Below are 206,626 nucleotides of genomic sequence, written 5' to 3'. Positions count from 1 at the left end.
CACACTAGTTTGCTCTCTTTTTACACCATTCATTTATTTTTTATATATATATATATATATATATATATATATTTATATAATTACTCTTCACTGCACATGTTTAGATATTTATATATATAATGTACATATATATTTCTTATTGCAACTTAGTTTTTTATGTTTTGCACTGTACTGCTGCCACAAAACAAGTTCCACAACGTGTGCCTATGATAATAAACCTGATTGTTACTTAAATTTTCAACCATAGCCCATTCAGACCTCTTTTTACATGGCTTCTAAACTAAAGGCAGTATTTTACTTTTCTATTATGCATTTTATAAATTCTAGCAGCAATATTTTAGATTCTCACAAATGCCTCTATCTTATTAGACAAATAATGGTCGTACAAATTCTAGTTATTCCACTTAAACTTCCTTCAGATCAACTGTTCGTCCTTTTATCATAACTGCATTACTCCTTTTGTAATCTTATTTCCTTCCCTTAGACATAACAGCTCAAGAACAGACACTGGCCCAGAATGTCAGTGCCAACCCAGCGCTAAATGAACGCTATCTAGCCGCACATAACCCAAATCCCTCCATCCCACTGAATGTTCATGGTCTGTCTAGATGCCACTATTGTATTAACTTCCACTTCCACCCTCCACCACCTCTCACTCCTTTCGCCTACCTCACAGGGCATTCCAGACACTTACTGCATGCTGTATAAAAAAAAACTTACGCATCTCTTTAAACTTTCCCTCTCTCATCTTAAAGCTATGCCCTCTAGTGCTTGACCTGCCCACTCCTCACTTAATTTCCTCATGATTTCCTTTTATTATTTTACACAATTCTATCAGCTGGACCTTCAGACTCTGACACTCCAGAAGAAACAAGTTCCTTATTTCCTCTTCTCCATTGTCATTGTCTCTATTCATACTCAGCTCTTGTTTAACTTTTTAAACTTCCTTTTAACTTTTAAGGTTTTTAAAATTTTTTCACGTTTCCACGGCACACTGAAAACTACTCATCTTCGCGTACGGAGTATACGTTCCACCCACCACCTGCAACGGCGTCCACGTTATTGGCTGGCAAAGTTTGAGCGACGCTAGTAATAGGCGGGTCGTCATTACGATCTCTAACTCTATTGGGTTTTACTCACGTCATTCACACGTTAGGCTTCCCTCTCATCGCTTCGGATTGGTTCTGGCTGACCATTCACTGATCTTTGTTGGCAGCAGCGGTTTTTCAGTGTGTGTTCGGCTCTGGCTCTCTGTCCCCCGGTGTGTGATCAGTGTCCGCGGCATTTTCTGGAATCAGAGTTTCTGCGGGAGCAGCAGTGATGAGCGGCGGCGTGTATGGCGGAGGTGAGGAGCGGCAGTTATTGCACCAGTCGACTTGGGATGTGTACATGGGTGTAGGCCCGGCCCAACTTTGCGTGGTTTGCCCTGTGCTTGGAGGAAGCCTGACGGGTGTAGGCCTGACCCGGCTCAGCTCAACCCACCCTGGCCGGCTGGCAGAATGGGAGATAACAGGCTTGGCGCGGCATAGCCCGGCGATATATGTGGGCGCCCATCTCGGCAACAGGTTGTAGCGGGATCGATTCAAGGGCCGAATTAATCTCGCTCTCCCCTGGAACCGGCTCCTTTGAAGCCACTTGATTTGCCCATCCACCTTGGTGAAAGAAAGGAACCGATGTGTTGAACTGTAGTGCAGGAAGCCAACTCAAAGCTTCTGAGGGCTGGGGTCTTTTCACGTGAGCAAAGTTTACACTTAAATTATTTAGCCATAATTTAAGACTAAGAGTAAATTAATTGTATTGAATTTGAAAAATTCAGCTGGAGCCCTTGTGATTCTGAATATCCAAGTAATCGCAGCAGGCTGTTTACACTGGGATACGTTGTACGTCTATCCAACTGGAGTCAGAATCAGGATTTATTCTCACTGACTTGTTGTGGTTTGTTGTTTTGCGGCAGTAATACAGTACAAGACAAATGCTGTAAGTTACAAAATAAATAGTACAAAAGACAAACAACGAGGTAGTTTTCTTGCACCGTTCAGAATCTTACGGCGGAAGGGAAAAAGCTGTTCTTAAAACACTTGAGTGTGCGTTTCTGTGGTGGTAATGTCCCTGATTGGAAGGGTCTTTAGTGATGGAGGCTACCTTCTTGAGGTGCCTCAATGGCAGGGAGAGTTGTGGACTGCTACTATTTCAGTTCTTTAACTTGTAGGATATTGAGATTGTTGTAGTACTTCTCCTGCCGCACGGGCAAAGATTGAGAGCCGCAGCACCACTGGTGAGGACCACAAAGGTGTGATCAAGGGAGACAGGAGCATCTACAGGACTGTTTTGATTAGGTGGATTGGACAATATTCAAGGATTCATCTTCAAATCTAAATGAATATGCCACAGTTATCACTGACTTCAAGACCAATGTGGATAAGTGTGTGCCATAGAGAATATACTGGATATACCAAACCAAAAGCCAAGGAGACTTACACAGTCTGCTGAGGTCTAGATTTGTGGCATTCAAAGCCAGTGATTCAGAACTGTTCAAGAAGTCCAAGTATGACCTTCAGATGGCTATTTTAAGAGTGAACAAACAATTCTTACTGAATTTAGAGATGGAATTGGATGCACATCAGCTCTGGTGGGATGTGCAGGCCATTACTTCCTACAAGGTGAAACTGAACATCATAATAGGGTGTGATGCTTCACTCTCAGATGAGCTCGATGCATTTTATGCATGATTTGAAAGGGAGAATAAACTACTCCTGCGCGAATCCCTGTGATCTCTCTCTCAAAGGCCACAGTTAGAATATCCTTCAAGAGGGTGAACCCCCGCAAGGCATCAGGCCCCGATGGTGTACCTGGTACCTGTACACTGAAAGCATGTACCAACCAACTGGCAGGAGTGTTCAAGGATATCTTCAATTTCTCACTGCTGCAGCTGGAGGTTCCCACCCACTACAAAGGGTGCCCAAGAAGAGCAGGGTGAGTTGCCTTAATGACTATCATTCAATTGCACACACCTCCTGTGGCGGAGAGCTTTGAGAGGTTGGTCATGGCCATAATCAACTGCTGCTTAAGCAAGGATCTGGACCCACTGCAATTTGCCTAATGTCACAATAGGTCTGTAGCAGCTGCAATCTCACTGGTTCTCCACATGCTTATGACCACCTGGACAGCAGCAATATCTACATCTGGCTGCTCAGTACTAATCATCAAGTTTCAAAACCTGTGCTTCTGTATCTCTCTTTGCAGCTGGATCATTGATTTCATCATCAACAGACCACATTCAGTGTGGGTCGGAAATAACATCTCGCTGACAATCAACATCCTCAAGGATGCATGCTTAGCCCACTCTGTTATGCTTTCTCTGCACCCATGACTGTGTGTCTAGACACAGATCCAACGCCATCTATAAACTTGCCAATGATATAACTGTTGGCAAAATCTCAAATGGTGACAAGAAGGTGTACTGGAGTGAAAGAGATCAGCTGGTTGAGTAACGTTACAACAGCAACCTTGCACTTAGCATTAGTACGACTGAGGAATTGGTTATGGACTTCAGGAAGGGAAATGAGAAAAGGGAACACACATCAGTCCTCATTGAGGGATCAGCAGTGGAAAGGTTGAGCAGTTTCAAGTTCCTGGGTGTCATCTTCTCTGAAGATCTATCCTGGGCCCAACGTTGATGCAGTTACAAAGAAGGCATGTCAGCGGCTATATTTCATTTGGAGTTTGAACAGTTTTGGTATGTGACCAAAGACTAGCAAATTTCTACAGATGTACCATGGAGAGCAATCTAATTGGTTGCATCATAGTCTGGTAAAGAGGGGCCTCTGTGCAGTATCAGAAAAAGCTGCAGAGGGTTGTAAACTCAGCCAGCTCCATTAAGGGCACTGGTCTCCCCAGCAATGACAACATCTTCAATAATTTCAAAAAGGCGGTATCCATCATTAAAGACCGCATCACCCTGGTCATGTCCTCTTCTCATTGCTACTATCAGGGAAAAGGCACTGGAGCTTGTAGAGACACACTCAGTCTTTTAGGAACTGCTTCTCTGAGATGATAACCTGCATTGCACTGAGGCTATGAAGACTGCCCCAGCTGCTGTGCTCCGTGCTTGCTAATACGATGAACTGATAAGCGAAGCTTTGCGCCTACTCTGGGCTGCTCCAGGGTTCAGAGCTGAGGACTCATTTTTTTGTTTGGGATGCTATTGTTTGCTTCAATTGTTTGCATGATTTGTGGTTTTTTTTGTAATTTTACTTTCTCTTACTGGTCTTTTATTTTTATTTTTTTTCTTTAAATTGGGTTCTTTCAGGTCTCTTGCTTTGTGACTACCTGTGAGCAAGCAAATCTCCAGGTTGTATAATTTATACATTCTTTGATAATGAATGTACTTAGACCATGAATGTTACCTCACTATTATGCTCTTTTTGCACTAATTTATTTTTTATATATATTTCTTATGGTAACTTAGTTTTTATGTATTGCACTGTCGTGCCATGGTAAGACAACAGATCTCACAACATATGCCAGTGATACTAATCTGATTCTGATTATTATTGTCTGGCAATCCTTTGGAATCTGGAGAATTGGAAAAGCTTATCCATGTCCTTTAAGACAGTATAAAGTATACTACAAAATGCAGAATGATGGAGATTGCTTGCAGATAGAAGCAAAATATTTTTTAAAAATTGCCAGCATATTATGCTTGTGACTGCAGATTTTGTTGATGGTACTGTCAAGTGGCCTTGCATGCTATACAAGCTTATTTGTTCAGAGGAGGAATAGACCAATCAAATTCTCAAGTCTGCACTGCCATTTAAAATCATGGTTGTTCAGACTATAATGATGCTATTAACCCTACCTCTGTCCAACCTTTGGTAAAGTTTGGTGCTTTGCTTTTCAAGTACCTACCTTCCACTACTTAAAAATATTCATAGATGCTGTTGACGAAGAGAGTACTTAAGATTCACAATCCTATAAGAGAAAAATGTTCACCTCATCTGTCTTAAATGAAAATCCCATGCTCTAAAGCAATGGCCTATAGTTTTAGATTCCGTTACCAGAAGCATTCTCTCCACACCATGTGATGGTTAGTGGGGGTCCAGCATTTACTAAACAAATACCCTCTCCTTATTTTTCTAAATTTGAGAGGATGCAAGTTCCACCTGTCTGATCTTTCCTTGTAAGGCAAGCCATACTTCCTGGTATTAGCTTTCTGGTTGGATCACTGCAACAGATCTCTTCACAGACTTGTCCAAGTATGAATCAAAGAGCTCACTTCATAAGGTGAGAGTGACTGCCTTTGACATGAAAGCAAGTATTAACTAGCATAAAGGAACTTCAATAAAACTGGCATCCAGGGGAAGACATCCAATGGTTAGACTCGTACTTGGCTCAATTATGGTTGGGTTGGTTATTGGGGGTCCCTCACTGCAGCTCCAAGACATCACAGGAATAATTTTTTAGTGTTTTCTTGACCCATTCATCTTTAGCTGATTCATCAATGACTGCTCATCGTAAGCACAGAATTAGACATATTCAGATGTGCCCAATTTCACTTCTAACTCCATAAACCATTAAAGCATCCATGCTTGGATTTGCTCTTTCTGACCATGTCTAATCACAAGCCCCGAACTTCCACCTCCCCATCCTAACCCCACATCTGTTATTCAGGTGAAGAACTAACCAGCTTCAGAGGTGGAGTTTCATTTTTTTGTAGCATTGGGCATCATGCTAAACACTGAGCTTTGGTATTTAGCATGTTACAGCAACTGTTTATATAAATTTAATAAAATTGCACCTTCTTTTTCGTTACTTAGACTGAGGAATAAAAGCTATTTAGTGTATGTAGGTGAAGCCGCCTGATTTCTATAGAATTTGAATACACTGTAATAATAGAATTTTGCTTCATTACTATGCATCTTCATAGTACATCTTTATGCATTATTAGTTATCTCTGTAATGTTATTTAATTTTGTTTTGCAGATGAGGTTGGTGCCCTTGTGTTTGACATTGGATCATACACTGTTAGAGCAGGCTATGCTGGTGAAGATTGTCCAAAGGTAAGTTGTTACTATCTTTGATCAAATCCACACAAACATTTGCGATTCCACAGAGTAAACAGTAAGGGAAGAGGGAATTAGCCAATGTGTATTTTATCTTGGAAATGTATTGTGAGCTAACTTTTCTTTTAAAGGCAGACTTTCCAACAGCTATTGGGATGCTGTTGGAGAGAGATGATGGGAGCACTCCAATGGAAATCGAAGGAGACAAAGGAAAGCCAAGTGGCACAACTTATTTTATTGACACAAACTCTCTGCGAGTTCCCAGACAAAATATGGAAGTTATCTCTCCTTTGAAAAATGGAATGAGTAAGTCAACAACTTAAATAGATAATTTATCTTCTATCGCAAAGGTCTCTTTTGAAAATTACTTTTTCTTATTCTGTTTTCTCTTGAACACTTTCCATTACACTATTCATGCAGGTTTTGGTGAGTGTTAATCTTATGTGGACCAGGTTTGGGAGAGACTGGATTTGTACCAAAGCCCTATTCTCTTCTCACCAGATCAGCTTAAGTGCCTCTTTTTCCTCATTTGTAACACAAGTTCTCATGACCCAATTATGAAAACCTTGTCACCATTGTAGTGAAGTTCATCTAACTCAACATAGCCTAAACTTGAAATATTTCGTCATACTTTTATAAGGATATCAAAAGGGCATTTTATTCCCTCGTAATATGTTTATCCTTTCCTCAAGGATAAGTTTAGTATGATTGATATATGTTGGCTGTATCATCCTCATTATGCTGGTATTTACAACTACTAGGTTAATGACACATTCTCAGGATGGGGATTTGAACATATTGCTTAATTAATTTTTCAAATTGTGCATTTCATAGTCACAAATCTAACAATTCTAAAAATAAAATTCTCATTTTGTTCTAGATTATTTAAAAGGTAGATCTAGGCTGGCTGACCTTTCAAAATCGGATTTATTTTCACTAGCATATGATGTAAAATTTGTTGTTTTGAGGCAGCAGTACTTTGTAAAGATGAAAATCTAAATTACTGTACATGCAAATGAAAAAATAAGTGAAATAATGAGGTGGTGTTCTTTGGTTATGGATCAACCAAAAATCTGATGGAGGGGGAAAAAGCTGTTCCTAAATCGTATAGTGTGTCTTCAGGCTCCTATAACTCCTTCATGATCATAACAAGAAGAGGGTATATTCCACATGGTGAGGGTCCTTAATGATGGATGCAGCCTTCTTGAGACACCACATCTGAAGTTGTCCTCAGTTGTGGGGAGAATTGTGCCCATGATGGATCTGGCTGGGTTTACAATCCTCTCTAAGGCTCTTGTGATGTTTTTCCATTGGAACCTCCATATCAGACTATGATGCAGCCAGTTAGAATGCTCTCCACTGCACACCTGTAGGAGTCTTTGGTGACATACCAAATCTCCTCAAACTCCTAATGAAGTAGAGTCGCTGGTGTCCCACCTTCATAATTGCATCAATGTATTGGGCTCAGGACAGATCCTCCAAGACCTACCTCTCCCTGCATCACTCATTAACTTCCTTGTCCGGATCTTTTTGTTCCTTTCTTTCTTTGTCCACTGCTTTTTCCCTTCAGTTGTCATTTTCATAGAGATTCATAAATTGAAACAGGCCCTTTTTGAGCACTTGGTCCACTGCTTTATATTATGTTCACCAGGATACTTCTGCCTCCACTACCCACCTAGGCATTGTGTTTAGGAGCTTCTGTTCATTTTCTATCCATTAAAACAAACTGTTGCTATATTTATATTTCACAGCAGCTGATGTTTGTTTTCCATATGTACACTTGCAAGTTAATTTTTCTTTACCTGACATCTACGTTAAAATCCTTGTCCTCCTAATTATAAAATGAAAAGCACTACATGGTCATAGTCATACTTTATTGATCCTGGGGGAAATTGGTTTTCGTTACAGTTGCACCATAAATAATTAAATAGTAATATGTAAATTATGCCAGGAAATAAGTCCAGGATCAGTCTATTGGCTCAGGGTGTCTGACCCTCCAAGGGAGGGAGGAATTGTAAAGTTTGATGGCCACAGGCAGGAATGACTTCCTATGACATTCTGTGCTGCATCTCGGTGGAATGAGTCTCTGGCTGAATGTACTCCTGTGCCCAACCAGTATATTATGTAGTGGATGGGAGACATTGTCCAAGATTGTCAACATCACTGGCCTTACGAGTGAGTTTGTTGATTCTGTTGGTGTCTGCTACCCTCAGCCTGCTGCCCCAGCACACAACAGCAAACATGATCGCACTGGCCACCACAGACTCGCAGAACATCCTCAGCATCGTCTGGCAGATGTTAAAGGACCTCAGTCTCCTCAGGAAATAGAGACGGCTCTGACCCTTCTTGACCCTCAAAAACACAATAAGATAAAGAACACAATAATAAAAAAGCACAATAAATATAAATATATAAGATGGCTTGTACATTGAATGTATGGCCATAAGGTGATGCTAGGCACAGGAGTGTCTATACATAAGGCGCCTGACAGGAAATGATAAAGTATTGGGGTTGTGGAGGGGTGGGTTGATCAGCCTTGTTTATTAGGAATGCTACTTTATAGAAATGTTATTGCTGGATACATAATCAGTGAAATTGTGGTACACACGAGATTTCATGGTATTGGACTTGACCAGCTTCAAATCATGATCTTTTTGTGGTTGTGTGGCATTGTAAATGTAACAACCCATGATAATCAAATGCCTGAAATGGATTGTCATGCTATATGTTTATTTCTAAATAATGGTTTAATTTAGTTGCATCTATAACCAAGATTGAGTTAAGATAAATTGTTAAAGTATTTCAATTGAAATTGATCTGATGTAAAGGCTTTAAATCTTGTACTTGTAGTTGAAGACTGGGATAGTTTTCAGGCGATTCTGGACCACACATATAAGAATCATATAAAATCTGAAGCTGGTCTCCATCCTGTTTTGATGTCTGAGGCACCAGTAAGTAATATTGGATTTCTATGTTTTGTATCCAAGTATAACAAACAGTTGAACAGAATATAAAAAGCACTAGATAAAAATAGCACATTACCATCTCAACATATCACATTACTTTCAAAGTGGAGTGGTGGGGTGGCAGTTCATTTGTTCATGGAACATTTCCAGAGTCCGCTATGTTACCATAGAAAAGTAAGACAGTTCCTACATTTGGGGATTCGAAAAGATATGTATAATATTGATGTGTTACTTGTCTCTTGGCCTTAAGCACATCTTGACATTTAGCTTATGCAGCTTTGACTAAGGTTGAACACCTGTTTGTGTGCATGCCGTGTTGTGAAGGGAGACCTCATGAATGAATCAGGAAGAAGTACCGTCGAGGCAGGTGGAAATGTTAGGTATTACAGTTAAGCAAAATGGTTGCATGAGATAAACTGTTTAGTTTATATATAAAAGATCTTTTGTGGATTGAGAGGCCGGTGAGGGAAGACACTTAAAGCTTTATCATGTCACTAATTTCCCCCTGTCTAACTTAATTAATTTACTTAATAGGTGTGATAACTCAATTTCACATATTAAGCTTGTACACTCGGTTCTGTGTTGATGATGCACGTTATTTTCATTATGGAAATCTATAAACAATATAATTTGGGAACAAAATATAATCATTTTGTAAAATTGCTTTAATTCTTCAGTTATGTAATTGTTGTGTCTTAATGAATTGTTTATATTTTTCTGTTTTTTTTTATATAGTGGAATACACGGGCAAAGAGGGAACGACTTACTGAGCTGATGTTTGAACATTATAATATCCCAGCATTTTTCTTGTGTAAAACAGCAGTGCTCACAGCGTATCCTTCACTGAACTATTTTTTTTCAATTATGAATGAAACTGGCAATTTTAAAAATCAGTTGCACATTCCCACTTGGAAGGAAAACATGTTGGGACATAAACAGGAAGTTAATTACCATTATATAGATATGTTTAGTAGCTTTTCAATAACTAAACATAAAAGTTAATTAACTTAAAGGCCACAGGCTCAGTTTTATACTGTATTTCCTCTGATTCATCAACTGTCTTTTCATCAAAAATTGTGAAGCAGTTTAAGCATTAAATGTCTCTGAAACACAATTTGTAGAGCGCACCAGTTTCAGAAAATAGATATGCAAATTTAAAATAAATAGACCCATATCGACCATGTAGAATTTTAAGTATGAGTGTCATAGTCATGCCGTAGGATAATGTTGCTAAGCAGCATCAGAACGCAGAATTAGTACTCTTCAGAAATATGACAGATTAGAATGAAAATGCTGTTTTAAAATTTCAGTGGCTTCACTTCACAATTTAGTTTCATGTTTGTCTTTATTTTCCTTTACTCACTGAATTAGATTTGCAAATGGCCGTTCTACGGGTTTAGTTTTAGACAGTGGAGCCACACATACCACAGCTATTCCTGTACACGATGGATATGTTCTGCAGCAAAGTAAGTATCGAGGAAAATTTTGATGCTGAAGTATGTAATATAATCATTGTTAATTCTTTTTAAGAAATCTTTCAAGGGATACAGATGTTAATGTAAAAAAAAAATTAGATCCCGTGAATGCTTGCTTCTGACCCCACCCACTCTTTAACAACACCACTTAGTGCTCCCTATCTTGATGTTACCTGACCTCCTTGTTCCTGTCTGTCTCTGTCTACCTCATTTTGGCTTTTTAAAAAAAACCTGAAGTATTAGGATTTTTTTTTCTCAAATCTCTGTGTATGACTTCAAATGGCAACCTTTAAATGTCATTGAAACAATGCTGACTTCCATGTGAATGCTGGAAACTTTTTTTTGTCCCTCAATAATTTTAGGCATTGTTAAGTCACCACTCGCAGGAGACTTCATTTCCATGCAGTGCAGAGAACTGTTTCAGGAACTGAATGTGGAAATAATCCCACCATATATGATTGCTTCAAAGGTGAGGTGAAAGCTAAAGTATATGTACATGTGTTTGTAAAAACAGTCCTCCACATTGTTAATATTATAGCTTGACGTTGGAACATAAATATTTGTAAACTCAGTCTAAAATATAAGTAAGTAACAAATAAATACTTTGTGGATATATGGTATACCCTTTGGTGGTATTTCTGAAAATCTTGTGCTAAATGTGCTTTTAAATAAATATTCAAGCTGGACACTGTAACTGTATAAGTAAAGCAGTTCCTGGTCTTGAATGTGTGTTCCAGTGAGTAACACCATAACAATCACTAATTATTGAGAATCCTGGCTGATTGTCTCAATTCATGTCCAAGTTAAATAAGTCAACTACAGGTATTAAATTGTTCTCTCAAGTGAAATTTTTTAACTCTTTACAATAGCAAACTATGTGCTGCTGTCCTGGTTAATTTTCCAGTTATGCACAGATCCTATCAAACCTTCTGAAGCGCTATTCTGCATATCTAGTTCAGCAAAATCTGATGCATTATTATTGGTGCAATGGATACAGAGGTGTTGTAATAACTTCTAAGATTTTCTTTATATGCTACTTCTAGAGTTAAAGTAGAGCTGAAAAGCAAAAATGTGTAACAATTTACTCCCATTGCTGTTCTCATAGGAGTCAGTGCGTGAAGGAGCTCCTCCTAATTGGAAGAAGAAAGAGAAGCTACCTCAGGTTACACGGTCATGGCACAACTACATGTGTAATGTAAGAAATGTTAAACCAGCTCAGTGAGTTATATGAAACTAACAACAAGTTTACTAGTTAGTTTATGTATATTTAGAGGAAGTAAACAATTTCTGAAATCTGAGTTCAGAAATTACATTTCTAGTCATAGTGATTTGCCAGGGGTCCCTGACCTTTTTTGCACCGCGGACTGGTTTAATATTGACAATATTCTTGCGGACCGGCTGACAGGGGTGGGGTGGGGGCATTGAAGTTCAACAGTGTGTGACAGGGAATGAGGAAAGGTGCAGCTGACTCATATCATTTCCTCGTGGCCCGGTAGCACATGCTTTGCGGCCCAGTGGTTGGTGACCACTGATTTTAGACTATATGGCATTTAGAACCAGGTTGAATATCACTGGAACATATGTGAAATTTGTTGTTTTATGGCAGCGGTACATTGCAATACATAAAAAAACTAAATTACAATAAGTACAGATAAAAAAATGCATTAGGTGGTTCAAACTGAGAATGGAAAAAGAAAATGAGGTAGTGTTCATGGATTCATTGTCCGTACACAAATCTGGCAGAGCAGAAGAAGCTGTTCCTGAAACATTGAGTTTGTGTCTTCAGGCTCTTGTACCTCCTTGATGATAGCACCTCCAAACCAGGTAGTGATACAACCAGTTAGAATACTCTCCGCATCTGTAGAAATTTACAAATGTCTTTGGTGACGTACCAAATCTCCTGAAACTCCTAATAAAATATAGCTGCTGCTGTGCCTTCTTTGTAATTTAATCAATATGTTGGGCCCAAGACAGATCTTCAGAGATATTGACACCCAGGAACTTGAAACTGCTCACTCTTTCCACTGCTGATCCCTCAATGAGGACTGGTGTGTGTTCCCTTAACTTCCCCTTCTTGTAGTCCACTCTCAATTCCTTGGTCTTACAGCCGTGGAGTGCAAGGTTGTTGTTGTGACACCACTTAACCAGCAGACTGATCGCATTCCTGTCCGCCTTCTCATCACCATCTGAGATTCTGCCAGCGACAGTTGTGTTGTTGGCAAATTTATAGATGGTGTTTGACCTGTGCCTAGCCACAGAATCCTGGGTGTAGGGAGAGTAGAGGAGTAGGTTAAGCACACAATCTTGAAGTGTGCTTTTGTGGATTGCCATCGAGGAGATATTTATTCTGACCTGCACAGACTGTGGTCTCCCAATGAGGAAGTCAAGGATCCACTTGCAGAGGGAGCACAAAGGCTCAAAGATTTTGGAGCTATTGGAGCAGTATTTAAAAGTACTGTAAGTTGCATAAATTTATATTGACTTTGCAATATTAGTTTATTGTTATTTCAAAATTTCTATAAATTTCAAGTGTACAGGTCAGTGTGAAAACTGAATCTGTAGCTTAGTTTTTGTGCGGATTTGAGAGTTAAATATAGCTCTGGCCTTAAGAACAATTAAAAATGTGCTTGTTGTATAAGCACTTCCCATTTGTTAGAAAGCCTGGTCTCTAGGGAGGAGGTTGGTATCTCAAATGTTTTCTTTTTACAGTAATTTATTGTAAATTTGTATCCATCTTCACTGTTCTTGGGTTTGATATGATGGGTCATTTGAGTAAATGTTCTAAGCAGAAACAGAAAATATTCATCAAGTCTATTCTGCTGATTATTTACAGGATTTAATTACCAGCATTTACAGTTTGATGTTTTTTCCCCATTGCTTTGAGCTTAAAAGTCTGACTTCCAATGTCTGCTAAGTTCTTACTGCAATATTAATGGATAAATACTTCCAAGCTGATATTGATGTCTAAGATTATTGATTTTGAGAATTAAGTCAGGATAGCTTTGGTTTTCCAGCTGGGGAAATAAATTGAAAGGACAAATATATCCATGATGAATGGCAGGTGTGAAAGAGGGAGTTGTCCAAATCAGGCTATTATCTCAATTTTAGCTGCTGGTGCTATGAATTACAAAGGATTTACATCATAGATTACTCAGTTCAGAGAGATTAGTAAAGCAATTGTATTTATCTACTTTTGAAACTAAGTTATGTAGAAATAAGTTAATTGTAAATTTCATGATGCTGGTAATGGATGATAGGGGTTTTTTATGAAGTTGTTAGCGCATTACTGATAATATAAATTTTCAGGAAGTGATTCAGGATTTCCAAGCTTCGGTGCTACAGGTGTCTGATTCATCGTACGATGAACAGTAAGTAGCAGATATTCATGTTAATTTTTGACTGGCATCATTGTTATTCCTTAGATTTTAAAAATTGAACTTTTTCCTTTTTTCTCCACAGAGTGGCTGCACAAATGCCCAGTGTTCATTATGAATTTCCAAATGGTTATAACTGTGATTTTGGAGCTGAGAGACTGAGAATTCCAGAAGGCTTGTTTGATCCTTCCAACGTCAAGGTATTAAATTGATAAGTGAAGTTCAAAGCAAATTTATTATCAAAGTACATGCATGTCACCATATACAACCCTGAGATTCATTTTCTTGTGGGCATACTCAATAAATCTATAAGACCACAGGATACAGGAGCAAAATTAGGCCATTCGGCCCATTGAGTCTGCTCCGCCATTCAATCATGGCTGATCCTTTTTTCTTCTTCTTCTCCTCAACCCCAATTCCCAGCCTTCTCCCCGTAGTCATTGATGCCATCTCCAATCAAGAACTGATCAATCTCTGCCTTAAATACACCCAGCGACCTGGCCTCCACAGCTACACTTGGCAACAAATTCCACAAATTCACCACCCTCTGGTTAGAGAAATTTCTCCACATCTTTGTTTTGACAGGGTGCCCCTCTATCCTGAGGCTGTGCCCTCTTGTCCTAGACTCTACCACCATAGGAAACATCCTTTCCACATCTACTCTGTCTAGGCCTTTCAACATTCGAAAGGTTTCAGTGAGATCCCCCCCCCCATCCTAAATTCCAGCAAGTACAGACCCAGCGTCATCAAACGTTCCTATATGATAACCTTTTCATTCCTGGAATCAGCCTTGTGAAGCTCCTCTGGACCCTCTCCAATGCCAGCACAATTCTTCCAAAACTACACAATATCAAGGTGAGGCCTCAGCAGTGCTTTTATCCTGCTCTTGTATTCTAGACCTCTTGAAATGAATGCTAACATTGCATTTGCCTTCCTCACCACCAACTAAACCTGCCAGTTAACCTTTATGGTGTTCTGTACAAGGACTCCCAAGTCCCTTTGCATCTCAGATTTTTGGATTTTCTCCCTGTTCAGAAAATGGTCTGTACATTTATTTTTACTACCAAAGTGCATGACTGTGCATTTTCCAACACTATATTTCATTTGCCACTTTCTTGCCCATTCTCCTAATCTGTCTAAGTCCTTCTGCATCCTACCCATTTCCTCAACACTACCTGCCCCTCCACCAATCTTCATATCATCTGCAAACTTGGCAACAAAGCCTTCCATTTCATCATCTAAATCATTTATATACAGCACAAAAAGAAGTGGTCCCAAAACAGACCCCTGTGGAGCACCACTAGTCACTGGCAGCCAACCAGACAAGGATCCTTGTAATACCATAGGCTCTTAACTTGATAAGGAGTCTCAAGTGTGGCACCTTGTCAAAGGCCTTCTGAAAGTCCAAATATACAAAATCCACTGCATCCCCTTTATCTATCCTACTTGTAATCTCCTCAAAGAATTCCAACAGGTTCTTCAGGCAGGATTTTCTCTTGAGGAAACCATGCTGACTTTGTCCTATCTTGACTTGTGTTACCAAGTACTTCATCACCTCGTCCTTAACAATTGACTCTTAACATCTTTCCAACCATGGAGGTCAGGTTAACTGGTCTATAATTTCCTTTCTGCTGCTATCCTCCTTTCTGAAAGAGCGGAGTGACATTTGCAATTTTCCAGTCCTCTGGCACCATGCAAGAGTCCAATGATTTTTGAAAGATCATTTCTAATGCCGCCACAATCTCTAATGCTACGTCTTTCAGAACCCTAGGGTGCAGTTCAGTTTTGAGCAGCTTCTCCCTTGTAATGGTAACTGCAGCCACCTCTCTTCCTTCACACACAACATCTGGAACACTGCTAGTGTCTTCCACAGTGAAGATTGATCCAAAATACTCATGTAGTTCATCAGAAATCTCCTTGTTCCCTGTTATTATTTCTCCTGCCTCATTTTCTAGTGGTCCTATATCCACTCACATCGCTTCTATTTTTTTTACATACTTGAAAAAGCTTTTACTATCCACTTTGATATTATTTGCTAGCTTGCTTTCATATTTCATTTAAAAATTTCCCAGTCCTCCATCTTCCCACTAATTTTTGCTTTTTTGTATGCCCTCTCTTTTGTTTTCACATTAGCTTTGACTTCTCTTGTCAACCACTTGAGTATTTCTTCATTTTTGGAATACACATGTCCTGCACCTTCCTCATTTTTCCCAGAAATGCACACCATTGCTGCTCTGCTCACATCCCTTCCAGCAGCTTCTTCCAATTTACTTTGGCCAATTCCTCTCTCAAACCACTGTAATTTCCCTTACTCCACTGAAATACCGCTACGTCAGACTTTACTTTCTTCCTATCAAATTTCAAGTTGAACTCGGTCATATTGTGATCACTGGTTCCTAAGGGTTACCTTACCTTAAGCTCCATAATCGCCTCCAGTCTATTACATACACCCAATTCAGTATAGCTGATCCCCTAGTAGGCTCAAAGGCAAAATGCTGTAAACAGCCATCTCTCAGGCATTCATCAAACTCACTCTCTTGCGATCTATTTGCAACCTATAGAATAATAACCGTAACAGAATCAATGAAAAGACTGCACCATATTAAACATTCAATCAATGTGCAGAAGACTACAAACTGCAAATACAAAAAGAAAGAAATAATAAGTAATAAATATCGAGAACATGAAATGAAGAGCCCTTGAAAGTGAGTCTTTTGGTTGTGGGAACATTTCAGTGATGGGGCAAATGAAGTTTAGTGAAGTTATCTCATTTTGTTTCAGTGCCTGATGGCTGAGGGGTAGTAACTGTCCCTGAACCTAGTGGTGTGTGTCCTGAGGCTCCTGAACCACCACCATCATGGCAACCGCGTGAGGAGAGGTGGTGGGGTCCTTGATGATGGATGCTGCTTTCCTGCGACAGTGTTTCATGTAGATGTGGTCAGTGCTGGGAGGGCTTTACCCGTGATCGACTAGGCTGTATCACTACTTTTTGTATGATTTTCCATCCAAGAGCATTGGTGTTTCCATACCAGGCAGTGATGCAGCCCATCAGTATACTCTTCACAACACATCTGTAGAAGCTTGTCAAAGTTCTAGATGTCATGCCAAATATCCGTAAACTCCTAAGGAAACAGAGGTACTGCTGTGCTTTCGTCGTAATTGCACTTGTGTGCTGGACCCAGGACAGGCCCTCCAAAATAATAGCAGCGAAAAATTTAAAGTTGCTGACCCTCTCCACCTCTGATCTTCTGATGAGGACTGGCTCATGGACCTCTGGTTTCCTTCTCCTGAAGTCAATAATTAGCTCCTTGGTCTTGCTGACATTGAGTAAGATCTCCCTCCTATATGCTGATTCATTATGTTTGATTTGACCAATGACAGTGGTGTCGTCAGCAAACTTGAAAATGGCATTGGAGCTGTGCTTAGCCACACAGTAAAGCAAGTAGTGTAGGGGGCTATGCACACATCCTTTTGTTGCACCTGTGCTGATGGAGATCATGGAAGAGATGTTGTTACCAATCTGAACTGGGGTCTGCAAGTGAGGAAATCAAGGATCCAATTGCACAAGGAGGTATTGAGGGCCAAGGTTTAGGAGCTTATTGATTAGTTTTGAGGGGATGATGGTATTGAATGCTGAGCTGCAGTCGATAAAGATCATCCTGATGTATGCACCTTTGCTGTCCAGATGTTCCAGTCGAAGTAAATTTAATATTTTGAACCAACAGAACAAAAAAACTGTGAAGGTTACCATGTAACTTGCTTATAACCTTGTAGGTGATGCTTAGGAAAATACATGTACTGGTGAATTTCCATTACTTTTCTCAGCATGGGGTCACTGTAACAGATGTGTATACACACAGCTCATTTACTAATACCTGAAGAGACCAAGCAGTATTTAACATAGCAAAACACATATAATGCTGGAGAAACTCAGCAGGTCAGTCAACATCTATGGAAATGAATATAGCGAAATGGTCAGTGTTTCAGGCCAAGACCCTGGAATGGAAGAGGGAAGAAACCAGAATAAGAAGGTGGGAGAGGGTGAGGAGGACCAGCTAGAAGGTGATGGGTGAAGCCAGGTTGGTGAGGGAGGTAGGGATGAAGTAAGAAGCTGGGATGTTCTATTTCCCTTTGTAGAAGGCCTTGAAGCTGTCTGGTTCTTTCTCGACAACAGTCCCGACCAGTTACCCTCCACCACCACGCTGCTTCTCCAAAGGGCCGGAGAAGAATAAATCTGAAAAGGAAGTAGAGTGGATCATGGAGAAAGGGAAGGAGGAGCGACAGCAGGGAGGTGATTGGCAAACTGACCTCTAACCTGCTGAGGCTAGGAGGCAACTCTCAGACACCTCTTCTTACTTACTCCTTGAAAAAGGACCCCACTCAGAACCATCAGAAAATTGTCTCCAGCACCACCCACCTCATTAATCTCATCAACTCTGGAGATCTCCTATCCACAGCCACGAGCCACAGAATCCTTACTATGCACTGTCCTACGCACCTTCTACCCAGGATCCACAAACTTAACTGTCTGGGTAGGCCCATTGTTTCTGCCTGCTCTTGTCCCACTGAGCTCTGTCTGCATACCTTGACGCTGTTTTATCCCCTTTGATTCAATTCCTTCCCATCTGCTTATGTGACACTTCACATCTTTTTGATCTCTTCAACAACTTTCAATTCCATGGCCCTGATCACTTCATTTTGACCATGGATGTCCAGTCCATAAACACTTTCAAGAAGACTTTAAAGCTCTCCGCTTCTTTTCTGATAACAGGTCCGATCAGTTTCCTTCCACCACCACCACCCTCCTCCTCCTGGTGGAATTGTTGAGTACTCGCCCTCAGCAATTTCTCTTCCAGCTTCTTTCATTTTCTGCAAGCTCAAGGCTGTAGCAATGGGCACTCACATAGGCCCCAGCAATGCCTGCACTGTCATTGGCAATGTGGTAATGCTGCCCAACTCTTTTTGTGCTACACTGATGACTGCATTGGTGCAGTTTCATGCACCCATGCTGAGCTTGTCAATCTCACTAGTTTTGCCTACAGCTTCCACCTTGCCCTTAGATTCACTTCATCCATTTCTGACACTTCTCTTTCTTGATCTCTCTTTCTCCATCCTGGAGACAAACTTTATCTTTTATAAATCCATTGATTCCAGTGGCTATCGTGACTATACCTCTTCCCGTCCTGTCTCCCGTGATAATGCCATTCCTTTTTGTCAGTTCCTTTGTCTGCACCACATCTGTTCCCAGGATGAGGTTTTCCATTTCCCCGACATCTGCCCTTGCCCCATCTTCCCGCTGCCTTAACAGGAATCAAGTTCCTCTTGTCCTCAGCCTACCACTCCATGAGCCTGCACATCCAATACATTATTCTGCACAACTTCCACCTTCTCCAAAGGGATCCTACCACCAAACACAGCTTTATCTCCCCATCCACCTTGTGTAGGGATTGCTCCCTGTTCCTTTTATCCCTCCCCACTAATCTTCCTATTGGCACTTATCCCTGTAAGTGGTAGACGTGCTACACCTGCCCATTCACCTCGTTCTTCACCTCTATTCAGGGCCTCTAACAGTCCTCCAAGTAGACAACACCAACAGATGTGAACACTTCGTAGGCGAATCTGTTGGGGTCATTTATTTACTGTATTTGGTGCTCCTGGTGAGACCTGATGTAGATTGAGGGACCATCTTGTCGAGCACCTTAGCTCCATCCATAGAGAGTGGAATTTCCTGGTGGCCAATCATTTCAATTTCTATCCGATTCCAACATGTTGGTCCATGGCCTCTTCTTCTGTCACAATGAGGCAACTCTCAGGAGAAACAAAACTGCATACAGTATTTTGTCTTGGTAGCCCTCCAACCTGATGGCGTGAACATCAATTTCTCCAACTTCCCATATTTTTTTTTTACTTCCTCCTCCCCTCTTTATTTCTCCAGTCTGGCCTCTTACCTGTTCTCTTCATCTGCCTATCTCCTTCCCTTTCTCTTATGATCCAGTCTCCTCTCCTATTAGATTCCTTTTTCTCCAGCGCTTTGCATTTTCCAACTTCTTACTTCATCCCCTTCCCCCACCCACTTGGCTTTACCTTATAGCTTGTTACCCTCCTCCACCTTTTTACTCTGACATCTTCCCTCTTTCTTTCCAGTCCTGATGAAAAGTCTCGGTCCAAAACATCGACTGTTTCATTATTTCCGTAGATGTTCCCTGACCCGCTGAGTTCCTCCAGCAGTTTGTATGTGTTGCTCTGGATTTTCAGTATCTACAGGATCTCTTGTGTTTAGTATTTTACATAGATGAGTAGTATATTACTTGGATTTGCTTTTATTTAAATATTCCAGTGGCTAGTCATTAGTTTTGCACTCTGCTCCTTAATATCATGAAGAGGTTAGGTAAATGTCATCTTCTGGTTATATATGTCAGTTTATTGTACACAATCATTTGGCTTTATTTCATGTTTAGACTCTCAATATTCAGCAGTTCCCTCACTAGGGGCAACCAATAAGCACTTTACTTTCCCTAACACCTAAATATTTAGCATTGCTTAAAAGATTTTTGTATCATGTTAAAAGCAGCAATATTTTTAAATGATATTGTATAATGGCTTGTTATTTTCTGCTTTTTAACACCCAGAATTATTTCTGTACTTTCAGGGTTTATCTGGAAACACAATGCTGGGTGTCAGCCATGTGGTGACAACAAGTGTGGGAATGTGTGACATTGATATTAGACCAGTAAGTACTTTACCCACTGTAACAAGAATATTACGATATGCTGTTCTGCTGCATTTCATCACTGAGGATTATTTCTGAAATTTCAGGGTTCATCTGGAAACATAATGCTGGGTGTCATTATCTACTCTATCTATGCATCTCCATAATTTTACAAACTTCTAGATCTCTCCTTTGTCTTTGACACAATGCTGTCATTAAAATATTATAACTTGTGGATCAATTCAAGTACACTTTGATATTTCCAGCACAACATCTTTAAACTTTCCCCTTTACAGATTTGTTTTCTAGTATATGACATTACTATTATGTACCGTTTCTATAATTTTATAAACTTCTGGATCTCCCCTTTGACTTTGACACTCCAGAGAAAGCAATCAAGTTTAATTTAATATGTTAAATATTTGAATACCGGAAAGCTGAAAATAACGAGATTCTGGGAACAAGGTCCTCTCAAAACAGAAAAGTGAAAATACAAGTATTTACAGTTTGTTGATGAAACATTTGTGTTTTTGGTATGCTTGACATTGATGCTAATTATTAAACTATTGTGGATCAATTCAAGTACACTTTGGTATACCACCAACACATCATCTTTAAACTTCCCCCATCTCACTTTATAGATTTGTCTTACAGAAAATGGCATTTCTACTATGTACCCTACCTTTGCTACTCAATATTTTTATAAACCTCTGAATCTGCCCTCTGACTTGGACACTCCAGAGAAAACGATCTAAATGGACATTCAACCCATGAACACTCCCTCATTACGTTTTTTGCACTGCTTATGTTGTCAAAACAGCTGACATGGACCACCAACACCTCGCTGCTTGTAAAAAAGGCACAACAAAGATTCTAGCAACACACATCAAAGTTGCTGGTGAACGCAGCAGGCCAGGCAGCATCTCTAGGAAGCGATACAGTCGATGTTTCAGGCCGGGACCCTTCATCAGGACTAACTGAAAGAAGAGCTAGTAAGAGATTTGAAAGTGGGAGGGGGAAGGGGAGGGGGAGATCCAAAATGATAGGAGAAGACAGGAGGGAGAGGGATGGAGCCAAGAGCTGGACAGTTGATTGGCAAAAGGGATATGAGGGGATCATGGGACAGGAGGCCCAGGGAGAAGGAAAAAGGGGGAGGGGGGGGAAATCCCAGAGGATGGGCAAGGGGTACAGTCAGAGGGTCAGAGGGAGAAAAAGGAGAGTGAGAGAAAGAATGTGTGTATATAAATAACGGATGGGATACTTGGGGGAAGTGGGGCATTATTGGCGAGACCCGACGCAGACTGGGAGATTGTTTTGCTGAACACCTATGCTCTGTCCGCCAGAGAAAGCAGGGTCTCCCAGTGGCCACACGTTTTAAATTCCACATCCCATTCCCATTCTGATATGTCTCTCCACTGCCTCCTCTACTGTAAAGACGAAGCCACACTCAGGTTGGAGGAACAACACCTTATATTCCGTCTGGGTAGCCTCCAACCTGAAGGCATGAACATTGACTTCTCTAACTTCCGCTAATGCCCCACTTCCCCCTCGTACCCCATCCGTTATTTATCTATATACAAACATTCCTTTTCTCTCTCTCCTTTTTCTCCCTCTGTCCCTCTCACTATACCACTTGCCCATCCTCTGGGTTTTTTCTCCCCCGCCCCCTTTTCCTTCTCCCTGGGCCTCCTGTCCCATGATCCTCTCATATCCCTTTTGCCAATAAACTGTCCAGCTCTTGGCTCCATCTCTCCCCCTCCTGTCTTCTCCTATCATTTTGGATCTCCCCCTCCCCCTCTCAAATCTCTTACTAGCTCTTCCTTCAGTTAGTCCTGACGAAGGGTCCCAGCCTGAAACATAGTCATAGTCATATTTCATTGATCCCGGGGGAAATTGCTTTTCGTTACAGTTGCACCATAAATAATAAATAGTAATAGAACCATAAATAGTGAAATAGTAATATGTAAATTATGCCAGTAAATTATGAAATAAGTCCAGGACCAGCCTATCGGCTCAGGGTGTCTGACCCTCAAAGGGAGGAGTTGTAAAGTTTGATGGCCACAAGCAGGAATGACTTCCTATGACGCTCTGTGCTGCTTCTCGGAGGAATGAGTCTCTGGCTGAATGTACTCCTGTGCCCACCCAGTACATTATGTAGTGGATGGGAGACATTGACCAAGATGGCATGCAACTTCGACAGCATCCTCTTTTCAGACACCACCGTGAGAGAGTCCAATTCCATCCCCACAACATCCCTGGCCTTACGAATAAGTTTGTTGATTCTGTTGGTGTCTGCTACCCTCAGCCTGCTGCCCCAGCACACAACAGCAAACATGATAGCACTGGCCACCACAGACTCGTAGAACATCCTCAGCATCGTCCGGCTGATGTTAAAGGACCTCAGTCTCCTCAGGAAGTAGAGACGGCTCTGACCCTTCTTGTAGACAGCCTCCGTGTTCTTAGACCAGTCCAGTTTATTGGCAATTTGTATCCCCAGGTATTTGTAATCCTCCACCATGTCCACACTGACCCCCTGGATGGAAACAGTGGTCACTGGTACCTTAGCTCTCCTCAGGTCTACCACCAGCTCCTTAGTCTTTTCCACATTAAGCTGCAGATAATTCTGTTCGCACCATGTGACAAAGTTTCCTACAGTATCCCTGTACTCAACCTCATCTCCCTTGTTGATGCATCCAACTATGGCAGAGTCATCCGAAAACTTCTGAAGATGACAAGACTCTGTGCAGTAGTTGAAGTTCGAGGTGTAAATGGTGAAGAGAAAGGGAGACAAGACAGTCCCCTGTGGAGCCCCAGGGCTGCTGATCACTCTGTCGGACACACAGTGTTGCAAGCACACATACTGTGGTCTGCCAGTCAGGTAATCAAGAATCCATGATACTGGGAAGCATCCACCTGTATCGCTGTTAGCTTCTCCCCCAGCAGAGCAGGGTGGATGGTGTTGAACGCACTGGAGAAGTCAAAAACATGACCCTCACAGTGCTCGCTGGCTTGTCCAGGTGGGCGTAGACATGGTTCAGCAGGTAGACGATGGCATTCTCAACTCCTAGTCGGGGCTGGTAGGCAAACTGGAGGGGATCTAAGTGTGGCTTGACGTTGACTGTACCTCTTCCTAGAGATGCTGCCTGGCCTGCTGCGTTCACCAGCAACTTTGATGTGTGTTGCTTGAATTTCCAGCATCTACAGAATTCCTCGTGTTCGCGTTTTTAAATGCACAACAAAGATTCTTCTTCCTCAGAAAGCTGAAACAGGCCAAACTCCCACAAAAGCTGTTGCTTAACTTCTACAGAAGCACAATTGAAACCATCATGACCAACAACACCACAGTGTGGTATGCCAGCTGCACAGCCGCTGCGCGACAAGACCTGCATCGCGTGGTGAAGGCGGCCCAGCGAATTGTCAGGATGGAGCTCCCAGGACTGGACACCATCTATTCCAGCAGACTCAGGAGGAAAGTAATCAGCATAACCAGAGACACCACACACCCCGGCCACTCCCTGTTTGATCCACTGCCGTCCAGCAAAAGGTTCAGGACACTAAAAGCCAGAACAAATAGACTGAGGAACAGCTTCTATCCCAGAGCTGTGGCCTCCATCACACCACTCCCACAGAACAATGACTGAAACTGTGAGCACATATATGCCCACACAAGGACTCTAATACTTGCACTAACGGCACTTTGTGCATTACTGTGATATTCTGGTGCTGCTGCTACTTATTTTCTGCTACTTATCTATTTAATACTGCTTTACTATTACTGTCTTGTTTTTATCTACCATTTTATTTAATTGCCTGAGAGGAAGCCAAACAGAGTTTCATTGTACCTATGTATAATAACAATAAAGATCATTCAATTCAATTTTATGTATAGCATGACCTCTCCACCGTACTTTACAGTAGGGATGGTGTTACCTAGCTGATCCACTGTATTAGATTTACGCCCCACAAACCGCTTGGTGTTGAGGCCAAAAAGTTCCACTTTAATCTCATCCAACCACAAGACCAACTTCCACATATTTACAGTATCTTGTAAGTGATGCTTTAAGTTTTTACAGACAAGGATATGCTTTTTCTTTAGCCAGTGCTTCTTTCCTACTACTGCCATAAATGCTCTTTTTGTGCAAGGCCGTAGAGATTATGGAGCCATGAACTTCATGTCCAATTGCAGCCACTGACTTCTGCAGCTGACCCAGAATGACTGTTGGTGTCACAGTAGCTTCTCTTACAAGTGCCTTTCTTCTCCTGTGACTAAGTTTAGAGGGGCAGCCTTAAGTGTGGCTGTGGTTTCACAATGAACTGTACTGAGCACCGAAGTGATGGTCTTGTACCTTTCTGTAGATTTCTGCTTCTCTATTATAATTTCCCTGACTTGTCTTCTATGGTCTTCTGTCTTCATTTTGGTTTGGTCTATTGAAATTTACCATACCATTGGAACTTAAAGGTGGGGTGGTATTTATTGTTATGAATTCATTAAAATTGTGATCCTCCAATTTTCTACATCAACAAATTGGCTGTCTTAGTAATGTAATACTGTATATTACACCTGAGGAAAATAGTCATAGTAGTTAGAGAGGATGAAAACTTTTTCATCCTCAATGTTGGTTTTTAATGTTCAGTAAATTATTGACAGGATTTGTAATTTTTCTTTTGATTTGATGTGAAACACAATGTTTTGTAGACTTGCTCAGAAAATCTTACTTCAATAGATTTTTAAATTTAGGAAATGACTGTAAAATGTGAAGGTAGTTGTGATTTAATAATTTTTCAAGGCAGGGTATATGAAGAGTTGTGTGGATTTCCAGTCAAAAACTGAGGCTTATGAAGGATAATCATTACATTTACAGTATATTTGGATTTTAGCCTGTTTATATACAATGAGGAACCTGTATTGTTCATATAGTGGAAAATGACTGCAATAAATATCTTAATGTCTAACTGCTGTTTTGGGCATTTTGTTTTAAAGGGGTTGTATGGGAGTGTGATTGCAGCAGGTGGAAATACATTGATACAAAGTTTTACTGACCGGTTGAATAGAGAGCTTTCCCAGAAAACTCCACCTGTGAGTATCAGTTGCATACATTTTCTGTACATTTTCCCTTTTTTATGTTGCATGTTTGGCATTATTTCAATTTGTAGAAAATGACCTGGATTTTGGATCAGCGAAGACTAATATGACAGCTCATGGACTTGGTTTGGTCTTCATACTAGAATTTACTGTGATTAGAAAGATATTTCAGTACAGCGCCCTCTGAAGGATCGCTGGAACCAGAGTTTCCACAACTGATCAAAGAATCCTTCCTGGTTTGTATCAAAGGTTGTTTAAAAACTTCAATTGCAAATTACCACCACATCAAGTTTGGGCACATCCCTACTGATCCTGACTCTGTAGTCAGGGAATCAATTATTTTGCTTTATTTTAGGTACAATCATAAACTTTTTACATTAAACATTGCAGAAAGACTCACTTAAGCATTAGGTACTCTAATAATTGTTTAAAAATTTTATGTACAACACTATTTACAAACAATAAGATAAAGTTGGAAAATTATTATTTACAATTTGATAATTTGTGATGTTTCTGCAGGTTGATTTAAATTTACAAATAAAAATGCAGATAATTTAAATACAAATTGACTAAAAATGCAATCAATTATATGTTGAAGCTTATGTGGAGAGATTGGTGTAATTGGGAAGGACAGCCACCTTCTTGCAGATGGAATGGAACTATTTACAGTGCCTATAAAAAGTATTCACCCACCTTTTAAGTTTTAATGTTTTATTGTTTTACAACATGGAATCAGTGGATTTGAATTGGTTTTTCTGATCAACAGCAATGACTCTTGTGACAGTGAAAACAAATTTGTACAAATTGGTCTAAATTTATTACAGTCATTAAACAAAATATTTGATTGCATAATTACTCACCCATTCAAGTCACCATTTAGTAGATGCACCTTTGGTAGTAATTCCAGCCCTGAATCTGTGTGGATAGGTTTCGACCAGCTTTGAACATTTGGACACTGATATTCCCCCCCCCCCACCCCCATTTTTCTTTACAAAACTGCTCAAGTTCTGTCAGATTGCATGGGATTTGAGTGAACAGCCTTTTTCAAGTCCAGCCACAAATTCTCAATTGGATTTTTGAGGTCCGGACGCTGACCTGGCCATTCCAGGACATTAACTTTGTCATTTTTAAGCCACCCCTGTGTAGCTTTGGATTTATGCTTGGGGTCATTATCTTGCTGCAAATCAAATCTTCTCCCAAGTTGCAGTTCTCTTGCAGACTGCATCAGGATTTCCTTGTATTTTGCTGCATTCATTTTACTCTTTACCTTCACAAGCCTTCCAGGGCCTGCTACAGTGAAGCACCCCCACAGCATGATGCATCACCACACTTCACAGTAGGGATGGTATGTTTTTGATGCTTATGCCAAACATAGCATTTGGTGTGATGGCCAAAAAGCTCCATTTTGGTTTCATCAGACCATAAACCTTTTTCCGGCTGACTTCAGTCTCCCATATGCCTTCTGGCAAACTCTAGCCAAGATTTAATATGCGTGTTTTTTTTTCAACAGTAGCTTTCTCTTTGCCATTCTCCCATAAAGCTGTGACTGGTGAAGCACCTGGGCCAACTGTTGTATACAGTCTCTCCCATCTCAGCCACTGAAGCTTGTAATTCCTCCAGTGTTGTCATACATCTCTTGGTAGCCTCCCTCGCTAGTCCCTTTCTTGTACGGTCACTCAGTTTTTGAAGATGGCCTGCGCTACCAGATTTTCTTTCCATTTCTTGATGATTGACTTACCTGTTGTCCAAGGAATATTCAGTGACTTGGAAATGTCCTTATGTCCATCTCCTGACTTGTGCTTTTCAATAACCTTTTAGGGGAAGTGCTTTTGTGTCTTCCTGGTGTAGTTTTTGTCAGGATACTGATTCATCAGTAGTTGGACCTTCCAGATACAGGTGTATTTTTACTACAATCAATTGAAACACCTTGATGGCACACAGGTGATCTCGATTTAACTAATTATGTGACTTCTAAAACCAATTGGCTGCAACAGTGATGATTTGGTGTGTTATATCAGAGGGGGTGAATACTTGTGCAATCAATTTTTTTTAATATTTGTAATTAATTTAGATCACTTTGTAGAGATCTATTTTCACTGACACAAGTCTTTTTCTATTGATGATTGTCAAAAAAAGCCAAATTAAATCCACTCTGATTAAATATTGCAAAACAATAAAACATGAAACCTTCCGAGGGCAGTGAATACTTTTTATACGTGCTGTGCATGAAGGGAAAAAACAGCAAAGTTCATGCCAATAACTTAAATCTTATTAAGCCTTGGACAACACCATTACCCTACAAAGTTGGACAGAGAACATGGCTTGGTCCCTGTTCTTACTTTCTGCTATTTACATCCACAATATTTACAAAATATACCACAGTTTATTATTTTCATAATTTAAGTTTCCTCTAAATTAAGCTAATTGTTGTTTTCAGAGCATGCGATTGAAGTTAATGGCCAATAACACCACAGTGGAACGCAGGTTTAGCTCATGGATCGGTGGCTCAATTCTAGCTTCTTTGGTGAGTCTTGATTAGTTCATTTCAACATGATTATATTAAACTTGTTTCTTTAATTGTATATACAGTTGTAAGAAAACATTTGTGAATCCTTTGCAATGTGGTCTGATCTTCGTTTAAATCACAATAATAGACAAACACAATCTGTCTAAACTAATAACACACAAACAATTGTACTTTTCACGTCTTCATTGAACTTTGCTGAATCACTCACAGTCCAGACTGGAAAAAGTATGTGAACCCTTCTATTTAATAACTGGTAGAACCTCCTTTAGCAGCAACCACCACCACCAAACGTTTCATACAGCTACTGATCAGACTTACACAAAGGCAAGGAGAAATTTTAATCCATTCCTCCATACAAAACTGTTTGTTTATCAATATTTCTAGGATACCTTGCATGAACAGCCCTCCTCAGGTCATGCCACAGCATCTCAATTAGGTTAAGGTCTAGACTCAGACTTGGCCATTCCAAAACACAAATGTTCCTTTTTAAACCATTCTCTTGTTGGTTTACTCTTGCGTTTTTGGACCATTGTCTTGTTGCATCATCAACCTGAAGGTTAAGACTGCTACCCTGACATTCTCCTGTTAGATGTCTTTGAATTCATTGTTCCCTCAAAGATTGCAGGCTGTTCAGGTCCTGAGGCAGCAAAGCAGCCTAAAATCATGATGCTCCTTCCACCATTTTTCACAGTTGGGATGAAGTTTTGATGTTGGTGTGCAGTGCCCTTTTTCCTCCAAACATAGCAGTTTGCATTTCTGCCAAAAAGTTCAACTTTTGTCTCATCTGTGCACAGAACATTGTCCCAAATGCGTTGTAGAACATCCAGGTGGTCTTTTGCAACTTGAGGTGTGCAGCAATGTTATTTTGGAGAGCAGTGGTTTCCTCTGTGGTGTCCTTCCATGAACACCATTATTATTGTTCTTGTAGTGAACACATGAACTGAGACTTCAGCTGGCTCTACAGATTTTTGCGGGTCCTTTGCTGTTGCTGTTGGGTTCTTTTTCACCTCTTTCAACATTGCACATTGTGCTCTTAATGTGATCTTTGCAGGTGCAGCGTGCCCACTCCTAGGGAGAGTAGCAACAGTACTGAGTTTCCTCCATTTGCAGATAATTTCTCTTACTGTGGACTGATGAACACTCAGGTCTTTAGAAATGTTTTTGTAGCCTTTAACAGCTTCATGCATCTCTACAGTTCTAAGGTCCTCAAAGTTGTTTTGATCAAGGCATGGAGCACATAAACAGATCTTTCTTGAGAAGACCAGGCTCTGTCAGTAACCTGACTTTGTGTGTATTTATTTTTAATAGGATAGGGCACCTTTACAACCCACACTTCCAATCTCATCTCATTGATTGGAATACCTGACTCGAAATAGCTTCTGGAGAAGGCAGTACCCCAGAGGTTCACTTTTTTTTGAACCTAGACTGACTGTTTAAATGGTGTACTCAGTATTGATTAGTACAATTGTTTGTGTGCTATAGTTTAACCAGATTGTGTTTGTCTATAATTGCAACTTAGATGAAGATCAAATCACATTGAAAACAGTTAATTACAAAGGGTTTCAAACTTTTACAACTATATGTTTGTTCCTATAAATTTTACAGCTCTTGTTTCTCCTTCCCTCTCCTTCTCAATGTGGTGTATACTTCTTGTTATCTTATAGCGTGCTTATAAAACTGACCTTCTGTTACTAAAGGCCATCAGTTCAGAGTTTCATTTTTCTCCAGGCTTTTTAGTTAGTTTAGTATGCAAAATAATTGCGTATAGATGCTACAATCCATTAGTTTCATTTTATGTTTAGTTTGGATTTTTGTTTTAAAGGGTACTTTCCAGCAGATGTGGATCTCTAAGCAAGAATATGAAGAAGGAGGGAAGCAATGTGTTGAAAGAAAGTGTCCTTAAATATTTTTTTAGCAATTAAGTTCATACATTACCTATGCCTTGTTTGTTCTCTCAAGTAGGATTCTCAGGAACCTCCTGTATATTTTTTTCATGATCATTGTATAGTGGCTAGATATTAGTGTATATTTTAAGAATTTTTTTAAACTGTTGAAATAATAGGTCAACCAAGTTCCCAAAACAAAAATGCAAAATTTTAAACTTTAAATTTAGTACTGTTTTTGATACAAATCATGCTTTCTTCAAGTAATAACAATATTTCAATATTTTTGTAATCCAATTAGATCTTGTGCCTTTTATCGAATCTGTTGTTTACATTATCACCTGCAGGCTAAACCAGCAAGAAGTGGAATGAACTAACCATAGTCTTTATCTGTTTTATGAACAAACTTTAATGTATAATTTATATGCAATATTAGAACAGGTAATAAACTGTCCTTACACTTATTTTCATATTTACATTGTAAACTTAATTATGTTGCAGAAGCTTGAGAGATTTTCTCCTGTAGTACTGGTTGTTTCTTCTTTACACGGTTCTTTTTCCGTAGGTACTTCTCAATCTGACGCCTAGCACAAATAAAACAAGATTAGTTTGTGATTTTCCTCAGTTTTTCTTTTGTTGGAGTATGGTGTACTAGTTATTGGCCACGTAGAAACATTAGTGAATTACTTAAGCATAGGCCATCATCTCCTGACTTTGAGCAATTTGCTGCCAATATCACTAGATGCTACACAAGCAAATATATATATATGTGTGTGTGTGTTTTAAAAATCACAGCAAGTATCAGTTACTGTTGAGAGGATTAAGATTTTGAAGAGTTCAATTTTTACCAATCCAGGGCAAGTGCAGGGAAGACTAGTAGAATTTTACTTGCAGAAAACTAACACTTTGTCTCCAACTTTTCACTTGAATTTTACTCAACTTACACTTGAGAGCTTTACTCATTTTACTATGAGGATTATTTTCTAACCAAGTTTAGAGAAAAATCAATTTATAGCTACAGCAGGAGTAAAATCTACAACCAAATTTGCTCTAGTTTCCACACATTAGCATCCATTTAGTGTACAGAATTCTTAAATTTACAACGTGAAAGCCCAGTGTCTATGCTAGTCTTAAAAAAGCTGAACAGAAAATAATGATCAAAAATACAAAAACTTTTTTCAACGAAAAGCTAATGGTAGTCAAATTGATTTACCTAACAAAAATGTCCACATATGCTGGAGTGTAGAATCGTTTCCTTCTGTATATTTTGTTTAGGTACCAAGGAATAGGCCATTCCTTAAATTTATACCTAGAATAAAATATAAAATTAGTAAAAAGTTACAGCAATGGAAAATCATTACAATACCATGTTTTTTTATACTTACATACTAATGCACTTGTACCAGGATTTGAAAGATTTTATGTGTAAAGCACTTGGAAATAAATATTACTTTAGCTTTTACTGAACACTAATGATTTTCCTGTTGTGGCAGTATTTCATTAATCTTGGGTAATAGACTATTGAGACAAGAGAAACAAAATGTGAAATTCAAATTGGGGCCAAATAATGCAGAATTGTTAACATATCTGACCAATAGGTTTGTCCAAAGATGGTTTTTCTCCAAGCACCAGGATAGCTCCTCTGTTGCCCAGTCTGCAACAACCTCAGTGCCTTTTCACGTTCGTGAACAATGGTGTCAATTCTAGTCATAGATCTTTCTACCTAAAATATTAAAAGATATTGCATGGAAATCAGAAAATACCTCCAATGCAAACTATGGTTAAAACATTAATAGTAGCTCATCTTGAGAAATCATGATAAATAAAAATAGAACTAAAGTAAATTCCATTACATCGTTAAAGAAAACTACATCAAGAATTGGAATTCTTGCCTTACTTTTTTTAAGCGCTCTGGACTTGGCATTTGTAATCTTTGTCGTTTTGCTTCTTGTTCTATTGTCAAAAGCATGTTCTTTTCTTTGAGAAGGACATACCTGTATCAAGAATATAATTAGTTAGTGTTAGTCTGACCTACAAAAAAGTGAAAGCTCAAATTCAAGGAAATTGAAATCTATTCATTTCAGCACAGCGCAATATAATGAAAATTACAGAATGAGATTTTTCAAAAAGAAATAACCATAAAAAATGTACCAGAGCTTATGTAAATCCTCATTGCTTTTTAATCTTAGCTGTTTTGCTGTCCAGGGTGCACCTACAAAGCAATTTTTAAAACATTCAAATATTACAGTTCCGAAAACTATTTAGAAACAAGACCAGGCCTATAGCCCAGATAATTGGTTTCGAAAATAATTAAATACACTTAATAGTAATTGAGCTTCCCTATCTTGCATTGCAAATCCTGGCTATTATGGGTGATGGGGTTGGCAGTGGTTTACTGTTAGAGCACACTAGTGTTCAGTTCAACACTCACAACATGCTGGAGGAACTCAGCAGGTCGGGCAGCATCTGTGGAAAAGATCGGTCAACGCTTCGGGCCGGAACCCTTCGTCAGGACTGTAGGGGGAAGGGGCAGAGGCCCTATAAAGAAGGTGGGGGGAGGGTGGGAAGGAGAAGGCTGGTAGGTTCCAGGTGAAAAACCAGTAAGGGGAAAGATAAAGGGGTGGGGGACAGGAAGCAGGGAGGTGATAGACAGGAAAGGGGAAACGAAGAGGGAGGTGGTAGGCAGCTGGGGGTGGGGGCAGAGTGACATAGGGATGGAGGAAGGGAGGGGGAGGGAATTACCAGAAGTTGGAGAATTCTATGTTCATACCAAGGGGCTGGAGACTACCTAGATGGTATATGAGGTGTTGCTCCTCCAACCTGAGTTTAGTCTTATCGTGGCAGCAGAGGAGGCCATGTATGGACATATCTGAATGGGAGTGGGAAACAGAGTTGAAGTGGGTGGCTACTGCGAGATCCTGTCTGTTTTGGCGGACGGAGCAGAAGTGCTCGATGAAGCGGTCCCCCAGTCTGCGTCGGGTTTCACCGATGTAGAGGAGGCCGCACCGGGAGCACCAGATGCAATAGATGACCCCAACAGACTCACAAGTGAAGTGTTGCCTCACTTGGAAGTGCTGTTTGGGGCCCTGAACGGTGGCAAGAGAGGAGGTGTAGGGACAGGTGTAGCACTTGCGCTTACAGGGATAAGTGCCAGGTGGGAGATCCGTGGGGAGGGACGTGTGGACCAGGCAGTTGTGGAGGGATGGATCCCTGCAGAAGGTGGAGAGGGAAAGATGTGCTTAGTGGTGGGGTCATGTTGAAGGTGGCAGAAGTTGCGGAGGATAATGTGTTGGATCCGGAGGCTAGTGGGGTGGTAGGTGAGGACAAGGGGAACTCTGTCCCTGTTGTGGTGGCGGGAGGATGGGGTGAGAGCCGAAGTGCGAGAAATGGAGGAGATGCGGGTGAGGGCATCATTGATGGCAGCAGAAGGGAAACCACGATCCTTGAAGAAAGAGGACATTTGAGATGTCCTGGAACGGAAAACCTCATCCTCGGAGCAGATGTGGCAGAGACGGAGGAACTGGGAATAGGGAATGGCATTTTTGCATGTGGCGGGGTGGGAAGAGGTATAGTTGAGGTAGTTATGAGAGTCAGTGGGCTTGTAGAAGATGTCAGTGGACAGTCTATCTTCAGAGATGGAGACCGAGAGATCGAGAAAGGGGAGAGAAGTGTCCGAGATAGACCAAGTGAATTTGAGGGTTGGGTGGAAGTTAGAAGTAAAGTCGAAGAAATTGACAAGCTCAGCATGGGTGCAGGAAGCAACACCAATGTAGTCGTCAATGCACTGAAGGAAAAGTTGGGGAGCAGTACCAGAATAGGTTTGGAGCACAGACTGTTCCACATAACCAACGAAGAGGTAGGCATAGCTAGGGCCCATGCGAGTTCCCATAGCTACACCCTTGGTCTGAAGAAAGTGGGAAGAGCCAAAAGAGAAGTTATTGAGTGTGAGAACCAGTTCCGCCACCCGGAGGAGGGTAGTGGTGGTGGGGAACTGGTGAGGTCTATTATCCAGAAAGTAGCGGAGGGCTTTGAGGCCTTCTTCATGGGGAATGGAGGTGTATAGGGATTGGACATCCATAGTGAAAATGAAGCGGTTGGGACCGGGGAACTGGAAGTTATTGAAGAGGTGGAGGGCATGGGATGTATCCCGGATGTAGGTGGGGAGAGACTGGGTGACAAAATGAGTCCAGGTAGGCAGATACAAGTTCAGTGGGACAGGAGCAGGCAGAAACTATGGGTCTGCCGGGACAGTCAGGCTTGTGGATCTTGGGGAGGAGGTAAAACCGAGCAGTACAGGGTGTGGGAATTATGAGTTAGAGCCTATTGGAAAAGTAGGCCATAAACTTTCCAATACACCTTGAAACTCCTGTGATTGATCGTATCAATTAAGTAGATACTATTAGACTGTACACGAGTTTTTCACTCCTGACAAATTGCAGCGATTGTAGGAAAACCTACAATTTCCACAATCCATCAACACAACTAGAAGCATACAGTATTACACAGCTTTAGGAAAAGGTAAACTGCACTGCATCCTCAATGTCTTGCAGCATTTTCTTTTACATTATGATTACTAGCCTCTTCAGCCAAGACAATGCACAAGTTGTTCAGCCTTATATGAAAGGAGTGGAAGGGGAAGGTGTGGATAGAGTGGGTCAAACAAAATTGAAATCACTGCATCCCTCACCTCCATGCTCCTTTTTCTACTACTGTAAAGTGCCTACCGTGGAAACAAAATCTTTAAACAGTGACTCATTTCCAAGTTATCAGCATGGAAAAGACATTGCATTTGAGCTCTGTCGGCATAGTGCTACTTCCAGCATATTTTTGCCTAATTTCACAATATTTTTGAGTACAACTCAATGGACATTGGTGCTAAACACAGTACACTTAGAGGAGCAGGAATTGAGTTCTAATTTCTACACAACTGTACATTCTTTCAAACAAATTTCACGTCACACGCCGGTGATGATAAACCTGATTCTGAAGTGCACTGTGCTGTTATTTTCAAATTAAAAATTTACAAGAAAACTACACACTTGAATTAAACATCACACCTCTGCAGGTGTGTTCAAATGCATGACTTTAGTATTTTATAAGACACTCACCGGACTTTACAGTTGGTTCTCCCCAGTTGCCCGGATCATCAAAGAATTCTTCTAGTCCTTTACAGGAATTAGTAGTATGCAAAACTCTACTCTGTTGAGTCAACCTAGTCTGATTTTCTGAACCCAGCCCAATTTTCTGAAGCTCTGTTAAGTTTGACCTTTAATAATAGAAAACATTTAAATAAGTTAAAGTGACTTACATTTTGCAAAAAAAGTTTAATACTATAGTAGTATTGCTAGTGTTCTCATTTGTTCTTTCATTTAAATACATAATTTAAATTACTCAATTAAACAGTAGTTTGTCTTTTTTTCATACCTCTTTAACTATTTCCATGAAACTCTGTTAGGCTAATTGGGGCAGCCTCTTAATTGGGCCAAAATGTCCTGTCCTGATGTGTCCCAATTAACTGGAATCCACTGTATTTTAATTTGAACAATGCCTTGAATGACATCTTCATTTTCCCTTTTGTTCTGCAAGTCAGCAGTGGTAACCCTAACTGAGTATTTGCATTTTCCCAACTCTTTTGCCCAGTAATCACAACTGTAGTCCTTGTGGCATCTGTTAGGTCAGTGACGACATGTCATGCATGATGATCTGAATATACTTTAACAAAAAGGAATTTATTCTCTTACAATTTGGAATAGAATGAAGCTAATCCACCAACCATAAGGAACTGGCTAATTATTACTAAGAATCAGTTAGAAATTATAAGTGGATTCTGGTTAATTGAGACACATCGCGACCAGTGCATTTTGGCACAAGTAGCTGCCCAACTAGCTGAAGTTTCATGGAAATAAAAAAAAACAAACTACCATTTAACTGAGTAACATTATGTATTTAAATGAAATACAGAACAAATTAGAACACTACTAATGCCACTGCAGGCTTTCCATCACATCCAAAGGTGACAGGAAACCTGAGCAGGAGCTTTTAAAGTGGAAAAGCCATTGCACTGGAGAAGTTCCACTCTCTTGATTTTGGAAGTCCAGGTCAAGTGGTATGAGTAAACGTTACATCTGGGGTCTTCTTCCCCAGTTGCAGTAGATGACCATAAGTTCTTTGGTGCCTCATTACTTCGCTTTCCACATAGCTTGGCAGAACTACCTTCCTAGCTGTTGGATCTAACTGTAAACCTTATCTGTCCATACCACCAGAGCTGACTTAGTATGCTAAAACATGCATGCCCCTCTCTTGCCAGCTATGGTATGAGATCCACTGGCTACCCTCACCGGGTTTAGCCCGCCTTCTGAAGCAGCGTACCGGGGTGTAGCTGCTGTCACATGCAAACAGCTACTTGAAACCACAGGTGAGAGCTGAGTATCCAGTGGGGAACAAAGGTGACATTAATATGAATGCCGATATCTTAAAATTCTTCATTATTGAAGTAGTGAAATCATGTCATTTTCACTCCCAGCCGTTTCTGGCACTTTCAAGTCTGAACACTTGAAATTGCAGAGAGCAAAACAGTTCTAAATTGTCGTACTGCTTATCTCTCAGTAATGAACAGTGACAAAAATCACTACTGCTTTATGAACACAAACACCTACAACTGAAGCTATTTAAAAACAGTTCACTCTAAGCACAGTGTAGTATTTAATGTCCACACAAGTGCAAGCAACTGATATCAATTGGAAACTGTTCGGCAACAGTCTCCTGTCCCAATTAAGCGGCATAGTGTCCCAAATAAATGAAGGGAATGCTGGCTATTTCCTCAGTTAGTTTTTGTTCTTTAAAAGTTGTCCTAAATAAGCGGCTGCCCCAAATAACTGAAGGTCCAATTAACCAGAATCCACTGTATATCTTAATTAAATATTTGGAATTACCAATTAACCATTTCTTTTCAATACAATTCTCCTGAAATTGGTGCTAATGAATTTTAAGTACAGATTAAGTACAGCACAACTCATGTTCATACCTTTTGCACTAATTTCTTGGATATATTTATGATCTCCCTGTAAAATTGGCCACACACTCAGTGACTTTTATCTCCTGTGAAAGTTTCCACTATGTACACTTATTTTGAGGTTTTTAAGAGGCTTTAACCAAAAAAAAGGTTCTTCGGGGCACAAGGTCACAAGACAGATTTTAAAATCATAAATTACGTATTTTCGTTAACTGAGGAAATAGTTGTACCTAACTGAAATTCATTTGAAAAATTACTTAGAATAGTTACATAGTGGTGGACTGAACATCACTAATAATCCCTATGTTTTGCTTCAATCAAACTCCACCGGGTCATCACTTTTAAATATGTAAAGGAAGTATTTTTAAAATAATTAAAAGTACAATAGAAAAAGCTGTATGGGTGCATGAGCTTAATATAGATTGTGTCTGATGAACTCATTGTGTAACTTTTGGGGTTGCACGGAGTGTAGGGAAGGACAGGCAAAAGGAAGAACTCTTCAAAATGGGTGCAGTTTGGGCCAAAACAGCAAAACAAGTTAAATACATAAAACTGATATATACAGGAGGCAGCAGTTTAGAAGTCAATCACCCCAGCCTCTGGATACGACCGCAGGTGTTTCACAAGACCCAAGTCTAATTGTCTTCAGTTACTTAAATGCCCTTCCTTCTATAAGATTAGAAATCAGAATAGAGACAAAAGTTTCCACTTGCTGGAATCTAGAGCACAAACAAGATGCTGGAGGAACTCAGCAGGCTGTGTGGGTGGAAGTGAGAATGCTTGCTGATGATTACATAATGTTCTGCAGCATTTTCAACATCATACCAAATGAACCAGCCCATGGAACCTACTCCCACTGACATGTAGCCTCCTCCCTGTTAATACATGGCCTTATGTAAGCTTGCAGAACAGCGCCTCATCCTGTCTGAGCACATTGCAGTTATCTGAACTCATTATTCTTGTAAATCTCTGGACCCTCTCCGATGTCAGCATATACTTTCTGAAATAAGGGACCTAGAGCTGCTCACAATACTCCAAATGTGGTCTAATTCCTTATAAAGTATCAGCATTACATCATTGCTTTTATACTCTAGTCCTCTTGAAATGAATACTAGCATTGCAATTGCTTTCCTTACTGCTGACTCAACCTGCAAGTTAACCTTTAGGGAGTCCTGCACTGGGATTCCCAAATCTATTCCCTGTTTAGAAAACAGTCTACACCTTTATTCCTAATTTCAAAGTGCTTGACCATATAATTCCCCGCTCTGTATTCCACCTGCTAGTTCTTTGTTATCAATTGCATCATCCAGTTCATTAACAAAGTAACAGACCCAACACTGACCCCATGGAACACCACTAGTCACTACCAGCAATGAAAAGGCCCCACTTATTCCCAATCTTTGCCTCTGCCGATTTTCTGGTCACTTCAGTACCTTTACTGCAATACCATGGGTTCTTATCTTGTTTAGCAGCCTCACGTGTGGCATCTTGTCAAATCCAGATAAACAGCATCAACTGACTCGCTTTTATCTATCCTATCTGTTATTTCCTCAAATAATTCTAACAGATTTGTCAGGCAAGATTTCCCTTTTAGAAAACCATGATGACTTGACCTATTTTATCATGTCCCTCTAAGCATCCCAAAACCTTGTCCTTAATAATAGACTCCAACATCTTTCCAACCACTGAAGTCAGGCAAACTGGCCTATAATTTCTTTTCTTTGGCCTCCTTCCCTTCTTAAAAAGTGGAGTGACATTTGCGATTTTCCAGTCCTCAGAAATAATTTCAGGATGTATTATTTCTTGAAAGATCATTACTAATGCCTCCACAAATTCTTCAGCTACATCTTTCAGAACCCTGGGGTGTAGTTTACCTGGTCCAGGTAACTTATCTACCTTCAGATTTTTTAGCTTCCCAAGCACCTTCTCTTTAATAATAGCAACAACACTCACTTCTACCCCCTCACACTCCTGCATTTCTGATATTCAGCCAGTGTCTTCTATCTGGTCCAATGATTCTTGAATTATACATTATGATAGATCACTGCCTCCTAAGGGTTCTTTTACCTTGAGTTCCCTAATCAAGTCTAGTTCATTACACAACAACGAAAGCAGAATTGCCTTTTCCCTAGTGGGCTTGACCACAAGCTGCTATATAAAGCATTCTTGTAGGCATTCTGCAAATTCCTTCTCTTTGGATCCAGCACCAACCTGATTTTCCTAATCTACCTGTATATTGAAACCCCCCATGACCATCGTACACCCTTTTTACATGCCCTTTCTATCTCCCATTGTAATTTGTATCCCACATCCTAGCTTCTGTTCAGAGGCAGTATATAACTCCCATAAGTCTTTTTACCCTTGCATTTTCTTAATTCTACCCATAAAAATCTACATCTGCTAATCCTATGTCACTTCTAAGTATTTGATTTTATTTTTTTTTACCAAAGCAACTCCACTCCCTCTGCCCACCTGCCTGTCCTCTTGATACTATGTATATCCTTGGATGCTAAGCTCCCAGCTGTGATCTTCTCTCAATTCAGTAATGCCTATAATGTCAAACCTGCCAATATCTAATTGTAAACAACAGGAATTCTGCAGATGCTGGAAATTCAAGCAACATACATCAAAGTTGCTGGTGAACGCAGCAGGCCAAGCAGCATCTGTAGGAAGAGGTGCAGTCGACGTTTCAGGCCGAGACCCTTCGTCTGGACTAACTGAAGGAAGAGTGAGTAAGGGATTTGAAAGTTGGAGGGGGAGGGGGAGATCCAAAATGATAGGAGAAGACAGGAGGGGGAGGGATAGAGCCGAGAGCTGGACAGGTGATAGGCAAAAGGGGATACGAGAGGATCATGGGACAGGAGGTCCGGGAAGAAAGAGGGGGGGGGGGGAGGTGACCCACAGGATGGGCAAGAGGTATATTCAGAGGGACAGAGGGAGAAAAAGGAGAGTGAGAGAAAGAATGTGTGCATAAAAATGAGTAACAGATGGGGTACGAGGGGGAGGTGGGGCCTTAGCGGAAGTTAGAGAAGTCGATGTTCATGCCATCAGGTTGGAGGCTACCCAGATGGAATATAAGGTGTTGTTCCTCCAACCTGAGTGTGGCTTCATCCTTACAGTAGAGAGGCCGTGGATAGACATATCAGAATGGGAATGGGATGTGGAATTAAAATGTGTGGCCACTGGGAGATCCTGCTTTCTCTGGCGGACAGAGCATAGATGTTCAGCAAAACGGTCTCCCAGTCTGCGTCGGGTCTCGTCAATATATAAAAGGCCACATCGGAAGCACCGGACGTAGTATATCACCCCAGTCGACTCACAGGTGAAGTGATGCCTCACCTGGAAGGACTGTTTGGGGCCCTGAATGGTGGTAGGGGAGGAAGTGTAAGGGCATGTGTAGCACTTGTTCCGCTTACACAGATAAGTGCCAGGAGGGAGATCAGTGGGGAGGGATGGGGGGGACGAATGGACAAGGGAGTTGTGTAGGGAGCGATCCCTGCGGAATGCAGAGAGAGGGGGGGAGGGAAAGATGTGCTTAGTGGTGGGATCCCGTTGGAGGTGGCGGAAGTTACGGAGAATAATAATATGTTGGACCCGGAGGCTGGTGGGGTGGTAGGTGAGGACCAGGGGAACCCTATTCCTAGTGGGGTGGTGGGAGGATGGAGTGAGAGCAGATGTACGTGAAATGGGGGAGATGCGTTTAAGAGCAGAGTTGATAGTGGAGGAAGGGAAGCCCCTTTCTTTAAAAAAGGAAGACATCTCCCTCGTCCTAGAATGAAAAGCCTCATCCTGAGAGCAGATGCGGCGGAGACGGAGGAATTGCGAGAAGGGGGTGGCGTTTTTGCAAGAGACAGGGTGAGAAGAGGAATAGTCCAGATAGCTGTGAGAGTCAGTAGGCTTATAGTAGACATCAGTGGATAAGCTGTCTCCAGAGACAGAGACAGAAAGATCTAGAAAGGGGAGGGAGGTGTCGGAAATGGACCAGGTAAACTTGAGGGCAGGGTGAAAGTTGGAGGCAAAGTTAATAAAGTCAACGAGTTCTGCATGCGTGCAGGAAGCAGCGCCAATGCAGTCGTCGATGTAGCGAAGGAAAAGTGGGGGACAGATACCAGAATAGGTTGCTGCTTCCTGCACGCATGCAGAACTCGTTGACTTTATTAACATTTGCCTCCAACTTTCACCCTGCCCTCAAGTTTACCTGGTCCATTTCCGACACCTCCCTCCCCTTTCTAGATCTTTCTGTCTCTGTCTCTGGAGACAGCTTATCCACTGATGTCTACTATAAGCCTACTGACTCTCACAGCTATCTGGACTACTCCTCTTCTCACCCTGTCTCTTGCAAAAATGCCATCCCCTTCTCGCAATTCCTCCGTCTCCGCCGCATCTGCTCTCAGGATGAGGCTTTTCATTCTAGGACGAGGGAGATGTCTTCCTTTTTTAAAGAAAGGGGCTTCCCTTCCTCCACTATCAACTCTGCTCTTAAACGCATCTCCCCTATTTCACGTACATCTGCTCTCACTCCATCCTCCCACCACCCCACTAGGAATAGGGTTCCCCTGGTCCTCACCTACCACCCCACCAGCCTCCGGGTCCAACATATTATTATTCTCCGTAACTTCCGCCACCTCCAACGGGATCCCACCACTAAGCACATCTTTCCCTCCCCCACTCTCTCTGCAGTCCGCAGGGATCGCTCCCTACACAACTCCCTTGTCCATTCGTCCCCCCCATCCCTCCCCACTGATCTCCCTCCTGGCACTTATCCGTGTAAGCGGAACAAGTGCTACACATGCCCTTACACTTCCTCCCTTACCACCATTCAGGGCCCCAAACAGTCCTTCCAGGTGAGGCATCACTTCACCTGTGAGTCGACTGGGATGATATACTGCGTCCGGTGCTCCCGATGTGGCCTTTTATATATTGGTGAGACCCGACGCAGACGGGGAGACCGCTTTGCTGAACATCTATGCTCTGTCCGCCAGAGAAAGCAGGATCTCCCAGTGGCCACACATTTTAATTCCACATCCCATTCCCATTCTGACATGTCTATCCACGGCCTCCTCTACTGTAAAGATGAAGCCACACTCAGGTTGGTGGAACAACACCTTATATTCCGTCTGGGTAGCCTCCAACCTGATGGCATGAACATCGACTTCTCTAACTTCCGCTAAGGCCCCACCTCCCCCTCGTACCCCATCTGTTACTCATTTTTATGCACACATTCTTTCTCTCACTCTCCTTTTTCTCCCTCTGTCCCTCTGAATATACCTCTTGCCCAACCTGTGGGTCACCTCCCCCCCCTTGTCTTTCTTCCCGGACCTCCTGTCCCATGATCCTCTCGTATCCCCTTTTGCCTATCACCTGTCCAGCTCTCGGCTCTATCCCTCCCCCTCCTGTCTTCTCCTATCATTTTGGATCTCCCCCTCCCCCTCCAACTTTCAAATCCCTTACTCACTCTTCCTTCAGTTAGTCCTGACGAAGGGTCTCGGCCTGAAACGTCGACTGCGCCTCTTCCTACAGATGCTGCTTGGCCTGCTGCGTTCACCAGCAACTTTGATGTATGTTGCAATATCTAATTGTACTACAAGATCATCTACCTTACCACATATACTCTACAAATTCAAATATAACCCCTTCACCAGCCTTTTCAATTTGTCGCCAGATTGCCTTAAATTAAACTCTAATCCTTTTCTAAACTTTTAGTCTTATTCCTAATCTGGAGGCAAACAGTTTGTTTTGTCTGTTGTTTGTGTTGCAGATCATCAGTTTGTGATATTTTACCTCTCCATTAGCATATCTTGTGTTGCTAATTGTAACACATTACATTTTGTCACCAATTTCCCTTCAATAAATCAACCTCAGAGTCTCCCTGGCTCCCAACCTATCATATCTGTCCAGGGATTGAAAAGCGAAAAAACTGCAGTGTTGGAAATCTGAAGCAAAAAGACAACGCACAAAGCAGCAGGCAACGTCCTCCAACAGAAACAGAGCTAACAACTCACATTTTTGACTTAAAACCTGCAAGACATGCCAGGCAATCTCAAGATGCCCTGAAGCCTCTGAAATCACCTATCTGGCTTACCCCATTGAGCCTTATCAATTTTTAATCAATACACCTTAGGAAGCATAACGGCAACTGCTCTGCATGTGACCACAAAAAAAAACTGCAAAATTGTGGACACAGTGCAACACATCAAGGACATCTAGAGTTCCCTTTATGGACTCTGACTATACTTCACACTGCCTCAGTAAAGCACCCAGCATAATTAAAAACATTCCCATTCTCCCCTCTCCCATCAGACAGAATTTACAAAACCCTGAATGCATATACCAGCAGGCTCAAGAACAGCTTCTACCGTGCTGTAATAAAACTATTGGATGGTTCCCTTGTAGCATAAGATGGACTTTTGACCCCACAATCTACCTCGTTATGATCTTGTACTTTATTGTTTACCTGCACTGCATTTTCTCGTAGCTGTTACATTTTACATGATTTGTTACTGTTTTATCTTGTTCTACCTCAATGCACCGTGTAACGTTTTTGATCTGTACGAACAGAATGCAAGACAAGCTACTCACGACATCTGGCTACATATGACAATAATAAAGCAATACCCTACACCCCTTTCCCTTTCTTTCTTTCCGTCTCTCTCTCTCTCACACACACACTCACTCACTCACTCAACTTTCAAGCAGACAAACTTGAAGAGTACACTTAATTCCCCAAACGCGTCACGGAGTGGCTGGAATCTCGCTCTAATCCCTGCAACGTCCCACTGGTCAAATCTCCCAGCCAAAATATAACAATGTTATTCCCATTCTCTTCTTTCTAGCCCATTATGCAAGCAAATATCGTTCAGCACTATGATATCCAATCGTTACTTCATTCAGCCGAACTAAAACAGCCATTGCTGTCAACCTGTGAAAAGTTTGTGTATAGCCTACACCTCTCCAGTTACTTCACTATAGGACTTGGGAGATGTTCCTCTACAACAGAATTTGTGTTGACCTCAAGCCCTGCCGCGGCGGGAAGCCGAGTTACTCACGGTGTGGAGCGGGCGACCACCGCCATGCGGTTACCGAAGCTCAACCTGACCATCCCCACCATCCGGTTACACCAGTTCGCCACACGCGCCGCCATGTTGCATCATCCCACAAGGCACCGCGACGCCGCTACCCGGGCAACCAGCCGCTGATTGGCTCTCCTTAACCCCGGTCTGTTTTGAGGATCGCAAATGCAGATATGTATCAAACTGATCTCACATTGACATGCATTTTATATATAATACAGTATCTGAAACCACCACAGCGTTGGATCTTTCATGGAGTAGCTTGCCGTTCTCCTCGGCCCAGATTTGACCTTGCCCGGTTAATGACATCACAAAGTCGCGCACTGTTCCAGCACTCATGGCCTTAACTAAAGATGGCGATTGGTAGCTTCACTCTTACTTCCGGCAACGTCGGTAGGGAATAACAAACATGGCCGTGCTGAGTGTGTTGCGGACGGCGACTGCTCTTTTGGCACGACGACTTCCCATTAAACCGAAGTATGTGACTGAGAAAACCCTGCTTCGGCCCTTAGCCAGGCCCGACGGTATGGTTGACATTATTCATCAGTTAATTGTGGGTGTCTTTGCTGGGGAAGTGGTTGACCTTGCATGGTGCAGTTCGGGTCGAATGAGGCCCGAAGGAGAGCGGCCATCGACCGTCAATGTTGAACTGCTGTAGATTGGGTGTCTGCAAAAGTAGTGTCAAGGATAATAATTATAGGAAGTCTATAGAGAGCCAGCGTTTCAGATGTGCGACCTTTCTTAAAGAGCCACGGATAAAATGTCATGAACAACAGGAATTCTGCAGATGCTGGAAATTCAAGCAACACACATCAAAGTTGCTGGTGAACTCAGCAGGCCAGGCAGCATCTGTAGGAAGAGGTGCAGTCGACGTTTCAGGCCGAGATCCTTTGTCAGGTTAGTCCTGACGAAGGGTCTCGGCCTGAAACGTCGACTGCACCTCTTCCTACAGATGCTGCCTGGCCTGCTGTGTTCACCAGCAACTTTGATGTGTGTTGATAAAATGTCATGCATCAGTTTAACCATGAGCTCTTGTTTCTTTCTTCACCGTTGTTGCCTGACCTCCTAACTGTTTCGAACATTTTTAAAGTTCAAAGGTCAAAGTAAATTTATTATCAAACTGTATCTGTGTCACCATATACAACCTTGCAATTCATTTCCTTGCAGGCATACTCAATAAATCCATGGTAGAATAATAACCATGAAAGACCAGTTCCGCCAGTGTGCAAAAGAACAAAATATGAAAAGAAAGAAATAATAATAAGAAAGAAATAAGCAATAAATATGGAGAACATGAGATGAAGAGTCCCTGAAAGTGAGTCTATAGGTTGTGGGAACAGTTCAATGATGGGCAAGTGAAGTTATCCTCTCTGGTTCAAGAGCCTGATGTTTGGGAGGTAATGACTATTTCTGAACTTGGTGGTGTGGGTGCTAAAGCTCCTGTACCACCTTCCTGATGGCAGCAGTGAGAAGAAGGTGTGACCTACGTAGTGGGGGTCCTTGATGATGGATGCAGCTTTCCTGTGACAGCGCTCCATGAACATGTGCTCAATGGTGATGGAGGGGAGCTGTATCATCTACTTTCGTAGGATTTTCTGTTTAAGGGCATTGGTGTTTCCATACCAGGCTGTGATGCAGCCGGTCAATAGACTCTCTGCTACACATCTATAAAACTTGGTGGAAATTTTAGATGCCATGCCAAATCTTCACAAGCTCCTAAGGAAGTAGAGGTGCTGCCACGCTTCTTCGTAAGTGCACTTACATTCTGGGTTCAGGACAGGTCCTCCAAAATAATAACATCGAAGAATTTAAAGTTGCTGACCCTCTCCACCTCTGATCCTTCAATGAGGACTAGTTCATGGACCTCTGGTTTCCTCCTCCTGAAATCAATAATCAGCTCCTTGGTCTTGCTGACATTGTGTAAGAGGTTGTTGTTATGGCACCACTCAGACAGATTTTCACCTTCTCTCCTATGTGCTGATTTGTCACCACCTTTGATTAAAGCTATGACAATGATGTTGTCAGTTATATTGAATATGGCATTGGAGCTGTGCTTAGCCCCATAGTCATAAGTGTAAAGCAAGTAGAGCCTTAAGGTGCACCCATGCTGATGGAGACCGTGGAGGAGATGTTGTTGCCAAGCCAATCTGACTGGGGTCTGCAAGTGAGGAAATCAAGGATCCAATTGCACAAGAAGGTAATGAGGCCAAGGTCTTGAAGCTTATTGATTATTTTTGTGGGGATGATGATATTGAGTGCTGGCCTGTAGTTGATAAAGAGCATCCTGCATCTTTGCTGTCCAGCTGTTCCAGGGTTGAGTGAAGAGTCAGAGAGGTGGCATCTGCTGTGGACCTGTTGCTCCAGTAGGCATATTGGAGCAGACCCAAGTTGCTTCTTGGGCAGGAGTTGATATATCCATCACTAGCCTCTCAAAACACTTATCACTGTGGATGGAAGTGCTGCTGGATGATCACCATCGAGGCAGGTTACCACATTTATCTTAGGCACTTGTATGATTGAAGCCTGCTTGAGGCCGGTGGGTATCTCAGACTGCTGAAGTGAGAGGTTAAAGATCTCAGTGAACACTCCAGTCATTTGATCGGTACAGGTTTTTAATACTTGGCCAGGTACCCCGTCTGGTCTGCATAGTTTTCACCCTTCTGAAGGCTCAGAGATCGGCCTCAGAGACTGAAATCTTAGGATCATCGAAGGAAGTTCGTGATAGTTCCTCCATTATTAGATGGTCAAAACAAGCATAGAGAGCATTGATTTCACTTGGAAACAAAGCCCTGTTGTTGCCTATGTTCCTTGATTTAACTTTATAAGAGGTGATAGTAATCGAGCCCTGCCACAACTGTCAAGCGTCCTTCGTGGACTTAAGTTTAGTCCACAGTTGCCACTTTGCCTGTGAAATGGCTTTCTGAGGGTCTTACCTGGACTTTGTGTAACTTCCTTTCGCACCAGACTTGAATGCCTCTGATCTGGCCCTCAGCAGATTGCAGATCTCATGGTTCATTCAGGGCTTCTGGTTGGGGAAGACTCTGACTTTGTGTGGACACACTTGCTTACAACTGTCTTAATAAAGTTGTGACAGCCATGGTGTTTTCATTCAGATCCACAGATGAGTCCTTGAACATAGCCGAGTCCACTGACTCGTAGCTGGTCTTGAGCTTCCCGCAACCACCTCTTTGTTGTCCTAATCTCTGGAACTTTGTTCTTCAGTTTCTGCCTGTATGCAGGTAGAAGGAGGAGAGCCGAGTGATCAGACTTCCCAAAATGTGGTCTGGGCATGGAACGGTAGGCATTCCCTATCTTATTATAACAGTGGTCCAGTGTGTTGGATCCTCTGGTGCTACAGGTTATATGCTGATGGTAACTGGGCAGGGATTGCTTCGAACAAGCCTGGTTGCAATCCCCAACTATGATTTGAAATTCATCAGGATGAACTGCTTCTTGTTTGGAGATGGCATCATGCACTATCTCAAGCGCTTGATTATAGTCGGCTGCTAATTCTACGTTAACTGTGGTCAGGATTACAGAGGAGAACTTCTCAGGTAAATAGAACATAGAATAGTACAGCACAGTACAGGCCCTTCGGCCCACAATGTTGTGCTGACCCTCAAACCCTGCCTCCCATATAAGCCCCCACCTTAAATTCCTCCATATACCTGTCTAGTAGTCTCTTAAACTTCACTAGTGTATCTGCCTCCACCACTGACTCAGGCAGTGCATTCCACACACCAACCACTCTCTGAGTAAAAAACCTTCCTCTAATATCCCCCTTGAACTTCCCACCCCTTACCTTAAAGCCATGTCCTCTTGTATCGAGCAGTGGTGCCTTGGGGAAGAGGTGCTGGCTATCCACTCTATCTATTCCTCTTATTATCTTGTACACCTCTATCATGTCTCCTCTCATCCTCCTTCTCTCCAAAGAGTAAAGCCCTAGCTCCCTTAATCTCTGATCATAATGCATACTTTCTAAACCAGGCAGCATCCTGGTAAATCTCCTCTGTACCCTTTCCAATGCTTCCACATCCTTCTTATAGTGAGGTGACCAGAACTGGACACATTACTCCAAGTGTAGCCTAACCAGAGTTTTATAGAGCTGCATCATTACATCGCAACTCTTAAACTCTATCCCTCGACTTATGAAAGCTAACACCCCATAAGCTTTCTTAACTACCCTATCCACCTGTGAGGCAACTTTCAGGGATCTGTGGACATGTACCCCCAGATCCCTCTGCTCCTCCACACTACCAAGTATCCTGCCATTTACTTTGTACTCTGCCTTGGAGTTTGTCCTTCCAAAGTGTACCACCTCACACTTCTCCGGGTTGAACTCCCTCTGCCACTTCTCAGCCCACTCCTGCATCCTATCAATGTCTCTCTGCAATCTTTGACAATCCTCTATGCTATCTACAACACCACAAACCTTTGTGTCATCGGCAAACTTGCCAACCCACCCTTCTACCCCCACATCCAGGTTGTTAATAAAAATCACGAAAAGTAGAGGTCCCAGAACAGATCCTTGTGGGTCACCACTAGTCACAATCCTCCAATCTGAATGTACTCCCTCCACGACTACCCTCTGCCTCCTGCAGGCAAGCCAATTCTGAATCCACCTGGCCAAACGTCCCTGGATCCCATGCCTTCTAACTTTCTGAATAAACCTACCATGTGGAACCTTGTCAAATGCCTTACTAAAATCCATATAGATCACATCCACCGCACTACCCTCATCTATATTCCTGGTCACCTCCTCAAAGAGCTCTATCAGGCTTGTTAGACACGATCTGCCCTTCACAAAGCCATGCTGACTGTCCCTGATCAGACCATGATTCTCTAAATGCCCATAGATCCTATCTCTAACAATCTTTTCCAACAGCTTTCCCATCACAGACGTAAGGCTCACTGGTCTATAATTACCCGGACTATCCCTACTACCTTTTTTGAACAAGGAGACAACATTCGCCTCCCTCCAATCCTCCAGTACCATTCCCGTGGACAACGAGGACATAAAGATCCCAGCCAGAGGCTCAGCAATCTCTTCTGTCGCCTTGTGGAGCAGCCTGGGGAATATTCCATCAAGCCCCGGGAACTTATCTGTCCTAATGTATTTTAACAACTCCAACACCTCCTCTCCCTTAATATCAACATGCTCCAGAACATCAACCTCACTCATATTGTCCTCACCATCATCAAGTTCCCTCTCATTGGTGAATACCGAAGAGAAGTATTTATTGAGGACCTCACTCACTTCGACAGCCTCCAGGCACATCTTTCCACCTTTATCTCTAATCGGTCCTACCTTTACTCCTGTCATCCTTTTTTTCTTCACATAATTGAAGAATGCCTTGGGGTTTTCCTTTACCCTACTCGCCAAGGCCTTCTCATGCCCCCTTCTTGCTCTTCTCACTTGCTTCCCTGTATTCCTCAATAGACCCATCTGATCCTTGCTTCCTAAACCTCATGTATGCTGCCTTCTTCCACCTGACTAGATTTTCCACCTCACTTGTCACCCATGGTTCCTTCACCCTACCATTCTTTATCTTCCTCACCGGGACAAATTTATCCCTAACATCCCGCAAGCGATCTCTAAACATCGACCACATGTCCGTAGTACATTTCCCTGCAAAAACATCATCCCAGTTCACACCCGCAAGTTCTAGCCTTATAGCCTCATAATTTGCCTTTCCCCAATTAAAAATTTTCCTGTCCTCTCTGATTCTCTCCTTTTCCATGATAATTATAAAGGCCAGGGAGTGGTGGTCACTGTCCCCCAGATACGCACCCACTGAGAGATCTGTGACCTGACCCGGTTCATTACCTAGTACTAGATCGAGTATGGCATTCCCCCTGCTCGGCCTGTCCACATACTGTGACAGGAATCCGTCCTGGACACACTTAACAAACTCTGCCCCATCTAAACCCTTGGAACTAATCAGGTGCCAATCAATATTAGGGAAGTTAAAGTCACCCATGATAACAACCCTGTTATTTTTGCACCTTTCCAAAATCTGCCTCTCAATCTGCTCCTCTGTATCTCTGCTGCTACCAGGGGGCCTATAGAATACCCCCAATAGAGTAACTGCTCCCTTCCTGTTCCTGACTTCCACCCATATTGACTCAAAAGAGTCCCACCCTTTCTGTAGCTGTAGTAGTATCCCTGACCAGTAATGCCACCCCTCCTCCCCTTTTTCCGCCCTCTCTATCCCTTTGAAAGCACTAAAATCCAGGAATATTGAGAATCCATTCCTGCCCTGGTGCCAGCCAAGTCTCTATAATGGCCACTACATCGTAATTCCATGTATGTATCCAAGCTCTCAGTTCATCACCTTTGTGCCTGATGCTTCTTGCATTGAGGTACACACATTTCAGCCCTTCTACCTTACTGTCTTTACACCGTTAATTCTGCTTCTCTTTCCTCAAAGCCTCTCTGTATGTTAGATCTACCTTTACTCCATGCACTTCTTTCACTGCTCTATCGCTCTGGGTCCCATTCCCCTCGCAAATTAGTTTAAACCTTCCTGAACCATGCTAGCAAACCTACCTGCAAGGATATTGTTCCCCCTCGAGTTCAGGTGCAACCCATCCAATCTGTACAGGTCCCACCTTCCCCAGAAGAGATCCCCTTGATCTAAAAATCTAAAACCCTGTTCCCTGCACTAACTCCTCAGCCACGCATTCAACTGCCATCTCCTCCAATTCTTACCATCTCTGTCACGTAGCACTGGCAGCAATCCTGAGAACGCCACCCTTGAGGTCCTGTTCTTCACCCTTCTGCCTAGTTCCCGAAACTCTCACTTCAGGACCTCATCCCTCTTCCTGCCTATGTCGTTGGTCCCAACATGTATCACGACTTCTGGTTGCTTTCCCTCTCGTACCAGGATGTCGTGCACCCGGTCAGAGACATCCCGGACCCTGGCACCCGGGAGGCAACAAACCATGCGGGTGTCCTTCTCACGTCCACAAAATCTCCTGTCTGCTCCCCTGACTATAGAGTCTCCAATGACAACAGCTCTCCTCTTCTCCGTCCCACCCTTCTTCACCACAGGGTCAGACTCAGTGCCGGAGGCCCTGCCACCATGGGTCACACCTGGTCGGTCGTCCCCGCCAACAGTATCCAGGACAGTAAACTTATTACTCAGGGGAATGGCTACAGGGGTGCTCTGCACTACCTGTCTGCTCACCTTCACCTTCCCCCCTCTGACTGTCACCCAATGACCTGCTTCTGACAGCCTAGGTGTGACTACCTCCCTGTAGCTCTCATCTATGCCTCATTCTCCCTTATGAGTCGAAGGTCATCCAGCTGCTGCTCCAGATTCCTTACACGGTCTTCCAGATCGCCCAGCCGTATGCACTTCTGGCAGATGTGACTCTGCAGGAGAGGGGAGTTCCCCCAAGACTGCCACATCTCACATGAGAGGCACATCATCGTCTCAGGAGACATTGTAAAAACTAACTGCGAGCAAGCTTGTCCTCCGCCTCTTCTCGTCGAAGCCTCTCAAGTGAAAGTCTCAAAGCTCCACTCCTTCACTGGCCCACTCATGCAGTAAAAATAGAATGGGCGGTATTTGACCGTTGGTGTATAAAGTCGGAGGAACAGGAGTTCGACAAAACTGATACATCAGAGCACCGAGATTTTATCATGAAGCACACACCTCCACCCTTTGCCTTTTTCAAATCAGCAATTCAATCCATTCTGTAAACTGACAACCTTCCAGTCTGATCGCTGTTGGGAGAAAGCAGTGTCTCGCTCAGACATAGAAAGCAATAATCCCTCACTGCCCTCCGATACAGCACTCTTGCCCTCAGGCCCTCAATCTTGTTCTCCAATGATGCACATTTGCTAATGATGCTGGATGAGGTGGCAGGCGGGGGTGGGGGGGCCCCTCTGTGTTTCATCCTGGCCTGGAGATTTTCTCCCCCTCCCCCTCCACGTCACTGCCAGCCATGGCAATGAACTTTCATCTCCTTAAAGGTGCCATACCTGCTTAGTTCGCTGTCCTTCAGACGATTGTGAAATCTGTAGATCATAAATTGATTTAAAGGTGCATTAAAGTACATTGCTTAGAGCAGGGGTTCTCAACTTTTTTTATGCTATGAACTCCAACCATTAACTGAGGGGTTTGTGGCCTCCAGAATGGGAACCCCCGGCTTAAAGGGAAATTACATGTTCAGATTGCAGTGAGAGTAATTCAAAATGGGTATATTTAATAGTACCATATGGATTGTTCAGATTTCAAGTACACGCAGAAGTTTGTTGTGGTGATAGTCATGAGAAGCTATTCTGTGGATCTATTTAAGAGCTGATGGTTTATGAGAACAAAAAGAGAGCTAAAGTCCTAGACAACACAAATATTGAAGGACGGGGAAATGCTACTAACTGTTTCAGTTCTGACGTGTGTGTATATAGTGGATTCTGGTTAATTGCAACATATCAGGACCAGGGCATTTTGGCCCAATTAAGCAGCCACCCCAGTTAGTTTCATGAAAATAGTTTAAAAAGTGTAGAAAAAGACAAATTACTGTTTAATTGAGTAACCAAATAGCTATCAATGGAGAAATTCACCTAGTGTACGTAGTGAAAAAAATCAGCGCAGACACCTAGTGCAGATATTGGACAGCCTTCCTACAGTGCTATTGACGATTGCATCCTCCAAATCTTCATTTTCAATGCAACGTTCAAATTCTTCGTAGTGCCTGACTTGTTGAAGTAGTGAAATTGTTTCATTTTCACTCCTGGCTGTTTCTGGCATCTCCAAACCTGAATGTTTGAAACTGCAATGAGAAAAGCAGTTTGGAACCGTCTTACTGCCTATTTCTCACCAACTATCAGTGACGATAATCACTGCATTTCGAACACAAACGTACGCAATTGATGCTATTTAAAAACTGTTCTCATTAAGCATGGTGTAGCATCTAAAACGGCCATTTAGTGTGCGAGACTGACACTATATAGCACTTGTTTGGCATCAGTTTTCTGCCCCAATTAAGGAGCATATTGCCCCAAATAAATGAAGGGAATCCTGACAATGTTCTCAATTAGTTTTTGTTCTTTAAGAGCTGTTCCAAATAAGTGGCTGCCCCAATTAACCGATGGTCCACTTAACTGGAATCCACTGTATAAGCATGCCCCAACAAGTTCCTTGAAAACAGAAACTGTTAGCGTGAATAATGACCCTGTCATTACCTAATGTATGGTGCATAGGAATTGTATTAAAAATTGTATTTCTAAATTGTTACTCTATTCGTATAGCAAGACAATTAAGCTGGGATTGCATTTAAAACAAAAGAAAACGTAACAATTAAAATACAAAGGGAAGTTTGTGACTCAGCCTGGGTTTCCGTACCCCCTCTCTGCAATTGAATCCCATAACTTCCACAGACCAGTCAGTGTGGATTGGTAAATACATCTCCTCCTTGCTGACAATCAATGAAGGTGCAACTGTCGATAACCCACTGCACTACCCTCTCTACACTCATGACTGTGTAGCTAGGCACATTTTAATTGGCATGTATAAATTTTCTGATGGCAAAACCTGAGGTGGTACCGAGGAGGTGTACAGGAATGAGATGGATCAGCTGGTTGAGTGATGTCACAACAAACTTTCAGTCATCATTAGCAAGGCCAAAACTTACTGTTGACTACAAGAAGGAGAAGTCAGGATACACACACCAATCCACATTGAGAGATCAGCAGTGGAAGGAGTGAGCAGTTTCAAGTTCTGGGCATCAACATCTCAAAGGATTCTTCTTAGGCTCCGTACATTGATTCATTCACAAAGAAGGCTAATCAGTAGTCTTACTTCATTTGGAGTTTGAGGAGGTTTGGTCTGTCACCAAAGATTCTTGCAAATTTCTACAGATATGTTGTGACAAGCATTCTGACAGGTTGCATCGCAGTTGGGTATGGAGACCCAATGCACGGGACAGCAGAGGGATCCATCATGGGGACAGCTCTCCCCACCGTTGAGGACAGTGCCTCAAGAAGGTGGCACCCTTACCATCAGGTCATGCCTTTTCGCATAATTACCAGTGGGGAGGAGGTACAGGAGCCTGAAGGTCCATACTCGTATCTTAAGAATAGTTTCTTCCCCTCGGCCTTCAGATTCCTAAAGATCCTTGTTATTCATTTTTTGCGCTATTAATTAGTAATTTTTATGTCTTGCATTGTACTTTCAGTGCAAAACAACACAGTTCATGAAATGTTAGCGGTAATAAATAATCCATTTTCATATTCTGACACTTTCATCAGTGTAATTTGCATAGATTTAGCCAAACTAGTGCATAAGGTTTAGAGATTTTAACTGGAAGTTATATCCAAAATAAGTTGAATCTGTCATTTTTGTAAGCTTTTATCTGACACGTAACAACATTGCACTCAACATCAGTAAGACCTAGGAACTGATTGTGGACTTCAGGAAGGGGAATTTGAGGGAGCATACACCAGTCCTCATCAAGGCATCAGAAGAAAAAGGTGAGCAGGTTCAAGTTCCTGGGTGTCAGCATTTCTGAGGATCTGTCTTGGGCCCAACATAATGATGCAGTTACAAAAAAGGCATGACAGAAGCTACACTGCATTACTTTGAAGAGAATTGGTATGTCAGCAAAGACATTCTCAAATTTTGACAGATGCACTGTGGAGAGCATTTTAACTAGTTGCATCGCTGTCTATGTGGAGATGATGTAACTAGCACAGGATCAGAAAAAGATGTAGGAAGTTGTAAACTGTCAGCTCCATCACGGGCACTAACATCCAGGGCACCTTCAAAAGGTGATGCCTTACTAAGGATCCCCATCGTCCAGGACATGCCCTCTTCTCATTGCTACTATCAAGGAGGAGGTATGGGAGCTTGAAGACACACTCAATATTTCAGGACAGCTTCTTCCCCTCTGCCATCAGATTTCTAAATGGACAATGAACCCATGAACACTACCTCACTATTTTTCCCCTCTTTTTACACTGCTTACATAATTTAATTTTCTTGTTTTATTTATATAAATTGCACAATATATGCCTGTGAAATGTCTGAGTGGACACAGTCAGAGTGGTGTTCTTCAGGCTTTAGCTTTTCGAGGCTTCAGTCAGAGAAAGCAAAGAAAAGCTCGAGGTTAAGTTTTATTCCCCCCCTCCCTTCCCTTCTTTATATCTGCTCAGCTTGGACAGTAGAGACATCAAGCAAGAGAGCTGAATGTGCGAAGGCGAGGAGACCTCCAGTATCCCTGACGACTACAACTGCGAGGTGTGCATCCAGCTGCAGCTTGTAACTATCCGCATTAAGGAGTTGGAGCTGGAACTGGATGAACTCCGGATCATTCGGGAGGCTGAGGGTGTGAGAGGTGGGACATATAGAGAGGTAGTTACGACCTCAGTGCAGGACACAGGAGACTGGGTGACAGTCAGGAAGAGGAAAGGGGTTATGGAGCCAGTGCAGAGTAGCCCTGTGGCCATCCCCCTCAACAGCAGGTATTTTATTTTGGGGGGGTGGAGTGTATGGGATAACCTAACAGAGTCACAGTGGTCAGGTCTCTGGCACTGAGTCTGCCTCTGTGACTCAGAAGTGAAGTGGGGAGAAGAGGTCAACTGTGGTGATAGGGGATTTGTTAGTTAGGGTAACGGACAGGAGGTTCTGTGGGTGATAACAAGATTCCCCCAGTGGCATGTTGCCTCCAGGTGTCAGGGTCCGGGACATCTCAGATGGAGTCCTCCGCATTCTTAAATAGGAGGATAAACAGCCAGAGATCGTGGTGCATGTACATGGGTAGGACAAGTGACGAGGTTCTGCATAGAGAGTTAGGTGCTAAGTTAAAGGGCAGGACCTCCATGGTTGTGATCTCAGGATTGGTATACCTGACATGTGCAAGTGAGGCCAGAAATAGGAAGATTATAGTTTAATACGTGACTAAGGAATTGGTGGTGTGGGAGTGAGAGCATAATCTATTTGGATCATTGAGCTCTCTTCCAGGGAAGGTGGGACCTGTACAGAAGGGAAATTTGCACCTGAACTGGAGGGAAACTAATATCCTAGTGGGAAGGTTTGTTAATGCTGTACAGTAAGGTTTAAACTAGACTTGTAGGGGAATGGGAACCAGACTGCCAGAATAGTCAGTGGAGAGGTTGTGGGAGGCAGATGTTGGTAAGACCTCAGACAAAGTTAGGAATCAAAAGGTTGAGCATGATGTGACTAGTGTCCCAAGCTGCGTATATTTCATTGCAAGAAGTATCATAGGAAAGGCAGAACTGAATAAGTATTTTGCATTGGGTCTTCACTGTGAAAGACACAAGCAGTATGTTGGAAGTTTCAGGTGTGAAGTGTGTGAAGGATCATGAAGTGTGTGAAGTTACCATTACTAGAGAGAAGATTCTTTCAGAGAAAGATCTGAAAGTAGATAAGTCACCTGGACCAGATGGTGTACACCCCAGAGTTCTGAAAGAGGTAGCTGAAGAGATCGTGGAAGCATTAGTGATAATCTTTCAAGAATCACTAGATTCCAGAAGGTTGGAAAATTACAAATGTTATTCCATGCTTCAAGGAGGGAGAGAGGCAGAAGAAGGGAAACTATAGGCCAGTTAGTCTGACCTCAGTGGTTGGGAAGGTGTTGGAGTCGATTATGAAGGACGAGGTCTTGGGGTACTTGCAGGCACATGATAAAATAGGCCGTAGTCAGCTTGGTTTCCTCAAGGGAAAATCTTGCCTGACTCACCGGTTGGAATTCTTTGAAGAAATAACAAGTCCTTGTGCAGGGTTCCCTAAAGGTTCATTTTGCAGGTTAAGTCTGTGGTAGGGAAGGCAAATGCGATGTTAGGATTCATTTTAAGTGGACTAGAATTTAACAGCCAGGATATAATGTTGAGACTTTAAAAAAGCACTCTTGAGGCCGTGCTTGGAGTATTGTGAGTAGTTTTGGGCCCTTATCTAAAAAAGGATGTGCTGAAACTGGAGAGGGTTCAAAGGAGGTTCACAAAAATGATTCCATGATTCCAGAATTGAATGGCTTGTCATATGAAGAGCTTTTCATGGCTCTGGACCTGTATTCACTGGAATTCAGAATAATGAGGGGTGGTGACCTCATTGAAACCTATCGAATGGTGAAGGGTCTTGATAGAATGGATGTGAATAGGATGTGTCCTTTGGGAGAGTGTAAGACCTGAGAATGCAGCCTCAGTAGAGAGATGTCCTTTTAGAACCGAGATGTAGAAGAATTTCTTTACCAGAGAGTGGTGAATCTGTGGAATTCTTTGCCACAGGCAGCTGTAGATATCATCTTTATGTATATTTAAGGCAGAGATTGATGGATTCTTGATTGGTCAGGACATGAAGAGATACAGGGAGAAGGCGGAAGATTGAGGCTGTGAGAAAAATTGGATCAGCCGTGATGAAATGATGGAGCAGACTCAATGGGCCAAATGGCTTCATTTTCTCCTATATCTTACAGTCTTGTATCAAAACTGATTTTGATATCAAATAGGATCCCATGTGTAAAAGCTTGGTTGTAATCACAAGCTCTCCCCACACCTGAAATAAGGTTGCTTTTGCAAGATATAGTCTGTAATGCTGTTTTGTGAATATCCTCAAATCGCACATTTTCCTTTGATAGTTATTACCAGGTGGCACATTTTTAATTTCAAAATATTGGCTATCAAGAAGTGAAATATACTATAAAAAGTTGTTGTTTACCCTTTTTAAATTCCTTTATGATATTGATTGTGCTTTTAAATATTTTGTACATTCTGCAGCCACCGGAACATTTTGTGGACATTTTCAACTGTTATTGATCAGTTTCCAAATTGGTTAAAAGGATTTTTAATTGGAGGAGAAATAAAAGAAACATTTCATTATGCTGCCTGATCTTGTACATGGAAGATTCTGCATATGTAACTTTATTATTGTGCTCAAAACTAAAGTTTTACTACAGAGTATTTAGAATTTCAAAGTAAATTTGTTATTAGAGTGCTTGAATTGTATGTCACCATATACTACCCCAAGATTCTTTTTTTGCAGGCATTCACAATAGAACAAAAAAACCAGCAAAATCAATGAAAAAATCTACACTTAAATGAAAATTGAAAATGTATTACGTTCTTAACAAATTGACCTTTCGTAATCAAATGAAAGCTCATTGACTTATTATTTTGCTTAAGATTTCTTGCACCTTCAGTTTTTTACCAAATATCTTGTCTTGTTTTTAACTTTGTACTGTGAATGACAAGGCCGAACAGTGACAAATCTTTAACAGACAGTCTAAGTGTGAACTGCACTGATCACCAGAATGATCGAACAGTAATTTTACTCCACAGCCTTCAAAATGTGGGGAAGGTTTAAAAGCAAAATTAAACTACTGAAAGGACTCAATGGACCCAGCAACATTCATGGAGGCAAAAGGATATTTGATGTACTCTTCATTAGGACTGAGAGGATGTAGGGAAGATAGCTGGTATAAAACTGTGAGAGGAAGGGTTAGGACAGGCTGGTAGCTGGTAGGTAGAAATTATAAATTTTGCAGGTACACAAAATGTTCTCTTCTAGCATTGCCCAGTGATTGTATTAATCTCAAGTATTTTTGGCCGATTGCAAAATGTAGAATGTTTTCAATACATTCTAGTACTGTGCAAAGCAAGTAAATCACATTCAACAGCTTGACTTTCTGAAACATTCCATATTTACAGGAAGACACCTTGAAGCAGCATTTAATTTTGGCAAAACACTTGTAATTTTTATCTTTGGCTACTTCCTATATCACTTAGTTTTACAGGTAGCCAACTTTGTGACCCTTCATTAAGACCAGAAAAAGCTGGTCATCTCCCTTGATCATTTGAGTCCTGGGCACTAGTATCTTTATTTCAGATTGCATGTCAAACTCTCTTAAACTGCCTAACACTTAACAATGCTGGAGGAAGTCATCAACTCAGGTAACATCTATGGAGAGGAGTAAACAGTCCATAATTTGTTCTGAGAAGGGTCTCTTTTGTGTGTTTTGCTTGATTTCCAGCATCTGCAGAATTTCTTGTGTTCTCTTGTAATCTGCCTAGTAGCCATAGGAATTCAAGTACAGGTCGACCTTCATTAATCCGACTACCTGTAATCCGGTTCCTTCAATAATCCGGCACTGATTATGCTTAATGTGATCCTTCTGTAATTTGGCATTTTCACCAATCCAGCACTCCTCAGGTCCCAATGGTGCCGGATTAGTGAAGGCTGACCTGTACATCTTTATTATTGACTACTGATGTACAAGTTAGTTACTTTGAAGTACAGATATCCCCTGCTTTACGAAAGTTCGCTTTATGCCATTTCACTTTTATGAAGGACCTACGTTAATACCTGTTTTTGCTAACTGAAAGAAATCTGAAGAGGATTTTTGCTTTTATGAAAAAAGGCGAAAAGCGAAAATAGCATTCAGCATTTGTTTTGAATCGAGCTGTTACAGAGGCAACGCGCACCCCAAGCAGCAGGAATGGCGAAAAGCGAAAATAGCGTTCAGCGTTTGTTTTGCAGCGAGCCGTTATAGAGGCAGCGTGCATCCCAAGCAGCAAATGTGGCATCGCCAAGCTTCTTCCCTGGTAACTACGCTCAGCATCTCAGCATCAAGCTGCCATAGCTTTGAACTGTGTGAGATTTTCGCTACGATTGACAGTGCTGCAATGATTGCAGAAAAGTATGACCTTAATTTTGAAAGGGCACGTAGGTTTAGGGCAGGTTTTCAGGATGTTTTGAGTGCTTACAAAGAACTGTATGATAAAAAAGTGCGTGAACCTTCCAGTGTGCTCACTGTCTTCCCGATTCTGGTAAGTGAAATTACACTGTACTTACATTATTTCTACTTTATATAGGCTGTGTATTTATCATATCATCCCTGCTTTTACTATATGTTAGTGCTGTTTTAGGTTTTATGTTATTTCGTAGGTTATTTTTTTGGGTCTGGGAACGCGCAAGAATTTTTCCCATATAAGTTAATGGTAATTGCTTCTTTGCTTTACGCCATTTCGGCTTACGAAAAGTTTCATAGGAACGCTGTACTTTCGGATAGTGGGGGAAACCTGTAGTTCTGCTAGTGCTGATTCGCTGTTGGTATTTATCTTTTCTGTAACTTGCATTGTGCACACAAAACTTGTGTAAATTAATGACACAATATTTGTCTTGTGTTTTATTCTTTATATTTCCAGTCTGTATTTTTCATGCATCTCCAAATGTTGTTCAGGTGTGCTGGGTGGGGGGGCCTGAGCAAGCTCGGCATCCATTGAAAGAGCTGAGAGGATTCATTTTTGCTTCTGGACTAATATTCTTTCAGTGTTGGATCATTGTTATGGGTTGTTTCTTTCACAACGGGTCATATTAATTCATGTACTGTAAGCCTCCTTTATCAGCCGGTAAGATTCTGACTAATAAATTTGCTTCTTCTCTTGACCATCACATTCTTTGATTCCCTGAATACCCAAAACTCTCAGTTTAGTATTGTACAGTTTCAACAGCTGAGTATCCACATATGCAGTGTTAAAAGGTGCATTATACAATTTGTTTCTGTGATGTATTTTAGAGATTTAATTGCTCTAAAGTATTTGTGTTGGTTTCAGTTGTAGTTCGCCATGGTAGTCATGGGAAACAGATGTTTGTCATCAAGGCCAGTCAATATTATGATCGTCGTTTTTTGCGCCTCCTGGTATGTATTAAATCATAGCTCTAATTTAAGTAATCTATAATTTAAGGAAAATTCTTTCTGATACTGAAAAAAAATCAATTTGGGTATGTATTCATGAGTTAACAACCAAGTTGGCACTTAATAAAGAAAATCTTAATTTGTCACTTGTCTGTACAACTGTATGTCCAAAGAATGAACATAATTTATTTACTTACAGTATTTATTTAGAAATAGATTCTGGCCCTTCGAGTGTGCTGCCCAGTGATTTAACTCACCTAATCACAGGACAATTTACAATGACCAATTAACTGGTACATTTTTGGACTGTGGGAGGAAGCCCACACACATACAGGAAGGAATGTGCAGACTTTCTGCAATTGAACTCCGAACTCTGACGCCCCCAAGCTGTAATAGCATTGCGCTAACTATTATGCTACCATGGCTTTGGTATCTGCTGTAAAGCTTGTGAAACATCTTTAAAAGGCCACATTTCCATCATCAGAGTACAGATTGATTAATTAAATACATTCAATTTCTCTCAGTTCCTTGGCATAACAAATACATTTGTATTGTATGTCTTGCTTTATTGGTTAGCCTTCTAACTTGTACAAATATGGTGGGCAACCCTTTGATTTCTATGTTCCTCCAGTTCTGGCTTTACGTGTTCTTCAATTTCATTAATTTTAACTTGTATTAATGTCTTATAATGCCTTTATATCTTAATGCCAATTTTGTGTAGTGAAGCCTTGGTACCTTTACTGATAAATACACTATTTAACACTGTTTAAATTAGTAAGTTGTGTTTAAGTGCTTTCAGTTAAGGACAAGGTGGTCTTGCTAGATTTATGTTGCCTGTGTAATTTTGGGATATGCACTCCACTGCAAAAAAATATATTTGCCAGCTTATTAATAATAATACCAGTATTAATTATTTTACCCTTTTAGAGACTAAATTATTGCTTGAAAATTTTATAACTAATGAGTAAAATTGCACTTATTTTCAATCAATTCTTTTCCTGCAGAGTTTCTATATTTTATTAACTGGAATACCAGTGGCTGCGTTAATAACCTTTGTGAATATTTTTATTGGTAAGTGAAATACAATGGTAATCATAAATGGTACAAAACATTTGAAAGTAATACTAAGCATATTAAATTGATGTGTAAGAACATAAGAAATAGGAGCAGGAGTAGGCCATCCCGCCCATCAAGCCTGCCCCGCCATTCAATAAGGTCATGGCTGGTCTGTCCGTAAACTCAGCTCCATCTACCTGCCTTTTCCCCATAACCCTTATTTCCCCTACTATGTAAAAATCTGTCTAACTGTATCTTAAATATATTTAGTGAAGAAGCCTCAACTGCTTCCCTGGACAGAGAATTCCACAGATTCACCACTCTCTGGGAAAAACAGTTTCTCCTCATCTCCATCCTAAATCTACTCCCCTGAATCTTGAGGCAATGTACCCTAGTTCTAGTCTCACCTACTAATGGAGACAGCTTTCCTACTTCTATCTTATCTATCCCTTTCAACATTTTGTATGTTTCTATAAGATCCCCTCTCATTCTTCTGAACTTCAGAGAGTATAGTCCCAGGCGACTCAATCTCTCATAGGTTAACCCCTTCATCTCTGGAATCAGCCTAGTGAACCTCCTATGCACTGCCTCCAAAACCAGTACAGATGTCCCCCGCTTTTCGAACATTCGCTTTACGAAACCTCACTGTTACGAAAGACCTACATTAGTACCCTATTTTCGCTTTCAGAAGGTGTTTTCACTGTTACGAAGAAAGGCAGCGTGCAAAAAAATCCGCGCGCGATAAAAGGCAGCGCGCACCCCTAGCAGCCGCTCTCCCCCGGATTCGGAACGGCATTGCTTAAGCACGAGCCTGTGAGCAGCCGTTTGCAAGATGAGTTCTAAGGTGTTGGAAAAGCCTGAAAGAGCTCGTAAGGGTGTTACACTTAGTGTAAGACTGGACATAATTAAGCTTTTCAATCGTGGTGAATGAAGCAAGGACAAAGTGAGTTTGGCTTGTGGAAGCTGACGAAGATGATGTTGAAGAGGTTTTGGTATCCCATGACCAAGAACTGACTGATGAAGAGCTGATGCAATTGGAAGAGGAAAGGATAACAATCGAAACCGAATGCAGAAAGTGAAGCAACTGTGTGAGATTTTCGCTGCAATGATAAAGTATGACTTTAATTTTGAAAGGGTACGTAGGTTTAGGGGATGTTTTGAGTCCTTACAAAGAACTGTGTGATATAAAAATGCAGGAGGCTCAGCAGTCAAACAAGCCTTCCACATCAGACACAGCAGACGACGAACCTCGACCTTCGACATTGAGGCGGGCAGTCATAGAAGAAGATGAGCTGCCTGCCCTGATCGACGATGCGATGACACCCTCATGTCTCACCACCCCAACAGCCGGGCCCCGGACAGATACTGTACCGATTCGTGGAGAATGCAGGGGTAGCCAGGAGGCACACAGCACATCTTTAAGAAAAAAGCCAAAATAAACATGCTAATTAATTAAGTGCCGCCTAGCGTAATTGTTGGCCCAGATCAGTGCCGATGCAATCGGCACTGATCTGCACTGACATTTACATGCCGGGCAGCACCTAATTAATTTGCATGTTTATTTCGGCTTTTTTCTTAATGATGTGCTGTGTGCCTTCCGGCTACCCCTGTGTGCTTTGTGGCAATGTATCCGGTCAGGGGCCTGGAGGGTGGGGGCCACTGCATCACCCAGCCTGCGACCGCGCAGTCTAACACACCATCATCAGTGTGCTTGATGTCTTCCCAATTCCCGTAAGTGATACTACACTGTACATACATTATTCTTTTATGTAGGCTGTGTATTTTAACGTGTTATTTGGTAGATTTGGCAGCTTCATAGTTTAAAGGTTACTGGAGAGCGCGTTTACGCCAATAGCGCTTGCATGAGATTTTCTGCCGAGAGTGTTTGTGTGAGATTTTCGCTACGGAGATCTGTGCAGGCAATCGTTGTAGAGAAATATTTCTACTTTATATAGGCTGTGTATTTATCATATCATTCCTGCTTTTACTATATGTTACTGTTATTTTAGGTTTTATGTGTTATTTGGTATGATTTGGTAGGTTATTTTTGGGTCTGCGAATGCTCACAAAATTTTCCCATATAAATGAATGGTAATTGCTTCTTCGCTTTTCGACATTTTGGCTTACGAACCGTTTCATAGGAACGCTCTACCTTTGGATGGCGGGGGAAACCTGTATATCCTTCCTCAAGTATGGAGACCAGAACTGCACATGGTACTCCAGGTGCGGTCTCACCAGTACCCTGTATAGTTGCAGCATGACCTCCCTGCTCTTGAATTCAATCCCTCTAGCAATGAAGGCCAACATTCCGTTTGCCTTCTTAATAACCTGTTGCATCTGCAAGCCAACTTGCGATTCATGCACAAGCACTCCCAAGTCCCTCTGTACAACAGCATGCTGCAATCTTTCAGCATTTAAATAATAATCTGCTCTTCTATTATTTCTTCCAAAGTGGATGATCTCGCATTTACCAACATTGTATTCCATCTGCCGGATCTTGGCCCACTCGCTTAACCTATCTATATCCCTCTCTGGACTCTCCACATCCTCTGTACAATTTACTTTTCCACTCAGTTTAGTGTCATCAGCAAATTTTGTTACGCTACACTCAGTCCCATCTTCCAAATCATCACTGTAAATGGTAAACAGCTGTGAGCCCAGCACCGACCCCTGCGGCACCCCACTCACCACTGACTGCCAACTGGAGAAACACCCGTTTATACCGACTCATTGCCTTCTATTGGTTAAGCAATCCACTATCCATGCCAATATACTTCCTCCGACTCCATGCATCCGTATCTTATTTATAAGTCTCTTGTGCGGCACCTTATCGAATATCGAATACATCCAAGTATACGATATCCACCTGTTCCCTTCTATCCACTGCACTCATTATGTCCTCAAAGAACTCCAGTAAGTTTGTCAAAAATAGATTAGTTTTCACTTTAGGTCCTCCTTTCTCCTTTTCAGAAATTACCGTCAGTTAAAATATGTGGCCAAGCAAAATGATAATGTGGAACATGCAAAGTCTTATTTGTTTCAAGAAAAGCATAAATTGCATTTTTTTCTAAAAATGTATATTCTGAATGTTACATTTGTTGCTTTTTGCAGGTGAAGCTGAGCTTGCAGATATTCCTGAAGGTTATGTTCCAGAGCACTGGGAATACTACAAGGTATGGTGTACCTTCAGGATCAATGTGTGGAACCACCAGGAGATGAGCAAGATCTTAATTAAATCTTATCACAAGTGTTTGCCATGGAGAAGTCATGGAAGCTAGGGAATTCAGGGAAGAGAACAGTGGGGTTGCAGTCTCAAAGGGCACAAGGGTGAATAAATCCCTGGGGTCTGACCACGTGTGTCCTAGCAGGTTAGGAGAGAATGTATATGGCATGACTAGTAACCTTACAGGTGACAAATTCACTAATCAAGGGAAGACGTTACAGGTGCTATGGCTGGAATTATTGTATTTTCCTTAGTTAGAGGTGAGGTACCAGAACACTGGAGGATGATTAATATTGTGCCTTTATTTAAGAAGGGCTGCAACAACAAGCCAGGGAACTAAAGGCTGGTGAACCTGGCATCATACCCAAATTGTTAATATAAGCTGACAAGGAATCGGTGATCCAGTACCGATCCTTGTGGCACATCAATGTTCGCAGACCTCAAGTCTGGAAAAACTGCCCTCTGATTCCTTCAACCAAACTAATCATGTGGTTGGAAAGTTACTGGAGGGAATTTTGAAAGACAGGATCTGCCTGCATTTTGGAAAGGCTGGTTGAGTGATCTCTCAATGACTGCCCTGCACTAAATCCCATCGTGGATTTGAATGGATCTCCTAATTGGACATTATAGTGTTAAACGTGGCTTCTTCTGAACAGGAGGTTAAACTCAGTTTCCTGGGCTTAATGTTGATTGTTTCAGATTGACTATCTGAGACGAGGCGTGAATCCTAATCTGGATGTGAGAATGCCACTGTTACAATAGGGCATGGGCATATCCAAAACTTGTTTGCTGAAAGACTGACCAGTTAGATAATTGCTGTGGCGAACATTGTAAGAGTACTTGAAATCAACAAATGTTAGAGAAGGAACTGGGAGACTGTACCTAGTAAGCGATACAAGACACAGTGGGTTTACCCAGTTTCATTCCCCTCTACCATCTAGTTCCATCAGCCTGCTATGCACACAATTAACCTACTGGATTGACTTAGTGACAGAAAGCGGAGGGTGATGGTTAAAGGTCTGACCTCCAACTGGGGTCAGTGTTTTTCATTACTTAAGTAAATGATTTGGATGTGAATGTACATGGCACAATTAGCGAGTTTGATGATACTAAATTAAGGAATCTTGTTGACAGTGAAGCAAGTTACAATGAATTATAAAGAGATCTTTATCAGTTAGGGAGATAAACTGAGGAGTGGTAAATGGATTTCAATTTAGATAAGTGTGAGGTAATCACTTTTGCTTTCAAACCAGGGTAGGAACTATACAGTAAATGGCAGGGAATTGACGAATGTTGTGAAACAGAGGGGTCCAAGAATACATTAGTGGAGTTTAGAGAAAGTGACCACTCAAGTAGACAGGTTGGTGAAGAAAGCATTTAGCATGCTGGCCTTCAGTCAGGATATAGAGTTTAGGAGCAGAGGCATTATGTTGCAATTGTTAAGGAGCACACTTGGAACTCCTATTTCTCTCTCATCTGGCCCTTCACCTCTCTCTTATCTGATACCACTTATCATCTTCTTTAACAGATTCCGTCATCTGCAGCCTCTTCTGTCTGTGGACCTACACCCTCTTTCTCCCTGGCTCTGCCTGCTCCCCTGTTTTTCCTCTCCCCATCTATTTCAATCTGTCATCCAATGGTCACCATCCTCACCCTTCCACCTTCCGTACTGACTCCATCTGTCCATCTCAGCCCCCCCCCCCGATTTTCCCACTATTACATGTCAACTTCTCCTTCACCCCTCATTATCTCCCCTTTAGACCAGCCACCTTATCATTTCTGATGCAGGGTCTTAAACCAAAAAAATAATCAGCCATGTTATTCAGCAAACTTTGCAGCCATATCTTTGGACCCTTCTTTCAAGATATTTACAAAAATTGTAAAAATTGAGAACATAGGATTAATCCCAGTGACCTGCATCTTGTTATATATTATCAACCAGAAAAGAGCACATTTATGTTTGATTTTTATTTCCCTGCTAGTGAACCAATTTCCTATCAATACTATGGCAGAATGAATTACAACTTTACTCTGTGTTTATAACTTTATTTCTTAATAATGACATTTCTAGTCACACAGATTTTTTTTATTTTAGCATCCCATAACCAGGTGGATTTCAAGAAATATTTATGACCCACCTGAGAAGAGTTATGAGAAAATGATGGCCCTTATTGCAATTGAAGAAGAGAAAGCAGATCTGAGGTAAGTTGGAGGAAATTTATAATAGCATTTTTCTTATTACTTTTGAGGCTATATGTATTTCAAAATGTGTACTCAAATTCAAATCTTTGCAGTGGTAATATCAACCTGCCAGGCATCCACCTTCAAATAATTAAATATACTGTAACATTAAAGAAAATAAGCTTTTCATTGTCCCTCAGTACATGTGACAATAATAAACCAAATCCAATTACAATTTGTGAAATGCCTTCTGATCAAAATACCTTATTTAAATCTACTTTTGCGAATGCTGATTTTCTTGGTGTAGTGCATTACCTCTCAAACTGGATATTCCTTGCTAATTCTTGCGAGGAATAATTGTGTGCAAAGCAGCTCTTAATAAAATATGTAATTAAACTGTAATCAAGCACATTAAAAGAGTTGAAATGTGTGCTAATGTAAGAATGTTCCAAAACATTTTTCAGTAAACGAAGTAATTCTTGAAATGTGATGATAGATAATGACTATCTTATGCTATTGGTTTAGCAGATTAGTAAAGATACCCGGAATACTTCCCCTGCCCCTCTTTGAAGCAGAGCCATGCCCATCTAAAACAGTAGATGACACTTCAGTTATTGTCTCTTCCAAAGACGTAGCACTTCTCAAGTGTTAGTGTTAGCTTAGAGTTTTGTACTTCAGTCTTGGGAATGGGACTTCTATTTCAGAAATAAATGTATTACCAGACAAATGACAGTTCACAATTCAGAAGTGTGAAGTGTTACTGCAGAACTGTTTTTGCATATTAGCACCAGTTGATTTAAGATTTAGTGATTTTATGGGACTTGGAACAAGCTGATCACCCCTTGGCTAAATTATGATTCTGGCAGCCAGGGATCAAAAATAGTTGATAAAGCAAAAACAGCTTTCTGTAAAATGTTGTATGAAACTCTCTTTAATGCGTTTACAGTAAATTGCTAGTTTGTTTGTCTTTAATTATAGGCTTAAACAGCTTGAGGTTCGCCGGCTGATGAGAGAAAGAGGTGATGGCGCTTGGTATCAATATGAAACGCTGGATAAAAATTTAATTGATAATTCTCCAAAGTCGAGCCCAGATTACTAAATTGATTACTAAGATTGCTGAATAGAGTATTTACCAATACCAAGAATGTATGGAACTCTTGTTTAGTAAGTTATCATGTATATGTTTGCATCATTATTATCTTGACAAATAAATTGTCTTAATCCAATTGAACCATGTTTGTGCTCTTTTCATTGAATTATGTGCAGACCATTCACTTTTGCTGTACTCTCCTGATTTTTGACATTCAGGTGACATACTTATGGATGCAAAACTGTTTGCACTTAGTGAAGGGAGAAAGAATGAAATGCTTCCATATGTGGAATTATGGAATCATACAGCAGAAACTGGTGTTTCTGCCCAGGATGTCCATGCTATCAAGTACCCATTTATATTATTTCCATTTACCAGCACTTGACCTGTAGCCATCAATACCATGGCAATTTGAGTGCTTGTCCGGATACTTCTTACATTTGAAATATCTTTATTGTCATTGCATAGTACAATTTGTCATGCACCAATACAGCGAAAATGAGGTTGCAACTCTCATACTCAATGCTATAAAACAACAAATAAGATAAATAAACAATAAATAAAATCAAGTAACCAGCCAGTACAAGCAATGTCCAGCAGTACGAAAGCGCAACTCAGATGCATGACAGCCATAAAACCAGTATTAAAGTAGCAATGTAACAAATTTATGGATGATGCTTGATCAATTGGTTCAGAGCAACTATAATTCTGGGGAAGAAGCTATTTTTCAGTCTGGAAGTGCAGGCATAGAAAATCTTATAACATCTGCCAGATGGAAGAAGTTCAAACAGATGATTGCATGGGTGTGTATTGTCCTTACAGATGCTTCCAGCTTTCCTTAGGCAGCGAGAGCTGTAGGTGCCCTCCAGGGCTGGGAGCTGTGTCCTGATGATCTGTGCGCTAGAGACGACCCACTGAAGTACTTTCCTATCAGCTGCTGTACAATTGAGATACCACACAGAGATGCAGTATGTTAAGATGCTCTCTATGGTGCAGCGGTAAAAGGTCACCAGCATCTCTTCAGGTAGACCAGCTTTCTTCAGCATCCTGAGGAAAAACAAGCGTTGCTGTGCTTTCTTAACTATTGTAGTGGTGTTAGTGGACGATTTGTGACTGCACCTGCCTCCATCATCTCGGTGAAAAATTCTTTTCACAGATCACTTAACCCTCTTACCCACACCTTTAAACCTATGCCATCTGCTTTTTAGATGTCTCTAATATTCACCCTATTTATGCCTTTCATAATTTTGTATTCCTTCATTATCCCTTCTAAGCTTCCTCTGCCCCAAGGAAAACAAGCACAGCCTTCCCACTCTTTCCTCATAACTGAAACTTTACATCCCAGGGAACATCCGGGTGAATCTCCTGCACCCTCTTGAGAACTGGAAGACTTGGACTTGTATACCAAGGTCACTTGTTCCTGAATATTCCCTGGTGCCCTGTTTATGCTGTGTATTAAACCTCCCCAAAAATCACCTTTATCCTTTTATTTAGCCTATATCTTAATGGTCAGCCTAAGAGTTTCTTACCTTTTATATCTTGGAACCCGTTGGACCGCTGTTGGAATATTGTGAACAGTTCTTGTGTCCATTTTTATTGAAAAGAATGTGGAAATATTGAAGGATGTTTCTAGTGATGCCTCGTCTTTGTCAATCAATGACAGGCTTGCAACTACTGGTTGTATTTGTAAATAACAACGTTGATGGATAGAAAGATAGTTACTGAAGAAAAACAGCATTGTACGTAATGTATGTGGAAGTATTCAGTTGTAAATTCCTATTTATAGATTGAAAGAATGCCCAAATTTACAGAAATATATTTCATTGTTGGTTTAAACATTTGGATTTGAGGGACTGTACAGTTTCTGGTCACTTAGAAAGCATACCTGTAAAATTGGATCATTAAAGTCATGAATTATTTAAATTTTGGGTGCAGTAAAAGGAATATTGGCATTTATGTCTTAAACTCTCTAAAACAAGATAGGTGTTATGGTATAGTTGTACAAAGCCCCAGATGAACTACATTTGGAGCATTGTAAACAATTCTGGTTCTGACAAATGATACCTGGATATCAAGGATTCAAATGAAGGAGGAGGTTAAACACAGAATGTATTGCTGTGAATTTGGAAGGTTTAAAGGGTAATTAATTAAATTATTTGAGGGTGAACTCTGGAGAGAAGCTAATTTTGCTGTTTGGTTTCTTTGGGACCAGAGGTATCGTCAAAAACTATAGGCAGCTTTTCCAAGAGTGAAAGTTGTAAGCATTAAAATGTAAAAGTTTGACACTTCCAAAAAATAAAAATGAATGCTGTACCAATGGTTAATTTTACATCTTGGATTGATAAGTGTATAATCAAAGGTATGAAAGGCCAGTGAAAAACAGGTATAAAAATTTGGGTCACAGATAACAATGAAAAACAAGGGGCTTTACGAGTTAAATAGGCCTACATCTATCCTCGTGTTTCTTTAACTGCAAGAATGAAAATCAGCGAAGAATGCATTGAATGAGTTTGATGCTATATCAGCAAAATTTTCTTTGGACTAAGTGCTGTTGTGGAGCTTCAATGATGAATGGCTGTGAGATTATGTAAGTATCTGAAATGTAAAGCATATAAAGATGAAATAAAATTATTAGTAAAACTATATTTCAATATAGGAAAGAAAACATGCCTGTCATCTATGTGGGAATAGTGTTTCACTGGCATCTGGCAAGCCATTCAGTTGTATCAAATAGTCATTAAATGCTGGACATGATGGGGATACAACTTGTAGATGACTTATTGCAAGAGGACCTCAAGATTAGTGTTATCCTTGGTACTGGTCAATTCATTGCAAACCTGCAAATGACTTCTAATAAATTAAAGTTAATTTCATTTATGTTTAATATTCACTTCAAAGCATTAAAAATGACAAGAATAACCATCAATATTTGCTACTGAAACAATGTTATTGCTTTACTGCCCTCTACTGAAATACTCTTTACGTTGCAATTACATATACAGAATTTTACTTTTAGGTGAAAACAATGTAGCTATAGGTCATTGAGTTTAAGATGTAATTGGATTGTACCTATAAATAACATTGATGTGAATATAATTTTCTGAAACAACAGGAATTCTGCAGATGCTGGAAATTCAAGCAACATACATCAAAGTTGCTGGTGAACGCAGCAGGCCAAGCAGCATCTGTAGGAAGAGGCGCAGTCGACGTTTCAGGCCGAGACCCTTCGTCAGGACTAACTGAAGGAAGAGTGTGATCCAGCTTTGTGTCAATTTGTTTGAAATGCATTTACAATTAATGTTGACTGTTCAAACACCTTCAGAAGTGTATTGTAATTGAGTTTCAGGTCATTAATGTGCTGAGAGTTTTGAAAGTGCAAAATTTTACTGCAAATTTATTCATGTCACTTTACATTTCTGAATTTAGCACAATAGTTCATGTCAGAAATTGGAACATAATTGTTTTTGAGTCTATTTTGAGGACTATGTTCCACTCATTATCACAATGATCAACACTTGAATTCAACTTGACTATTTTTTCAGAACTAGATTTTAATGTGTTAGCCTCTGCAACTCCTTGGGAAAGAACTGCAGAGATCTTTGTATCTTTATCTTCATTGTCATTGTTGTGGAGCAATGAAACACAGTTTAGCAGCTCAACGTTTTGCAGCACAACAAAGAATATATACATAAAATAAAGTCTAAAACCTCAGGAGTGCAGTCCAAAGTTAATAATATATGGATGGGGGGTAGGACTATTGCACACCTGCCATTCCTGGAAGTGTGATGCATTTAGCTACCGCCGTCTTAGGAGGGAGGCAGGAGAAGGGAAAGGGGTGTTATACATTTCACTGCTTGTGGGTAGAAGCTGTTAAGGACTCTCTTTGTTTTTGTCCTTAATGCTCTGTATCTCTTCCCAGAAGGTAGAGGGGAAAAGAGGTGATGTCCAGGATGAGTGGGATCCTTTGAAATACAAGTAGCCTTCTTTTGAAGTCTGCCAGTATAAATGTCTCTGAGAGAGGGTGATGTTGTGCCAATAACCCGCTCTGCTACCCTCACCACCCGCTGCAAGTCCCTCCTGTTCTGTTCTGTGCAGCTGGCAAACCACACTGCACAGCAATACGTCAGGAGGCTCTCTATAGTTGTCCGATAGAAGTTGATCAGCAGGTGATGAGGGAGGAGAGCGTGCTTTAGCTTCCTTAGGAAGTAGAGCCTCTGTTGGGCCTTCCCCACCTGATAAGAGATATGGGCAGTCCGGGTGAGGTCAGCCGAGATGTGGACACCGAGGAACTTGAAACTCTCTACTCTCTCCACCTCTTTCCTGTATATGTGCAGAGCAGAGTGCTCAACACGCTTTGATTTCCTGAAGTCTACTATCAGCTCCTTGGTTTTTGTGATGTTCAAGTTCAGGTTATTATGACAACACCATTTTGTCAAATGCTGTACCTCCTCCCTATAGGGTGTCTCATCACAGTCTGATATGATACCTATTAGGGTGGTATCGTCAGCAAATTTGACAATGGTGTTGGTGGAGTGAATGGTAGAGCAGTCATAGGTGAAAAGAGAATAGAGGATGGGGCTGAGAACACACCCCTGTGGTGTACCGGTGTTCAGGATGAGAGTAGATGATGTGTGTTCTCCCATCCTGACACTTTGGGGTCTGTTACTCAGAAAATTCAGTATCCATGAGCACAGTGAACTGCCAAGGCCCAGGTTGCTCAATTTCTGCACCAGTTTGTAGAGGATGACTGTATTAAAAGCTGAGCTGTAGTCCACAAACAGCATTCTTACATAGGTGTTATCCTGATCCAGGTTTGTAAGGGCTGTGTGGAGAGCTGTGATGTACTACCCTCTGAGAAGAATGGGCACCGCAGTAGGTAGAGGTTAATGAGACGGTATTAAATCCCGGGGTGTTGGAGTTCAAAGTTCAATTCCAATCTTGTCTGTAAGGAGTTAGCACATTTGTACCTGCGAACACGTAGGTTTCTTCTAGGTGCTCCAGTTTCCTCCCACATTCCAAAGATGTATTGGTTAGTTGATTAATAGATCATTGTAAATTGTCCTGTGATTAGACTGGAGTCTAAAATAGATGGGTTACTGGGCAGTGCGGCTCGTTGAGCCAAAAGACCTGCTCTGTGCTGTGTCTCTAAAATTGTGCTATGTCTCTAAAATAACAATAATGTATCCCAGTTTTAAATAACTAGCCCTTACCTTGAAATTACATCCCCTTGTTTGAGCCTCTCCCACTAATGAAAACCTCCCGACATCTACCCTGTCATGACCCATTAGGATCTTGTATATTTCAATAAGATCACCCTTAATTTCTCTAAACTCAGTTTGGAACACGGTTTGTATTTGTTATTGTACATTACATTCAACTCTGCATCATATAAAATTCTGGGTGTATATGAAAAAAAATCCCATTTTTTAACAATCTTATGGTGTGTCAATTGTAATTTCTAAAATCTCAGTCAAAGAATATGATATTTCTAATAGCTGAACTTCTTTGTGATGTAGATCTGATTGAATTTTATCTATTAATAAGTGATGTAAATACAGTTATCTGTTCTATAAGTTTATTGTTTTAGTATATTATTTTGAGATTCAGCCTTCAATTATTCTGTTACTTTGGTTCAGCTTCATAAAGCTACACAAACAAGAATCATTCTGATTCACCACCCACGAGAACATTTGTGCCCAATTTCACCATTTCAAGTCATGGATTAATGAGAACAGTAATATTTTGGGGAAAAAAAATAAAGTTTCACTCCAGAATGCAAGCATGTAATTCATTTTAGAATAAAAGAACTACAGTTTTGTAAAGTATTCAGCCCCAACCCTATGTTCACATAAATGTGTATTACAACCAGGGATTCTCATCAATTTAACTGAGATTTTTTAAATTTGTGAATCACATGCTCCTTTTTTCACGTGAGAGGCCATAAAACAGGGAAAATCGTAAAGCATGAAAAAACTAAAAATTTAAAAACTGGAATATTAGCAGTTCATTAGTATTCATCCCCCTTTGCTCAATACCTAGTCAATACTTGAACAACTCCTCTCAGCTATTACAGCCAGTAGTCTTTTTGGCTAAGTCTCTATTAGCTTTACACATTGTGATGCAGCAAGTTTTGTTCATTCCTCCTTGCAAAATTGCTCAAGCTGTGCCAGGTTAGTTGGGGAGATAGACACTTTATTGGGCCCAAAGGAAATTACAGTGTCACAGTAGCATTACAAGTGCGCAAACATACAAATATTAGAACAGAAGTAAGAAAGAGTAAAAAAATCAGTTGCCTCACAGTCCAACAGGAGGGGGCTCATCACGTCGCCGGCTAAAGGTTGACTCATTATAGAGCCCAATGGCCGAGGGTAAGAAGGACTTCATACTGCACTCTTTGGAGCTGCGCAGTTGTCTTAGTCTTATTACCAAAAGTGCTCCTCTGTTCAGCCAAGGTGGCACACAGAGGGTGGGAAACATTGTCTAGAATTGCCAGGATTTTCTGTAGGGTCATTTGTTCTACCACAGCCTCTAGTTTGACTTCAATAACAGAGCAGCCTTTCTAATCAGTTATTGAGCCTGTGGGTGTCACCTGTGTTGATGCTTTTGCCCCAGCACACCACCACATAGAAATTGTACTGGCAACAACAGACTGGTAGAACGTGAAGGAGAGGCCTGCATATTCCAAAGAACCTCGGTCTCGTCAGGAAGTAGAGGCAACTCTGGCCCTTCTTGTACACAGCCTCTGTGTTTGTTCTCCACTCAAGTCTGTCATCCACATGCACCCCCAAGGACTTGTAGATCCTCACCATCAATAGTAACAGGGAATAGTGCAGTGTTAGTCTTCCTAAAGTCTATCATCATCTCCTTTATCCTACTGATGTTGAGCTGCAGATGATTCATCTTGCACCATTTGATGAAGTCCTCCACCAAGGCCCTGTATTCATCCTCCTGTCTTCCCTTTATACACCCAACAATTGCTGAGTCATCAGAGAATTTCTGCAGATGACATGGCTCAGTGTTGTATCTAAAGTCCAAGGTATACAGGATAAACAGGAAGGGAGCCAATACAGTCTCCAGTGCTGCTTATAGCCCTGTCTGAAACACACCTCTGAAGCTGCACAAACTTGAGGGGTGGTGAATAACAATTTTGAAGTCTTGTCTGGCTAAGGTCAGGACTGTTGGCTGGAACACTCAAGGACATCAATTTTCTTCATATGTAGCCACTCCATGGTTGCTCTAGCAGTGTGCTTTGGGTTATTGTCCTGCTGAAAGATGAATTTCTTTCCCAGTTTAAGCTTTCTGGCAGAGGCTTGCAAGTTTTTATCTAGGATCCCTCTGTATTTTGTAGTATTCACCTTCCTGTCAATCCTGACCAGATTTCCAGTCATTGCTGTTGAAAAGCATACCCACAGCATGATGCTACCTTGACCATACTCCACAGTAGCAATGGTGTTACCTGGCTATGTGCAGTATTAGATTTATGCCTCATGCATCGCCTAGTTTTGAGGCCAAAATATTCCACTTTAGTCTCATCTGATCACAAGATCTTCTTCCAAGTCTTTATCTTCTAGGTGACACTTTGCAAAGTTTATACAGGCAAGGATATGTTGTCTTCAGCCAGGGCTTCTTCCTTGCCACTTATCCATAAATGCTCTTTTTTTTTGCAAGGGCTTAGAGATTGTGAAGACATCAACTTCATATGCAGTTGCAGCCACTGACTTCCGCAGCTCACTCAGAGTGACTGTTGGCATCACAATAGCCTCTCTTACAGGTGCCATTCTCTGGCAACTAAGATTGGAGGAGTGGCCTGACCGAGGCAGTGGGGCTGTGGATTCATATTTTTTCTGCTTTTTTTATAATGAGCTCTGAGGTATATTCAGCACCTTTGAGAGGGTCATATCTCCTTCCCCAGCTCTGCGCTTCTCTATCATTTTTATGACATGCTTTGAATGCTTTTTTGTCTTCAATTTGGTTTGAGCTGTTATAAGTCTACCATACTGTTGGACCTTACAGAGAGAGGGGATGTTTATTCAGGTAATCCTCTGGTTATCTACATCAACAAATTGGGTGAGTTAGTAAGGTAATATGCAATATTGCACCTGAGGAAAGTTAATTACGAAGTGATTACAAAGGAGGTGAAAACTTTTTCAGCCTCACAATTTTGATTTTTAATTTTTAGTAAATTATCAATGGGTTCTGGAATTTTTCAGTTGATTTGACCCGATTGACACCTGGATAAAGTTTAGATCAGTTCAGTTATTTGAAGAATCATACTGGAGCCCCAGATCATATTAATCATTATCTGAATATTCTTGGGATTGGAAAATCTTTTTTAAACACACAATAACAAATTTTGTTTAAATGATCTCCCTGTTACTTTAATAAGCAGATGCCTTTGTCAAAGGGATAGAATACTATTAGAAAAAACTCAACATAGAACCATCTTCAAAGGAATAATCTGAAATAGTTCACATCTTTATTATTTAGTACCAACTTATTTTGAAAACTGATCTACCAACCAGTTTTTAAATCTGCTCTAGGTCTGTTAAGTACTGCAGGTGTTGGGAGCCTGAAATAGAAACAAAATACAGTGCATTCTGGTTAACTGGGACACATCGGGATCAATATATTTTGGCCCAATTAAGTAGACACTCCAGAAACAAAGGAGCTGATTGTGGACTACAGGAGGAATGGAGACAGGCTAACCATTATTGACATCTGGGGTTGAGGGGGTGAACAGCTTTAAATTCCTCAGCATGTACATCACTGAGGATCTCACGTGGTCTGTACATACCGGCTGTATGTACTGCTGCTGCAAAAGAAAACAATTCGTGATATTTGTCAGTGGTAACGAGCTGGGCTATGACAAATCAACAAGAGCAACTGTGTAAATGGACCACAAACGAGAGAAAATCTGCAGATGCTGGAAATCTAGGCAATGCCCACAAAATGCTGGAAGAACTCAGCAGGCTAGGCAGCACCTATGGAAAAGAGTACAGTCGACGTTTCAGGCTGAGACCCTTCAGCAGGACCTCCAGCATTTTGTGTGTAAATTGAGCTACCCTTCCAAACAGGTCTGCAATCAAGATCTAAAATGCCGAGCTTCACAGCAGTTTCTCGGAGTTGGGCTGCGACTAATCAACAGGATAGATTCTTTGAAAGGGTAACATTAGCAGGTGGGTACCCGCTGCCAGGGAATTCCAATACATTGCTTCAAGATGATCCTATGTACCGAGCAGCCATTACCCCGGACACCACCTCTGTCTCCTTCTTCACAGAGGCTGCCTGGCCATTTAAAAGTGAATATCTACTGGCGACCTCCACATTGCCAGTGTAATTTAATAACCAGCATCTGAGGACTGCTCCAATTAATGCTGTCTAGATATTTCTCCCTCTGTGTAGGGAAATGCAGCCTTTGCTCAGTATGTCTTGTGACGTTAAATACTGAGCCATGAAGAAATGTATTTATAAACCAACAAACCGTGCTTCTAGATTGTCCTAAAAGTGGAATGTTCTTATCCATTTCACATTTAGTCTTGAAGACCTTTATCTGCATTTTAGTTTGCAAGAAGTAAGGAAGTTTTTAGGATTATTCTGTTAATGCATTTATGTATAGATGAACAATATTGTCAAAATGTCAACACTTAATATTATATGTTCTTGGAGGTAATTTTGTTCATCTAAATATTCTTAATTCGCAGATATTTAAAGAGGAAACTCTTTATAGCTATTGTTTGCAAACTTACTAATAGAATTTGCCAGTTTTATTTATTCAAAATGTGTACTCTTTTTGTAGAAAATGTTTTATTGAAAATATTCAATTGTCATCAGGTTATGATTTTTTCCCCCCCATTTTGGTCTCTTTACCTTAGATTGAAGCAATAATGAAATCATTTTTTAAAACAAAACTTGATATCAGATTGCTCAGTGTTTGACTCTGTTGAGTCGCACTAGACTTCACTATAGGCTGCAGGGCAAAATAATCCTTTCAGAGCAGTGATTTACAAAAATAACAGCTGATAATGACCTCCCTATGTACTGTTCAAGATGAAGTAAACAGAATTGCTACTTTGCGATCTTAATTTTGCTTATGCATCTATTGTTCTGGAATTTTGTAATTGATACAGTTTCCAATGATTTACTGTCCACTGTTCGAAATGACAGCTGATGCTTCTTATCCTCCACTATGTCAAACAATATCAGAGTGAATGGGCACTTGTGCAAGAGAATAATTCGTAGGCATACAGGAAAATAAGATGCAGGGTTATGAAAGGAGTGGAATTGCGCCTTTAGGAGGTGTCATGGGAATCTAATGAGCTGAGTGACCTACTGAGTCATTATTGGATGAAACATACCTATAGTAACTTTGAGAATAAGATCAGCTTGCCGAACAACTAACCTGCCTTCTTAACGTCCAGAACATGTTATTAGCCAACTCTTTATGTTACATAATGGTATATGTTTCCATAGCAAAACACTGTAAATTATCAGTAAGTAGTATCTGAACCTAACTAACAACTGTATCACAGTTTTAATTGCATGCTGTGCATTGCAGGTAGGAAAATTCCAACCCATGAGGTTTCACATGCATACCAATGACACTAAGATGCTTCGCACCACTCCTCCTGTAATATTCCTTGAACAAAAACCAGTAACATAAAGACATAACATTCTTTCAGCTGAATATTGAAAGGATTGTCTCTAATGGCTTGCTAGAAACTTTATTCGCTGACTTTATTCGTTCCAGGCTTTTGCTTAAAGTTGAAGACCATCTGTAAACTTAGGTTTACATCTAATCTAAGACCAACCTAATTACTGCACATAATTTCAATGTTCTCCTTTCCATCCTCCACTTTGAGAATATTCTAATCTTTGCTGCCTGTGTTCTAATTCACATCAAGTTCTGTTTAACCGTCATCTCAGTATTCCCTAACACACATGATTGAGTAGTTCAGCACCAGAAGAACAAAAAAGCCAGAGTCCAGTGATGAACATAGAACTAAGAATCCCTTATTTTAAAATACTTTGTTTTTAATTCCCTTCAAGAATTTCAAAGTCATTTATTGCCGTATGCAAAAGTGCATTTACACACAGGCATACCTTCCTTCCTTCCTCCTTTCTCCTACCTATGCCTTTGATCCAGCTGTATTTCTCCAAGATTTCTACACTCCTTCAGTTCTGGACTTTTATGTATTCTTAACATTGATCATTCCACATCCGTGACCATGCTTTCAGCTTCTTGCAGTCAAGGCGCCGGAGTTCCTCCTTAAATATCTCTCACTTACAAAAAAAGAAAACCTACAGTACAATACAGGCCCTTCGGCCCACAAAGCTGTGCTGAACATGTGCCGAACATGTCCTTCCCTTAGAACTACCGAGGCTTACCCATAGCCCCCTATCTTTCTAAGCTCCATGTAACCATCCAGGAATCTCTTAAAAGACCTTATTGTTTCTGCCTCCACCGCTGCCACCAGCAGCCCATTCCACGCACTCACCACTCTGTGGGGAAAAGATACTTTATCCCAGACATCTCCTCTGAACCTACTTCCAAACACCTTAAAACTGTGCTCTCTTGTGCTAGCCATTTCAGCCCTGGGAAAAAGCCCCTGACTATCCACACGATCAATGACTCTCATTATCTTGTACACCTACGTCAGGTCACCTCTCATCCTCCGTCAGTCCAAAGAGAAAAGGCTGAGTTCACTCAACCTATTCTCATAAGGCATGCTTCCCAGTCCAGGCAACATCCTTGTAAATCTCCTCTGCACTCTTTCTATGGTTTCCACGTCCTTCCTGTAGTGAGGTGACCAGAATTCCAAGTGGGGTCTGACCCAGGGTCCAATAAAGCTGCAAAAGTACCTCTTGGCTCTTAAACTCAATCCCACGATTGATGAAGGCCAGTGCACCGTATGCCTTCTTAACAACAGAGTCAACCTGCGTAGCAGCCTTGAATGTCCTATGGACTTGGACCCCAAGATCCCTTTGATCCTCCACGCTGCCAAGAGCCTTACCATTAAAACTATATTCTGCCATTATATTTGACCTACCAAAATGAACCATCTCACACTTATCTGGGTTGAACTCCATCTGCCACTTCTCAGCCCAGTTTTGCATCCTATCAACGTCCCGCTGTAACCTCTGACAGCCCTCCACACTATCCACAACACCCCCAACCTTTGTGTCATCAGCAAATTTACTAACCCATCCCTCCACTTCCTCATCCAAGTCATATATAAAAGTCACAAAGAGTAGGGGTCCCAGAACAGATCCCTGAGGCACACCATTGGTCACCGACCTCCATGCAGAATACGACCTGTCTACAACCACTCTTTGCCTTCTGTGGGCAAGCCAGTTCTGGATCCGGAAGGCAATGTCCCCTTAGATCCCATGCCTCCTTACTTTCTCAATTAGCCCTGCATGGGGTAACCTTATCAAATGCCTTGCTGAAATCCATATACACTACATTTACAGCTCTACCTTCATCAATGTGTTTAGTCACATCCTCAAAAAATTCAATCAAGCTCGTAAGGCATGACCTGTCTTTGACAAAGCCATGCTGACTATTCCTAATCATATTATGCCTCTCCAAATGGTCATAAATCCTGCCTCTCAGGATCTTCTCTATCAACTTACCAACCACTGGAGTAAGACTCACTGGTCTATAATTTCCTGGGCTATCCCTACTCCCTTTCTTGAATAAGGGAACAACATCCGCAACCCTCCAATCCTCCAGAACCCCTCCCGTTCTCATTGATGATGCAAAGATCATCACCAGAGGCTCAGCAATCTCCTCCCTCACTTCCTGCAGTAGCCTGGCGTACATCCCGTCCAGTCCCGGTGACTTATCCAACTTGATGCTTTCCAAAAGCTCCAGCACATCCTCTTCCTTAATATCTACATGCTCAAGCTTAGACTAACCATAAAACTAAACACTTTGATCAGGCTTGTGGTCATCCAGGTAGCCTGAATTTTCTGATTGTAGCTGAAAGTATTAGCAGAAGATGTCATTCCACTAGGAGTCTTGCAACAACTTTCTGCATGATAATGTGGCTATCTTGTGTTGCTGTCAGTGATTAAGCACATCTTAAAGACTGCACAATTTTGTGCACTTTGCCACCATAATCAAACAAAATAAACTATAAATATACCCTGAAAATATTCTGCTTTGTTGGGTAAGGTGTAAGCGAGTTTTTAATGATGAGGTAAAGTATAATTACTGGTTAGCAAACTCTCTGCAAACTGGTTTTATGTATATATGTAGGTTGCAATCTCCTTATATAAATATTCCCCAGAATATAAATATACTTGTTTTTTTGAGAACAACTTTTGCCTCAGATTATTGTGTAAGTGCCAGTATTTGTTTCACATTCTGTAAAATGTTTAAACTATTTGCAGAAGGTTGTGATTTGCTGTTGGTGAGAATATTTGAACATGCTTTGTTGCTTAACCAGCTTGGACACCAGGGACAAAGTAGTGGCATCCAGTCTCTCCACTACTTTCCTGTCTGTGCAGAATTTCCCGGGAGACCAAGCAGGTGAAATTGTCCACCTAATTAATTAATTAATTAATTCTGTAGAATTAGACATCAGAAGGTGTCCGGGTTAACTTTCCTTTCACTTCTTCCACTATGATCATAAGGAATTGCAAAGTTGAATTTCCTTTCAGCAAAAGCATCCCAGAACATGGACCGTCTCAGCCCCGGAGAATTATTGTAGGAATTCCTTGAGGCTTAGTCAGGCTCAGGTGCTTCATCAGTAACCTTTCTTCTGTCACAAACCTAGAAGTGGGGATGAAAATCTACTTAAAGGAGGCTAGGACCTTAATTCAAGATAGGACTACTGCAATATAGGTTGAAAGCCATTTCCTTGGGTGTTCGACCTGTACCATTAAGAATCTTGAACGCCAAATTTTCCTTTGAAATTCCACCTTCATTTTAACACGTTTAACACTAGGCAAATCCTTTTTAATGACTTGTCGATTTAATTTATGATCTTAATTTGGTATTCTGTAAGCTAATAATTGAATTTTAGTTCAATATATAATGGATATTCATTCTATCTGGTAGCTTCACTTCATAGTGAATGGTATGGAATTAATGTATTAATGCAATATCTCAATTTATTGTGGACCATTCACACCTCGTCAACTACCTTAGATTGTTTATAACTCAGTGACAATATTTTTCATCTTGATTTTCACTTCCAACTTTTATCCAAGTACACTGTGAATATAAAATAATGTATTTCCTACCATTCTGATTCAATGACTATATCGATTCTTTAGATTTGGTCTGTGAACAATTCATTCCAACTGCTGACACCTGTTTCATGTTTACTTGCATTTCCATTCCCTTCAAGCTGAATAATATTTACTTATCTTTTGCATTCCGTTCAAATGTTTTCCTGCAGAATATAATTAATACTGTATTCTGTCTTTTTAGATACTGTTCTGGGTGGACCTTGATCACTCTTTTTCGTAATTGTTATGAAGTTCAATTAAATTAATTTTCATATACAGGGTATTTAGCAACTGCTTCTGTGATTACGCAATAATATTATTTAAGAATATTTCTGGTTGCCTGTTGTGTGGTCACATTTTCCCCTCTGTATTATTTGTGTTAGATTAGGGGTAAAGAAAGGGATGAGGTGAGTGAGAGGTCAGGAGCCGTAAATGCAGGGTTCAGGTTGGAACGCTCTAAGGTCAGAGGCCAGTGAACCCTGAGGATGTAGGTTCAAGGTCCAACATCTGCATGTCCCAAAAACAGGTGCTGGTGATCCCTGAGGCTGGCAAGTCCTGGGGCTGGAGACCCATGATCAGTAAGTCCCAGGCTTGCTGGTGATTCTGGCAGTCAAAGCACAGAGGTCAAAGCCTCTGGGTCAGCAAGTGCAGAGTTTGAAGAACCAATGCCTGTAATTGCAGAGCCATGGTCTGGAGCCCAGAGACTTGGAGGTGGCCTGTCCTAGGATCAGAGGTGTGTTGGGTGGGAGAGGGGTTTGTTTTGCTGTTGGTGCTTGTTGTATGTTGGTTGTGTGTTCTACTGAACATTGTGGGCATGCTCTGTTGGCATTGGAATATGTGAAGACGCTTGTGGGCTGCCCCCAGCACATCCTCCCATTGTGTTGAATGTTTCTGCAAGTGATACATTTCACTGTGTTTTGATGTACATGTGATTAATAAACTATTCTGATAAAATCACGATGTTGGGAATAATCAGCAGATGATTCAGCACCTGAGGAAACTGAAACAGAGTAAAATACTTTAGGTTGAAGTCTCTTTTACCGCCTTCAGTAATGAATGTGTGCATAGCTCAATTGTTTTTCTACTATAAACTCGTGGACACGACACAAAGAAAGTCTGTTAAAGACTTGTTATTGTTGGTACTTAGACTTGTGCAGTTTAGCCACTGTACAAAACCATAAAAATAAAACAAAGTGCTGGAAACACTCAGCAAGTCAGGCAGCATCTGTAGAAAGAGGGATAAAAAAGTGTAAGCGTTTCAGCTTCGTTACCGTAAGAATCCTCTGTTAAAGTTCACTCAATTTATTCACTGGACGTAAGACCCCGTCCCCAACCCCCACCCCACTCCGAGTACAGGAACGTCAGCAGCTCCTATAGCAGGAGGGAGGGCGGTACTAGTTTAAAAATAGTTTATCGTCCTGCTGTCTCTGCTCGTCCAGTTCTCTTCATAATCAATGTCTGCCCTGAACAGCATTCTGGGTTAGGAATGTCAACATGGCTGCAGACATCGGAGAACTGCTGGTCCCGTACATGCCAACTATCAGAGTCCCTAGATCAGGGGACAGGGTTTACAAGAACGAATGCGCCTTCTCCTTTGACTCCCCAGTAAGTAAGGCTTCCTAGACTGACGGACTGGAATGTTCTTTATTGACACGTGAATTGCAGCCCCTACTGATGTCCCTCTGTTGGCGAACTTGTTGCACCTTTGGGCGAATCCACCCTGGGAGAAGAAGAGAAGTTTAGTGAGTGAGCGGCGGGGCCAGCAGCTGGTAACGGAACTACAGAGTGATGTAGAGGGACTTGGATTTGTTTGCTCTGAATGGACGGAGAGAATTTAAACAGAAATGGGGAGGAGGGAGTTGGATAGTAAAGGGGAGGAAATTAGAGGGAAAAGCAAGTGGATGGTAACGAAATCTTTAAACGATTGCTTTAAAAAGAAAAGTTGTAGCAGAAAACAGCATCGAGCTTTTAACTCGTCGTACAAGTTCAAAAGGGAGGCATGGAAACTGTCAGTTTTTAAATTAATTTTTGTAGGATATAAATGTTAAAATGTGGTAAAAGTGATTCAGCTGTTTGGCGTTCATCAACAGTGGCCGGGACAGGTTATTTATATCCAGATAGTTAAGGCTCGGGTGTCGTTTTTTCTCGTTAGCGATGGACAGATTTGACCATAACAACCAGTTTAGGACGATAACGGAAATGAATTAATTTTATCAATTACTTGCTTCAATGTATTAGTAACGTTGAATGCGGTACTTTTGGTTGTTATCTAGTATTTTATTTGTGGTGTAATGTGATCACGATATTACCAGTGAAACTGGAACCTGTGTGCTCCATCAAGTGGCGATTAAGTATAAGAAAGATTTCGCATCCCTGTCTAAGATCCTATCCGGAACCGTTTGACTTGTAATACTAACTGAATAACTTCCTCGTTATTTCCAACAGGAAAAAGAAATATGTTTTTCAATCGACATAATTTTCTTTAATTATTTGCATACACGAAGTCAATATTTCCATTTGTGGGGAGTATAACATTGAAATAAGGAACTAGCTAACACGGGGAACAATCGATGGCTAAATTCTCCTGGTGAATGGACCTAAATTGGGAGAGGTCGATACCTCTTGTCCCTTAGCAGGAGAAATCTTTTAGAGATAGCGTGACAGTATACAATTGGGACCCAATGATCTTGACAATCTAAGCCCTTGACATCTTAAATACATCTAGACAAATGGGTTCATAAACCTTCTGCTCCTTGCAACCAGCTGACTTCCATTATCTCTTCCTTCCCTCCCCTGCCCCCAGATAATAATTCCTTGTACTACTGTGATTCTACAATGGATGCAGCCTCATTGGCTCTCCACTTGATTTTGGAGTGCCTAGATAACAGCACAACATACGTCAGGCTGTTGTTTATCAATTACAATTCAATGTTCAATACCATCATCCCCTCAGCAAACATCAAAACTTGGGCCTTTGTACTCCCCCTGTATCCTTGACTTCTTTGTCAAGAGACCACAGTGAGTGTGGAGCAGTAATAACATTCCCCATCACCGACAATCTACACAGCTGCACCTCATTGATCAGTTCTTAGCCCACTACTCTGTTCACTCTACTGTGTGGTTAGGCACAACTCAAATGTCGTATATGAATTTGCCACACTACTGTTGTTGGCAGAATCTCAAAGGGCAAGAAGGAGGCCTACAGGAGTGATTATAGATCAGCTGGTTGAGTGGTGTTGCAACAATAACTTCTCACTGAGTGTTAGGAAGACTAGGGAACTGATTGTGGACTTCAGGAATGAGAGGTCAGGAGAACACATATCGGTCCTTGTTGAGGGGTCAGCACTGGAAAGGGTGAGCAGCCTGAAGTTCCTGGGTGTCAGCATCTCTGAAGATCTGCCCTGGGCCCAACACATTGTTGCAGTTGTGAGGAAGGCATGCCAGCAGTTACAGTTCATGAGAAGTTTGAGGAGGTCTGATATGTCACCAAAGACTAGCAAATTTGTACAGATGTACAGTGAAGAGCATTCTGACTGGTTGTATCACTGCTTGGTTTGGAGGCTCCAATGTAAAGAATTGCACGTAAGTGGCTGCAGAAGATTGAAGACTCAGCCATCTCCATCACAGACGCAGCTCTGGTCTGTCACCAAGGACATCTTTAAAATAGCAATGTTCTTCATTAAGGACCCTCAACATCCAGAACATGCCCCTTATTACTATCATCAGGGAGGAGCTATAGAAGCCTAAAGACCCACACTCAATGTTTTAGGAACAACTTTTTCCCCTCTGTCATCAAATTTCTGAAACAGTCATGAACACTACCCTGTTATTTTTTTCTCAAACTATTTATTTAATTTTTGATAACTTATAGTAATTTTATGTCTTGCACTGTACTACTATCGCAAAACAAATTTCATGACATATGTCAGTGATAATAAACCTAATTCTGAGCCTGCTTGGAATAATTAGTTGGGAGAAACAAGGTCATGAATTGGACTCAATGCAGAGGACTTCAATATCCATCACTTGTATCATCAAGAGTTACTTTGAAGTATCATTGCTGACCAAGTTGGATGAATCCTAAATCAAGCATTGTCAGTAGCAGCTGGCAGGAGAGCTAACACAAATATATAATTTCTAGCAAGTTCATTGGTCTATAACAGAATTGATAGCAATCAGAATTGAATAGCTGATCTGCAGATAAAGCCCTGCCATCACATTTGGAACAACCTCCATTCTGTTATGCTGTCGTACCATCAGGGCTAAATGACATGTATTAAAGCCAGAGCTTGCAAACCAACACCGAAGATCAACGAGGAGCTGTGCACCATTGCAGTGATGAGCAAAATGATGAAAACTATTATTGACAATACCACTAAGTGGCAGTTACCAGTTAAGTGCTACTGGTGTTCCAGTTAGGTTTTGCCGGGGCTACTTGACTGGAGTGTGAATCAAGGGGCAATGTTTACCACTGACCGGAAACATATCTAGCATTAGGGAACGTGGATGTGATCGTTGGAACTCCTTCTCAGCACTGTGGTGATATTGCAGGAGTTTCTCCAGGCAGTGTTCTAAACCCACCATCTTCAGCTGCTTCTGAAATATCTGAAATGGGCAAGTGTGATCTGGCTGTACAGTGCAATATCCAGTGACATTCACAAGTACTCTTGATGGTGAAGCACTCTAAACATGATAAACAATATTTCCAAATACTTTTAATAACACTTTTTAAATTACAGATTTCCAGACTTTGTGATTGTGTTTTTTTTTAGATTACTTGCATATTGGGTCAACATTCCAGTAGAAATTTAGTAAAACAAGAATTTAGACTCAAATCTGATTCTTTCCTCTATTTTTGATCAACACATTTGGCTGAAAAGGGTAGTGTATTAGTTTTCAGTTTCTAAGTATTATAATTAGAATTTCTTGTTTTGTATTTCAAGGTAATAAGTCAGATGATCTTGTAATGCTTGAGTGGATTGCTGCTTTTCAAATGTCAAATGTGATGGAAATTGTGCTTTAAAACTGATGATTAGTAGCTGGGTGTGTACACTCAATTCTTTTCTCTTGTGCACTTTATATTGCTATTTGAGTTTATATACATCGTGTCTTTGTACAAATTTGATCATTTCTAACAGAAAATTTTACATTTTCACACTTATTATAATTGTTTTGTGGTTTTACTTTCTGTTAATTGATCTACCATTCCATTGAACATGGAAGATAAAACACTACATTCTTCAGGTTAGAGAAAAAGTGCTACTTTGACCGAGTCATACAGGTCTGGCTCTGTTCTATTTTAAAACTTTGTATTCTGTTCTTTGTAATCTAATATTCTGCCTATAGGAAAACTTAAGGCAATACCTGATATAGAGCAAGTTAGAAGTAAGATGTAAACCTGCTGAAAACACTGGGGTCCTGCAAATTAATAAACTATGGCTTCACGGTACCATCATTGGTGAGAAGGAGCCTCATACGCAAAGCTGTGTAAACATGCTATATTGTCAAAGTACACTTGGTAACTTACAACTAGAAAAGTTAATTAAATTGATACGTGAGATATAACACAGGAGTCAGTCAAATATAGTTAAGGAACTATTTTAGTAATAATGAGTTTGAGGTGAATTCTTTGTAGAAAGAACACACTGAATAGAGTTTTTAAAGAAAAACGACTTTCATATTCAAACCAAAATAGTGTTAAATGGTGTATATGTCCCAGGGTATGTACTTGTCTGTGGTGGATTTGTAAGGTAAGCATTGGTTTATGTTTGACTGAAGGGTAATTAAATGTCTGCAGGTATATTGCTTCTTATATTATTTATTATCAATTATAATTTTCCACAATGTGATTGGAGCAGCTGCCAGAGGAGATGATAGAGGTAGGTATAAATGTAAGGTTTTAAATAAACATTCAGACACATACTTTGATAGGAAGCATTTGGCTAAGCTTACATATGAATCTTGATTAGCATGGACAAATTGGTTGAAGGGCCTGTTTTTAAGCTGTATAACGTTATGAATCTGTTATGCTGGCTGAGGAAAGGTGATGAAGACTTGTTAGTGCGGGTATTTTTGTCTGGAATAGATTTAAATAAAGCGGTGAATGAAAGCAGAGGAGAGGAAAAGAAAAATCAAATGTTAAAACTGAAGGATACAACATCTTAGTTCTGTTAATATTTAATTGTACTGCCTGTTTTTATAAATAGTATGAAATATTTGTCATTTTCTTAATGGCATGCCATACCAACCTGTAGTGGCTTATTTCCAAATCTTGCGCCTGACTTATCTGAGTTTTATTTCAGATTCCCAGTATCTACAGTATTTTGATTCATGATTTGATTTTAATCATAGAAACATAGAAAACCTACAGCACAATACAGGCCCTTCGGCCCACAAATTTGTGCTGAACATGTCCCTACCTTAGAAATTACTAGGCTTAACCATAGCCCTCTATTTTTCTAAGCTCCATGTGCCTATCCAAAAGTCTCTTAAAAGACCCTATTGTACCCACCTCCACCACTGTCGCCAGCAGCCCATTCCACGTACTCACCACTCTCTGCGTAAAAAAAATTTACCCCTGACATCTCCTCTGTACCTACTCCCCAGCACCTTAAACCTGTGTCCTCTTGTGGCAACCATTTCAGCCCTGGGAAAGAGCCTCTGACTATCCACACGATTGATGCCTGTCATCATCTTGTACACCCCTATCAGGTCACCTCTCATCCTCCATGGAGGAAATCTATTTAATTTGTCTTTTATGGAAGTATATGATTATGTTAATTTACGGTTGAATTACAATTTGAAGTTAAGAACTTTTTATGATATTGCAATTATATGAAATTGTTCTTGAAATATAAACTGTCTCCTGTATTTCCCCAATTTTCTATTCTGTTTAAATTACAGGAATCTGAAGGTGGCCTTTATGTGTGCATGAGTACTTTCCTTGGGTTTGGAAGGGAACATGTGGAAAGGCATTATCGCAAAACAGGACAATGTGTCTACATGCATTTAAAGCGAACCATAAAAGAGGTAAAAATGGTACCAATGATGATGTAAGAAGCACACACACACAAAACGCTGGAGGAACTCAGCCCGTTAAGCAGCATCTATGGAAATGAATACATAGTCAACCTTTTGGGCCGCGACTTCTTCAGGACTGAGAAGGAAAGGGAAAGATGCCAAAGTAAAAAGTTGGGGGGTAGGGGAAAGAGACTAGCTGTACGTTGATAGGTGAATCCAGGTGGGTGGGAAAAGTGGAGGGCTAGAGAAGAAGGAATCTGATAGGAGAGGAGAGTAAGTCATAGAAGAATGGGAAGGAGGAGGGGACCCGGGGCAAGTAATAGGAAGGTGAAAAGCGGTAAGAGGTCAGAGTGAGGAATTGGGGGGTGGGGAGGGAAGGAGAAATCGATATTCGTGCTATCAGGTTGGAGGTTACCCAGACAGAATATGAGATGTTGTTTCTCCACCACGAGGGTGGCCTCATCTTGGGACAAGAAGAGGCCATGGACCAATATGTCAGAATCTGAATGGGAATTTAAATATTTGGCTAGCAGGAAGTCCCGCTTGTAGCAGATGCTGCGGAGTGCTCGATGAAGCAGTCCCCCAGTTTCTGATGGGTCTCACCAATGTAGAGGAGGCCGCTTTGGGAGCAGCAGACCCAATGGACAACCCAAGCAGGTTTGCAGATGAAGTGTTGCCTTACCACGAAGGACTGAACGGAGGTGAGGGTGGAGGCATAGGCAAGTGTAGCACTTAGGCCACTTGCAGGGGTAAGTGCTGGGAGGGAGGTTAGTGGGGAGGGATGAATGGACAAGGGAATCGCAGAGGGAGCAATCCCTGTGGAAAATGGAAGGGGGAAGTAAAGATATGTTTAGTGGTCAGATCTTTTTGGAGATGGTGGAAGTTGCGGATGTTAATGTGTTTGATGTGGAGGCTGATGATGTAGTGGGTAAGGACAAGGAATCCCATTACTGCGAAGGTAGCAGGAAGATGGGGTGAGTGTGGATGTCTGGGAATGGAGGAGATGCATTTGAGAGCAACATCAATAGTAGAAGGAGGGTCTCCCCAATCTTTGAAGAAGGAGGACATCTCTGAAAGCCAAGTCTGGGAACAGATGCAGTGTGGCGGAGAAACTGAGAAAAGAGAATAACATTTTTTTACAGGTATAGGGTGGGAAGAAGTATAGTTAAGATGACCACAGGAATCAGTAGATTTATAAAAGATCTCGGTTGACAGTTTGTCGCCAGAGATGGAGACAGATAGACTGAGAAAGGGGAGGGAGGTATTAGAGAAGGACCAAGTGAATTTAAGGGCCGGGTGGAAGTTAGAGGCAAAGTTGATAAAATTGAAGAGCTCAGCACTGGAGAATGAAGTTGTGCCAGTGCAGCCGTCATGTAGCGGAGTAAGAGCTGAGGAATATAACCAGGGACGGCTTTGAACATAGGCTGTTCTATGTAGCCAATGAAGAGGCAACCATTGCTGGGGCCCATGCGAGTGCCCATGGCTACCCCTCGAGTTTGAAGAAAGTAGGAGGAGCCAAAGGAAAAATTGTTCAGGGTGAGGATCAGTTCTGCCGTGCAGAGGGTGGTGGTGGTGGAGGAGGATTGGTTGGATCTTTTGTCAAGAAAGAAGCGGAGAGCTTTAATGCCTTCATGATTGGGGACAGAAGTGAATAGGGACTGACTGTCCGTGGTGAATTTCCAGAAGTATATTGTATAAATTTCTCTGACATTAAGTGTACCTATTGAACCTATTGAAGATGAGGCAGTCAGGGCTAGAAAACTGAAAGTTACTGAGGAGATCGAGGGCATATGAAATGTCGCAGCTGTAGGTGGAAAAGGACTGAACCAAGAGGAATAGAATGGACTCAAGATATGAGGACACGAGTTCAGTGGGGCAGGAGCTGGAAGAGGCAGTAGGCCTACCCAGACAGTCCGATTTGTAGATCTCGGGTAGGAGGTAGGAGTGAGCAGTAAGAGGTAAGGGAAAAGAGTTTGGTGGCAGTGGATGGGAACTCTCCGAGTGGGTAAGGTCAGTGATGGTGTCAGAGACAGTTTTCTGATGGTCTGGAGTGGGGCCCTCTGAGGGGTAGGTATGAGGAGATGTCTAGGAGTTGCTGCCTGGCCTCAGCAAGGGAGAGGTCAGTGCATCACATTCCAACAGCGCCCCCTTTGTCTGCGGGTTTGATGGTAAGGTTGAGATTGGTGCAGAGAGCGCGGAGGGCAGTGTATTTGGAAGGGGTCTGGTTGGAGGAGGAGAGAGGAGTGCTGAAGCCGAGATGGTTGATGTCTTGTCGGCAATTCAAAATATAAGAACTGCCTGCTCTGGATGGTATAAGAAGTTTAAAACCCATTACTCTTAATAGCATTTCAAAATTATATTATATTATAGATTTATAATATTATAAAATTACTATAATTCATAAATAAAAGCAATACTTATGAGAAGTTGACATTGGACAAAAACAGGAATTTAATATTTGCAAATTACTACCATGTCAGTGAGATTTGAATCTTTATTAAACTGAATTAGAAGAATGTGACTTTGTGCAGTAAGTTGTTAACTTTTCTTTAGAAATTGTTTGATTATAATATCCTGGTATTTTTTTCTTCAGATAATAGTTGGTCTCTAAGAAAGATCATTTTAATTTCCTTTAAATGCATTTTGATTCAGTTAGTGAGAAAGTCTCATTTTTCCTAAAAGTGCTTATTATAATATTTTAAAAATCAAAATAACCACTCTTCAATGGTAATGTTTTCAGTATCTGCTGATACCCGGTTGAGAGTTGCTAATTAGATCTGTGTAATGGAAACAGAAAGGTGGCAAATACTGGCTTAGTGCTTGGGAGAGGAAACTAGTCAGAAGTTGATTTGAATTCTTTTGAAGAATTTGCAATGTTTATAAGTGATGGAAATTCAGCAGATCATCAATGCATTCATTTTAAAATAGCTTTTGATACTGCAGAAAAATACTGTTAGTTGGACGTTGACTTTGGTGTTTTGTTATGTTGAAAGCTAAGTTCATTATGGTTGGAGTATGATGAGGATGGCCACCACTGGAATTCTGTATGGAGCAGGATGAAAACAACAAAGGGAACTGTTCAATATCCAGCTAACATGAATATACACTCATTGGCACTTTATTAAATATACCAGTGCAGCTGCCAATCAGCCAATATCTAATCAGCCAATCAGGTGGCAGCAACTCATTGCATAAAAGCATGCAGACATGGTCAAGAGGTTCATTTGTTGTTCAGACCAAACATCAGATTGGGAAGAAATGTGATCTAAGTGAGTTTGACCGTGGAATCATTGTTATTTCCCGGTGGGGTAGGGTGGTATGAATATCTCAGAAACTGCTGATCTTCTGGGATTTTCACAGACAACAGTTTCTAGCGTTTGCAGAGAGTGGTGCTAAAAATACAAAAAAAAACATCCAGTGAGCATCAGTTCTGTGGGTGAAAATGCCTTGTTAGTGGCAGAGGTCAGAGGAGAATGGTCAGACAGGACGGTGGCATTAATTCAAATAACAACAGTGGTGTGCAGAAGAGCATCTCTGAACACTCAACACGTTGAACCTTGAAGTGGATTGGCTACAGCAGCAGAAGAGTGCAAATGAACAAAAATACACTTACTGGTCACTTCAGCGTGCTTGGTCGCAGCATCCTGTCTGAATCCAACATATAGTGTGTGGCTTAGGTAGTTTTCTCGGACATTGGTAATACAAAATACTGCACATCCATTTCATTGGTTTACTTTGAATTTTGGTGAGACTGACGGTGAGGGAGTTGTGTGGTCTCAGTTGTTGTGTGGACTGGGGCTCTTTTGTCGTGGCACCAGTTACAGCCACCCTGGAGAGGAGGTACTCTAGGCAGCGTTGGAGAGAAGACAGGTACGGCGGGCACGCTGGAAATCCGTGCTGGGTTGGGCACTAGCCTCTGAAAGCTGCCTGTCCCATTGGTGCTGCTGTCCAGTGTTTGCTCCCTGGAAGACAAACTGGATTGTCTTCATTTGTTGCTCAACCAACACAAGATGAGAAACTGCAGAAACATGACTCCAGGATAACGTCCCATGTACCATCAATCTTCAGGACTTGCCACTGAGAGACTTGTGCAGTTAGTGACTGTGTGAGTAATCAAAAGGTTCAAAGGTTCATTTTATTATCAGGGTATGTATGCAGAATACAACTCTAAGATTTGTCTTCTCCAGATAGCCATAAATTACAGAAAACCGTAGAAGTAGGTGAAAGAAAGACCTCAATCCCACCCCTCCCCCACATGATAAGAAAAAGGAACAAAAACTAGCGACTCCTCCCTTGCACAAAGACTATCAGATCACCCAAACCCCCCAGAATGCCAATTGGCAACGAGAAAGAATGGGCAAGAACATGAAAAAACATAGAACTGAAAGAGAGTAATATGGACTTCGGTCCAAGGAATAATTCTCAGAATTTCAATTAAAAACTCAGAGAGTGCTGGGTCCCAGCGGCCCCTTGCCGAGTGCCGAGAACTAGCAGCCCCCCTGCATTTGCCTCAATGTTTCAATCTTCCTTGACAATTTAATTGGCAAAAAATGAAGTCAATCATGGTCCTTTGTCTTGTCTCTGAGCTTCTCCTTGTGGCAGCTTGTGCTCACATTTCTCTTCTGGAGTTTTCTTGGGGATAGCAGAGCGCTAGCTGTAGATAGCTACATGGACATGGAGGGATATGGACTGAGTGCAGGTCAGTGGGACTAGGTGAGAGTAAGAGTTTGGCACGAACTAGAAGGGCCGAGATGGCCTGTTTCTGTGCTGTTATTGTTATATGGTTGTTTTATTTATATATATATATATATGTGTGTGTGTATATATATATATATATATATATATATATATATATATATATATGTGTGTGTGTTTGTGTGTGTATATACATATATATCTCACTTGATCAAACTACAGATTGTGAGTCCTAGGCTCCAACGGTTTCAAAAACAAAATTAAACATAATAAGTAGAAGAGATAGAAAGACTGAAATGATTGACCATCTGGAAGATGTCGCCTGAGGAATCATTGTTGACTGGCGCCATCTTGACCGGAACTAAATCGTAGCTGCTGTGTGTGACTGTTAGTGATGTGTTTTGCAACTTGGCTCTGGAGAAACACTCTTTTGTTCAGCTGTAGCCATGTGCATGGTGAATGACACTTGAATTTTGAAAGTTTGGATCTGTAAGTTGACCGCGGACAGATAAATTTCGGAACTCATCAGAATCGGGTTTATTATTATCACTGACATGTATCGTGACATTTGTTGTTTTGTGGCAGCAGTGCAGTGCATAACTTTAATGTAAATTATAAAAAAAACAGCCCGTAAAGAGAGGAAAATAGTTGGGTTGTGTTCATGGACTGTTCAGAAATCTGATGGAGGAGGCAAAGTAGCTGTTCCTAAAATGTTGTGTCCTCGATCTCCTGTACTACCTCCCCGAAGGTAGTAATGAGGAGAGGGCTTGTACTGGATGCTGATGGAACTGGGTCTTTTCGTGGCAGATGTCATTCAGTGTGGTTAATGTAAAGCCTAACGGTGAAAGCTCCCTAGAATTGCCCCACAGGGGAAGTTGATGGTGATGGTAGGGTTAGGTGGGTGAATGGAGGGGGTTGTTGGAGTGACTGATGTGTTACTGCTAATTGCTTCATTGATCAAGTGAAAATTTTGTATCGATTAACACAAATATTTAAGAAGTCAGTTACTTTCTACATAAACATTTTCAGATAATTTGTTTGTTCCATTGGTTTATTTGATTGAAACACCTACTATTTCTAGTTATTTTTATTATCCTTAATTTCTACACCTCAATTTATGAATTTATATCCATTTTTCCTTTAACCTTTTGTCAGAGGAACGATTTAAACGATGGTGCAAATTTTGCTGCAGTATTGATGAAACAAGCAGGCTTTGACATCTTGTTAAGCTATTTCTGCCAACTTCACCATCCTTTAATTCATTCCATCCTATTATACACCTGGCCTTTTGTTCTCTTCACCCCCTCCCCTCCCCTCTTTCTCTGCAACTTGAACAAGTGTAATTTCTAACTTATCATAAAAGATTGTTGGCAGATGCTGCCTGCCCTGCTGAACATTCCCAGTATCTTTTGCTTTTAATTCAAATTTCCAACATCCACAGTATTTGAACGAAAAACAACCAAAGAAGCAACAGTTAATTCTTAATTCAGTGCTGTCATTTCACTATCAAAACCAGATGCAGAGATTTAAAAAAAACAGGCAGTGTAGTGATGTTATCATTATATTATCATGAATAGTTTGGTCACAGGTTGTCTGTTTCTATCACTGATTTACTCACCACTCAGATCTTCTGCAGGGAGGTCCAATTACTTACAAACAATATTATCAATTATTAGAAAGTTCTACTTAATTTACAACTGCTGCAAGATGCCCGCAATCGACAACCCAAAGGACATTACCAAAGCAGGAAGTCAGAGTGCACCAGCTTCTGGCCCCTGATGTTTTGAAATTTTTACAGGTACTCACATATTAATAAGCATGTTAAATAATAACACCCCTGCATTATGGAGGTGTAGCATTTCTAGAAAAACAAAAGATATTATCATTTTCCATAGTACAACCAACCCCTTGAGAAAAAAGTGCCTTTTTATCATTTCTTCACATTTTGCACTTATTTAGCCATTTCTTTTCCCTTACACAAATTTTATTATGTTATCTGTATCTCAAATTTTTGGTAGTGATTTGTGAATTCTGTGTGTGAATTTCTATTTCCATAACTGTATACTGAATGCTAAACAAACTCTGAAGCTTACACACATACATGACTGCTGTTTAATAAATTAGAAATATCATAAACCTTTAAATTTTCTTTCATTTTAAAATCCAAGAAGATATTGAAACATTGCTACATGGGAATCACGGTGCACATACTTGATGTTGGTTTCCTCTCTGGGGCGGGCGGGGAGGGTGGTGTAGACGAGTGACCAGCTTGCATTACAAGCTCACTGTCTCCCACAGATACTGTACTATGCATTTTCTCACTCTATTTCTTCCATTCTGTTCCTCTGTCTCTGGTGCACCTGTTCTGACAATGCAACCTGCCATAATCCCTCCATGATTTCCCCTTTGTTACAATTGACAGAGATCTCAAATGCGTTTGTTCCATTCCCTTTACTTTTGCTCGGAACCCTTTCCTCCTATCCAAAATGAGCGTGTGCATCTTTTTTTTTCTCATCTCCCATCAACCATCCTCCGCTTTCAACAGACCTGCAGTGCTTTTCTAAATGCTTACAACATAATGCCACTGTCAGGTGTGTTCTTTACTCGCCCCCTTCACCTTGAGCATTCTGAAGGTCACCAATGGCGGCCTTCCTTTCTGTGCAAATGTAGAGCGTAATGGTGAGAGTAGGAGCTCGGCACGGACTAGAAGGGCTGAGATGGCCTGTTTGTGTACTGTAATTGTTACATGGTTATAGATAGACAATTACTTTGCAGAACTCTTCCATTCACGTTCAAGCATGAACTGGAGCCCTTTCCACCCTGAATTCCAGTATTTCATGTCTTTTTTTCTTGCAGTGAACCATCTCGGTTTCAGACGAGGAGAGGAAATTTCAAATTATTCCTTTGTTTTCTTCAGACAACAAACCTGTCCAATCCCTCTGAATCTTGATGGTTGACACCTGTTGTTGTTTTGTCACCAGACTCGCTGCCTTATTTAAATATAACTCAATGACCCTCACAAAGTGTTTGCGTCAGGCATTCACAGGATCTGAATATTTACAAGTATTGTACGTAGTCCGCAGAACCTTGCCATGTTGACTGTTGCCATGTTGCCTGTACAATTTGAAACACCAATGCCCTTGAATGGAAAATCCTGCAAAAAGCACCGGATATGACCCAGTCTGTCATATCTCTCCGCACCATTGAGCACATCTAGTCAGAGCGTTGTCGCAGGAAAGCAGCATCCATCATCAGGGACCCCTACCCCCCAGGGCATGCTGTCTTCCCACTGCTGCCATCAGGAAGAAGGTGCAGGAGTCTCAGAACTTGCACCAACAGGTGCAGGAACTGTTGTTACCCCTCAGCCATCAGACTCTTGAACCAGAGGGGATAACTTCACTTGCCTCATCACTGAACTGTTCCCACAACCTATGGACCCATTTCCAAGGACCCTTCATCTCATATTCCTGGTACTTATTGCTTATTTATTATTTATTATTACTTTTTTTCCTTTTTTTATGTATTTGCACAGTTATCTTTTGCACACTGGTTGTCTGTCCTGTCGGTCCGGTTATGATTCTATTGTGGTTATTGGATTTATTGAGTATGCCCACAAAACAATGAATGTCAGGGTTGTAGATGTATGTACTTTGACAATAAATTTACTTTGAATGTTTAATATTTCATTTGCAGTTATAAGTTTTAGTAGACTTTTTACTCACTGAATTGAGTGATTGAGAATATATCTTTCATAGTTATTCATTGAAGCATAGAAATGCCAGAGGTGAGGCCCCTTCTGCACTAAGCTATCTTTTGTGAATTGTGAGTTATGATGAGAGCAATTCACATGTTTCTTGGAAAAGCAGATATCAATAACAAATTCAACATACCAGCATAGCCTTTGGTCGATTGAGGAAACAGGTACTTGAAGATCAGGGGCTAAGATCTGGCACACAGTTTATGGATTACCAGGCAGCAGAGGTCTTTAATCTCCCCTACATTGTTCTTTGAGACCTGGACTAGCCACTGCAGGCGCCTCACGGCACTGAAATGATGCCCTCATTGCTGTCTCTGAAAAATCGTCCTTATTTACTGGATGAGTGAGTGAACTAATGTCAGTGGCTTTTCCAAAATCAATATTCCAGTATTGATGCTGTGCTTTCACTCAGTGAGATGTGATTGGCAGGCCATATATTCACCTGCCCAACACCACGTTCCTGAGAAACTCTATTCCGGGAAGATATTACTAAGTGGGCAGAGGAAAATATTTAAGAAGATACTCAAAGCCTCCTTGAAGAAATTAATCAATTCTCCTGATTCCTGGCCCATAACTGCTTAGAAGGGAGTATTTGAAATAGTTATTGAGGACCTTTTGGACACGTGAATGAACAGCATGCTGCCTCACAATCTATCCACCTGTCCACACCTTTGGAACCTACTGGACCATCTGCAGAAGTTTTCAGTTCCCACGCTGGCCCTATTTGCCAACTCAGAGCCGATAAAACTGCAGTGGAATTAATTTATCCTTGATGCTGAGGGACTTTCTGAAGAAAAGAATTTTTCACATGACTTCTGTGCAACTCTGACTATTTGGGAGGAATGGTCTGTTCTTATGTTGTATGTTTAGTGTTAGGAAATTGTTTCTGTTGAATAGCACGTTGGTCCTGCTGATTTGTTATAATGTTAAAAGGCACCAGTGATCACCTTGGAAAATTGAAAGTTGAATCAGTGTGGGTTTTAAAATAGAAACATAGAAAATCTACAGCACTTTGCAGGCCCTTTGGATACAATGCTGTGCCGACCATGTAACCTAATTTAGAAGCTGCCTAGAATTTCCCTAATGCATAGACCTCTATTTTTCTAAGCTCCATGTACCTATCTAAGAGTCTCTTAAAAGACCCTACTGTATTCACCTCCACCACCTTTGTTGGTAGTGCATTCCATGCACCCACCACTCTGTGTGAAAAAACTCGCCTCTGATATCCTCTTTGTACCTACTTCCAAGCACCTTAAAGCTTTGCCCCCTCGTGTTAGCCATTTCAGCCCTGGGAAAAAGCCTCTGGCTATCCACAATACAGACTTCTTGAAAGTGGCGTGAATTGTTTCGGATCTTACAAGGTTTCATAGTATTCTTAATGACCATCATAAATGGTCACAAAATGCTGGAGGAACTCAACAGGCCAGGCAGCATCTATGGACCAGTCAATATTTTGTGCTGAAATACTTCATCAGGAGGTATTGAAACATGGACTGTTCATTCTTTTCCATAGATGCTGCCTGGCCTGCTGAGTTCCCCAGCATTTTGTGTGTATTTCCTTGATTTCCAGCATCTGCAGATTTTCTCTTGTTTGTGATTATGAATGGCCAGTTAGCTTGTCTCTTTTTCCCTATTTGTAATTTTAATGAGTTTGTGCTGACCTTCAGTTTTTCCACCCGGAGGATGAATTCAGATAGAGGTCAATGTAGTTATTTTGCAGCAGAGATCACTCTGATTCATGACTGATCCTTCTTTTGCCCACATACCCCCTGACCACATATTCTAGCGTTAGTTCCAATATCTATCTTCCCTTTCAGGCAAGACATCGTCACATGAGCTTCCAATGAGGGTATCTTCAGGACTATTTCAAATTACTGGTTGGTTCAATGTGAAGTGAAGTTCATTCTTTAGAAACTTAAATTCTATGTTAAGTATTTAAGTATTGGGGCTCTGATTGAGAAAGAACATTCAATGAACTCTTGTAGTGCGATATGGTAATGTCATGTTCATAGGTTATGAGTAAGGATTGTTTGGCACTGATCTGAAGGTAATGCTAATGGCATCTATAATCTAACTTAGAAGATTTCTGGTGAGGGAAGAAATAGTAAGTGATGATACTGAAAATGATACCTTTGTAAATTGAGAAACGAAGAGAGCCCATATTAGGTTCTGTTATGACAATAAATACACATATATGGAGAACTGAAGGAGGTAATATTTTCTGTTTAGATTTCTGTCAGATCAAAAAGCAAGATTCTTTTTCTTGCATGGTTATTAACTTCAGTGCCCTGAGTTAAAATGCGCAGTCCTGTTTGGCAGCTATAATTTTGGAGAGTGTAGGTTAAAGAATCACTGAGCTGGTAACTGGTTCACTTTATGGAGGTGGATTTCCAATTGGACTACAAAAGTGCTGCTGGAAACATCAGCGTGGCACCAACACAGGGATTCAGCTTTGCAAAGGAAGCTCAATTTTGTGGGTTATACCTTCCATTTAATGACCAAAGTAGTCAAGCTGTCATGCTATTCTGGATGGGAAGTTAATATCAAAGGTATTCTCAGGTGAAGGGGTGGTAATTTGCACGATAACAACATCTCACAATTTGCAACAAAATAACTGAATGAACATCTCAGATTTCTGGATACTATACATATTGGTCATTTCAAATATTTTGTGTGATGCTCTGTTCCTCAGTGAGTCCCATGTGAAAGAACAAGTCCTGGAGTTGTCGACAGTTGTTCGCAGTGGTTTTGTTGAATGTGCTCAAAGATTGTACTCCTTATGAAGTTCGGGAGGGGCCATAAAACTGACCTTCCTTAATGCAAGCATTGAGGAGTCTGCTCAAATGGCCACTGCCAAGTCAGACCTGGCAGGGGTATAACTTCTCCATTTGAGGAAAATGGCTGTAGGAAACTAAATTCAGTGTTATTTCTGAATTTTTTTGAAAGTTGTTTCAGTTTTCAAATGTTTCTGAATGTTAGAAATATACAGAAATGGTTAAAGATTATTGACAGTTTTGTTAGCTGGCCAACTTAATTGATACAGCATTTTGAAGCAAATTTTTAGGAATGCTTATGAAGTTGTCATTGGCAAATCTCATGATAAATATAAAATATAAACATGCAAAATTTATAATGGAGAGAGTTGACGGAAGGTCTGACTAAAATAAAGCAGGAGGTAGTTGAATGGATCAAATTATAAGGGTGCTCGACATGCATGTGATTATTTAAGGTAGATTGGTAAATTGGATAGATAAATATTGAGCATGAATCTGGAGGAGTAGGAGATGTATTTTAGTAGAGATGAAAGGGAGTGCAGAAAACTCAAGTTCAGGTAAAGTTTAGGGTTCAGAAATATCTTTAAAATGGCTGGCAAGTTGATTCAACTGTTTGAAAGAGAAAAAAAAATAAACCTTGGAGTTTAAAAGTAGGTACATAAGCAATGAGTATGAATTTTTAGCTGGATTGGAGTTGTGATGATAATTTGCTGGTCTTGTGCACAATGCTGGTAAGAAGAAGGTGAACAATAACTTACAACGGGGTTTGGGGATGGGATACTATAGCCAATGGTCTTCGCATGTAAAGACATAACCAGCAGTGGTGGAACAGTTGTATTTTGAGGATGGGAAACAGGTAAGATCTAAGAATGTCTGAATGTTATAGGCTGGGGGAGAATGCAGTGATAGGTAAGGATGAGGCCACTCTCTAGGCTTGTGAGAATGATCTGAAAATATGGGGGGTGAATGTTCAAATTTCAGCTTTGTTTAACTATGTGCCAGTATATGTCACATAGCACTGGGCTTTATGTCTGCTGTTAGAGCACTCAGTGTCTGTGAAAGTGGTGGAAGGAGCACACCACCTCAATTATCTGTGGAAGAATCTGCAATTCCCACATTATCTTTGTCAGCCAGTTTCAAACCCATAAAACTGCTTTAGAGAAGATAAGAATACGTATTTGTGAATGGTCTGTCTGGCTTAAGATATTTGCAACAGAGTTTAGGACGACTAAACTGATGAGAATAGGATGAGGGTCAAATCTTGAAAAACTGAAAGCACAAAGGGGTGGGCTGGGGGAGTGTGGGTTCAATAAATCAGGCTGTGTAATGGAAATTAATTAGGTGGTCTTAGTAATAATGGATTCCTATTTTAGCTGGATAGGAATTCATGTAAGGGATTAGTGAATTCTTGTAGGGGATTACTGCCTTGTCAATTAACTCCAGAACTGTATTGGACATTTGTCGACAGTATTCCTTGGAATTTTGTGTTGCTGCAATGCTGAAAAATACCTGTATTTTAAAATTTTATTGACTATTAATACTAATACCATTCAGTTTTAATTGTCAGTCTTCTGTATTATTAAGTACTGATAAAGATGAAGAATAAATTGTATTTGTGACATTGACATGCACCTAATTAGATTTTCTCGTGAATTCCAAATTACAGAAAGCCACAGGAGCTTCTGGTGGAGGGCTTCCAAAGAGATCTCCTCGGATTTTTCTTGGTAAGGTGCAAATGTTAACTCCAGTGATTGGTGCATATTTCTTGAGATCAATTTAATGCAGCAGGTTTTGCAGTGTTTAGATTTTGATTTATTATTCTATCTATGTACAACTTTCTATCTTTTAGATTCTTTCCAAGTCTATCCTTGAATCTAAATGCACATTATTTTGATTCACGACCTGTTCATTAAAAGAGTTTGGGTGATCAGCAAATGTCCTGTCAGTTCCTGATCCTCGCAGAAAGTGTTGGATTCTTATTTAGCAGATTCATAGTCCCAAGCCTGCTGGACAGTGTAAACAAGTTGAATCTTTTCAGTGCGAAGCATGTCCGTTTTGCACATATTTCAGTTATTTTTACAGAAGTTAAATGTTGGGCCATGACTTCAGGGGGAAAAGGACAGTCACTTGGTCTTGGAATCAGGTTTAGTATCACTGACATATGTGGTGAAGTTCGTTGTTTTGTGGCAGCAGTACAGTGCAAGGTATAATAGCAGTTCTGAGTTATAAAAATGCAAAAGAGCAATAGCGAATGTTCATGAACCATTCAGAAATCAAATGATGGAGGGGAAGAGGCTGTTCCTAAAAAATGAGTGTTGGTTTTCAAGTTCTAATGGCACCTCCCTGATGGTACTAATGAGAAGAGGACATGTCCCAAATGGTGACGGATACTGTTCTTAAGGCACCTCTTTAATGGTGGCGAGGGCTGTGCCTGAGATGGAGCTGTCTGTGTCCACAACCCTCTTTAGCCTCTTTTGATCCTGTACTGTGGAGGCTCCGTACCAGGCAGTGATGGAACTAGTCAGAATGCGCTCTCTGGTACATCTATGAAAATTTACTGGAGTTTTTAGTGACATATCAATTCTCCTCAAACTTGTAATGAAGTAAGGCCACTGGCATGCTTTGCTCATGACTGTATAAATGTGTTGGGCACAGTAGAGATCTTCAAGCTCCGAGTGCAGCATTGAGACATAGAAGATGTTCTTGTATGCTGTAGCACAGGTCTCAGTACCCTGCCAGGTATACCTTCAGCATCTGATGCCTTGTGAGGATTCACCCTCATGAAAGATGTTCTAATGCCGGCCTCTGAGACAGAGATCACAGGATGGGAATAAAGAACTGATTGGGTTTTATTAGAAGAAAAGGGGAAGAAGTGTTCCAACCAGACTTTTGTAATTGTGTTATGAATTAAAGCATCTGTTACTGCAAATCTTTGTCTCTTGTATAGAAAACCTGAAAACTTAGATGATTGCGTACACTTTGAGCATCTCAGTCATAAAATACAGTAGTCTTTTGTATGCTGCAAATTCACCCTGCAATTCCTGGCTTCTCAAGTTCAAGTTTAGTTGTCATTCAATCAGAAGCATGTATACGGCTAATCGAAACATCATTCTCCCAGGACCAAAGTGCAAAATACGGTCCATACAGTCGCACACAGCACATGTAGTCACGATAGCACATACAGCCACAAAATAATATCCGCACAAGTCCCAGAGTAACATGGCCTGGTGCATGGGATGTTGTCCTGGAACCATGTTTCTGGAAGAACAACCTCTCCTCTTAAACATCAAGCATCACCTTCAAAGATGTATGAGAGGAGCTGATGGACTTTTTGCCATTAAGGTAAATAGACTATGAGGGAATGCCTCATTTTCAGTTAAGATAAAGCTGGCATGGGTTTGTAAAGGGTGGACATACTTGGGAAAACCTAATTTAACATTTCAAAGAGGTGATGACATCTACTGAAGTGGGAATGACCAACCGAAAGGTTCATCGTAGGAGTCTGCTCATTGAAGTTCATGGGTTTGAAGCTAATTAACCCTGGAAGAAATTGCAAACGAGGAAATCTGTGGATGCCGGAAATCTGAGCAACACACACACAAAATGCTGGAGGAACTCAGCAGGCCAGGCAGCATCTAGGAAAAGAGTACAATCGACATTTTGGGCCAAAACCCTTCGGCAGGACAAGAGGAAAAAATGCTGAGGAGTAAATTTAAAAGGTGGGGGACGGGGAGAGAGAAACGCAAGCGGATAGGTGAAACCTGTAGGGGGGAGAGAATAAATTAAAGAGTTGGGAAGTAAGTTGGTAAAAGAGACAGAAGGCCATAGAAAAAAGAAAGGGGGGGGAGGAGCACCAGTGGGGGGGCGATGGGTGGGCAAGGAGATAAAGTGAGGGAGGGAGAAGGGCTTGGGAAATGGTGAAGGAGAGTGGGGGTGTGGGCGTTACTAGAAGTTCGAGAGATCAATGTTCATGCTATCGGGTTGGAGGTTACCCAAACGGAATATAAGGTGTTGTTCCTCCAAAACCTTACCACTCAGGGTCCTAGTCAGTCCTTCCAGGTCAGGCGACCTTCACCTGTGAATCTGTTGGGGTCTTATACTCTGTCTGGTGCTCCCGGTGTGGCCTCCTATATATCAGGGAGACCCAACATAGATTGGAAGACCGCTTCACCGAGCACCTACACTTTGTCCACCTTAAAAAGCAAGCTCTCCCAGTGGCCACCCGTTTTCATTTCCTATTCCCATTCCAATATGTCTATCCATAGTCTCCTCCACGGTTGTGATGGGGCCACACTTGGCCAACAACACCTTATATTCCGTTTGGGCAGCTTCCACCCTGATGGCATGAACATCTGGTAATGGCCCCCCACCCCTCCCTCTCTCCTTCACCATTCCCCATCCCCTTTTCCCTCTCTCACCTTATCACCTTGCCCACCCATTGTCTCCCTCTGGTGCTCCTTCCCTATTTTATTTCTTCCCTGGGCTTCTGTCTCTCTAACCAATTTACCTCACAGCTCTTTATTTCATCCTTGCCCCCTTCCCGTTTCACCTGTCAGCTGGTGTTTCCCTCTCCCCAATCCCCACCTTTTAAATCTACTCCTCAGCATTTTTTTTTCTCCAGTCCTGCCCATGGGTTTCAGCCCGAAACGTCAAATGTACTCTTTTCCTAGGTGCTGCCTGGCCTGCTGAGTTCCTCCAGTATTTTGTGTGTGTTGCCTGGAAGAAATAGTTGAGCCATGGGACAGCGGGTAGCAATAATAAATAGATAATTGAATGTGCATAATTGCATCATGCAAAGACATGTGTTGGCTTTTTAGTTTGATTTAGGTGAAGGGAGGGATAGACCAGATGGTGCCATAGCAAAATTAGCAGAGCTGTTGCCTCATGACAACAGACCTCCATCTTCATTACTTACTTCTGGCCTTGTCTGTGTGGAATTTGCGTGCTCTTCATGTGTTTCTTCGACTTTTTTCCAGATACTGCAGCTTATTCCAATCTCAAAGATGTGCTGGTTGTTTGGTAAATTACCCCTAATGTGTAGGTGATTGGTAGAATCTGGGGTAAGTTGATGAGAAAATGGGAGGGTTAATGTAGGATTAGCATAAATAGGTGGTTAATGGTTGGTGCAGACTCAATGGGCCAAAGGCCCTGTTTCTGTGCTGTATGACTGAGTCTGTGGTGACAAACATATCAAAGTTTGTTCGTGGCTCAGAGACAGCTCTTGTAAGATGTTTGGTAGAAATTCTGAAGTCGAAAAATTTTAACAGGTTGAACAAATGGGTAAAATTGTTGTTTTATAGCAGCAGTACAGTACAAGAAGGTGCTGTACTTGGAAGTGAAGCCATTCACTTTGACCTTAAAAGGATAGAGGTACTGTAGTCCTTTCTAAATAGTGAAATGTTAAAAGCAATGGAAGTCGAAGGCATTTTTGGGGTGAGGGGAATAAGAGCAGCTGGTGGTGTCCGTGAATGTAGATTATCAAAATGTCAGGGGCAAGTACAGAGTTTGTGCTTGTAATACTTTAATAATCTATAACACATGGCCTTAGAGGATGTGTGACATACTGTAGAATTGCCAGAACAATACCTGTTTTCCATGGTTTAAATTTTGTGGAGAGATTTGTCCCTTGGAGTCTATTAGGTTGAGAATAATATGATATAAAGCTTTCGAAATATTGAGGGAAAATTGTTGAGTGGACAGAGGGAAAATTATTTCTGTTGATTATAGATTTGAGGCCTGAGGGAAGTGCTTTTCAATGTGGTGGATATTAGAAATTTGAAATTGCCTTCTGCAAATGGCAATGCAGGTCAAATGTTAACTCACAAATCAGTGAATAATGGAGCAGGCTTGTCGGTCCGAACAGGTACTCCTATCGCACACGTATTTATGAGAATTTTTTTTCTTAGAAATAAGTTTTTGACGTATTTGATAATACATATTTTAAAAAATGTTGTCTCAGGCCACTGTCATCCAATGCTCTCAGAGTTTTCGCATGCTTGAACCACTAAGTCCTAATTAATAGCAGATTGCATAATGTTTCCTTTTATGGAAACATATTTTGTCTAAAGGCGGCATACAGTAACTCTGTCAGCCATTCAAACTTAGGAACTGGGAAGGAAAGGACTTCCTTCTGAAATGAGAAAGGGACAATTTATGTTTCTCATATGCAGTCAGGAGGCTAATTTAGTTTGATGACCTTCTGCTGAAACATATGTACGTCATCATATGACAGAATTAGCGTGTTATCTGGTCCTGATAAAAACCAGCAGCTGTTTAGTTGAATAAGCATTGTGCTGTAAACAAATCTGATGCTGGCACAAATAAAGGGGCCATGTCTAATATAAATTTAGATCTGTTACTAATTGACTGCAGGAATAATTATGACCAGAATAGTTAATGGCTTAAGACCAATTTCCAAACTGCTTTCTGGCATTGTTGGAACTTGTGAAATTGGAGAAACAGGAGATCTTTGAGATGACGAGAAGTTTCAGCAGCAAGTGTGGCCAAGGGTGAAGCAGTGGTAAGAGCAGGCAGAAGGTGGGTCATTGGAGTGTCTCACACGGATTGGGCATGGCACACTAAATGAAGAGGGAAACATAGATGATGAGGATGGGGTCTGCTAAATTAGCATCCTACAGGGGTTATGGAGTAAGAAAAATGAGAACAACTATTGTCCCTCATCATTGCTGATGAAATAATTTAACTAAGTTCCTGTTCCTCATCTGTGTAGAATAATAGCAATATGTTGACATGCTCTACCATTTTGTTCCATTGTTGCTAATCCCCAATGGCAGGGAGTCAAAGAGGCAGACATCAACTTTCATTTGCAGCCCCAGATCCTCTCACCCAGACGTCTCTGATCTCTGCTCCTTCAGTACATTGTTTTCCATGAGTCGCTGTTGCTACCTTTCTCACCCGATTGAGGACATGCAGGATAGCAGGCTGTGTTTGAGCAGTGTCTAACCTGCTGAATGCCCTGCATTGTGAATGAAATGCCTGATGGAGAGTATTTAACATTGGCACATGAATTGGGCTGATCATGAAAGCAGTTCAGGCGGTAGTTGATGTGGGACTCTGTACACCACATCAACTTCCCATAAATTCACCAGTGAACTGCCTCATTGAATGATCCAAAGCCAAGGAAGCAATTGCGAAGAACTACTTATTCTTAACATTTACAGTGCCTGGTGTATTTCATAGGAGTGCTGATATCAAGCCACATGAAGTGACAATGCAATAACCAAAAACTTGGTCAATGAAATAAGATTGAAGGAGAGGCACAAATAGAGAAGGGAAAAAAGATAGAGATGTACGGACACCAATTCCTGAGCTTGGAGTATAACAGTTGACAGTGTACCTGAGAAGTGGAGGGATGAGCAGAAAGTCAGAAATGCAACTCTGTTGAAGGATTGCAAGACTGCAGGTGACTACAGGTAATATGAAAACAAAGGTGAGATCTTTAAATCATAGGTTTTCATTTGAAGTTTAAAGTTCAAATTCAAAGTAAATTTGTTATCAAAGTACAGATGTCATTACATACCACCCTGAGATTCAGTTTCTTGCAGGCATACTCAGTAAATCCAATAACCATAATAGAATCAATGAAAGACTGGACCAAGGGGTGGACAATCAGTGTGCAAAAGACAAAAAACTGTGCAAATACAAAACAAAGTAATAATAATGAATATAAGTAAATAAGAAATAAATATTGAGAACATGAGATGAAGAGTCCTGAATGTGAGTCAGTAGGTTGTGGGAACTGTTCAGTGATGGGGGCGAGTGAAGTTATCCCCTTTGGATCAAGAACCTGATGGGTGTGGGGTAATAATTGTTCCTGAACGATTGTTGTCAGTGTCCTGTACTTTCTTCCTTATGGCAGAAGAGAGCATAACCTGGGTGTTGGAGGTCGTTGATGATGGCTACTGCATTCCTGTGACAATGCTCAATGTAGATGTGCTCTGTGGTGGGGAGGGCTTTACCTGTGATGAACTGGGCTGTATCCACTAATTTTTGTAGGCCTTTCCATTCAAGGGCATTGGTGTTTCCATACCAGGCTGTGATGTAGCCACTCAATATAGTTCGCACTACACATCCATAGAAGTTTGTCAAGGTTTTAGATATTATGCTGAATCTTTGCAAACTTATACGGAAATAGAGGCACTGCTGTGCTTTCGTTGTAATTGCGCTCGTGTGCTGGGCATAAGATAGGTCCTCTGAAATGATAACATTGAGGAATTTAAAGTTGCTGACCTTCTCCACCTCTGGTCCCCTCACTCATGGACCTCCACTTTCCACTTCCTGAAGTCAATAATCAGCTCCTTAGTCTTTCGAGTAAGAAGTTGTTGTTATAGCATCACTCAGCCAGATTTTCAATTTCCCTCCTTTATGCTGATTCGTCACCACCTTTGATTCAGCCTACAACAGTTGTGTTGTCAGCAAACTACAATATGGTGTTGGAGCTGTGCTTAGCCACACAGTCATAAGTGTAAAGTTAGTAGAGCAAGGGGCTAAGCACACAGCCTTGTGGTGCACCTGTGCTGATGGAGATTGTGGGGGAGATGTTGTTGCCAATCCGAATTGACTGGGGTCTGCACGTGAGGAAATCCAGGATCCAGATGCACAAGGAAGGTCTTGAAGTTTATTGATTAGTTTAGAGGGGATGATAGTATTATGTGCCAAGCTGTAGTCAATAAAAAGCACCCTGATGTATGCATCTTTGCTGTTCAGATTTGAGTGAAAAGCCAATGAACCGGATTCTGCTGTGGAACTTTATGTTGGTAGGCAAGTTGGAGTGGATCAAAGTCGCTTCTCAGGCAGAAATTGATATGTTTCATCATCACCCTCTGCACAGGTTCTCAGGATCTCCATCAGCACAGGTGCACCACAAGGCTGTCAGCTTGGCCCCCTGCTCTACTCACTTTACATTTGTGACTCCAATGCCATACTCAAGTTTGCTGATGACACCACTGTTGTAGGCTGAATCAAAAGTGGTAATGAATCAGCATTTAGGAGGGAGATTGAAAATCTGATGGAGTGGTACCATAACAACAACACTCACTCAGTGTCAACAAGACCAAGGAGCTGATCTTTGCCATCAGGAGAAGGAAATCAGAGGTTCATAAGCCAGTCCTCATCGAGGATCAAAGGAAGAGAGAGTCAGCAACTTTTAAATTCCTCAGTGTTTTTATTTTGGAGAACCTGTACTGGGCTCTGAACATATGTGCAAATACGAAGAAAGCGCAGTAGCACCTCTGCTTCCTTAGGAGTTTTTCAGAGATTCATCCTGACATCTGAAACTTTAACAAATGTCTATAGATGTGTGGTAGAGAGTATATTGACTGGCTGCATCACACCAATCCACAATTGGTGTATGGAAACACCAATCCCCTTGAACAGAAAATCCTACAAGAAGTAGTAGATATGGCACAATTCATCATGGGTAAAGCCCTCTCCGCCATTGAATACATCTACAGAAGTGTTGTGGCAGGAAAGCAGCATCCATCGTCGGGCACCCCCACCACCCAGCTGATGCTCTCTTCTCACTGCTGCCGTCAGGAAGTATGTACAGGAGCCTCAGGACCCATACCACCAGGTTCAGGACAATTACTAACCGTCAACCATCAAGCTCTTGAACCAAAGGGGATAACCACGCAACTTCACTTGCCCCATCATTGAAATGTTCCCACAGCCAACAGACTCACTTTCAAGGACTCTTCATCTTGTGTTCTGGATATTTATTGCTTATTTAATTATTATTATTATTTTTTTTCTTTTTGTATTTGCACAGTATGTTGTCTTCTGCACTCTGGTTGAAAGCCCAAGTTGGGTGGTCTTTCATTAATTCTGTTCTGGTTTTTATTCTATAGATACCCACAAGAAAATGAATCTCAGGGTTGTATATGCTGATGTATATGTACCTTGATAATAAATTTACTTTGAGGACACCACTTTTTAAAAAAGGAGGGAGAGAGAAACTGGGGAATTATAGACCGGTTAGCCTAACGTCGGTGGTGGGGAAACTGCTGGAGTCAATTATCAAGGATGTGATAACAGCACATTTGGAAAGCGGTGAAATCATCGGACAAAGTCAGCATGGATTTGTGAAAGGAAAATCATGTCTGACGAATCTCATAGAATTTTTTGAGGATGTAACTAGTAGAGTGGATAGGGGAGAACCAGTGGATGTGGTATATTTGGATTTTCAAAAGGCTTTTGACAAGGTCCCACACAGGAGATTAGTGTGCAAACTTAAAGCACACGGTATTGGGGGTAAGGTATTGGTGTGGGTGGAGAATTGGTTGGCAGACAGGAAGCAAAGAGTGGGAATAAACGGGACCTTTTCAGAATGGCAGGCGGTGACTAGTGGGGTACTGCAAGGCTCAGTGCTGGGACCCCAGTTGTTTACAATATATATTAATGACTTGGATGAGGGAATTAAATGCAGCATCTCCAAGTTTGCAGATGACACGAAGCTGGGTGGCAGTGTTAGCAGTGAGGAGGATGCTAAGAGGATGCAGGGTGACTTGGATAGGTTGGGTGAGTGGGCAAACTCATGGCAGATGCAATTTAATGTGGATAAATGTGAAGTTATCCACTTTGGTGGCAAAAATAGGAAAACAGATTATTATCTGAATGGTGGCCGATTAGGAAAAGGGGAGGTGCAACGAGACCTGGGTGTCATTATACACCAGTCATTGAAAGTGGGCATGAAGGTACAGCAGGCGGTGAAAAAGGCGAATGGTATGCTGGCATTTATAGCGAGAGGATTCGAGTACAGGAGCAGGGAGGTACTACTGCAGTTGTACAAGGCCTTGGTGAGACCACACCTGGAGTATTGTGTGCAGTTTTGGTCCCCTAATGTGAGGAAAGACATCTTTGCCATAGAGGGAGTACAAAGAAGGTTCACCAGATTGATTCCTGGGATGGCAGGACTTTCATATGAAGAAAGACTGGATGAACTGGGCTTGTACTCGTTGGAATTTAGAAGATTGAGGGGGGATCTGATTGAAACGTATAAGATCCTAAAGGGATTGGACAGGCTAGATGCAGGAAGATTGTTCCCGATGTTGGGGAAGTCCAGAACGAGGGGTCACAGTTTGAGGATAGAGGGGAAGCCTTTTAGGACTGAGATTAGGAAAAACTTCTTCACACAGAGAGTGGTGAATCTGTGGAATTCTCTGCCATAGGAAACAGTTGAGGCCAGTTCATTGGCTATGTTTAAGAGGGAGTTAGATATGGCCCTTGTGGCTACGGGGGTCAGTGGGTATGGAGGGAAGGCTGGGGCGGGGTTCTGAGTTGGATGATCAGCCATGATCATAATAAATGGCGGTGCAGGCTCGAAGGGCCGAATGGCCTACTCCTGCACCTATTTTCTATGTTTCTATGTTTCTATGACACTTCATCACTGTGGATATAGGCATGAGGCAGGTATCATACTCTTGTTAGGTACCGGTATAGATGGTCAGCTTGAAGCAGGTATGTGCTTCAGACTACCAAAGCAAGAGGTTAAAGATCTCAGTGAACACCCTAGCCAGTTGACCAGCACAGGTCATTAGTACTTGGCCAGGTACCCTATCTGGGCTAGATGCTTTCCACAGGTTCAGCCTCCTGAAGACTGCTCTCCCATCAGTCGCAGAGACTGAAATCACAGGATAATCAGGAGCTGTGGGTGTTCATGATGGTTCCTTCATATTTTGCCGGTCAAAGCGAGCACAGAAGGCACGGAGTTCATCTGCAAGCAAAGCACTGTTGTCACCTGTGTCACTTGATGTCACTTTGTAAGAGGTGATAGCATTCAAGCCGTGCCACAGCTGTTAAACATATTTCATTGATTCAGTTTTAGTCCAGACCAGCTACTTTGCCCTTGAGATGGCTTTCTGGAGATCATACCTGGCCCTCTCTTTGTCAGCCGACTTGATTGCATGTGATCTGACCCTTAGCAGATTGCAGATCTCGGGCTTCATCCAGGGCTTCTGGTTGGGGAAGACTTTGAATGATTTTCTGGGTACACACTTGTCTATGACTGTGTTTATAAAGTCTGTGACAACCATGGTGTACGCATTCAGATCCACAGATGAGTTTCTTGAACATGGCCCACTCCACTGACTCAAAACAAGCCTGTAGCTGCTCCATTGCCTCACAGAACCTCCTCTTTGTTGACCTAATCGCTGGACCATTCAGGAATTTCTGTACTCCGTAAGACAATAAGCTATAGGAGCAGAAGTAGGCCATTCGGCCCATTGAGTCTGCTCCACCATTCATTCATGGGCTGATCAATTCTCCTAGTTATCCCCACTCCCCTGCCTTCTCCCCATACCCTTTGATGCCCTGGTTAATCAGGAACCTATCTATCTCTGCCTTAAATGCCCCCAATGACTTGGCCTCCACAGCCACTCATGGCAACAAATTCCACAGATTTACAACCCTCTGACTAAAGTAATTTCTCTGCATCTCTGTTCTAAATGGACATCCTTCAATCCTGAAGTCGTGCCCTCTTGTCCTAGACTCCCCTACCATGGGAGATAACTTTGCCATACTCTCTTGAATGAAGAGGTGAATCTCTTTGAAATGTCTAAAATTCTTGCAGAGTTTAACAGGACAGTGGCAGAGTTGATGTTTCTTCTGGTTGGGTTGTCTAGAATCAAGGTTCACCATGTCAAAGTTATCCATTCAGGACAGTGACGAGAAGAAGGTAGTGAATCTTTGGAATTTATCAAACGTAACTATTAAGACACAGAAGGGAGTTATTTTGTCCATCAGGTCCATGCAGGCTCCCATTCTGTACCTACTAATTTCCCTGTAGCCATTTAAGTTATTCTCACTCACGTGTCCATCTTTTATTACTAACTTGCATTAAAGGGTTATTTATAGCAGCAAGTGTACCATATTTGTGATGCAAGGGGGAACTCGGTGGAAAGTGAATTGGGGAAGTATTGATCAGGCAAGAAAAGTTGGCATTGGGAAAGAAGCTATTGTTGGTGATTCGCTGCTTGAGACTGAATGGATCAAAACAGAACCATAAACTCCAGCCCACCTAGCTGAGGCTGAAGAATATTAAGCAATGTTCTATTCATTTCCTGATAATTCATTGGTCGAATTTGAAAATGACGTTTCTGTTAATGCTGGAAAAAACAGAAGGTTTGTCAGTTTTCATTATATCCAAAATAATTACATTTTGGAGCTCTTGTCTAGCCAGCATTAAATTGGCATGCTTTCTGCTTAAGCTATCAGATTTAATTAAAGCTCAACAAATTCAGATTATTAATGTTTTTAAGCTAGTGCAGACAGAAACCATTGGTAATGTAGTTAGCACACTGCTGTAGATTATTATTATAGTCCGGACAAGTGAGGTAACAAAGTGAGCAAATATGAAAGGATACTGATGTAAGAGATGATAAATCAGTTATTTCATAATTTTAAATTGTTTGATTTACTGTTATAATTTTTAATTTTAAAAGATAACTGTTTTTTCCATTTTTGCCATTTCTAATCGTCGCTGAGACATTTAAAAATTGTTAAAGCCACTGAGAAGCCAGCAGAGCTTCACTGCCATGTTTGCTAGTTGTCAAAGGGGAATTTACAGCTAAATTAAGCTTGCTCACCAGCCAGTGCAGGTGGTGGACCCTGGAGTACAGATGGCTAGTGAGGTGAGCCTCCTGGCTCGGACAAGGCAGGTGTGAATGCACAGCAAGTGAAGACTCTGAATGAAAGGACAAGGCCAACACGATCTGGGCTAGAATATTTTGAATTACAAAATCTGATGGAAAAGATAATGTAATATTCTAATTCTGTGATTTTTACAAATATAATAACTTTTAAAATTTTGAATTGTAATGTAAACAACTCATAATTAAATTTGATATAATTTGTTGTAAATTTCAAGTGATTTACGTTAGTGTAACATTTTATGCAAATGCTTTGCTTTAATGGTAATTTCTATAATGCCATTTGTTCATATTGGTTTTATTGAGGTATATACATATATTCAGATATTGCAAGATGTTAATTGGTTTTTATTTTTGTTTCTACTTATTCTCTCTCAGACCTGGAGCAGAACAAAGATTTCAACAATGAAGATTATGAATATGAAGATGAAGCTAAACTTGTTATATTTCCTGACCACTTTGAAATTCCTTTGCCAAACATAGAAGAGTTACCAGCACTGGTCAGTGATTGTAGTCAGGAGATGCAATAGTGTTTACCTTTTGATATGCTTTTATCTGGGCATGTGGAGTGATTACTAAACCTGAGAGAGTTGAAAATGGTTCATAAAGAAGGCACTGACCTTAGACCTCAAAGTAGCCTAAGCTCCCACTTGTTTTGAATATGAATTAATCAAGTATATGTGGAATTTTAGACTTCGAAATGGTTTCAAAGGTTTGAAATTAATGCAATGCAATGTGAGAGGTATATGAAGAAGGAAATAAGTAACCAATTCAGAGCAAAAGTTTAAGTCAGAAATTTGTGAAGCAGATAAAAGAGATCATCCATTGAAAATAAGATACATAAAACTTGACCAAATCTGATGCCTGTACGACAGGATGTTATGAAAAGACTGGGGCATCATTTAAAAAAGATAAATAACTTGGTTGAATAATTTGCTATAGGTAGAAAATTAAGTTGGAGAATATAACAAGACTGCAAAAAGTTATTGGTAGGTAATGTAAGTGGGTAAAAACCACCTTTTATCGCTTAGATTCCATGTGTCTTAACCTTCTGGACCACCCTATCATGTGGAACCTTGTCGAATATCTTACCAAATTCTTTGTGGACAAAATTTTAACCACCTTGCCTTTATTGAACTCTGGACTCCCAATGCCTGGACTTCAACCTGCAGCTCCTGTCACTGAACTTTGCTGACCTCTAGGCCCAGGACTTGCTGACCTGGTGGGGTGGGGTTTCACCAGCCCTCGTACCTCAACCCTTGTCCAAGGGACCCACTCACCTAGGTTATTGACCACAGGGATTGTTGGTCCTCGTCCTCAGTGCCTGTTGATCCAACATCGATCAGCAGGGATTGCTGGCCTTCAGCTATAGAGTGTTCCCATAATTTGGGTGTGGAGCAGGTGATAGGGATGCTGACTTGAGCCCAGATGGATCTCAGTCTCCAAGATGGAGTTTGTTTTGGTGTAAATTCTTGTAGAAACTTTGGGGTCAGGTCAAGTTGACCTGAGCAAGATCTTTGTTTGGTATTACCTCAGGTGGCCTCTGTCATTGATCGATAGCAATGTGTGTGCAATGTACTGAGTCATTTTCCACTTTTCTACGAATATCCCCAGCTGAGTCTGAAATCAAGAGAAAAGGATGTACTTTGGGCGGGTTCAGATTGGCTGTATGCCAGAACAGACTTGTTTTTTGTGTAATTGCCAACAAAAGGTACAATGGTTGCAGTGATCTGTTCTGCGCACCACTGTTGTCTACTTCAGCCTGGCAGGAACCATTGGAGATTCCTGACCTGATCATCATCTCTGGCCTTGGTTAACCAACTTCACCCACCGTGTGGAAGGTGCAGCATTAAAGGCAGGGCAGCCAGATAGTCGAAGTTGGGGATGGTAAAACCCAAAATGCTCAGTGACTTTTCCAAGCTAACATGATGTCCATAATTCTGAATGCTCAATGATCGTCTCAGCTTTTGCTGAAGGTAGTGATTTGTACTGGGACACTAAAATCGCTTTACCTAAAATTACTGTTCAGCACACATAACTCTAGGAAGAGAATGTTAAAGATAACCCAATTCAATTCACTCCATGCTCCTCCAAGAACATCTTTTCTGAATAGTGATCGAAGGTGCACGGACCATTTAGTCAAACCAACAGCAACTAATTTCAAGTACAACAGGTTGACAAGTAGTAGTTAAATAAAGTTGGACCCTTGGAGTTATGTAGGACCACCCAATTCCCAATACTTCTGCTCTTTACTTTTCTTCTCAGGGAAACTAGGTAGTTTGACCAAACAGATCTGAGACCATTTTGTAAGTGCGGTTTCACTTTAAATTTGGTGACTGTGTCATATAGAAACATAGAAAATAGGTGCAGGAGTAGGCCATTCGGCCCTTCGAGCCTGCACCGCCATTTATTATGATCATGGCTGATCATCCAACTCAGAACCCAGCCTTCCCTCCATACCCCCTGACCCCTGTAGCCACAAGGGCCATATCTAACTTCCTTTTAAACATAGCTAATGAACTGGCCTCAACAGTTTGCTGTGGCAGAGAATTCCACAGATTCACCACTCTCTGTGTGAAGAAGTTTTTCCTAACCTCGGTCCTAAAAGGCTTCCCCTCTATCCTCAAACTGTGACCCCTCGTTCTAGACCTCCCCAACATCGGGAACAATCTTCCCGCATCTAGCCTGTCCAATCCCTTTAGGATCTTATACGTTTCAATCAGATCCCCCCTCAATCTTCTAAATTCCAACAAGTACAAGCCCAGTTCATCCAGTCTTTCTTCATATGAAAGACCTGCCATCCCAGGAATCAATCTGGTGAACCTTCTTTGTACTCCCTCTATGGCAAAGATGTCTTTCCTCAGATTAGGGGACCAAAACTGCACACAATACTCCAGGTGTGGTCTCACCAAGGCCTTGTACAACTGCAGTAGTACCTCCCTGCTCCTGTACTCGAATCCTCTCGCTATAAATGCCAGCATACCATTCGCCTTTTTCACCGCCTGCTGTACCTGCATGCCCACTTTCAATGACTGGTGTATAATGACACCCAGGTCTCGTTGCACCTCCCCTTTTCCTAATCGGCCACCATTCAGATAATAATCTGTTTTCCTATTTTTGCCACCAAAGTGGATAACTTCACATTTATCCACATTAAATTGCATCTGCCATGAGTTTGCCCACTCACCCAACCTATCCAAGTCACCCTGCATCCTCTTAGCATCCTCCTCACTGCTAACACTGCCACCCAGCTTTGTGTCATCCGCAAACTTGGAGATGCTGCATTTAATTCCCTCATCCAAGTCATTAATATATATTGTAAACAACTGGGGTCCCAGCACTGAGCCTTGCGGTACCCCACTAGTCATCGTCTGCCATTCTGAAAAGGTCCCGTTTATTCCCACTCTTTGCTTCCTGTCTGCTAACCAATTCTCCACCCACACCAATACCTTACCCCCAATACCGTGTGCTTTAAGTTTGCACACTAATCTCCTATGTGGGACCTTGTCAAAAGCCTTTTGAAAATCCAAATATACCACATCCACTGGTTCTCCCCTATCCACTCTACTAGTTACATCCTCAAAAAATTCTATGAGATTCGTCAGACATGATTTTCCTTTCACAAATCCATGCTGACTTTGTCCGATCATTTCACCGCTTTCCAAATGTGCTGTTATCACATCCTTGATAACTGACTCCAGCAGTTTCCCCACCACCGACGTTAGGCTAACCGGCCTATAATTCCCCGGTTTCTCTCTCCCTCCTTTTTTAAAAAGTGGGGTTACATTAGCCACCCTCCAATCCTCAGGAACTAGTCCAGAATCTAACGAGTTTTGAAAAATTATCACTAATGCATCCACTATTTCTTGGGCCACTTCCTTAAGCACTCTGGGATGCAGACCATCTGGCCCTGGGGATTTATCTGCCTTCAATCCCTTCAATTTACCTAACACCACTTCCCTACTAACATGTATTTCGCTCAGTTCCTCCATCTCACTGGACCCTCTGTCCCTTACTATTTCTGGAAGATTATTTATGTCCTCCTTAGTGAAGACAGAACCAAAGTAATTATTCAATTGGTCTGCCATGTCCTTGCTCCCCATAATCAATTCACCTGTTTCTGTTTGCAGGGGACCTACATTTGTCTTTATCAGTCTTTTCCTTTTTACATATCTATAAAAGCTTTTACAGTCCGTTTTTATGTTCTCTGCCAGTTTTCTCTCATAATCTTTTTTCCCCTTCCTAATTAAGCCCTTTGTCCTCCTCTGCTGAACTCTGAATTTCTCCCAGTCCTCAGGTGAGCCACTTTCTCTGGCTAATTTGTATGCTACTTCTTTGGAATTGATACTATCCCTAATTTCTCTTGTCAGCCACGGGTGCACTACCTTCCTTGATTTATTCTTTTGCCAAACTGGGATGAACAATTGTTGTAGTTCATCCATGCAACCTTTAAATGCCTGCCATTGCATATCCACCGTCAATCCTTGAAGTGTCATTTGCCAGTCTATCTTAGCTAATTCATGTCTCATACCTTCAAAGTTACCCCTCTTTAAGTTCAGAACCTTTGTTTCTGAATTAACTACGTCACTCTCCATGTTAATGAAGAATTCCACCATATTATGGTCACTCTTACCCAAGGGGCCTCTCACGACAAGATCGCTAATTAACCCTTCCTCATTGCTCAAAACCCAGTCCAGAATAGCCTGCTCTCTAGTCGGTTCCTCGACATGTTGGTTCAAAAAACCATCCCGCATACATTCCAAGAAATCCTCTTCCTCAGCACCTTTACCAATTTGGTTCACCCAGTCTACATGTAGATTGAAGTCACCCATTATAACTGCTGTTCCTTTATTGCACACATTTCTAATTTCCTGTTTAATACCATCTCCGACCTCACTACTACTGTTAGGTGGCCTGTACACAACTCCCACCAGCGTCTTCTGCCCCTTAGTGTTACGCAGCTCTACCCATATCGATTCCACATCTTCCCGGCTTATGTCCTTCCTTTCTATTGCGTTAATCTCTTTTTTAACCAGCAACGCCACCCCACCTCCCCTTCCTTCGTGTCTATCCCTCCTGAATATTGAATATCCCTGAACGTTGAGCTCCCATCCCTGGTCACCCTGGAGCCATGTCTCTGTGATCCCAACTATATCATAATCATTAATAACAACCTGCACTTTCAATTCATCCACCTTATTACGAATGCTCCTTGCATTGACACATAAAGCCTTCAGGCGCTCTTTTACAACTCTCTTAGCCCTTTTTAATGCTTGCCCTGGATTTGTCGGCCTGCCACTTTTACTTTTCCCCTTTGTACTTTTTGCTTCTACGCTCACTTTACACCCCTCTGTCTCTCTGCACTGGTTCCCATCCCTCTGTTGTGAACTAACCTCCTCACACCTAGCCGCTTTAATTTGATTCCCACCCCCCAACCATTCTAGTTTAAAGTCACCTCAGTAGCCCCCGCTAATCTCCCTGCCAGGATATTGGTCCCCCTAGGATTTAAGTGTAACCCGTCCTTTTTGTACAGGTCACACCTGCGCCAAAAGAGGTCCCAATGATCCAAAAACTTGAATCCCTGCCCCCTGCTCCAATCCCTCAGCCACGCATTTATCCTCCACCTCATCGCATTCCTACTCTCACTGTCGCGTGGCACAGGCAGTAATCCCGAGATTACTACCTTTGCGGTCCTTTTTCTCAACTCCCTTCCTAGCTCCCTATATTCTTCTTTCAGGACCTCATCCCTTTTCCTACCTATGTCATTGGTACCTATATGTACCAGGACCTCTGGCTCTTCACCCTCCCACTTCAGGATATCTTGGACACGATCAGAAATATCCCGGACCCTGGCACCAGGGAGGCAAACTACCATCCGAGTCTCTGGACTGCGTCCACAGAATCGCCTATCTGACCCCCTTACTATCGAGTCCCCTATCACAACTGCCCTCCTCTTCCTTGCCCTACCCTTCTGAGCTACAGGGCCAGACTCTGTGCCGGAGGCAGGGCCACTGTCGCTTCCCCCGGGTAAGCTGTCCCCCCCAATATTTAGACATTGGCTGATTAAATATCAAATGGTCTCAAGGCTGCAGTGTAGAATGTCATAGCAGATGTGACAAGCTAGCATTGTTAAAGGTATGGTTTTGTATTGAGATGCTTTGTGAAAAGGGAATTTCCTTTTATTTAGATATTATCTTAACATGGATAGAAATCTGTGGTGTATATGTCCTAATAACTGCTGTAGTTTCTCAGGAAGGGCTGGTGATTTAACTTGGAGAAGCTTTTATGAGTGATTATTTTAACTTTGCATTCTATTTTAATGTATGATCTTCTTGTTTAACCTTCCCGATCCAGGTGACAATAGCATGTGATGCAGTGCTGACAGCAAAATCTCCATATGGTAAACAAGATTCTGAATCATGGGAAGAAGAGCTTAAGCATTCAAAGCACGAGCATACTCTCCAACAACTGGACAATGGAGTCCGAATCCCTCCCAGGTCAACGCTTTTCTCTGCACCAAAGATTTGATTCACGCAGTTTGTTCTTCCCCTCTCTGAATATTATTTGGATGTAAAACATAATATTCATGAAGTTATAGGTTAATGAGGTTTTCATTTTCTCCAGCTTTTTAATATGAGTTTACATTTATTATTAAATTCCCCCAAAAGTGCCTTCATAGCCACAAAGTATATTGCGACTCCTTTATTAATTAAATATAATAAAGTTAATGCTCTGGAATTCTATATCCAAGACTGAAAAGGCAGTTTAGTATCATCAGTACAAAAAATGGATTCAGTATATTTTAAAAAAAGAGGAAACTAAAAATGTGGTTACTTTTACAGAAAGCAAAACACTTTTGGAAATCCAAAACAAGTACAAAAATGTGCTAAAAATACTCAGCAAATTGAGCAGCATTTGTGAAGAGAAAGAAGTGACAGTGTGAACACTTTAAGTTGATCTCTCAAAAGCTTACTGTTCTTCTGATAACTATATACTGCTTTATACGACTTTAGGGTAGTGGCACTACCAGCCTCTAGATTTCTTCCTTGAAATGACAGATTTTTGCTATAAGTGGTGAATAGTGATTGAAGTAGTGATTTTCCTATTTTATAGAATTGTACAAGTATTATTTTATTACTCGTGAGGGTCATTCCCTGCAAACTAGACATCTTCAAGGTATTCGTGAATTTCTTATTTTGAAAATTGTTTTTTATTGAATGATGTTAGAACCTAATATGCCAAAATGGTTTGTTGCTCATAAGTTGCACAGCTGCACCTCTTTCAGATTGGTAAATCTATATTTTTGTCATCATTTGGTAATTTTACTAAGCTAGAAGACTGAGTGTTATTTATAGACTATATTTCATCTTCTGCTTTGTAACAGTGGCTGGAAGTGCGCCTGGTGTGACCTGAGGGAGAATCTTTGGCTCAACCTGACAGATGGTTCCATATTGTGTGGGAAGTGGTTCTTCGATGGCAGTGGCGGAAATGGACATGCTCTGGAACATTACCGAAAGACAAAATACCCTTTGGCAGTTAAATTAGGAACTATTACCCCAGATGGTGCAGGTCAGATCATTCTTTTGATTAGTAAAATATTATTTGGTGACCTAGTTGGATAAATCCACAGCTGGTGCCGATTTGAAGGTGGAGACTTTTACATTCTCTGAGTTAGAAATCGTGTTTTTCTTCATGTGATTAGTGTAAAACTCACTCTGTGCCAGCTGCTACTCTGGTAATGCAGAATAATGTGGAATATCGAAATAGTATAACTTTCTTCACAGGGAACTATATGAAAACCCCAAATAGCTATTTTGTGAACGGAAGAGATTTTGCAGATGCTGGAAATCCAGAGCAACACACAAAAGATACCGGAGTAACTCAGCAGGTCAGGTAGTATCTATGAAAATGAATAAACAGTCAATATTTCAGGCTGATATCCTTTTCAGGACTGGAAAGGAAGACCATAAGACATAGGAGTAAGATTAAGCCATTCAGCCCATCGAGCCCACTCTGTCATTTCATCGTGGCTGATCTCAGATACCATTCAGACCCATACATCTGCTCCCTCACCAGATCCCTTGATGCCCCAAACATCAGGAATCTATCAGCTTCCACTATAAGTAGACCCATGGACTTGGCCTCCACCGCAATCTGTGGAACAGCATTCCACAGATTCACCACTTTTGGGTTTAAAAAGAATTCCTTCTTACTTTCTGTCTAAAAGGTCACCCCTCAATTTCGAAGCCGTGCCCTGTAGTTCTGGGTACCCCCACCAGAGGAAACATCCTCTCCACGTCCACCTTATCTAGTCCTTCCAACATTCAGTAGTTTTCAATGAGATCCCCCACGTTCTTCTAAATTCCAGTGAGTATAGAGACCCAGAGCTGCCAAGCGCTCCTCATTTGTTAACCCCTTCAGTCCTGGAATAATCCTTGTGAACCTCCTCTGGATTCTCTGCAATGACAGCACATCCTTTCTGAGATAAGGGGCCCAAAACTATTGACAATGCTCCAAGTGCGGCCTGACTAATAAAGCCTCAGCATTATCTCCTTGATTTTATATTCTATTCCCCTTGAAATAAATGCCAACATTGCATTTGTCTTCTTTAGGGGGCAGATAACAAAATAAAAAGGTGGGGGGAGGGGATGGAGGCCCAGGACTTGTTTGAAGGTGATAGGTGAGGCCAGGTGGGTGGGAAAGGTAAAGGACTGGAGAAGGTGAAATCTGTAGGAGAGGAGAGTGGACCATGGGAGAAAGGGAAGGAGGAGGGGCACCAGGGGGAGATGATAACCAGGTGAGGAGAAGAGGTAAGAGGCCTGAATGGGGAATAGAAGAAGAGGGAAGGGGGAGGGAGATAAAATTAACTGAACCAGAAATCGATGCTTAGATTGGGGTCTGCCTAGAGAGTATATGAGATGGTACTTCTCCACCCTGAGAGTGGCCTCATCATGCCAAAAGAGGAGGCTGTGGACCAAGGTGTTGGAATGGATTTGGGAATAGGTATTAAAATGGATGGCCGCTGGGAAATTCCACTTTTGGCGGATGGAGCGGAGATGCTCAACAAAGTGGCCTCTCAATATACGACGAGTCTCACCAATGTAGAGGAGGGTGTATCGGGAGCACTGGATACAATAGATGACCCCAAAAGATTCACAGGTGAAGTGCTGCTTCACCTGGAAGGTTTGTTTGGGGCCCTGAATGGAGGTAAGGGAGGAGGTGAATGGGGAGGTGTAGCATTTCTGTCACTTGCAGGGATACATACCAGGAGGGAGATTAGTGGGGGAGTGACAGATGGACAAGGGAATCATTGGAGGGAGCGATCCCTGCGGAAAGCAGAGAGTGGGGGGAGGGGAGGCAAGGATGTATTTGGTGGTAGGATCCTGTTGATGGTGGAAGTTTCAGAGAATGATCTGTTGGATACGGAGGTTCATGGGATGGTAGGTGAGGACAAGAGGAACAGTATCCCGGTTAAGGAGGTGGGAAGATGGGGTGAGTGTGGATATCTGGGAAATGGATGAGGGCTGTATCAATGGTAGAGGAAAGGAAACCGGGTTCTTTGAAGAAGAAGGACATGTCCTGGAAAGGAAAGCCTTGTCCTGGGAACAGATGGGGTACAGATGAAGGAACTGAGAAAAGGAAATTGCATTTTTACAGGAGACAGGTGTGAAGAGGTATAGTCTTAAAAAAAAAAGGAACTAGTGCTTTCCTGGCGTATATGACAAATAAACTCTTATTGGGCTTCCAACTGGGTACAGGTATCGATTATAACCTATGTTTCAATGACGAACTCTACAATCTTCTTCAGCTGTTAGCTGTGGGAATTGGTAGATTTATAAAATATGTTGATAGACAGTTTCCAGAGATGGTGACAGAGAGATGGAAAAAGGGGAGGTAGGTGTCAGAAAGGGACCAAGTGAATTTAAGGGTAAGGTGGAAGTTGGAGGCAATGTTGATGAAATTGACAAGCTCTGAAGCAGCACCAATGCAGTGGTCAGTGTAGTGGAGGAAGAGTAGGGGAGTGTGGCATTCAAGGCTTGAAGGCAGATTGTGTGTGAGAAACATTCATTACTTTATGTTAACACAAAATAATCTGCAGATGCTGGGGTCAAAGCAACACTCACAACACGCTGGAGGAACTCAGCAGGTCGGGCAGCATCCGTGGAAAAGATCGGTCAATGTTTCGGGCCGGAACCCTTCGTCAGGACTGTAGAGGGAAGGGGTAGAGGCCCTATAAAGAAGGTGGGGGGAGGGTGGGAAGGAGAAGGCTGGTAGGTTCCAGGTGAAAAACCAGTAAGGGGAAAGATAAAGAGGTGGGGGAAGGGAGGCAGAGAGGTGATAGGCAGGAAAGGTGAAGAAAGAATAGGGGAAAACACAACGGGTAGTAGAAGGAGGCGGAACCAAGAGGGAGGTGGTAGGTAGCTGGGGGAGGGGGCAGAGTGACATAGGGATAGGGGAAGGGAGGGGGAGGGAATTACCGGAAGTTGTTCATACCAAGGGGCTGGAGACTACCTAGACGGTATATGAGGTGTTGCTCCTCCAACCTGAGTTTAGCCTCATCATGGCAGTAGAGGAGGCCATGTATGGACATATCTGAATGGGAGTGGGAAGCAGAGTTGATGTGGGTGGCTACTGGGAGATCCTGTCTGTTTTGCCGGACGGAGTGGAGGTGCTCGATGAAGCGGTCCCCCAATCTGTGATGGGTTTCACCGATGTAGAGGAGGCCGCACCGGATGCAATAGATGACTCCAACAGACTCACAAGTGAAGTGTTGCCTCATTTGGAAGTACTTTATGTTGTGGTATGTGTAATAAGAATATGCTACACTGCATATTTTCCTCATTGTGAATGCTATTAAAATGATTGGCTTAAGGATAAAGTAAATTAAAATTGTCTGTGCTTTGGCCGACATTGAAATCTACAATTAATGTTAAATGAGCTGATTAGTGTGACCCAACCTCGGCTTGAGAAAGGCAGATCATGTCTAATACAACTAATTGATTATTTTTGAGTAAGTAATTGCAGAACTGGCCAGGGAATCTCAATGGATGTAGATGTATAGAGTTTCTAAATGCATTCATTAAGGCAAAATTTGAGCTTGTTGCTAAAACTGAAGCTTGTGTACTTGAAGTTAAACTATTGGTCTGGTTGGGGAGTTGGCTAGGTGGTAGAGAGTGGAGGTAATGGATTTGAGGAAAGTTGATAATGGAATCTTACTAGAATATGAAGGGCCTCAGCTATTCACTATACACATTTATGTCTTGGGTAAAGCAGTGGCAGACTACCCAGGTATGTGAAGACACACAGAAAGACAGCAGATCAAGTGTGTGGGCATTTGCTAGTTTACTAAACTGTTAAAATGCACATTCAGGTGAATATTATAAGGGCTCTGAGTTTTATTGCATGGAGACATTAAATAGACAAGACATGTACTTCAGGGAATATAAAAATGTCTAAATCAGAGTTGAGGTAGTTTGTGAGTGTGAGACTCTTAGGAGTCAAATGCTTATAATTAGAGTAGGGTAATTCAGGGAAGAAGGTAGAAGAATGTGCAGAGTAGTAAACATGTGGAACTGCTACCTCCTTGGCCCCCCTACTCTGCCTACAGACAAAAATCTTTTGCTATCAATTGATAATTTTAACTATAAAATGGATATACAGTGGATTTTGGTTAATTGGGTCTTTGGTTAATTGGGGCACCAGTTATTTGGCACAACTCTTAAAGAACAAAAACCAATGGAGAAAATTGTCAGGATTCCATTGGTTCATTTGGGATACCATACTGCATAACTGAGGCAGGAGACTGTTGCTGGGCAGGTTCTAGCTATCGTCAGTGCGTGCATTTGTGTGGCCGTTAGATGCTACAACATGCTTAGAACAAGCAGTTTTTAAATAGGGCTATTTGTGTGTGTTTGTATTCAAAAAGCAGTGATTTTTTTTGTCATCGATTGATGGCAGGAAATAGCAGTAAGGCAATTCAGAATTGTTTTGCTCACCATGGTTTCAGGCACTCTGGCTTGGAGATTTCCAGAAATGGCTAGAGGTGTAAATAAAATGACTTCACTACTTCAATGAGTTAGAAGCTATGAAGAATTTGAAGATATCAACAATCATATTGAATGTTGCAATGAAAATGAAGATTTTGAGGATGCAATCATTGATAGCATTGCATGAAGGCATTCTATCATCTGCTGTTTTGTTAATTGCGTACTCTAGATGAATTCCTCTGTTCATAAATATTTGGAACTAATGCACAGTTTTATAGAAACATAGAAAACCTACAGCACAATTCAGGCCCTTCAGCCCACAATGCTGTGCCGAACATGTCCTTACCTTAGAAATTACCTAGGGTTACCCATAGCCCTCTATTTTTCTAAGCTCCATATACCTATCCAGGAGTCTCCTAAAAGACCCTTTCGTATCCGCCTCCACCACAATCGCCAGCAGCCCATTCCATGCACTCACCACTCTCTGCATTTTAAAAAAAACAAACTTACCCCTGACATCTCCTCTGTACTTACTTCCAAGCACCCTAAAACTGTGCCCTCTCATGCTAGCCATTCCAGCCCTGGGAAAAAGCCTCTGACTATCTACACAATCAATGCCTCTCATCATCTTGTACACCTCTATCATGTCACCTGTCATCCTCCATCACTCCAAGGAGAAAAGGCTGAGTTCACTCAACCTTTTCTCATAAGGCATGCTCCCCAATCCAGGCAACATCCTTGTAAATCTCCTCTGCACCCTTTCTATGGCTTCCACATCCTTCCTGTAGTGAGGCAACTAGAACTGAGCACAGTACTCTAAGTGGGGTCTGACCAAGGTCCGATATAGCTACAACATTACCTCTTGGCTCTTAAACTCAATCCCACGATTGATGAAGGCCAATGCACCATATGCCTTCTTAACTACACAGTCAACCTGCACAGCAGCTTGTGTGTCCTATGGACTCAGACCCCAAGCTCTCTTTGATCCTCCACACTGCCAAGAGTCTTACCATTAATACAATGTTCTACCATCATATTTGACCTTCCAAAATGAACTACCTCACACTTACCTGGGTTAAACTCCATCTGCCACTTCTCAACCCAGTTTTGCATCCTATCATTGTCCTGCTGTAACCTCTGACAGCCCTCCACATTATCCACAACACCCCCAACCTTTGTGTCATCAGCAGATTTACTAACCCATCCCTCCACTTCCTCATCCAGGTCATTTATAAAAATCACAAAGAATAGGGGTCCCAGAACAGATCCCTGAGGCACACCACTGGTCACCAGCCTCCATGCAGGATATGACCTGTCTACACCCACGCTTTGCCTTCTGTGGGCAAGCCAGTTGTGGATCCACAAAGCAATGTCCCCTTGGATCCCATGCCTCCTTACTTTCTCAATAAGCATTGCATGGGGTACCTTATCAAATGCCTTGCTGAAATCCATATCCACTACATCTACTGCTGAACCTTCATCAATGTGTTTAGTCACATCTTCAAAAAATTCAATCAGGCTCATAAGGCACAACCTGCCTTTGACAAAGCCATGTTGACGATTCCTAATCATATTATACCTCTCCAAATGTTCATAAATCCTGCCTCTCAGGATCTTCTCCATCAACTTACCAACCATAGTACTGGAGTGCCATCGGTAGCATTCCAACTTGATCTGTTTTTCATTTAAATACATAATTTACTACTCAGTTTGTCTTTCTTTATACTTTTTATAATTATTTCCGTGAAACTTTGTCCATTTGGCACAGCCACTTATTTGGGCTACGGTGTACTGGTTCCAGTATGTTCCAGTCAACCAGAATCCACTGGCAGGGCTGACAGCAGAGCAGCAATGGCTGGAATTTCTGGAAGTAATTCGAAAGGCGCAGGGTATATACATCCCAAAGGGGAAGAAGTATCCTAAAGGCCAGATGACACAATTGTGGCTAACCAGAGAAGTCAAAACCACATAAAAGCCAAAGAGAGGACATATAGTAGAGCAAAAAAATAGTGAAAAATTAGAGGATTTGGAAGTTTTTAAAAACTAACTAAAGGCAACTAAAAAAGTCATTAAGAAGGTAAAGATGTAATGTGGAAGTAAGCTAACCAATAATATTAAGGAGGATACCAAAAACTTCATCGTATGCACAACGTGTAAAAGAGAGGCCGGAGTGGACATTGGATCACTGGAAAATGATGCTGGAGAGGTAGTAATGGGGGACAAGGAAATGGCAGATGAACTGAATAAGTATTTTGCATCAGTCTTCACTGTGGAAGATATCAGCGTATGGTGGAAGTTCCGGGAATAGAGGGGCATGAAGTGTGTGAAGTTACCATAACTAGAGAGAAGAGTCTGAGGAAACTAAAAAATCTGAAGGTAGATAAGTCGCCTGGACCTGGACCAGGTCGATAAGTCACCTGTACACCCCAGGGTTCTGAAAAAGGTGGCTGAAGAGATCGTGGAGGCATTAGTAATGATCTTTCAAGAATCACTAGATTCTGGAATAGTTCCAGAAGATTGGAAATTGCAAATGTAACTCCACTCTTCAAGAAGGAAGAAAGGCAGATGAAAGGAAAGATTAAAGGTGCCAGTTACTCTGATCTCAGTGATTGGGAAGATGTTAGAGTTGCATATTAAGGATGAGGTCTCAAGGTACTTGAAGGTATGTGATAAAATAGGCCATAGTTAACATGGATTCCTCAAGGGAACATCTTGCATGACAAATCTGTTGGAATTATTTGAAGAACTAATAAGCAGGCTGGACAAAGGAGAATCGGTTGATGTGTACTTGGATTTTCAAAAGGCCTTTGACAAGGTGCTACACATGAGGCTGCTTAACAAGCTACGAGCCCATGGTATTACAGAAAAGATTCTGGCATGGATTAAGCAGTGGCTGATTAGCAGGAGGCAAAGAGTGGGAATAAAGGGAGCCTTTTCTGGTTGGCTGCCAGTGAGTAGTAGTGTTCCACAGGGGGTTTGTGTTGATATTGATTCTTTTTATGTTATATGTCAATGATTTGGATGATGGAATTGATGGCTTTGTTACAAAGTTTGCAGACGATATGAAGATAGGTGGAGGGGCAGGTAGTTTTGAGGAAGTAGAGAGGCTACAGAAGGACCTAGACAGATTAGGAGAATAGACAAAGACATGGCAGATGGAATACAGTGTCAGGAAGTGTATAGTCATGCACTTTGGTTGAAGAAATGAAAGTGTTGACTATTTTCTAAGTGGAGAGAGAGTACAAAAAACTGAGGCACAAAGGGACTTGGGAGTCCTTATATAAGATTCCATAAAGGTTGGTTTGCAGTTTGAGTCTGTGGTGAGGAAGGCAATGTGATGTTAGCATTCATTTCAAGAGGACTAGAATATAAAAACAACAATATAATGTTGAGAATTTATAAAGCACTGGTGAAGGCTCATTTGGAATATTGTAAGCAGTTTTGAGCTCCTTAGAAAGGACATTCTGAAACTGGAGAGGATTCAACAGAAGTGCACAAAAATGATTCCAGGATTGAATGGCTTGCCATATGAAGAATGTTTTTCTCTGGGCCTGAATTCACTAGAATTCGGAAGAATGAGGGGTGACTTTGTTGAAACCTATTGAATGGCGAAAGGCCCTGATAAAGTGGATGTGGAGAGGATGTTTTCTATCATGAGAGAGTTGAAGACCAGAGAACGGAGCCTCAGAGTAGAGGGCATCCTTTTATAATGGAGATGAGGAGGAATTTCTTTAGCCAGAGAGTGGTGAATCTATGGAATTTGTAGCCACAGGAGACCATGGATGGGCAAGTTTTTATGTACATTTAATGCAGAGCTTGATAGATTCTTGATTGGTCAGGGCATGAAGGAATGGGGGGGCGGGAGGCAGGAGATTGGAGCTGAGAGGAAAAATGGATCAGTTGTAATGAAATGGTGGAGCAGATTCAATGGGCCCAAATGGCTTAACTCTGCTCCTCCACCTTATGGTATATGCACAGTGAATGGTGGAGCACAGATTCAAGATTCAGTATAAAGAACAGCACAATGTACAGGTAACTGTGAGTGTGGCCATGTATACATTAGATGAGTTTATTCTAGAAACATAGACTGATTGTATAAAGAGATGCTAGTAGCAGGAGTATCTGAACATAAAGTAACTGACAGGAAATGATAAAGTGACAAAGAGACACTTGGCAGGAGGATCTATTCTGGATAGCAGCAGGACATATGAAAACACAGTAGGACAGTGACTGTCAGTGTAGTAACGAGGTGTGGAGTGTAAGCATAAAGTGGTGAATGGGGAGGGATGAAGGATGCTGAGGGGCTGTGGAGAGGAGTGGCTGATGTCTATGAGGTGCTGGTGATGGGATGTGTAAATGGGTGGAGATATTGATCAACCCGATGGCTTGGGGGGACTAACTGTTTCTAAGACTATAAGACATCAGAGTAGAATTAGGCCATTTGGCCTCTTGTGTCTGCTCCGCCAGTTCATCGTGACTGATCATTACCCTCTCAACCCCATTCTCCTGCCTTCTCCCCATAACCTTTCACACCCTGACTAATCAAGAACCTGTCAACCTCTGCCTTAAATTAACCCAGTGACCTGGCCTCCACGGTCGCTTATGGCAACAAATTCCACAGACTCACCACCCTGTAGTGAAAGAAGTTCCTTCTCATCTCTATTCTAAATGGATGTCCCTCTATTTTGAGGCTGTGCTCTCTGGTCCTAGACTCCCCAAAGGACACATCCTCCTCATATCCACTCTTTCTCGGCCTTTCAACATTCAATAGGTTTCAATGAGGTCCCCACCCCCCCACCCCCAATCTTCTAAATTGCAGCGAGTACAGGCCCAGAGCCTTCAATTGCTGCTCGTATGCTAACCCTTTCATTCCCGGAATCATTTTTGTGAACCTCCTCTGAACCCTATCGAATGTTAGCACATCCTTTTTTAAAATACAATACTCTAAGTGAGGCCTCAGCAGTGCCTTATACAGCCTCAGCATTACATCCTTGTTTTTATATTCCAGCATCGCATTTGTCTTCCTCACCACTGATTCAACTGAAAATTAACCTTTAGGGAATCTTGCACCTCGGATTTTGAACCTCGATTTCCCTTTAAACCTCGGATTTTTGATTTTTCTCCCCATTTAGAAAATAGTCTATGCTTTTATTCCTTCTACCAAGTGTGTGACCATACACTTCTTGACACTGTATTCCATCTACCACCTCTTTGCCCATTCTCCTAATCTGTCTAAGTCCTTCTGCAGCCGCTCTGCTTCTATAAGCACTATCTGCCCCTCCACCTATCTTCATATTGGCCACGAAGCCAGCAATTTCATCATCCAGATCACTGACATGCATTGTAAAAAGAAGCAGTCCCAACACAGGCCCCTGTGGAAACCAGTTATTACAGGTAGCCAATCTGAAAAGGATCACTTTATTCCCAGTCCTTGCCTCCTGCTAATCAGCCAGTGCTCTATCCATGCTAGTGTCTTTCCAGGAATACCGTGGATTCTTATTTAGCAGACTCATGTGAGGCACCTTGTCAAAGGCCTTCTGAAAATCCAAGTGCACAACATCCACCAATTCTCCTTTGATGATCCTGCTTGTTATTTCTTCAAAGAATTCCAACAGATTTGTCAGACAAGATTTCCTTAAGGACATCGTGTTGATGACTACTATTTTATCATGTACCCTGAAACCACATGCTTAATAATCAACAACGTCTTCCCAACCACTGAAGTCAGACTAACTGACCTATAATCTCCTTTCTTCTGCCTCTCCCCCTTCTTTATACTTTATTGTTGCCAAACAATTGATACTAGAACGTACAATTATCACAGCGATATTCGATTCTGCGCTTCCCGCTCCCTGGAGTACAAATCGAAAGTAAATATTAAAAATTTAAATTATAAATCATAAATAGTAAATGGAAAGTAATGTAGTGCAAAAAAAAAACCCGAGAGGCAGGTCCGGATATTTGGAGGGTACGGCCCAGATCGAGTGGGGATCCGTTCAGCAGTCTTATCACAGTTGGAAAGAAGCTGTTCCCAAATCTGGCCGTACGAGTCTTCAAGCTCCTGAGCCTTCTCCCAGAGAGAAGAGGGACGAAAAGTGTGTTGGCTGGGTGGGTCGTGTCCTTGATGATCCTGGCAGCACTGATCCGACAGCATGCGGTGTAAAGTGAGTCCAAGGACGGAAGAGTGTAGTGACATTTGTAACTTTCCAGACCTCCGGAGCCATGCCAGAACCTATTGATTTTTGAAAGTTCATTACTATTGCCTCTACAATCTCTTCTACCACCTGTTAGAACCCTGGGGTTTAGTCCATCAGGTCCAGGTGACTTATCTATCTTCAGACCTTCCCTTTTCCCAAGAACCATCTCCCTAGTAATAGCAGCTACATTCACTTCTGACCCCTGACGCTGTTGAACTTCTGGCATACTACCAGTGTCTTCCACAGTGAAGACTGATGCAAAATACTTATTCAGTTCATCCACCATTTCCTTGACCCACCTTATTATCTCTCCAGCATCATTTTCCATCAGTCCACTATCTGCCCTCATCTCTTTTACTCTCTATATATCTGAAAAAAATGTTGGTGTCATTTTTTATATTATTGGCTAGCTTAGCTTCATACTACATCTTTCCCCACCCTCCTTTATGGTTTTTGCCTTCTGTTGGTTTAAAAAAAATTCCAATCCTCTACCTTCCCTCTGATTTTTTGCAATACTGTATACTCTCTCTTTTGCTTTTATGTTGGCTTTCATTTCCCTTGTCAGCCAAGGTTGAATCATCCTGCGCCTTCTGAATTGCTCCAGAAACTCCAGCCATTGATGCTCTACCATATCCCTGCTAGTGTCCCCTTCCATTCAATTTTAGCCAGCCTCTCTCTCATGCTTCTGTAATTCTCTTTACTCCACTGTAATACCAATACATCTGACTTTAGTTTCTCCCTCTCAAATTACAGGGTGAATTTGATCATATTAAAATCACTGTCTCATAGGGATTTCTTTACCTTAAGCTCCCTAAGCATATCAACACCAAATCTAGAATTTCTGATCCCTTAGTGGGCTCAACTACAAACTGTTCCAAAAAGCTATCTTGGAGGCATTCTACAAATTCTCTCTCTTGGGATCCAGCATCAACTTGATTTTTCCAATCTACCTGCATATTGAAATCTACCGTAAATCATGTAACATTATCTTTATGTCAAGCCTTTTCTATCTCCTGCTGAAATTTGTAGCCCACATCCTGGCTACAGTTCGGAGGCCTGTAAATAACTCCTATAAGGGTCTTCTTACCTTTGCAGTCCCTTAACTATACCCACAAGGATTCAACATCTTCCAATTCTATGTCTCCTCTTTCTAAAGATTTGATTTTTTTTTACCAGCAGAGACACTCCTCCTCCTCCTCCTCCTCCTCCTCCTCCTCCTCTGCCCACCTGCCTGTCCTTTCGATAGTTTATGTATCCTTGGATATTAAGCTCCCAACTACAATCATCTCACTATAAACTACCTCTGTAAACCAACATCCCTGTCCTCAGCCCTATCACTCCAGTTCCCATCCCACTACCAAATTAGTTTAAACCCTCCCCAACAGCTCTAGCAAACCTGCCCGCAAGGATATTGGTCCCCTCGTGTCCGCGTGTAGCCCATCCCTTTTGTACAGGTCGTAGCTTCTCTAGAAGAAATCCCAATGATCCATAAATCTGAAACCCTGCCCGCTGCACCAATTCCTCAGCCACACATTCATCTGCCAAATCATCTTGTTCTTGTCCTCAGTGATGTGTGGCACAGGCAGCAATCCAGAGAATTTTACCCTGGAAGTCCTGCTTTTCAGCTCTCTACCTGGCTCTCTAAATTCTCTCTTTAGGACCTCCTCTCTTTTCCTTCAGATGTCGTTGATACCAATATGTACCAAAACTTCTGGCTGCTCACCTTCCTCCTTCGGAATATCGTGGACGTGACCCTGGCACCCGGGAGGCAACACACCATCTGGGTCTGTCTATTACATCCACAGACTCTCTTATCTACTCCTCTAACTGTGGAATCTCCTATAAACACTGCATTCCTTGTTTGCCCCCCTTCTCTTCTAAGTCCAGGACCAGACCCTGTCGCTGTAGCTCCCCTGGTAGGTTGTCTGCCCCAACAGTATACTTGTTATTGAGGATAATGAGCACAGGGGTATCCTGTACCAGCTACCCATTTCCCTTCCCTCTCCTGACAGTCACCCATTCACCTGCCTCTTGCAACCTCGGGGTGACTACCTCCCTGAAGCTCCGATCTATCATCTCACTTTCCCTTACGAGCCGAAGGTCACTGATTTGCAGCTTCAAGTCTTTAATTTGTTCTTTGAGGAGCTGCAACTTGGTGCACCTGGTGCAGTTGTGGTTACCTGGGAGGCTGAAGGCGTGGATTCACACATCCCACACACAAAACAAAACATGGTCCCTGGGGCTATTCTTAGTGCCTTAACTATATACTAAAAGATGACGAGTAAGCAAGAAAAAGCTTATCAAATATGTATTTCGCCCATGCCTGTCATCAACCAAGCCAACTGAAACAAAGCCAAAAGTCTCCCACTCTCTAACATTGATCCACCCCAACAATAGCCGCTCCACTTGCCCCTGACTTATTTTTATTTGACCTAGCTGAGGAATTCTGAAACTCCAGTTGGCTGCTGTTCAATCTGAAAAAATGGCTAAGAAGCACGGATTTTAAAGCTGTCTCCACTTGGGTGATGTCACTTTTTCTCGTTCCTGGTCTGGTTCTGCGTAGCCTCTTCTTTGTTGGGAGTGGGATGACAGTCCATGAGCAGGGTGGGTGAGATCTTTCATGATATTGCTGACCTTTATCTGAAAGCTTTCTGCATACATGTCCTTGATGCAGGTAGGTTGGTGCTGGCGAGGCGTTGGGAAATTTTAACTACCCATTATAGAGTTCTCCTGTCTGCCACAGTGCAGTTACAATACCACACAGTGATGCAGTGTATTAGGATGCTTTCAACTGGGCATCTGTAGAAGGCTGTGAGTCGCGATGTGCATAATCTAGCTCTCTTCAGCCTCTTCAGAAAGTAGAGGCATTGCTGAACATCCTTGATGGTGGAGGGTGTATTCTGGGACCATGAGTGTTTGTACGAGGAGTTTGAAGCTGCTCTCAGTTTCTACTGATGTTCTGCTGATGTGAAGAGGGATGTGTGTGGTGTGAAGTGCTGAGGAGTGAGGTAGAAGAAAAAGGGCCAAGGAATACAGATCCATAATTCCTTGAAAGTGGCATCACAGGTAGATAGGGTCATTCAGAAACCTGTGGGCACATTGGCCTCCATGTATCAGAGCACTGAGTACAGGAGTTAGGATGTTATGTTGAAGTTGTATAAGACAGCGGTCCCCAACCACTGGGCCGCAAAGCATGTGCTACCGGGCCATGAGGAAAGGATATGATTTGGCGATATGAGTCAGCTGCACCTTTCCTCATTCCCTGTCACGCCCACTGTTGAGCTTGAACGCACGCGAGGTCATTACGCACGCGTCATCGATGTCAGCACGGGAAGAAGATCAACTCCTCGAGCTTGCAAATGACAGCGGGCTGAAAAGTAAGTTTGACATAACATCTCTGCCGGCATTCTGGATCAAAGTCAAGACTAAATATCCTGAGATAGCCGCGAAAGCACTAAAAATGTTACTTCCATTTCCAACATATTTCTGCGAAGCGGAGTTTTCTGCAATGAATGCAGCGAAAACTAAATTGCGGAATAGACTGGACATAAGGAACCCCCTTCGAGTATCACTGTCTCCAATCACCCCTTGATAGCACCGTGTTGTTGCAGGGAAACAAGCCCAGGGCTCTCACTGATTCAGCGATATTGATGTGTTGCAATGATTTTATATGTTCATACGGGGAAAATATGTGCTGTGTGTTTAATATCCAAACGTTACTTAAGATGTTATGATGCTATTGACTTATAAGTGACTTATAATTGACTTATCACTATATTCATGCGAGGAAAATATGCGCTGCATGTTTAATAAACTCTAAGAATTAGATAAACTCTTTAGAAATGAAATTGAGTGTATTAGCCACTTATAACTGACATAGTTGACTTATCACCTATATTCTGGTCGTGATTAACACCCCCCCCCGAACAGAATCGCCAAAAACGATTTGTAGAAAAACATCGGCACTTACACACATGCGCACACAGGTGCCCACGCAAGGCTTCATGGTCATGGTAGTCTTTCTCAGGGTAAACACAACATATGTGACTGCTACTCTTGTCCGTTGGCAACCCTACCACCCCCCCCCCCGCCCCCGGTTGGCCAGTCTGCAAGAATATTGTCAATAATAAACCGGTCCGCGGGGCAAAAAGGTTGGGGGGCCCTGGTATAAGATGTCGATAAGGCCAAATTTGGAGCATTGTATTCAGTTCTGGACAGCTACCTCCAGGAAAAATATTAATAGGATTGAAAGAATGCGGAGAAAATTTACCGAGACATTGCCATTATCAAGGATATTGAGGACCTGAGATATAGGGGAAGGGTAAGTAGGTTAGTGCTTTATCTCCTGGAACACTGGAGCATGATGGGAGATCTCATCGAGGCCTACAAAACTATGAGGCTATAGATAAGGTGAATGTGTGCAGGCTTTTTCCCTTCAGGTTGGGTGAGACTAGAATTAGATGTCATGGATTTTGTGTGAAAAGTGAAATATTTAAGCGGGTTCAGAGAGGAGCCTCTTCACTCAGAGGCTGGTGCAAGTGTGGCAAGATGGCAGTGTGACTGGCAGCGGCTCCTACAGAGTCAACAAAAGGTGCTACAGTTCGACATAAATGTAAGTCTAGTGATCACAGGTTCCTGCTATACATTAAGAACTTAAAGTACTGCTGGTCTACACCATCAGCGAGTTACTCGCTGGCGTAGAAAATGAAGGAGCTGTGAATGTGCTGCTGCCTGAGTCGATGGAGGCTTACAGTCTTGTAGTAAGTGGCCACCATGGTCCCTTTTCTTGTGATCGCAAGACCCCTTTGGATGTTGTTAATCCGGGATGCTGCAAATTCAATTCACTGATTTATTGGATGAGGGCAGGGGCATATGGCGGGGGAACTCCCTGGCCTTGGTCATAGTGTGGACCAGGCCTGAAGCCACGGTGTTGCCAGAGTGAGGAGACGCAGCCGTTGGGCTTCACCGGGGGTGGTGTGGCCCGGCATCCAGAATGGTGGTGATGCTGCCCTCCCAGGGTTTCGTTTGGCAGGAGACAAGCTCTTTTGTGGCTGACTCCAGATATTTTTGGTGGCATTCAATGGACTTGGGCCTCAAGCCGCGGGGTCGCTTGATTTTCAACTGCTGGGGGAGAGGCATCCGAGAAGTCATGTTCTACCATAGTGGTTGCCAACCGGTCGAACTTTGAGACTTTCCCAGTAGATCCCAAGAAAAACGAAAAATAAATACACAAATACTGTTATAATGTGAGCATTATATAAATAAGTAATACTAATTAGGATAGTGGTAATGTAGCAATACTCCCGCTACTGAAAGCTGTTTGTAAAGAGAGATTGTTTCCGGGTTGCGGGGTTTTAGTTCCGTTCTTTCTGCCCAGTGCGCATGTGTGTATAGCTCCCCCGCCATGCACCGCGTTTTCAGCGTAGCTTGTGCTGCGTCAAAGTGACCAATTAGATTAGATAAAAGTACAGACTGTCGCAAACATCAATATACGGCACTCGCTCGTGATATCCTGATAGCATGGCGGAGGATCCACGAAAGAAGGTCAAAACGTACAACTTCCATCCAGAATGGGAAGAGGAATTTCTATTTACCTTGGTGAAAGACAAGTGTGTATGTATGTTGTGCCACCAAACACAAGCACTGTCTAAAAGAGGGTATCTGGAGAGGCACCACAACACCAACCACCAGAAATTTAAAGACACCTACCCCCCAAAGAGCGCAATTCATGCCAGGGAAGTTGTGGAGCTGAAATCGGGGTTGAAGGCCCAGCAATCCTTCTTCACAAAACATGCTGCTCAAAATAAGGCTGCTATTGAAGCATCATTTCATGTAAGTTACCTTTTGGCAAAACACAAGAAGCCTTTTACAGATGGTGATTTATTCAAGGAAGCAATGGCCATTACCGCAGAGACTGTTTTTAATAATTTTAAAAACAAAAATGGCATCACAACAGCAATAGATAATATACCGCTTGGCTCTGCAACAGTGACAAGGAGGGTAGAGTCATTGTCAGAGGATGTGGATCAACAAGTGTTAAAGGACTTGTCACTCTGTGAATATTTTTCACTACAGTTCGATGAATCCCTGGGTGTAATGCAAACAGCTCAGCTTGTTGTATTTGTCGGAATGGCTTTCCAGGATTTTACAACAAAGGAGGACTTCCTCACTCTTTTGCAATTAAAGGAGAGAACGAGAGGTGAGGATATTTACAATGAGTTTAAAAATATATATCCGTGAAAATGACATCCCCATTCATAAACTGGTGGCAATTACTACTGATGGGGCCCCAGCAAAGCGTGGTGTGCGCGTTGGTTTTATAGCACTGTACCGTAATGACCCTAATTTTCCCAGCTTCCTACATTATCACTGTGTGATCCATCAGCAGGCCTTGGCTGGGAAGGTCGTGGACTTCTCTCATGTAACGACACTGGTGGTCAAACTGATAAACGATTTGAGCAAAAGCACTTCAGCGCCACTTATTCAAAGCATTATTGGATGAGCTCGATGCCGCTTACGGAGACATAATTCTTCATGCTGATGTTCGGTGGTTGAGTCGCGGTAAAGTGCTGCAACGATTTCTTGACTTGCTGCCTGAGATAAAGACTTTCCTGTCAACCAGAAACGAGGAGCACGATGTCCCATGAGCTCCTTATTAGGTGCATTTATTTTAGCCGTTATGTCTGTCAGAACCCCCAGATCTTGCCTTTCACTAAGGTTGAGGTAGGGGATCTTGAACTTTAAAAAGTTGGTGACCACTACTCTACCAGGAGCAGTGCAGTTGTGGTCAATTGAAGATTTCAATTGGACTGAGGGGTCCAGACTATATAGATATCTATTTGTCTGGTTGTGCTTTTACTAATATTCTATATGTGTCTGTATATTCTAGGATTGGGCATCTAAGCCGCCGTATTGCCTAGAGGGCGTTGGGGCTAAGAGATGATCTTGATAGGCTGGGAGTTCTAGACTATATAGATGCACATTTTGTGTTGTTTTTTTTTTACTAATACTCTATGTGTGCTTGAATGTGCAAGGACTGGGCCTCAAGCAGGGGGTGGGGGCATCGACACTCTTTTATTCCGTGAATGTGTTCTTGTGTGCAACTGTTAAGGCTGATTTATACTTGTGCCTCAAATGGACGCCGTAACCTATGCAAGTGGCCTACGTGTGTTGTGAGCATTTATACTTGTGCGTTGGTGTGTCTGCATCGCTCTGCAATTCGGGCATGTTGTGCATGCGCACACACTTGCCCATGCAAAGGCTTTGTGGTCATGGTAGTCTTCCTCGGGGTAAACAAGTTTAAAGCGAGCGTCTTTTGTTGTAAAAGTGAAATGTGTCCTCTATAATTTCGGAGGTCTGTAAAGCTTTATGGAAAGCATTGCAGCCAGAGTTCCTTCCCTGCCCTGCAGTTGGCCAATGGGAAGCTATTGCAGCGTAGGAGGAAATGCGGTGATACCAAGCGGACTGATCACAGTTGTTGCGGTCTGCATTGCTGTGACGCGCAGTTACATTTTGGGAGAGGTGCGCGTCAGGCTACGGAGTAGGGATCCGAGTAGGTTCTGTGTAGGGTTTGCGGCGACGCCGTACCTACGGCATCGAGATGACGCAGAAGTATAAATCAGCCTTTAGTAATGTGTTTTTAGCACATTGACCCCGTACTAACAATGTCTCATTTGGCTGTATTCATGATTATTCAAGTATGGTTGAACGGCAATTAAACTTGAATTGAATTGAAATGTGGAACGAACTGCTTGCTGAAGTGGTAAATGCGACTTCAATTCTAACATTTAAGAGAAGTTTGGATGGGTACATGGATAAGAGAGGTATGGAGGTCTATGGTCCATGTGTTGGTATATAGGACTGGACAGAATACCAGGATGGCATGGACTAGATGGGCCAAAGGGCCTGTGTATTGTAATGCTCTGTAACTCTATTTGTAGATGAGTTATGGACCAGCTATGATTTTATTGAGGGGTGAATTGGCCTAATGTTCTTCTTTGTTTTAGCAAATGTAAGTAGTCCTTTCACACTCTCATGTTGTCAGACTTGTATATTCGTCTCTGCAGACAAGAAATGGCTTGCTTCTTTCCACCTGTAATTGCCTGTGTGTGAACGTCTAGCTCCATATACGGTATCTACACAATGGGAGCCCTTGAGCTAACATGATTCAATCTATGTGATGTGTCCATCTTGGGTGATATCAAAGCTCAATCTATCAACCTATCAATCTATCAATTGTAGTCAATCTATCAACCATACATCAGAATGGATGCAGAATTGGATGGCAGATTAATGACAAATGACAATAATCATTATATAGTCCATTTTAATTGTCTGGTTTATGTCTTTGTTAAAACCTGGTTGTTAAAATAGTTGTAATTTTGTTTACAATATAGGTGTATATTCATTTGATGAAGAGGAAGCAGTACTCGATGAAAATATTGCAGAACACTTGATGCACTTCGGTATCAACATGCTAACAATGCAAAAGGTGAGTGGAAAACAGCTATTTTCTCTTCATAAGGAAGAATACATTGTGCTGCTTACTGGGGATGCAGTAGCTGAAATGGCAGTCAATAGGCATGTACTCATTATGTGTGAGTAAGGTGGGAATGGAATTGAATAAATTGTTTATTTGTTAAGACCAGACATAATGAAACTCAGAAAATTTGCACTAAGTAAAAAGGTACCTTTTTGATGATTGGAGACCAGGAAATGGAGCAATTGCATGTTGTCACAACTCTGCAAAGAAGTTCAAGTCAAAGATGATATGACAAAACTTGATTGTCTTCAAACCAACTGTAATCCTTTGTCTTTCAATTTCCTTACAGGTAATGTGAGCCATGTGCATTAACACCCGCTTTTAGAAGGGAATATCTGGCTATATTTTCTGCACTTTGACCTTGAGTGTTAGGAAAAAAACAATGTACAAACACAAATGTATAAGTGTGGAAAATATAAATAGCTTTAATATAAACAGTTCAGATTTAATATTAGGATGAAGAATGGTGGTATTTGTTTTTGTTCTTTGCCACTGACAATATTTCTTTGGTTGGTTAGTTTCACAATATAGTTATTTCATCAATACTATAGATAATTTTGAAAAAAAATTTGAATGGAACTGTCCAACAGAGAAAAGGTATTATCAATTGTTTATCTATTGTAAAAATAAATGTAAAACATTAGTTATTAAAGTGTGAGTGGATTGGATAACATTTGAGTGTGTTTTTGCATCTGTTTAACAGTCTGAAAATGGTAATCCAGTCAATGATATAAAGCCACGAATCAGAGAGTGGGAGGTGGTCCAGGAATCTGGTACAAAGTTGAAGCCGATATATGGGTCTGGGTACACGGGCATCAAGAATCTAGGAAACAGCTGCTACCTCAGCTCCGTCATGCAGATAATCTTTAGCATCCCTGACTTTCAGAGAAGGTGAGCACCAAGTAGAAGTTTGTTTTTAAGTGTATGACAATGCTGCTCTGCGATTTACCGTTATATACTGTGGGATACTTTGTGCCTCCCAATTTTTGTGTTCCTTTTTCTCACCAATGAACTCACTTCTAAGTCCATGCCCTTCAGTCCTAACACCTCTATCAAATTTCTGCTACTGAAGCAGAACTAACACTGCCGTCATCACCACGTGCCTTTGACATCAGGACTGCTTCCTTCTTTGTCCCCCTTGACATAGCTGAGGAAAACATTGGCATGTTAAGTAACCTTCCTCTTCCAAAGCCCTTCCTTCATCTTCTTGCAGGTTGGAAGTACACTTATTGACTTCAGTTAGTGAGACAGTTGTTGCCACTTGCAGTGGCTTCTATTTCTGTGGCTGCATTGCAACTTATTCAGACTCTAGGATCTAGCATTGTAACTAATCAAATTGCAACCATACCATAGAACCATAGAACATTACAGCACAGAAACAGGCCTTTTGGCCCTTGGCTGTGCTGAACCATTTTTCTGCCTAGTCCTACTGACCTGCACCTGGACCATATCCCTCCATACGCCTCTCATCCATGTACCTGTTCAAGTTTTTCTTAAATGTTAAAAGTGAGCCCGCATTTACCACTTCATCTGGCAACTCATTCCACACTCCCACCACTCTCTGTGTGAAGAAGCCCCCCCAATGTTCCCTTTAAACTTCCCCCCTTCACGTTTAACCCATGTCCTCTGGTTTTTTTTTTCTCCCCTAGCCTCAGTGGAAATAGCTTGCTTGCATTCACTCTATACCCATCATAATTTTATATACCTCTATCAAATCTCCCCTCATTCTTCTACGCTCCAGGGAATAAAGTCCTAACCTGTTCAACCTTTCTCTGTAACTCAGTTTCTCAAATCCCGGCAAGATCCTTGTAAACCTTCTCTGCACTCTTTCAACCTTATTAATGTCCTTCCTGTAATTTGGTGACCAAAACTGCACAGAATACTCCAAATTCAGCCTCAACAATGCCTTATACAACCTCATCATAACATTCCAAGTTCTGATGCCTTCTGTTTTTTGCATACTGGTGATAGTTTCCGAGGATGTTTGCCAGGATCCACATGTAAACTATCAGCACCTGGATCTTTTTCTCTCATCACAAACTCCATGCCCAAGCTAGCAATTCCACATTCTCCTTGGCGACTGAATGATGAAAACCCAGTGTGATTTGTGCAAATATATATCCGAGATGTAACCTAAATCCTTCTCCGTCACGTCACATTGACTCCTTTGATGTCTCAGCTCCTCTAATAAAATCCTTTTCCCAGATACTGTTACCAATATCCTATCTGACATTATCCTCCTTTTTTCATTGCCCCTTTTGTTTGCTGACCTGAGCTCCTGATATGGCTAGTTTTAAAATTCCTAACCGTGTTGTCAAACCCCAGAATGGCTTTGCTATCCTGCTTCTTCTGTAACCTCCTCCTGCCCTATGACTCTCAAGGACGTCCATGCCCCTCCAATTCAAGCCCATCTTTAAAAATTCCATTTTCAACAGTACATCAGTGGGTTACTAGGAGAATGGGTTTGAGAAGGAAAATAAATCATCCATGATCAAATAGCAGAGCAAACTCTGGAACCGAATGGCCTAATTCTACTCCTATGTTTTGTGGTCTAACTCGCTGGGAATCTTGGCCTGCAAACTGGCCAGAACCTGATCGCTACCAGATGTACTTTGATTGTAACTGAGAGTACTTGCTGCCATTGCTGGCCCGAAGAAAACAATCATTTATTGCCTTCATCTTGAAGGTTGAAAAATAAAGCAAACAGAAAGTATTTGAAGATGTACAAAAGTGAAATAATGACCTGAATTTTGTAGTGAACAGCAAGGAAATGATGCTTATTGTTCACTATGCTGACAGCGATCCTTAGTGGCTCCTCAGGCCTGCACTAATGTGCTGTTGCGTACGGTACAGTCTGTGCTGTTCGGCATTGGGAATTTCTGTGATCAGCACTAAAAGGGTACTTCAACCAGCCACAAATTGCAAGTTGTACAGCAGTTGACTCTCAAATGCAATGACTTGTGTTTTAACGTAACCTCTGTGTGGAATTTGTATGTTCACAAACATGGTCACAGGCAAGCATATGGGGATAGCCGGTGTTCCTCGGCGAGATGGCAGGAGCTCAGTGGGCCAAGTAGCCTCTTTCTGTGCTGGAAGAATGAGATGGAATAAACAAACGTACTCATTAAACTGTAGGGAGGAAATGTGAATGAGGTTTAAATCGTGTACAAAAGTGAAAGAAAAATTTGCAAAAGACGAATCTTAGGAAGACTGAAAGAAAGTTTAATTCTGCTTTTTAAATATCTGCATTACTAAATATTTTGAAATCATTCTGATGGAATGAGATTCTACACATTGCAGTAGTTGTAACTTACCACTTCTTTTATTCGTGAATAGAGCAGACCTAATTTGTTCTGGTGAGGAGGAAGTGTATAAACATGTCATTGCATGTCCTTTACTGGCAAGCTTACCTACAAAGGTTATGAGAAGCTCAATATCTCCAACAGCAACTTGCAGAATTTCTACCTAGACCTAGTGCCTACAGGTCGCACTGACGAGTGATTTTCAGTTCGCTATTATCCACATGAAGCTGGGAGGTTACCCTATGACCATAAGACGGTAATACATAGGAATGAATTAGGCCTTTCAGCCCATCAAGTCTGCTCTATCATTTAATCATGGCTGATTTGTTATCCCTGTCAATAACATTCTCATAACAACACACATCAAAATTGCTAGTGAACACAGCAGGCCAGGCAGCATCTCTAGGAAGAGGTACAGTCGACATTTCGGGCCGAGACCCTTCGTCAGGACTAACTGAAGGAAGAGCTAGTAAGAGATTTGAGATGGGGAGGGGGAGATCCAAAATGATAGGAGAAGACAGGAAGGGGAGGGATGGAGCCAAGAGCTGGACAGTTGATTGGCAAAAGGGATATGAGAAGATCATGGGACAGGAGGCCCAGGGAGAAGGAAAAGGGGGAAGGGGGAAAACCCAGAGGATGGGCAAGGGGTATAGTCAGAGGGACAGAGGGAGAAAAAGGAGAGTGAGAGAAAGAATGTGTGTATAAAAATAAATAACGGATGGGGTACAAGGGGGAGGTTGGGCATTAGCGGAAGTTAGAGAAGTCAGTGTTCATGCCATCAGGTTGGAGGCTACCCAGACGGAATATAAGGTGTTGTTCCTCCAACCTGAGTGTGGCTTCATCTTTACAGTAGAGGAGGCTTTGAATAGACGTATCAGAATGGGAATGGGATGTGGAATTAAAATGTGTGGCCACTGGGAGATCCTGCTTTCTCTGGCAGACAGAGCGTAGATGTTCAGATGTTCAGTCTGCGTCGGGTCTCGCCAATATATAGAAGGCCACATCGGGAGCACCAGACGCAGTTTATCACCCCAGCCGACTCACAGGTGAAGTGTTGCCTCACCTGGAAGGACTGTCTGGGGCCCTGAATGGTGGTAAGGGAGGAAGTGTAAGGGCATGTGTAGCACTTGTTCCGCTTACAAGGATAGGTGCCCACGTGCCTCCGTCGCCAACTTACTCCAGTTGGCTTTCGGATTCGTTTTTGAACATATCCCTTTTGCCAATCACCTGTCCAGCTCTTGGCCCCATCCCTCCCCCTCCTGTCTTCTATCATTTTGGATCTCCCCCTCCCCCTCCCACTTTCAAATCTCTTACTAACTCTTCCTTCAGTTAATCCTGAAGAAGGGTCTCGGCCTGAAACGTCGACTGTACCTCTTCCTAAAGATGCTGCCTGGCCTGCTGCGTTCACCAGCAACTTTGATGTGTGTTGCTTGAATTTCCAGCATCTGCAGAGTTCCTCGTGTTTACATTTTTAAATACCATTCTCATGCCTTCTCTCTGTAACCTTTGATAACCCTTACTAGTCAAGAACCTTTCAACGTCCGCTTTAAATACACCTAATTACTTGACCACCACAGCCATCTGTGGTGATGAATTCCACAGACTAATCACCCTCTGGCTAAAGAAATTCCTCCTCAACTCTTTTTCAAAGGGACATCCTTGTATTCTGAGGTTGTGTGAAGTATGATATACAGTGTAGTGCCCTTGTTTTACAGGTACGTAGGAAACCTCCAAAGAATATTTGATTACTCTCCTCTGGATCCAACCCAGGATTTTGAAACACAGATGTAAGTACAGATTTTGGTGGGAAGTGTTACCAAATGGTTCTGTATGACTTGTATAACAGTAAACGTGCTTAAGGCAGAGTAGCAATATATTGTGTTGAAAAACAGAACGGCCTGGAGATCAGTCTGACGATCTATTAAGAGGGTTAGATTATTAGATTAGATTAGATTATGAGAACACTCAGTCCTCATTTATAAATGCATGCATTAAAAAATGATACAGTGTTCCTCCAGTATGATATCACAGAAACACAAGACAGACCAAGACTAAAACTGACAAAAACCACATAATTATAACAAATTTTGCACAACAGTGCAAAGCAGTACCGTAATTTGATAAGGGCAGACCATGGACACGGTAAAAAAAAAGTCTCAAAGTCCCGATAGCCCCAACATCTCATGCAGACGGTAGAAGGAAGAAACTCTCCCTGCCATGAGCTTCCAGCGCCGCAAACTTGCCGATGCAGCATCCTGGAAGCACCTGACCACAGTCCGACTCTTGAGTCCATGCGGAAACTTCGAGCCTCCGACTAGCCCTCTGACACCGAGCACCATCTCCACCGAGCGTTTGGACCCCGGCCCCTGCCGCCAAGCAACAGGCAAAGCCGAGGATTTGGGGCCTTCCCCTCCGGAGATTTTGGATCACACAGTAGCAGCAGAAGCGAAGCAAGCATTTCAGAAGTTTCACCAGATGTTCCTCCGTGCTCTCGTGTCTGCCTCCATCAAATCAGATTTGTGCACGGCCTTCTACTTGATAGATTACAGACATTCATCACTGGAGAGGCCACACACGCTGTGTCGTGCCGCCATATTCTTCTCCTCCCGATTAAGCTCTACTATGAGGATTGATGGGCAAGTGAATGGAAGGGGGGGGGGAAACAAAATAACAGTGCTGTAATTTGCAGGTTGAAATCTGTAACATTGAGATTGCATCTTCCACTACCAGGGTTGGTGGCATCAATAAAGTGGAGCCAGGACTCGAGAGAACACTGTTGCTGCTCTGGGAACACTGAGTGTGAGCTTGCCGAGGGACAGGGTGTGATTGATCAGGCTGCAGACCAAGATAAATCATCTTCAGGGATTCAAGCCCTTGGTGTATATCTGATCTCACTTGATATATTCAGCTTTCACTGACAAATCAGGAGCTGAGCTAGAGGACAGGAGTCTTTGGGATGGAGATCAGTTACTTTGCCTCTGCCCCCTTCTCGTCATCTGCCTTAAGAAGCAAGCAGGAAACTCTCAGTCTGCAGTTCTCTAGGTGGGCCGTGGTAAATGCAGAATGAAAGAAAGGAGAACATTTCCATCCTGACTAGATCTCATTAAAATATAGTTTTAAAAACAACAGTCACACCACTTAACCACATTAATGTTTCCAACAGCTAGGATTTATTGCTGGTATTTTTATGAAGGCGGGAGTAAGAAGTGTACAACACAAGCAAAAGCAAATTTAAAGTGCATATTTTGGCAAATATTCACTGCTCACAGCTGTCTAATGCAAGATTATCCTGACTTAGCCAGTAAAGACAAAATGATGACTTTTCCCCTAATCAAAAAATGTATCTCCATGCAAAAATATGATCAGAAATCTCTTCGACAATCACTTACTTATTCGGCTTTGCTGAATTTGAAAAGCCATTGTTTGTACAGAATATGAGCTTTTGGCATGAGGAATTAGCTTTTACTCGTCAGATTGTTCACTTTATTTGCTATTTGATACTGAGTTTCAATGAGTAAGAAACTATTTTTCAGAGTTTAAAGACAAAGGCAAGAGAATCATCATAAAGAGTGTACACTCAGTGGCTACTTTATTAGGTATACTCTACACCTGCTTGTTAATGCAAATATCTAATCAGCCAATCATGTGGCAGCAACTCAATGCATAAAAGCATGCAGACATGGTCAAGAAGTTTGGGTGATGTTGAGACCAAATATCAGAATGGGGAAGAAATATGATCTAAGTGGCTTTTTACTCTGGAATGATTGTTGGTGCCAGACTGGGAGGTTTGAGTATCTCAAACTGCTGACCTCCTCGAATTTTGACGTACAACAGTCTCTAGAATTTACAGAGAATGGTGCAAAAAAAACAAAACAAAAACATCCAGTGAGTGGCAGTTCTTTGGGGGAAAATGACTTCTTAATGAGAGAGGTCAGAGGAGAATGGCCAGACTGGTTCAAGCTGACAGGAAGGTGACAGTAACTCAAATAACCACATGTTACAACGGTAGTGTGCAGAAGAGCATCTCTGAACACACTACTTGTTGAATCTTGAAGTGCTTGGGCTACAGCAGCAGAAGACCACAAACATACACTCAGAAGGCCATTTTATTAGGTGCAAAATGTACTGAGTGTCTATTTCAGATGTGAGAAAGCTGAATGAATAGTGATTGCTGAATAAATAGATTAAACACATTGTGCATGGTACAAATTCTTTTGGTACTGATTGGGAGAAAGTAATCATTTTGTCTTCACCAGCTTACTCAAGATATAATACAGTATGTATCAGGATAATCTCTTGATTACATAGCTGTGAGCAGTTGACATTTGCCATAAAATGCTCTTAAACATTCTGCTGTGTTAAATGCCCATTTTCATTATGGCGAGAGGGAAAAAGAAACAGCCATAAATTCTACTAAGTTGTCAGAGTTGTAGGTTGGTAGTACTCAAAAGTGATGAGATTGCTTTCAAATAAGATTTTGGACCCTCATACTCGGGATTGAAATTTTCTTCTGTTTAAATTTGGTAGTTCACATTGTGACCACTGGGTGGAGCACCTCTCTGAGCTCATATAAATGAATCAGGCCACTTGATCACATCTGCTCCAGCAGATGTGTAGAATTGATCTTGTGTGTCCTACTGCACATTTTCTGTCCCTCTTCTGCCTTTAGTTTCATGTCTTATCCCACTTATTTTCTTCACGGTAGTAATGGCTTGAATCTGGGAAATAACATTACAAAATTAATTCTGCCTTTTTATCTGTTCTCACCTCTTTTTACCACTTTGTCAGAATTGGTGTGAATCTTTGGGACTCAATAATAAACTTGCTTTCTATCTGTGTACAGAACGTACTTCTCATACGTAATTGAGCTGACAGCTGTGGTATTTTTTTAAAGGGCCAAGCTGGGACATGCACTACTCTCAGGCCAGTACTCCAAACCTCCAGTGAAGTCTGAGGTTATCGAACACGTGATGAAAGAAGAAAACAAGGTAGTTGTTTCCCTGTGTGTGGCTTGAAACCTCGGTGTGACACAGTGGAGGTTCAAAGAACAGTAAACTGTTTTACACCGTGGCAGTCCCAACAGCACATTGTTATGTGGTCGTTGCATGTTTTAAATAAATGAGAAATGTTTCATGTATGCCTGAAGCAAAGTTGGGATGGCATAGCTAAGAATTGTTAAAATTTGATGGAATTGATTTTGAAGAACACTGCTACATATTCAGTTTTTTCTGCAGAAGAAGGATCCTGAAGGAAGTGCTAGAAGTTTGTTGGTCTCAGACTGAGTTTATGTATTTGATCTCCATTTTCCACCATATCACAGGCCTTTCCCTTTTTTCTTTTCTGCATCCTTTATTGGTTGAATTTAATCCTTGGCTGCTGTGCTAAATGAGAAACTGAAGTGGCTGTGTGTTGTATTCACCTTCCAAAGTTCAATTTCATTAAAGCTTTTAGTCCAAGAAAGTACTCAAAATGCTCTGTAATGAAGAAGCAGGCATCTGCCTTTAGAATACAAAATGGGGAGGCTACTCCTGATTCCCACATCCACAGGGGTTACTGGCAGAGATCCTCTGATTAGGAAACATGTACAGTAGCTGGGAACATGTGTCAGGTTTCCAATCAGAAAGAGCACTGATGGTGGAAATCTGAAATGCAAGCAGAAAATGTTGGAAGGACTCAGGTCAGACGGCATCTGTAGAGAGAGAAGCCTAGTTAACATTCTGGGTTAGAGACTCTGAGTGTTTCCAGCATCTTCTGTCTATTCACGTGTTCAGTTCTGATAGTTTTAGTCAGATGGTTTTCAAGAAATGCCAAGAAATATTGAAAGTCAGTGAGTAATAATTTGTCAAAACGAAGTTGCACAGTTCCAGGAATAATGATGAAGCAGAAAGAATTAAGAAAAAATATACAGTGGTGTTTGGTGAGTTGTGAGTGTAATTATCCTAATAGCCTAGGTGCACAATGCATAAATATTTTCTGAGGCACTGCTTTAAAAGCACTGCATTACATTTGGTTCTATACAAGTTTGCATTTTTTTAAAAAAATCCCTCGAAGTTGGTGAATATTCCCATTATCCACTGGATTGTGGTTTTTAATCATTTTGTATTGCAACCCGGAGAAGGTGATCCCATTCTGCATCACTTTGTAGTTAATTTTATTCATGTAATCTGATTTGCATTCGACATTCATTATTGGAGTAAAGTGAATTTCTGCTTCGTATCCGTACTAAGTTTATAATATGTGATTGTGCCCTGAATTTTGCTTCTCAATAGCTGTAAACTGCAGAACATTAAGTAGCCATTTAACCCATAAGGTTTACACCTCTGTAACTGGTTGGAGTTAACCTTTTAATCCTTATTTAGGTTTTCCTGTGAGTTGGACAATAGTTCTGATTAACTCAGTAACAGCTCATTATTGCGACATTCAAAGCTTCATTCAGTTTAGACTCCTGCTATGTTGGGCACCAGAAATGTACAAAAAGTGCTGAGACGGTTTTTCTGCAATTTACTCAAGGAAATGAGGTGTATAAAATATGCAAATGGTGATGACTGTCAAGTCATTTAGTTGCAGTGTGAGTGAGTTTCATTTGCAAATAATTCATAGATTTTAATCATGCCACATCTATGTCACAGTTACTTTTTAATATTCTGTGGATGTCTAACATGTATTTCTGAATTGTACATAAACTGTATTCTGTTCAGAGTTTGAAACCTGGATTTTAACTGAACGTACAGAGAACTGGTCTCTGGCTATCTTCTCTCATGTTTGAGTATCATTCCTGAAATGGGAGTTCTGGTCAGCCAGTTTAAAGCTTATGGTTCTCATTCAACACAAAGGTTTAAATTGGTCCAAATGTGATTCTGCAATATTCTTGTTGAGTCCTGCAAGCCACTTGAGTCAGAAGTTATATCCTTACTTAAGTCTGATTCTCCCAGAATCAAAGGTTTTTTTTTGCTGTTTGGTTTGATCTGAGATTTTATAAACTGCAGTTTGCCTTTTTTTCTATACAATGATTGTTGCCCTTATGACTTGGTTATAAGGTTGTCATAGCCGGGGGAGGTACTGGGGATAAGCTTCCAGTACTTATCAAATGCTCTCAACTGCGTACACCTCAAATATCCTGACAGCCGAATCCAACTCCCAGTCTTCATGTGTAGCTTAGCTACTTAGCCTGGCGGGACTATTTCTACCAACAGGGGAAGGGGCAAAGGCGGGCTACTGGTGCCTTAAAAACAGTCACTTTGGCAGATGGGGCTCTTCAGCTGTGGTTGGCAGTTCTTCTAGTAGAAGGAAAATTCTGATCTCAGACCTCCAGAGCTTTTCGTCTATACGTACCATGGGGAAGGCTTCGGGAGTAAACGCTGAGGAAAATTCCGGAACTGGACTCCCTAAGGCCGTCCTACATTGATTTCAATGCTGACCGGCAATTCCTACAATGCCACTGGTACCAAACGGTATGGGTCTCTCCCATTCCTTTGGTTCATCAGCTGCATGGAGAGGGGGAGCCTGGTGGGCAACAGCTCGCTCACCCTATTGCACTGCCCTGACTTGTTATCACCTAGATAGCTAGGACGCGATATCCATGGTCAACCCTGACTAATGGAGGGCTCAACTATGGACTTCTGGAGAATATTCATTATTCTAGCCCTTTGGCAGCTAAATCAAGCAAATTGGTAGGGGTTCATTCATAGCACATTACTCAATAGACAAGTGTAATGTGTGGGATCTATCTGTTGGATAGTACAGGTTTAGTTCAATGTTTGAACCTTCTTTGAACAATCTGTGGCCTTTAGGAATGGCCGGCTGTGAAATGTGTGGAGACCATGAGTGCTTCTGTGAGGTTTCACAGCTCTGAATATTTCTCAAGAGGATTGGATTCATCAGTCCCAAGTTCCAACCTGCAGCACTCTCCAACCATGACCCATTTATACTGGAAATGTAAAACAGAAAGTTGAAGTTGCTGTAAATTTGTAATAAACACAGATGAAAGGTTATCACTCGGAAACTTTAACACTGTGGTCTGTCCATTAATGCTACCTGGCATACTGAATATTAGCAGCATTTTCTGTTTTTATGCGCAATTGAAAAGTAAGTTCAGTACTTGTTAGCTGCCCAAGACCCTGCCTGGCTTAAATTTCAGGTTATGCTTTGTTGTGAACTCTTACTCAATTTTTCACTTTACCCCGTTATACAACTTCGGTAACAGAGCATTCAGTCCAGTCTTGAGTACACAGTCAGGCAAAAGTGTGAAATGCAGGGAAAGAGAGTCAGTTGGGAGAGAATATTTGCACAACTTGTGGCTTCTTTCTAAACCTGAATCCAAGTGGCCTGCTGGCTATCTATATGACAGTTAGGGCTGTTGGCATTGTGGATAAAAATGCAATTTTTTTTGCTTTTAACTTTATTTTTTATTTAAGGCATCCATTAGTCTTGCAAGACCATGGATTTGCGCCTGGAAAGTCTTCACTCTCCAGGGCGCAGGCCTGGGCAAGGTTGTATGGAAGACCAGCAGTTGCCTATGCTGCACAACACCAGTGTTGTCCAAGGGAAGGGCAAGGGTTGATACAGCTTGGCACCAGTGTCGTCCTAGAGCACTGTGTGGTTAAGTGCCTTGCTCAAGGACACAACACGCCACCTCGGCTGGGTCTCGAACTCATGACCTTCAGATCGCTAGTCGAATGCCTTAACCACTTGGCCACATGCCCACAGTTCTGCTTTACCTGTGTGTTAATGTCACATACTGAGCTGATGAAGTGGAAATGGTTGGGTGGTTCTCTTGTCAATCCAGCCTGCTGATTTGGTAGGGAAACCATAGTCCGTCAGCTTTTTGTGATAAAATTGGATTCTATGCATAAGAGCAATTCCTCTAGTTCTATTGTGAAGTTTCTCTAAATGTTCAGCTTTTCCTGGCTTTTGAATTAAGTTGATTTTACATTGATCCTTCCAGAACACAGAAGCTAAATGTACAGCAGTGTTGAGATCTCTATCTAAATGAAAGTGTAAGTGGGCAGATAGTAAGTTTACAAAAGGCACATAAGTTGGTGGCTTGTAGATAGTGAGGGAGTTTGTCAAAAGATTCAGTGCAATTCAGACATGAGATTCTGCAGGTGCTGAAAATAGATATAAGTGTTGGAAGTTGGGCAGGGAAATGACAGATGGAATTTAATGCAGACAAGTGTAAGGTGGTGCATTTTGGGAGCTCAAATTCAAGAGGAACATATGCAATAAGTATCAGGATCTTTAGAGGCATTGATGTACAGAGGGGTCACGTGGTGCAAGTCCATAGCTCTCTGAAAGTGCAATACAAGTACTGTAGATAGAGTATTTAGGAAAGTGTATGGCATTCTTGTCTTCATCAGTTGAGACATTTAGTTATCAAGCCCTGTCATAACTGTATAAAACTCTGGTCAGGCCACAGTTGTACAGTTCTGGCCACCTACTGTAAGAAGGAAATGAAGACTTTAGAGAGAGTGTGGAATTGGTTCACCAGGATGCTGCCTGGATTGGAATGGATTAACCATTAGGAGAGGCTAGATTCACCAGGAGGCTGCCCGGATTGGAATGGGTTATCCATGAGGAGAGGCTAGATTCACCAGGAGGCTGCCCGGATCGGAATGGGTTATCCACGAGGAGAGGTTAGATTCACCAGGAGGCTGCCCGGATTGGAATGTTTTGACCATGAGGAGAGGTTAGATTCACCAGGAGGCTGCCTGAATTGGAATGGATTAACCATTAGGAGAGGTTAGATTCACCAGGATGCTGCCTGAATTGGAATGGATTATCCATGAGGAGAGGTTAGATTCACCAGGATGCTGCCTGAATTGGAATGTTTTGACCATGAGGAGAGGTTAGATTCACCAGGAGGCTGCCCGGATTGGAATGTTTTGACCATGAGGAGAGGTTAGATTCACCAGGAGGCTGCCTGGATTGGAATGTTTTGACCATGAGGAGAAGTTAGACAAGCTTGGATTTTCTCTGTAGTATCAACCTAAGGGTGACCTATTAGAAATATGTGAAGTTATGAAAGATTGTGATAGAGTAGAAAGTCAGTGTGTTTCTCTTCAGGGGGAAAAGTTATATACAGACGTTTGTATGAGAAGGCATAGGTTTAACGTGAGAGGTGGGAAAACTTAAAGGAGATTTGCAAGGCAAGTTTTTTTTTCTGATGCAGAATGATAGATGTCTGGAACCCTCTCTGGTAGGGGAGGTGATGGAAACATTTAGGCAGACACAAACATGCATGGAATAGAGGAATACAGATTTCGTGCAGGCAGATATGGTTAGCTGGAGTAACGTCATGCTTGGTGCAGATACGGGGATGGTGGTGGGGAAATGAAGGGCCTCTTTCAGTGCTGTATTGTTCCACATTCTGTTCTAGGCCTCATGCTTGTATGTAAATTGTCTGATGCTGACCAACAGGTCGGCAAGTTGAGCCAACATCTATTGTGATTAATATTACAGAAGACCAGGATTAATCTAATCAGTTACTGGAGCCTGTTCCAGCATTTACTTTGTTTGTGGCTCTTTTATTTTTCCTTTCTTCATTCTGCTGTCGTTAACACAATAACCTGTTTAACGCCCTGTTTCAATAATTGCAGCCTCAGCAACAAGGGATGGCACCCAGAATGTTTAAAGCCTTAGTTGGAAAAGGACATCCAGAATTTTCATCAAATCGACAACAGGATGCATTAGAATTCTTTCTGCATTTAATCAACCTTGTAGATGTAAGTCTCCAAATGGCAACAAATGTCTTTACTTCAGTTTCAAATTTTGGTTTTAGTAGGTATTCTCCAAAATTTCTTATTGATGGATAGGTCCTTTTAAAAAAAAAACAGATTTGTTACTAGGAAATTGTATTGCCAAATTTATTCATGATATATTATCTCTTTTAGTTTGGTTTCAATATAGAACAATTCAATGTTGAATCGCTATGCATTTAAATTTCTGAAAGTGGGATTCGGGGTTCATTTGATTCTTAGCGGGCTACAAGTTCACTAACATTTGCAATCATTCATTGTAAAGTGTCCATAAGAAAAATATTTTGTTTTAAAATCAACCTTTAGTGCACTCCTCTTTATCCAAGCGTAATTTTCTTCGATATAAAGATAAAAGATCTTGCTAATGTCTTAAGTAGGACATAACAAAATATAATAAAAACAGATTTATTAAAACCTGGAAATCACATTTCATTTGTAACACTTGACTGCTTTAATGCCTGTGCATGATACAAGATGTCATAATAAATTCACCTGTCTTCTGGGGAAAAAACTTCATATCATAATATTGCTGATTTTCTGCTATTATAAATCCACCTTTTTCAGCAGATAGAAGAATAAGAATGTTGCACTCAAGTACTAATCAAAGCAAAGTCCTCAAAGAAGTACTTTTAAATTAGTTTACTTTGAAATGCACATGTCAATAAAGAACAGCCACACAAAATTGTTAAAGGTAATTTGTCTATGGCTAACATGATTTTAATTTGTGCAGATAATAGAGAACATTAATGACGTCTCATAAACATTCAAGGGGTACTTTCTTGCATCAAGAGATGATAGTCTTTTTCTCCCACACAAAGGGTTGTTATAGTGGAAATGGACTACTTGAAAAGGCAATAAAAATTAGATTTTGTATGAAGAGAGTCATTTGCGGAGTCATGAGCGATTTTAAATAAAGCTGCGGAGTAGGATTAAATTAGGCAACTATTTCATAATGTCAGCACAAATAATTGCTTTCTATGCTGTATGATTCTATAATTCTAAATTTTAAGAACTGTATTGCTTAGTTCTGCTGACACTTAAAAAAAATAGCTTTTTAAGATTATTTATGAACTATTATACTTTGTGTTTTAGAGAAACAATAATGGTTCAGATGATCCCAGTGAAGTCTTTCGCTTTATGGTAGAAGATCGTGTCCAGTGTTGCCAATCTGGGAAAGTCAAATACACACAGAGAGTTGACTACATCATGCAACTTCCTGCTGTGGTGGAGGCTGCTGTTAACAAAGGTGTGGATACCATGAGCTTGCTTTAGACATGGAGGAATACATAGGCAAAAGTGGAGAGACATTCATAATGATTCTGCACTTACTACAACTGGAATGGTATCAAAGTTGCTTTGGTACTGTTGAATTTTCTTCCTATGTAGATCTAGAAAAATGCTATTTTGGTTGTGATGTTATTTTTAACCTTCAAACATATAAATTAGGAGCAGGGTTAGGTTGCTCATTAACAAGGAGTTTTCACCCACGGAACTGTCACTCATTCTCTGTAAACTCTAGAGAGTGTTGTGCATGAAAATCCCAGGAGATCAGGAGTTACCAAGATATTCAAATCACCCCGTTAGGCACAACAATCATTCCATAGTCAGAGTCCCTTAGATCAAATAACTTCTCCATTCTAATGTTTGGTCTGAAAAACAACTGAACCTCTTGACCATGTCTGCATGCTTTTATCCATGGAGTTGCTCCCACATGATTGGCTGACCAGATATTTGCCTTAGCGAACAGATGTACAGGTGTACCTAATAAAATGGCCACGGAGTGTAAATTGCTAGCAATAAATGAACCCACTCCAATGCCTGTGGCAAAGTATTACATAGATTTATGCTTATTTTCTGCTTCCTGTTCGACAGCCAGTCTTTTCTCCTTTCAATATACAAGCTTCTACTTTCAGTGAGAGCCTTGGATCTGGACTGTTATCAAATAGTGTTTAATAGCTTGAGCCTAAACAATAAAATAATAGCTTTTAATTAGTTTTGCATGGAAATTTCAAAAATAAGCTATTTATTCTGTAGTTTATATTCAACGGTGTTGGCGCGAGGCCAAGTGGTTAAGGCGTTGGTCTAGTGATCTGAAGGTCGCTAGTTGGAGTCTCAGCTGAAGCAACATGTTTTGTCCTTGAGCAAAGCACTTAACCACACATCGCTCTGCGACGACACCGGTGCCAAGCTGTATCGGCCCTAGTGCCCTTCCCTTGGACAACATCGGTGGGGTGGAGAGAGGAGACTAACAGCATGGGCAACTGCCGGTCTTCCATACAACCGTGCCCAGGCCTGCGCCCTGGAAACCTTCCAAGGCGCAAATCCATGGTCTCACGAGACTAACAGATTTCTATATACTATATATTCAATAATGTAACTCAGACAAAAGAAAATCGCAGAGCCCTGGCCTGAGTTTGCTGTTTATTACCATTGTCATGTATAATGATACTAGAACATGAATAATTATAGTTAATTTATAACTTTTTATAGTCCTTTTTAATATTCATTTTTCACTATGTTTGTAATTTATAATTTTTATGGCTTTTCATACAACAAATTTCACATCATATAGGTCAGTGGTAATCTGATTCTAACCTGAATTAATTCTACTTTATGAATTTCCCCCAAGAGAAATGCAAAATGAATTCACATATATTGGTCCTTTATTTGTTCCTTGTTTCCCTTTGGGGAGTCTGAGCTCTTCCAAGGAGAACCCAGGTGACATCTGGACTTCGATGTGGAAGAACTTTCATACCTCATCATTAGAAAACCCAACTACTCCATTGAAGTACAATTTTAATGGAGAATTCGTACGATTACAGTATTTCCTCATTTTCCATGTGGAAATTAGTGCATCTAAGTATAATAAATAGGACCTTTGCAATTGAATCATGTTTGTATGATCTCAAGGTGTTCAAAAAATGAAGAGGAATGACTATAATAAACAGCTTTGTAAATATTTTTAATTTTTTAAAAACAATTTTAAATACAGCTCCTTTTGTTATTTGACAGAGGAACTTGTAGCTTATGAACTAAGGAGACGGGAAGCTGAGATAGCAAAGCGACCTTTCAGAGAGGTTGTTCGTGCCAAAATTCCATTCAGCGCTTGTCTTCAAGCATTTCAGGAGCCAGAAAATGTCAATGATTTCTGGAGCAGTGCACTTCAAGCAAAATCAGCTGCAATAAAGTAAGTGGGCTATTGCTAGATTTTTTTTTGTGTTGGTTTGTGAAGCATAAGTGAGTTAGGGGCAAGAGTGTAGACTTCCTGGCTCCCTGAACCTGCTCTGATATTTGATAAGATTTTGGCCGATCTGATTGTAACCTCAACTCCACGTTCCCTTTGAGCGACAGCTGCTATTTAACCTTCTGCTTATTATGAACCTACGTACCCTTGCCTTGGTTGATGCTCCTTAATAACCTTCCTTACTATCTTACTACAAACTTGATAATTGATTAATTTGAGTTGACATAGTCTGCCATTTATTGGACTGATGTAAAAGGCAGTAAGTAAGCATACATATTCAATTTGACCAGATTCAATACCTAAACCCACTGATATTCCTCACCTTCACAACTGGGCATTTCATTGAGTAAACGAAAGGGTTTAGAATGATTTTCTTAATCGCAGTAACATCTGGCCTTCTAAACTAATGGATATTATTGTAAACATTTATAGCGGTCTGATTTGATATATTAATAGATTGGATAGTTCCCTGCAAACTTTTCAATTTATGTAAATATACATGCTATTTTGTTTTTGGATATTAAATTATGTGCAGCCAATTTCTTGATGGTTCAACACAAACATACAGATATGCAAGGACATTGAGGAATTCAGCAGTAGTTTATGCCAATCATAAACTTGTGTGTCAAAAAATGGTCTTAATATTTGCAGGATCTTTATTAATAAAACTTATATAGGCACTAGTTTTGTAGATATTATTTGTTTTATTTTCTCTTGACTAGATACACTAAAGATAACTGAAATGCTTTTTTTTCAAATTAATAAAATTCTAAAATGAAAAAACAATTTGGGTAATCTCTTTATGCTACACTGGGCACTAAGCCATACAATTTTACTGTAATTTGAGGGTTTATTGTGTATTTTAAATACATAGAAGACAATTGAACATTTATTATTCATCTCTTTCGCTGCACACCATCATATGCAATTTCTATATTTATTTGTGGTTTTTCTCTCCTGCTTTTGCAGTGATTAAACAATGAATTTGCTACTTTCATTAGATCTCTGATCAGTTGAAAGTCTACTTACAGTGAATCATGCAGTCCTTTACTATAAAATAGATGACAGAGTATGAATTATTGTTTTTCTTTAATACATGCGCTTGAAGACTAAAGCCAAAATTGCATAATGGGGCTATTCATAATTATCTTTTATTCATGAAATACGACTTTCCGAGCAACACACGCAGAATGTTGGAGGAACTCAGCAGGCCAGGCAGCATCTATGGAAAAGAGTACAGTCGATGTTTCGGCCCAAGACCCTTTCAGCAGGACTGGCCGGAAATGTCGACTGCATTCTTTTCTATAAATGCTGAGTTCCTCCAGCAACTTGTGGGTGTTGATCAGATTTCCAGCACCTGCAGATTTTCTCGTGTTTGTGACTTTCCATCACGTTTTTTGCTTTGATTGATAAATTTTGTCTATATAGGTGAGCATTGTAAACATAGAGAAAATTAATGGCAATGGTAATATTTCTTAGCTAAAAGAATACTGGAGCCTGTCAAGCTACTTTTCATTATTCAGAAAGTGGATAACTAGAGCAGCATTTTCCATGTTGGTGTCAATTGAAACTTATTTCTCCATCATCTTTAAAAAAGGTTGAAATACCTGTCATTCTCAGTTCTTTGTGTCCTGAGTAATTTCTTCCTTGGCTTTATAATGATTTTATAAAGAGGAAATTTAAAAACATGTTTTATAGGACAATGCTGAGTAATAAGGAATTCTATTTTAGATAATCATTTCTGAAATAAATATGCATTAAGAGCCACATGATTGATTTGTTTTAACTATTTTAAAATATAATCAAATGTGTAAAATTTAATTGTGTCAGAATTAGAATCAGTTTTATTATTACCGACATATTTCATGAAATTTATTGTTTTGCGGCCGCAGTAAAGTGCAAGACATATAAATTACGATGTTACTAATAATAAATACAGTGCAATCGAGGTCAGATTGAGAAGTCTCTGACAAACTACCATCGACATGTCCCATTAACAGAATTATATTTTATTAACTATTTAGTCCTATTCTTCTGTGTTATTTCACTCACTAATTGTTTTTCTAAGTAACATAATTTATGTAAAATGGACAATATGATACCAAATTTCTGTCCAAAGTGTTGGAAAAAAATTAGTTTGATACTAAATAAATGAATGGATTAAAGAATAGAAACTGTGATTTAAAGTAGAATATTTTTATTTACAGGACAATCCACTTTGCTTCATTTCCTGAATATTTGGTGATTCAGATAAAGAAATTTACCTTTGGTATAGACTGGGTACCAAAAAAATTAGGTAAGCTCTTGGAGATCAGTCATTTTTAAAGTAGTCAGGTTCTTTAGGTATATTTTTAATGAAGGTATTCATAATGTGCAATAAATAAACAAAGAGGGGTTGCTTTGTTGAAAACATTTTGTAAATAACTATCATACTACCACTGGAACCACTCTTCTCCCCTGCCACTCAATTGGTGTTTTAGATGTTTTCAATCATGATAGGGGAAAAGACTCCCATGCTGTCTCTAAGCTTTGATGGAGGAAAATAATTCCTTTCAGGAGAGCAAGATGTTTCTGAATTGACTATTTCTCTTTAATCATGCTCTTGGGTGTTCCCAGGCGACATTTGAACATCAACATATATCAAGAACTTCTCCTCCTGCCTTAGGTTGGACGTGAGACATCCTAGTTATGCATTTGCTGGTATCCAGATGGAACTCATTTCTAATTTGTTCTGCTTCTACAAAGAGCTCAGAATTTTCTGACCCTCTGCACAAATCTCGACAGCCACCCAACCTCTACCCCTCCTCCTGTGCGCTTATGGGGATGTCTACAAACAATTACTCTGAGGTTCCTATCTACCTAACAAATCTGGACAATCTCTCCAGTGACATTAAAGATGTGCAGAAAATAGCTACTGGCCATTGCAGATCACATCTGGTATCCTTCTCTGTCACTTTCAAACTGTAATTAATCCATGGGGATCAATGAGAAATGTGGACTTGAAATCACGGAATTTGGATGTGGGATTTATAGTTTTCTTTATTTGTCCCTCCAATTATTTTTTAGCTAAGGTGTCAAATACTTAAATGATACATTTCTTGGAATTTGGTGCATGGAACTTGTCCTCTGATCGTGTTAAGTTCAATGAACACCTTTCACAGTTGATAGATTGTTGGGCTGCTTTGCTTTACATTTAACTGGAGTTTAATCGACAAATTTGAAATCTTTAACTCCATCGTTCAGAAATACAGAATCTGTTATTCTGAACCACATTCAATAAATAATACCAAATTCACATGTTATTGTTTTGACTGATGACTGCATCCCTCTCAGTGTTCTGAGTCTACTCGGGTACCAATAAGTAGGCCATGAACTAAATTATATGACTACTCAGTGAGATGTTCTGTTGATATCTGTTTTGGTTAATAAAGCTACTTGCATGTGTGCTGCTTCTTATATTACAATGAAGACTGTTGTAATCAGCCAGCGATTTCACGATCCTTTGAAGAGCTCACGGACAACTCCCAAGCACGCAAGTACGGCACCTTTAAGCAGATGAAGGTGCGTCGCCATGGGTGGAAGTGAAGAAGGAGCGGAGGATTCCAAGCCAGACTAAAATGCCGAAGAATGAAACTCCCTGTTATTAGCAAATGTACAGTTACTGGAGAACAAGATTGAGGACCTACACGCAAGATTGCTAAGTCAGCGGGAAGTGAGGAATTGCTGTGTTCTCTGTTTCCCAGAGTCAAGGGTCACTTTGGACGCGTCAGATACTTCAGTAAGACCTGATGACTTTTCGATACACCACTTGGACAGGACTGCTGATTCAGAAAAAGCAAAACGTGGGGGTCCATGTTTCATGATAAACTCTAACTCTTTGTGGTGCTTGGATGCAATGAACTTGTCGAAGTCTTGTTGCCCTGACCTGGATTAAGTGCCGACCGTTCCACTTACTGAGAGAGTTCTCCTCTGTGATCCTGGCCACAATTTACATCCTGCCAAAGTCCGACGTTAAGCAAGCACTCAATGTATTGGGTGTCGCCATCAGCAAATAAGAAACAGCCTACCCTAAAGCCTTTCAAATCATTGTTGGGGACTTCAGTCAGGTTTGTTTGAAGAAATGTCTGCCTAATTATCATAAACATACCACCTGCAGCAGCAGGGGCCCAACACACTCAGTCACATATTTACCACAATTAGGAATGCCTACAGTTCCATGCCTAGACTGGGAAATCTGATCACTTGGCTGTCCTCCTTCCTGCATACAGGCAGAGGCTAAAGAGTAAGGCTCCAGAGATGAGGACAACAAAGATGTTATTGCAGGAGGCAGAAGAGTGGCTACGCAAATTGCATTGAGTCGGTGGACTAGACTATATTCAAGGACTCCTCAGAGGATCTGAACAAATATACCACAGTTGTCATATACTTTATAAAAACAGTTGCATTTGAGTGTGTCCTACAAAATCATTCAGTCTTCTGCAAGCAGAAGCCATGGATGAACCACGAGATCAGTGGTAATCAGATCTGGCGACCAAATAAAATACAGGAGGTCCAGGTATAATGTCTAGAAAGCCATTCACGTGCTAAGTAGCAATTCTGGACCCAACTTGTATCACTGAAGGATGCTGGACAGGTGTGGCAGAGCTTGAATGCTATGATCTCCTATAAAGTGAAACCAAGCTCCAGATGAGATCAATGCCTTTTGGTGTTCACTTAGACCATCAAAAAATGGAGGAACCTTCACGAACTTCCACACTCCCCAGTGACCCTGTGGTTTCAGTCTCTGAGGCTGATATGCGAGCTGCCTTCAGGGGGATGAACCCTCGGAGAGCATCCGGCCCAGATGTGGCCAAGTTATAAAAGATGTGCTGATCAACTGGCTGGAGTGTTCACTGATATAGCTTTAACCTCTCACTTTGGCTGTCTGTTGTAGCCACCTGCTTCAATTATACTGATGCCTAAGAAGAAAATGGTAACCTGCCTCAGTGATTATTGTCCCATAGCACTTACATCCACAGAGATGAAGTGTTTTGAAGGGTTCCTGATAAAATATCAACTCCTACCTGAGAAGGAACATGGATCGGCTCCAATTTGCTGACAGGTACAACAGGTCTACAGCAGATGCCATCTCATTGGCTCTTCACTCAACCGTGGAACATCTGGACAGCAAAGATGCGTACATCAGGATGCTGTTTATCGACTACTGCTCAGCTTTCAACACTATTAGCCCCTCAAAATTAATCAGCTTCAAGACCTAGATGTCAATACCTCTTTGTGCCATTAGATCCTCGATTTCCTCACTTACAGACCCCAGTCAGTTTGGATTGGCAACAACATCTCCTCCATGATCTCCATCAGCACAGGAGCACCACACGGCTGCGTGCTTAGCCCCCTGATCTACTCTCGTTGTACTTATGACTGTGAGGCTCAGCACAGCTCCAATGCGATTTTCAAGTTTGCTGACAGCACCGCTGTCATTGGCCGAATAAAAGGTGGTGCCCAATCAGCAACTGGAGAGAGATTGAAAATCTGCCTGAGTGGTGCTGCAACAACAAACTCTCACTCAAGACTAAGGAGTTTATTATTAACTTTAGGAGCAGGAAACCTGAGGTCAATGAACCAGTCCTCACCAGGAAATCACAGATGGAGAGTTTCAGAAACTTTAAAATTTTCAGTGTTAGCATTTCAGAGGATCTGTCTTGGGTGCATCACATAACTGATTTTAGGAAGAAAACACAACAGTTCCTCTCCCTTCCCTTTCTAGGTCTTTCTGTCTCTATCTCTGGAGACAACTTATCTACTGATGTCCCCTCCCCTTTCTAGATCTTTCTGTCTCTATCTCTGGAGACAGCTTATCTACTAATGTCTACTATAAGCCTACTGACTCTCACAGCTATCTGGATATCTGGACTATTCTTCTTCTCACCCTGTCTCTTGCAAAAATGCCATCCCCTTCTTGCAATTCCTCTGTCTCCACCGCATCTGCTCTCAGGATGAGGATTTTCATTCCAGGACGAGGGAGATGTCTTCCTTTTTTAAAGAAAGGGGCTTCCCTTCCTCCACCATCAACTCTGCTGTCAAACGCATCTCCCCCATTTCACGTACATCTGCTCTCACTCCATCCTCCCGCCACCCCACTAGGAATAGGGTTCCCCTTGTCCTCACCTACCACCCTACCAGCCTCCGGGTCCAACATATTATTCTCCGTAACTTCCGCCACCTCCAATGGGATCCCACGACTAAGCACAACTTTCCCTCCCTGCCCCCCACCCCCGCTTTCTGCAGGGATCGCTCCCTACGCGACTCCCTTGTCCATTCATCCCCCCCCCATCCCTCCCCACCGATCTCCCTCCTGGCACTTATCCTTGTAAGTGGAACAAGTGCTACACATGCCCTTACACTTCCTCCCTTAATACCATTCAGGGCTCCAGACAGTCCTTCCAGGTGAGGCGACACTTCACCTGTGAGTCGGCTGTGGTGATATACTGCGTCCGGTGCTCCTGATGTGGCCTATATATTGGCGAGACACGACGCAGACTGGGAGACCGCTTTGCTGAACATCTACGCTCTGTCCGCCAGAGAAAGCAGGATTTCCCAGTGGCCACACATTTTAATTCCACATCCCATTCCCATTCTGATATGTCTATCCACGGCCTCCTCTACTGTAAAGATGAAGCCACACTCAGGTTGGAGGAACAACACCTTATATTCCGCCAGGGTAGCCTCCAACCTGATGGCACGAACATTGACTTCTCAAACTTCTGCTAATGCCCCACCTCCCCCTCGTACCCCATCCGTTATCTATTTATATACACACATTCTTTTTCTCTCTCTTCTTTTTCTCCCTCTGTCCCTCTCACGATACCCCTTGCCCATCCTCTGGGTTTTCCCCCCCTCCCCCTTTTCTCTCTCCCTGGGCCTCCTGTCCCATGATCCTCTCATATCCCTTTTGCCATTCAACTGTCCAGCTCTTGGCTCCATCCCTCCCCCTCCTGTCTTCTCCTATCATTTCGGATCTCCCCCTCCCCCTCCCACTTTCAAATCTCTTACTCACTCTTCCTTCAGTTAGTCCTGACGAAGGGTTTCGGCCCGAAACGTCGACTGTACCTCTTCCCGGAGATGCTGCCTGGCCTGCTGCGTTCGCCAGCAACTTTGATGTGTGTGGCTTGAATTTCCAGCATCTTCAGGTTTCCTCGTGTTTGAGCTCCTCTGCTTGCTTAGAAGTGGTCAAGATTCAGCGCATCATCTAAAACTTTGACGAACTTCTATTGATGTGTAGTGGAGTGTAATATATATTGACTGGGTTGCATCACAGCCTGGTATGGAAACACCAGTGCCCTTGGATGGAAGAGCCTACAAAAAGTAGTGGATACAGCCCAGTTTATCACGGGTAAAGTCCTCCCTTCCATTGAGCACATCTACATGGCACGCTGTCGCAGGAAAGTAGCATCCATCATCAAGGACCACCACCATTCAGGGCATGCTCTGCTTCTGCTGCTGCGATCAAGAAGAAGGTACAGTCACCTCAGGACCCACACCACTGGCTTCAGTTATTACCCTCAGCTATCAGGCTCTAGAACCAGAGAGGACAACTTCAGCTTCACTCACCCCGTCACTGAAATGTTCTCACAAACCATGAACTCACATTCAAGACTCTTCGTCTCATGTTCTCGATATTTATTACTTATTTATTATCATTTATATTATTTCTTTATTTCTTTCTCTTTGTATTTGCACAGTTTGTTGTCTTTTGCACTTTGGATGGGGTCAGTCATTCTTTGATTCTATTGTGCTTCTGTATTTCCTGTAAATGCCCGCAAGAAAATGAATCTCAGGGCTGTATATGTACTTTGATAAATTTTCTTTGAAATTTGAAGATTTTGGTTAAGGGGTAAAGTGTGAAATATTTTAGTTGTAATTAAAAGAATGTGCACCTGCTCATTTTTCCTGAACATAAAAGTTGTTTGGCTATTTTAAGTCCATATGTGTTGTAAGGCACATCACATGACTATAGTTCTTCTATGCACTGTGCTTTAGATGTCTCGATAGATATGCCAGATCTCCTAGATGTCTCCCACCTAAGAGCAACAGGTTTGCAACCGGGAGAGGAAGAACTGCCTGATATTTCTCCACCCATTGTCATAACCGATCAAAGTAAAGGTAACTCATTCTTACATCACAGTTTACAGCTCAATTATGATGTGTTAATCTATGACCTGTTCATCTCATTGAAGCAATGTGTATGCATTTTTGCTGCAAGGATACTAATAATTTCCAATCTAGAGCTCTGAAAGAGGTAGCTGTTAAAATAGTGAATCGTGAGTTATTTTCCAGAGCTCTGTAGAAAATGGGAGTAATTCCCACAGATTAGAGGGTGAAGAATAAGATTGGGGGAATCTGGCTATGGGATTTTCAAATGAGGAGTCACAGTCTCCGAATAAGAGCTTTAGGACTGACATGAGGAAAGACATTTCCCTCACAGGATGCTGAATCTCTGGAATTCATTACCTCATTCAGGAACTATTCTTGAGATGGAAGTTGATAAAATTCTAGGCGTAAAGCATCAAGGAATAAGTGGGAAGATATGTTATTGAGATAGGTAAATAAAACTTGATTGTATTGAATGGTGAAGTAAACCCGGAGGGCTGAATGGCCTCTCCTGTCCTATTTTCTATCAACAGGGTCTCAGCCCGAAACATCAGCTGTTGACACTTTTTTTCCATAGCTGCAGCCTGGCCTGCTGAGTTCCTCCAGCATTTTGTGTGTGTTGCTTGCATTTCCAGCAACTACATATTTTCTTGTCTTTGTCCTGTTTTTTTACGTTTATTTGTTTTCCTTTGGAGAAACACAGCACTAACACTTACAACACACATCAAAGTTGCTGGTGAACGCAGCAGGCCAGGCAGCATCTATAGGAAGAGGCGCAGTCGACGTTTCAGGCCGAGACCCTTCGTCAGGACTAACTGAAGGAAGAGTGAGTAAGGGATTTGAAAGTGGGAGGGGGAGGGGGAGATCCAAAATGATAGGAGAAGACAGGAGGGGGAGGGATGGAGCCGAGAGCTGGACAGGTGATAGGCAGAAGGGGATACGAGAGGATCATGGGACAGGAGGTCTGGGAAGAAAGACGGGGGGGGCGGGGGGTGACCCAGAGGATGGGCAAGAGGTATATTCAGAGGGACAGAGGGAGAAAAAGGAGAGTGAGAGAAAGAATGTGTGCATAAAAAAGAGTAACAGATGGGGTACGAGGGGGAGGTGGGGCCTACCGGAAGTTAGAGAAGTCAATGTTCATGCCATCAGGTTGGAGGCTACCCATACGGAATATAAGGTGTTGTTCCTCCAACCTGAGTGTGGCTTCATCTTTACAGTAGAGGAGGCCGTGGATAGACATGTCAGAATGGGAATGGGATGTGGAATTAAAATGTGTGGCCACTGGGAGATCCTGCTTTCTCTGGCGGACAGAGCGTAGATGTTCAGCGAAGCGGTCTCCCAGTCTGCGTCGGGTCTCACCAATATATAAAAGGCCACATCGGGAGCACCGGACGCAGTATATCACCCCAGTCGACTCACAGGTGAAGTGATGCCTCACCTGGAAGGACTGTTTGGGGCCCTGAATGGTGGTAAGGGAGGAAGTGTAAGGGCGTGTGTAGCACTTGTTCCGCTTACACGGATAAGTGCCAGGAGGGAGATCAGTGGGGAGGGATGGGGGGGACGAATGGACAAGGGAGTTGTGTAGGGAGCGATCCCTGCGGAATGCAGAGAGAGGGGGGGAGGGAAAGATATGCTTAGTGGTGGGATCCCGTTGGAGTGGCGTAACTTCCGCCAGGGATCGCTCCCTACACAACTCCCTTGTCCATTCGTCCCCCCCATCCCTCCCCACTGATCTCCCTCCTGGCACTTATCCGTGTAAGCGGAACAAGTGCTACACATGCCCTTACACTTCCTCCCTTACCACCATTCAGGGCCCCAAACAGTCCTTCCAGGTGAGGCATCACTTCACCTGTGAGTCGACTGGGATGATATACTGCGTCCGGTGCTCCCGATGTGGCCTTTTATATATTGGTGAGACCCGACGCAGACTGGGAGACCGCTTTGCTGAACATCTATGCTCTGTCCGCCAGAGAAAGCAGGATCTCCCAGTGGCCACACATTTTAATTCCACATCCCATTCCCATTCTGACATGTCTATCCACGGCCTCCTCTACTGTAAAGATGAAGCCACACTCAGGTTGGAGGAACAACACCTTATATTCCGTCTGGGTAGCCTCCAACCTGATGGCATGAACACCGACTTCTCTAACTTCCGCTAAGGCCCCACCTCCCCCTCGTACCCCATCTGTTACTCATTTTTATGCACACATTCTTTCTCTCACTCTCCTTTTTCTCCCTCTGTCCCTCTGAATATACCTCTTGCCCATCCTGTGGGTCACCTCCCCCCCCCTTGTCTTTCTTCCCGGACCTCCTGTCCCATGATCCTCTCGTATCCCCTTTTGCCTATCACCTGTCCAGCTCTCGGCTCTATCCCTCCCCCTCCTGTCTTCTCCTATCACTTTGGATCTCCCCCTCCCCCTCCAACTTTCAAATCCCTTACTCACTCTTCCTTCAGTTAGTCCTGACGAAGGGTCTCGGCCTGAAACGTCGACTGCGCCTCTTCCTACAGATGCTGCTTGGCCTGCTGCGTTCACCAGCAACTTTGATGTGTGTTGCTTGAATTTCCAGCATCTGCAGAATTCCTGTTGTTTGCGTTTAAACTAACACTTACAAATTGTTTTTGAGGAGACACGATGGCCTTGAACTTAATTCACTTCATTAAAAGCTGTGATGAACTGTTAATTCCAACATCAGGTTTTAGAGGCTTTGGGCTTTGTAAAGCAGATGATTTTAGGAATATTCACTGTTCTCACAGCCACTTCTTTTAATGCTCTAGAATATAAATTGTTAGTATCCTTGAAGCAAGAATGCATATACATTGCAGTAGGGTATGGCTGGGAATTGCATGCCATGGGATAATTCCCACAGGTTTCATTGTTGGACTTATGGGTGTCTTTGGGAAGGTAAAATTTTAGTGGAGGATCCAGCTGTCGAAATTAGATAGATAGATACTTTATTGATCCCAAAGGAAATTACAATGTCACAGTGGCATTACAAATATACAAATGTTAGATAAGAAGTAAGAAAGAATTTAAAAATAGGTTACCTCATCATTTCCCTGGCTATAGATTGATTCATTATAGAGCCTAATGGCAAAGGATAGGAATGACCTCACATAGTGCTCTTTCGAGCAGTGCAGTTGTCTTAATTTATTACTAAAAGTGCTCCTCTGTTCAGCCAAGGTGGCTTCAGAGGGTGAGGAACATTGTCCAGGATTGTCAGGATTTTCCATTGGGGCCTTGGTTCTACCACAGCCTCCAGTTTGACTTCTATAATAAAGTCAGCCTTTCTAATCAGTTTATTGACCCTTTTGGCATTACCCATGTTGATGCCATTGCTCCAGCAAACCACTGCATAGAAGATTGTACTGCCAACAACAGACTGGTAGAACATGTGAAGGAGAAGCCTGCATACTCCAAAGAACCTCAGGAAGTAGAGGCACTCTGACCCTTCTTGTACACAGCCTCTGTGTTGGTGCCCCACTCAAGCTTGTCATCCAGGTGCACTCCTGGATACTTGTAGGTACATTCACGTTTAAGTTAAAGATCATATTAAGCTTAAAGAAAAAGCAAGTTATTGTATGAAAATAGATGGCAGTTCAGAAGTTAGAACAGTATATATAAAAACACTAAAACTAAAGGAAATATTGAACTATGACATAAAGTGAGCTAGAGATATCAAGGCAGTAAGAGTTTCTGTCCTTACTTTGAAAAGGAAACTTGTTAATAAGGTGAGCATTGGTCCTATAGAAAGTGAGTGTGGAGAATTAGTATTGGAAAACAAGGAGCTCACAGGTAAATTAGATTGGTATTTTGTTCCACTCTTCACTATAGAGGATACAAGTAACATTCCAAAAATAGGTACAAGGAAAGCTGAAGGAATTAAGGAAGAACGAGCAAATTTGTAATCACTAGAATTGTTGGAGCCACTGACTGAAGTCCTCAGATCCTGATCAACTTCATCTAGGGTCTTTAAAAAAAGTGGTTTGTGGAAGAACTGATGAGTTACTTTTGATTTTCAAAAATTTCCTGGATTTGGGCAAAGTTTCATTAAACAGAAAAATAGTAAAGGAAATATTTTTATTCAGAAAGGAGGAGGAGGTATTTGACAAGAAGCTAGGGGCTAGAGAGCTTAACCTTTGTCATGGCAAATTTGTTAGAAGTTAAAGTAAATTATAACAGAGCCCTTGGAAAAATTCAAGATAATCAGGCAAAGCTGACTGTGTTTGGAAGGGTAATCATAATTGACCAATATTTTTATTTGAGAAAATAACGTGTGCTGCAGATAAAGGAAACTGGTGGATGTATGATATTTAGATTTCCAGAAGGCATTTCCTAAGGTGTTTCCCCTAAGATCATTGCAGACAATGAAAGCTCACGATGGAGGAGGTAATGTATCAGTGAGGAGAAAGGCTCGCTGACTGAAAGGAAACCGAGCTGGCATAGGTGTTTCTTCTGATTGGTCAGAGGGATTCTGGTTGCTGGATTCTCAACATTTTCTAATTGATATCAATTACTTGGATAAAGACACCAAAAGGTATGGTTGCTAAATTCCCTGAAAGTAAATGGTGAAGAGGGTGTGAGGCCACAGAAGTAAGTGAATGTGCAAAGATCAGGCATGGGGATTGTCCATTTTGGCAGGAGCAAAATAAGAAGTGGGATAAATAGGAAGAAGTTGCATAGCTTTGGAATGCACAATGAGTTGTGTGTCCTGTTGTATGATTCACAAGAAAATGCAGTTGGGGCATGGAATTAGGAAATATAACAGAATGTTCTCATTTATTTGCTGGGGGATTGAATATAGATTAGGGAGGTTATCCTTCACCGATATAGGCCATTAATGGAATGCCATGCCATGTATTATATTGGTCTTCATATTTGAGGAAAGATGCTGTTGTGTTGGAAGCAGTTTAGAGAAGGTTTACCAAAGTACTGATCGGAACAGACATTGGGCTACAAAAACAAAAAAAGCATTGTGATTCCCCTCAAGTAACGTAATCCAAAGGCATCATATAGTTTATGAGGTACAGTGAAATCAGAAAATTGACAGGAAATTATGTCAAAGTTGAAATAAAATCTTTGAACTATTAGGAATCAAACATTTGATGCAAATGCTGCATATTTTCATTGAGAGATTAAAATTGCACTTATTTGAATCAAAATGCTTTCTCCGGGATAGACATATATTAGCCTCAAGGGAGCAGGTAAAAATTGTGCTGGTGATTCGAAACACATATTACATCAAAATTTCTAAAGCATTTTGGGATGTTTGCTCTGTAAACTCCAGAGATTGTTGTGCATGAAAATCCCAGGAGATCAGCAGTTTCTGAGATAATCAAACCACCCTGTCTGGCACCAACAATCATTCCACAGTCAAAGTCACTTAATTCACATTTCTTCCCCATTCTGATATTTGGTCTGAACAACAACTGAACCTCTTGACCATGTCTGCATGCTTTTAAGCATTGAGTTGCTGCCACGTGATTGGCTGAATATATATTTGAATTAACAAGCAGATGTACCTAATAAAGTGGCCACTGAGTGTATTTTAGCTGCCATAAACATACTTTCTGAATAAAGTGTGTTTTCGAGGTCTCTTTTGATTCAGCAAATAGAGGTTCTTGTTGATTAACTAACCAGTCTAGTCAGTGTCATAATACACAAAAATGCTGGAGGAACTTAGCAGGTCAGGCAGCATCTATGAAGGGAAATGGTTGCTGTTTCAGGTCAAGACACTACCTGGACTGAAAGATAGACTGGAGGATCTTTCCGTCTGTAACTTTCCTCTACCTTTTCAGTTTAGATGAATAGTCTTGTCGACTGTACACTTCCTTCTATATGTGCTGCCTGGCCTGCCGAGTTCCTTTACCATTTGGTGTGTTGTTCCAGATTGCAGTATTTCCAGACTCTTTCATCTCCAGTTGGTATAATGTTGACTTGTGGAAATCAGAGAAGTTTTGCATCCATTGAGTACTGTGTGCTGAGTTACCTGATCCTTGTTGGGTAACATTGGGTGCCAGAGCACAGTCAGAATCGAGATGAGGGAAAGTTGCTGGAGATTGTTGCTCTTGAGGTTATAGAATGATCTATAGCAAATGAATGAGGGTGTCAGAATCAGATTTTCTTTGTGTCAACTGAATTACTCTTGTGTAGAGTATTGCCTACTACTTATACTTCTAGAGATCAGTCAGTATCTTTAGGAAAGTTGGAAAGCAGAAGTTTGTAACTGGGTAACGAATGAAAACTAATGTTGTTGCTTTATCTTTCAGGCCATCTGCTGAACCATTTGATGGAGAGTATGTATTATTTTCAATTTTACTTTAGCAAATATATTTATGACTTTCCTTTTTCCATTAATGGGCTGTACTTCACTTTAATCCCAACTTTTCATTGTTTATTTCTATGAGCTTTTCCAAAAACATGCTTTCAGTCTCAATTCTGAAATCTAGTATCTTCTTGTATGAAGCTCCCCCACTACTTGCTTAATTAATACTCATTGCAATAATATTAAAAGCTGTATCCAAACTAGTAATTTCTTCTGGTAATGCAATTCCAGTCAATACCTGTCTTCTTCTCACATTCTCATACTTGATACAGATCTCCTGAGCAGCAATTTTCACTAATAATATGTAGTGTGCTAGAGATTTTTTAAAATGTGCAGATAATTGACAATCCTGACATGTGGTATAATTTTATATCAGCTGTATTCTGAGAACGTCAATCTTTTATTTTCTGATCTTTCTTCCAAGTGTCCCCCTTTTTCTGCAGCTCCTGAAATAGATGAATCTGCAGTAATGCAGCTGGCTGAGATGGGATTTCCCCTGGAGGCATGTCGGAAAGCGGTTTACTACACTGGAAATTTGGGGGCTGAGTTGGCCTTTAACTGGATCATAGCACACATGGAAGAACCTGGTAAGGGAAGAGGCCTAGTGGCCAACACACAAACGTCAGGGTTTTCTGACAAGGCATGCAGTCCCTAAATTCAATTTATAATTTTCAATGGGACGTATGTTATCGTTGGCAGACTTTATTCTGATAGGCTTTACACAAACCAAGAATAAAACTACAGCTAGTTATTCAGAAATGTAAAAAAGTTATGCTGATCTAAGGATCTCAGCCTTTTAGTAAGTATTGTAGGAAAATCTGATGCTGTAATTATTGATTACCATTCTGGCAGTGTATGTGTTTCAGATCTGCCTTCATATGTTAAATTGCAATGTATAACTTCTGAGGAAGTGTTTAGAAAATAAGATAAGGTGTAAGATGAGGGCCGTAAAACCACCCACAAGGGCAATGCTATCACAAAAGATGGCACACTGGTTATGCTTATTGCAGTGTTGTTGTTGACTTGTCACATGGACCAGAACTGAAATTTTAGATCTTGCAGTTTCTATTTATATATCACTTTAACATAGCAGAAATGTTGATGGCATTTAAGGGAAGTGTTCTCAAATAAAAACTGTTGACTAGCCACATCGAGACATAATAGGGCAGGTGATCTAAAAGTTACAAAAAAAATCTCCATTGTTTTTAAAAAGTATCATAAAAGAGCAAAAAGGGAAAAGGAGTGTATGGAACTCCAGAGCATAATGCTTTAACAGTTGAAATCCACACTACCGCAACCAAAGCAATTACAATTGGAGGTAATTTATTAATAAGTTAATTTGTTTTAATTTTCTGCTCTTCCCACTAGATTTTGCTGAGCCACTGGCACTGTCAGGATGTAATGAACTTGGCACTGCTGAGTTGGGTCAGTACGAAGTTGGTCTTGCTGGAGGAGCCTCTTCAACGAAAAACCAGCCACCAGAGGAGATTGTTGCCATTATCACATCAATGGGATTTCACAGGAGCCAAGCCATCCAAGCACTGAAAGCAACTGTAAGTCTGGGCATGCGTTATATTTTTAAAAGGAAAAGAAACAATAATCTAGGTTGTTAATGAAGAACAACAAATGAATGGAAATACCTTAGCTGGTACAATGTTGAGGGATGAGCTGCACCAGAATGGGAAGGCATCAAGCCTCCAGCAAACCTCAAACTAGAGTGTTACAGTGTAGAATGGAGGTCTGCCAGGCTATGGTTTTCTGTGGAACACTGGCACCTTGCAGTGCCAGAAACTCAGGTTTAATCCTGACCTCAGGTGCTGTCCATGAGGAGACTCTGAGTCAACCATGCTTAATATCTATATATATCTACGTATATATCTGAACGGTTCATTGTCCATTCAGAAATGTGATGACAGAGCTGAAGAAACTGTCCCTAAAATGTTGTGAGTGTGTTTGCAGGCTCTTGTACCTCCCCTCTGACGGTAGTAACAAGAAGAAAGCACGTCCTAGGTCATGGGGTCCTTAATGAGCAATGCTGCCTCTCTTAGGCATTGTCTTATGAAGATGTACTTGATGGTGCAAAGGCTAGTCCCCATTGAGGGAGCTGGCTGAGTCTGCAACCCGTTGCAGCTTCCTTCACTCCTGTGCAGTGGCCTCTCCATAGCAGGTGGTTTTGCAACCAGTTAGAAAGCTCTCCACGGTACATCGGTAGAAATTTGCTAGAGTCCTTCGTGACAATACTCCCTCAAACTCCTAATGAAATATAGATGCTCTCAAGCCTTCTTTGCAATTGTATCAATGTTGGGTCCGGGATAGGTCCTCGGAGATGTTGACACCAGGAACGTGAAACTGATCACCCCTTCTGCTCCTGACTTTTCATGTTCTTCTTGTGACTATGGGTTTCTTTCACTTACTTCCCACATATTAAAGATGTGGGAGTTTGGAGGTCCTAGGATGGCCACTGTAGAATTGTTTTTTGTGCATAGGTGAGTGAGAGAATCAGAGGACTCAGTTGTGGGGGTTGGAATATATCATAGATGTCATAGTCTTCAACAGTATTAATGTAAGTTCAATGTAACTGGGAGGGTGGTAGCTGTAGCTCTAAACTTGGTGGGACAAAGGGGAGTTTCTATGCTAAATCTCTCTGTCTATATGGAATTGCCAACAATGATGAAGCATGAACCATAAGCTACATTGCAAAGAAGGAAATGTTTAATTCTTATTATAAAACTCGAGATTTTGAAGTAATTACATGAGGGAACAGGAACATACGAAGGCAATAGCATTTACAGACCCAGTGACACCCTAATGCTCTTTCAAACAAGGTGCAGTGTTCTCAGTGGTGTTTGTTGTGAAAATAGTCTATTAAAATGGTGAGGTCATTGGTTTCTTCTTGAAGGCTGCAGTTAGCTGCCTTATTCACTAGATAGAAACTCCTTCAGGTCTTCGGTGTTTGACCACAAACATCCATATGCCAGAAGTTGCTGTTAGCTTCACAGAGTAAGAAGGTTAACAGTAACTATTTTGTCCTCATTACAACCATAAATTCTGGGCCAATATTTCAGGCCAATGACCAAAATAAATATTTCTTTCATTTCCTATTTTTGTATGTGATTGAAACTGTGACGAGACTCAGCTTCAGCTAATGATGACGGAGTTGTCTACATTCATTTCAGGTATGTATTGAACTGCCCTACATAGCTTGACACATTCTTTTTAATTGTATGGTGGCGTGTTGGTACTGATGTCTCACAACTCCAGGGACTCGGGTTCAATCCTATTGTCTGTGCAGAGTTTGCATGTTTGCCCCTCGGACTGTGTTCTGCTGGGTGTTTCAGTTCTCTGACATATCCTAAAGACATGCTGGTAGGTTAATTAGCTCCTAAGATTGTGCAAATGCAGATAAGTGACAAAAGAACAAAGTGAGAGTTAAATGATATGTGAGAAGAAAATGATGCAGGGCTACAGGAGAAAGAGAGGGGAAAGGATTGATGGAATTGCTAGTCAGGTGTGGGCCTGATGGGCTGAATGGTCTTCTTCCATATCATTATAAGCAAGTAAGAATTCTAAGCTATTGACAGAGTTAATGCAATAGCTTTAATATAGTTAGTTTCTCATTTAATTATGGACAACGTAAGTTGATGGTATGATGTCTTCATTAGTGATGTTCTGTTCACTTTTCAACCTGAAGATGTGGTGCAGATCATTTTTAGCAGGACTCAGATTTAATTATAAACTTGCGCTTAATCTCAATATTGCTCCTTTTGTAGAATAACAACTTGGAGAGAGCATTGGACTGGATCTTCACGCACGCAGACAGCGAGGATGAAAGCGAGGCGACGTTGGAGATTGATTCACAATCACACATCGATACGGAAACAGAGCCGGCAGGGCCCAGAATCAAGGACGGACCTGGAAGTAGGTCATTTTGAAAGGCTGTGTACTGAAGACTCAACGGTTTGGTCCCTGAGCTTATCTAATGAGGAATGATTTGTGTAGATCAGGTCCATTCTGCCCAGCATTTGGAAGAATGTAATCTCTTTGAAAATTAATATTCTAAAGCAGGGGTTCCCAAGCTGGGGTCTACGGGCTCCTCGATTAACGGTAAGGCTCCATGGCATAAAAAAAAGTTTGGAACCCCTGTCCTAAAGAGAAAGTTGACAAAGTGGATGCTGTGAGGATGTGGAGGGCATTGCTTCAGGCCTTAGACCAGAAAAGGAAGTTTTCTTTTGGGAGTTGTGGACCTTTGAAACTCAGGGGTTTGAGTGCTGAGTTAATAACTCTAATTAAGGCTGAGATAGATTTCTGGACATTAGAAATTTCAAGTGAGATGGAGGGTGGGCAGGAAACTGGATTTGAGGCCAGAGATGACATTACTCAGTATCCAATGTTAGAAGAGTCTTGAGAGAATGTGGGTGCTTCTCCTGCTCCTGTTCCTTATACTCTGGTGTACTACCTAAAGCACAACACAACAACATTTTACAGTGGATGATGGAAACCTGACAAATGATGTAATTGTTCAACTGGTCAGGATATAGTTGTAGAGAGGTACCAGAGAGTTAACATTTCAGGTCATTGATGTTTTGCCAAATATTGTTCTAAATCTACCTAAATGACTATTGTCCAGCAGTATCTTCATCCACTGTGATGAAGTGTTTTGAGTTGTTGGTGATAAAACATATCAATTCCTGTCTAGAAGCAACTTGGATCCATTTCAACTTGCCTACTGGAGCAACCGGTCCACAGTTGATGCCATCTCATTGGATCTTCACTCAATCCTGGAACATCTGGACAGTGAAGATGCACACATCTGGATGCTCTTCATTGACTACAGTTTGGCATTTAATACTATCATCCCCTCAAAACTGATCAATAAGCTTCAAGACTTAGGCCTCAATACCTCCTTATGTCACTGGATTCTTGATGTCCTCAGTTGCAGGCCCCAGTCAGTTCATATTGGCAACAACATCTCCACACTCAGCACAGGTGCACCACAAGCTTGTGTGCTTAGCCTCCTGTTCTACTCACTAAAGACTTATGACTGTGAGGGTGTAGCTTCAATGCCATATTTCAGTTTGCTGATGACACCACTGTCGTTAGCCGAAGCAAAAGTGGTGATAAATCAGCTTATAGGAGGGAGATAAAAATCTGACAGAGTGGTGGCACAACAACAACCTCTCAGTCAACGTTAGTAAGACCAAGGGAGGAGGAAACTGAAGTCCTTATCAGAGGTGGAGAGGGTCAGCAACTTTAACTTCCTTGGTGTTATCATTTTTTAGGCCCAGCACATAAGTACCATTGTGAAGCAGGCACAGCAGTATCTCTTCTCTCTTAAAGGTTTGTGAAGATTTGACATGACTTATAAAACTTTGACAACCTTCTATGGATGTCTGCTGGAGAGTATATTGACTGGTTGTATCACGGACTGGTATAATAGGCATCTGTTAGTCTCGTGAGACCATGGATTTGTGCCTTGGAAGGTTTCCAGGGCGCAGGCCTAGGCAAGGTTGTATGGAAGATCGGCAGTTGCCCATGCTGCAAGTCTCCCCTCTCCACGCCACTGATGTTGTCCAAGGGAAGGGCACTAGGGCCGATACAGCTTGGCACCGGTGTCGTCGCAGAGCACTGTGTGGTTAAGTGCCTTGCTGAAGGACATAACACGCTGCCTCAGCTGAGGCTCGAACTAGCGACCTTCAGATCACTAGACCAACGCCTTAACCGCTTGGCCATGTGCAAACACAATGGAAACACCAATGCCCATTAATGGAAGAGCCTACAAAAAGTAGTGGGTACGGCTCAGTTCATCATGGGTAAAGGCCTCTGTAACCTTTGAGCAAATCTACATGGAGCGCTGTCACAAGAAAGCAGAATCTATCATAAAGGATCTCCACTATCCATTCTATGTTCTCTTCTCAAACAAGAGAAAATCTGCAGATGATGGAAATCCAAGCAAAACACACAAAATGCTGAAGGAACTCAGCAGGCCGGGCAGCATTTATGGAAAAGAGTACATCGTCAGTGCTTTGGGCCAAGACCCTTCATCAGGACTACCTGATGTTTCTCTTCTCACTGCTGCCGTCAGGAAGAAGGCATGGGAGTCTCAGGACTTTTGCCACCAGGTTCAGGAACAGCTATTACTCCTCAGCCATTGGGCTCTTGAAACAGAGGTGATAACTTCACTCAATTTCACTTGCTCCATCACTGAATTGTTCCCACAATCTATGGACTCACATTCAAAGACTCTTCATTTCTTGTCCGTGATATTTATTGCTTAGTTATTTATAATAATAATATTTTTTTTTCTCCTTTCTGTTTGTATTTGCACAGTTTGTATTTTTTTGCACATTGGTTGTTTGTCCGTCCAGTTGGGTGTGGTCTTTTAATGATTCTGTTGTGTTTCTTGTATTTACAGAAAGGCCCATATGAAAATGATTGTATATGGTGACATAGGAAGAGTAGGACTAAACTAGAGAGGATGCAGAAAAGATTCACAAGGATTTTGCCAGGACTGGAGACCCTAATTCTCACAAAATGCCCCTTCACACTGAGCTGTGAGCATTCAGTTGCTGACAATATCGTTTCTCTCAATATATAGGTACCAGTATATTTTGGAGGTGTTAAATTAGCCTTTGAGGGCCTAATATCTTTGTTAGAACAGCAAAATAAAGACATTTTTAAAAGAGGAAATAACTTTACTTCCCCATTCTGAATATCTGCTGCATAAGCAGAAAGGGTGGAAAATAAGGGATAACTATTCTGATAACAAGGGGCTGACCTGAAATGTTAATTCATACAGATGCTGCATGATCTGTTGAGTACTGAATGTTTTTTGTTTATGTTTCTGACGTTATAAACCACTTTCCCCATGCCATCAGCTATTTCTTTGCATTTTGTATAAAAGGCAATTTACTTTTACTTTGCTCAGCGGGGAGCCATCTATTTGAGCTAGATTGCGCTGACTTCATCTTGTGCTAAAGAAACAATAATAGCCTCGATCAGGGTCTGTTGGCATGTTATTTTGACAGTTCTAACTAAGGCACCTATTTCTGGATGTCCAAAGTGCTTGCCTGTTAAGATTTAAGCTCCCTTTATCGTGCAACTGATTTTTGATCTATGGCAAAGCTCGACTGAGTCTGCAGCAATCAGAGTGTGCTTTCTAGATCACCTCAGTCTTCACCAAAAATATTGAAAAACAGTCTAGATCTAGGAAACATGAACTGTGTCCATTGTGTACCCTGCCCTGAACCCCCACCTGCCATCAAATATTCTTTTCCATTTGTAGTTAGGTGGTCACCTCTGTGGCCAATGTGGAATCCATTGAAGGCTGTCTCGGAATTTCTGCTGTAGTTTCTGTGAAAGGATGTTTGTTCCCTTCATTGGATTGATCCCACGTCTTGAACATCATGGCCTTGCCTCCTTGAAGTGGGAAGTTATTGCTTATGATATTTTCCAAGGTGTAAGTGATTTGTAGTATGGGTCTTAATAATGTCCAGTACCGAAATTTTAAAATGTAACACTTGAATGGAAAGTTGAATTGTTCAAATTTTCCAAGAGGATCTAAGTTCAAAGTACATTTATTATCGAAGTATGTATATATTATACAACTTTGAGATTCGTCTGCTTGCAGGCAGCCACAACACAAAGAAACGCTAAAGAATCCATTTTAAAAAACGACCAACAAACACCCACTGTTCAGAGGGGAAAAGAGAAACAACCCATCAAACAATAAATGTAAGTAAATAGCATTTAGAATGAAGTTCGAAGCAGGCCACAGCCTTGGCCTCAGTTCAGAGCAGCGCTGAATAAACATCATAGAACCGGCCCGACAACCTGCCTTTTCAATCCCTCTGGCCCAGCATTTAAATCGTCCAAAATTTGGGTCGTTCCCCACTCTAGGTTCCGGCCTTGACACCCGGTTATGCTCTGGGCCCGGACCCCACCTCCAGCTGTCAGCCCCTACCTGACCTTTCCAAAGCAGCCCAGCACTTAGATTGATCAAACCTCGCTCTCAGTTTAGGTGGATGGGCCTCGACTCTGCCTCTCCACCACTCCGACCTTGCTCCATGCCGCTTACCCCAACTTTGTCTCGGATGTGCCTCAACCTTGAATATGCCTCGACCTCACCTCGCACCTGCACGGTTTGACCCTCGACTCAGCCTTCACTCAACACTTCATTGTTTGCAGTGATTATTGACCATAATTTTTTTTAACAGAAAAAGTATTATTAATGAAGTCAGTAAATATTGTTTTGTTAACTGCCAGTGAGTTGATGCTCACCTCCAGCAGCGCCATCTTGAACTGGATCAAAATATTTCTTGAATTTCTACTGCAAATCCTTTGGGTTACAATGAGCAACATCTGGAAGATACAGATCACATTGAATTCAATGTGGAATTTGTTTGGAGGATAATCCATGCCATCAGGATTAAATCAAACCCATTACAGCAGACAAATGTTCCTTAATAAATCCAGATTCTTGCCGTGCTATCAGAATGTTTAACCTCAACATTATTTACCTTTTGATGAAAATTTTATTGACCTGTTTCCAGTTTTGCCATTTTTCTTGCTTGATTTTAATTTAAGGTTACCAAATATCACACTTCCACACTCTTAGGTATCCTGGAATTTCGTGAAAGGCTTCTCACCAGTGCATAAATTCTCCAGTGTTTTCTTCCATCCACATAACAACTCTGAGAAAACTACAGTTCTCACCGATCCGGTTGTTAAATATGTGCACTGCAATAAAAACATACAGTACATTCTTCAATTAGGTAAATGCTGCTAACCTGGAAAATATTCAGCTGTTTATGATTTCTAGTTTTGCAATGGTACACACTGGAAAGCATCCAGTCAGGATGGAGTACTGACCAACTGGCTGTTGTGTTGACAGATGTCTTCAATCTCTCGTTCCGGCAGTGTGTGGCACCCACCTGCTTGAAGCAGACTTCAATCATACCGGTGCCCAAGAAGAGTGTGGTAACCGGTTTCAATGACTATACAGGAGAGAGACTGAGTGGCGTCATAACAACAATGTCAGTAAGACCAAGGAACTGATAGCAGACTTCAGGAGAGGGAAACCAGAGGTCTATGAGCCAGTCCCCATCGGAGGATCAGAGGTGGGGAAGATCAGTAACTTTAAATTCCTGGGAGTTACTTTCTCAGAGGACCTGTCCTGGACCTATCATATAAATGTAATTACAAAGAAAGCACGACAGCCCTTCGACTTTCTTAGGAGTCTGCGGAGATTCGGCATGACATCAGAAACTTTGGCAAACTTCTATAGTTATGTAGTGGAAAATGTATTGACTGGCTGCATTACAACCTGGAATGGCGACGTCAATGCCTTTGAGCAGAAAATCCTGCAAAAGGGGAGTGGATTCAGCTCAATACATCACGGATAAAGCCCTCCCAATCATTGGGCACGTATACATGAAATACTTCCGTAGGAAAGCAGTATCAATCATCAAAGATCCTCATTGCTCTTCTTGCTGCTGTCACCAGATAGAAGGTACAGGTGCCTCCACCAGGTGGAGCAAGGTGACTTCCTCCACCAGGTTCAAGAACAGTTACCGCCCCTCAACCATCATGTTCTTGGAACAAAAGAGCAACACTACACTCATTTATTGAGATGTTCCCACAACAAATGCCCTCAGTTTAAGGACTTTGTATCTTGTCATTTCATGTTCTTGTTATTTACTGCTCTTTATATTTGCATTTGCACAGTTTATTGTCTTCTATTCTCTACTTGTTCTTTCATTGATTCTGTTTATAGTTACTATTCTATAGATTTGCTGAGTATGCCTGCAGGAAAAAGAATATCAGGGTTGTACGTGGAGACATGTATGTACACTGGTAATAAATTTTACTTTGAACTTTTGACCTCTCTGAAAGGCTGGCTTTATTCTAGATTATCATTAAGATTTCTGTAGAATTGGTTAATTTTTTAAACTCAAACAGGAGCTGGGACTGGGTTTTGATAGTTTTGTCTGCTTGATATAAATTAGAATTTAATAATCAATGATTTGATTCTATCTGCAGGATATGAGTTATTTGCTTTCATTAGCCACATGGGAGAATCGACGATGTCTGGTCACTATGTCTGCCATATCAAAAAGGAAGGAAGGTAAGCACTTACTTGTTTGGGAAGGATCTCTTAAAATTTACTTAAGGTGTTGTTAGGATTACAGTTAGTAACACAATTTTAATCTTGACCAGTTCATTTGAGCAGGCCTATTTTGTTTTCCACTAGATTTGTGCAAATTCAACTTAATCTAAGGCTACGTCCACACTAGACGGGATAAATCCATAACCGAGGCTTTTTCTCTTCATTTTGACCCTCCGTCCACACTGAAACGGTGTTTTCCTCCCCCAAAAACAGAGCTTTTCTAAAACACTCCCCAGAGTGTGTAAATCTGAAAACGCTGGTTGGGTGGTGTAGTGTGTACAGGGTAACTGGAGCTTTTTAAAAACGCTGTCATGATGTGCCGGAACAGATGGCGGTGGCAGTGCAGCAGTTCATTGTTGAACGCGACCTCCAACACCACAACAACAATGGCGGACGGCTTCACGCATGTTTTGTTTACTTTATTGTCTACGTTAATAGCTTATTTGGAGTTAAACATAGCTATTTACCACGTACAGGCAACATATCTACGTACAAAAAGGTGTACTGTTCTTTATAGCGGTCCAGGATGTCGTTGTATTTGGTTTGGCATGACTCCCAGTCCACGTTCTCCACTGCATTGCTGACTTTGTAGTCGTTTGTAACTCGCTGAAGCAGCTCGACTTCATCGTCTGTCCAAACGAAGAAGTCCGGTCTGCTTTTTCCAGCGGAGGTTTTCTTTGTATTCCTCGAGGACATTGTTGAAAGCTTTCTTTTGCTGTTGTTGTAGGTACTCTAGTTTTTGACCAATGGAAATAGCACACCGCTGCCACAGAAACGGAAATAGTATACTGTTTCCTCTTCGCTTGTTTTCTGTAGATGTATCCTGCGCATGTCCAGTAGGAGGATATTCACCTAAATACCCGTTTTAATGTGGATGGAGGTATTTTCAAAAACACCTGGTGTGGACGCCTATCGTTTTTATGCGAAACCGGCGTTTTCAAAATTATCCAGTCTAGTGTGGACATTATCCATTGGTGTGGAGAACAAAGTTGGCCCACAGAGTCCTTGCAGCTCATTGTAAGGCAATCTTAATAATTCCACTCTCGTTCTTTTCCCACATGGCCCTGCAATCAAGTGCTGTTCAATTCCTTTTCAAAATTCCTAAATGACATTATTTCGAAAACTTTTCAGGAACTGTATTCCAGTTTACAAACACGAGAAAGTCTGCAGATGCTTGAAATCCAGAGTGACACACACACAAAGCTGGAGGAGCTCAGCAAGTTAGGCAGCATTTATGGAAGTGAATAAACAGTGGACATATCAGGCTGAGACCCATCATCCTAAAGAAGAGATTCGTTTCCATAGATGCTGCCTGGCTTGCTAAGTTCCTCCAGCATTTTGTGTGTGTTGTTTCAGTTTATAAATCACTTTCTGAGTCTTTTTTATGAAGTTTATCTCAAATGCTTCCTGTGCCTTTTCCCTTCACTTTAAATATCAGATGTTTTTGTCTTTGACATAGACTGAAAACTGTTGACCTGTTAAGTCCATACAACTCTCAGAGCAAACCTATTATTCCCCTGTCTACCTTGCTTGCCCCTATGTTTTCCTTGAATTACCTGCCAAAGGGAAAAGGTTCTCTCTGTTTACCCTGCCTACACTTAGTCGTGATCTTGTACACCAGACTCCTCCAAATCTTCTTTGCTTCAAGAAGAGATTCTCCCCACAAAACAGAAAATTCTGAAAGTTAGTCATCTGTGGAGAAAGATTTAATGTTTGTCATTCTGAGTATCAACTCTGTTTTTACAGTGAATCTCAGCGTTGTATATGGTAACATATATTGTATGTACTTTGAAAGATTTAATGTTTCTCATCCTGAAAAGGATTTTCTCTCCGTAGAAGCTGCTTGATTTAATATTTTTAATATTTACTGATTTGATTTGAGATTCAGCATCTGCAGTAATTGCTTTTGGCTCAACTTCTCCTGTCTAAGCACGTCACTTGAAATCCCATGTCCTTGGGCACCTAGTTAAGCCTTCCAAATGTTTGATAACTGAAACTGGATATGGTTGAGAGCTAACCAATATGTTATAAGCTCCGTGCCTCTACTTAAGCCTTACATCCTATTTGCTTTTGTTTTTTTCATCATGTCCTGCGATTTTCAAGGGTTTTTGAGGATTTTGAGTGTGAGTACTTGAGTTAGTCAGGCAGTGTATTTAATAGTTTGGAAAATAAAGCAACTTCTGAGACAAAGATTTTCTGAAAGCTGAAATAAAATGTTGACAGATAATTGAGTATTTCATACTGAAACAGGGGTTTGTGTCTCACATGTATTTGCAATTCTGCAACGTTTCATTGCTTCTTTATTTCTTCTAATCAGATGGGTAATCTACAATGACCATAAAGTCTACACTTCAGAGAAACCTCCTAAAGATCTGGGCTATATTTACTTTTATCAACGGATTGCCTATTAAGCTGGAGAGCTTGATATGAAAGCCATAACCTATCTTCTTTCCAAAGTACAAAAAAAAATTCGACAAACTGTCAAAGGTTTGAGGGGAAACTGGATTTTGTCATTACTGTGCAAATATCTTATTTATAGAAAACTAAAATGCAATATGTTTGATATGAAAAGAAAATTTTTTATTGTTTAATATATTGACACATTTTGTTTTGAATTGCATCCGGAAAAGCTGGGGAAGCTGATCAGAGGTGTGTGCTATCAGTTTACTTCGAACTGACTTTATCAAATTTATAATTCATCGAGACATCTTCATTCTTTCTCATTGCCCTCATTCTCACTTATTGTATTCTATTTGTGTGACTTACTGTTCAGTTTTGTTGAATGAGCATTTCACCACAGAATGAAAACACCCCACAAAGTCTCATTTTTTTTTAAAGTTTTCCCTCTTCCCTTCTAAATAGGATTTAATAAAGGAAGAGTTATTGTATTTGGCACCAACAAGATATTTAAGTGATATTGAAGTGGCTTTGAGTTACTGATTTAGTTCATGAATTTGAATAAATCCGTGCCTTTACACTAGAGGTTACTCCTCCAGAGTCAAATGTGTGTCCCATGGTATGGTCATCGTCTAGAATCATACACTATCTCACTTGATTACACTTCATGTTAGGATATTTTAGATCTCTAGCATTGCATTCCCAGCCAAACTAAGTAAGAAGGCTAACCAGAAACTAAATCTCTTCTTCCCACTCTGTCGTTAATTTGCCAGACTTTTATTGCTTCTCCCAAGTAGAATCAGACTGTTCTTTAAATTAAACAGAAGTGTTTAGAAATTGTACACATTGTTTTTATGCACCATCTACATATAAAGGTGTGCTGGGGAAACAAGTCAATTTGTGACCACTGGGAGATTAGCCCTGGCACATCCGGTGAAGTTCAGGTCACATCACGTGAGTGGTATTTGCCAGTAGTCGTGCACCTATTGATGACATCACGAGATCAGGATGGAGACAGCAGTTAATGGGTTTGCACGGTCATTGTAACATCCTGCACTCAGCACCTCTCAGCCTCACTTATCAGTGGCCAACATCAGAGCTGCCTTCTGGACAGGCCAATGAAGAACTCTCAGTACAATATCTTGGGGTCTCTTGCAGTTTGAGAGTCCTCCAGGCCAGCACTCCGTGTGAGACATACGCTAGAGAGCTATGTCATCACTTTTCTTCCCTGTTTTCCTTTGTCTGCATGGGAAACCTTTATGCTGCATTACGAAGACTGTTCTTTAACATCTGACTTGCTTCCTAGTGGCTAATGTGGCAGTAAAATGGACACAACTGTCATGAGAAAATGTGCAAAATTTTACCTGTGCGATTCAGGATCAAAGCTCCCCCCCCCCCCCCATTTTTTATATGTTATTTTACCAATTTTGAGATTTTTTTTGTTTAGTTTCTCTATATGACATATCTGATCTAAAACACACCCAAGAATAACTGATGTTCTGATTGCTGGAAATGTGTAAATATCAGAAAATCAAGGAAAGGAAACAAAGATTTGTAAGCAGCCATATTCCAACTTCTTTTAGCCATTCTAATCAACTTCCAACAACGAACTTCTAATGAACTTTGTGTCACTCAAAAGCATACTGGTTATTTCTCAACACACACACCAATTTCTGGAGGAACCCAGTAAGTTGGGCAAGATTTATGGAGGGGGGTATAAACAGTTAGCATTTCCATAAGACCATAAGATATAGGAGCAGAATTAGGCCATTTGGCCCTTTGAGTCGGCTCTGCCATTTCATCATGGCTGATCCAATTTTCCTCTCAGCCTCAATTTCCTGCCTTCTCCCTGTATCCATTCATGGCCTAATCAATCAAGAGTCTATCAACCTCTCCCTTATAAAGACTTGTCCTCCACAACTGCCTGTAGCAAAGAATTCCACAGATTCTCCACTTTCTGGCTAAAGAAATTCCTCCCCATCTGTGTTCTAAAAGGATACCACTGTATACTAATGCTGTGTCCCCTGGTCTTAGACTCTCCTACCATAGGAAACATCCTCCCCATATCCTCTCTTTCAAGGCTTTCGCCATTCGATAGGTTTCGATGAGGTCACCCCGCAATCTTCTGAATTCTAGTGAATTCAGGCCCAGAGCCATTCAAATGCTCTTTGTATGACAAACCATTCAATCCTGGAATCCTTTTCGTGAACATCCTATGAATTCTCTCCAATGTCAGCACATCCTTTCTTAGATAAGGGGCTCAAAACTGCTCTCAGTACTCCCAAGTGAGGCCTCATTAGTGCTTTATAAATTCTCAACATTACATCCTTGCTTTTGTATTCTAGTCTTGAAATGAATGCTAACATTGCATTTGCCTTCCTCACCACAGACTCATCCTGCAAATTAACCTTTAGGGAATCCTGCACCAGGGCTCCCAGTCCCTTTGCACCTCAGTTTTCTTGTATTTTCTCTCCATTTAGAAAATAGTCAACCCTTTCATTTCTTCTATTCAAAGTGCAAAACCACACACTTCCCGACACTTGCCATGTTTACCCCATTCTCCTAATCTAAGTCCTGTAGCCTCTCTACTTCTCAAAACTACCTGCCCTCCACCTATTTTCAAATTGTCTGCAAGCTTTGCAACAAAGCCATCAATTCCATCATCCAAGTATTGGCATATAATGTAAAAAAAAAAATCGGACCCAAAGCAGAACCTTGTGGAACACCACAAGTCACGGACAGTCAGTCTGAAAAAGCTCCCTTTTTCCCCACTCTTTGCCTCCTGCCAATCAGCCACTGCTTTATCCATGCCAGAATCTTCCTGTAATACCATGGGCTCATAGCTTGTTAAGCAGCCTCATGTGTGGCAACTTGTCATAAGACTTCTGAAAATCCAAGTACAAAACATCAACCGATTCTCCTTTGTCTATATTGCTTGTTACTTCTTCAAAGAATTGCATCAGATTTGTCAGGCAAGATGTTCCCTTGAGGAAACCATGCTGACTACGTCCTATTTTATCATGTGCCTCCAGGTAATCTGCAACCTCATCCTTAATCATTGACTCCAACATCCTCCCAACCACTGAGGTCAGACTAGCTGGCCTGTAGAAACATAGAAAACCTACAGCACAATACAGGCCCTTTGGCCCACAAAGTTGTACCGAACATGTCCCTACCCTAGAAATTACTAGGCTTACCTATAGCCCTCTATTTTACTAAGCGCCATGTACCTATCTAAATATTTCTTAAAAGACCCTATCGTATCCGCCTCGAACACCATTGCCGGCAGCCCATTCCACGCACTCACCACTCTCTGAGTAAACAACTTACCCCTGACATCTCCTCTGTACCTACACCCCAGCACCTTAAAGCTGTGTCCTCTTGTGGCAACCATTTCAGCCCTGGGAAAAAGCCTCTGTCTATCCACACGATCAATGCTTCTCATCATCTTATACACCTCTATCAGGTCTCTTCTCATGCTCCGTCACTCCAAGGAGAAAAGGCTGAGTTCACTCAACCTATTCTCATAAGGCATGCTCCCCAATCCAGGCAGCATCCTTGTAAATCTCCTCTGCACCCTTTCAATGGCTTCCACATCCTTTCTGTAGTGATGCGACTAGAACTGAGCACAGTTTCTTTCTTATAGTTTCCCTTCTTATGCCTCTCTCCCTTTGTGAAGAGTAGAGTGACATTTGCAATTTTCCATTCTACTGGAACCATTCCAGAATCTCGTGATTCTTGAAAGATCATTACTAATGCTTTCAGCGCCTCTTTCAGAACTCTGGGTTGTACACTATCTGGTCCAGGTGACATCTACCTTTAGGACTTTCAGTTTCACAAGAACCTTCTCTCTAGTTACATTAACTTCACACACTTCATGCCCTCTGATGCCTGGAAGTTCCACCATCCTGCTAGTGTCTTCCATAGTGAAGACTGATATAAAATACTTATTTAGCTTGTCCGCTATTTCATTGTCCCCTCATTACTACCTCTCTAGCATTGTTTTCCAGTGGTCTGATAATCCACTCTCACCTCTCTTTTACCCTTTATGTATCTGAAGAATTTTTTGGTATCCTCTTTAATATTATTGGCTTGTTTACTTTCGTATTCCATCTTTGCCTTTTTTTAATGACTTTTTTTTAGTTGTCTTTGGTTGGTTTATAAAAACTTCCCAATCCTGTAACTTCCCATTAGTTTTTGCTCTATTATATGCCCTCTCGTTGGTTTTATGTTGGCTTTGACTTCTCTTGACCTGATGAAGGGTCTCAGCTCAAAATATCCTTTGGTTAATCCTATCTATAGACGCTCCCTGACAATATTATTGAGTTCCTCCGGCATTTTGTGTGTTGGTTATTTTTCATCTTTGCAGAAATACTTCAACCTGCCTTCATAAAGTATGGTACTGATGTATAATAAAAGTATCAATAGCTCATTCTATGAATAAATTATATTCATAGATTAAATGTTAAATCATCCTGCTATTGATTCTAATTTTGTTGCAGAAGAGTATATATTTTGGTCTGCGGTATTAAATGGACACTTTTTTGCTGATGATCACTTGTCCATTCATTAGACATGAGACCCTTGCGTTCGGTGGAAATGGAAACAAGTCACATAAAAGTGAAACAGTAGTCAACATATAACAACTGAAGTTTGCAGGCTAACGAGGAAAATTGAATATTTATCTAAGGGTGTGTGTTTTGTGGATGAGTGATTCTAGAGAACATGTTCCTTTTAGTTTGTCCATCTTCAGAAGAAGCATCAGAGCTGGAACGTGGTAACATGCATAAGCTCAAAATACTGGTTTCTCTTTTTTTTGGGTCGTTCCTTTATGAGGAAGTTGTTCTTCATCTGTGGTGACAACTGGATATGAGGGAATCAAAAGAAAAGTTGTTCAGGGCAATATTACCCAGCTGGAGGGGAGAGTTAAGAATCTTAAGCAAGATATTGACCTGAAACATTGTCTCTCTTGAAATGTTGACTCTCCCGTTGCCTCCACAGATGCTGCCTGACCCTCTATGTTCTCCTGCAGCTTCTTTGCCAACAATTACATGTTGATTTGACAGTTTGGTTTTATCTAAAGTTATTTTTAATTATCAAGGTCTGTACCAACTTTTCATAAACTTTATCACTAAATCCATATTATACAGTATATGGAAGAAAACAAATCGTGTTAATAATTCCCAATTGCAATGCTGAAGGAAGTTCTAAGAGTTCATTCAATGATATAATTATTATCATTATTTAAGGAAAAGCTGTTGGTGGTTGATAGGACAGTGAGAGGCTTTCAAGAAAGCAGGCAGCATTATGAATGGCATTCATTAAAATAATAATTTGGATGCTAATGAATGAGTAATGCATCTTACAAGTTGTAATTGTGTTGTTGATTATTACTTTTAAAAATTTGAATAATTATATGAAATTTACTTTGATTAATGATATTTGCATCTCTTTAACATTCTCTAAATGATGGATTTAAAATTCAAGGAATGGTTAGAATATCTAGAGTGAAGAAATAGTAATTTTAAAAATGCCAATTAACAATCCTAGAGAGAAGAACAATTCTCACAGACAAAAAGTTGCTTTTACATTTTTTTTTACAGTAGAGTATATTATTTAGCCCACAATGATATTCTGGCATTCGGAACAATTCCATTGGATGTATTGCCCATTTATTTCCCTGGAATATTGTTGTCCAGTAAAACATATCACTTCAGCTTTTGGCTGTCTCCTAGTAACCAGTTTTTGAATTTTATATTTTTCATCATTTAAGCTGTTAATTTTAAACGTGCTAAAAATAAGCCCAAACCAGAAATCAGGAATGGCATTTGGACCACTGTTTTTATTTCTTTAATTAATCAGTGGAATTAGGTCTATGAAATTCATTAAATCTTGATTGTTTAATGAACTTTCAATCTGGTAAAAATGTCTTGCAAATTGTTTTAGTGCTGTTTCAATGGTTCATTGACTGGTTTCATATAACAGTGATCACCTCTGGTTGGTGATTTTAGAGGTACTATGTCACATAGATTCTAAATGTTATGCTAAAATTATACATCGACACACAAATTAATTCATCTGTTTAAGTTTGATAGTCCACAGAACTTCAGAACATCTATTTATATTTTTTACAAATTCATTTATTATTCCACAAGGATTCCAAATATCCCATTGATCAGAAAGAAACTATTACTGAAGTAATTCCTATTTAGTATGTAGTGTCTATAATTAAGATACTTCATGGTTGCTGAAACATTTAAAATAGTATTCCTATCCATGACTATTGCATTATATAAACCTTATGAAGAGTATCTTCTATGACAACAATAATGATATTTTAACAGATTTAATACATTTGTACTTGTTTTATGACCCTGAGCAATACCAGTCCAAAGTGATCTTCATTAACTTCTCATGCAGTAGAAGACAGCAATTTAAATAACACGTGTTGTGATTTTTTTTTTTAGCTATGGGTCAGAAAATCCTTAAATCCAGACCAACCCACAGCTTTTATCTTGCCATTTATTTCACTGGATTCCAATGATGGCATGGCACAAAGAACATAACTAAGGAACTAAGAAAGTATCCTTGAAAATTTTGTAAGTTCCTGTTCTTGTAATCTTTTTTACCACTTCACAAAAGTTTACAAATGTAGCTGATTTCTGTTTTACACATCAAATTTTATCATCTTTATGAAGTATCCATTCCACCTGCTTTGATCCACTTGGTCTTCCCAATTTACACATTCCCTCCTCTTCTCACCCACCTGCATACGTTCTTTCCAGCCTTGCCTTATTACTGTCACTTGTTTTCCCCATTCATTCAAACCCATAACTTCCATCGATTTGTCATAAAGACTGCTTCTAGGTTGCAAGTCATTGATATGGATGGTCATGGCCTGGAAGTGAAAATTTTTATATTACCCTTTGGAATTCTGAACTTTCAAATTGAATTACATGTGTAACTTTTCTGTACAAAGACTCTAGATTTTTACTTGCTAAATCCTTTTCCTAGTTGATTTTGCCTGTCACTTTACAACTTTGAGAAGTGCAGAACTATGCATTTTGGTGTGGCTACTGAAACCTTCTTCTCTGACTGTAGATTGATCTTCTACAGTTAATGTAAACAATCAATCTAGTTTATGTTAATGCAGTACTGGTGTTTTACACTAGAGTATGATTGTAACACTATTGAGTTTTTTAGAGGTAACTTATTTGTCAGAGTGAGGCAGAGAATCTTTGGATGGTTGTTTCTAGTCAAATACTTTGCAGAAACAACTATCATCAGTATTAATGTTACTGGAAAATGTTGGAAAAAATCTTCATTGCTGCCATTACAACATTGAAGTAATAAAATATTGTTGAAAGTTGCTTTCGAGTTTTCATTTCAAATTGAATTAGTAATTGTCTATTTAAGTTATAAGTTCACGTAAGTTCATATCTTCATAAAAGAACATTAAATAAAGTCCAAGTCATTATTACATGCAGTGTAATGAAAAGTGGACAACAGTGGATAAGATGAAAAGTGGAAAGAGAGCTAATTCAGTTAGAAGCTTTAGGCCATGAGGATTGTCCTGAAGTATTACGTATATTTATATTTACAGATTCTCAATATTGTGTGCAAGTTGTACACCAACTCCCTAATTATTTTAACTGTTTTTAGCATTGATCATTCACCAAATGTAAGAGCAACTGTATATTTTTACAAATTTACTCAGCATTATTCCTAACTATCCCATTGATCAAATAGAAACTATTACTGAAGTTCATATTTAATATGTAGTGCATCTATTATTAAGATACTTTATATGTGCTGAATCATTTAAAATAATATTTCTATCCATGGTAATGATATTATAATTAGAATCAGATTTATTATTACTGACATGTATCATAAAATTTGTTTTGTGGCAGCAGTACGGTGCAATACATGAAATATACTGTGCATTATATATAAAATAAATAAGTAGTGCAAAAATAATGTGGTAGTGTTCGTGGGTTCATAGACCATTCAGAAATCTAGTGGCGGAAGGGAAGAAACTGTTCCTAAAATGTTGAGTATGTGTCTTCAGGCTCCTGTACTTCCTCCCTGACGACAGTAAAGAGAAGAGGCCGTGTCTTGGATGGTGGAGATCCTTAATGGTGGATGCCAACTCTTTGTGGCATCACCTTTTGAAGACATTCTTGATGCTGGGGAGGCTGATACCCATGATGGATCTGGCTGAGTATACCACCCCGTTTAAACATACTCAATAGCCATTAGTCGTATTTTTCTTAGTCTCTTTCTCCTGTAAGTATTCATTGTAGAATTGATAGGCTATCACTGTGAAAACTCTTCCATGATATGTAAAATGAAAATATTAAAGCATGCAACCTTTCTCTTTCTCTTCTGTAGATATTCTTAAATTTATTAAAGAAAACTAATTCCATACTGTATCTTTATTTGGATTGGTAATGGAACCTGGTGTGGTCTTCTGCTGTTGTGCCCAACCACTGCAAGCTCTGACATGCTGTGCATTCAGAGGTGCTCTTCTTCACACTGTTGTTTTATTTGAGTTACTGTCGCTTTCCTGTCAGATTGAACCAATCTGGCCATTCTCCTCTGACTCTCTCGTTATCAAGGCGCTTTCCTGCACAGAACTGCCACTAACCGGACAGTTTTTTTGGTTTGTTTTTTGCACCGTTCTCTGTAAACTCTAGAGACTGTCATGCGTGAACATCCCAGGAGATCAGCAGTTTCTGAGATACTCAAACCTCTCCTTCCTGCACCAACAACTGGTCACAGTCACTTACATTCTTCCCCATTCTGATGTTTGGTCTGAAGAACATCTGGACCTCTTGACCATGTCTGCATGCTTTTATGCATTGAGTTGCGGCCTCATGATTGATTAGATATTTGCAATAACGAGCAGGTGTACTTGATAAAGTGGCCACTGAGTTATCCTGGCGGCAGATTATGATTAACGATCATTTATGCTCTCAGTAAAGATATTATAGTCATTGTTTCTGTGTGATAGATGTACTAATGATTTAAATATTAGGGTTCTCCAATGCGATTGCTTTGCATCATAGGGCTAACAACTTATAATTTGATATTTGTGAAATTCAGGATTCAAAGGAAGATGAGGCAGTGCACACCAGGTTGGAGGAAAATTATTTTAATATTCCTTATGTGTTTTTTTTCCTTATTTAACTCAGGGCATTTGCAAACAAAGGGAGGCACTGGCTCCTTGCACGATGTCATTGATATAGTGGGCTGCCTGTATATCAAGCGCGGAGTGCGCGCATCGATGTTAGACGCTATCAGCACACTCTAAATGCCAGAGTAACACTCACAACACGCTGGAGGAACTCAGCAGGTCGGGCAGCATCTGTGGAAAAGATCGGTCGACGTTTCGGGCCGGAACCCTTCGTCAGGACTGTAGAGGGAAGGGGTAGAGGCCCTATAAAGAAGGTGGGGGGAGGGTGGGAAGGAGAAGGCTGGTAGGTTCCAGGTGAAAAACTAGTAAGGGGAAAGATAAAGGGGTGGGGGAGGGGAAGCAGGGAGGGGATAGGCAGGAAAGGTGAAGAAGGAATAGGGGAAAACACAACGGGTAGTAGAAGGAGGTGGAACCATGAGGGAGGTGATAGGCAGCTGGGGGAGGGGGCAGATTGACATAGGCATAGGGGAAGGGAGGGGGAGGAAATTACCGGAAGTTGTTCATACCAAGGGGCTGGAGACTACCTAGACGGTATATAAGGTGTTGCGCCTCCAACCTGAGTTTAGCCTCATCATGGCAGTAGAGGAGGCCATGTATGGACATATCTGAATAGGAGTGGGAAGCAGAGTTGAAGTGGGTGGCTACTGCGAGATCCTGTCTGTTGTGGCTGATGGAGCGGAGGTGCTCGACGAAGCGGTCCCCCAATCTGCGTGGGGTTTCACCGATGTAGAGGAGGCTGCACCAGGAGCACCGGATGCAATAGATACGTCCCTTCCCACGGATCTCCCACCCGCCACTTATCCCTGTAAGTGCAAGTGCTATACCTGTCCCTACACCTCCTCGTGTATATAGAGAGTAGAGCAGTGGGCTAAGCACACACCCCTGAGGTGCACCAATGTTGATCGTCAACAAGGAGGATACGTTATCACCAATCCGCACAGACTGTGATCTTCCCGTTAGGAAGTCGAGGATCCAATTGCAGAGGGAGGTACAGAAGCCCAGGTTCTGCAACTTCTCAATCAGTATTGTGGGAATGATGGTATTAAATGCTGAGCTATAGTCAATGAACAGCATACTGACATAGGTGTTTGTGTTGTCCAGGTGGTCTAAAGTCGCATGGAGAGCCATTGAGATTGCATGTGCCGTTGAACTATTGTGACAATAGGCAAATTGCAATGATCCTTACTGAGGCAGGAGCTGAATCTAGTCATGACCAATCTCTCAAAGCATTTCATCCCTGTAGATGTGAGTGCTTCCAGGCGATATTCATAACGGCACTGGTAGAATTGTTGCCTTTTTGAAGCAAGTGGAAACTTCTGCCCGTAACAGTGAGAGGTTGAAATGTCCTTGAATACTCCCGCCAGTTGGTTGGCACAGATTTTCTGAGCCTTGCTGGGTACTCCATCTGGACCTTCCGCCTTGCAAGGGTTCACTCTCTTGAAAGACAGCCTAACATCGACCTCTGAGACAGAGATCACAGAGTCATCGAGTGCAGCAGGGATCTCCAGTACTGTTTCTCGCAAACCACGGCATTCAGAGGCTCCCATTTCGTTAGTGCCGTTAAAGAAGTTTCTTCTGAAATGCCATAAGTGAACTTCCCCCAATTTAGTGTACACTGTCTGTCCTTGTTTCAGGAACAGTTTCTTTTCTTCCGCTGTCAGATTTCTGAATGGACAATGAACCCATGAACATAACCTCGATATTTCCCTCTCCTTGCGCACTGCTTATTTAATGTAATTTTATATTATATATACTTGTTATAATTTGTAGTTGTTGTTATTATATACTGCTGTCGCATAACAACAAATTTCACGACGTATGCTGGTGATATTAAACCTGATTCTGATTCCAATTATATATTTAAGTAACGCAGGCTTCCATCGGCGATCCCTCCCTAAAAGCCAATCGGGCCATCATTTCCCCTGCTGTTATATATTTCCCTTAAATTCTCTAGTCGCACCAGAGGTTCCTGGTGTCAGTCAAGGCATCTGCTTTAACTGAATGTTCAGACCCGTGTCCAACAAAGCATTAACTTTTTGTTTGTTCCCACCTCCGCTCCACAAAGTAATAGGAGTGTAAGGTCTCTGGTCCCCTGATGGAGAGGCTTCATCATTCTGACTGCTCGGGGACCCTGGCCACACCCCTATGCGGGAGGAGAGAATGGGGGGACGGGGTTGGGCCATTCTGGATCAATCCTCGTAACCCCTGAATTCCAATCATTCTATTTATCAATCTCTCCACCTCAGCCCCAGTGATGGGTTCTTCTTCCAAGGGAGGGGCACTGGGCTCAACCTTCTTATCACAAAGATACTCCCGCGAGATCTCGCTTGATCCACTCCTGCCTATAAAGAGGAGTTTGCGGGAATTAACTGCGATCAAGCCAGAGGCTACCGCCTACATTATTTTTATTGCTTCCTTCAACTGCAAAACCCTAATTTTTGTTTCCCTCCTTGTCAATCTGCCTTAATAACTCAATCCTCTCTAGTGCTTCACCACAGTTTTCCCTTTAAGTGTTTAAATTCTGTTCACATGCCCCGGATTCAATATCTCCTCATCCGGCCCATCCCACCCTATTAGGCGTAAATGCCCGTATGTGTGACTGTAGCTCGAAGCAATGCAATGCCATCGACTACAGTGTGCAAATTGTGCCCGCTGTCCCCAGTCCACCACAGAGGGATAAATCCTTAATACCATGCATCCTACTCGTGGAAACGGATCTGCCATGTCATTATTGTCATTTCACATTTGATTATTAATAGCAGTTTGTGTAGAGAGAGAAGGAGCAAAACATTAGCCTCCTCCATGGCCCGGACACCTGAATCCCACAACCGAACTAACCATACCGCGAGGCATTCTCAGCTCCTCTGTACGTATTTATCTCGGATGACCCCCTTTTCGTTAGTCTTACATGCCCAAGTCATTCTTTCCTCCTGTATCGTCTATACACACACACACACACACACACACACACACACACACACACACACACACACACACACACACACACACACTCACTCACACACACAGTCATTCCTGTGTCCTTGTAGCCTTGCGGCGATGCACTGTTACTGGGCTGGCCTGCACTACCAGGTTCTCACGTGTAATGTTTTGCTCAGGTCTTGATGGGAGATTCTCAGAATCGTTCCCATACTGAGTATTATAAGGGTCCATCCTAACCCCTCGCCATTAATGCTCTCATTTTGATAGGAAGGATGCTGATCACTCAGCCTCGCCCAGTGCTGCTGCCATGCTCTAAGCAGTTTACATGCCAGGGTTGTTTGCTGGGTTTTGACTTTGTCAGCTCGATCATGGGCAATCCTAGCTGATTAGGCTAAGGTAATATTTTACTGCGCCATGATTCCCATACTGACGTTAGCAGCAGACAATCTTTGCTCTGCTATACGTGTCAATTACAGTATTCAATCAGTACAGCATATTCCAAAAGGCCATGCCCTTACTCTCCTCCCATCTTGGAAACCCTATCTTAATTTAGCAGAGTGGCTACCATGCAGAAAACATCACCTCCGCAGCTTTTCTTCTGGGTTCAATAATTCGAGGTAGAGCAATACTCAATATGTTGGCCACTGCTGCAAAACCATGGGTGTTGTCCATCCATCCTGGTGCCTTAATCACAGTCTCATCCTCAGGTTTGTGGAACGCAGCATCCATTATGCTGAATCCTGCCAACTATGCCAATTGTGTAATGAAAATAATTTAAAATTTTGTTGTGTGCTCTGTCCTGATTCAGATCAAGGCACTCACATTGTGTTTGCAAACAGAGGGAGGCACCGCACGTGTGTTGAAGACCACAAGCAAATACTTTACTACAACTAGCACAAATGCAGAAAGGAAAACAAAAGTAGTAGAAGTAGTACAGAAAGCAAAATAATGCTTATCCACTAAACAAGCTGATCTGTAAAATGCTGACAAATGTTCACACAGCCTTTTCTCTCTCTTGCTAACTCAATATACTCTCTCTCGCTGGAGCTGTCCCTATCTTCTCCGACTCCTGACACTAGCACTGATTGTGACCTAGCCTAAGACAAAGCTCTCCCCCTGCCTAAAGTAGGTGCCCCTTTTTATGCCCTTTGAAGCATGACATAATTATCACCCCAGTACTGTGCCATGCATTTCCATAGATTTGGTACCTACATCTGTGCAATGATCTTACCTTTCCCAGACAAACCTGTTTTTCACCATTATCTGTATTATGCCTGCAGACCTACTCCCTTAACTTTCTCAGAACTTTGCTGTGGAGTGTTTCTCTTGTACTTTCTGAAAACAGTCCCACTCCAAGTTAACACCATTTTGTCTTACAGACTTCCATTTTATTTTAGCATATACCAAGGAGGAATCACATTTAACACTTACCGTACTGTATTATTTATATCTTGTAATTTAGAAAACAGTACAATTCAGTGTGATATCATCAGTTCCTATGATTTGCAGCATTCAACAAGATGTTTGAAAACCTGCCATAAACCTAATTCCCCTGATCCTGATTGCATGCCCTCCCCATCACTTGTGTGGGTGACACTAAGCTGTAGAAAATCTTGGCATTGCCCACCCACCCCAGCTTTACAGATATAATGATACACTAAAGTCTTGCTCTGTGAATTTTATAGTTTTTGAAAATGTATTACCCAGTTGTTACGTATACTTCAAGTGATAACATTTTTACTCTGCTTCTGATGTTCTATTTCATTAAAGTCAATTGAACTGAATCTTAGAATTTGAATACAACATTGCTACCATTATGTAGCAAGTTCAGAGGTATTACTTGAGATCGAATTTCTAGGAAATTGTCTGTATCCAAATCTTCCCAAAGTCTCACTCCACATTATTTCTACAGGTTTTTTATTTGTTTGTTTGTTTAGTTATCTATTTGTTTATTAATTTATTTATTCGTTCATTCATTCTTACAGGATCTGGGTATCACTGGCAAAGCAAGCTTTTTATTGCATACCAGTGGTGGGCCTTGATAAGGCAATAGTGAATTATCACATGGAATCACTGTAATCTTTCTGATAAGGCAAGGAGTTTCAGGATTTATACCCAGCAACGTTATGTTTCCATCACAGGATGGTGATGTTCTAAGGCACTTATTGCCTTCTTCCTTCTTGGTGGTGTAAAGGTTATAGTTTTGGGAGATGCTATAAGATAGCTTTCAAATTTGTGGACCATTGGGGTCTCTTCTGGGGAAGCTATGACCTGTACATGTAGGGTGGGTTACGCCTGAACGTGATGGATTCTTGGAAATCTGCGAAGATTCGGCATGTCATCTAAAACTTTGATAAACTTCTTTACATGTGTGGTGGAGAGTACATTGACTGGCTGCATCTCAGCCTGGTATGGAAACAGCAATGCCCTTGGATGTAAAAGCCTAAAATATAAGTAGTGGATCTAGCCCACTCCATCATCGATAAAGTCCTCCCCACCATTAAGCACATCTGCACAGAGCGTTGTTGCAGGAAAGCAGTATACGTCAAGGACCTCCACCATCGAGGTCATGCTGTTTTCTCGCTGCTGCCATCAGGAAGAAGATATGGGGAGCCTCAGGACCTTTGTCACCAGGTTCAGGGACAGTTATTACCCTTCGGCCATTGGGCTCTTGAACCAATGGGGTAACTTCATTCAACTTCACTTGACCCATCACTGAATTGTTCCCACAATCTACAGACTCACATTCAAGGATTCTTCATCTCGTTTTCTCAATATTTATTGCTTAGCTATTTATAGTAATTATTTTTTTCCTCTCTTTTTGTGCTTGTATTGTTACTTTTGCACATTGGTTGTTTGTCCATCCTGTTGGGAGTGGTCTTTCATTGATCCAAATATGTTTCCTGTATTTATTGTGATGCCTTCAAGAAAATGAATCTTAGTGTTATACATGCTGACGTATATGTACTTTGATAATCAGCTTACTTTGAACTTTGGGAAACAATACCTTTGTGGGCAGGTTTGCTAGAGCTTTTAGGGAGGATTTAAACTAGTTTAGCAGGGGGATGGGAACCAGAGTGATAGGTCAGAGTATGACGCAGTATGGGCCATAAAGATAGATGCAGTGTGTAGAGAGATTGTGAGGAAGGATAGGCAGTGGAAAGGGCATAATTGCAGTCAGTTCAATGATTTGAAATGTGTCTATTTTATTGCAAAAAGTATCAGGAACAAGGGTGATGAACTTGGAGCATTGGTCAATACATGGAACTACGACATTGCAAGACTTGGATATCACAAGGATAGGAATGGCTGTTGGTTGTTGTGGGGTTTAGATGTTTAAAAAGGGACAGAATGGAAGCTAAAAAGGTGGGGTTAGCATTGCTAATCAGGGATAGTATCACAGCTGCATCAAGGAAGGGATAATCTACTGAGTAAGAGTAGGTGGATATAAAAAACAGGAAGGGAGCAAGCATGCTACTGGGATTAATCAATAGACAACAGAGACATCTAGGTGCAGATCAGAACACAGAATCTGGAAATTTGCAAAAATAACGGGGTTGTTGTAATGGATGACTTCAGCTTCCATGATATAGATTGGCATGTCCTCAGTGCAGAAGGCTTGGATGAGGTGAAATTTGTTAGGTGTGTCCAGGAGGGATTCTTGACAGGCTGGCTAGAGGAGAGGCCATACTGGATCTCGTACTAGGCAATGAAACTGGTCAGGTGACAGGTGTCTGGATGAGTGAACATTTCAGAGACAGTGACCACAACTCCTTGACCTTTGCCATTGCCTTGGCCAGGGATGGAAGCAGCAATATAAGAGATATTCAGTTATTATCATATTAGGAAGGAACTCGAGAGTGTAAATTGGGAATGGGTGTACTCAGGGCAATGCAAAATCAAAATGTTGAGGTTATTTAGGGAGAACTTGCATGGGGTTCTAGAGAAGGTTTGTCCCATTGAAGTATGGCAGGATGAAGGAACCATAGTTGACAAGAGTTGTGGAACATCTAGTAAAGAGGAAGACAGAAGGATACTTCAGTTTTGGGAAGCAAGGTTCAGGCAGGGCTCTAGAGTTCAAGTAGACAGTAAGGAGCTTAAGTATAGATTTAGGTGAGCTAGAAGGGGACATGAGAAGGTCTTAGTGAGTAGGATTAAGGAACCCCCTCCCCCCTCCAAGGTACTCTACATGTACATGAAGAGGAGGAGGATGACTAGAATGAGGGTAATACCAATTGGATAAAAGGAGGAACATGTGCTTGGAATTGGAGGAGGTAGGGGAGGACCCTAATGAATACATTAGTGAGAGGGACGTTGAAAAATGTGAAGTTAGCATAGAACAGCAATTGTGCTGAAACATGTTGACATTAAAGAAGATGTGTAGGAACTTTAGATAAAAAAGACATAAGGTTAAGTAAGTCCCTGGGGCCGGATGGGATATCCCCAGATTACTGCAGGAAGTGAAGGAAGAGATTGCTGTGCCTTTGGCAATAATATCGCAGGAGTAGTGCCAGAGGATTGTAGGGTGGTAGATGTTATTCCTTTCCTCAGGGAGAACCGTGGGAATTATGGACCAGAAACATGATATTCTGCGGGTGCTGGAAATCTAGAGTAACACACACAAAATGTTGGAGGAACTCAGCCAGTTAGGCAGCCTCTATGGAAAGGAATAAAGAATCGATGTTTCAGGCTGAAACCCTTCATCAGAACAACTTTCTCTAATTATAGATCAGTGAATCTTGCATCAGTGGTGGGAAAACTATTGAAGAGGATTCTTAAAGATGGTATTTATTAGCATTTGAAGAAGCGTAGTCAAATTAGGGGTGGTCAACATGGCTTTGTGAAGAGCAAGTTGTGCCTCACAAGCCTGATTGAATTCTTTGAGTAAGTGATAGATCATTTTGATGAATGCAGAGTAGTGGATGTGATGTAAAGGTTTTGACTATGTTCCTCGTGGTAGGCTTTTGGGATCCAGGGAAATTTGGCTGTATGGATTTAGAATTGACTTGCCCATGGGAGGCAGAGGGTGGTAGTGCTTGGGGCATATTCTGCCTGGAGGTCAGTGACCAGTCCATAGATCCCTCAAAGCAGCAGTGAAAGTTGATTGGTTTGTTAAGAAGGTTTTAGGTCTGTTGACCTTCATTGGTTGGAGGATTGAGTTCTGGAGCTGCAAAGCCATAAATCTCTGGTTAGACCACCCCACTTGGAGTATTGTATTCATTTCTGTTAGGGTACAGAGGTTTATGTACCATGCTGCTGTCTGGATTAGAGAGCACAGTTTATGATGATAGATTGAGTGAGCTAGGGATTTTCTCTTTGGAGAGGAGGTGGCTGAGAAGTGACTTGATAAAGGTGCAGATGATGATAAGAGGCATAACTAGAGTGGACAGCCTGAGATGTTCTCCAGAGCAGAAGTGGCTATTACAAGGGGGCATAACTTTTTGAAGGAAAGTATCGGGGGAATGCTAGAGGTAGGTTTTTCACACAAAATGGTAAGTGCGTGGTATGCACTGGCAGGGGTTGGTGGTAGAGGCAGATAAATTAGGGACATTTAAGAGACTCTTAGATAGGCACATAGATGAAAGAAAAATCGAGGATTATGTAGGACAGAGGGGTTATATAGATCAGAGTAGATTAAAGGATCAAGACAACATTGTAGGCTGAAGATCCTGTACTGTACTGTTTTGTGTTCTTCAGCAAGTAACCTGCAGTGCATTTTGTTGGTGGTACCTAATTTACAGCTGCAGTGTACCAGTGATGGATGGAACTTTATGGCTACCAGTCAAGCAGGCTACTTTGTCCTGGTTGGTATCAAACTTGAGAAATGTTAGTGCTACTCGTCCGGGAAAATGGATAATATTTGATCATCATCACAGTATGCCCTGCAGATGGTGGAAAGGCTTCTGGGTACCCAGTTAGTTTTGCAGAATACCCAGCTCCAGGTATGTTCTGGTAGCCATGAAGTTGGTCCAGTTTTTGGCTGATGGTGACCTCTGTGATGTCGATGGCAGGATTATGCCATTGAATGTCAAAGGTATGTAGTTACTTTATCTCTTGATAGACTATGTTATTTCTTGGCACTTGTGTGGCCATTGCCAGTTACGTTCAGTGACTTGAAGAGGAACCTGCCGTTGGTCATTTGCCACATCGGCCCTCGCCTAAATATTACCTAGATCTTGCTGCATCTAGTTATGAGCTGAATTATTTACTGACGAACTTCAAATGGAATTGACTATTGTACAACCATCAGCAAACATTCTCAATTCTTATCAAGGATGGAATTGATGCTGATTATTGGAACTAGGACAGAGCCCTGAGGGATGTCCTGTGGCTGGAATGTACAACATATTAACTAAAACCATTAGATTGATAGGTGCCAATTGATGGCAGTTTTAACAGAGGTTCTTGCTATTGCTGTTGGTGAATGTTTCCTTGAAGTCAAGACAGATACTCTTATTTCACCTTCTGAATCGAGTTCTTTGGTCCAGGCTGGGATGAGGTCTGTTACAGAATGGCTTTGGTAATCAAGTTATTGATGGGTGCCTCTTGATAGCATGATGATTTTCAACTTTAATCACTCTACCTAGTTCTGCTGTATTAGATTTGTTGCTTTCTTTGTGAACGGCGCATCCCTGAATAATGTTGCATATAATCAAGTAAATGTAATTACTGCAGCTGTTCTGTCACAGCCTGGCAGCTAATTCTGTAGAGCAGGTCTTCAGATCTACAGATGGGATGTTGTCTGATCCTCGAGTCCATCCTGTACCTAGTGCTGTCCGTTGTTTCCATATTTATCTGGCTGAATGAAATTGGTTGGAGATTGACTTCTATTGGGGATCTCAGGAGGAAGTTGAGATGGATTATCTGCTTGACTCCTGATTAAACTTCAGCCTTTTCTTTTAGCTCTGATGTGCTTGTCTCTCCATCATTGAGGATGGGGATGTTCCTGGAGTCTCAGCTGTACCCCCGCACCCCTAGGCAGTCATTGTCCACCTCAGATTCAAAAGAATCACTTAGCTTTAACTGATAGGTTTCAATGAGACTCCCCCTCATTTCTCTAAATTCTAAGGTCCAGAGCCATCAAACGCTCCTCCTATGATAACCCTTTCATTCCAGAATCGTTCTTGTGAACCTCCTCTGAATCCTCTCCAATGTCAGCACATCTTTTCTTAGATTAGGGGCCAACAATTGCTTACAATACTCCAAATGAGGCCACGTCAGTGTGTTATACAGCCTCAGCATTACATCCTTGCTTTTATATTCTAGTCTTTGAAGTGAGTGCTAACATTGCCTTTGCCTTCCTCACCACTGACTCAACCTACGAGTTAACCTTTAGGGAATCCTGCACAAGGAATCCCAAGTCTCTCTGAACCTCAGATTTTAATTTTCTCATTTAGAAAATAGTCTAAGCTTTTATTCCTTCTACCATACATTTCCAGATACTGTATTCCATCTGCCTCTTTTTGCTCATTCTTCTAATCCACGTCCTTTGCAGCTTCCTGCTTCCTCAATACTACCTGCACCTCCAACTATCATTGTATCGTCCAAAAAGCCATCAATTCTATCATCCAAATCATTGACACATAACCTAAAAGGAAGCAGTCCCAACACTCAACCCTGTGGAACACCACTAGTCACCAGCAGCCAAACAGAAAAGCTCCCCTTTTATTCCCACTTTTTGCTTCCTGCCAATCATCCAATCCCCTATCCCTGCTCATAATTTTCCTGTAATACTATGGCTATTATTAACTTGTTAAGCGGCCGCATGTGCTGTATCATGTCAAAAGACTTTTGAAAATCCAAGTGCACAACACTCACCAATTTTCCTTTGTTTATCCTGCTTGCAATTTCCCTAAAGATCCCAACACATTTGTCAGGCAAGATTTCCCCTTAAGGAAACCATGCTGACTTTGGCCTATTTTATCATGTAAAATACCAAAAAACCCTGGGATCTCATCTTTAACAATCAACTCCAGCATCTTCCCAACCACTGAGCTCAGGCTAACTGGCCTATAATTTTCTTTCTTCTGCTTCCTTCCATTTTTTTTTAATGAGTGGAGTTACATTTGCAATTTTCCAGTTCTCCTAAGACGTGCTTGAACCTAGTGATCCTTGAAAGACCATTACTAATTTCACCACAATCTTTTCAGCTACCTCTCTTTTGACTTCCCACATCAGCCATGGTTGCATCATGCTTTCGAATACTATTTCCCCTTTGGGATGTATCTACCCTGCAAAGTCCAAGTTGCTCCCAGAAACTCCAGCCACTGCTGTCCTGCCATTATCCCTGCTAGTGTCCCCTTCCAATCAAATCCAGTTCATTACACGACACCCAATCCAGAATAGCCTTTCTCCTTGTGGGCTCTACCATCAGCTGCTCTAAAAAGCCATCCCTTAGACTTTCTACAGATTTTCTCTCTGGGGATCCAGCACCAATCTGATTTTCCTTATGTACCTGCATATTGAAATCCCCTGTGATCATTGTAATGTTGCCCTTTTGACAGGCCTTTTCTATCTCCTGTTTTAATTTGTAACCCACATCCTGTCTACTGTTCAAAGGCTTGTATATACTGTTCATCAGGGTCTTTTTACACTTGCAGTTTCTTAACTCGACCCACAAGGATTCTCCAACTATGGTACCTCTTTCTAAGGATTTGATTTAATTTTTTTAACAACGGAGCCACATTGTGCCATCCCCCCTGCTTACCTACCTGTCCTTTTGATACAATGTGTATCCTTAGATGTTAAGCTCCCAATTATATTCTTCTTCAGCCATGACTCAGTGATGCCCACAACAACATACTTGCCAATCTCTGACTGCGCTACACCATTATTTACCTTATTGCATGCATTCAGGACCTTCAGTCCTGCATTAGTCACCCTTTTTTGATCTGGTCCTCATGTTACAT

General features: G+C 41.4%; 4 protein-coding genes across 6 annotated transcripts; 3 read left to right on the top strand and 1 right to left on the bottom strand.

The window, feature by feature from the left end:
- Positions 1 to 1,196: 1,196 nt before the first annotated feature.
- Positions 1,197 to 30,155, top strand: actl6a (actin-like 6A). The gene is made up of 14 exons (XM_063045761.1): positions 1,197 to 1,345; positions 5,983 to 6,059; positions 6,194 to 6,368; positions 8,913 to 9,013; positions 9,764 to 9,861; positions 10,400 to 10,494; positions 10,866 to 10,972; positions 11,609 to 11,698; positions 13,810 to 13,871; positions 13,963 to 14,077; positions 20,527 to 20,607; positions 25,568 to 25,663; positions 28,107 to 28,193; positions 30,019 to 30,155. The coding sequence occupies exons 1-14, from the start codon at positions 1,321 to 1,323 to the stop codon at positions 30,097 to 30,099; spliced, it is 1,290 nt and encodes a 429-aa protein (XP_062901831.1). The 5' UTR covers positions 1,197 to 1,320; the 3' UTR covers positions 30,100 to 30,155.
- mrpl47 (mitochondrial ribosomal protein L47) lies at positions 30,018 to 44,279 on the bottom strand. The gene is made up of 7 exons (XM_063045762.1): positions 44,138 to 44,279; positions 35,188 to 35,345; positions 32,231 to 32,291; positions 31,977 to 32,073; positions 31,672 to 31,802; positions 31,293 to 31,388; positions 30,018 to 30,663 (listed from the first exon to the last, which is right to left on the bottom strand). The coding sequence occupies exons 1-7, from the start codon at positions 44,230 to 44,232 to the stop codon at positions 30,570 to 30,572; spliced, it is 732 nt and encodes a 243-aa protein (XP_062901832.1). The 5' UTR covers positions 44,233 to 44,279; the 3' UTR covers positions 30,018 to 30,569.
- Positions 44,280 to 44,519: 240 nt separating this feature from the next.
- Positions 44,520 to 68,516, top strand: ndufb5 (NADH:ubiquinone oxidoreductase subunit B5). The gene is made up of 6 exons (XM_063045763.1): positions 44,520 to 44,685; positions 60,738 to 60,823; positions 61,825 to 61,891; positions 64,988 to 65,049; positions 67,195 to 67,301; positions 68,259 to 68,516. Exons 1-6 carry the CDS (start codon positions 44,571 to 44,573, stop codon positions 68,377 to 68,379), a joined length of 558 nt encoding a protein of 185 aa, XP_062901833.1. The 5' UTR covers positions 44,520 to 44,570; the 3' UTR covers positions 68,380 to 68,516.
- Positions 68,517 to 84,050: 15,534 nt separating this feature from the next.
- usp13 (ubiquitin specific peptidase 13) lies at positions 84,051 to 192,942 on the top strand. 3 transcript variants are annotated; one of them, XM_063045759.1, is made up of 21 exons: positions 84,051 to 84,213; positions 89,512 to 89,637; positions 102,521 to 102,578; positions 114,897 to 115,018; positions 120,873 to 121,015; positions 121,903 to 122,087; positions 141,099 to 141,193; positions 141,948 to 142,135; positions 146,262 to 146,333; positions 149,441 to 149,534; positions 155,142 to 155,267; positions 156,393 to 156,546; positions 158,313 to 158,487; positions 160,752 to 160,840; positions 166,582 to 166,704; positions 172,961 to 172,987; positions 173,460 to 173,603; positions 174,385 to 174,569; positions 176,787 to 176,934; positions 183,055 to 183,139; positions 192,046 to 192,942. In XM_063045759.1, exons 1-21 carry the CDS (start codon positions 84,103 to 84,105, stop codon positions 192,065 to 192,067), a joined length of 2,472 nt encoding a protein of 823 aa, XP_062901829.1. In that variant the 5' UTR covers positions 84,051 to 84,102; the 3' UTR covers positions 192,068 to 192,942. The 3 variants fall into 3 exon arrangements, with proteins under 3 accessions (XP_062901829.1, XP_062901828.1, XP_062901830.1); XM_063045758.1 differs by lacking the exon at positions 192,046 to 192,942 and adding an exon at positions 185,499 to 191,010; XM_063045760.1 differs by lacking the exons at positions 84,051 to 84,213; positions 192,046 to 192,942 and adding exons at positions 84,254 to 84,377; positions 185,499 to 191,010.
- The last annotated feature ends 13,684 nt before the right edge of the window (positions 192,943 to 206,626 follow it).

This window comes from Mobula hypostoma, chromosome 4 (assembly GCF_963921235.1).
Source record: "Mobula hypostoma chromosome 4, sMobHyp1.1, whole genome shotgun sequence".
NCBI lineage: Eukaryota > Metazoa > Chordata > Chondrichthyes > Myliobatiformes > Myliobatidae > Mobula > Mobula hypostoma.
The sequence above is the reverse complement of the archived record's forward strand: the minus strand, read 5'-3'. Positions and strand labels throughout refer to the sequence as shown.

Coding starts and splice junctions, on each gene's coding strand:
- usp13 (XM_063045758.1), top strand. CDS start 84,103: ATGGCTGCAGACATCGGAGAACTGCTGGTCCCGTACATGCCAACTATC. Junction 122,088..141,098: donor TATTACCCCAGATGGTGCAG/GTCAGATCATTC, acceptor TTTACAATATAG/GTGTATATTCATTTGATGAA. Junction 156,547..158,312: donor GGAGGCTGCTGTTAACAAAG/GTGTGGATACCA, acceptor GTTATTTGACAG/AGGAACTTGTAGCTTATGAA.
- ndufb5 (XM_063045763.1), top strand. CDS start 44,571: ATGGCCGTGCTGAGTGTGTTGCGGACGGCGACTGCTCTTTTGGCACGA. Junction 65,050..67,194: donor AGCACTGGGAATACTACAAG/GTATGGTGTACC, acceptor TTTTTATTTTAG/CATCCCATAACCAGGTGGAT. Junction 67,302..68,258: donor GAAGAGAAAGCAGATCTGAG/GTAAGTTGGAGG, acceptor CTTTAATTATAG/GCTTAAACAGCTTGAGGTTC.
- actl6a (XM_063045761.1), top strand. CDS start 1,321: ATGAGCGGCGGCGTGTATGGCGGAG. Junction 10,495..10,865: donor TGGATATGTTCTGCAGCAAA/GTAAGTATCGAG, acceptor CAATAATTTTAG/GCATTGTTAAGTCACCACTC. Junction 28,194..30,018: donor GCTCAATTCTAGCTTCTTTG/GTGAGTCTTGAT, acceptor TTTGTTTTAAAG/GGTACTTTCCAGCAGATGTG.
- mrpl47 (XM_063045762.1), bottom strand. CDS start 44,232: ATGGCGGCGCGTGTGGCGAACTGGTGTAACCGGATGGTGGGGATGGTC. Junction 31,803..31,976: donor GTCCAGAGCGCTTAAAAAAA/GTAAGGCAAGAA, acceptor TTAATATTTTAG/GTAGAAAGATCTATGACTAG. Junction 31,389..31,671: donor ATCTTTGGACAAACCTATTG/GTCAGATATGTT, acceptor ATTTTATTCTAG/GTATAAATTTAAGGAATGGC.